Genomic DNA, 262,500 nt, shown 5'->3' with positions numbered 1-262,500 from the left:
TCTGTTTATTTGCAGAAAAGTATAAACAGCAGGTAATCGAGAGCAGTAGTAAATACCAGGTGCAAGCTGATGCAGGAAATAATAAGAATGTTCAGAAACCAGCAGGTAAACAGCTAATGCAGGGAAGCAGGATGTATGAACAGGTTCCAAGCAGGCATGAACCAGAGGAGCAAGGCAGGAGGAAGAATCCACAGGTTGCAACAAGGATATGACATCACAGGATGGGACAACAATAACCAGCCCTGTGTGCTGGGAGTAACAGGTATATAAAGGGAAAAAGAGACCACACCCAGGTGCATGGAATAATTGGAGAACAGAAAAGTTAACCCTTAAAGCACATCAGAGGTACTGCTGCAAACACATAAAAAGAACAAATACAAATAATAAAATCCAAAAAGTAGGAGCTGCCAGGCGGATCATGACATATAGTCTGGCACTGTGGAATATGTGGCAGCCTATAAATTAATGGATGATGATGAAGAATACACCAATCAGAAACAGCAGTTAATTCACAGTCAATCACAAGTGGTTTGCTAGTGCTGTCATAATCAGCAACTATTTTCACTTGCCCCTGAGGCAAAAAATACAGCATTCTCAGTTGTTTATGCTTCTTTTTTCAGGTCTACATCCATTCACAATTGTGAAAACACCACCTCACTGTACAATGTTAAAATGCAGCCAACCTGCTTCTCTAGGCGCAGGCTGAGTGCACATGCGTGCACCTACTTTCTTTATTTCATGCAAGATATGATAATGCAAGCTGGTGTGGTACTCACTCTGTATCAGTCCCTTTGTATTTAAAAACACAATTTAAAGTAATTTTTAAAATTAGTTTCACTTACTAAAATACACATTTGAACTAACCTTCGGAGGTTCAGTTTGTAAGTTGATTTGAATACCCACAGCTAGCTAAACACATTTAAACACCAAATCATACTGATATTTTTATGCTCATCTCTTCTGATCAGTCTAGCAGGGCGTAACCTATACATTCCGCAAACTTAGTCCACAAGTGAAAAGCAGTTTTCTAACCACGTGTGGGTCATCCGATGCAGTGGATCTAATATGCCAACAAGTAACAATGGATAACAATTATAAATAATAGCAAAATAAAAATAGTCCAGAAAATGAAATAGTAGGATTCCAGGTTTCTTTGTATTGTTTATGATGGAAAGTCTAGTGTATATAAAGTGGCAGAAACAATGTGGAGACAACAGATTGATTTTTAAATAAAAAATAGTTCTTGATGTTATCATTATTATGCACAGTTCACAGTGCACCTAGGACATAATGTGTGTAAAACATTATTGATCCAGTTTTATAAAAGAAAAAAAATCGAACAAGACAAATTACAGTGTAATGGACTGTCTGAACCTCTACTGGTGAAAGTCATTTAAGAATTATATGGAGGCAAGTATTGTGCTGTACTAAAACTGCATTATTATTTTTTCTCTCCTTTACAAAGCTTTCTTCTACTATAGTAAAATATAAAATCAGTTTTAACTATTATTGCTGTACTCCTCACATTTTAGGATAAAAATCAGCTCATACTGTACATGAGCTGTGTCCCTTTCAGTAATTCAGCATTGAAATTAAAAGTTACTTCTGCGATGACCCAAACTCAGGACACACTCCCATTATGATAAGCTATAATTAGGGTTGCATATTGCTTGAAGAATTTAGGATCATATATATATATATATATATATATATATATATATATATATATATATATATATATATACACATAGACAGATAGATAGATATAGATAGATAGATATATATATATATATAGATATGTAGATATACATATATACACATACACACACGGTATATTCTGCAAAAATTGAATGACATGAGCCGGGTCAAAAATCAGGGATCGAGCGATCAACAGGACTCGGTGGCATGAAATAACAGGCAGAGCAGTTTTATATATTTGGGAAGTTCAATTCCTTTCCTCTGTGACGTCAGCAATCACCTAATTGCAACTCAGTAAACATGTGTCAGCTGTACTCGCATGCTGTGCAGTGAGAGTTGAGTCCTACATCTAAATATAGGAATATTAACAGTACATTATTAACTCCCATTACTGATTACTGATCTTTCATGTGTCTCTCATCTGATTTATATCTACATGTGCATATGTACAATTCCCATGTCTGGTAGGTGAATATATAGGGCCTGATTCATTAGGACACACATTTTTAGTGCAACTTGTGGTACATACTCTATCCCCATATGTCCAACATGCGTATTATCAAATTCATCAAGGAACGGATAGATCAAGATACGTAGCAAAATTAATTTGGTCGTAAGTTATTAACATGTCATAAAAGTGACGCATAAATTCGAAACACTACCCAGAAGATCAGCACTACCCTCACCTGTCTAGAAAACAGTTTGGACACAAACCTCATAACAATTAATTCCACCCTCACAGACATGCGCAACTTTGCACATTTCACAGACCTCCTTGCCAACATCTCACTTCAAACCTTCCTACTATAATGTTCCAAGTTTCCACACCTTTCTCATTATCCCAATTGTTAACTCCTATCCATCGCCTTAAGTTTCCCACCCCAGACACTCTCCTCCATCATTCACTATTTTCTCCTGTTTGTAGTACCCACTTTTCCCCTGCTACCTCACTACCCTAGTCAAACCAAAACCAACAATCTGTTCCCAAAACATCTCAGCCCCCAGCAAACTCTGCCTACAAGCCTGCCACTACTCAACTCCCAGCTCACTCTGCATCCCCACCTACCACATTTCAGCCCCCAGCCCACTCTGCCAAATGGAATTTAAATTACTGAGCAGTCACACATCTCCATGTGGCCTTGCACCCCCTTGCCTCTCTTCTAATCTGCACCATGTCCCTATTCAAATGGAACGCCCTCAGCAAAATCCTCAGTACATGACTGAAGGTGGCTTGGGACATTACTGCCACGACTCTCACTGTCGCCTGAAATGAACCAGTGGCGCAAAAGTACTGCCAACAGTTTGGTCAATGGGGGTATTTTTGTCAGGATGTGATGCATTGGCTCTAGGTCACTCTGCACAATGTGCAGGGTGTCCATGATGTCATGAGGAGTCAGCCACCTCACCATCTAACATACCAAAGAGACTGACATGTGGCCTGAAGATACGTTCCTTGGGCTGTTGACAGTGGACCAGTTGCTGGTTTTGAAGGGTTGGATGCCTGTCGCCATCATCTTGAGCTGCCATCTCTTGTTGGTACCGTATTTCCTCCACATCACAGATTGGCCTTTTTGTGAGAAAGATGGATGAAGGTTGCAAAAAGATAAATTACCTCATGCTTTGCAACCTTTGTAGTTTGCGTGTACACTAAAGAGTGAAAACATACCTACACCGACTTCTGCCATTATGAGGCTCATTATAGATCTTTTTAAACAGAGCAGAACAGATACTTGGCAAAAAATGAAGGACGGGGCAAAAAACAGAATGTAAAGAAGTCATCTGGACAAAAAATAAAGAAAATATGCTGATCTGTTTGAATGGGGGGACAAAAAAAAGCCTTTAATGTTAGAAAGATAAAACATATACGTACAAGCATCTTACCAAAAATAAGATATTTTTTTAAAAAAAGCCAATGCATTGAAGCATATGAAAACTATTCAATGGGAACATCACCTTTTAAAATAGAGAAGTATTGTTAATGTGGAAAATAAATGATTAAATACAGTTCACAAAAAAAAAAAAAGATTGCGGTGTGTAAGACACAGAAAACATACCTCTCAAGACAAATGAAGTCCAGTACACTATATAAATGAAAAAATTCCAACAATTAAGTGTGTATCTGTCACGGTCACTAGGATTCTCGATCCAGAATTCTGCCAGTAGTTGTCACTACACTCATGGCGCGGAGTCTAACGCAGTGGCTGGTCTTCTCCAGGAACCCCCGCAAGAGGGTTTGGGTTTTAGCGGCATCACTGCGCATGTCGCAGTCCTTAAGAGAGTGTGGAAGAGCAACGGAATACAGCTGAGGTATAGGAAGATTGGGCAATCAGGACAATGGCACGTGATGTGGTGCTCTGGGGATGTGAATAAAAGGTGCAGATGGCAGGCAGGTGGTTGACACCACAGATGTAAAGATAGGACCTGGCCAATAGGAAAGATAGTTCTGTAGAGGCTACAATGAACAGCAGATGAATAGGATTGACCACAGAGGTGGCAATGAGTATCTGGACAATATGAGAGGTAGATAAGTTCAGTGAATGGCTGGAATTTACCACAGAGGTGGCGATGATTATCCGGCCAGTAGATGATAAGATAAGAGGTATAGTTATATTCAGCGGATGGCTGGGATTTACCACAGAGGTGGCCATGATTATCCGGCCAGTAGCTGAGATATAGCAGGTGCTGTGATGACCAGCGAGAGGCAGGTTTATCACGGACGTGGCAGTGAAGTGTCCAGCCAGCAGGTGAGATACAGCAGGTACTGTGAAGATCAGCGAGAGGTCTGGAGATGCTGAAACGCTGAGAGGAACAGGAAACACGGGAGAGTAGATACCGGCTACCACAGGGAAGTGAGGACCAAGAAAAGACAATTAGGAAGAGGTCATAAGTACCTTAAATAGGGAAAGGCTAACGGGTAGCCAATACAAAGTGAGGAAAGGTTATAAAGTTCCCTCTGGTCTGCACATGTGCAGAAGTATTCTCAAGATGGTGGACGGCCGCGGCGTTGCACGGGCGCCGGCAGAGAGGTGAGTGGCCTGGATCTAGGTCCAGAGATCCGGCGAGTGACAGTATCATTTAAGTCTTTTATAATAGTTTATAATGAGAGAAGTGTATGCAGATGTATGGTGAGCTCTGGCATCAGATGATGAGAGTGTCCAGCTGTGTTTATGCAGCTCTATCAACAGCAGAGTGGACTTAGACTAGACCCCGAACTGCTGCAAGCTTTACGTGTGGTGCTACGTGAGTTGCTGTGTACAGCAGAGTATGAATCTGACGTATCCGGAGGTAAATGCCCACTTTGTACTTCCTAGTTGTGTCCGCCATAGACCCTCACAAATGTTCCTCATGCTCACTTTTGCACAGACATTGCGTGCGTACATCTTCGTTACTCTCTGTTCCTCAGACGTATCTTTCTGATCTGAGCAGGCGCAGAATGATTTTGTGCACGATGAATCAGGTCCATGGAGTTATAGAATTCAAATAGCACATTGGCTGACATGATGGTTGTCAAAGTGCGAATCATTGCCTTGTATAGTGTGTATGTTATGTTCTACAATAATACAGCTTAGTAAGGTTACTGTACTGTTAACACATAGTAACATAGTTGATGAGGTTGAAAAAAGACACCAGTCCATCAAGTTCAACCTATTTTGGATCTCCTGCGATCCTGCACTTATATTTGAAATTAATCCAGAATAGGCAACCGCCCATCTGTTTCAATTTTGAAAATCCCCCCAGACTCAATATTGCAATACAATTTTTACCCTGTATCCACTACTATCCTTTATTTTAAATTAACGGTCGTATCCCTGGATACACCTTTCCGCTAAAAATTTGTCTAACCCTTTCTTAAACATATCTATTGAATCTGCCATCACAACCTTCCCTGGCAATGAATTCCATATCTTGACTGCCCTTACTGTAAAAAACCCCTTCCTTTGCTGGTTGTGAAATTTCCTCTCCTCTAACCTTAGGGGATGACCACGTGTCCTGTGTATGGTCCTTGGGGTAAAAAGTTCCCATGAAAGCTCTCTGTATTGACCCCTAATGTATTTGTACATAGTAATCATATCTCCCCTTAGACGCCTCTTTTCTAAAGTAAACATGCCTAAACTGGCTAACCTTTCCTCATAACTTAATGACTCCATACCCTTTATCAATTTTGTCGCCCTTCTCTGAACCCTTTCTAGTTCCAAATTATCTTTTTTATAGAGTGGTGCCCAGAACTGTACTGCATATTCAAGATGAGGTCTTGCCAATGATTTATACAGTGGCAAAATTACACTGTCTTCCCTTGCATCTATGCCCCTTTTTATGCATGCCAATACTTTGTTTGCCCTTGCAGCTGCTGCTTGACATTGAGCACTATTGCTAAGTCTACTGTCTACGAGCACTCCCAAATCCTTTTCCATTATAGATTCTCCCAAATTAATTCTATTTAATTTATAGATTGCGTTCTTGTTTTTGATCCCTGAATGCATAACCTTACATTTATTTGTGTTAAACCTCATATTCCATTTAGCCGCCCAATCCTCCAGTTTATTTAAGTCTCTCTGTAGAGAAGCTACATCTTGCTCTGATTTTATTACCTTACAGTTTAGTGTCATCTGCAAAAATAGAAACTTTACTCTCTAAACCATCACCAAGGTCATTAATAAATATATTAAAAAGGAGTGGTCCCAGCACGGAACCTTGAGGAACTCCACTTAAGACCTTTGACCAATTAGAAAATGTTCCATTTATCACAACTCTCTGTTCCCTATTCTCTAACCAGTTTTCGATCCAAGTACAAATTTTGATTTCTAGACCCAGTTCCCTTATTTTGTAAACCAACCTCTTGTGTGGCACTGTATCAAAGGCCTTTGCAAAATCTAAGTAGACCACATCTACTGTCCTGCCCTGGTCTAAGTTCCCACTAACTTCCTCGTAGAAACTAATTAGATTAGTTTGACATGACCTATCCCTCACAAATCCATGTTGATTCCCACTAATAATTTTATTGCGTACCAAGTAATCCTGAATACTGTCCCTTAAAATACCTTCCAGTAGTTTCCCCACTATTGATGTCAGGCTTACAGGTCTATAATTCTCTGGTTGTGATCTCGTCCCCTTTTTAAACAACGGCACCACATCTGCTATTCGCCAATCCCTTGGTACTGAGCCTGATGAGATTGAATCTCTGAAAATTAAGAATAGCGGTCTAGCTATTTCCGAGTTTAATTCCATAAGGACCCTTGGGTGTATGCCATCTGGACCTGGAGCTTTATTTATCTTAATATTCTTCAGTCGCATTTGGACTTCTTCCTCTGACAACCATGATAACATGATAAAACAAAAGTAATATAAATGTAGATGATGACCTAAGTAACCATGTGACAAGTTAAAATTGACAGTGAAAAGCCGTAGGGAATTCTGAAAGGAAGACAGAAAAGAAAAAAAAGCTAAAAATTGGAAATATGATGAATGGTGACAATTTTATAGCAGGGCTGTGAAACAAACAGATTAATCAGTGAATTATAGTCTATTTTTCTTTCTCACGTAGCCAAAGGGACAGTTTGTTCTCATAACATAATTTTTCAGGCTTATTTGCCTGTCTAGCATTTGTTTTCCTATTACAAATAATAGGATGTGCAGTAACATATTTCATTTCATAACACTTAAAAAAAAAACACAGTAGGGTTTAATGAATGAGGTCTGTGACCTGCTATTTGCACTGTATGTATAGAAACATTTGCATAAAACATCTCTTGGGCCCTATCTTCATAAATTGCACTAAGGTATGAAGTGTAGAGAGCCAGTCAGGCATTTATTTGTAAAATATATTTTCTTATGCTGTAAATGTATTTCCTGAGAAATAAGGAAAATTGTGAGATAGAAACAAGTAGCAAATTCCACCCAAGATTTGCATTAATCAGTGTTTCACCCATGAGTTCAAATTCAAAATGCAATATGCAACATTTACCAAGCTAGTGTAGCTGATGGATTTTTTTTATAACAGCAGAGGAAAATTGTAAAAATAAATGCCACATTTAAAAAGAGTAAAATAATGTAATACGCTATATAAATTACTCAAACAGTGGAAAAAATGAAAACCACAACTCTTTGCAAACACAGCGCTCATCTTTTACACTACCCGAGCAGCCAGCAGTAATTTTGAAGTCTGATGCTAAGATAATTAGAATATATCCAACCTGTTGTTACTTAAGCTCATACTTGCCAACTCATCCGGAATGTCTGGGAAACTCCTGAATTCCCGGGTAGGTCTCCCAGACTCCCTGGAGAGCTGGCAGATTTCAAGCCTCCATGATGCGATTCTCTGGGAATCGCACCATTCTGGCCCACCCGTGAGAAAATTACGCGTTTGCGTCATTACGTGACGGGAGGGGGGCAAAATGTCGTGATACACAGAGCCCCGCCCCTTCAGGCCCACCTCCACACCGAGAGTCCCGGAGGCCAGTCTTCAAAGTTTGGCAACTATGCTTTAGCTTATAGCTACAAAGCAACTTGGGAACAATAGGCAACTGATAAAAGTAAAATAAATGGCAATGGCTACACAAACTGACACAGAACACAGTTTGAAACTTTAATGTGCCATTTATTAGATATTTTTCTTCACGGGGAGGTAGCTCCTGAGGTTATTTTTTTGTACCCGTATACGTTTGGGTGGATTAAAAGCACAGTCAGTGCTGACTACATCAGTCGAAGAATGAAAAAGACCAGAAGACTTTTAATTGGTGTTGGTGTGGGTGTGCTTATTTATTTACTTTTTTTCCCAGTATAATGGAGAGAGGTTTTATGTACCCCTTTTCTAATTTGCAGGGACCATTGCTGGCATAGTTGTCATTCCAGATACTGGATACCTACAATCTAAACAAGAGATTGTTTAGAAATAGAAACTTGAATAAAACATATATAAATAGCTCAGTCAGACTTATTATTATAATAATTCATCAAAGCTATTATAGAACAGTGTCACTTATATGAAAACAACATTGTTAGCATAATTTATGACTCACAAAGTGGTCAAGGTGCAGGGCAAAGTCCTTGCTGATTATGTCAAACACTTTGATTTGCACCAAAGAACATTAGTTTTACAGCAAGACGATGGTGTTTGTAGAGGTGCTGAAGTTTGTTGGAACAAGGGTATTCTCTGCTAAATAAGGTGTGCCTAGTTTTTGCAGAGCATGGAAAAAATAAGATATCATTTCGCAGAGTGAGAATATTTCAATGGGATTAAGGTAGTCCAAGGTTTTAGATATAGTTCTTGCTTTACACAATGATGGACATCCATTTTCACTCCACAAAAATACTTGAATACTTTGCTTCAGCTCAGAGCTGGAGAGAGATTGGATCTCACTCTATAATTTATATGGTTACATATTTATCCTTCCAGTTGTACTTCAGTGGAGAAGAGCAGTTCTAAGCGTAATTCAAACAATGTAAAACAAAAAAAACAATACAAAATGTTTTATTTATTTGGTTCATCCAAAATATTGGCTATTTAAGTGACGGAATGGTTTGGGTCCAAAAAATTAGTAAAGACATAAGTATTATGAAGGAATAAGTCTGACATGAAATGAAATAAAGACAATCTCTTTTTCGGATTGTATGTACCCGTTATTTGGAAATTGAAAGCTATCATTGCTGTAATGGTTTGAGTAACAGCTGAGTGCTTTATATAATGAGCACATTTTAATATGATGTACTATTTAAATGTGTATAATAGTAGATTCACCTATTTTTCTGATGAAATCACTATGTAGATTGTAAACTTGCGAGCAGGGCCTTCTTACATCTCTGCAAGTATGTTTTGCGCAGTAGTGTTTTATTTCTGTGCTTGGTCCCAATTGTAAAGTTCTGCGGAATTTGCTGGTGCTATGTGAGTAAATGATGATGATGATGCTGATATGTGATGAAACGCGTAAGGAAGATTGAATATTTCTAGCCTGAAATCCCAGCGCTTTTATGGTGACATGGTGGAATGAATGCTATTTTACTAAGTCTGTACAAAACTGAGGATAAGTTAACCTATATGGATTTGATCTATTATCTGAGGCAAGTGGATATTGGATAGAAAGGAGCATCCTGCAATGCGTTTTCTAACCCAGAACGAATGAAGAAAGGCAGGTGATATTTTCTTCTATGAGCCCATGGATTTGTGCAAAACACAACATCGCTTAATGATGAGCTTTACCGCAGTTGTTTGGTATCAATCAATGAATATATTCCACTGATTCCTCTTATGCACTGAGGGCTTATCAGGATTTTATTTACCTTACTTTTAAAGGTCATTTTATGTATTGACATTTATATGTGTGAATTGGGCTTATTGTAATACATTCTTTAATTTACACCCATGGTTTTTAGTACACCTGTTTTTCAGATACAGCAACTAATTAGTGCTATTTTGTATTTGTAATTTAATTTCAAACTTTCAAACACATAGAAGTCTGACATGCCATAAGGGCAGCCTCAGTGTTTCCTTACTCTCATGATTAATTTAAACTATAACTGAGGCTAAACTCAACAGTATTTGGGGGGAAAACCTAAAAAAAAAGTATATTTGGCTGTAAAGTGGTAGGAGACTTTGCAAAGTGCCAAATCAAGGTGATTTGCAGTGCTCATGCAGTGCTCGTCATAAACATGATCCTGTATGCCACCTCCAGTTAGACTCACTAGATAATGATACCTATAAGGCACCATATACAAGAGGTTGATAGGAGGACACATTACACGTCCTGTAAACCAAACATGGGTGAACAGCTACTAGGCTTGAACAAAGTTATATACAAAAATATTAAATGGGAGAAATGGGACTTCCCTTAGCTGCCAATCAGAAATGACCAGTGTAAGAAATCACTTGCCATTGGCTCTCAGTCACATGATGTCTCCTGGATTGGCTAACTTTGCACCTGTTGACCTGATTGAAAATTTTTATGGGTTAAACTTAATTTTCCCATTTTGATTGTTTGTTTCTTTTACTCATATAGTATAATTAACAGTGGTCTAAATCACCCCTGTCCGTTAAACCTGAATCACTGGAGTGGCAGTGCAGGGGTCGCAATCTTGCTAATTATGGGAAGAGCCCTATTGCTTTCTACTGTGAGTCCAGTAGCCATGCGGAAGTAGTCAGTAGCCACTAGATTTCTATACTGAATGTCTCAGATATAAAGTCCCTATATATAGCTTTATCCAGTGTTTTAATAATGTTTATATGTATCTATTCTTTGTGAAACATCAAAATTTGTAGTATATTGTATAAGGTCTAAAAAGTCAGTGATAGGTAAAATTTGAGTTTCAGTCAATTTTGTGGAATTGGGGTTTACAGGCTCCAAAGTAATTTTTACTTTATTATATCATCAATATAATGTTTCTACAATTTAAAATGAGGCCTATACATTATTATTATTATTATTATTATTATTATTATTATTATTATTATTATTATTATTATTATTGTAAATATATGCTTTTCATAGTCACCCATAAAAAATATATATACCCCTTTACCTCCAAATAAACTGTACTATTGCTAAATTACATTTGGACATATTATTCTCATTATCTATTTGTAGGTATACAATGGGAAAACTATTCCATATCTAGCTGGGACATTACTTTCTTGATTCTTTCCATTCCATAAAACTGTTTTAGGGTTATCCGTTCTACCATCTTTGTAAGCGCACTTTGGCTCAATTCTTGCTTGTTATATCCTTTCACTAGATATGCAAATGCATGTTTTCAATAATCCTGGTGGGCACCCTTCCTCACAAATAATATTTTTCTCAATTGGCACTTTGCACCTACATAAGTCCTTAGGCACCTGTAATAGGTTTTAGTTTCCTCACCTGGGAGTAATCTTCATTATTGAAATTACATCTTACCTTCACTTTGACCAGGGTTATTTGCCACCTTAGTTGATTTTTTGCTTGTTATTGACTTCAATTTTCATCTGTTGAATTGGTGTTTTACCCATTTTGTTATTTTGCTGATTGCTAGTTGTAGCCATATGGTCTATATCTATGTGTACTAGATCTAGGGGCAACTCAGTACCAGTGAACATATTAAGTTTAATAGGAAAGAGGACTGTTAAAGGATAAGAACATAACTTGCCTGTGTCACTCACCAGACCATGAGTGCCTCTGCGCTGGTGCGTGGTTCTCTATCCTTCCTGCCGGCGCCTGTCCTGAGCCGCGGCCGTCCGCCATCTTGATGGACTGCGCATGCGCAGCATCCATGAACTCTTATGACCTTGCTTTTAACCTAATTGGTGGATCAATCACCCCTCCCTATTTAAGGCACCTGTGGCCATGGTATCGTTGCCTGATCTTGAGTCTCATTCCCTGTGAGTTTCATTCCCTGTGAGTCTCATTCCCTGTGAGTCTCTGAAGGTGTTTCCTGTGTCCTGTTTGTATCTTCAGTTTCCTGCTGGATTACATGCTCTGCTCATCGGTGGTTCCCATACCCGCTACAGTCTCTCAGCTCTCCTGCTGTGCCTGCATATCCTCGTTGGACAAGCTTCTCTACTCAGCAGCGGTATGCATACTTGTTATTGACTATCAGCTGTTATCCTTCATATCCTCTTTGGACAAGCTTCTCTACTCAGCAGCGGTATCCATACCCGCTATAGACTATTAGCCGTTACGCTGCATATCTGTTTGAACAAGCTTCTCTACTCAGCAGCGATATGCATACTTGTTATTGACTATCAGTTGTTATCCTGCATATCCGCTTTGGACAAGCCTCTCTACTCAGCAGCGATATACATACCCGCTATAGACTATTAGCTGTGATGCTGCATATCTGTTTGGAACTAGCTCCTCTGCTCTCCAATTGTATTTATACAGTTATAGACTCTTATCACTCCTCCACTTATCCGCACCTGGACAAGTCCTCACCTCATCACAGCAGTGATACAACTTGCTATACGCAGACCACTGACTCTCCCGCTACCTACCTACACCTGGACAAGTCTTCCCTTCACAGCAGTGGTACAACGTGCTATACGCAGGTCACTGACTCTCCCGCTACCTACCTGCACCTGGACAAGTCTTCCCTTCACAGCAGTGGTACAACTTGCTGTACGCAGACCACTGACTCTCCCGCTACCTACCTGCACCTGGACAAGTCTTCTCATCACAGCAGTGGTACAACTTGCTATCCGCAGACCACTGACTCTCCCGTTACCTTCCTTCACCTGTTCACATCCACTCTACTCTCCTACCAGTACAGCTGCAAGTCGCTGACTCTCCTACCAGTATAGCTGCAAGTCACTGACTCTCATTTATTCCATTGGCATTCTCTCTCCATCTGCTGTTATATACGTTCCTACTATTCACCCTACTGCCCAGAGGACCGCTGTGTAAACCCCGCCCCTCTGGTAAGCATTATCAACTGGTGAATCCTGGGCAGAACTCCTAGTGCCCATGACAGCCTGGCTACAATGGATGGTTGACCTCATCTTATAAACAGCTGCCTAAAAGGGGCATGAGGCTATTATCCCTGTGGTGCACTTTATTTGAATACTTAAAACACAATTGTTTTATTGGTATTCATTAAACATGATTTATTCATCAGATGTATTAGTTAATTTAAAAACAACAGCAAGATAAAATAAAGTTCATATAATGAGAAAGTCAGAAAATATGGGTTAAAACCATAAGTAAGTCTCTAGATAGCATATGTTGTCTGTCTGCCTAGATTATAGCTTTCAATAATTCTTTTTCTGGACCCTTTCAGTATTAATCTCTACTATCTCTTTTCTTGTCCTGTTATACAGTAGATTTAGGGTGCTATATCATTAATATGTCTATTTTAGGGCTTATTTTAATTTCTTTTTTTTATATCATAGTAACCACTTCTCTTAGCTAACCATAATCACATAGCATTTTAATTCAATTCCAAACCATGGTCTTATCTGTGTGGAGTTTTTGTGTTATCCCTGTATTTCTGTGGGTTTCCTCTGGTTGCTCTGGTTTCCTCCTACACTCCAAAAACATACTGGTAGATTAATTAGCTGCTAACAAAATTAACATATTCATTTTAGAGAGTTTAGTCTCTAAAACTCCAATGGGTCAGGGACTGATGTGAATGACAAATATTCTCTGTTCAGCGCTATATAAATAAATGGTGATGGTAATGATGATGACTCTACAGCCATCAACATCAGAAGTCCATATGTTGCCTTATATTCAAATTTTCAATCTCATTATAAATATTGTGTTACATTCCTCTTAGTTCCCTTTGATTACTATTGCAACTAGTAATTCTCTTGAGGTGTGTATATAATTAGCACACTTATTTTGTAGGTAGGTTCCTCATTCTCTGATTACAGTCTACCTTACTTGTAACACTATTAACGCTACACAAGTCAACTAAGGTATTTGTCCCTATTTGTACTAGTTACATTGTAACATACTGTAAATACACAAGGTTTGAAGTACAACTGGCTGACATACTGTTGTTATTGTTGACCACTTTAACTGTTGTACTCTCTGAACACGTGTCCCTATGTTGTGTTTTTGTATAAAAGTGAACAGTTGAGGAGTAAAAGAAACCTAAAACAAAGCGTTTCTACGACATATATACAGGGCCGGTGCTAGGGTCCATGGCGCCCTAGGCATTTTTACAAAATCGGCGCCCCCGCCCCCCCGCAAAAATTGTCTCACCACCGGCGTCTCTCTGCTCCGTCTCCTCCCCTCCACTCACTGACACTAGTGAGTGGAGGGGAGGAGACGGAGCAGAGAGGCGGCGGTGGTGAGCAGTAGCCTCTTCCCCCCTCCCCGTGCATCTGAATGCTGTGCGGCGGCCGTGACAGGTATGGTCAGCGGTCGCCGCACAGTTTTAAAGTCATTTACATTCTGTGGCGCCCTCCAGAGCCCGGCGCCCTAGGCAAGTGCCTAACCTTGCCTAATGGGAGCGCCGGGCCTGCATATATATATATATATATATACATAAACAGTGGCAGCCTGGTCAAATCTATGACGTAACACCACACTCTAAAATTCAATATGTCTCTGTTCGACTCAGTAATAGTTCCAACTCAAGTGTTTTTACCTGAGGGTCTTTTTCAAGGTGAACTCAAGCTATTACTGAGTGGAACAGAGACGGACATCTTCCTTAACATTTATACACCATCTTTTTCTGCACTTACGTCCAGCAGATACCTGGGCATTTAAAGATCTGTCTTCTGCAACCTTTGTCACATATATCTAGTAGGAGTACCCATACTATATATTATCTAACCACGATGCCATTGTGAGGAAATATCACCTTTATTGAAGTTACATATGAAGACTGAAAGAGATAAATCCCTCTGGCAGTCTTGAAAGACATTACATTATAAGCTCACCACAAAGAATTAATTTTGCAAGAGGAATATCGAAAAGGTTGCATGATACCTGTGGGAGACTTTTGGAAACTGAATTGACATGCCATAATACAAGAATTCATATTGTAAGTTTACTTGCATGAGGGGGAGGAGCATCTTCAAAACACCAACATTCATAAGATACTGTTAAAGGAGGAGAAATGTATTTATATTCACTTTGAAAGACATTTATTATTTTTTGCTATCTTTAGAAATATACATATTTAAGTGTTAAACAATATCACACTATGATCTAGTTTTTTTGCTGCTTTTTATGCATTAATGTTATGTTCATTGTGGAAATTAATTGAAGAATTTCCATACATCAGTCGAATTTAAGTATTTTTATTTGGTTTTATTCACTTTCACTATTTTTTTATATTGGAGATAGGCAGTGCTTGATTTCACTTTACTTACTTTCTTGCACATTTTTGTTCACAATTGGTGGAGATTTATTTTAGGTTTTAGTTGAGCTACAGTTTACAGTGAAGCGCTGTTGGAAATTCTGTTTCTTTTTTAATTCACTAAAATAAATGACAAACTTAGATGTATCTCCCCAATGGTTTGGAACACTGGTCTCATAGTGCATTAACCAACTGATATTTCATTCCCCTAACCTTTATAAAAACTATATTCTAATCTAAATTAACTAACCTATACCTGACCTAATTAAACACAAATGTCCTATGCTAACTACCATCTAATAGAACCAATGTTATAACAATGGAAGTAAACTAACTAGTTTATACTATTGCATACATGGTTATTAAAATAAACTACTCAGCTGTCTCAAGGTATTCCTTCACAATTTATTTTCAGATACACAACTGTTTTTGAGTTTGAAACTAGAGTTCAAAGTTCGAGTCCGACATTCACATGGAAAACATTTAAAATACTATACAATGTAACCATCAAACAAGCTCAAACACATTCAGACCACGTCAAATATGGTCAAATCCACTTACCTTGCTTGAATTTAGGTCAAATTATTTTAGCTTTTCTATAGGTGGAGAATTTTCGAACTTCAGAGCTGATTTGAATTATTGTTTCGAGAGCTACTTTGAAACAACTTTGAGCATTTCTGTTGAGCTTAGAAGATATTTCTTCTGAATCTAATTCCAAAATATCAGTTCCTTTTTTGTCTGCTGCTTTGTCAGAATCTGTGGTGACTTCACCTATTCCAATTATTTTCTAAAATAGAACCAATCTAGGATTACAGTAATTTTATCATGTTATACCGGCAACAAAGACATTGATGTTGAACCTTCTTTTTATTTATATATTCTTATCCAGAGATCTTCGGCCCAATGTTCTTTGTGAAGACTTGTACCATTTAATGTCGTTATAAAATATATTTGAATTATATACCATTATTATACTAAATTCTTTCGATGTATACACAATGAGAGACAAAGATATCAGGAGACAGGGAATAATTTCATAAAATAATAAAATAAAACCAATAAAATACGGTACTGCTGTAGGTGAAGAGCACAAGAAACTTGGCTTTTGGCATTTACAGAAAGGGTCCTGAGAAGGCTTACATCACAAAGAGGATATCTGCACAGTGCCCCTATTGTTAAAGCATATAACTTGCTCTAAAATGAGTTATGAAATGTAAGCTTAGATTATTGCTTGTGAAAACAACCTATTTTTATTAAAAAATTATTTTTTTAAAGTCTCCTTATGTAGAGAATCAGTTAATAAAATGTAAAGAAATTATAACATGCATAAACTTTATTAAGCCTTATTTATTAAGTACACATACTTGATATTCCTTTAAGCTGTTAGAAGTTGTAGAATACAGTTTGAACATATATTTGTAGGCAGTGTTCGAAATGGAATTTAGTAGTAGTAATATGGACATTTACAAGTGACGGTATAGAAAATGTAACGGGAATTAATAAATTAATGGAATTTAATAGTTTTACAATGAAAGCAGTAAGAGAAGTGGCGGTATGGCATACCACCGTATACCCCTCCACTTCAACACTGTTTGTAGTGTTTCACTGACTATGCACAATATAAAAATGCAAAAAAATGTGGTTAAGTAATTGTTTTTACAATTTTTGCTTATTTTTCCTATAGTTTCCAAATAAAAATATATTTATCTCATTATGTTATCAAAAGAACATCTCCCCGTGTTTGCATGTGGGTTCTCTGGATGCTCCAGTTTCCCCTCAACTCCAAATACATACTGATAGGTTAATTAGCTTCTGACAAATATGTATGTGTTTGTTTGTTGGTGTAGTAGGGAATATAGTTTGGAAGCTTTACTGGGCCCGGTCTGATGTGAGTGATAACATTTTCTCTGTAAATCGATGTGTAATATGTAAGCGCTATATAAATAATATTAATAATACATGAGAACATTTTTAAATTGACTTGGATATACAGTGTGAGCCATCTCTGATATTTAGGGGGCTTAAGACCATTTTTACATTCTATTAAAATAAATATTTTGTCACCGGTAAATCATTTCTTGCAGTTTGAGCAGAATACGTTTCCGAAAACAAAATTGCATTTTAATATTAACAGCATTTATGAAATGACCTTGAAAAGGTACATTATAAACGGTTTTCTATACTATTAAAATACAATTTTCAACAGCTTTTCTTTTGTTTGATCCATTAGGGAGGACCATTCAAAAATGAATTTGCTTAATTAAAGTCGATATGCTGGTAGCTACAGTTACTAGAACAACTCCTGATATATAAAATAGGTCTTCTGTCTGAAGTCACCTGCACCCTCATGCACAAAGTTTGGGTACGGTTTTCAATAATCAAATTATAAGCTTAATAGAGCAAATTTCAAACAAAACAAACTGCTAGAGCTTCTCTTATCTGTAGTGACCAGCTTGTCTTGTTCTAACTGTATTATCCCCCACATTTATACTAATGAGTTGGTATGAAAAACATCATGCATGACCAATTAATGAATATTTATGTTGTGAAATTGGATGTAGATAAAGCCTGAAAATCTATAAGGTCTATAAATTAGTAATGTATTGTCTCAGATGTCGAACAGACCATACTTGAAGACTTAAATGGATTGCATCACTACACTTCTGCTAATGTTAAGGCTCTTTAACAGCTGTAAAATATTCTCATATACTTGTGGGCTGCTACTATGCCAGGCGTTTCAATGTCATTAGACTTCATTGCTCTTTTGACAGTACAGAAAGCTACAATGGTGATAAGAATAGGGGGGTGGAGCAGCTTTCACTGCAGTGGTTCAGAATGGCATAGCAGATTTTGTTTGTTTTCTTACAATTAAGAGGAATATCCCAAGCTGTTCACAACTAAACAAATCAGAGATCTGTCACAAGCTAACACCAATTAACCCATAGCCATGGTGCTCCAGTCACTACTATAAACACTGCTCCATCTGCAAGTACAGAATACTTTATTTGAGCCAATAGTAAAACTTTTTATTTTATTAATTACTGCATTGATTTGTTTCATATTATGCAGAGCTTTACTGCTGACAAATTTTTCAAATGTTTGTTTTAATGCAAAATACAGATATTTATTATAATATAATATAATACAAAGATCACCCCATACAAACATCTTACAATTGATCATGAAGAAAGTGTCAAGTGATTGAGACAAACACAGAAGAACCTTGATCATTCAGTAATGTTTAATGTGCCACAAAGGCATGATCTGCGCCATTCATAATAATGCAATATATATCACAACATTCAGAGGTTTCCTGTGAAACCGAATGTCAATTCTTGCACAGTAATTCACAATACTGCACAATAAATGGCAACATCATATAATATAATGTCAAGGGCACTGTGTTCAGCTTTATTTTTTCATTTATTCATGTATGTTTGTATGTTTGTTTTAACAATTTGCTTTGGAATCCTGGATTATTATTGTGTTGTTAAGACCTGAACATTTTTTGAGCATACACTGAAAAATTCACATTTTGGTATGGTAACATATTCAATGCTCTAGTACCAGTGATAGACACATATATGCGTATCATTTTTCATTTACTGGTAAACAATGACAAATATTTTACCACTAATATCACAATGATTTCAGATTACATTAGCAAAAATGCAATCATAGGTACAAGCACAGTGATACAAAAAAAATGTGTAATTTTGCAAATAATTACCTATTAAACATGAGTGCAAACATTCTTTTATGACTTCTTTGTAAATAACATTGAGTTGTCAGTCCCCTGTGACCAGAGAAAAGGGACATTAAGTTATCCCAGTCCGTAAAAGTTATCCCCATGTTTTTTTGGTTTACAAATAAAATGTTCTCTTTTTATTCTGCCAGATTAAAGCATAAAACGAAACTGGCATTGTAGAGAGAGGAATATTATAAAGATCTGATGTATTTATCCATTTTAACGCACTTAATGCAGAGAATGAGCCTGGTGCGAGGTGAGGGAAGTATTATTTAAGGGGCATTATAAGCATCATATGTTACATCAATACAGGGCTGTAAAATAGTAGCAGAAATTTGCATTTTTGGGAACAAAGTATTATATATATATATATATATATATATATAAAAAAAAACAGGAAAAATTTAAATCACATGTATGGCCAACTACAGATGTATTTGTAAAGACAGGGACAAAGGGAATGGGGAATGGTCACACTAATTGTTAAAGAGTATTTATACCTTTCTCATACGATTGTTTTGGGTAGTTATATCTTTATAATCTAATTTGAAGGGGTGCATCAAAACCTCTGATAATATATAGGAAAAAAGAGAGAAAGAAAAATTAGCTGATAAGATGCACTAACCACTCCACCAATTGAATAATTCAGGTAAATTAGGGATTAGTCAGAAGCTTAGCTCTAAAACTTAACTTTTATTATGTATAGTATTTAAATAAAATTAATTTAAAACAGCGAACTATTCAACAGTAGGATGTGACCAGCAAAACCGATACGCGTTTCGCTGGTAATGTGCTTGTTCATGGCAAAGTTTTGGGAATATATTATAATAGTCATTATATATTAAACTATAGTATATTTACTGCCCCATATGATTAATGTAATTGAGACTCATCAGATGTGACCAGCTTTTATTTACAACTTCATTAATCTATTTTATTCTATTGAATATTTCGCTGTTTTAAATTCATTCAGTGGAGTGCTTAGTGCATCTTATAAACCAATTTTTCTTTCTCTCTGTTTTCCAACTACAGATGTAGCAAACTCACATTTAACATATTACATGCCATTGAAATGAACAGCATGTGATGAGTTAAATGTCAAAGTTTGCCACCCACATGTGTAAAACCCCTGCTTGAGAATCAAGTTGGAACAGGATATCAAATTAAGTAATATTTTTGTATAAAATGACAATAAAAAATGCTTTACAAGTTATATATTTAATGAGTTTCACAAGATTATTTATTTTAAATCTGCAATCTCATGAATAATATGTGTGATTTTTAAGCATAAATCACTTTGGTTATCTCTAAGAAGACACATGGTTTTGTTCTATTTTCCTTAAAGTTTTTCATCAAGCTGCTATTTATAATATAAAAATTACTACATGTGATGTGATAACCATGGTAACCACAGTCACACGACATATGCTTTTGTGAGCAGGGAGACTTTGAAACTCTCCTCCTCTTAGAATTCATAATTATTATTATTATTATTATTATTAATTTTTATTTATAGGGCGCCACTAGGTGTCCGTAGCGCCGTACAGGGACAATCGAGATTACAATATGAGGTGAGACAGCACAGTACAGTAAACAATAATCACAGCAACTCAGTGAGCTCAAAGCACCGCTAGAGGGGCGGAGGAGGGGAGAGGGGAAGGTCCACCAACGACGGAGTCCAAGAGGGAAGGCACGGATGACAGGGAGACCCCTAGAGGGGAGAGGAGGGAGCGAGAGGGGACGCGGGAAAGAGGGTCCTCAAGGAGGAGGGCTAAGTAGCTGGAGAGCAGAGTTAACAGTGGTGAAGACAGGAGGAGGGAATACCCTGCTCAAAGGAGCATATCATCTCTTCTTCTTCTGTCATCACATGCTCAGAAATCAGGTTACTCTTATCATGAATGTGCTTGAGAGTCAAAGCCAAATGCTTCAGGCTGAGAGACACTATCTTGCAGTGGTAGCTATATCACTCTCATGCACAGAGTGATTTTGCACAGGGAAGACTGAGATGACAACTTAGAAAGACAAATTTCATTTTAAAAGGGTGCAAAACTTTTTGTCTAAAAAAAGTCTATATGGAATTGCATGGGTAAGATAAAAACATACATGAAAATAAAAACATTGTGAACCTCATTTAGAGTCGGATGCAATTTACACTGAAATCATAAGTGTTCATTGCATCCCGTAATTTACACAGTATTTGTGCGACTTAAAATACTGTGCAAATTGCACAAACACACCCCTTTATCTGCCTTATGGGCCGGCATGCAAGAAGTTTTTTTATACACCAAGGTCTCTTGCACCAGCTGAAAGCACCTGCAGCACCTTCAAAAGATACATCTCCTAGAGACCTAAATTGGGACAATTGGAAGGTATAAAAATGTGTTTTCACATCCAACTCTAAGCAGCACTTGGATTATGTGACCTAATTTTGGTTAGTTAGTCTTCAAGGTGGAATTAACAGTTAAGATCTATGCATTTGATGATTCTTGCTTGCTTTATTTCTACATCTATTTATGTATATCTTTATATTTACACATCTAAGTAGACATCAATTTGGACTTTTTTGTGAAAGTTATAGCAAATATTCTTTGTATATGTATTTTGTTTATTAAATATTCTAGATGTGGACTCCTTTTTCTTAGTGGCATTAACAATAAATAGGAAAATTAAGCCATTACCGTAAAAAATGGTATTAAATGAAACTATACTTTAAATACAGTTACATCATTCTTATTTTAGGAAGTATTAATTCTATAAATCATGGAAAACAACTTTGCAACCAGAAAGGCATTTAATGAAACTGCATCAGGACACTGGCTGTCAATCATGTTCTGCTTTATGATGCCAAGCTGCCAATTTCCAAGCAACAGGAAAGTAATTAACTTTACTACTTGCTGAGAAGTTCTGCATCAACTGCTGTATTTCAACTGCACAAGTCCCTTCCAATTTGCTACTTGTACGGAGTTAGTGGTGCTCTGTCACAGGAGACCAACTGTACTGATAGCCTATTATTTCGGACAGAAAGAACAGGATGTATCCTGTCTACTTGAATGCTGCTAAAATAAACATATAACAGAATAGATCGGTCACAATCTTCATATATTACATAAGAATTTTTTAGAAAGAAGAAATCAGATATAGCACATGTAATTTATTAGTGTAACATTCAGGGGAGTGATTGAATCTTGCAAGGTGCCTTTTGGACAGTGTTTATACATTCATTTTCATAGGTTCCTTCTGCAGTGTCCTCCTTACATACAGAAACCACTACTGCTTATAGCTGCTACAGTGTTAAGCTTACATTGAATGGCAAATCATAAAAGTGTCTTGTAGATAAACGCTATCAATCAGGACATATTTGCACTACATTTGACTGTGTGCTACTTTCAATAGTTTCCACTTTAGGTAATAGCCAATTAACATAGCCAGCAACAATAACTCAAGACCTATTATAAAGTGCACCTTAAAAGTGACAAGTGGGAACAACATTCTTCATTTCAGCTTAATAGACAGTTTTCAAACAATTAGATAACAAAAAGACAGTTGCTGTCAGCGCTTATCCTTAACACTGCATATCTGAGTGTATCTAGCAAAATTAAAATAAATAGATGACATTGTTGATAATAAAAATAACTCATATTGTATATCTACAAAAAGGAGATGAAGTTGGGTTAATACGATCACATTTAACTGCTTGAGTTATGTAAGAAAAGCATTTGCTGATTTATAGCTGTAATGATCACACACAAATGATTCTTAAGGGACTCCTGGGGGTAAATGTTTCATGCTGCGATTTGTTCAGCTATGTTAAATCTCCGCAAATTGCTAGAGATCACTGGAGATTTTATGTGCAAAGACGCCATGTGTATTTTGCATTCCAAAATCCAATCTCTGGCGATTTGTGCCGATTTTAAAACACCTATTCCACCCGTGATTAAGTCAAACTCATCAGATGTTAAATACAAACTCACCTGAGTTTTAACTTGCCTGAGATTTAACAGAAAAAAAAGCATAATGTTAGAGCTCTCCGGCCAATGTTAACATAACAGGAGACACAATACAAGTTTTATTTATGATTTATTTATAATCATGATTTATTGTTCAGAGGGGCAAAAATAATTATTAATTTTCTTATGGGGGCAAAATTATTTTAAGAATAAATTAGTGGGCCACATTTCTTTAATGATTATATGTATGGGATTTTTATTTTATTTTATTATATTATAGTGGTTTACTATTTCACTAACAGCGGGGCAATAATTATGTTTTTCTGGCAACACTTAATATTTCCAGATGGGGACACCATTTAAAGTACATACTTGTGGCACTATAACTGGCAGCATGCACTAGTGCTCATGTGCATGCTGCCACTTGTAGGGCCAGAAACCATGATTAAGTTAAGCTTGTATTGGGTCTCTTGTTATGGTAACATTAACCAGCAGTGGAAAAGTGATAGTGTCGCTATCCAAAGCAGCGTGTTGATTCTGGCGATTTCCAAATCAATCTCAGGCGAGTTTGCAAAACTTCAGCTTCATACTTTTGCCAACTTGTATTGCTAGGTGGAAAAAACACCAGGACTGAGATTTGTAGCTATTTTGGAAATGGTGATTTTGAAAGAAACACTTTGCTGGTGATTTTATATCAATTTGCCCTTTAATACATCGCAGAGTTTAAACTCGCCCAAGAAAATCGCTGAAAATGCCAATACGCACCTTGATACATTTACCCCCCTGGTCTTCGTAGTTTGTCTGAGTGTGGATTTATGTGTAAACCTCTAACATATAGATCAAGTTAGTATCACTAGAGGGTGATTTGGCAACGTGACATCAGATATTAGTGTTTTTAGATGTACAGTCTTCAATAATCAATATCAATATTGCAAAGAGAAACGAGATGGCATTACTGAGAAAGACCTCCGCTTCTGGTTATAAACAGCCTTATTATAAGAAGTGAATGATACAAAAACATAACGACAGCTCAAAGTAAATACACCAATTATATCACTATAAGGTTGTGATCCTGCTTTTTCTCCGTTTTCATGCTTTGTTCCTGGTCCTTCACCCTCCCTGGTCTGGTTTCTTTTACTTTCTTGTTTCTTTTCTGTCTCTTACTCTTCTCTAAAGCCTAGGATCAGGGGTACATTGTATTTTCTCCTTATGTTCAGACAGGAAAAATACATGTTTGTACCATGTATGTTTATATAGATAAAGTGTTTGAATGTGACTGCTTTGAGAATGTGTCAAATTATACACAGTTAGTACTTGTTCAGAAGAGCACATTTAAAGCCTATGTTTTTTTATTCGTTTTTTTAATCACATTGAATGCAGATGGATTCTACATATAAAGAAATTCAGCATGCCAGGAGGGGTATAATATAGAGTACTCAGGTTGAGCCTACTATGGAGCCTGCAGCAGTGGTGAGTTATGTATAACTGCCCAGAGCAGTGACCTCTACTGCCTCGGCCAGTAATACAAAATCGATCACTGCTGTAGGAGAAGGTAGACTTCCTGTACTTTATACAAAGGCTACTGCTTCATCCACCCTGTGCAGAACACGATTAAATAAAACAGCTCCTTGTGACAGCACAGACCAATAGCACAGCTCGCAATGGCTTTCTATTAGTCACATTCCCTAACTGTGCGGTAAAAAAAAGCAAACTAGCATTAAATAAAATAAAAAAATAATAGAATAACTCCTAGTAATAGAAGTGGGCATCATTTTTTTTCTATTAACACCAGACCCTTTAGTTAGCTAAAACTGGCTAACAGAGAGTAAGAGTTTAGCTAGATAATACTTGCATATAAAATGTCATATATCTGGAGTTGTATTTCATCACTGTAAATTATTCAATTCTTTTAATTTTTTCAGTATTTTATATATGCTGGGTGGGTTATGCATAATAATTTATCAGAGTAAATGACTTCATTTGTAAAACTGATCATTGTTTGATAATAATCTGTGACTTGTTCAGTATGTACCTATCATGCGTTCCCTATTATACATTCAGTCTTCTTAAAAGTAAGTTAAGCAAATTGTGCTCCCTGTGAAGTTTTCTAGTCAACAATAATATTTCACCCTCTACTGCATCTCTCCTCTTCTCGTCTCATTTTAGAAATGAGCTCATTGTGCCTTGTGATGTATTAACTTTATGTCTGAATTAAGAACAGTTATTGTTTTTAGTTGTATTATTTATACTTCATAAAATGTATCCAGTGAGCTATTTGCCCGATACAATTTCTCAAAGCTAACATTTTCAATGCTGAGAAGGGATCAAATAATGCATCCATGTGGAATGAGGAGGAGCAAGAGGGACCTTAGCGCAGCCTGAAGCTTCTCAGGCTAACATGATTTTCTTGCAGTCTCCTTGGTAATTGAAATGATCTCTATAGATTGAAGGACACAGGTACTTGGCTAGTGATGACACTGCCAGTTTTAACTGAAACATTCAGAGCCTCATTTAGAGTTGGAAGCAATGTGCGTCTAAGACATGCAGTGGGAGTGTACTGCAGCTTGGTAGACTATTACGAGTGGCATGCAACCCCAATTGCGTCCCACTCGTAATACCCTACTGAGCTGCTAGTGGTTCCTGCAGCTAGCTAACTGCTTGAGCCACCTAATTCCTGCCGCACAGTTTTAGCCCTTTTTTGACGTGTGTTGTGTCTCCGCCTCACTGCGTCTAGGATTTACTTACATGGTCACACCTTCACAATTCCACGTTCCGCCCTTTCTCTCGTAGTGAGCCGCAATCTGTCGCAAGTGTAAACTGCGTCCAAGATGCAGGCGGATATGGTGCTTGCTGCACATGCATGACAGTGTTTTTTTTGGTCAATACGCCTTAAACGGACTTTGCGTCTGACTCTAAATGAGGCTAAATTCTTTACTATTTGAGCTTTTTAATGCATCACAGCTATATTTCTGTCACTGTCTGCAAAATGACTGTTGTATGATGTGAGATTTGATGTTTTGATTGAATGAGTAGGAAATACTTCAACACACTTTTAATTGATTGCAGACAGGTCCAGATAAGTTACTCTGTATAGGGAGATTACTTGCTAACAATACTCAAACTTGCAAACTTCAACTAAACCATAGCAACCAATCAGAAATTAGCTTTCAAATATGTAAGTTAGATAATTAAAGTAAATGTTTGATTGGTTGCTATGAAATATATCACAAATTTGAGCAATGTTAGTAAATAACCATCTGAGACTATACCTGGCACACGTATATCAATAATGTGCAACATCAGCAGTAGAATGTCTAATACATAAACGATCATAGATGATTTTTTAAATTTTCCTAAAAATAATATCAAACTAACAGTCTCAGACCCCCACAAACAAACAATGTGGCTGGAATTTTCTGAGTGAATACGGCAATTTTCATAGATGTTCAAACCAAAATAGCGTTTTACAATAGCTAGCATAAAGAATATTTGTGACATCACTTCCTGTGTGGGGAAACATTCAAACAAATAACTACACAAGGCAGCTAATACAGTTTACAGTGCAGATATTTTACCAATTTTACCCATTAACCTTCCTCCCTTTTGTCCTCTTTTGGACCAAGATAGCTTGGTAATATTTCCTTTTAAACTGTTGCTTTTAAGATTTGATCTCTATGATTAATGTAATCCTTTGGCTTCCTGTAATGTTTGTTTGGCTCTTAAATTTATTATACTGTTCAACTTCTATATTAGTACATGTTCAAGCGCTTTGTGATCTTTGTAGCTGTGATTTTATCACAGATATTGAACTGTATTTCTTTAAAACCAGAGTAATTGTGTTATAATGTGGATAAAGTGATGCAATTTCACAATGCATTAAGTATGTTCGCAGTTGGCACATAGAATAAAACATTTTCAAACCAGTTATACTGGCGAAAAGCGCAAGCCACAGGCATCATATTATTTGCACTGATATATATTACAATAGTGAATATGTTTGTTGTACATGATGCATTTTCTTTTGATTGCTTTTGTGGGTTGACATGAAATTTTCTGCAAAGCATTCTGGATCCTTCAGCTGAACACTGGACAATTAGAAGGACCAGATATAAGCGTGTGCTTTACTATTTTCCTTCATTGTGTCATAGTGTGACAACGATAAACCCTAAATGTGACATACACCATGCAAGACAGATTTTATATTTATAATCTTATTTTTTGGCTTGGGCTTCCTTCAAATCGTTCTTTATTTACACTTTTGTTGCCATAATGCTATGTTTGCATTGCTCTCCATGTTGCTTTGATAACAACATTACCCAGAAAGCTGGAGATGGCCACTATGAGAGATCCAAAGCACAAAGTTTATTGTGTAGTTCCTAATAGGTGAAGGGAAATCCCTGGTTCCCTGATTCCGAGTATAGTCTCAGCAAATGTTAGCTTTCGTCTATTGCAAAAATCAGATTAAAAATGACAATGTCTTTGGTGAGACTGCAGTGACATCCATAAAAATCCTGATTTGATTTTAGTGTCATTAATGGCTGAATCCAACATCCTTTCTTTTTCTTGAATACAGTTATGAAGGCAAAGTCTAGTAGTCTTAAGGCTCATCGTACCACTTTCCAGAACCAACTTGACAATAGTCTGATTTGGGCCTAGTACACAATCCAGTTCCCATTGTTGTTAAAAACTAAATGCTGGTCTCCAGAAGTAGAATTATTTTCAGGTGCTCATACACCAAGCCTAGACATGTATAGTGCATGTCAGACACAGGAGCATGTGAGAGTGGCGTGATGTTCCCCAACATGAAAGAAAGCAAGGTTTCATCCCAAGAACTCACAGGTTTTCATATTTTTGCAATTTCTGCGAAATTGTGAAACTGTCCAACATTTCTTTTAGCAGTGAAGTATTTTAATGAAGGCCTTTCTGAATTCGACATTAAATGTGGTGTAAATAATAGGATTGACTGCACTGTTGACATAACCAAGCCAAGTGAATGCATTGTACAAGGCTGGTGGTACGTTGCAGTTACAATGCATATTTAGGATGTGGGTAATGAAGAAAGGAAACCAACAAACAATGAAGACACCTGGGTAAAAGACAAGATAACAAGTTACATTTGTGAATATTGGTCATATAAATCACATTGCATTAATATAATTGTATAAAAAAATACACTTTTAATATTCTTGCATTGTATAAGACTTCCCGTTATGAAGCCCACTGAAGGATACTAAGTAGGCTTTCCAGTAACAGTGGACAATAGTGTGCCATGAGTTACTTACATATAATGTCATATTAACCCCTATTTCCGTGTATATCTACTATATAAATGCCTAGTAGCGTGTGTGAAAAAAAAACAAAACAAGCTGCAGCGCCACCTGCTGGGCAGAGTTATACACTGACCTATATATTTCTTGAAGGAGAAGTGACAGTTGGGAGTGGTTGGTGGTTGCCGGGGGTGACAGTGGGGAGTTTTTAACACCTTAAGTAGCTTGATTTGACTAGAATGCATGAGTATCATGCACGGGTTAACTGACCTACTAAATTCTTAGTGTGTGTGGGAAAAAAAACTCAAAAAGGGCTGATATTTGGTATACTGACATCATTGACGAGTCGAGGGGTCGAACTCATTTCCGTGAGGTAATTTTACCTCATGAACACACATGTGAACAGTGGCGGATCCAGGGGGGTGCGATCGGGGCAATCGCCCCCCCCTAGCAGGGGTTTGCTGCCGACGGCTGCACAGTATGTGCAGGTCCATTTGGCAGTGACAGTGTGCTGCCCGGCTGCTCTGATTGTGTTTTAAACACAATCAGAGCAGCCGGGCAGCACACTGTCCCTGCCTGTCACTGCCGAGCGGACCTGCACATAGTGTGCAGCCTCAGAAGTTGGAAAGGGGGCGGGGCCTAAATCGCCCGCCCTAACATCACCCCGGGGAACAAACAAACATTTTCTAGATCCATCCTTGCATGTGTAGCGGCGTGTGTTAGTGTGTGTGTCTGTGGAAAAAACTATTTTCTCAGAAAGGACTCATCCGAATGACCTGAAATTTGGTATACTGACATTATTTGACAAAAAAATTAGAATAGTGAAGTCAGTTAACTTCCATCATACCCCCTTCCCCCCGTGGGAGGGGTAGTAAAGGCTAAATTTACGAGTTGAGGGCTCAAAATCATTTTTGTGAGGTAATTTTACCTCATGAACACACATGTATAGTATATTTCTGTGCTACCCCCCTTCCTAACAACTTGGCAAAAACCTACTATTACTACTCATGCCTTCCTAACAAGTCGCCAAAAATTACTACTCACACTCTACTGACAAGTCAGCAAAAAACTAATACTAATACTACTAATACTAATACTAGAATGCATGAGTATCATGCACGGGTTAACTTGTTTGCAATATATGCCTTTTCATATTAGACCATCTATTATTTTAGATCAAGTGGTCCTTTAAATCATTTCACTTGAAAGACCCATACAATAGTTGCAAAACAAAAATTCCAAGGGCACAACATGATAAGATATGAGTCAATTATATGACTCATGCTCCTGCGCAATCTAATATTGTATTGTTTTTGCTTTGATATATTACCCAATATAGTCTACTTTTCATGTTAAACTTACTTATAAACATATTCAGCACTTACCAAGTACAATGGCTAACATCTGTGTAGCTTTCTTCTCTTTCTGTTGTGAAATCTTCCTTTTACTCATAGTTTTAAGGGATGTCTGTGTTTTCCCATTGGGCATTGACTGAATTTCAAAGGCCTTTGGAGGCTTTGCACTGTCATTTGGTAGCCCATTCTTTTCGGCCTTGCAGGGACTGTCTGCTGGAGAAGGGGCTGAAGTATTATTGACCTGGTTTGATGTTGCTGGCACAGCCAGATGTTGGTGATTTGGGGAAGCTGATTTGTGTTTTGACTTTTCTGGGGGAGATGTACTTGACATCATCTCCATTTCCATTTCTTCTGGGTGGTTGCCAGCCTCCTGCACAAGAATCAAATATATAACAACAACAAAAAGTAACAGAGGTCAATATTTACAGTTTTTTTTCCCCAGAAACTTGATAAATCTGCTATAGAAGACCACAGTGAAACAAAGATGCAGAATTTCAGAAGATAGCCAATCTTATCTTCAAGACATACCAAGCTGTAGATTTGTATGAGTTTTCTAACCACCATAAGTTGGAAGCGGTTATTAAACAGCTGCCGTATGCACTAAGTCTAAGGTGTAGTTTAAACCAATGGTTTTTAAATCAGAGATCTATATAAGAAGCAGTGAGGAGCCAAAATGCTGGTGGAAACACTGACAAAAGGCTCTTTGACCACTTTTTGTTATTAAAAAAAGGGTTAACGTCCTACTCATCGGAGCTACAACTGTCCCCGTTGACATCTTTGGGGACAGCAGAAGCATTAGTCAATTCATTAAGCTATGAAATCAAAGCTTTTTAAAGCAATATAATGCCATCTTAGGGTGGCGCTACTTGTCGGTCTCAATGCCATACAGTCAAACCTCTCTGGCATTACTGGATAACTCACTGATAAAGTGCTATGTGCATAAAACTTTCTCCATTTAATGACAGTGTTAGGCCACCAGTAAAGAGGCAAAGTAATTTGCTGAAATGGGGTCAACGCAGGTGCTCCCCGGCATAGAAAATTGCAGCAGTACTTCATTTTGTACTGCTGTAAATACAGGCACTGCACCATGTAATTTGTGCTATACATAACTGACCCTCATCCCTTTCAGTTCAATATATAGTGGTACAGGACAGTCCAGTCTTGCATGTGATAATCAATTGCTGTATATAATACTGTAGCCCATCTTTGATTTACTACAGACCACATATTGTTTTAATTATTCACAGGGATGTAATATGAGGCTAGTCTAAAAGACATTATTTTAGAATGCTTTCCATTGTTAATTCATTAAGCCAACATTCTCGGGTATAAAAGCTGATCAATCATAGTCAAAAGGTTTCCAATCAGTTATCTTATGTGTATCTTATCTGCAGTCATGCAGTCATGTCATCATTTTTTGTCCAAGCAGCCATTCTCTACACCTGAAAGAGCACCAATTTTAATACTCATAACCAAAACTCTTTTGACTTTCTTGCAATGCATTATCAGTATACAACTATAGACACTGACATTGAATAGCAAGTTAAATAAAAACAATCTTTCTACCATCCTGGATTCTGGATTGGGTAAACATGTTTTATGGTTATCTCCCAAGTGTTAAAAATTATATAAAATGTTGTTATATAAGCCTTGCTAAATAAACTGCTCTAACTACCAGCCGTAAACTTCAAACTCTAACGTTGAAATCCAAATCATAAATTTGGCTGTGGCATGTGAACCCAAATTAAAATGATCCAAAATGACGATTATATAATAAACAGCTTTGGGATGACCATGAAACTAGCCAAATATGATCAAATTAACCAGTTTCATTAATTTGAGAATGTAAATAAACTACTCCTTTGCTAACTGCTGCAGAACTGCCCATATAACCATCAATAAGGGTAAGAGCTTTTTTTATACTTTAATCTGAAAATGCTTTCTAAAACTAGATGGAAATGGTTAGTAAATTCTTATTGCCCATCAATAAGATAAATGGAATTTAAGGTGTTTGTAAGAATGATATTTAGATTGAGAATTCTAGATTATGCATTTATTTACTGTTAAAAAGATTGATTCATGTGATATTGAATTTTTTGTTACAGTTATTAATGAAATACAGAGTTGATGCTAGTTTACATTGCCTTTGTTTAGTCCATCAAATTAATTACAATTTGCAATATTTTACAATTATCAAATTCTAATATAACAAGAGTCAACTCGGCGCTAAGTGTGAATAATTGGTATGTCAAAGAAAATTGTGTACAATGTTACAGTATTTAATAAATCAAAATTACAAGAAATGTATTAAATTTGATATATTAAATACTATAACATTGTACACATTTTTCCTTGACATACCAATTATTCACATATAGCGCCGGGGATACTCTTGCTATATTAGATGATCTTCTAGAGGTAAAGATATCACCTCTTATTACTTTCCCCATTAGCAGCTCTACACTTTCAGAGTGGAGCGCTGGTATACTTATATTCTTTTATTTGAATTATCAATTTATATTCAGGTTCAAAAACTGACATGATCTATCTAACATTAAAAGGTTACTGAAATAATGTATTGAAGTTTATAAGGATATTACATATTACTGAGGGGTTTCTTGCCCATATATCATTAATAAATTCACAAACCCTTTATCCTTATATGGATCGGGTATATTACCCCTTGTAATAACAGAATTGTATTGCATGTTATTAATATTTGAAATACTTCTACAAATACTACTACATGTAATAATTCTAATAGACGGGGTACAATTTTGGAGTGAATAAGCAAAGAGGCAAGTAAAGTGAATAAGGAAGAAGTGGGGTTATTTTATTTCTCTTTTTTCTTTTTATGTTATATTCAAATTCAAGCAAGTTAATGCAAACTGGTATTTCGGAAACAAAAATCATAAAAATGTAAAAAGTCTGCATTACATCATAAACATTTTATAGCAATATTATAATGTTGCCAGCTTCCGTTTATAGAGACAGCTTACGGAAATTTGCATTATTAATGTGTAACAGATTCTGAAGGTGTGATATATTTTCCCATAGAGAGGCTCATTAGTCATACAGTCTATGGAATGATTGCACATTTTGCAGCAATGTTGAATGTGGGAAAAATTATCTTAGTTTATAAAATGTCCTGTTAAATATGTTACTAATGCTCATAGTATCTGAAAGCAATTAATTGTTATTAGTTGATGGAAAATTGGCAAATATATTTTAACCATAATTGCCTTAAACAAAGCATATTTTTTTAGCTCTACAGTTGCAAAGCTCTGATATTGTTAGTAGTGGAACTCTTAAGGTGGTAAAACTGAATTGGGGTTTTTTCAAACACTAAGGGCTAGATTTACTAAGCTGCGGGTTTGAAAAAGTGGGGATGTTGCCTATAGCAACCAATCAGATTCTAGCTTTCATTTATTTAGTACCTTCTACAAAATGATAGCTAGAATCTGATTAGTTGCTATAGGCAACATCCCCACTTTTTCAAACCCGCAGCTTAGTAAATCTAGCCCTAAATCATTAAAGATTGTATTTAAAGAGGTTACATTTTTTTAAACAATATTCCCAGCACATGTATAGGCCTTAAGGTACCGTGGAACCCCATGGTACCTAAAATGTGAATCTAATTAGCAACCAATCCCGATGCTGCAGGAAAATGACCATAGTACATCCATCAATATCGCTTTAATAGAGCTCAATGACAGAGCTTCCATACATTCTATTGCAGAGCTACAGATGGGATGAGTCATCCAGTGCTAACAGTTGGGGAGGTCTTTGATTTGCTGTACATGGAGATTATATTTAATTAAAAAGGAGTTGTCTGTTTATGGCAGTAAAATGGTATTACACTGATTTTAAGTATCAGTTATTAAACCCTAGGTGGTATATTTACTAAACTGCGGGTTTGAAAAAGTGGAGATGTTGCCTATAGCAACCAATCAGATTCTAGCTATCGCTTTGTAGAATGTACTAAATAAATGATAGCTACAATCTGATTGGTTTTTCAAACCTGACGGAAAACTCTCAGCTTGATACATTTACCCCCAGGTGGGTTAAAATTGGATAAATATGATTAGGTTATTTTTGTGTGGTTTAAGAGATCGTACACGTACACCTACAGCAAACAGCATTAAATGGATTAACATCCCTCTTTCCAGCACTATGAGATGCAGCCAAAGGACCTAGAAACAGCTACATTCACACATTACCCTATGTATTATATGCCTGCAGAATGTTTAGCCAGTCTTAAAATCAATTTAAAAATGTATTTCATCAGGTACAAACCAATAGCAGAAATGATCAAAATTATGAGTATACTACCAGAAAAATGCTTGCAAAAATGGTGAATTGTGTAAAACAGGATCACAAGAGCATACCAAATAGATCCATTGTAAGTACACAAAATGATAAAAAGGCCAACATTTCAAGTAAAAATGCTTAGATGTGTCATTTAGATAGATAAATATTTTTGCCACTACCGTAAAATGTTTTTTCTATTAAGTGGAATGCTCTAGACTTTTCATATAGTCATAGTTTGACCACAAAGATTAATAATATGTGTGTTGCTACACATACAAAGTTTGGACTATTGGTCCAGTGTAAACAATGTTATCTTTACCTTGCATTTCATGCATACAGTTTTGTTCACCAGCATGCTGATCACTTGTTCAAATTACAGTAGTAAAATGTCAAAGCTCTGTTTAAATCTTCAAACCTATTCCCAGAGGCAGAATTAGTCACTGTTCAATCAAAATATGTTTAACTGATTAAAAAATAAGAAAAACCAATAAATTAAATCAGGCAGTCTCGCTAAGAAAAGCGCACAAACTGGGCAATTATAAGGTGAATGAATTAAATTGAACGCATACGGGCATATTCAATTGTTGGCAGTTTCTGCCACGGAAAAACTATTACTGTTATTACGGTAATAGTAAGCCCGGCTTTAAAAAGTACCGTAACAACGGAATTTACGCGCGCTATTACCGTAATGATGGTAATAGTGCGCGGGGCGTGTTACTTTTGGCTGTAACGCCAACAATCGAATATGCCCCATAGACTTGAAATTAGTTACATTGGATGAACTAGAGAATCACTAGGTCAACTGGTTGTTTTTTAAATTGATCAGAAGGAGATTGAAAAAAGGCAACAACTCCCGCTATTTAGGAAGAAGAATTGTGGCCAATCTGTAGTTAGAGATAACTCTAAAGAACTTGGCCATTAACAGGTACAAGTTTTGCAAAAGTAAAATAATTAAATCTGACTGGTTATGCCATAATGCTCAAAGCTGATATGCCCCAACGTGTACCTTCTTTACAGCCTTATTATAATCTAGGTGAATAACACACTATAGGTAGATTTTGGTATGATTCAAGCGGGGGGAGTCCTCATTAGAATACTGAATTTTGGAAAAATACTGATCCCAAGGATATGAGTGGAAAAAACAGAACTGGGAAATAAAAATAGATATCTAAGATATTTAAAGCACTATTTAAGAATGAATATTAAGTTCTACGTTTAATGAATGTTGTGGATATATTTTCTACATTGCCAAAGTGCAAAACTGAACCTACCAGCTGGAATTATGCCTAACTTTAAATGAGCCCCCAAGTGCATAATGATGTCAAGAATGTAGAGTTCAGTATGTCATCTTGACCTCATTTGCAGCATCCTTTCAATGTGATTTCTTTACTGAATACGACTATCCATATAAAATACAAATAACATTCACAGGGGACAATAATAATATTAATATAAGTATGAAGTCATGTAAATAATATTAATATACGTAATGAGTTCGGACATCATATCAATATATTTAAGAAAACTTATGTATTATATGGAAAATGTAACATTCAATTTTAAATGGTATAAGGGCTCTAGGACAACTGCTAAGCAACAACTTATCATGGCTCAATTTTACACCAAACATTGCTTAAAAAACAATGGACCCTGCTACTTATCTTAAATGTAAGAGCCCTAATCCCAAGTCACTCTTGCTGCCTAACCCTAACAGACAGACAACCCAAATCTCACAGCTGGTATGTTAGACAATGTATAAGTGTCTTCCATTTTTTTTTAAAAATTGGACTTGTGAGCAAATGTCTCACAGGCCAATTTTCTAGGCACAAATATACAGTCATGGCCAAAAGTTTTGAGAATGAAACAAGTATTGGTTTTCACGAAGTTTGCTGCTTCAGCGTTATTAGACCCTTTTTGTCAGATGTTGCTATGGTATACTGAAGTAAAATTACAAGCATTTCATAATTGTCAAAGGCTTTTATTGACAATTACATTAAGTTTATGCAAAGAGTCAATATTTGCAGTGTTGACCCTTCTTTGTGAAGACCTCTGCAATTCGCCCTGACATGCTGTCAATCAACTTCTGGGCCACATACTGACTGATGGCCACTCATTCTTGCCTAATCAATGCTTAGAGTTTGTCAGAAATTGTGGGTTTTTGTTTGTCCACTTGCCTCTTGAGGATTGATCTTAAGTTCTCAATGGGATTAAGGTCTGGGGAGTTTCCTGGCCATTGATCCAAAATTTCAATGTTTTGATCCCTGAGCCACATAGTTATCACTTTTGCCTTATGGCAAGGTGCTCCATCATGCTGGAAAAGGCATTGTTCATCACCAATCTGTTCTTGGATGGTTGGGAAAAGTTGCTCTTGGAGGATGTTTTGGTACCATTCTTTATTCATGACTTAGGCAAAATTGTGAGTGAGCCCACTCCCTTGGCTGAGAAACAACCCCACACATGAATGGTCCCAGGATGCTTTACTGTTGGCATGACAGAGGACTGATAGTAGCACTCATCTTTCCTTCTCCGGACAAGCGTTTTTTCCAGATGCCCTAAGCAATCTGAAAGGGAATTCATCAGAGAAAATGACTTTACCCCAGTCTTCAGCAGTCCAATCCCTATACCTTTTGCAGAATAGGAGTTTATCCCTGATGTTTTTCCTTGAAAGAAGTGGCTTTTTTGCTGGCCTTCTTGACACCAGGCCATCCTCCAAAAGTCTTTGCCTCACTGTGAGTGCAGATCCACTCACACCTTTCTGCTGCCATTCCTGAGCAAGCTCTGTTCTGGTGGTTCCCCAATCCCGCAGCTGAATCAACATTAGCAGACGGTCCTGGTGCTTGCTGGATGTTCTTGGGCATCCTGAAGCTTTCTTCACAACTATTGAACCCCTCTCCTTGAAGTTTTTGATGACCCGATAAATGAATGATTTAGGTGCAATCTTACTAGCAGCAATATCCTTGCCTGTGAAGCCCTTTTTGTGCAAAGCAATGATGACTGCACCTGTTTCCTTGCAGATAACCATGGTTAACAGAGGAAGAACAATGATTTAAAGCACCACCCTCCCTTTAAAACTTCCAGTCTGTTATTCTAACTCAATCAGCATGACAGAGTGATCTCCAGCCTTGTCCTCATCAATGCTCTCATCTGTGTTAACGGGAGAATCACTGACCTGATGTCAGCTGGTCCTTTTGTGACAGGGCTGAAATGCAGTGGAAATATTACTTTTGGAATAAAGTTCATTGTCATGGCAAAGAGGGACTTTGAAATTAATTGCAATTTATCTGATCACTCTTCATGAGATTCTGGAGTATATGCAAATTGCCATAATAAAAACTGAGGCAGCAGACTTTGTGAAAAATAATATTTGTGTCATTCTCAAAACTTTTGGCCATGACTGTAGTTCATTTAAGCTGTATTGAATAAGTGACAAATAAATGTTAGAGTGATCACCAAGTAATGACAACATACACTGATTATACACATATTATTTCCAGACGTGTATGCATATATTAATATCACTTGTGTATTATATGGGTATCTGGAGGCAACTATGATTTCTGTAGCTTTTTACCATAATATAGTCATAGAACTAAGCATAAAACCTGTGCTGGGTTAACCCTTTAATGGCTGCCCCCACCTGTAGTTCCCAGTATATCTTGCAGTCTCTGCCTGAACTATAGATCCATCAATAGCAGTGAAGCTCAATACCTTGCAAAAACATCCAACAAAACACAAAAATATTTACTTATAAAGTGTTGCAGAGTCTGATATTTAATCTATTTACCATATAAGTGTTAACATATATTTATATAAATATATATCTCTCATATATGTCTTCAGATATATTATGTCAGGCTTACAATTGGTTGGCTCATAACTAAAGGGTGAAATTACTAACTAGTCTAATCACACATTTATATAATCACAGTTAAATAGTATGTGCGCGTGGGACTGCCTCATGTGTTTTAAAGAGGACTACTGTATAAAGCTACAGTCCAAGAAATATATCTATGTGATAATGAATATAAATGAATATACTATATACAAAGATATATTATCTTGGCATACTGACTATGTGGAATATAGTTGTTCAAACTTGTCCAGTCTTGTAGCCTGACATATATATATATATATTTATGCCGTTTTAATATACATATATATATATACAAGTTAACCCGTGCATGATACTCATGCATTCTAGTCAAATCAAGCTACTTAAGGTCTTAAAAAGGTTCTTGTCATGCATTAGGGCCTAGCCCAGGCCTCCTCAGGGGAAGAGCGTTACTTCCCGATGCAAGCGCCCTTTTTAATGTATGTTCATGAGGTAAAATTACCTCACAAAAATGAGTTTGACCCCTCAACTCGTAAATTTAGCCTTTACTACCCCTCCCACGGGGGGAAGGGGGATGATGGAAGTTAACTGACTTCACTATTCTAATTTTTTTTTCAAATAATGTCAGTATACCAAATTTCAGGTCAATTTGATGAACCCTTTCTGAGAAAATAGTTTTTTCCACACACACACACACACACTAACACACACCGCTAGGCTTTTACTTTTATAATATTAGATAATGCTAAGAATTTAGTAGGTCAGTGTATAACTCCGCCCATCAGGTGGCGCTGCAGCTTGTTTTGTTTATTTTCCACACACAGACTAACACACGCCACTAGGCTTATATATATTATATATATATATATATATATACATACACATTTATATATAGAGATTTATATGTAAATGATTCCAAAATGAGTTCAGGACATTAAAACTCAGCTCTATTTCACTAATACATTAATTCTAGGTCATCCAAAATACAAAATAAGAAAATACAATGGTGATAAGTATTACTTATGCTTCCTTATCTACCTACATAACAAAAACAAAACACTATTTTACAAACTTAGACAATAAATACACATACTATACACTTGCAAGAATATATGAGGTAAAAGAGCATCGCTGATGTCTTAGGATCCTGCTCCCTCTGTTCCCATCTAATCTGAACTACAGATAACTTCCTTTTGCCTGGCATTCATATTTATGCCCATACCTCACTGGAATTTCCCCATAGTGTAATACTATCATTCCTGAATGATTTTCCAGAGTGTCATAAAACAATTCTGCCCCATAGTGGCAAGGAAGGAGGCTGCCATAAAACTCATTGACTATGGGATGTCTTTTCATCACTAATTTTGGGTTGACTTTGATGTGTAAATCAGCAATTTGCTTGGGATCCCTAATGTAAATATCAGTGACCTTTTGTTGGTAGCTGTTTACAATGGACAAACCCATTCTATTCACTAGAGATGAGTGTTTCGGATTCAGAGTAATCCGACAGATCAGAGATTTGGAGTTCTGAGTAGATACAAAACAAGACTTGATTCTTTGTGCCAAAATCAGATCTGAAAATAAGGCAAAACGTCATTGCCAGGAAAATATGGAACCAAAACGCTTGTTGTACAGGAAGTGTGTCATTGCACTTCCTTGTAATGCTTTCCGGCTGAAATGAATTCCACTTGGGTGTGCATTTGATAGTGGATGTGTTACTGCACCTCCTTGGTACATGTCTTAAATACTCATGGGGAAAACACACCTGCTTGGCAGGTGTCCCACTGACTCACCTAGGATTTGCAGTGTTTGGTTGTTGTAGTGAACGCCTGTTTGTGTGCTTTCGGTTATGCGTTCCAGGGTGGAATACATATTGTTTGGAGTGCCTCATAGAGAATACAAGGGAGCCATTGCCTCATATATTTTGCAGTGATACGCAGACGATCGACTTTTGATGAATCATGAGCTGCAGCTGAGGACAATCTGAGATTGCATAAGAAGTCAGTTAACTACATGGTTATTTTAATATCTGTCTTTTCTATTGTTCTATGTGGTTGCCTTGACAAAAGTACAAATGTAGAACCGAAATGTTAACTTATAATGAGAGATAAGGAATTTATTTAAAAGAAAATTGAAGCAGAAATGGTGATTGCAACTCTTAGTAAACTGACATGTATTTTTTGCTGCTACTCTGTTACTAATATCAGTCAGCCAATTCCCTGCAGACTTGGCCAAAATTAGTGAACATGTGGACGGTTGTAAAGAGATTATTAGAAAATAGACTGGAAATGACTGGAAATAAATGTTAATACTATAAAAAGTAATATAGGAGCAGAAGCAGTTCAATACAAGCTTTGGTATAATGAATACCACCCCTAGATACTGGTATTGTGGAGTATGATAGCAGAAGTACTAGCAAATGCACCTGTCACCTCCACTTTCCAGATAACCACATTTGTGGTTGTTAACCAAGTGCCACTGTTCCCCTGGTCCATGATGTAAATGTTTCTATTTCACTACGTTAGTGACTTAGGGCTAGATTTACTAAGCTGTGGGTTTAAAAAAGTTGGGATGTTGCCTATAGCAACCAATCAGATTCTAGCTTTCATTTATTTAGTTTTTCAAAATGACAGCTAGAATCTACCATCATCATTTATTTATTTATATAGTGCCACTAATTCTGCAGCGCTGTACAGAGAATGCACTCACAGCAGTCCCTGCCCCATTAGATCTTACAGTCTAAATTACATATCACACAAACTAGGGTACTCTATTCAAAATCATTCCAAGCCAGCCAACAAAATACAGTCAATTTCAAAGCTTGATCCATTATCACATTATCATACCCTTATAAAGTCACAAGTATCCAGTTTCACACTAAGGGATAGCTTTACTAAGCTGCGGGTTTGAAAAAGTGGGGATGTTGCCTATAACAACCAATCAGATTCTAGCTTTCATTTGTTTAGTACCTTCTACAAAATGACAGCTAGAATCTGATTGGTTGCTATAGGCAACATCCCCACTTTTTCAAACCCGCAGCTTAGTAAATCTAGCCCTTAGTATTTGTATTATAGTATTTAACCTAGATAATACCGATCTTGCAGAAAAATTACTTGCAAATGTACACTGCAGAGAAAGAACAATCTTTTGCTGAATAATCTATGCCTACATATTTTACCAACCAGTTACGGAAACTGAGGATTTAATGATAAGCTTAATAGAAAGGGAAAATACATTTTGCTTCATGGGTTAAGCTGTATAAATAATGAAAAAAAGCAATGTCAGAGTCCACTGACCCTGGACGTTAATTGAGTCAGTCCAGGAATAATTAATTGCTATGTGTCCCTCAGACATCATTCATAGAGCATATGGTCTTTTTTTTTACCTTGAACTTGTCACTTCAGTAAATTTAAATCTGATAAATGTGAAATGCATTTGGTTAACATAAAATCACCCATGGCCAAGAAAAAAATATTTCAATAAATGGTAGTACCTATGTGGATAGAAAAATGACAAATTTTGAACAAGCTTGTACTGAAAAAATAAATCTTTTTTTTATTTTTATAAATGTATAGATGGACAATTCTTACAGAAATGACATTGTAAAAAGCGGTGTTCATTTGGGGCTAGATATAAACATAAATTGTTATAATTCATCAATAAATTGATGCTAATAGATGTGTAAACTTCTGTAAATAAAATCTGACATAATTGCTCATTGACATCACTACAATATTCATTAGGGAACTTGCGTATTGTAGGAAAATTATACCCAATACTGTAAACAAGTAATATAAACACTAGCAAGTATGTTTGTACCTGGATAAGGTAACAATATATGGCTAAGGAGTACTGCATACAATTATTTTGTTAATAAACCTTAATTAGTAAATCACATACTTACCGACTTTCTTCAGCTCTCTTCCGGGAGCCAGCCAGTGGAGGTGGGCGTAAGGGGGGCGGGGCGCCAAAAATCGCGTTTCACTGGGAATCGTGGCGTTTGGGAGCAAATTCTGCCCACTTCACTAGGAAGTGGGGCACTTCCTAGTGAAGTGGGCAGAATTCGGGAGATTGCCACACTCACCCGGGAGTCCGGGAGACTCTCGCAAAATGCGGGAGTCTCCCGGACATTCCGGGAGAGTTGGCAAGTATGGTAAACCATAGTCCAGATACTGCTCACTCCTTTTAGGTTTCACTAAACAGTTAATGATTTTCAAACCACCCAGCTGGGAAAATCTGAAAAGACTGCATGGTGCATTTTTGCATTTGTGGTACATCTAAGTAATTTTCAACTTTTACTTTAGTTCTTAAGGTGCAAATTGGTGCAATTTTGTACATTGGCAAACCCATGTTGTACTTTCAGGGAGGGGGATTTAAAATGTGTGGACAGAGTTGAGAGGGGAGCACTTCACAGCACAGTGCAAAATTAAAGTTGCCCAGTATTTGTGTGCTACATGAAAAAGCAGGGAGTATTTTCTAAAATTGCCTTCGCACCCCTTGCACCTCTACATGGTTTGTCCAGGTTTAAATTTGTTCCCTACAGTCATGTTAAAGGATACAAGTTAAAATAGATGAAATTCAGGACAAACATCTAAGATGGAAAATGCTTTACTAAAATAATGTTTCACATTTCAACTTCTCTGTGATATTTCAGTAGACTTGGGTTTTGCTGAAAGAATTTCAACCTGTTGGTAATTTGTCACTACTCATTCAATAGATATCAATTCATTGAATTGCTTTCAGTTCCACAGAGAGTTTTCTGTGTAGATCACAATTACTTTATTGACGATGCCTTCTGGCTGTCATTCACAGATGTTACAATGATTCCCACTATTGCACTGCCATTGTCCTATGTTCATTTTCTTCCACCTTTATTATCATTCTAAGAAGTAGGTCAACTACTCAACATACCTTCATAAATACATTATATGCATAGTCTTTTTCTCATATGTCTTCTTCCTTGCTTACACAAGTAACGGTATGCATAAAGTCTTCCTTCTATAATATCTGTATAAATGGTTTATTCTGGTGTAATAACTTCAATGATCATTATGAAGACTTGTGCACCTCCTATGGTAAATTATTATTGATAGCAGAGGTTGTCTACATGATCTGTCTAAAAGTACTTTCCTTCACTGTATATGGTCATGGAACTACTTTATGATTTCTGACATCTATCCTTATATTTTACAGTAAGATAGGGTAGGCTATACATTATTCCATTTATAATAGTTGGATCATAGGACGCAACCCATGCATTAACAGTGAGATCATACAGATATCACGTTGAGAGTAGCCTTGTTGAACCCAAGGCTTCAGTGATGTGTGGTAGCAATACTAATCACTGTAATGCCGAGTATCCATGAACGTTAGTTGTCCTTGCGCGTTTACATGGTCATAGATCACCACTATGATTTCTAATACCTATTATTTTATTTTGTCAATCTACAAGAATAATCTTAGCTATACACACATATATACACCTGTTTGTTTAGAGCAAATTATGAAAATTTGCACCGTGCATGCCCACAAAGATGGCACATGTTTATTCACGCATGCAGAGTTACTTACATCTGACACTTGTGTCTCATAATGACTGGAGAGGCAGGACGGGAGAAGATAGGGCTGGTCAAGCACAGTAAGGCAGACCAGCACCATGACGTATATATAAAAAACTGTTAGGAGCCGTATATTTTGCACCTGCTAGAGGGCAGGTTCAAATACATGCGGATGATGCTGATTATGGTCGCCAATACTAAATAGCTGTTTCTGATTGGCTGATTGTAAATTCAAGATACTCCCTGCATTGATCACACAAATATTATAGGATATTGTGGGCATTTTTTTAAAAGTATTTTGTTTCTACTTTCATTTGTATATGGGAAGGAGTATGATATATTTTTTATTATATTAAGACTAATTGCAAATGTGGTTTTCGCTATCAAAATAAATGTTAACAAAATATTCTTGTCCTTATAACCTGGTTATGCGCATGCGTATGTGGTTGTATATATGCCTAATGTAAACCTGAAGCATATGCATATGCACGGTGGCTAAGTGGTTAGCACTTCTGCCTTAAAGCACTGGGGTCATGAGTTCAATTCCCCGACCATGGCCTTATCTGTGAGGAGTTTGTATGTTCGTTGGGTTTCCTCCGGGTCCTCCGGTTTCCTTCCACACTCCAGAAACATACTGGTAGGTTAATTGGCTGCTAACAAATTGACCCTAGTCTCTGTGTGTGTGTGTGTGTGTGTGTGTGTGTGTGTGTGTGTGTGTGTGTATGTATGTAGGGAATTTAGAGTGTAAGCTCCAATGGGGCAGGATCTGATGTCAGTGAGTTCTCTGTACAGTGCTGCAGAATTAGTGGCGCTATATAAATGAATGGTAATAATAATAATAATATGCTACAGCTGTAGTACTGGATGCATTTCGAGATGCCTTAGACTCAGCATATTGATGTAAATATGTTATTTTTAGGGGTGGCTTTTTTTGAGCATAAATTACGCCAAACATACATCCAACTCAGCATCAGGCCCATAGTTGGGAGGCCACATCATGGTTCCACATTATTTGGTTTACTTTTGTTCTACTTGTATAACACAGTGTAACCTTTTATCTTCATTTCAGGTTTGAACAGCTTGTGACTTCTAGTTACAATATAGTCATTGACACTTTGAAAAGACTTCATGCTATACATAGTTCCATGTTATAATACTCACCGCTTTCTTTTTATTAGCTGGGAATTTCCCGTTGGATTTTACAAAGACAGCACACAGCTTCACATCTTCTGGATGAGTGCATTTGTCCTAAGAAACAAAACACAAGGGCTTGATGTGAAAGGAACAGCATCCTGCTATCTTGACAGCTTGGTTGTTTAAGAACATTATTAAGATTGTGATTATGAGCTAAATTATTATTATTACATTAAAGACAAAAGGGGTTGGCGTCTATTGAGGAACTTACATTTATTCATATAATTCTGTTGTGGGTGTACATCATATAATATATACAGTAGTTCAAACAATAGTGGTTCACTAAATCATGACTTTCTATATAAAAGTTGCACTGCTTACTCAATTCCTGATTTCCTTTTCCAGATAAGTTTTTAAAATTACTCTTGTCCTCCCTGCACTGTCCCTGGTTACTCCCTTCACACTAAGGCAGTGCTCCTGACAGTGACTGTGAGAAGAGACACTTAATGATCATGTCTGTGTGCTTATCATAAACATAGAGCAGCAGGAACTGTATTTAAATTTCTGGCTTTAAAACTTTCTGAACATCGGGTTTTTGGATAATAAATCTTATCCCTGCTGTCTTATCCCTGCTTGTTATGTTATTCACTTTCTTAAGTAATTCTGCACACCTTAAAACTTACATGGTAAAATATGCATATAGCAATATAGTAATATGGTATGCACATAAAACAAAACATATAAAACATATAAAAAAATATGGAATTACAAGCAGCTGTCGAAGTGGAAATTTAGACGTGGCGGTATGGAAATGTAATGGGAATGTAAGTGAATGGAATAATATAGTTTTACAATGAAGGCAGTAGGAGCAGTGGCGGTATAGCATACCACCGAATACACACCCACTTTGACCACTGATTACAAGTATTTATTTTCACTTTAAATATATCTAATTTCCCTGTAATTGTGATCATTCTGGGATGATGCAAATGTTAAATGAGTGAGTGATATTAGAATTCCAAAACTGAAAATTGCATGCAAAATTTGAATAATATTGCTGTTTTCTGACAAGTTATAAAGGCAGAATCGTATCTGCTCTGTAAAGCTTATAATGTAAGGAGGTGTAGCAAAAAAAAACAAAAAAACATTTTTTTTTTATTGCAGTATAGTGTCAGAAACAATCATATATGTGATGTTGAATACCTTTGTGTCAAAAAAGACAAATGTGTTATAGCAGTGATACCTTTATTGGCTAACCAAAATAAATGTTTATATTTGCTAGCTTTCAGAGCACAGAGGCCCATTCAATCAGGCAAGTTTACAAATGAATGACTGAGAAAAGATTTAAATGTTGTGCCCTTTTCTCAGTCATTCATTTGATTCTTTGCCCAAGCATCCAACACTGTATTTTAAACTGTGACCTCTATAGTAAATCTCACAGTACCTTTTGATTAGTCAGAGGTTTTACTAAATCAAAATCACCCTCTCACTGTACACACTGAATTCATAATTATTCATCATTCTAATTAATTAGAATGAATAAAGTCTGAAAATTGTAAATTTTATATTGGCTCCCAAAGCATTTCCTTCTGGATTCTGGAAAACAGCATCATGCCATATTTTATAGATATTGAGGAGTAGAAACATTTAGACAATAATAGACCTTAAATGGAAATGGGGATTAATCAGCTATTATATAGATATGTTACACACAAACCAGTTCATAGGTGCAGCACAGTGGCCTAGTGGTTAGCACTTCTGCCTCACAGCACTGGGGTCATGAGTTTGATTCCCGACCATGGCCTTATCTGTGTGGAGTTTGTATGTTCTCCCTGTGTTTGTGGGTTTCCTCGGGTTTCCTCCCACACTCCAAAAATATACTGGTAGGTTAATTGGCTACTATCAAAATTGACCCTAGTCTGTGTGTGTGTCTATATTAGGAAATTTAGAATGTAAGCTCCAATGGGGCAGGGACTGATGTGAATGAGTTCTCTGTGCAGAATTAGTGGCGCAATATAAATAAATGATGATGATAGGTGGGATTAATGTTAAATTGAATCTGAATAGCAACAAAAAATAATAATTTTTTGACAAGAATCTTCAAATAAAGCAACCACAGGCATATATCTTAAACTGACTAAGCTAAGTACCTCCTATAGATACACCAAATAGTCCTTGTCTTATAACTCCAAATATCACACTCCTGTATTCTGTTTTAGAACCTACACAGAACATTTCATATAAACTGTTCTATGACCTAAAAAGCACAATCAGAATGCACATTGTATGCAATAATTACAAAGTACAAAAGATGGAAGTAGCAGTGTTGTTTTTATAGTTACATATACAAGTCTAAAAGGAAAATATAGATTCTAATGTTCAGTTGGTGCACCTAGAGCTCAGAGAGAGAGAGGTGAAAGGATCATAATGCTAGATATTATGCCTAGCAGAAAAGAGGGGGATTTCTTTGGATTATTTGGTATTGGAAGGTTTTAGATCTGAGTGGATGTACCATGCAAGTGAGGGCATCTCCAGCATTTATGTGTATGAGAGAAGCTGGAGTGCAGCTTGGTGAAGTAAGAGATTATAAATATAAAGATTACCATTGGTCAGAATCATATTTGGCGGAACATAGTAAGAGCGGTAAGCATGGAACAATGGCAACGCACTTACCTGGGTTCCTTGCCAGCCTGTCTGTACTGAATTTTGTTTTTGGAGTGGGTAAAAGGCTGTCTAATGTTCTGAATTCTCAGAGCAGGGATCAGAATATGTGTGGGGCATGGGGCAGTGACACATGGACAGTGAAGCCTCAGAGGGGTATCATTAAGCATGCTCAAACTCCGGCAGCGGAGTGATGGACATTCCAGCACCGGCCCTGCTCAGAAGTCAAACAATGTGTCATAAAGATTGAAACAATGCTACCCAAAACACAAGGGTATACAACATTTCAGAACATGATTATGAAATAAACTAATAGGGCCTGAGTCATTAAGGCATGCATACTGAGTGCAGCCTGCATTTGTTTTAAACTGCACGTAACTTGACTCTGCATACTCCAAAGTCAAAAAAAAGAACCAATCTCAAGATATGTTTGGTGATGACTACGGGTGTAGATTTATTCTGCTCTACTAGACCAGACACTGCAAGACATGTGCAATACCTATATGGAATATAAAATCACAAAATAATGCATAGAAAAAATATATATTTCAAATAATGTTACATGTCAATATTATAGTCATTTATGATTATACATAGACATTTTTTTAAAACATTTTTTTTCTTTTTTTCTTTTGACAAATATTTTTTAGGGTGTGCATATTTACAGTTGCTCGTAATTGCAAACGCATGTTATGGCATGCATACGCAACTGACATAACTAGGCCTCAGGACTAAGACTAGACCTCTAGCTGCTGCAAGAGGTACGGTAGAAAACCAGCTTATGCTGTATGCACCTGAACCTGACTTGGGAGTTGCTAAACAGGAATGCCCTTACTGTACTTTGACTATATAAATCCGCCCGTTCCCCACCCTGTTCATTTCCCTAAATCATAGATTGTAGCAAGTGTCATTTTCCCTTGAAGCTGACCTGGACATGGCTGCATTCTGTTGCATATCATCTAGTTCTGAGCATGAGCAGAGTGATTTTGCGGATGATATGCATAAAACCAGCAGTGATTTTCCTTATTGACTCAGGCCCAAAGTCTCATAATACAGACAGATCTATCATCTCCTGCGGAATTTGGGTCTTTACTGGTGAAACATGTTGGATCAGCCTCTGAGGAAGACAGGATTTTTCAAATGAAACATGAGCTGGCACCACAAGTAGCAGGTTTTTTTTAATGTTGTGGGTGGGCCAGACATAAATGCAGGTGGTTGAGCCACTTATCCTTGTATATAAGCATACTTTAATTAGGGACAAATGATGTCTGAACTTTTAAACTTCTGGAATGTACAGATACATATAGGTTTTAATTATAGTTATGGTATTGCTGTGCAAGCACAGCCCAAAGTCATGACTTGGGATTTAAAGGTTGTTATATGATGTGTGCAATATTTCCCTATAACATCTAATTGAACTGGAACTGGAAAATCATTTACCTTGTGGGCCTCTGCATCCACTCCGCGAATGTTGCGTTTCGTGTTCACCCTCTTCCTTCGCTTTCTCAAAACTATATAAATCTGGACATACACCAGGAGTGTGACAATAAAAGGGACATAGAAGGACACAACAGAGGAGTAGATCACAAATGCAGGGTTTTCAATGAGGCACTCATTGGAAGCTGGAAAAAAAAGGATCAGGACAGAATAATGCTATACATTTTGTGATACACAGCTCAAGAGGCAAATATACAGCAAGTATTAAGGCATTGAACCTAGATAGTATATGACAACATTATCAGGCACAAAACTTCCATGGTAGCAGGGGAGTGCAGCTGCTTATGGACCTGCAGCTGAAGGCATCTTCTTTTTCAAAGTCCTTTGCAGCAAGGGGGGTGCCGGTGTCAAATTCTCACATCCACCAGCTTATTAAAGCTCCTTTTAGTGATCAGAACAAGGTTTATGGTATGGCAGCAAAAAGTATATCTTTGATTAATTAACAGTGTTAATTTCGGTGGAGCTTACACTGCATAGAGCTCAATTTTACTCTTAGGCCAAGCAGCCAACCACTGAGTAGTGCTGCAGGTGCATAATTTATATATATATATAGAAAAGATGAAAGAGGAGGCGCACAATAGTGTAGTCCAGTATTGTATTGGAGCCAAACATGAATCCAGAAAAGGAACCTATTCACCAGAGTAGAGTGAGCCAAAGCTTTCCACCATGTGAATACCCACAATAACTGATGTGGATAAAGATAACGTATAGAGTGAGGAGTCACATAGAGTCACGTATCACTCAAAATAGTCCCATTAAACAATGTGCAGAAAAAAGAGACACACAGGTCACACTAGTGCAGATGTATGCATACCAGAAGTCAAAACTTTAAGGCTTATCTGTAAGGATCTCCTGTAGACTGTAATGGTGAGGTCACTCTCCAGCCACAATGGATGAACCAATTGATTGCCTCAATAAATAGACAGAGGAACACAGGTGTAGTATCCAAAAAGTTTCACATTTATTAAAAAAGTAGTAACTTACACATCCAGAAGCAGATGACACGCCTATCTGATCAGCGATGGTAATATAACAGCAAATTCTCAACGCATTTCGTCTGTAAACAGACTTCATCAGGAGAAAAGACAGATATATACTGTCAAAAACTGCATCTCTATAAATAGTGTGTCGCGCCATTTTTCTAGTCTTATGAACTGTACCTCTTTGTCTGTGGTGTACCTTTTAGAATGCTCCTGTGGTTTAAGGTACGTGGGCAAAACTAAAAGATTGCTCAAGTTACATATTCAGGAGCACTTAAGAAACATTAAGAATAAAGTATTAAGCCATTCAGTGCCTAAACACTTTTTTGATGTACATCATTCAGATCCCAAGCATTTAAAATTTCTTGCTATAGAACATGTGGTGCAGGGTCCTAGAGGTGGTGATTTAGGCAAGAAGCTAGAACAGCGTGAGATGTATTGGATCTATACACTCAACACGCTGTCACCCTCTGGACTGAATGAAAGTTTTGAAGTGGCTCCTTTCTTATAACTAGCTTTTTAATATTGTTGACATATGGTGATTGTCCCTTAAGACTGTGCAGTATGACTCTTCTTTGTGTTACATTGTGTTATGATGTGCAATCAATATTATGGTTTTTATCCTGTGTATATGTGTCATCTATGCTGCCTTTTATGAGTCTAGCCTTTTTGAAGTTTTTAATGTTATTTACTTATCTACCTAGTAGTTTGCTCAGTGATATATTGTTTGTCACTTATTTGTACTAGCAATGGGATCAAATGCGTCTTGACGTGCTTTAGACATGCGCAGTTTGATCGGTAAGGTGCCGATCGTGGTATATGTGTTTAGATCTGTATGGATCTCTTGGTTTGTCATCTGTGCACATGCCTAGTGTGGTCATCAGTTGATGGGTTCTGAGCATGCGCGGATGCCCCTCTTCCGATCCGCAGTGCGCACGCGCAAAATGGCGCGATGCACTATTTATAGCGATGCCGTTTTTGACAGTTTATATCTGTCAAATCTTAATACATGTATTTAGATCTGTATGGATCTCTGGGTCTGTTATTTGTACACATGCCCAGTGTGGCCGCCGGTTGATGGTTTCTGAGCATGCACGGATGCCCCTCTTCCGGTTTGCAGTGCGCACGCGCAAAATGGCGCGACACACTATTTATAGAGATGCCGTTTTTGACAGTATATATCTGTCTTTTCTCTTGATGAAGTCTGTTTACAGACGAAACGCATTGAGAATTTGCTGTTATATTACCATTGCTGATCAGATAGGCGTGTCATCTGCTTCTGGATGTGTAAGTTACTACTTTTTTAATAAATGTGAAACTTTTTGGATACTACACCTGTGTTCCTCTGTCTATTTATTGAGGCAATCAATTGGTTCATCCATTGTGGCTGGAGAGTGACCTCACCATTACAGTCTACAGGAGATCCTTACAGATAAGCCTTAAAGTTTTGGCGTCTGGTACGCATACATCTGCACTAGTGTGACCTGTGTGTCTCTTTTTTCTGCACATTGTTTAATGGGACTATTTTGAGTGATACGTGACTCTATGTGACTCCTCACTCTATACGTTATCTTTATCCACATCAGTTATTGTGGGTATTCACATGGTGGAAAGCTTTGGCTCACTCTACTCTGGTGAATAGGTTCCTTTTCTGGATTCATGTTTGGCTCCAATATAATACTGGACTACACTATTGTGCGCCTCCTCTTTCATATTTTCTAGATTTTTTCTTGCTCCACTGCTTGGTCCAGAGGATTGGCAGCCGCCCGCACAGGGGAAGTGTGATATAAGAAGGAACCAGTTCAAGATATTGGACTATATAATATTTCTGTACTGGCATTGTGTCATAGCGCCATTTGTATCTTTTCTGTGTATATATATATATATATATATATATATATATATATATATATATATATGCACAATATAATCTTCACTTTATCTCTATCTGTATCTTTAATTCTGAAAAAAATTGATTAATTTATCATATTTTTGCACATTTGGCTGCCCTCATTTACAAGCAAGAAAACATAAGCCCTGCAGCTCACTGTAAGTGCACCTGTTATCCACCTCATGCATACATAGAGGCATGCCCACATTCTAGTTTTGGAACTGTGCTTACAATTGCAGGATGCAGGTACAGCTGAAAGTAAGCTAGACACAGAGAGTAAAAATGTCACTGTGTCTTTCACTTTTGCTACTTATTCTCAAAGATCTATTCTTTAATTTCTACTTGCACTTATGTCTTTTGAAAACATTACTTGGTTAAGCCTCATTTATGTCTTAAATACAGCCTTTATTACGTAATTTAGCACCATTCATTTGAATGTTTTAATACAATGTGTTTAATATTTGCTTTTCCATAAAAAAGCAGAAAAAAAAGAGGAATTGGCATCCCAGTAAAGGTATAAGCAGTGGTCCGATATCTGACAGCTTCCAAGACATATAAAAATCATATTGTAGGAAAAATGCCCCTTTCAACCCTTGAATCTCGTTTAACTATCTTTTCCCACAAAAAAAAATCTATAATTCTCCTTCTTTTGTGGATTTGGATGTGCAGGGTGTTCTGGAGAACATAGAGGGCTTGATTCTTATTGGAGCACAAGGTGAACCTACGTAAATTGCACTCACGTGTGCCTAAATTCAAGTTCCAACAGAACTCAAGAAAGGTTTCCATTTGAATATGGGTATAAGTATGCTCTGGCTATACATTACTTTCTGTACGGAGACAGACAGAATATTGGATATTTATCCAAGAAACAAAAAAGAAAGTACTTGGTTAAATGAAAAGACAAAAGGCTATTTTTACTGCAATAGATGTGCGGCCTGTAAAACTAGCAAGGTCAATGATACCAATCCGGTGACTTCATTCACTTCTAATGTCACTGGAGAAAACTAAGAAATCAAAGACAGATTAACCTGTGATACATCTGGAATTGTGTATCTGTTAGAGTGCCCCTGCGGCAAGCAATATGTGGGGAGGACAATCAGAAAACTATCAGTTAGAATTGCGGAACATCAAAGAAATATTAGGAATCAGCTTGAAACACATAGTGTTCCAGAACACTTTTCTAAGTACCATAATCATGATCCAACGCGATTAAAATTTATGCATATACATAAGGTTAAAAAATTATGGCGGGAGGAGATTATGTGAGATCAATATCCCAAGAAGAAGAAGCAAAGTTTATATATACTTTGAAAACCCTTACAAAGGGAGGTTTGAACATTGACTTTGATTTAAATACCTTCCTCTAATTTGTTATTGCTAACTCTTTACTTTGTCCGTTCCTGATTCCACACATATTATGTTTCTTTATTATTACAGTCTAAGAAAACCAATATACATATTCCTTGTTTATAGCAGGGTACCAACTGGATAAAACTCTGTTTGCACTTATCTACATGTTTTTTGCTTTCTACAAGATTCTGAACTAGACCAATGTTGAACCTGTGGGAAGGTATCTATTTTTGCCATTCAAAGTAACTATCCAATCACGATGTAGATATGCAAATTGAACCCTGTTAAAAGATGGGACAGTTCAATCCTAGCCCACCATTTGTTGCCAAATTATCCCTGAGTAAGCCCCAATGGGGCGAAACGCGTAGGGTTAGATATGCAACTTTTGATTTTGGATCCTTTACCCTTACGCCCCGATGATACAGTTACGGCATACTGCCGATACGGACGCATGCACCTGCGCACCATAGAACATTCACATTGGTGGACAATCTACTAACGCTTGGAAGGAGAAGACAGCGCGCGGACGAAAAGTGAGGAGACACTTGTGTACCGGAGCAACCCGGGGAATTGACCAAAGTACAGGGTAAGTCCCATACCCACAGACTTTTGCTGATTATCCTTCAAGTAATGGAACTTTTGTTATCACGGCTACAATAATTAGCATTAATTGCCATTATCGGTATAGTATCATCTCAGAGTTTTTATGCTTGTGTTTACAACCAAAAGTTCCCCAATATTATATTTGGATTTTAGATACCACTATGATTGGAACTATTAGACGTGGTTTTATCAACATTGGATATTAACTTTCACTTAGGGGCAATTCCTCCAAAGGTGTGGAGAATAGTGCCTGTACCAAACGAATTTATATGTCTATATCCGTTTCTACTGTGAACATTTTATGGGAATTTCCCTCTACGCATTTGTGCTAATTTATAACCTATGCCTGATGTGTATATATTTTCTTTTGTTATATGGATATATATCTTGGGAATATACTTTGGAGTGATGACTCTTGCTATCTTTTTGCTATGTCATTTATATCAATGTTTTTATATCTTACCTATTAAATTTTATACCCACTACATATTAAAGGTACCTCGGTCCCTTTATTGCGCGGGGAAAATTATTTTTTTAATAAATCAACTTCGCTCAGTAAAGAAAGTTCCTATTACATATATGGCTTTTTATCAAATATACAGATCATCCGGTAATAACATATTTCAAAGATACTTTTTGAATGTTCGCATGTTTGAATGTTGTCCTAAACTAGCTCTAAATGATCATTTTAGTTCCACTTATGCTATAGCTACGTATGTTTCAATCTGCTTTTAGACAATAAATGCTTTACATAGCTAGCCAATGTCTGTAATCATTATAAATATGTTAGGTTGCGCCGCATTATCGCCACTTCATCACATAAACTTCAGCCAGTTTGGAATATTTGGTGCCACTCAAACAACAATTACAGTAAACATCATTAGTTTTCCATTTAGATAAAAATAAGTTTATCCGGCTCTGAAACTTAGAACATGCGAGTCAAACTCATTGTCTCACATTGGGCCTGCGTCATTAAGGAACGTATTCGCTGGTTTTGTGCGTATCAAAAATCATGTTTAGAACGCACAAAAAAACGCAGCCATGTCCAAATCAGCTTTGAGCGCAAACGTCACTTACTGCAGTCTACAATTTAGGGGAGTGATGGCTGAGTATGTATGCGAAAACATGTGTTTGCAATTAGGAGCAGCTGTAAAAAAATCCATGTTATGTACAGTTGACATTAAGGACACCCTAATAAATGTTTTAAAAAATGAAAAACAAATATAAAACATTTTATTAAAAAAAAATCCATTTATAATCATAAATGACTCTATTATTGACAGGTAAGCATTAATTGTTTTATATTTTTACTTATCCTGCTGTGTCTGATATAGTAGAGTATAGTAAACCTACACCTGTAGTCAACACCACACAAATCTTTAGATCTGTTCCTCGTTGATTTTGGGAGCATGCAGAACTGAGTTAAGTGCAATTTAAAATAAATGCACCATGTGCTGAGTGGTCCTGAATCATTAAGGAGAGCAAGGCAAAAAAAATGTGTAAATTTGATCCTGGACAAAACCATGTTACAATGCAAGGGGTGCTGATTAGTTTATTATTTTGCACAGAAAGAAAATAGTTTGTTGTCATGTTGCACAATACTTGATAACTTTATTTTTACATTGAAATTTAAAGTTCATGTAGGACATGCCATTCCCCAACTATAAATCTTTACCCACATTTTAAATTTACCTCCCCTTCCAAAGCAACATGGTTTTGCCGAGGTGCAAAAGTTACTCCTTTTATTTTTCTTTACTTTTCTTAATGACTCAGGCCAAGTATGTGCGACTTAATGACTCACATTAACGTTGTACAAAATGTGCTACAAATTAGTGATGCCAATTCAGGACAATTTGGTCTTGATTTGCTGTACCACAATTAATATAACTGGTGCTGATTATTATTGTTTTTTACCCATTGGATAGTTGCTAAGAAATTTATTGATAAGTGTGAAAATTGATTTGTCCTTGCTCAGTGACTTCTAATAATTATCACTGTTTATTTTTTATTATTAATTTATAGTCAACAGTAAGTGTTCACTGTTTCAGCACCCGCTTCTGATATATAGTTTTGTTTGTTGTAATAATAGTAATCACTGCTCCACACCTGCCACACCACTTACGCATGCTCCCTATGTCCTCCAGAATCTAATTCAATTTACTCAAATCAAATTACATATATCTAGCAATTTGAAATACTTTCCCTCTTGCACTTTTAGATCAATCACTGACCTACATTTAATTTCATCTCTGGTAACAACCACTCACCCCTCATATACAAGACCTCTCCCATGCTGCTACCCACTTATGGAATTCCCTACTACAGCCAATGAGACTGTACTGACTTCAGAGAAGAAGACGAAAACATTTTGGAAAAAGAAGAAAAATTGTGGGAAGAAGAAAAAGAAAAAGAAAAAGAAGAAACAGATGAAGTAAAAGAAGAAGAAAATGAAGAAGAAAAAGAAAAAGAAGAAGATGAAGAAAAAGAAGTAAAAGAAGAAGAGTAATCTTGCAGATTAATACTTTGGCTGTTAAGAGAAGTTATTGACTAAACTGTAAGTAGTCTGCAGCTTCTGCACTCATTCTACTGGTACTTTCAGCACTCATATAAAAGAAAACGACTACCCTTTAGTAAGTAAATGAGATTTAAAATAGTCACGCTAAATCAAACCCCATAAATTCCATGGAACAAACTGACTTATGCACAGGTGGTGTTAAATGTTTGAAGACCAACCCCCCTCTTCTCTTTGTAGCAGCTGCACCTTAAAATAAAATTGCTAAAATGCACTCATGTAGTGTCTCTGTTTACACAAACTCAAAAAACAAGACATTTATTTACTGTAGACAAAGTGTTAATAATTTTAAAATAGTTTACAAAATTAGCAGCTGACAGTGTACAATTATCCAATTCTGAAGATCTAAGGTTCTGAATCTTAAGCTAGTTTAATGATGATGAGGGAGGCAGAACAAGTAGAGTCAAATTGTGTTTATGTACATTCGTATACAAATACAGATTTAAAAAGTAGGGTGATGATGACAATAATTGATAAGCAAGTTTGCTATTTCCAACACAATTTTTATCCCCCAAGGCTGATATCCTCCCTTATTCCATCACCAAACAGTGCTTCCAGATCCATTACTTTATACTGATGACGGTTGTCATTACACCAGGAACCACAACTGTTGATTCTTCTTGTATTGCCTGCCACCAATGATGATGACAATGTTGAGTCTTGCCTTAAAATTGGTCATTGTATTCTAGTGGTAATAATAAGTTAGATTCCATCAAGAAATAGTGATAGTAATTATGACGTCTTGATTGTAAGGGATAGAGAGTATGAGATCAGTAGAGAAACAACTGTAGCTGCAAGGAATGCTTTTAAACAATCATTTATAATATTTCAAAAACAATGGCTAACCTGAATGTTTAATGGCATGTGCTAAGTTGTGGGTTACTTTAGATGGCTGCTGTGAGCAGATTGACTTTAGAAGTATCAATGGAATTGTCTGACTTAATTTAAAATATTTGCACAATAATTTGTACTTATTTAAAATATATGCTTTGTTAATTCATCAATTGTGCTCTTTTGATAATTCATTAGTAAGACTGTTTTATGCACCAATAGATAATAAGGTTACATTTTCATTATATTTTTTATTTATATTATCTAAAGAAATCATTCACTCTTTGGAATTTTTCACATTTATTTATTATATAACAGAATAAAATTGGATTTATTTGGGAATTTTTACCACTGATTAACATAGAACCAAATAAATACTGCTGGTTTCTAGATTTGTTTATGAAGATTACCTGAAAATGTTCAAGACCACGGCTGTCTTAAATTAATCCTTAGCTAGCTAACATTTGCCAAATTGCAATCTTAATACCAATTGCATAATAGTATCATCAGACCTACTATAAATTCTTGACAGTCCCTCTGTGAAAACTGGACCAGATTGCAAACAATTTCTTTTTCTCCTTTTTATTCATTTTAACTAGAGATGCTCACTGACCCCCGTGTTTTGGTTTTGGTTTTGGATCTGGATTACCTTTGAGTTTTGGTTTTGGTTTTGGTTTTGCAAAACCGCCCTTGCGTGTTTTGGTTTTGGTTTTGTTTGTTTTTGTTTTGGTATTTTTGAAAAAAATATTTTTTTTTGGTCTAAAATAACCTAATTTAGTTCTCCACCAGTTGCTTAGATAAGTGAGGTAATTCTAAAGCTAATAAATTATGAAAAAAACAGTTTAATCCCTGGTAGGCCGTCCTTATTTCGAACACTTGTCTGCAAATTATACAGACAAACCTGGTTGTCTACCTCCTCCATCTTTGATTATTGGCAATGTAGCCATCGTCTTTGGGTGTATATTACACCCTGCACTTGTAGTTGAATATAAAAAAAGCAGTCTGCACAGACTGTGGAAATAGAAAGTAAAATTAAATGGACCACGGTAGTTTGGTGGCTATCTATGCCCCCGTCCTCCCGCACTCCACTTGTAGTTGAATATAAAAAAAGCATCCTGCATAGACTGTAGAACTAGAAATTCGAATATACAAAGAAATGGACAAAGGCAGTTTGGTATCTGTCTGCATCAGACCGCCCCCATCCACTTGTAGTAAAATAGGAAAAAAAGCAGCCTGCATAGACTGTAGAACTAGAAATTTGAATATACAAAGAAATGGACAAAGGCAGTTTGGTATCTGTCTGCATCAGATCCCCTCTCTTCTAGGAGTAAAATAGAAAACTATTCAGCCGTTATATAATCTAGAATATAAATAGAAATTGAGAAAGGCAATTTGGTATCTGTCTGCATCATAATCATCAACATCCTCATTAGCGCCCTCGTCACCTCCACAAATCTCGCCCTCATCCTCTTCTATTTCCAAAGTGGCATCCTCAATTTGTGTATCACCGGCTACACTCGGGCTGTTCAGGTACACATCAGCAGAACTGCTGAAAGGGCCCTTCTTTATGGGTACACTAGCAGAATGCTCACAATTAGACATACCACTGTTGGATGGACTCTCCACAGGGATTGGTGTCATTTCTGATTCAGAGCAAACATTATCTTCCAATGCCTTACTGTTATCTTGCTGCTCGGCTTTGACGCATAACAGTAGTTGTGCACCACTTGTAGTCTCTGTAACATTTTTGGATCTGCCACTAATAGAGAAAGGCGAGGGCCTCATTCTCTCTTTGCCACTGCGTGTGTAGAATGGCATGTTGGCAATTTTTTTTTTATCGGCACTTAACTTTTCCTCAGTTAGACTTTTTTTTCGCTTCAACACCGTAAATTTATTTCTGTTGTGTGTTTTTTTTGTATGATTTCAAAAGACGGTGTAGTTTGACATCGCCTTTCCCAGATGACGTACTGGGAACACTACCATCTGGTGACAGAACCTGGTTGCTCATTTTGCTCATATGTGGACTGCTGTCACTCACCGGATGGTTAGTGCCTCTGGTTTGGGACATGGGTCTCACTCTCTCTTGCTGGCGCCTGTTCTGCGCCGCGGCCATCCGCCATCTTGACCAAGGATTGCGCATGTGCAGAAACCACGGACTGTTAAAACCTTGCTCATAGTCTCATTGGTCAATCAATCACCTCTCACTACTTAAGGCACCTGTTACTCTATTACCGTTGCCTGTTCTTGGTTCTCATTCCCTTGTGACTCCGAGATGTTTCCGGTTTATACTCGTGCTCTCTGTTTGCTGTGGAACATACCTGCACCTGGACAAGCCTTCTCTCCATATTGTGGTACAACTTGCCAGCCGCAAACCACTCCACGCTACCTGGTAACATACCTGCACCTGGACAAGTCGTCTCTCCATATCGTGGTGCAACTTGCCAGCCGCAGACCACTCCACGCTACCTTGTTACATACCTGCACCTGGACAAGCCTTCTCTCCATATCATGGTACAACTTGCTAGTCGCAGACCACTCTACGCTACCTGGTAACATACCTGCACCTGGACAAGTCGTCTCTCCATATCAGTGGTACAACTTGCTAGCCGCAGACCACTCTACGCTACCTGGTAACATACCTGCACCTGGACAAGTCGTCTCTCCATATCAGTGGTACAACTTGCTAGTCGCAGACTACTCTACGCTACCTGGTAACATACCTGCACCTGGACAAGTCGTCTCTCCATATCAGTGGTACAACTTGCTAGTCGCAGACCACTCTACGCTACCTGGTAACATACCTGCACCTGGACAAGTCGTCTCTCCACATCAGTGGTGAGTCTTACCGGTCACAGACCGCTCCACGCTATCTAGTATCATACTAGCATCTGCACAAGTCTTTATATTTACCAGCGGGAACATATGTCACGAGCAGCTTACCCTACTATTTTGCACGCTACCTGTTATTAGGTCTAAAGCCTATAGTGCCTCTGAAGTATAGCTGCGAGTCGCTGACTCTCCTGCTGCATTATTGATTGGTCCTTCCATAGACTTTATCCACTGCTGTATGCTACCTGTGTGCTAATGCACTTTGGAACTTTCTCCTCCTTCTATTACTGCTCATCAGTCTACCGTGTTACCATTGTTTCCATTGTTCAGAGACTCTGCATTTATATCATTGACATTCCCTTTCCTATTCAGTTGTACAGTTCCGTATATTCACCACACTTCCCAGAGGGCCGCGACCTGCACAGTGGCAGCCGCTAAAACCATACTCCCTTGCGGGAGTTCCTGGAGAAGACCAGCCACTGTGTTAGACTCCGCGCCTCTGGTAAAGTGAAATTCCACCTGGTGAATTCTGGGTAAAACTCCTAGTGCCCGTGACAACTGCTTTGAATCCATTCTGAGCCCAAAGCACTTGTAGTGCTTAAAATAATTTGGTAGATACTGCAGACAGATAGTAATTTTGACAGCCAGAAATATTTATGCAAAATTATGGGGGACACCCCAAAAGCACTGGGGAGTGCTAAAAATTATTTGGCAGATACTGCTGACAGATAGAAATTTTGACAGCCAGAAATATTTATGCACAATTATGGGGGACACCCCAAAAGCACTATGAGTGCCAAATATTGCAAAAAAAAACAAAAAACCTCTATCCTCCTCTCTTCTCTAGCGATTTTTGTTAGCACAATTGGAATCAGAATATTGTATTCCCTGTCCCTGCTCTAATCAGACTGTGACTACACCCTGCTCTCTCCCGCTGTGAAATGGCGATGGATTGCTGTGGAGGCGTGTATTTCTAATCTTCAAGTATCGCGAGAACCGGGCCCTGAGATCCGACGACGTCACAATGACGTTCGGCCTTGATTTGGAATCTGAGCGGGCGGGAGAGTACCGAACCTACTCGGCTCGGTACTCGGATACCCAAAGTTCGGGTGGGTTCGGTTCTCGGGGAACCGAGCCCGCCAATCTCTACTTTTAACTCCTCTTCTCATTCTTTTTCTCTTCCTTTTGCTCTCATCTCTTCATCTCTATCATTTGTTCACACCCTCTCTCTCTTGTGTTCTAATTTTCTATCTCTCTCCATTATATGTTTTTCCCCTCTCTTGGTCACTCTCCTTTTCATTCCCTTTTTCTGTCTTCTCTTCGCTCTAAATTCACTGTCTATGACATTAGCAGTTAGTGTAACTGTAGTTCATAGTAAATTCCATGCCTTGCAAAACATGATGAGCCCAAGTCATTAAGGAGAGCAAAGAAAAAAAAAGGAGTAAGTTTGCTCCTGGACAAACAATATTACAATGGGAGGGGTGGAAATGTGTTTATTATTTTGCACATAAGTTAAACACTGGCTGTTGTTTCATGTAGCACACAAATACCTCATAGCTTTATTTCTACACTGAAATTTAAAGTTGATCTAGGACAGGGGTTGGCAAACTTGGACTTGTAGTTTAACAGCTGTTGGGGAACCATAGCATGCATGAGAATCACATGATTATATAGCAGTGCCACTTTTTTGTAGCACTTACAAATCACTTTTAGAGTAGTAGATATCCTGTTTGTAAATGTCCTGCAACATTTGTAAGCCATTGTTCAGCACCCTAGAAAACTGGGCGCTATAAAGTGATATGCTACAAACTGAAAGTACAATATCCCTCTATACAGAGCATCAATCACTGCGTGAGAACAAATAAAAAAATAAAAAAGGATGATAGAGATAAGCAGAAAGGGGGTATAAAAAAATGAAGTATTTGAAAAAAATGTATAAGCATTACATGGCTCAGCACGATAGGTACAAATTGCTGATAATCTATTCAGTGTGTAGCTGTGAAATTGCTATCAACTCTACAAAGTGTATATTTAATTTTATCTACATAGAGGGAGGGAAGGGTTTTGTACTTTATATCCTTCAGCAAAAGTCTGAATGTCACCCCAGCAGGAAGATAACTTAACCAAAGGAGAATCGCTTAAAGAAATCTATATATTTAAATGGGTAGAGTACTTTCTCCAACATGATCATTAACTTGCACTTGTTCTCATAAATTTTAATAAGGCATTTTTGATTTATGTCAATGCACAAAATACTCAAACTTCAACTGTCCTTTGTATCTCCTCTCATCCTTTCTGGATATTCCTCCTTAATGCCGATGGCAATTTACCCAAGGAGAAAGATAAAAAAAATGCTTCAAGAGTTCTTGTGATTGACAAAGAAATATGATTAGCACTATATTGCAATTTAAGTTATAGGAGTAAATATAATGTCATCAAAGTCAATTAGACAAAGTCAACTAGCAAATACTTATTTGAGATATTTAAGGGGATTTTGAGTCATTAAAAAGTTGATCATATGTTAAATAGTAAGCACCTATATATACAAGATAATAAAATGATTATTTTATAATTACAGCATGTTCATTATATAATACATTTGAAATTTGTTTTGGTATTTTATTGCTATTGCAAGTATTAATTGTAATAAGACACTGACACAGAGGAGACCTGACTATAAACATACAAGGCCTGATTATCCAATAGACTGTCTAGGCTGAAGCCTAGGGTGTGAAGCTTTAGGGGGGATTCAATATAGTGACAGGAGGAGGTATGAACTGAAATTCATTTTAAAATATAAAAGAATATTTGTTCTCCAAAGTAAAAAGAAAACATGAAATACAAATGTAGTAAGGCTTTAATCTTGACATATTCCAATGGTAAGGGCTGAAGACAAAAAGTTGTCCTTGAGTGGGCTCTTGAGTATAAGGGAGTAGGAGAGGCAAGGATAGCGACAGGTGCCGACATAACAGCCCCCCCCCCTCTTCACATCATCACCCTCAGTAATGCTTGTTCATTCTTCTGTTCTGCTATACAGTTCGGATTTTAATGAAAACAACTTAGGTGACAAAGATTGCCCATACTAGCTCACTCTGTCCAGAATGTCCAGGAGACTCCTGAATTTCAGGTAGGACTCCCAGACTCCCAGAGAGCAAGCAATTGTTCCACATGCTGCCCACTTCACAGTGAAGTAGGCTGGATGATGGCTTTAATGACCAGATTCAAGGGATCTCCCAGAGGGAAAAAATGAAAAGTTGGTAAGTATAAGATTGCCGTAACCCTTTTAAAAAAATAAAATGGAGTTGAGCTTTGAAAACACGGGAACATAAACAATGGTGTGAAGGAATCCGGATTTTAAATTAAGGATGAGTTTGTTTTTATGTACCACATATTAGCCTGGTGTGGCGTGGAAGGCAAGGGGTGTTATGAAGGTATTAGCCTGGAGTGGCCTGAACCATTAATTAGGCTTTATTATCATAAATGCTCCATCTGCTTTGGGGTCAGACATATATATTACTGTAGAGACAGAAAACATATCTTCTTTTTTTACAGTTTCAGTGACCATCCTGAAACTGCTGATACTAATGATCACCGTTAGTCGTCCACACTGCTGACAGTTCACAGGGAAAGCCAATGTTATAGCCATGGGTGGTTATCCCCGAGAGGTTAGTATTAGTCTACAAGCTTGGGGCAAGGTTTGGTCTACTGGGATGCACTAGGCAGAGCTAGGAACTGACTGCAGGGAATAGTTAGAGTTTGGAGCAGCTGCAGAAGTACAGTAAAGGAATCAGGTCATTTCCAACTAATTTCTTGCTCTAATGAGCCACAAACAATTGCCAGAAATTGCCAGAAAGCAAATTACCTAGAACTGTGGTTTTATGTATTTTTTTTAAAGCAAATATTGGGTGTTTGAATAATTTCAGGGGTACATTTAATATACAGAATGGTTTTCAAATACATTGTAATTTTTCCTTTGTCTTGTTATCTAAGTAGTAATATTAGATAACAGATGACGGCAGTAAATTCATACATATACAATTACTCTCTCAAAAGGACATGGACACTTTGAGATACTTCATAATTCACAAATGTTAGAAAAGTGAAACTATTCAATTGAACCACAAAAATAATATGATACATAACGTCAAAGAGCAACATGATGATATAGAAGCCAAATGTTATTAGCCAGATCACAGAACAGCAAGGTGATATCTCATATTCTTCTATTTTACAGTGAAGAGTTCCTTACCCTTATAGTACACATATTAAATATAAGCACGCACAATGAAACATCTACAGACAGACAAACACAGAGTAACACTAACAGACTGATGTTGACTACTGACACTGACTGACAATGACACAAACAGGCTCATATTACCAATAATACACACACATACTGAGCTGCAATCACCTTGTTTAACATCCGTAAGCTTTGCAACACTGTTCATGGCTAAACGGAAGCTTGGGGGAGATGAGCAATAAGTCAATCAATAAATGGGAAGTCAAGTAACTTCCTATGTATTGAATCCATTGTTTCCCTGTGCATGTCCGCTGTCACACTTGGTGTTGGAACAAGGGAGGAAGGTAGTAGGGGAGCGGAATCGTATTGCTACATAACAGAGTGTGCTGCTTATGTCAGATAAGGTAATCTTTTTGATGTTGAAGATAAGGAAATCTTTCACCATTAGTTATAAACCTTTCCTATGCATAGATGTATCATAATATAATATTATTTTAATGGTTTGACCATTTTATAGCATATTTTATGTAAACAAGAGGAAAAATGGAAAAATAATCCTCTATAATTCACAGTTCATATACTGTGTTTGCAAACAAACTACAGCTATTCCTGTTTTATTCATTACTCACCTATGTTACAACCTTAAGAGACTATACCATCCAGAATGCTCAAAATGGCGGTCCCCCCAACAATAATCACTACCCCTGCACCTGTTCCACCATGCAGGTATAAAAAAGCCAATTAAAACATAAACAAAAAAAACCCCATACAATACATTTGCATACCAATCTCACAAGAACCTCGTGCATTGATAAGAATAATTTCACTATGTCACAGTAAACAAGGATACACATTTTCTCTTAATCTTTCATTTCCAGAAGCATATTTTCCAATAATGAACAACTGAAAAGTACAATTTCTCTAGTTTATATTGAATGCCAGTCTCATTATCTATTCTTATTATCTGTGCTTTATACATGAATATTAGTTGGATTTATAATTTAAAAGAATAAACAAGAAACTATGGTAAACATGTCATAGTTGGGATTGTAGTCTGCCAGACTCTACCCAGATGGTCCCTTTTATGATGCGTCTCAGCAGCAAAATGACCCTAAAGATTATTTCGAAACATTAGCAAATATCTCAGTAACTATCTCCTAAGGAGTCTAATTATGTTGCATCCCCATGTGACAGGTACACAGAGTTACTCTACTCAACTTACTCATTGCATCCATTCAATCTCTCGGATCCGCTAGTCAAATATATGCTGAAATTGAAAAAAACGTATGTGCTTTTGTAGGTATGAGATATACGGAAACACACCTTTTGGACACCTAACCATACCCCCAACAGTAATTCTAATCATTAGAGTTTAAAAAATGTTGAACGTTTGTCGAAATAAAAAAAAGTAGTAAAATTGCACATTGGTTAAGCACGTGATTAAATACAGTGGGCCTGATTCATTAAGGAAAGGAAAGCAAAAAATGTGTACATTTGCACCTTGGCAAAACCATGTTGCATTGGAGGGGATGCAAATTTAAAATGTTATGGCAAATTTATAGTTGGGATAGGGCATGTCCTAGATCAACTTTCATTTTCAGTCTAAAAATAAAGCAGTGAAGTATTTGTGTGCTACATGAATAAAAGCAGACAGTATGTAGCTTATGCGCAAATTAATAAACTAATATGCACCCCTTGCATTGTAACATGGCTTTGTCCAGGAGAAAACGTACTGCTTTTTTTGCCTCTGCAGCTTAATTTGCACATGGTTTTGTTCATTAATTAACTGTTGTTTTCTTTTTTAAAAATATCACTTTAGTGTAACAATGGCTACACTAGTATATATTAGTCAAATGTGCATTATTGTAGGAAGAACAACCCCATCTGTGTTAGAAGATATATTTCATTACTATCATTTAAGACAAAAGTTCCAAATGATTATTACCTCATACAAGCAACTCACAGACTGATACAGAAGAGTATAAAAATACTTTGTTATCTCCAATCTGTCCTACCATAGCCTCGATCTTCTTTGTCCACAGGATGGATTAGTAGACCACAACTCTTTCTTCCAGTGGTAAACCAAGACATCCATTTTAGAGTGCAATGTGAACAATGAAATGACTTTCTAATTAAGCTTATCTGTCTTGTCCACCAAGAAAGTCTTTTTTTACCATTTTATTGCCAACACCATTTTGTTCCTTTACTTTATGAATTTTGATGGGCCATTTGGACTGCCAAATGTCATAATATAAGAAAGAATCAACGCTTAAATTACAATACATACCAGTATTATTGAGTCCAAACAGAAGGGGACAAGAGATCGCAAAGGACAGGACCCAGACTACTGTAATCATGACAGTCACTCTGCGCTTGGAACTGTAGCGTGTGTTGTATAACATCGGCATTGCCACTGCTGTATACCTGAAACAAGGAGACATTGTAGATATGCAGTCCATAAACAATTACTAAATTCCAGCATAAAAACTCAATAACAGACATTATAAAATACAAATTATAAAAATACAACACCATGTTCTACAAACATGAATTGCTTTTTTTTCCCCTACTAAAATATATATTTCATAATTGATGTTTTATAATAAAATTTCAACAATCTGGTGACAGCTCTAAATGAAATCATATGTTTGCTTTATATTGGGGTCTGGGTTTACTTGCTGAAATCAATAAATAGTTGTAAAAGTAAGGTTCACTTCTAGTTGTCCAAAAAAAAAACAACAATTTAAATCCATAACGCAAAAGCTTCTACCTATGTCTAATCATATATAAATTATTTACACTCTTGAACCTATATCAATGCAACAGTCATCCTCAGCTTTATAACTTTCCAATGAAACAGAATTGTAATCAGAATCTGTTCTTTCCAAGGACCCCAGTCCACAGCCATACAGATAATGATTGATAGATCAACCTTCCTGTGAATCCTTTACAACTTCGTAATGACACTCTGTTACCATATATATACTTTCTGCTACTGAATGCCTAGATCAAAGGATAAATCAAGGCTATGTGTAAAAATGCATATCTCAAGGCTACCCTTATTGCATTCAAATAGCATCGATTCACATTTGTCCAACTTTTTAACAGAGGTTAATCAACTGATGCTGTCACCCTAAGGGTAGTATCATAGACTATAGTGCTTGATTGTGATGCTTGATAGCAGATGTTTTAAGAGTACTACTACTTTATATATGAAATGCTTCCCACGCCTTTTGGATTGTTAGCTCACATTTACCTTCTATTTTATGCTATTATATATCATTTGTGTCATGATCCCCTATGTTTATCTTACACAGATGAATGAATATACATTATATTAAGGTATAGGCTGATAATTAGAATTTAATACAATATTCTGTATAGGCTGATAATTAATATGTAACGATGGTACAAAGGTAAACCCAAAAAAAAAAAAAAAAAAAAGTTTGTGACATGAAATATTAAAACTGTTTCTTGTAAAACTGCTGTAGAACGTTCTTCTGTTGACTTACGGTTGTCAATTAGACAATTTTGAACCTAATAACAATAGTTAGTCTATTTTATGTCACCACAAGGTCCTCCTGGCCGGTTAGAGGTAGGTAGGGTTTCTTGGGCACAAGGTCAATTAGGCTGGGTACCAGGCCCATTATAGGTATTGGGCACAAAGACTAATAGTTAGTTACTGGTCATAAAGCCCTATAAGTAGGGACGATGTAGTAGGTGGGCACTAGCTCCTTGGAGTAATAAGGCACTAAGCCCTTCAGTGAAGTAGGGCGAGTAGCGCTTAGCTGGGCACCAAGTCCATGTTGTTAAGAGGGCATTAGGCCCTGTGTGGTTTAGAAGATGCTAGATCCTGTTTGATTAGGAGGTCGCTAGGACCTGGTTAGCATAGGAAGGTGCTAGGCCATAATTAGTGTAGGCGAGTGCTAGGCCCTGTTTAGTTAGTAGGGTGTTAGACCCTTGATCTAGGGGGACATTGGGTCCCTTGTGAGTGTAGCGGTAGGCCGAGAGTGGCATACAAGGCCCCTCTACCCAGTCCGGAAAGGCACACAAAATCCTTAAAAGCCGGTGTTCAGGCGGCAGATGGAGGCCTGCGGAGCGGCTGAAAACCGACGGACACTGGTGGCCCAGTGCAGGTAGGCAGAAGTTGGATTGGTCAGTTTCCAGGGTAGTAAAAGTAGGTCTGTGAGGTGGTTTTGGAGGTGGTTGCTGGTCCGTAATGTGCTGCATGTTGTTTTCTATGTGACCTGTCTCCTTTAGTGTACTCCCCTGTAGGATCCAGGAGTCAGACCCTCAGTGAAGACGGTGCTAAGACAGAAAGAGCCTGGGTGGATCCGAAGCGGATGGTAGGTGGTCCATCGTAAACAAGGTAAAACATCTGTGTGCGTTTGCTTTATTCCCCTGCAGGCGTTACATTGCACTGAGAACAGAGGCTTCAACTGAATGTTTAGAAACCCTTATGTTCCATAATCTTGTTTAAAATTGAACTGACCATTTAGCTACTAAGTGGAAGCCATGGTTCTCGTGTGTATTGAATTGTATAGTATTCCTTAATGTCATCAGCAGCGATGGACATCTTCGCTCAAGCTATAAAGCGTGGTAAGAACTGCAGTTACACAATGACGTTGCGCTATGAGTTTTGATTTGCATGTACAGTGTACAATGAATTATTTATTTTAACACTATACTTTCAAATTAACACTCAAAAGAGCAGTGCCATTTATACCCAGGACAATGGCCACTATTACTATTAAAAATGTCACCAATTCAACATTGGTTTGGAATCCATATTAAAGTGACCGATTTGGTGGCAGAAAAAAATATTACAGGGCATTTAACTTTTTGTACTTTGGAATACACACAATGATGCAATGTGTTTCCTTAAAATGGAAGATTAATTAATTCACTGATCACTGGTCATTTGACGACAGGAACACCAGAGGAAAGTTGCAAAACAATGACTATAGTGCTTGATTGTGATGCTTGATAGCAGATGTTTTAAGAGCTCTACAGTGACTGATTCATGTTTTATGTAACCACTTTCTGCTGTCTATTCTTGTTTCGGCCAAGCCCCGTCACCAGTAGATGCAGAGAAATGGCAGTCGCCAATGACTTTTTTCAACACCAGCATCTATAATTGTTATTCCACTACTTTATATATGAAATGCTTCCCACGCCTTTTGGATTGTTAGCTCACATTTACCTTCTATTTTATGCTATTATATATCATTTGTGTCATGATCCCCTATGTTTATCTTACACAGATGAATGAATATACATTATATTAAGGTATAGGCTGATAATTAGAATTTAATACAATATTCTGTATAGGCTGATAATTAATATGTAACGATGGTACAAAGGTAAACCCAAAAAAAAAAAAAATTAAAAAGTTTGTGACATGAAATATTAAAACTGTTTCTTGTAAAACTGCTGTAGAACGTTCTTCTGTTGACTTACGGTTGTCAATTAGACAATTTTGAACCTAATAACAATAGTTAGTCTATTTTATGTCACCACAAGGTCCTCCTGGCCGGTTAGAGGTAGGTAGGGTTTCTTGGGCACAAGGTCAATTAGGCTGGGTACCAGGCCCATTATAGGTATTGGGCACAAAGACTAATAGTTAGTTACTGGTCATAAAGCCCTATAAGTAGGGACGATGTAGTAGGTGGGCACTAGCTCCTTGGAGTAATAAGGCACTAAGCCCTTCAGTGAAGTAGGGCGAGTAGCGCTTAGCTGGGCACCAAGTCCATGTTGTTAAGAGGGCATTAGGCCCTGTGTGGTTTAGAAGATGCTAGATCCTGTTTGATTAGGAGGTCGCTAGGACCTGGTTAGCATAGGAAGGTGCTAGGCCATAATTAGTGTAGGCGAGTGCTAGGCCCTGTTTAGTTAGTAGGGTGTTAGACCCTTGATCTAGGGGGACATTGGGTCCCTTGTGAGTGTAGCGGTAGGCCGAGAGTGGCATACAAGGCCCCTCTACCCAGTCCGGAAAGGCACACAAAATCCTTAAAAGCCGGTGTTCAGGCGGCAGATGGAGGCCTGCGGAGCGGCTGAAAACCGACGGACACTGGTGGCCCAGTGCAGGTAGGCAGAAGTTGGATTGGTCAGTTTCCAGGGTAGTAAAAGTAGGTCTGTGAGGTGGTTTTGGAGGTGGTTGCTGGTCCGTAATGTGCTGCATGTTGTTTTCTATGTGACCTGTCTCCTTTAGTGTACTCCCCTGTAGGATCCAGGAGTCAGACCCTCAGTGAAGACGGTGCTAAGACAGAAAGAGCCTGGGTGGATCCGAAGCGGATGGTAGGTGGTCCATCGTAAACAAGGTAAAACATCTGTGTGCGTTTGCTTTATTCCCCTGCAGGCATTACATTGCACTGAGAACAGAGGCTTCAACTGAATGTTTAGAAACCCTTATGTTCCATAATCTTGTTTAAAATTGAACTGACCATTTAGCTACTAAGTGGAAGCCATGGTTCTCGTGTGTATTGAATTGTATAGTATTCCTTAATGTCATCAGCAGCGATGGACATCTTCGCTCAAGCTATAAAGCGTGGTAAGAACTGCAGTTACACAATGACGTTGCGCTATGAGTTTTGATTTGCATGTACAGTGTACAATGAATTATTTATTTTAACACTATACTTTCAAATTAACACTCAAAAGAGCATTGCCATTTATACCCAGGACAATGGCCACTATTACTATTAAAAATGTCACCAATTCAACATTGGTTTGGAATCCATATTAAAGTGACCGATTTGGTGGCAGAAAAAAATATTACAGGGCATTTAACTTTTTGTACTTTGGAATACACACAATGATGCAATGTGTTTCCTTAAAATGGAAGATTAATTAATTCACTGATCACTGGTCATTTGACGACAGGAACACCAGAGGAAAGTTGCAAAACAATGACTATAGTGCTTGATTGTGATGCTTGATAGCAGATGTTTTAAGAGCTCTACAGTGACTGATTCATGTTTTATGTAACCACTTTCTGCTGTCTATTCTTGTTTCGGCCAAGCCCCGTCACCAGTAGATGCAGAGAAATGGCAGTCGCCAATGACTTTTTTCAACACCAGCATCTATAATTGTTATTCCACTACTTTATATATGAAATGCTTCCCACGCCTTTTGGATTGTTAGCTCACATTTACCTTCTATTTTATGCTATTATATATCATTTGTGTCATGATCCCCTATGTTTATCTTACACAGATGAATGAATATACATTATATTAAGGTATAGGCTGATAATTAGAATTTAATACAATATTCTGTATAGGCTGATAATTAATATGTAACGATGGTACAAAGGTAAACCCAAAAAAAAAAAAAATTAAAAAGTTTGTGACATGAAATATTAAAACTGTTTCTTGTAAAACTGCTGTAGAACGTTCTTCTGTTGACTTACGGTTGTCAATTAGACAATTTTGAACCTAATAACAATAGTTAGTCTATTTTATGTCACCACAAGGTCCTCCTGGCCGGTTAGAGGTAGGTAGGGTTTCTTGGGCACAAGGTCAATTAGGCTGGGTACCAGGCCCATTATAGGTATTGGGCACAAAGACTAATAGTTAGTTACTGGTCATAAAGCCCTATAAGTAGGGACGATGTAGTAGGTGGGCACTAGCTCCTTGGAGTAATAAGGCACTAAGCCCTTCAGTGAAGTAGGGCGAGTAGCGCTTAGCTGGGCACCAAGTCCATGTTGTTAAGAGGGCATTAGGCCCTGTGTGGTTTAGAAGATGCTAGATCCTGTTTGATTAGGAGGTCGCTAGGACCTGGTTAGCATAGGAAGGTGCTAGGCCATAATTAGTGTAGGCGAGTGCTAGGCCCTGTTTAGTTAGTAGGGTGTTAGACCCTTGATCTAGGGGGACATTGGGTCCCTTGTGAGTGTAGCGGTAGGCCGAGAGTGGCATACAAGGCCCCTCTACCCAGTCCGGAAAGGCACACAAAATCCTTAAAAGCCGGTGTTCAGGCGGCAGATGGAGGCCTGCGGAGCGGCTGAAAACCGACGGACACTGGTGGCCCAGTGCAGGTAGGCAGAAGTTGGATTGGTCAGTTTCCAGGGTAGTAAAAGTAGGTCTGTGAGGTGGTTTTGGAGGTGGTTGCTGGTCCGTAATGTGCTGCATGTTGTTTTCTATGTGACCTGTCTCCTTTAGTGTACTCCCCTGTAGGATCCAGGAGTCAGACCCTCAGTGAAGACGGTGCTAAGACAGAAAGAGCCTGGGTGGATCCGAAGCGGATGGTAGGTGGTCCATCGTAAACAAGGTAAAACATCTGTGTGCGTTTGCTTTATTCCCCTGCAGGCGTTACATTGCACTGAGAACAGAGGCTTCAACTGAATGTTTAGAAACCCTTATGTTCCATAATCTTGTTTAAAATTGAACTGACCATTTAGCTACTAAGTGGAAGCCATGGTTCTCGTGTGTATTGAATTGTATAGTATTCCTTAATGTCATCAGCAGCGATGGACATCTTCGCTCAAGCTATAAAGAGTGGTAAGAACTGCAGTTACACAATGACGTTGCGCTATGAGTTTTGATTTGCATGTACAGTGTACAATGAATTATTTATTTTAACACTATACTTTCAAATTAACACTCAAAAGAGCATTGCCATTTATACCCAGGACAATGGCCACTATTACTATTAAAAATGTCACCAATTCAACATTGGTTTGGAATCCATATTAAAGTGACCGATTTGGTGGCAGAAAAAAATATTACAGGGCATTTAACTTTTTGTACTTTGGAATACACACAATGATGCAATGTGTTTCCTTAAAATGGAAGATTAATTAATTCACTGATCACTGGTCATTTGACGACAGGAACACCAGAGGAAAGTTGCAAAACAATGACATACATGTTGTTGTGCATCATTCAATAAATCATGCACTTCACTAAGGGAGGGCAATATGCATTAAACACTTAGAAACACACAGGGGTTCTGGATATAATGTGTACACTTAGTTTTCCACTCGCAAATTCAAAGTTAACCACTTACTGAGGGTAGACATTTTTGAATAGGTGGAGGGTATAAATTTGATTTAAGAATATGGGGCCTGATTCATTAAGGATCTTAACTTGAGAAACTTCTTAAAATACTAACTGTTTTTTCATGTAGCACACAAATACTTGATAGCTTATTTGTACACTGAAATTTAAAGTTGATATTTGTGTGCTACATGAAAAAACAGTCAGTATTTAACTTATGTGCATAACAGAATACTAATTTGCACCCCTTGTATTGTAACATGTTTTTGTCCAGGAGACTGAAATAAGAAGTTTTGTAAGTTAATATCCTTAATGAATCAGGCCCATGATTCTATTCAACTTGAGGTTGATAGACTGCCCCCACCAAATCCTCATCACTCATGCCCCCTTACTACTAAAAGGAGTTATTAAAGGAAACATGTCAATAAGCCAAACACAAACTTGCACTTATCCAAAGCAACTACTCAACTTTATCTGTCTATCGCAAGTGGATAAAACATATTAATATTAAAAAGACAATGTTAATAAGGCAATTGCAAGACACTAAGCAGGTGTCTCATTAGCAGCAATTGTTTAGTGTAAAATTTGCACCTATATACAACTTTATGAAATAAAGTATATAAAAATGTTCCAAAAAGTCAAAGAAATTGAATTTTGCATTGATTCATTCTGTTTTATAATGTGGTTGCGCCAGGACTGTAAATTTCAGGTGGCACAAGAATTATATAGCGAAATCCACGCTGAACACATTAAGCCAGATCTCAAATGAGAAATATGCAACATTTTGCAGCCAAATGTGGAATGTGACCAATATTTCATGGAACAATTTTGAACATTCCGCCCCTCTCTACTTGTGCTAGTAGGTTGCTATTTTATTGACGAACATGGTCTCATTGCTGATGTAGATAATTATACTGACATTCCCTCAGTCCTTGTGCATGTATGGTGTAGAGAGGTTAATATGACTTGTCATTGTGAACATGCTTTGTGCTTACTGATCTCTTCAATATTACTGTGCTAAAGTCATGATAAAACAGATTATGTTTATCATATTTATGATAATTCATAAAACCCGAAAGCACAATTCTTTATGTGTGACATTTTGAAAGTATTAGAAGTTCCACTAGGGAAATTACATCCAAGCAGCTGTAAACAGAAAATCAAGGTTATCAAAAGCTCATACTCATGCTGCATACAACGGCACAGTCTCATCAATTTTTCCTTCTTAATAAGACTAAATATTTTGAAAATGTACAGATGCGCTGACACACATATATGAAGGGATAGTAATGTAAGGGATAGTAATGTCCTACACTAGTTACAGGATTATACTGGTTTAATTATGTCATTACTCTACTCAGCTAATAGACCAGTCCCTGCCGTTTGTGTATGTATAATGTAGACATTGTAATGAAAAATAAAAAAAAAAGGATTTCACTGTATTTCTTGCTGAGAAACCATAAGGTTCATGCCTGACAGATACATTGTTCAAAATATATTGTCATGTGTTAGTTTCTAAGGGATTTTTCTGCAGCAACTAAGGCTGAAAACTCTATTATGTGACTCTATTAAGTGATTGCTCATTTTATATAAAAGCGAATGGAAATGAAATGTGGGGGAAGGAAAAGGCTATTGTAACAACAGTTGGGGTAGTAATAGTAGATGACATAAACACATTGGGCCTGATTCATTAAGGAAAGTAAAACAAAAAAAATTGAGTAACTTTGCACCTTGGCAAAACCATGTTGCATTGGAAGGGGAGCTAAATTTAAAATGTGGGGACAGATATATTGGGGTTGGGGTAAGGCATAGCAAAGATCTACTTTAAATATTAGTATAAAAATAAAGCTATCAAGTATTTGTGTGCTACATGAAAAAAGCAGCCAGTATTTAACTTATTTAACTTATGTCCAAATAATAAACTAATACGAATCCCTTGCATTGTAACATGGTTTTGTCCCAGAGAAAAAACGTAATCATTTTTTTGTCTTATTTTCCTTAATGAATCAGGCCCATTGTAAACAATGAGCCTGATTAGTTGGAACACCATCTCCTGTGGTAGACTTTTAGCACAGTAAAGACAGTAAAAACTCACAAACAGTCCAATAATAAATGGTGCAACCCAACTTCAAGAACTCTTTAGTATTCTTTGTGCATCTAGCAGTTGGCTGCTTCTCTGGCAAGTTCTATCTCAAGTTCTGATTCCCCAGTTTTCAATATGCTACTTAACAGCAAGAACACCCTTTAAAATAAAAATCAGAATAGATCCTACATAGCTGTATGATTTAAACTGACTTTCCATTCCAAAGCTGGAAGTGGCCTAAGCCAAGTAACAGTAAGAGCAATATATGCTTCCACGCAGCTACTCGCTCTAAAATAATAACATGAGTGCTACCATCACTACATTCTAAAGTGGAGATGTTCACTGATCCCTGTGTTATGGTTTTGGCTTTGGTTTTGGATAAACCGCCCTTGTATGTTTTGGTTTTGGATCCATATTTTTTCTAAAAATCCCATTTTTTTTTCTACAATCACATAATTTGGCTCTTTTTTTGTTCCTACAATATTATTACCTCAAAAACATTAATTTCCAGTCATTTCCAGTCAATTTTTGTGAAGTGACAAGAGCACTGCTACCCCTCCTGTTTCTGTATGAGTAATGGCACTGAGCAATGGCACTGGAGAATGGAGAGTGACAAGAACCCTGCTGTTTCTGTGTGAGCAATGGCGCTGGATCTCCTGGAGAGGGGAGGTACTTATGGAATCCAAAATCTGCAAGATCTGAGAACGCAATAATGATGTTTTGCCTCGAATCAGAGCCGAGGACACGCAAAAGTACCGAGCTGGCTCGCGAGCCTACTCGGATCCTCTAAGTTCGAATGGACTATGTTTTCAGGAAACCGAGCCCGAGCATCTTTATTTTAAAATAAGGAATATGAGCCTGCTGAATTAATACTTTTGTGAACACAGACATGTCAGGTAACACCTTAAATATATATGAATATATATTTGCGGAGATCCTATTCCTATTTCAAGAAAGTGAGTAAAACTTAAAAAATCAAAAAGCTGAGATATTTTATAAATGCTCATAAAACTTCTTTATCACAAGGCATTTTGTCACGTCAGTCTACCAGACATTTCAAAAATAAAATTTGCATTGCCAACCTGGCAGCAGACATTATTTTGGACATTGTCCCATCCTGTTGGCAGACTGGACAGTGTTGAGCTTATAGAAAATGTTATATTAGCCCTGCCCAGTCTGCCATAAAAACTCATTGCAATTTCAGATGCCCCATTACCAAGCATATTTCACAGCCAAATTGTCAGCCACTTTTAACATATTGGCAGAAACATTATACAGACCTCATTGCACAGACCCCCCGACAATGTTATTATAGTTTGTGCTGCAAATAATACCTATAAACCTATCTGATATTGTCTAATATGCATAGAGATTTTTGATATGTCTGATTTACACAGCTTTATCTGGTATACAGTCTTCTATGCAGAGTCTTGTGTCAAGTCTAATATGCAGTGTATATGTAGTGCCAATTTTGGTATAGAGGCATGTCTAGTGTCAAATGCTAATATACAGTCATATTTGGTGCCAAATATGATATGTAAAGTCATATAAGACTTTTATGTATTGCCTTATCTGGTCAGTCATATACAGATCGTTAGAGCACATGTCAAACTGCTGGATAGCCTAGGCTGGATCTCACTACAATAGGGAGATCATAAACATGGGGTCTGCCAGCTATAGGGTAAAACAGCCCCAGGCATGTCAGTGCAGTAGTGGTATATCTACAGTGGTGTGCAAAAGACAGCATGCATCCCTTCCAAAGGCTACCAAGCATTGGGGCTTGTCACAACCTGTAGCTAGCAAAATTGAGACTTCTGGAGTAGTAATTTTTCTTCCTTTTTCCATATTTCGATGGGGTCATCATAAAGTGTGAACCTGTGAACCGCATTCCATAGTGAATATCCCCTCAAGGTAGCGCACTTACTGGAAACAGTCTTGGTTTTTCACATATCTCAAGCCTCAATGGCTCCCCAATAGTGTATGTAGGGACGTTTTGACATCATGAAGTGAATATTCCCATATGGATCATTGCCATGTAAGTTTAAAAACAAATATCTAATGCAATATGTTTAAAAAAAATATATACAGTAATCAAAATGTATTATTTTACAATAACAAATGGTGTTCTAGTGTAAAAAATGTATTGATATTTATTTTTACTTTTTACAGTAAGTGCGCTACCTTGAGAGGAAATTCACTATGGAATGCGGTTCACAGATCTATACTTAATGATGAGTGATTCACACTTGAGAATCCCATTGGGGAACACCTGGTCAAGAGAACAAATATAAGTATTATTTATTTATATATTTGCAATTGATATATGGGAGATTGATAGCGCTCTAATCTTTATATGTTCTTGATGTTTTTAGTTAATCATTTCTGTACACTACAATCAGTTAAGATGCGGGGAATACGTAACTCAATTTTTATAGTAACAACATGTAAATAAATTTTATGTTTGTCTAGTGCTTCATATAAAGTGTAAAGAGATAAAGAGGCTAAATAATGTTTATAGCTTACAAATTACAATTTGGTATCAATCTGTTTGTAATTACATGAGAACGTTTCCAGTATTATTTATGTGTTATTTATGCAGCATTCGCACTTTGCGAATGCTTATTATAATTAATTTAATTTTTTCATACAGCAAATATCCAGTTCACATGGATCATAAAAAACAGTTTATAAAGGTCTAAAGGCATAAACTGGAGAAGGACATCTGGCAATATCAAGGAACAATGACCAGAGAAATCCACCCTTGCCACGTTGAGTTCCTGGAAGGTCAAGAACCTATGACCTATGAATGAAGACCTTAAAACCGTAACTGTGTATTTTTGTGATGTCACAGCTTTTTACAACTGTACTGTGTATAAATTATTCACTTCTAGCTTTGGAATCCAGAGTGTTCTTATCGAAGCTTGTGTTAGTGCTAACAAGCGCATGCATATGCCTACCAAAGTTTGCCTTGTACTATATTTTGCTAATAAAACCTTTGTGCTTTGGAACCACAGCGATCGCATCAGACAATCTTTATTGGTGATGATACATATGAACGTATCAATGTTCATGGAGACCTTAAGGATTACTTGGAAAAAAGAAGTGGCTGTTGTGAAAGTACGTAACAGATCTGGCAAGGAAGACTTATACCTATGTCACTTTACAGATGTAGGAAGCTTTGTATGTATACAAGCTATAACCCCATATAGAGACATCTTTTATAAAGTTGTATACCAAAGATGGAAGTTGTTTGAAACACAGTAAAATTGGATATTAGTTTCAGGCAGCGATATCCCTGTGAAAGAGACTTGTGTGGATCAGCAGGAACTATTCTCATGGAGTAAGTTGACCACTTACATATTTTGATCTGTTTTTTTCTTACTATTTGATGTGGGATTGGTGGGTCCAGTGTGGAAGATTTGACCGTAAAACTTGATTGCTAAATTGAACATCTTATGGGACTATTCAATGTTCTAATAGATACCTTTTTTTAAAGATATCCAATCTGGGAATTCAACGTCCACATATGCAATTAAAGTATAATTTGTAAAGGATTTAGCACTGTCACAGGGACCAGTCTGACCTCTCTGCTCCTATATAAGATATTTATTGTCTCCTGATTTTTGGAGCTGAATGTTATATATATATATATATATATATATATATATATATATATATATCATAATTTATCTATGTTTTTTAATATTAAAATTTAAAATTGTTTTATATTTTAACCATCTCTTTTTTTCATTTATATGATTCTGCCACATATAGACATACGGGGTCTGATTCATTAAGGTTCTTAAATGAAGAGGTATCTTATTTCAGTCTCCTGGACAAAACCATGTTACAATACAAGGGGTGCAAACTAGTTTTCTGTTTTGCACATAAGTTAAATACTGACTGTTTTTTCAAGTAGCACACAAATATCAACTTTAAATTTCAGTGTACAAATTAGCCATCAAATATTTGTGTGCTATGTGAAAAAGCAGTCAGTATTTAACTTATGTGCAAAACAGAAAACTAGTTTGCACCCCTTGCATTGTAACATGGTTTTGTCCAGGAGACTGAAATAATATACCTCTTCATTTAAGATCCTTAATGAATCAGGCCCACAATCTTTAATTATCATCATTAACATTTATTTATATAACTCCAGCAAATTTCATAGCACTTACTTTACAATTGGCAACAAACACAGTAATAAAACAATATGGGGTAAAACAGATAGACAGAGAGGTAAGAAGACTCTGCTCGCAAGCTTACAATCTAAGGGACAATGGAAGTTTTATACATAGGGTTAAGTGGAATTGCATATTGGTCCAGCCAGGTTGCAAAGGTAAAAAGTGCTCAGTGGGCTATATGATCCAGTCACATAGCAATGTTGGTCAAAAGGTTGTTGTCTTGTGTTAACTGTGTAAAATATGGTAATACGGAATAGACTGACAGATTGGCTCAGCAGAGAAAGAACAATTTTCAAGGAAAATCACTCTAGCTGCTGCATTCATAATAGATTGCAAGGGTGATAGTCTGATTTGGGGAAGACCAGTAAGGAGGGAATTGCAATAGTCAATGCAGGAGATGATGAGTGCATGAATTAACATTTTTGTAGTGTTTTGTGTGAGATATATGCACATACTGGATATGTTTTTTTAGATGTATGTAACATGATTTAGATATAGAGTTGATATGGGGAACAAATAATAGTTCTGAATTATTCTGAATTTCATTATGCTAAATTACACTACGATATAAATACATTTTTCCCCACTTATTTATACCAGCATTGTCTTTGGCTTTTTTTTGTTTTGTTTTCAGTGTCTACATATTTTGTGGTTTAATTTACATTTATTAGAAGTATTAGTGCCCAATTCATTATTTTTTATTTAAATGTTAATACATATTAGTTTAATATTTAAGAGGGTGCACTACTTGCACAAAAATAATCATAAGTAATGTTATGGAAAATTGTAATTTTTTCATAACTCTTTATTTTGCATGGTCATCAGAAGATACAGGTCAAACAATAATGGAACAGAGTAATCAAAAAGGTGCAAGAAACAGTTAGTGATATAATTTAATTATATCCCTAACTGTGAGTAGCTGGCTATTTTCCAGCATTATGATCAACGACTTTATTGGTTGATTTCTACAGCATTTACCTAGCTCATTTTGTTTCTGCATCTATTATTATTTTTCAATTTTTCTTTGCCATTGGGACTTGTGCAATTTGTATTATATTTTATTGTCTAGTTATTTGATATTGTTTCTTTTATATATATTTGTTTATATGTGAAACATGACCATGCTGACCAAATTTCGAACTAATATCCATTGAGGATTTATATCAATATATAACCATTCAACTAATAAATGTGATTGTTATTTTTAGATAATATCATGGTACTTCCTCCTTTATGCAATAGAATGTGACTTTTTTTTATATATTTTATATTGTTTATAGCGCAGACACATTTTTTTCTATATTCTAAGGAGGAGAAAAGAGGGAATATTTGATAATGCTTGAGGAGGATTATAGTCCAGAAAAAGTTACCACTGTACATGGGGTTCCTGGGAAGGTAGGGCATCAGTTGTGGAGAGCTTCATCCCACGAATAGCCAAGGAGCCCAAACTTGATTAAAAACATGATCTCTAGTATGTAGATAGTAGGTTATCCCCTCCATGGCTGTGACATGCCAATCTGTATTTTAAATGTGGCAAGGGACGGACAAAAAGTATTTTTACAATTCAAGGCTAAGAGAGTCTTGGCAGCTGCCAGGATGTGCACTATTAGTTTTCTGGAAAATGTATGAATATGTTGGGGGATAACATAACAAGAATATCCATGGGTCCTTTTCCACCAGGGCCTCAAAGAGGCTGTTCAAGAGACTGTGAAATTTTTCCTAAAAGAGAGCAATATTTGGACAGGTGCACCAAATGTGTAGCATAATGCCCCTATGTCCACACCACCTCAAACAGTCAGGGGAGGAGGAAGGAAGCATTTTATTAAGCTTTGTTGGGGTATAGTACCATGAGTAGTAAATTTTGCATGTGGTCTCCTTTATTTTGGTGGAAATAGAGCTTTTGGCTATCCCCAGTCTCATGTCTTCCCAGGCTTCCCCATCTCGGGGGGGGGATCCGAGATCCCTCTCCCATTCAACTTTCAGAGAAGGTGTGTTGGGGGAGGGACCCTAGAAAATGGCAGTTTTAAAAAAAATTCAAAAGAACTGAAAGCCTGGGAAGGGATGCTTTGCCAGGGACAGCCATTGACCCCATCTGGAGAAGTCCACTGGAAGTCCGCTGCTAGGCCCAAGTATGGTACCTAGCAGCGGAATACCCAGAAGAAAACAGTAGATTATGCAAGAAGGGGGTCAATGGAAATATTGCCGTGGTGAGCTTCAGTTTGTGGGAATACAAAGCCCATAACTTGGTGGCACATTTGACAGAGGGCAGGAGTTTGGTGGTAGCAGGTCATTGTGGAAGGGATAGGCCCCACAAGGGTGTCAGGATGAGAAATTTGACATAAGTTGATTCCAAATCAAGTCAGGAGGTGGAGCTGGGAGGGGCATACGAGGCAACAATTTGAGAGAAGTGAGAAGCCAGGTAGTAAATTTTGATGTCAGGGAGTCCTCTGCCACCTCCAGAGATCGACCGCTTCTGAACATTCGTCAAGATCCTCGGGGCCCTATGATTACAGATACAGCGGGTGAGGGCTTTCTGGATGTTGTTGAGAAGGGATGTGGGGACAGCTACAGGTAAGGTCTGAAAATGGAAAATCAATTTGGGTAGGATGCTCATTTTAACGGCTATGATCATGCCCAGCCACAAAATTATAAATCTATTCCAGGTGGTCAACTCAGATTGCATTTTGGAGAGAAGGAGCTGGAAAGTTTTCCTTAAAGAGAAGGTCATAGCGCAATGTGAGGAAGGCCTCTAAATATTTGAGCTTCCTTGGCTGCCATTTGACATGGAAGTTGAACATGTGGGTCTTGGTTATCTGAGGGGGGACATGGAGCAGTATGGCATACAATTTTAAGTAGTTGATTTTGTTATCTGAGATAGCACTATAGGTCTGCAGGACATTATAAAGGTTGGGGAGGGAAATCAATGGATGAGATGATGAGAGCACAATGTCATCCACAAACAGCGACATTTTTTAGTTGATTTTATCCACCTGCACCCCCTGAATATCAGGGATGTCTCTGGTCCGTGATGCAAGCAGTTCAATCACAAGGAAATGATTAAGGGGGATAACGGGCAGCCCTGTCTCGTATCATTAGTAGTGGAGACTGTGTTAGAAGGCATTCCATTAATCAGGACCTTCATGGAAAATGCAGAGTAAAGTGCCAGTGTAATAAAGGATATTTATTTAAAACAATTACCATAAGACAACAGCTATCATCTTAATACAGTATAATTCATCGATACCCTAATGAAAAAAAAGAAAAAATGTATTTTCAGTTCAACCAACAGATTGCAAAAATGCTAAAATTGTGTCATAAAAGTTAAAGTAATGAAAGTTACAAAACACATATCTTACAAAGTATTAATCAAACTGTACTATGCATTTATTGTGAAATGTAATAATAATTGTTGGTTTTAATCTTCTGGGTGTTAGCCAATTTCCTACACCATTATCTTCCTCTATATAAATCCAGCACTGAATGCTACTGACAATGACAATACCCAGATATAAAGCACAAATTGTAGTAAGTTAAATGGGCAATTATTTTTGTATATTTGATTGTTGTGCTGTGTAAGGGAACTTAGCCACTCACAATGCTCTTGTGCATTTCTTTTATATCTAAAAGCAATTTTCACATTTTTGAATTGATACAACTGCATATGTCAGCAGTATCCTGTACAAGCAGGTTTAATTTGTGGTGTGATTTAATACCTGGGTTGCATTGTACATCCAGTATAAGCTTCAAATGTATTTATTTTAAAATTAATAAAAGCATACGGTGTGAGCTCTGATTTGAATGCAATTTACCCCGCATGCATGGCTGTGGTGTAAATTTGTATGTAATTGGCAAGATCAAAGATTTTTCAGGAACTTAGATGACTAAACTAATGAATATGACTTGTATTGTAAATACAAGTTTAATTGTATTTATATAAAAGAAAGAATAATAATTGTAGAGTGGTGCTTCTTTTAAATTACAGATATACTGCCAAAAGTTTAATATAGTTTAGGTATAAAGTTGAAGCTGTTTTCGACATGCTGCACAGGAAGCTTAATAATAGTAATGGAATAAAATAAATACTGGCCAGGGGCGCATGCGGGGGGGGTTTTCTGGGTCTCCAGAAACCCCTCCCCTCCGCTAACGAAGTGCCCCACATAGCGGCACTGTACTATATAGCAGCCGCGGCGCTGTCAAAGAAGCGTCCGCAGCGGTGCTGTATTGTTTACAGCACTGCCGCGGACGCTTCTTTTTTGTTTTTTTGGGTTGGGGGGAAACCCCCCCTAAAAATCCTGCGTGCGCCCCTGCTGGCTGTGGGCAGAACTTAAGAATGGGTCGTTACTCTTACAATATTTTTTTAAGGCTCGATCACTCACAATAACAACAATTCAATATTCATCTGGACCACTTTTAAGTTTAAACATTTATTAGAACACACATTGAAGGACTCTCGCTCCAAGTGTATTAATAATATACATGATAAGCTTGTACATAAAGGGTGTTGCAGTAACTGCAACATTACCAAATGTCCATTGGAATATATACTAAGCACTGGAGATGCTTAAACTAACCTTCTAGCATTGCTTGTACATGCTCAAAATTCAATTTAGCTGCTGCATGCAAAATAGATTGCAGGGGTGAGAGTCTGATTCTGGGAAGAACAGTAAGGAGGGAATTGCAATAGTCAATGCGGGAGATGATGAGTGCCTGAATTAAAGTTTTCACAGTGTCTTGTGTGAAATATGTGCGTATTCTAAAATGTTTTTTAGATGTATGCAAAATGATCTAGATATAGAGTCGATATGGGGAACAAATAATAGTTGTGATTTATTCTGAATTTCATTATGCTAAATTACACTACACTTTTTTCATTTTTGAAAAACCTATTTATACTAGCGTTCTATTTAGCTTTTTATTTAGTTTCTGCACGTTACATTACAAAATGTCCATTGAAATATATACTAATCACTACAGATGCTCAAACTATCCTTCTATCATTGCTCGTACACGCGCAAAATGACATGAATTTGCTTCAATGTGCTTAAGTTTATATATTTTAACTGTTTTTAGTGACGAACATGAACTGTAAAAACAAACTGTGAACTTTGATATTCAAACAGAGTGGAATTTGCAGTTTGAATTAAAAGAATGATAAATACCTTTGAATTTATTTTTTAAAAGTGTTTAAAAAGAAAAATATTAAAAAAGCCTAATTTTTAATGTGAATGGGGAACACGAATGGTGAGCTTGGAACACTAACAGTGGACCTCAAAGAACAGGAAACACAAATTGTAAATGCAGAACACGAACTGTGAACCTCAAATTTTGAACTGGGATTAATTGGAGATTGTACCACAAACATACTCATGATGAACATCCAACCAGTGAAATTCAATTGAATTTTTAGATGGTTCTACATTTCCAAGTATCTCAACCTGGGCATACTTTGTCTTGTCAATACTTGCACCACTTAGTTTACAAGGGGAAAGTCTGCCCTCCTTTATGGCCCTAGATCTGGGGCCACCAGCATAAATGCCCACTTCATAACCTACAACTGTCAATAGAGTTGTGACATTGCAAAACCGAAAAGATTATGTAGGAATTTTTTTGTAAGTTATCATGTGCACAAATTCAGTACCTCTTCAGACAAGCTTATAATATTAATCAACTACCTTAATAACCTTCAAAGGTTACCTTATTACCACCCTTTACACAGCTCACAAAAGACTACAACCATCTGACCCCCTGATAAACATTGCTGTATGCTTGAATTATATGGTCTACTAGGTGCTCTTAACTGTGCATTCTGGCTGGACCAATATGCAACGTGTGGAACATGACCTCATGTGTCAGACTCCCTTTGTACTGTAGACTGTAATGTTGCGAGCAAGGGCCCCCTTGCCTCTCTGTCTGTACTACCCAGTATTGTTTTATTACAGTGTTTGTTCCCAATTGTAAAACACTATGGATTTTGCTGGCGTTATATAATAAATATTGATGATGATGATGATGATGATTGTAAAATGTAAAAAAGGATTGTCAATATAATTGAGGTTTAAATATGGAATAGTTTCTAGACATAAATTTTTAATATGTTCTGTAAAATTAACTATATTTTAACTTAATATATAATTAATATGCTTTGTTTGATACAATGCTAGCCTTTAATGTCTACGACTTTTAGGGCCTGATTCATTAAGGCACCTATCTGCGATTTTGTGCACATCACATGCAAAATCACTCTGAGCATGCCCAGAATTGGACCATACGCAACAAAATGAAGCAAAGTTCAATTAATTTCTGCATGCAAATGAATTACTACAGCTTACGATTTCTGATAGGGAACGGGGCACAGAAGGGGCGGTCACCCGTAGTCAATGTACAATAAGGGTGTGCCAAACTCGAGCGCATGCAGCCACATCCGATTCAATCTTTGGGCATCTCAAAAGTACTTGTTTTTCTGCAATATCTCTTGCTTCAGCTACAGGGCTAGTCTGAGTCCTGAATTCTGGTGATGACAGCTGTATTTGCATGACATAACATGTATTTGCCATTAGGAGCAGCTGTAAAAATGTATTTTATGTTCAGTAGACATTTAAAACATCCTAATAAATGTATTTCATGTAAAAAATACATTTTTATTTTTAACTGTTTTTTTTTTCAAAATGACCTACATTATAAACAGGTGACATTAATTGAAGATGAATTAATTGATTTTTGTTTCCTGTGCATTCTTTCTTGTGAATTTATCATCATCATCATTTATTTATATAGCACCACTAATTCCGCATATTCCACATATGTATCTACAGTGTCTTGTGTAGTAGAGCTGAGCAAACCAGCACCTGAATTCATCAGCACACGGTGCTCTTGGGATGATGTGTAGTGTTAGGTTAGCACCAGACATAGTGCCTAGTGTTGAGGTCATAGGTTCATTGTTGTTCTCATCAGACCCTAGAATCTCCCCCCTCCTGATATGCTTCCTGGCAAAGTGTGGAGTAGATGTCATGTGAGGTTTCTTCAACAACTATTTTCGTTTTCTACTCCCCACCAGACAAAGTATTAATGCTACTGTTGTTGTGTGGACAGTTAGGCATCAGCATCTGATAGCATTCCTAACAATTACCTTTCTTGCTCTGATGCTCATATTTGGAGTACAGCCTGCTCTATAAAAAGTAGTGCTATATTCTGTCTACCCTCCCTTAGGATGGAAGCTCATTTGAGCAGGGCCCTCTTCCCTTTGTTCTCCATACCTGTTCTTCTGCTCCGTCTTTACTGCATTAGCCTGCCTGGAGTATCTGAAGTTTTGGTATTTTTTGTTTACTGTGTGTAATGTTTCACCTTGTTTAGTCTACTGTTTGTGCTGTGTACGGCGCTGCAGAACTCTTGTGACACCTAACAAATAAAGGATAATAATAATAATAATAATAATATATTCTCTCCATATTTGTGGATGTGGCAGTGCCCCAAACTTTCCAATATTCATATATGCTTCCCTTCATTGTTGCTTATTAATAACCTTTTCTCAGATTTGCTTTGAATGTTGAACTTCATAATGAAGCCTTGTTTGGAAATGCAGTAAACCATGTTTTAACCTCATACAGGCACATTTTTTTTTATTGTTTTATTGTATTTTTATTATGCTTTTGAAACATTTTAATTATGCACAGATGGACTGCAGTCAATTACATAAGTGACCTCTGAAGAGAGCTGAGTGTACCATGACGTATTTCAGTGCATCTACGCAAAATGTTAAGTATTCATTTAATCAGTTATTGTCTTGGGGGCTTCTAACATTGCAAAGGATTTTGTGGCACGATTTTGGAAATCCTGCTAATATCAGCATAGTAAAATATGAAACCAGATTTGTATCTTTTTCTGCATTATGCTTTCTGCATGAAATGATAGAAGCCAACCCAAGCTGCAATCAATTATTCATGAGTATCCATGACAGCGTGGCCCCCATGTATCAGCAGATAAAATCAATGTTTTCCTTAGAAACCTTTATAATATCAAACTGTAAGAAATGTTATACTAGACAGATGGAGTAGCAGTGACTGCATAGACTGGCACACTAGAGTTCGAAACCATTTTTACAAATAACTCAAATATTCTAGACCATAAAAAGCTCAACTAGTCAGCTGTCACAAAATAGCCTTGATTCTCCCATTCATCTTTAGTCATGGTGTATAGTTCACCCATTCTGTTAACTGCCACTTTACAACAATAGCTACTGATTCACACTGGGTCATCACATTACTAAAGTTACACTGAGTATCTGTTATTTTTTAGGTACATAATAGCAATTGTTCTCTTATTAATTCTCATTAAAGTTTGAATTAGTGAAGGCAATAAATCACAGTGTACTGCAGTGCAACACTTGAATGCTTATCTATTTTGACTTCATTGAATTATTTTAATTGTTGTAAATTATCTGGTGTTAGTTACATTTGAACTGTAACAAAAATATCTCACACCTTGCATGAAATCTTTTTCACTTTCATTTACTCAAGCGTGACACCAGCACCTATACCAGGCGCGGGCTTGGAGAGGGAAGCCTGGGGGGCACACAGGCGGCCGCATCGAATTAAAAGGGATGATGACGCGGCCGCATCCCCTGTCATGGGATTGCGGCCACCTGTGCGCTGACACGGCCGCATCTGATGTCATCAGATGCGGCCGCGGGGGAAAGTGGTGTATTTTGCATCCGGGGGGGGCGGCCCCTGACCTATACTCTAAATGTCCTGTAATGACTCAGACATATAATCTTCAAAGTGGTCAATAACAACCTTTTAGCATGTTGGTCATAGCACAAAGAGTATCGAAAGACAATGTAATTATTTTATTGATTGCACCCAATACAAAAAAAATGGACATATAGACTATTATTAACGTTCTTTCATAAAATTATATGCTTTGGTTTTTTTTTCCTGTAATCTAAGAGGTGACAAGTGTCAGTATGCTTGGACAGCTTACTACATCTGATTACTTGAAATGGTTGGTGAAATTGATGTGCATGTGTCCACACATAAATGTTTCACTTCAAAAGAATTTCTTCCCTATTAATTGAAAAGTCAAGGAATGCATCTAGATAAAGAAAATCAGATCAAGGGGCTTCATTCAAAGTGAAATGTACACCAATTTCCATTACACATGCTCGTAAAATGAACATACACAACTGCAGCTATTGTCCCTGTTGTGTTAGCTAGGTTATTCAAGTTTGAATGATGCTTCACTGCAATTGCTTTCGTAACATCTTTATATATATATATATATATATATATATATATATATATATATATATATATATATATATATATAATAACAAGACGTTTCTTTGTTGGTGAATATCTTCCAAGCTGCCAAATCTTACATAGTTATTAAGTAACGAAAAAGTAACCTTTTAGACCAAATAGCGACAACGTGTCAATGTGACAAAGCGGCAGAGTTACAAATATTGAAAACATAATTTTTTGGTTGTAAACAATTGTTTGACTGCTGGAAGGAAAACTCCCAAAAACATGACCTGACGACAATGCAACAAAACAACAAATCTTATTTTCTAAATTGCATTTTTGGTCTATTTACCAAATAATTTGCTAATATATAAAAACTGCTACATATTACATATTGTACTCATGCAGCGCTGGGTGACCCTGCTTGTATAAAATAAAAGGTGTTTGTACATGTTCGCAAGTTGGATGTAAGTGTCTGCTTATACTGACTTATTATCAACATATGAAACGGAGGACTGATTGTTTCTTATATAGAAATTAAGGATCTCAGGTGAGCTGGCCACTTGCTGATATCGCTTTTTAACTGCAGCTGCTTTCAGTCCCAGTTATAGACTATAACGATCTTCAGTTCCCCCTTGGGTTCTGCTTATTTATCTGTGACTACCAAGAGTTTTGATATTTTCTGCCATATCCAATTTGAGCTCCATAATAGTTGTTTTTATATATTTACATTTTGATTTTTTATAATTTATGCTTTCTGATGCCCCCATCTATTCTTTTTAGTTTGTGTTCAAATAGGGGGGGTGGCATGTCCTTCTTTTTTGGGGAGCGACAACAACATGATTAATACACTATTGGTATTATAATAGATATTATTCTTTCTCTTATGTAAAATCTTCTCTAGCGCCTTGGAGTGTTTTAATGTCTGAGGATTGTGTCTGTTGTATAGTGGACGCATCTTGTATTCATTCAGACCTGGATGCATCTTCAAATCAGAATATGTCGCACATATGTATGAAACTTTTTGAGTCGCAAGTTACACTTACACTTACATTCCACTATGAATTAGGACCATGGTGTATTACAGAGGATAGCCAGTTAGATTTGTTTTTCATCATTTTGCTCATTACTTTGAATTCACAAAAGGTGGCATTATGATAATAGTCAGGGCTAGATTAACAAGATGCTAACTCTTAAGTTATGTTTTTGTGCAACAGTGCCACTTGTGCCAATAGTTGATAATACCAAATCATTCTCACAGTTACTTATTAAAGCCCTTTGCTTTGCTTTATGAATGACCTTGAGTTCTCGTGCCAGTCTTTTTCCATTTTTGTTTATTTTACAATTTGTTGAAAGAAGAAGACATATGATACTATATAGAACAGTAAGACCATTTTGAAAAAAAAATGTGTAATTTTCTGATGTTGTCTCCATTTACTTTGCTAATCCTTTTAATGTTAACTCTCAAAAGTTTGACCCTCTCTATCTCCTCATCATATTTCTATTGTTTCCTTTGTTCTACTTGTGTATTCTTATGTAGCTGCTTTCTCTACGGTCTCTTGTATTGATTTTTACTGGTTCTAATTTTTCTCTTGCCCTTATCTGTATTTTTTCTGTTTATATTTGATTGATTGTGTGACACTGTATATTCTGTGGTACCATATAAATGAATTAAGATGATGATAATTGTTAAGTGGTAATAAAATTACTTATTACTGATAAATAAAATTGGTACATCCCTTGGTGGAAGGGTGCAAGTCTTTATTTTGGGCATGTGGATGGCAGTTAGTGATGCTTGCATTAGTGAAGGCAGTGAGAAAGGACATGGCAGTATGATCATTACACTAAGGACAGTATTGATTAGAAGATCTAATTAAAGCCATCTGAAATCAGATGCTCAACTCGATAAGTTCAATTGTCATTGCTGTTGCCCTCTTTGTTCCTCCTTTGGTGAACTATGCTGCCCCCAATCATGGGGAACAAGTGGCCTGACTCAGTTTTCAGATACATAATACTAAAGAAAAATACCATATGGTATACACAGCTTCTTTAATCTGGCAGATAACCACAAGAGTGCCCATCAGGAAGCTTCAGTTAGGGTAAATTGTGAAGGACAGTCATGGTTGCTAAGAAGCTGATTATTTTAAGATTTTTACAATGATTAGGTATGTTTCATGCCTCCAGCTTGCATTGTTCTCATTCCGTCGGTAACTTCACAGAAATACCCATTGCCAATGGCTGCCTTATTATTGCAGCTGATTATGCTGTTGCTTTACAGTAGCCACAGATACTTTCCACAACAGCAACTACAATTTTAGTTTAGTTTAATTTCATTTGGGCAGGGTCATCTTTACCTTCTGTTTCATGTAATTTTATGCAATTTATTTATTTCATGATCCCCTGAATTGACAATGCTGCATAATATGTCATCACTTTTTAGAAAAAGTATGATCATTATGTTTAGTGCTTAATATTTATAACCCATTCTAGCAGTGTTAAATTGAGACCAGTCAATACAGTCAAGATAGGCCCAACATCAAATTGACCGAAGGTCCATCCAACATTTATCATGCTTGGCTAAGGTCACAAATGTGCACAGTCATGGGACTTCGCGATAGTTCACAGCATCTTCTCCAGTGGCGATAAAGACCTTTTGACTCCATTGAAAGGGTAAGCTAATGTCATCTTGAGATGGTGTTAGTTTTTTAAGGCTGGCTTGTTAAATAAGGTTTCTGAATTCTCCTGCTTTAACCCCTTAATAAATTGAAAGAAAAGCTGCAATGGCCATTCTCTGATTTTTGTCTAAATCGCAACTTTATAATTAGACCCCTTAAACTTATCTATATTTGGAATCAGCAGCAAATAAAATAGGTATCTTGCTTTCCCTTTACAAGACAAACTAATATGATACATTGCATTACTATTAGTTTGTTAAGATGCATTTTGCTAATGGGAATAATCTAAATGGTATTAAACATAAATATAAAAATATTGCAAAGAACTCCACACAACTGTCAACATTTAACAAGTTTCTAGACTGTAGACTTTTTATGTGACAAAAGACGTTTATTTTGTTTGAAGGACATCAGATAGCCGCAGCACTTCTGAAAACGATACCCAGCATTTAATCAGGAAACATTTTAAATGATAAAATATGTGTTGCTTTCTTTCTCAAACTTTGAAGTGTTACTATATGACTGTATTAAGTGTTACTCTTTACATGACATGCACAGTAGATAAAGTCACCATTGTCAGGCCAGATATTCCAATTACGCCCAATGTCTCTTACCTGTCAATGCTGATGGCACACAGATTAAGGATACTTGCTGTACACATCATAACATCAAGGGTGACAAAGATATCACAGTGGATCCGACTAAATCTCCACTCGCCAACCACCTAAGAAGCAGAACAGAAAATCAATAGTTTAGATGTGTATCTGAAGAAAGAGAATTAACTTGGTGATGGGCTGAAAACTATAAAAACTGTAGGATGCTTATACAGTATATTCATACCAGCAGTAGATGTGTGTTAAGATAACAAAAAATATAGCTTGCTATAAATGGACATTTTTTTATTATGACTTGCTGTGTGCAGAGGAGTGACAGCAGTGAGGTTAAATGTTTTTCTGAAAATGTTGAACATGAACAAGATAGATTGAATTTGTTCAATGAAACCTGGAATACTTTAGGTTGTTAAATCCCAGACGTATTTCAAGGAGAAAAAACAACTTTGCCCCATAAAGAAAAATTGTGTAATTGTCATGATGATCACAAAATGTTATTGGTCAAGACCATTTTATAATAATTTGCTATTTGTTATGTAATTCTGACAATAATAGTAATATTTTTTTTGGGGGGGCAGAATTTCCGGTGCTCCTGCTCTGCTCATCTGAGTTAGTGAGGGGGTCGGCACATGAGCTTTCGGCTTTTAGTGTCAGAATTTTAGTTTAGTCTTTCAGCTCCCTTCACCTTTGGGCCCAACAGACATCACACCATCTACAATGACGGTAGTTCCACCACTGGGTAGAAGCATATATCTTGTCATTCATGTTCTATCTGCCTTTAGCTATGTTGCTCCATAGTAGGTCTAGCAGTCCTGTTTCTATCCCCCCTTTCGTTACTATCAGTAATGCTTTAGGAAGAGCAAACTTACCTGAAGTAAAATGATTCATGTAAGTCATTGCTTCCAAGAGAGAGTAAGAAATTAGGTGCAGGAGTGGACATAACTATATTTTAATCAATCTGAACCAGCTCGCCCAATTAACTTACACAATGTTTTTGAAGCTTTCAAAAGAAATATTCTAAAATTAAAAAAAATCCTTCTTGTCTCCATTACACAAATACTATACAATGATCAATCATTTTAATGCATTTTTGTCTTGTTTCTCTCAAGGAGCACCCACAGCACAGGGTGTACTTTTAATATGAAAGCAAATTTAAATGGCCAGTCTTAGTTTACAGTTAATTTAAATGGTCAGTCTTAGTTTACAGTTTATCCTTTGAGAATACCCTGTGTGACTCAATACATAGGTTGTACCATTAGGATGCTTTGGAAGCGAATCTATAAACAACAGATACATTTTAAGATTGAAAGTGACATACATACTATGTATTACTATTTTAGTGAAGTCCATGATGCCAATCCCGTTTATCTAATTTTTGGGGGGATTTAAAATATCCCCTTAAGGGGGGCAGGTTGGGGTTCACCGGTTAGCCCAGTTAAGGAAGCATGAAACCTGTTGGAATTATACCCTTAAACACTCCTTTACCTAATTATATCAATGATTTGTTTGATTTTAGTGTGTTTAGAGGTCAATACTGACTTATCATATTTTTTAAGTATGTATTTTTTACAATATATCACAATATTGCATATGTTAGATAGAATTTTCATCATGTATTCATGCAGGTTTTTATATTATATTTCCATATCACATTTTTAATATGCAAATTGTAACTCAACTTCTTTGGTGCACATATTAAAATTTATTTTGTACTACCTGACAAGTATACAGTGTTTTCCAGCTGTCTGTAGAAGAAGACTAAATCAGAAATGTATATAACAGGGAGGATCCTATTGAAAGAGTTAACCCTGTTTATGTTCTTTTTTACATGTTTTTAAGTGTTTTATAGTTTTATACTATAATAAATTTGCATTCTATGTCAGGTCTCTCTTTAAGACTGTGATTGGAGACTGGTGCTCTGCCAACAGGAGCAGCTGACCTCTATACACAGATCATGACAATGGCAAAAGCCTCTCTAAACCTCAGTGCCAAATAAATGACACTTGGCTTTTTAAAAATGCAACTGTAATGTAAATAATTTTTCATGCTGCCATAAATAAAATCTAATGTACTGTAGTATATCATTAAGAGCTCAAAGTCACAGTGAAATGATTTAGAAGTATAATGATGTACCAATTTAACCAGAGGACAGCGACCAGTCATTCATAAATGTCTGCTAAGATAAGCACTAGCCAGTACCAGCATAACAATAAAGAGTATAAATATTACAGTTGCATTTATGACTGTGGGAATAAAAGTGAAAAGATAGAAATTAAATATGAACAAAACATATCTGTAATACTTTCATAGCTGCCTATTATACTGGAATTAGTCTAAGTCCTCCAAGACTCCTGGGGTACAGTTAATTCTCCTTGTTGTCTAATCACCAGCCTGCAATATGTCATAGTGATTTAAAACATGTCAACAAGCTCTATCTACTTCAAAGCAGACTAAAGGCTTTAGAGTTAAGGGCAAATCCAGCGAGAGGGTGCTATCCTTTGCAGCTCAGCAACACCATGCAGCTACAGAGGGGGAAATTACAGCTAGAAGAGAAGCATGTTCTAGCTCAACTCAAAATCACAGTTTTAAAGAAATGCTATTCAGTATTTGTTTGCTACATGCAAAAGTAAGCATTATTTTCCCTGCATGCAAAAACAATGAATTGCACCCCTGCATTACAACAATGTAAATGTGCACATTTTAGCTGAATTTGCTGAAAGTGAGCAAGAGTATCATTATGCTGCTTGTGGCACCATACAGCTTGACATACCCACTTAATGATGTAAACATGTCATCAAACTTCGCCCACGTTTAATTTGTATTCTAACTCTGTGACAGGATGCACCTCCTATGTCACCCTGTCTGTTGTATTGCTGGGGACCGGTTGGGAATGTCTTGCCACCGTCCCCATTCTTTCTCCCAAATGTACCCACTAACTGCAGTAGGAGGGGCTTTTGCTGCTGCCACAACTAGGCTACTTAGCGGCACCTAGAATCGCGTCCTTCTGGGTAACTCTCGCTGCTAGTGTACCCCCTTGCTGGTACACCTGGGCTGCTACTCCTGACCTCTTGCTTTCAGATCAGGGTTGCTGTAGATGGTGCCCTCAGGCCTTTCACACTGGCCAGAGCTGCAGACTAGCATGCAGAGTGTTGGTACTGGAATGCTGGGTCCCAACCTCAGAACAGCCGGATAACAGATTAGATTTGGTTTAATCTGTGGTTACAGAAATTATTGAATTATTTAAAAGAGTGGAGTCAATAAATTTGCACAAAAAAAGGTTTTGTTACATTATAATAATGAGAAAATGAAACAGTTGCTGTGGCATACTGCAATTTTTATAACACTTATTTTATGTCAGCACTATACACACCATGTTTGCTTTTAACCTTTATTTCGCTACTTTCCATCAAACAAGGTTGTAATTAGTTTTAATGTATATTAATAAAATTTGGTAATTTTATTTTCAATACATCCTGGAGTGCCTTGTTATACACTTCTTCTCTCTGGTTTTCTTGTCAGAGGAATTACAACAGGTATATAGGCGTCTAGGCAGGTTCCTGAGCTAATAAACATCACAGTTACACACTAGTTTGAGGTACTAGTGATTTCCAGAAAGTACAAATGGCATATGACAATACATGGTCAATCACTGTGCTTTTTATACAGATTTAAACAGATACTCTAGCAGGAGGTAATCCAGCCTACTGCCCCTCTGTCCAATCCAGGTGCTTGATGTAGCCTGCCCATAAATCAACCTGGAGGGGTTTAACACCTTTTTACATTGCTGCTGGCGGTCCCACAGTATCTGAGATTTTATATTGAATGTTCACCATCAGGATATAACATAATCTCTAATCTTACAATTTAATTTGCAAAATTCACATTAATCTATGATCACTTGCATCCTGAGTCTTACACACATAGGAAGTCTACCAGTGAGTCAATTTATCCCCCCCCCCCACCCCCGTGCTTTCAGACTCAACAGATGGGTTGGTAACTCAGCGATAAAAAGGTCTAATTAACTTGAAATTATTTGCCTCCAGACAGTTGAATATACACATCCCCTTCACTCAGATGCTTACTTGAGACTTTCTATAGAAAAGTTAAAAAACCCAAACAAGACATAGGGGCATATTCAATTGTCGTGGCGTTAAAACTACTACTGTTATTACAGTAGTAATTAGCTGGATTTCAGCTCGCGGCTCAGGGAGCTGAGAGCTGAAATCCAGCGAGAAAAATACCGTAATAATGGTTATTCCGCACACTATTACCGTAATAACGGTAATAGTGCGTGGACCACAAGATTTTCTGCGTTTCCGCCGACAATTGAATATGCCCCATACTGTCTAAAAAATCAATACATTTCAATACAAGCACATACCAATATATTAAAAAAATAAGTATATTTGCAATGATGTAAATTGGTGCATGCACCACTACTTGAAATAAATTTCAACAATATATTATTTATACGTTATCTAGCCACAAGTAAGTTATGTATAAGTGATCCAGCCACAATCTCCCAGAAGGCAGGTATGAAAAGAAGGTATGTATGAATAATATAATTAATGCCTTTTACAATTGTGTGTGGCTTAAAATAATGATTGAAGTTAAAAATGTATTAAGAACAATGTTGCAGTACATATCACAGTATCACATAATCACAAAAGTAAGATTTTCAAGCGTGCAGTTTAATAATTTGCATTTGCATATGTAGTACAAAAATGAATTTCCTTTTCTTTTAAGATGATTGAATTTAATGCTCTGAACATCAGGATAATCCAGATTGGTCAGTTTTAATTTATTATTGCCTACTGCTGTCTGTGATTTCTAAGGAAGAAGGCAGTCTAATGTAATCTTTATATCTTCATACGGATTTCTGGCAATCTGTCTAATCTCATCTTTTCATCGCCATAACAATGTTGATCGAATTGCACATTTACCTGGCCTTCATAGCAAAAGGTCTGCTACTACACTAATGGTTTATTTGACTGGGGAAATTTATGACAACTGATACAAAGGAAAAGGTTCACAGAAACTACGACGTTTAAGTTTCTAAACTGCACTAGAAAATACAGACTTTGATTGGCAGGGCTGTTCAGCCCCAGACATTCTATACCATGATTTGGCCAAATTTTGGCTCAAAATCGTGAATCCTAACAAATTTCCACTCAGACACAAGAAGAAAAACTAACAAAAATAACCCTTATTGTTCCAATCTCAGAGCAAGTGATTTTTCCACTAACTCAGTGCTTTTTGAAGTAAAAAATAATAACAATTATAAGGCCTATACTTTTATTTTTTTAACTCCATGTTTATTAAAAAATCAAACAAACAATACAATTATAAAGATCCAGAATTTGAATTTTGGAGTATTTCATAGAGCAAACAAGGAAATTAGAAAGTGTATTATCTATAAATATAGTAACATAGATACATATAAATTATGGAATAAGATTAGTAACTTGCTTTAAATTAAGGGGAGGGATGGTTGGTCAAAAAAAAGGAGCAAGAAAAAAACAAAGGGAAGGGTAAGAGAAATGTTTGCCAACACGGTGGGATATGAAGGAGAAATAATAACCTTTGCATCTCCCAAATAACCAAAAATGAGAATTACTTAAGGTTGGATTGTCATACTATATCAATCCAAAGGGCCCATATTAAAGTAAAAACTAATTATCTATCTTGCAATTGATATGTGATATTTTTCATCCAAGTGAAAACCATACAAAGTTTTTAACAAAGGCGGTGTAGGGTGGCTCCTGCCCCTTAAACACTTTTGCAACTGTGCAGCTAGCTGCAGCTATGATATGTGAGATCAATGTTGCTGACCTTTTGTCAACATCTTCAACATCTTCAGAAGGATAGCAAAAGGTCTATACTTTTAAAAGGACCTGTTATACTTTTAATGGGACCTGTTTGGTGGAGAGGCACATGAGCAGACAGACTCTCCACCTGTTGCAAGACAGTCCCAATGTACTGTTCACAGTGTAAAAAGAATAAATAATTTGAAAAACAGATAGGCTTCCCCCTAAAAAATCTTCAATCAGCTTCAGCTCTAGACAGCTTGAGATGATTTCATTCATAACCCCCCCAGAGGCTAGTAGTCCTGCTCTGAAATGATTTTTATGGGGATATTTTTACTTGTTGTTTTATTTATATTCAGTCTACAACAGATCAAGAATGGAGAAAAGAAGAGTTTATTTTCCATTTGGACTAAAATGGTGGTGATTTGGGGAATCTTTAATTCAGTAAAAACTTCTTTTACGCTTCTGGTATCATGGGAATGATTGCATTTTTGTTAATTACCCCAGTTCCAAAAGGCTAGAGCATGTCAAAAGGAGCCCTAGTTCTTTTCAATGTGGGCTGGTGTCCTATAAGAGGGGACAAAGTATATATTCTTTCCCAATAAAAGCACAAGCTTATCCTGTATTGATCAGTTTGGGTTCGGCTTTCACTATAGCAAAGGGGCCTCTCACCCAGAGTGTCTATCCCTGAGGCTGACAAAGGATTTGGTAACACATCAACTTTTTCTGAACACTTTCTTGTTCCAAAATGTCTTTTTTATAGAGTGGTGCCAAGAACTGTATTCAATATGAGGTCTTACCAACGATTAATGTAGTGGGCAAAATTACACTGTCTTCCCTTACATCTATGCCCCTCTTATGCATGTCATTACTTTTTTGGCCCTTGTAGCTGCAGCTTGACATTGAGCACTATTGCTAAGTCTACTGGGGTGAGGGCAACATATCACTCATTTTGTCATTATTTGATTATTTACTCAATTTTACTTGGTGCTATTTATAGGAAGGAAAATATCAGAACAAACTCCATAAGGACAAACGGTAGAGCAACATTGTGCAATAACATATTAGGGCTGATCACTGCAACAATATTAGCACTTATAACTACTGTTTGTAAGCAGGGATAGACCCTCCTGATTCACCAGTTGGTGTTATTTATTTGACACATTTGTGGCACATCAGAGTGGATGAGAAAGTGGATGGAGCAAATCTTTCAATTTTGGTTGAATTGATTTGCCGATTTCTACCAATTGATTAATATGGATTATGTCACCTTTTTAATGTGCACCAGTTTTTATGAATGTCAGTTCACAAGTTGTGCACTCATAAATCCCAGGACACACTGGGGTCACACAGATGGTTCCATAAAACTACAGTAGGTGAAATGTCTGAAGATAGTCTAATGTAAATGTAGTAGTAGTATAAAAGTCCTAATATTTTCTTAGAGAATATTCTGTCAAGAAAAATTACGGTGATTCTCCACAGAATTAATTTACCAGTCAAAGCGTAGTTTGCTGCAAGTGGCTGCATTTGTGAGTCCCACAGCACAGTTTTATAAGGTCCCCAATATACATAAAGCAAGACAATTGCTCACCTTCTCTGACTTACTAAAGACACCCTCTACCGATCAGTCTGTTGCAGCTGTTACAGTAATCAATCGGAAGAGGCTACAATAGGAAGCAGCAATCACAGGCTTATTTTTGGCTGCTATGGCAGCATCCATGGCTTGATCAGTAGAGGGAGCTTCAGTAATCCAGAGGAGGTGACTGTGCCTAAGCATCATACAGCCCTTGAAATCAATTATTTTATTTTAAGTTCTTGTTTAACCCTTATTTATTTTTTTATATACAATAAATATTGTACGGATGAGTAGTGAATATTGCCTCCTCCCTTCCATCTGAAATGGAATTACGTTATATTATCTTAACCATAAGAAATGTCAGGTATCTGCTTGAGACCGACAGTGGTTAGAGGCATTTGTGAACTCCATGATCCCTCCTAAGCAGTCTACACACAGGCAAGAGTTAACAGGTGCCTGGAATCTACCATTTAGACCGGGCTTACCTATTGAAATATAAATATTATTTAGGTTTCGAACTGTAATGAAAAATGTATAATTAATAACACATGTAATCCCAGCAGCCGTTAGGGAAAATTCCTTCAACCAATCTTTCTTATAAAAAGTAGATAAAATATTAAATACAGAACGTGGGAAATAAAATATATTATATTCAATCATCTCAATAGGCAGAGTTTAGCTGTAATAAGAATTGGCCACATAGAAATAATTTATTTACCTAACATGCATATATACACACCTAAAAAACATGAACCACATAACTGGCAATCAAGCTGATAATATTTGGCTTTTTTTCAATGCAAACGTATGACAGTGCAGAAATTGTTCTCAGTCCAGATAAATTGCAATAATCACTACCACTAACTTCTCAGTTCATATACATACAGTCATGGCCAAAAGTATTTGAGAATGACACAAATATTGTTTTTCACAAAGTCTGCTGCCTCAGTTTTTATGATGGCAATTTGTATATACTCCAGAATGCCAAGAAGAGTGATCAAATGAATTGCAATAAGTTTCAAAGTTCCTATTTGCCATGACAATGAACTTTATCACAAAAACAACATTTCCACTGCATTTCAGCTCTGCCACAAAATGACCAGCTGACATCAGGTCGGTGAGAGTGTTGACGAAGACAAGGTTGGAGATCATTCTGTCATGCAGTTCGAGTTAGAATAATAGACTGGAAGCTCCTAGTAAGATTGCAACTAAATCAACCATTTATTGGATGATCAAGAACTTGAAGGAGAGAGGTTCAATAGTTGTGAAGAAGGCTTCAGGGCAACCAAGAACTTCCAGCAAGCGCCAGGACCGTCTCCTAAACTGTCCGTCCCCTAAAGTTGATTCAGCTGGGGCACTGCGAGTACATAGCTTGCTCAGAAATGGCAGCAGGCAGGTGTGAGTGCATCTGCATGCACAGTGAGGCGAAGGCTTTTGGAGGATGGCCTGGTGTCAAGAAGGCCAGCAAAGAAGGCACTTCTCTCCAGGAAAAAATATCAGGGACAGACTGATATTCTTCAAAAAATGTACAGGGATTGGGCTGCTGATGATTGGGGTAAAGTAATTTTCTCTGATGAATCCCCTTTCAGATTGTTTAGGGCATCTGGAAAAACGCTTGTCCGGAGAAGGAAAGGTGAACACTACCATCAGTCCTGTGTCATGCCAATAGTAAAGCATCCTGAGACCATTCATGTGTGGGGTTGCTTCTTAGCCAAGGGAGAGGGTCCACTCACAATTTTACCTAAGAACTCAGCAATGAATAAAGAATGGTCTTAAAACATCCTCCTAGAGCAACTTCTCCCAATCATCCATGAACAGTTTTGTGATGAACAATGCCTTTTCCAGCATGATGGAGCAACATGCATAAGGCAAAAGTGATAACTAAGTCGGGGATCAAAACATCGAAATTTTGGGTCCATGGCCAGGAAACTTTCTAGACCTTAATCCCATTGAGAACTTGTGGTCAATCCTCAAGAGGCGGGTGTTCAAACAAAAACCCAAAAAATTCTGTCAAACTCCAAGCATTGATTATGCAAGAATGGGGGCGGCCATCAGTTAGTATGTGGCCCAAAAGTTGATTGACAGCATGCCAGGGCGAATTGCAGAGGTCATCAAAAAGAAGGGTCAACACCGCAAATATTGATTCTTTGCATAAACTTAATGTAATTGTCAATAAAGGCCTTTGACACTTATGAAATGCTTGTAATTTTACTTCAGTATAACATAGCAACATCTGACTAAAATGTGTAAAAACACTGAAGCAGCAAACGTTGTGAAAACCAATACTTGTGCCATTCTCAAAACTTTTGGTTATGATTGTGCAATTGTAACTATCCCAGCTGAAGAGGATAATTACTTGTACTGGGGAAACACTGCTTGTCCTCTCCTCCTCCTGGTAATTTAACCTTTGGAATTGTATCCTGGAACTCTGCTTTCGGACTTATCAAACATCACAGCTACATATCACACTGACTTGAATCATAAATAGTTTATTGTCAAGATGCTGATCAGTCTGTTTTGTTTGTAACAGATCCAGGATCGGTGGAATGTTTCTCAGTACCCTAGGCACACAATCAACCTATCCCATCCCCACTCAATACCCACACCTCACTTATGTGAAATTAAAATAATGCATTTCCTTCTCCTGGCTGGCAGGTAATTCTCCTGGTGCCCTGATGTCTGGATGCTGTCCTGGTGCAACCATAGCGGGAGGGGGGAAATTCCAAATGGTAGATTTCAAAACAAAGCAAAACAAATTATGACAATATGACAATAAGCTGGCAATAGCCTCACCCCTCTCCCCACACATTACACCAAAACCACCCCCACCCCTCTCCACACATTACACCAAAAGCACCCCCACCCCTCTCGCCACACATTACAGAAATACCTCCCTTACCACCACTACCCACACATTACAATAATGCCACCACCACCACCCCTTTCCTCACACATTATATGCAGTCGCTGGCTGGCAAACTGTGGGCCAAGCACACAGCAGTGGTCCATCATAAGTAATCCCCAAATCCTCAAAAATAACCCGTAATGATAATTAATTCCCCTCAATCAATCTTGTTATTAACCTCTTTAAAATTCTTAAATCTCTCATCATCATCATAACAACCACTTTATCAACATTAATCTCCCCATCATTAATTAACCAACATTACAAATTAACTCCCTTATATAACCATTAACTCCCACATCAGCCCCCTCATTGTCATTAAATCCTTTAGCCTCATCACAACAACCCCTTCAACATTAACCCCTTTATATTCCTTAACTCCCTTAACACCATAATTAATTTATACCAACATCATTAAATAATCCAATTTATATTCATTAATTTCCTTAATTATTAACTCCCACGGCCTCATAAAAGCACCCTTTTAACTCCTTCATTATTATTTAACCCCCTGAACATAAACTTCCCACCACCAAGTATATTAAATCTGCCCTCCATCCCCACTTACCTGTAGCTGCAACGTACTCCCTGCAGTAGTCAGAGGGGAGCTGATCACATGTCATTTCCCCTCTGTGTGATTTCTCTCCCACAGCGCACCCTGCAGGCTGGAGTTGATACCGCTGCCTGTCAGTGTGGCCAGGCAGCTGGGGACAGGAAGGGGCGTTGTGCTCAGTGCCAGTTGCTCTCCGTGTGGTCCTTCACCAGAGAGCGCTGTAGAAATTTCAGGGAGACAGGGGTGCTTCCAAAAGACTGACACCCTAGGCAGCTGCCTAAAGCTGTCTAATGGTAGCGCCAGGTCTGAACAGATCATATATTAACTGATGCCTTTTATTTACCTCAGTGAACATTTTCACTAATAGAATTTAAATATTAAAAGAAACAGTTGCAATCCAATGTCTAGCACTGAACAAGCACTTACATGACTTCTTTATTTGAAACAGTGTAATTTGAAGGCATTAATATAGCAGTATTTATGTATAATATTTGCTTTACATTGCTATAAAACAGTTTCACAAGATGTTGACCTTATTCCGCATGTGGATTTAAAATCGTACATGTTTTCCAGAGGGAATTTTGCCTTAGGTGTTTCTAGTCCTGTCCCAACTATACCAGAAATCAGAATGAATTGACCATTATCTTCCCAGCTCTGAATATAAATTCGAAAAAGCGTAAATTTACAAATGTAGTGCTGAGTGCAAATCTGAAGACTGGAGAAGTGAAAGTGTAACTTGAGGATAATATTTCCGGATATTTGTACCTATGTGAAAAGGTCAAAATTCCCAGCAAGTTCACTCATCTGTAATATGCTATATATACAGTAGTTTGTAGGCAATACTGTACTCTCCACCATTAAAAACCCTGCACTTTCAAATGGTTCAAGATAGACCACTTTTGCAACAAACAAGGCAGATATTACAGATATCACAGTACAATATATACAGTCTTATTAGTCATTTCACAAGTGTAAGAAATAAATAGAAGTGCCAACTGTGGCTTTCAAGTTATCCATAAATATTAAAATATAAAGCAGAGGAACCCTGATACACTTTGGGTGCCCCATAGTGCGTTCTTCTAACATTCAAAATTGCCACAAACTAAACTTAACCTCAGTTATAAGTTAAAACAATATAATCAAATATAACGATACTTATCTGTAATAACATATCAGCAGGCATTTTAAACAAGTGTTACAAGCTATAACTAACAAACATTACAATAAAGCAGAAAGGAGCTGGGGCCTGTCTGCTTTGAAGATGCTAATAGGAATTTCTGAATGTACTGACTTAGATATACGATGTTACTCTCCATACTTCTATCAAGCAGGCCACCTCTCAAACATCAACTTAATTTTATGTCATTTTAAATTGGACAATATATATATGGACATAAGATGCATTTGCTCAAATATATTTCTCTTGCACAACCAATGCTTTTCCTGACATTTCAAGTTAGAAATGGTCCACTGGGAAAACAACCATGTCTGCATTGCTCATACATGTACACTAATGAGGCCCAGCCTAGCATGTCAAGTCTTCTTGTAAAGACATCAACATATTTCTTTTCTGAAACGAAAATCCCTAATCACTTATTTTATGAGCGGAGATTCTAAAAATGAAAATGCTGTTCTTAACAATGACAAAAGCAACCACAGATTTACAGGAGCACATTTACTCCCAATATATGTTTTTAAGTAGTGAATGAAACATTTTGTAGAGTTTAATGACAACTCCAGAATCAAGGTCTGGGACATTTCAGGATCTTACCTATGCCTGTTTAATAATATCAGTATGTGGAATACAGCTGACCTATATGATGTACCCTAAGCCAAGTTACTCATGTAAATGTGTTATTTTTGTGTATTAAAATTATGTGTTGCTATGGTTCAGTGGTTGAAGTGGATATTTATAAGTGGCAGTATGGAAATTTATAAGTGACAGCATGGAACATGTAATGGAAATGTAAGTGAATGGCATTTGACACTTTTACAATTAAAGCAGTAGGAGAAGTGGCAGTATGGCATACCATCGTATACTCCCCATCCTTGACCACTCTTGAGTACTGAGTTGGGACTGCATGGATTGGCATACCGGAGAGCGATCATGTCTGAAAGACTCTCTGTTCTTGAAGGTGTGTCAGCTGATGCTGCCTTTCTTTGGAATTAGCAGTTAGGCAGCTGGAAGCTGTCTGTTGCTCGGTGCCAGTGCTTCTAAAGTGGATTATTGTGGCTCCAGCGAGACAAAAAAATATTTTTATACCCTTAGAGAGCCTCAGACTTAGTTTAATGTCATAGAGTCCCAGTTAGAGATCAGCAAGCGTTCCTCTAATTATATTAACAGATTGTACTTAGAATACAAGTTGCTCTGATATCCCCAGAGACACCTTGTCAGATTACTAAAATAATACACTAATCTAATTAATGTGCAGGACTGTAATTAGCCAATAAGCCATGGTGATGTGAAGTCTGTTATATTAAACTGACAAGCTATTCAGGAACAAATACCTGTTAATAATCCACAGTGGGGTTGCAATAAAAACAACTGGCCTGTGGATTCATTAATTCTGTAGCAAAACAATGCTAACTTGTGTGTCTGACAAGGAAAACTTAAAGTACTTTTTCTCTCTGTAAGTGGGAACCTGAGGTTTATATACTTCACATTATTTAAAACTACAAGAAATAATTTATTCAAATTAAAGATTATTCAAATTAAAGATAATTCAAATTCCACTGTGAGCAGTTGTTCAGTGTAAAGTCATTTTAAAAGTCTCTCGCGACAGCATGCATTAAGTTCATTAATAGGATAACATTTTGTAAATGTAATTGCTACAAAAATGTTCTTAAATTAAAGGTCAACAATAAAAATGAATTTTACACATTAAATATGTGTTTTTTTTAACCTGAGAACATATTTTTGCACTATTTTATGTCCCAGGAACAATTCATTTGTGAATCCATTAACTAAAATTAAAACTAATAGCCCAATGTCACTGAAATATCACAAATATATTGGTGAACCAAACATCAAGAGATTTGCTCATCTCCACACAAATCTATTACGGGTAAGGTACCAGGAGAAAGTGCACGCTAGTTGCTATACCTTTTCTCTTGGTAAGTAGAGTTTACATATTCACAACTACTTGCCATGGTAAATAATTTTCTGATATACCCTGAAATACAGAATGCAAGCAGTGAGACAATGAATGGTTGTAAACATTAGTACTTCTTATATTTGGCATAAGGATCAAATTGTATTACCTCAGCCAAGCGTCACACCTTTTCCCAGGTGTGCCTATGGAAGAGGTGTTTATAGAAGAATAGTAGCTCTCACCACTATCTCTCCAATGTAGTGCTTCCACTTTAGTCAGAATCACGTGGCATCTTCGTTGGGCAATGCCCAGGAATCCTGCGACATCAGAGGGAGACTAAGGGAACCCTCTGAACGCCTACTATCTGTGACCTCAGACACACAAATTAAAGTATGGCCCTTCCGTCTGGTCTTTAGTAGCCACATCGGCCTGTTATTTCTAAAGCATGGGGACCACAAAAGTGTTTTAGCATTTATATAAAAATATTTTTTTTTTTCAGAAGAAGTTTGCTTTGCAATATCTACCTAAAAGGGAAGTGAATAGTGTATCAAACTGAAAGTTCATGACATAAACACAACAGCAATATGCAAATAAACAAGAGTGCTCTCTCCTTTTCTCACCTTCCAGGCCTTATTAAATTAAGAGGCCCCCTTATCCCTCGGTTTAACAGCTAAATATTAGTTGTTCCTAGAAACCATATACCATGCTCTAATTACATAGGCAGTGTTCAATAAACATACGCTGCTGATACACTTATACTTGCTCAAATTATGCATTACAGAAATTATGCAATAAACCATTAATGCAGTTATAAATGTCCAAATCTTTGATATCCTGCAGTGTCAAAAGTGCAAATCCTTGCTTACTTGATCCAACATTTTAGGAACATATCTGTAATTCAGATGAATAAAGAAATAACACAGCTCACTAGAATCGCTGGGCTTGACAGAGCATAAAAAGCAGCAGTAATTACACACAACTAGCTATAATGATGAAACTTCATTGATTTCTTTCTTCCAGAATATGTCACACTTTAAACTTGCAGTTTACTCACTGAAATGCTTCTCCTTTGCAGTTAACAAGTTATTTGCTCTTGATATCTCAGAACCAGAATCCCTCACTACCTTACCCTGCACTATTATCCTTGAAACTAAAACACAGTCCTGCAAAAGGGTTTTAAATCAATATGTCCAGGACTCCCCACCAATTCCCTTTCTAACTAAACTGTAGCCACAATTAAATTATAAATGATTACCAATCATAATAGAGTCATATTGGGGCAACTTTGTCATGCTGATTCTGAATATGACATTGGTTTTGGCTCTAATTTTTTTTTTTATCTTCAATAGTTTTTATTGGATTTTTTCAAAAAGATGTACATGGGGTACAGAAATAAAGAAGGAAATGACAAATACACATAAGGGGGGCAGTCAGGGGAAACTATTGGGGAATCCCCCACATAGAGGGGAGCGGAAAGTCACTCAATTGAGGCAACATCTTATATCAGTAGTATGTTAACAAAATATAGCAGGTATAAAGCATTCGTATTGATCCTCTCTTTTTTTTTTTTTAAAGATAGATAAAAATAAACACATAATAGTTCGCAAGTATCCAGATCAACACATAGGTAAAGCGAGTTCAATGGACTGAGGGTCCTCTATAAGGGCTGCTGGGGAAGGAGAAGGCGAGTATTCGGGGGCATCAAGAGATTTCCTAGGGCCATCTGTAACATACTCATGTCACTTAAACAATTTCATGATGGAGTCTGAAGCGGATGAAGTATAGGGCATATCCATTGTCTCCATCTTGAAACTATATTGTATTTTTGACACAACTCTGGTGATACTGGGTGGGGAGGGAGACTTCCAGCTCTGAGCTATTGCTGCTCTAGCAGCTATTAGTATATGTCCTAATAAGTAGCGGTCAAATTGGCTCTAATTTTTGAGATAATTGGTACCTCATTAAAAAAATAAAAAAGCTACAAATTTAATGGTCAGGCAGAGTCTACTTATAAATCATATTGACTATGTCTCAAATCATACAAACATAAACAAATGAAATACATAACCGCATTTTATTCAGTATAATAACAGAGCTCTACTAAAATACGAGTGCTGAAAAAGTCAAGATGAAAAGCACCGGCGCTTGTTGACAATCTGGACTGGCAAAGATTAATCAACATGTTCTGTTTTCCTTGATTCTACCACAAGTTTTGGGATTGAAGTTGTAAAGTTGACAAACACAGGACTATTACAGTTATAACACAATCGCTTTATGAAACAGTGAATAGTAACCTTCATAAATGGGTTTGCAAAACTTAATCAGGAACAGGACATCCTGACTTTCTGTGAATGAGTAAAAAAATCCTGAAAACATGAACTGTTGGTAGCTTTTGGGGACTGATTTTAAGCACTAATTAATTTTTGTTAGTTATTGGCATCCACCTTTATACTACATCATACATTGTGTCAAATATCTTAATACTGTCATGTAATGAGGATGTTGTGAATGTTGCTAAATGCTTTTAATGAGAACAACTATATATATTATATAAGGTTTAGCTCTCTTTAAATGTGTACTAGTCTTCACAGCAGAGCCGTAACTAGGCAGGTGCGGACGGTGCCGTCGCCCAGGGCGCAAGCCCAAGGGGGCGCAGCTGCCCGACACCTGCCTCTGTGTCCAGGCTCAATCAGTCCACACAACGCCGTACGAGAGCCCCACCAGCAACAATTCATTTCCGGAATCTGAATCAGTGGAACGCATGTGCGTTCCAAATGCCGAACTTCCTGCTTTCGGTGGAACGCACATGCGGTCCACTGATTCAGGTGGCCAATCAGGAGTCCTTGGCATCAACTCTTGGCATGGGACACGCCCATCAGTGACGTCACATAGGAAATAGAACTATGCGTTCCACTGTGGAACGCATGCAGCGTCCTGCTTGGCTGTAGCAGGTTTCACTTCCATCTCCCTGCTGCCGTTAATACCAGCGTCTGAAGTTTTTCCATTACAGACGGGATAACCTGCATCTGTATCTACGCCCGGAACCGCCAACAGAGGCAGTGAGTTTCGAGTCAGTCATTTTTTCACCTTTGTTTCTTTCTGGTACCAGGTAACTCTACTATTGGAAATTGAGCTTAATGGATAATAATGGACTGTGTGCCAACAGAAACTAAACAGTCGGTTTTAAGCTGCTAGTATTGGTTCTACACCTGCATCTGAGTAACTGGATTGAAACAGACTGTGTGTAAATATACATCTATTAGTTGCCAATCCCTTTGTCTATTATATTATTAATACCGTATCCATCAGTTGGTTGCCAATGGTTGTTTATGTTACAATCTTTGTATCACCTAGATTGTGAATTTTAATATACAATCATTGTTGTTTTAGATAAAATCACCAATAAATGTATGGTTATTCGTCAAATGAAATTGTGACTCAATTTCAATATTTCATTTAATTGCTTGTGTTGCGGGATGATTTTTCCAATGCTGCCTGCTCCATTTCTTGCATTCAGTGAATGAACTGGGGTAATGCATGGTCCTCTATTGAACCCACAGACCACAAGCGCAAATACTAGTTAACCACTGTGTTTGACATGTGGTGCCACTGGTATTTAACCCAGTGTCAGTGGGTAAGGGCCTTTATATGTGGGCTTTTCAAATATTTCTAATAATGAAGCATCTACAATGACTCTAACGTGCTGCATTATTAAATTAACATGCCAACCCCACCCCCACATTAGATTGGCCACACCCACTCTGCAAATGTCACTCCCACATAGATGGGGGGCGCCGATGCCCTGTCTCGCCCAGGGCACTAAAATGTCTAGTTACGGCACTGCTTCACAGCACAGCCACGATTAAACACTGCTGTAGTGCTATACTCTGTACTGCAGATCTGCTAGTCACTGTTTGCCATTTGTAACCATTGATACTTGCATCTGTAGACATTATTGTGTTAGCATATAGATTCTTGCCATGGAATTCCATTAGGAAATACAATAGATTTGTATTCTCTTAAAAAAGCAGAGCCCATCTAAAGAGCAGTATTTTCTTCTAGTGCCTTTATGTGGAGTCAGTACCATATCATCTTTTAGATCCGCTATAGCTGAAAATAAGAACATAAATATTAAACCCACCCATCTCTTCTCTTATGTCACTGGTTGAAAAAACTGACAGCATTCAGCGGAATGTAAATACTTTATATTTGTAAAGATGGCCTGGCATTCATGTTATTGAGACACCTGTTTGCACTGCACTCTAAGTCGCTACAACTAACATCTTTAAAGTGACTTTGTTGAAAAGCTTGCATGTGCGAGGACCCTCTGGTCATCTACATCCAAGCCCAGGAGCTAGCCAGGGCTAGAAAAGGAGGTGCACTGCTTATGCACTTCAGCACCCCACTCAGTGACAGGAAGTTAGACATGTACTAGTACAGATACTGGACACATAGTGGAGGAACAGACTAAGCACAAATTTAAAGGTAAATACTCTGGGCACACAATTACAGGTACAGACAATCAGCACACAATTTTATTTACAAACACAGGGCATACATATACAGCGACAGACATTCTGGGCACACATATATAAGACAGACTCCCTGGCCACAAATTTATAGGAACAGGTACACTGGGCACACATTTTTGGTGAGATTGAGGGGCGTAATGAGGGGGTTACTGAATATGAATGGAATTAATGACATTGGACTATTTTTTAATTAGGATGAGGGAGTTAATGATTATATAGGATGTTGAAGGTGTTGTCATGATGAGGCCATGTTCTCTGTTTTTTATGGCGGGCAAAAGAATTCTCTCTGTAATGTATGGCAGTCACTGGGATGCTCTTTATATTGTATGATGGTCACTAGGATGCTCTTTGTATTGTATATGTATCACTAATAATGGACAAATTATCATGCAGTACATTTTGTATGTCACATCCATGGAACTATTTTTGTTTAATTAAACAAAATAATCACAGTTGTGTTTAATTTATGTATTTTTTTAAATCTTCGAAAACCACCCTGCACTAAAGAAGAATTACACAGGGCATTGGGAGATATAGAGGGCACTGGGGCAATGAAACCTCTTCTTGGGGGTAGGGGTACACACACCACCATGGTTAGGACACCCTAAGGTTTTGTAACCAGCTAGGCGAGGCAATGTGTTTTTTTAAATTTATACTGCTAGGAAGACTTTTGAACCAGTGGGAGACCCAACTACTATTAAATTAATGCTTACCCTGGGAACTCCCTGCTGCTGTATTAAATTGATCCACTCACATAACAAATGTGGGTACTTCACCCATTGTTGTGTTGACCCTACCTACTTGTGCTTGCTCTGCCTACCAGTGCAATGCTTTGCCTACTTGTGTGTTATCTCCACTAACTGTGAGAGGACCCACCTGCTATTGATGTGACTCTGCCTACAATTGTGTATTGCATTGGTCTTGCCTAAAACTGAAGTGGCTAAGACTAATAATGTATTAACTCTTAGGGCCAAAATGAAAGTTGGCTCCACCTCCTGTTGATTTGGTCCTGCCTACACGAGGCCACTTTCAGAATCTTTTCCAGGGCCACTTTAAGTTCCCAATATGCCCCTGACTACATCCACCCCAAAAATTGCTATGCATAAACATGTAAAGTGGTCACCCTTCCTAATCAAGACCAATTTTCAGTTTCAGCACTGAAATGACAGATTAGGACAGCTTGGGATGCAAGAATTCTCTTTTATGACTGTCTTTCTCTAATTTTTATTTTGACCTGCTCTCTTTCCCTCCCTCTCTCTCTCTCTATCACTCTATTTTATCTTACTCTCTTACCTGCTCTCTTTCCCTCCCTCTCTCTCTCTGTCTCTCTCTCTCACTCTATTTTATCTTTCTCTCTTACCTGCTCTCTTTCCCTCCCTCTCTCTCTCTCTATCACTCTATTTTATCTTTCTCTCTTGTATTGGTTTTGATTTGTTTTATATACCTTTATTTTAACTATCTGCCTCTTTTCTGTCTCTTTATTACATTGTTCTTTTTTTTGTTCACCAACCCTTGTTTCATTTTCTCTCTATTTCTATTTTTTCTTTTTTTTTCATATTCTTTTTCTCTCTTTTTGATTATATTCTCTCTTGTAATGTGTCTCAAATCATCTATCTAACTCCCTTCTATATTGGTTTCTCCCTTCTATCTTTCTGTTACTCTTTGATTTTGTTTTGCTCCCTTCTTTGATTATATATTTTTTTTCCCGCTTTGCTTCTGTCACTTTCTCTTTATTGTTTTCTTTTTCAAAATTCAGCTGGACATAGGATACAGACCCAGAAAACAATTCCCAACAAAAAAAATCAGTGTAATGAACTGGTCTGTGCAGCAATTGAATTAATTTGAAACAATTTGAATCATAATTTGAATTGTTAGCAAAATTAGTTAACCCGCCGCTTATGCATAATAGGCATAATGTTTTTTAATTATTTGTACCTGTATAATTAATATTCACCAATAGTAAATCTTTTGTAAAAAAAATACATTCAACTAAAAATCATTCATACCAATGACACCCAATATAAGGTTGCAGCTTTTTTACTCATGTGAAAATGTAATAAAACACCAACAAGAAAAGTGCAAAATACAATATATTTGTATTTCTAAGCCTTGTTATTATTCTATACATTTACAAATATTTATATTCAATTATGAAAAATAAATGACTAGCGCTGACCTGGATAGTTATAGCTATATTTCTATGTATTGATCAAAAGTAACGTCAGGAAAAGGTGATCTATTTTGTGATTGTGGATGCTCTATCTGTATTTAGGGTTCTCTCTGCCTCTTTTCTACAGTCCTTTGGTTTGTGTACTTCTGGGAAACTATTTCACTTTAATTCAGGGTTGCATTACATTAAACTGACTTTTAAGGTCACTAAAAAGCACATGGATGGTATGCTAAAATTATAGCATTCAACAACTTGTCTTTCTGGATGCAAATCAGACAAGTGACAACCCTCACTATGAAAGTTGACTGTAATGCTAATAATTACAAAGGCTTGCCCTCTAAAATGATCCCTTTCTCTTCTTTGCCCACGGATTTCCCGTTTATTTTCATGCAGCAGTTGAATTAATTTATCTACCATTTTTATAAAAACATTATTTCAGCTCAGGTAAATGTAATAGGAAAATCATTTTCATTCATCAGCAGAACATTTTGTACATGGTGGAGGGGGCCTTGTTGGATGATCTGTCAATTTTCTGATGATGGAATAATATTATATTTCCTGGAAAGACCCAGAGTACAGGCAACAATACATAATACAACATTATTGAAATAATTATTCCTGCTGCCTATAAACTTTATGTTGAAAATTAGACAAAGCTTCAAGGATATGTCCTAAAACAATTCTGATGTAGAATTGTTTGAACATTCTGTCTAGCTTAAAACAAATGGAGTCCGGATTACACAATAGAGTCCATGATTGTATTTCTATTCTACAGCTTTAATGAAATTAAGTTTTGCAAAAATGTAAAATGTTTATGACTTTCATTCTTTGTGGAATGTAAGCTTTGCAAGGCCGTACTGTTCTGTCTCGGTGCTTATTTTGAAAAACAATGATGAGAATCTGTGTATTCAAACCTCCAACGTATGGCCTCATATTTTAACACATTGGGGTTTAGGTGGCACATTCTTTGAGTTCCAACATAAATGATAACTAAATCAGTTTTTAATACAAGAAACTTGTAAAATACTTCTAATTTCCAAAATATTGGCATATCCTTATATGAAGAATTTTCGTTTCAAGCTTTGTTTGCTAAAATCTTTCCTTATTGAGGGTGAACAGTACATATCAATGTAATGTCATGGTATCCACATACCATGGGACTCATGTAGGAGTGCATGTACATTTTTTTTTCATAAGTCACACATTTTCGTACTGCACTCGCACATTTTGGCACATCTTATCAATTATAACTCCTTACATCTGGAGAAGAGAGTGTAGGCCGTGTACTGTAAGGGTATATTAGCGTAATTGTGACTGAAGTAGACCTGACCAATAGCGACTTATCTCTTGCAGGTGCTAGAGGTCAAGCCATCATCATACACAATGATGATGATGACTACCAACAGAACTATGTAACCACTTCTGGTTGACTGCTTGTGTTTTGACCCTTCCAGCTGATAGTACTCAAATCATTAGCAGCATTTCTATATTATATGGAGTTGTTTCCATGTAAATGCATTACTTAATTGACATTTTCTACTGGAGGAAAGAAGATTATTTTTGGAAGTCTAAAGGGGTAATCGACATGTATTTATTTAATTTGCATTTGTTTGTATTTGTGCTTGTATATGATGAAATTTTGAGGGACATGCAAATTTAATTTTTATTAATAACACTGTCAAGCTACATCTCTATGCTATCACTGCTCTTTCTCTACACATTCTCTACGCTATTGTGGGACATTAATAAACACACTTGTTACTCCTAATGCATGCCTGATGCAAATACTTGTGTTGTACAATTGGACACATCTTTAGGTGACTTAACATGTTCATGTAAATGTGCTTTTAGTTGAATGCATCTTTTCTCACGTATGCTCAGGTGCAAACGTGTTCATCTCTGCGTGAGCCTCTAAATGTGCAACACAGATTCAGCTATACTGTTAAGAGAAAAGTAACATAGAACAGATCAGTTCTTTTATGATTAAAGGAGTAAAAGAGAAGGGGACTGTGAGATGAGATGGGAGGTAGAGGGAATAGGGTTTACAAGGCACTATTTGAAGCCACTATTGACATAGTTTCACAAATGACAAGTGAGCAGTTATACAAAGGGTCAGGGCTGTAACTAGGGCTGTGCGACAGGGGTGCAATTTAGGAATATTTTAGGTTCATTTGGTAAAAATCGAGTGTTAGGGGTACAGCATTTGCCTTTCTCGCCCCAGGCGCTAGAATTCTAAGTTATGGCTCTGCAAAGGGTACACAGTATAACAAAATGAGAGGTATTTAGTAGAGGAATGAGTAATAGTAACATTTGCAAGGGGATCCCTAAACCACAGAAGTGGTCTGTGTGCAGGGCCTAATTTCATCAAGTCCCTGAGGACTTTAGAGAAAAAGAACTAATAAAATATAATTTGCACTCAACAAAAATATGTAGTTCATCGAACAGACGATAGTACTTCCCTTTTCACTCCCCCTTAGTATCAAAAATCAGAGGGCTACTGTCAATCAGTTAGACACAGAAGGCCTCATGTAGAATTTGATGCAATTTCCGTGTAAAATGCTGATGTATACTGTGTCCAAAAAAAAGACTTTACAAAGGTATGTTGAGTACACACACATCACAGCTGGTTGTCATCATTATCAGCTCATAACTTACACCAGTGGTCGAGCATCCACAAGTTTCCTTTCTCCTGACAGATGCATGTGCGTCTAAGTGTTAACGTACATAAGTTGCATTTGCTCCAACACATCCATAATGTATTTTGCCTACACTTACACCCCCCCACCTTACACCACTCTTCAATCGTAAGGGCCGCAAGGAGGCGGAAGTGCTGGATGCATCTCAGTCTTCACACAGCCTCAACCGTAACTAGTGCTTTATAAAAAAGCATATTATATATAATAAGTTTGTGGCATAATTGGAGATGGAGGGTGGTATAAAGAATATTCACTGCTATGAAAATGTAAATTGAGTATAGTTGCCCTAATAAGGCATTAGCAACAGACTTCACAATTCTTATTTTTCTTAAGTCTTATTTTCAAGTAGCAGTGAATCTAAGCATGAAAAAATATAATAGCATCAATTATTCCAATTATTTCATTTTATGTCATTTGCAATTAAAATTCTTGCAATAGTTTGACGTTGGTTTTAATTAATCTACCCCTGTTCTTATTTTACTAGAAATAATGAATGTACTACTCTTATCTAGCAACCTGTATTAAACTTAATTACAAAAGCCGTCAGATGTGTGCCTATGAAAAGCACAGAATATAATCTATGTATTTTTAGTTTTCAGCAGTTATCTAGCATGAAGGCAATACAGCATGACTGCAGTTTACTGGTAAAATGATAATTTAACTCTATGCTAAACATCACTGAAAAAAAACCTGTTTCATGTTTATGTTGATAAATGTATATGTACGTAATTTAACAGAAGTTTTTTTTTTTATATCTATCTACTTTAAAAGGACATATTTCTAAAAGTGAAGTGTGCTGGAGAGTTAACAACATTTTCATCTATTTATTATGGTGGTAGTGGTGTCATCGGAACTAACAATGCCGACCGAATTTAGAACTACAAAATAACCCCGAAAACAATAAAAGCGGCAAGATGACAATATAGACGTACCATATAGCAGGCACTTATTATGTCCGCCAACTTTAATGATATACACATGGAAAATGCGACTGTCATCAATATCTACATAAAGAAATCACGTCATTTCTAATAGACACAGTGCAAATTGCGCTTTTAAAGCGGCAATGGGCAGACCCACCGCCTGTATAATGTAATCCAGGCAGTGGGTCCGCCCATTGCCGCTTTAAAAGCACAATTTGCACTGTGTCTATTAGAAATGACGTGATTTATTTATGTAGATATTGATAACAGTCGCATTTTGCATGTTTCTATAATTAAAGCTGCCGGACATAATAAGTGACTGCTATATGGTAAATCCATATTGCCCTCTTCCCGGTATTGTTTTCGGGGTTATTTTGTAGCTCTAAACACTGTCGGCATTGCCAGTGCCGTTAATTCACACCACACCCATTTATTAAGCTTTGTTGGAGTCCTTTTGTTTATATATGATGTCAGATCAATATGTTGCTTGTATTTCCACTACAAGCAGAAATGAAAATTAGTAACAAAGGTACATGTCATCTATTTAGTAAACTGTGGAGTATTTTAAAAGCCAAATTATAATAGAACATAATGGTGAAAATGTTAGTTGACTCCGACCAGTCCATGATTTCCTTTGAGTAAAGTGCAAACAGTGAAGTTAATGCATATAGAAGTGATGTGAAAGGACCATCGAGAAAATGTATTGTTTGCACAATATTATTTACAATTGTTTTAGCCATGTTTTTTTTAGTCATTGCAATGTTTTTCTTGCTTTGTCTAATGATTCTTAGTTTTCATACTTTGTCGGAACTGTCCGCTAACTTCTAGTCATTTAGGCTTTTCCGACGTTCATTGCTTGCTTTACACAATCCACTGACATGGCATCATCTAAGAAGTTGAATAGTCTGTTTATGCAGAACCATTTTAAATAATTCCCTAATTGTTCCACATGGTAATGTTTATATGAATTTTATTTTTCCTTGTTGCATCATTCATCGGTGTAGGACATTAAGCTTGTTGTTAATTTGCTTCTGCAGGAATATTCTTGTAATGAGGCAGACTGATGAAGCTAACAAGTACTTTCTTTAATCGTTTAAAAGTAGTGCAAATGTATAGATGGTCATTTATGGAATACATATAAAAATTATTCCGCTTGTTATTCAGCTTTTTTTATATTTTTGACATTTTGTTTTTCTTACATCAGGAAATAGAAATTGATTTATTTGGGAATTTGTATCGCAGATACATATAAAATGGGCAGGTTGATCAATTCTTCTAAAAAGAAAAGTGGAGATGTTGCCCATAGCAACCAATCAGATTCAAGTTGAAGCTTGGTTGTTTGTGTCAACCAATCATTTTGATATCTGCATCTTGGCTCCCCCAAATAGGTGTCCTGGCAATGTCATTTATCCAGGGACACCACTGGAAGCTGCACAAAAATGCCAGTCATCAGTGCCTGCTTTATTATTGGTAGCTTATAATGCTTCTACTTTACGGTATCCACACACACTTTACCTGCCAAAACCTATTGTTATTTTACTACTTTATATATCTAGTGTTTACTGTACCTCATAGAATGTAAGTTCATTTTGGCATGACAATCTTTTCCTTTGGTTTCATGTCATTGTATGTACTTGTATCATGATCACCTCCCCCCATGATCCCTTTATGAATAGAGGATAATAATGATAATAATAATAATAATAATAATAATAATAATAATAATAGTAATAGCATGGCCTACCAGCCATCAAAGCAAAATTAATTTGAACTTAGCTCCTGAAATAATATCAAGAAAATCAAACTTATTGTCAGGCTGACAATATAAAGTAAAAGTGGGATGGAAAAGTAATCATATAAAACTTAAAAGGTGGATAACAGATATCTTTGAAAAAGTAACATAGCCATTTGAGATTATTATATTGTCTTTTGTTAATTTTAACACATGTTTTATTGGTAAAGTGTTTGAACATTTATTTATATTATATAGGCATTTGTACAATTTGTCAGCTTAGATCAGTGTCATGAATGTTTTTATTAATTTATTTTTTTTATAAATTATTAACATTGTCTGTATCAGCACTCGCTGATTTGTATTTATATTATAGGTGTTTGAACTATTTGTTGTTTTAATCCAGGGTCTGCAGGTGAAGTATGACCTATCGGCACCTGGGCCCAGAGAGTAGACTAGTGCTGGAGTGCCCCATTCACAGCTGGGGCTACCTGTCCTCATGACCTCGCCAGTCTGGCTGGTCTATGGGAAGATCCGAGTCTCTCACAACAGCCTTTAAGTGCAGCAGTTTGTCTCCCCACAAAAGCTGGGGAGACAGGCAAAAACCGTTCCAGCTCTAACTTCTCCTTGAGCATCCCAACCTAGTGTGGATCAGGTAATGTGAGGATTCACAACACTAGCTCTAGATAACAGCTTTCAGAAAACAATTATTCTCATGATTCACAACACTAGCTACAGATGACAGTTGTCAAAAAAAAATTTGGATTTCTCTGCTTGTGCTGTCAAGACTTGTTTGGTTTGACTGTACATCACAATTCTATATTTTCTAATCCTTTGACTTTGGCTTCATCCATCACTATTTGGCCTTCAATAATCCTTTTACCTCAACTTGTGCCTTATAACCAGTCCTTTCAGTATTAAGTAGACACCAGATGTGGTGTGACTGATAGCGACCCCAGCCAGGTGGTTCTTTCCTGGGAACAGCCAGCACTGTGATACACACTCCACATGACCTCCTTGTTTCCAGTGAGAAACCAGAAACTCCAGGGCCATATCATAATTGGAGAACCGGCCACATGTTGAAACTACTCTACTAAATTTGCTTTCAGTCACTGAATTAATATTATAGAGCCAGACTCCCATTGTAGATGACAAGGAGGCTTCAACTGATAATCAACCTCAATCAGGTCTCTGGTGGGTCGCTTTTAATAACCTGACCTATTACCCCTACATGCCATTCATTCCTGCAAATCATCTTCAGATCCAGTGACCTATTGCAGCATCCCATCTCAAGTGATAGAGTAGGCTGTTGGAACATTCTAATCAACTTTATTATTTCTATTATCTACACTCCTCAGTGTGCATCTCTCTCCAAAATAATTCCCTAGGGAGAGAAGGGATAACGAGACAGTGAGACATGAGAACCACTCTCCCGCATTTGACCAGCCCTGATGACCTTTGCTCTAGTGCTCAAGTAAGTTTCAAACATAAAATCTAAGGCACCATCACACCTGTTTATTCACTGCTCTGCATACCTGTGGTTTCTGAGTCCATCAGAACTGCCCATTATTTTTGTTTTAAAAAAAGATCTTTTTCAGTATTATCTGGACCAACAGGTGTTTCGGCCACATAAATAAACACAATTTCAAGACAAATAGATGTTGTCACCTTCTTATGATATGAAGTTTCATCCCAAGTCAAGACCTGTAACCAAGTCACTTATCTAGAATACAATATACAGCAGAATCTCACCACAGGCTAAACTTTACTGCACTTTTGTGGTTTCTCAATGATCTTTCAGATCCTATGGTGTGATTAAAATCAGTAATAAAGAAATTCTAATGCCTTATTCAATGCCTTATCTCCCCAGCTGGGGGAGATGCAACATCTCACAAACAAATATGTGTGTGTATCTGGAGGCCAAGAGGCATGCAGAGGATCATGTCTGGCTATTTCGATTGACCTCTGACTGCTTCTCAGCTGTCAGGCACAGCATCGAAGTATGTAGTCACACAGTTACTGGATATGACAGTGTCATATCAAATAGCACACTGATTAGAGATGGTCTTGGTCATTCGCTGGTCAGAGCAATGGGAGGTCTCCAAACACTGATTGTTAAATAGCTGAAATTATCCACTAATCAGAATGCAGAATGTCATGTTAGTGCTGTCATATCAATTAGACCCTTTCATTGCCGGAGGGACCTCATAAATTAGGGATCACATATCAAACAGGGAAAAAGAGTTAATTAATTTAGCTCACATATACTGCATTGGGTGAAGTACAAGATATTAGTGCCACAAGCTTGTGAAAACACCCTATTGTGTCAACAATAAAGCTTGATTCAATATCGCTACTGCACTTCCCTTCTACAACTTTTTAAAAATCTATATATAGCAATAGGTATGCTTTATAAAAGTGTCTGTTAGCACACATCCACTGCTACCACTCTTTGTAAACCAATACTCAGTGGGTACAAGTCTAGAAAAAAAAAAGAAAAGAAAAAAGAACAGGTGCAGGATAGTGCAGTATATTTCATTAAACCACCCAAAAATAAGATTAAACATGTATAGAAATCTATCTTTATAAAATAATTTATTACAGCCTTTCATCAGAATGAGATTGTCTACTTTTTCCAGGTCACTTAAAGGTTCCTTAATGGCATCAATGATATACCATTGTATAGTTCAAGTCTCTCTGGTGTTCTCATTAAGCCCAATGCACAGGCAATCTCAAAGCTCCTCCTTAAATATATTGTTACTGCCTGCGAATGCGCCAGGGGCATTGTACATCTCTGCTCCATTTGACCATTTTATATAATCCGTGGCCAGTACTTCATTAAATATTTTTGACATTTAGTCATGGCAGTTTATCCAAAACTTTTGGGCTACACTGTATGCAAATTAAGGATATTGTAACTGCCACATACCTCCAAAACGCTAGATAATACCTTTGATGGTTTGGAGGGCAGCAATGTGCAACGGTTACAAATCTGTAGTAACAATTACCAATTGGCAGAACCAAAAAAGTGGAGATAAAATAATGGTACCCAGCAAGGGTTGCCAACCATACAGGATTGACCAGTATTATGCCTGTACAAGAACTGATCCTCATATCCAGAATCAAGGATGGGTTACTTCCTGTATGTAAAATGTCCAGGAATTTGAGAGAATGCCTCTGATCGAGCTCCCCTGTAATCTCTATCCAACATACAATTATTTGTTTCTCTGACTCAGCATCTCATTCACACAAGCAAGCAGTATTTAATTCCATGCCAAGTGTAGTTGGTCATCTGCAAGTTTTATTTATTAAAATATTTTGTTATTTCCTCTAAATCAGTGACAAAGAAAAAATGTTATATCAATTGGGATAATAATGAACAAGAACAACCACGTACCAGCTCAGGAAATACACTGCCAAAGATAATTGATTGTTTACAAGGACGAATAGAAGCAAGATAAAAAAAATAGAGGCTGACTTGCTAAAGAAGATCAATTCAATGATCAATGTAATTGGTGTTATACTGTATTTCAATAAAATATGAAGCTATGCAGCTGCGAAAACACATATGAATGGCGAAAAGCATCAAGAGAAGGCAAATTCTGCTGATCAAACTCAATTAATCAACCTTTTTTTGTTCAAAAAAATTCTTCAGATTTCTTCAGAATAGAGTGAGGAAAGTGGAGCTCTCATCAATATTTGATAGTGTGAAACATTGTTTAGGCTACAACAGTTTTGAATGTTATTCTAAGCTCACTTAAAAGATTTTTGAAGAAAACAACAAAGCTAAGAAATTTTACTGCAGGCTTACTATAGCAACAACAATAACACTAAATGTACTAGGTTCAAATGCGCATCAGCACACTGCAATTGGTATGATACAGGTACAAGATTATTTTAGTTTCTTCTGATGCATCCAATATAACAAAATATAAAACCTTATCCATGTGCAGTCCAATTGTGAAGATATGTGGTTCCCAAATCACTCAGACACGGTATTAGAGGAAAAATAGAAGGATGATTTATTCTGCAGAACAGGATTAAATACAGCACGGCTCCTTAACGATAGCAGGTCCAACAAGTCAGGTAATAAGTTCAAGTAAATCCAGTGGGATAGGTACAGCATAGGCCCCTTAACAATAGCAGGTCCAACAAGTCAAGAAATCAGTTCAAATAAATCCAGTGAGATATGATCCACAGCAACTCTCTGGCAGAGCATCACCTCTTGGCCAAAAGTTAATCACACAAGTCCAGCTTCCCGGGTAGCCTCTTTTATCACCTCCTAATTCCCCTTTGGGATCTGCCTGCTCAGTGAAGTTGCAAAAGGTCTTGATTGGTGGGCTGCTTACACTATCCAGCCCCCCCCCTACCTTCCCAGGTGTCTTCAATCAGGTGACCCTTACTGGGTCTGGCTCCTGGCTGGCTGTAGAGCTCACTAGTGGACAATGGGCAGCAAACAGAAATAACAATGATATCTTAATTCACTTAACATCTGAGTGTTCCCTGTGGAGGTGGAATTTAACCCCTGAAGTACTTTTCCAAGGATATTTTATAGATGCCTCACTGATACATCCTGATAACAACATGGCTGAAAAGTGCAGTCCAGGTATGGAGTAGATTAAGGGGCTGTAACATCATACACCATGCCTGTTATTTTACAACAATACTTTAGCATAGAGATGGAAAATGTGGGAACATATTAGATTTTTATCGAGAACCTAATTATACAAAGTCTAATATTTTTAATTTCATTAAAAAATTATTGAAAGCAACAAGTTTTCCTTGGAAAATGTAAGTGCATATAGTGTCCATAATCAGCAATTAACTAATGAAAATATAACTTTGTATTAGTGAAGTTGCAGACAGAAGCAAAACATGATCACGGCTCATTGAAGAACTAAATTAATGTTGTGAATTTGTTGACATCGAACACAAAGATATATTGTGTCACATGACAATAAGATTTCTTCCTTTTCTACCAGCTGTTCAGCGTCTTGCACATAATTGGCCAACTTTGAAAGCTTATATTAAAGCCAAAGGAAAATATAATTGTTCTGACACCATTTAGAAGTTTTTCAGGTATAACAAAGGAAATGATGAATCTGAAGAAGAATGTATAGATAATGAGGTGGATAAATGATGAGGCGGCCATTGTTTATACACCTGAATCTTACCATTTTTTTCGCTACAATGTCTGGCCACAGTTTGATAATGTGGTTTGTGAATTGGACAATTTATGTCTATCCTTAGACAGGGCAGCACGGTGGCTAAGTGGTTAGCACTTCTGCCTCAGAGCACTGGGGTCATGAGTTCAATTCCCGACCATGGCCTTATCTTTGTGGAGTTTGTATGTTCTCCCCGTGTTTGTGTGGGTATTGTCCAGGTGCTCCAGTTTCCTCCCACACTCCAAAAACATACTAGTAGGTTAATTGCTATCAAAATTGACCCTATTCTCTCTGTCTGTGTCTGTCTGTGTATGTTAGGGAATTTAGACTGTAAGCTCTTTTGGGGCAGGGACTGATGTGAATGAGTTCTCTGTGCAGTGCTGCGGAATCAGTGGCGAATCAGTGGCGCTATATAAATAAATGATGATGATGATGATGTTGATGGTATTATATCTAACATATTAGAAAATTTATTTGAAAACAATTATAAAATCAGAATTGGATTAAAATGTCAATTCTCTGGTAATAATGTTTGATAGATTTTAAGGAAACTTCCTGAAGAAGGGAAGAAAAAAATATACTTGAAATCAATTGTTTCCTTAAAAGATACACTATATATTTCAAAGATAACTATGAACATAACAAATAACATACTTTAAAAAATATATTTTTGTTTGTAACGCATTATAACCAAGAATTGGGCATGATATGGTAACAATTAAGCCATATTCAAGAGACTCTACAAATAAAGGTAGTTGTTGATGCCTTACATAATGAATATTCACAACTTCATTTAGTATTCTCTGCCTTAAACAAAGCACAGAGTGATGACAAAAAATATGGACTGAATGAAATTTCAACCGAGTTCAAGCAATTTGTTTATTTCATTATGTGTATCCAAGCGAGCAATGATTACCTAGATGGAACAGAATGGAAATTAACTTAGTTAAAGCAGAATTGAAATTTAGGTTAAATATAACTAAATCTGATTTCAAACATTTCTTTAATACACACATAATTAAAAGAGAATTGATAAAAGCAGAAAAAAGTGAAAAAAATATATTAATGGAAAAATTATTGATATCTTTACTGCTTCTAAATCTTTTTATATTTATAGCTTGATGGTAGTTCTACAATGTAAAAAACTGAATACATTTTCTATGATTATTTTAATATATAATGAGCCTTATGTTTTTATATAGACAAATTACTTTAGGAATAAAGTGTTATTATAAACCATATACATTTTATTTTAGTATTAATTTTATTTACATCTTTTATTTATTTTCATTTTTGTTTTCAATTTATTTTTTTACAAAAAGTCTGTCACACTGCGTTACAGTATATTGGTAGTCCCCACATATTATAAATTACTACATTTACTATATTAGATTATCATAAATCTATGCTAAAGAAGTATAGTTCCCTCTCACCCAAAATGGTGTATTAGGACATGCGTATATCAATATTCATTTCGTTCAACATGTGCAGCCAGTATTTTCAAAATAGTTGGCAATCCTACATGCAATTGACCAGGCTTTTAAACTTACAAACACTTTTGATTTGAGAAAAATCTGAATAAGTTGTTTTCATGTTTTTGCCAACCTGACATGATGGTAGACACATATGCATCACTTACTAGCTATTCCTGGTTGTTTCATCAATTTGGCTTGCAATTTCCATCAATGACTATGTTTTAAATTAATACTTCCCATCAGGAAGGGTTTTTAGCTTTCAAATAAATACATTTTCCTAATCTTTGCTGCTCAAATACATACTTAAAAATTTGCATACCAATTGCATAAGTTGCTTTTATGTATATTAAGCAGAAAATTACTTATTTTTGCCTGGTTAACATTCTACTTGGAAGGAATCTTTTACTTTAAAACATGTCCTTTGTCTTTATAAGTGTAATTTTCAAATAAAATCATTAATAAGCAAACCGTTTTGTCTATTACAATTTCTGCTAAAGAAATTGACATATACATATGCCAGATTTGTCTTTGGAATGCTTAATAATAAATGTTTTGGGAACGTAGCAAGCCATGATGACAGAAAGTTGAGTTTCTGGTCAACATAGCTACATGCACACTATGCAAGGAGACCAACCTGGAAACATGCATAAAGAAACTGCTTGAATTTTTAAACTTTATGGCAGGTACTTCTGAGACTGTGTGATCTTTACACAGCCTACATTTTGAAGAATCATCTGAGATAAAAATGTTCAGCATAAATAGGAATATTGAATTGCTCGTTAAAATTCCTTTTCTAGCATGTGGACTTCTAGACCCATTTTTGCCTTTTATCTATTGTGAAAAATGTGTCTTTTTAGTGATTTTTACATATATCCCCATAGCTGAAATAAAGGTGCTTTATCACGGTGTAAAGGCATTTAATTCCATATCAAAGAAATGTATTGTTTTAGAAAAAGATTCTTAATACAAGCTTCACTGATATTAGTTTTGACTTTACTCTTAGATTAAAGTCCTTTTCAATGATTTTGCCAGTAAATAATCCTTGCCTTATTATTCCTTAATTGTGTATAATAGAATCTGGTGAACAGGTTTCTAGAGTATCCTCAATACTAAATACAAAACAGGAATTTATTGACTCTACACCAATATTTATTATGGATTACTTATTACACACATTTTATTTACCACCTCTCACTATAACATCTGGGGACTTTTATGAACTAATAAAAAATGTGCCCCTATAGGGCATTTTATTTTATGTAACTGTGGGTATTTGTCTACTAGTGCATACAAAGGTTCATGCCCACACTCTGCACTTGGAAACAGCATCAAGAGATTGCTCTGAAATGACATACCAACAATTTAGGATCAACCATTTCCTTAATTGTAGCTTTTCCTTTACTGCTGCTTGGTCGACTGAATTATGTGTTAAATAAATCACATTAGGATTGTTTTTATTGCATGTTTTACTATCATATGTTTGAGTGTTTTTAGTATCCCTCACCACCACCATTATACCAGGATTGCACCATAAATAATCCTTCACCTGAGTCTTATTCAAAAATCTTGTTGTGCAAAATAAAATATTGTTTAATATGAGGTCCATGGTTACCACAGGCTAGTATTCAGCAAGTACCACCTCTATTGCTCATATTGTCCCATCAGGTGATGAAAAATGTTGCAACATCACTGTTGACACTTGTTCCAACATGCATACTCTTCCCCGTATAAACAATTAATTTTTATTGGGTTCTTTTACCATAAAGTATATTTTACTTGCCTGTGTTTCCCTTATGCTAGTGTCACGATCCAAAACTGAAATATGTCTGTCTAACTTGGTACTACTCTACCTAGAAGTGTGGAGTCTAACGGGACAGGTTGTCTTCACCAGGAACCCCAGCAAGGAGGTGTGGGCTTTGCAGCCACTGCCCCCGTAGGTCGCTGCCCTCAAGGAGAGAGTTAGACGAGACCCATATGGAGAACACAAGAGTAGAAATAACTCTGCAGCCTGAAAACCACAGAAGGTGAACTTGACTTGAGAAGGAGATAGTTGTGAGTGAATGGTACTGAACAGCAACTGAGAAATCACTGGAACAGCAAACTGAACATGAGGGAGTGATGTCTGTGGATGAGTAGCACTGAATAGCAACTGAGGAATCACTGGAAGAGCGGACTGAACACTATGAAGTGATATATGAGGATGAGTTACAGTGAGCAGCAACCAGGAAATCACTGGAACAGCAAGCTGAACATGAGGAGGTGATGGTTGTGGAAGAGAGGCACAGAACAGCAACCAGGAAATCACTGAAGCAACAAGCTGAAGCAGCAGGAGCAAAGGGAGCCATGTCTGTGCACTGTCATGGTTTGACACACAAAGAACAGGCACCTGACTGCAGGTTCAGGTGCTTTAAATACCCTGCTAATGAGAAAGGTACCAGTAGTAATAAAGTGTAGGTCTTAAAAAAAGTTCTAGTCTGCACATGCTCAGACCCAAATCCAAGATGGCCACCGCCATCTGACAGATGCTGCACTCAGCCCCGAGAGGGACCCTTGCATGGAGCAGGTAAGTGTGCCGGGACCCGAATGCGGGACCGGTGTGTGATAGCTTGATTGGGTCTTACCATCATCTTGAAGCTCATGAGGTTGTATACTGATTAAACTTCCTCACTTTATAATAAATCTTGAGGGACTAGGTTAATCTCCAGTCTCCGAACCCACATCACTTCGCTCCTAAGTCTGCATGTGTTCTGCTTGCAGTTCAAGGCACTAAGGGCCACAGCACACATCACTACCCATACCCAGGCGCCCATTCTGATCCCTGCTCTGTTCATAGCGGGGATGCTAAGGTGGAAGGCGCCTGAGCCAAAATAAAAATATTATTGTGAAACAGACAAGCTGGCGGGGTGTTCCCCCCTATGCCCAGCACCCTCCTGCCATGCTTATTGGGCTTAACATGCTTATCATGTTACACTGGCCCTGTGAATAATAATGAAAATTAATCTTTAGTCACTGAAATCTATAATTAGTGGACACACAGTTTATACCTTTTTATATTGAACTAAAACTGATGCTACCATAACATACAACCTGGAAGACGTGATAAAGGCAGCTAGCTCTGTGTTTTGAAATTCGTAACAACCAATGCATTTACAGTATTTTATGTTAAGCGTCTATTGACATTATTAATGACAAAAAAGCATTATTCTGTTAACTGAACTTCAGATATAGTTTTTGTAGAAGTGCTCCAGGATCTATTAATTAGATCTGAAGGATACACATACATTTCTGATTTATTATATGAGATCACACAGTACAGAAGTTCATCAGACCAGAGGATTAGCACACACAAAACACACTGTGAGAGAGATCAGTCAATACATTTCATAGCTCTTTGTATCTAAGGCACTCTAAATAAATTAATCCTCCTATGTTTTTGTGAGAAGTGAAATGATGGCCTTTATACATTTTTTAAAGAGATTAAGAAGTTTAATTTCTTACCTTTTAATTCAGATTGTGTGATAGAAAAACAATGCACAAATCCACTTACGGAAAATAACTAGTTGCCAAGCACTAAAGTCTTCCAGTCAGGAGGAGGAAATTGTTACCATGCTGATATGCCTTAGTTCAAAATGAACTGTGTCCACTCGTAATATAAAAGTTTAAGCAGTAAAAAAAGACATCCATAGCTAATAAAAAAAATCTAACTAAAAGTTATCAAAAGTCACAGTGAAAATACATTACAATTATGTTGTGTGTCAGGATCTGCTGGCAGTCTTCTGCATTGCATGCTGCTTGCATTGGCAGCTCCTGCCTCCAGGACCTTGGAGTTGCATATTTTATTATCTGCAGTACCTCTATTCGCCAGAGGTTTTGCTATTGTGCCTTAATTTTCTTCGCTAGGGGTTAACATGTTGCACCAATTATCTCCTGCACATGCGTGTTCCCTATTTATAACTGCCTCACCCCCTCTCCAGTGCTGTTAATTGTTGTTGTTTTTTTTGCCTACCCCTATGTTTGGTTCTCCTGGTTCTCCTGGTTTTCCGGTGCTCTCGGACATCACTACTCCTGATCTCTCTTCATCTAACCATTCTACCTACATCTGCAGCATTCCTTGGAACCAGTATCCAGTCTTATCAGAAATCCCGGTACAGTTTCAGCATTATTTGGTTCATACTATTTATCTGTATTTTTGATCAATAAACACTTTTATGTTTTATCACATTCCAGGCTCCGTAGTTGTGATTTTCATTGAAGTGTGACATTGTGTAATTAATATAATATTGCTTTTTTTGTATGTAGAATTATACAAATTCTAGCTATTATAAAGATATGATCACATATAGTTCACTGATCTTATTAAAACATGCATTTTCAACAAGTGTAACGCTAATGTGATTTCTCAAATCATTATAATTTCATTATATATTTTTGAAAGAGGACCTGTTACTTTTGGGATATGTTTTTTATATAGTGTTTGGTGCAGTGCAAATAACAAACAAAGTTTGTCTATGTTCCTTCTACTCAGGAAAATCAGAGTGCCATATATGCAAAAACAGTGACTCAAAGTGAGATCGGGGTGTATATTCTTCCCTCTTGCCTCATCTCGCTCCCCCTGTGCCCATTCTGTTTTCCCTCCCTTAGGATGTAAGCTCACATGAGCAGGGCCCTCTTCCCTCCTGTCTCCCTACCTGTTCTTCTGCTCCTCGTTTACTGCATTAGCCAGCCTGGAGTCTCTGACGTATTGGTATTTTGTTTATTGTTTTGTACTGCTTTACCCTGTTTAGTCTACTGTTTGTACAGTGTACGGAGCTGCGGAAACCTTGTGGCGCCTAACAAATAAAGGATAATAATAATAATAATAATAATATGCTCATTCACTGCTTTTTTCATTAGGCTTGACAGTAGGATAGCAGGGGCAAACACAGGATTTGTAGAGGGGGGTTTCCACACCACGCCACCAGTGGGCGTGGCAAGTATGCATGGGGGCGTGGCTATAATTTTAGACAGTCCTTGGCTGCTCTCCAACTCTTCCTATCCCCATAATATACATGCACTTCTGTTAGGTACCCCTTTTCCCTTCTCAAGCAGAGCTGTGTGAAGCGGGAGCAGGGTCCAGCCACCTCAATTGGAGGTGTGTAGAATGGCATGTTGGCAATTTTATTTTTTTCTGCAGAAAACTTTGCCTGGATTACAGGTCTTTTTTTCTTTACTAAGGTAAAAAGTGTTTTTTTACATTTTTGTTTCCCTGACTTAAAAACACTATGCACTTTAACTTTAGCAGATGACGTAGAGGGATTACTATTATCATGACTGGTGCCAGCAGCTGCTTGGTGCTCCTGGTATTCTGTGTACTGCTGTGAATCCATTTTGATAACACAGTACAATGTGACTGTAGATTAAGAATAACACTGCCAGCCCTAATATTTCTATTTCAGCAATGACAATTAGCAATGAGCAATGGAGCTCTCCTGTCTGTGTTTTAGCTATATAACACAGTACAATGTGACTGCAGATTTAGACCAAGACTGCCAGCCCTATTATTTCTATTTCAACAATGACAGTTAGCAATGGAGCTCTCCTCTTTGTGTGTAACCTATATAACACAGTACAATGTGACTGCAGATTTAGACCAAATCTGCCAACCCTATTATTTCTATTTCAGCAATGACAATTAGCAATGGAGTTTTCCTGTTTGTGTGTGAGCTTATAACACAGTACAATGTGACTGCAGACTTAGAAGCCCCCGGGCTGCCAGTCCTATTATTTCTATTTCAGCAATGACAATTAACAATGGTGAAATAGAGCTCTGCTGAATGTCACTGGAGACTTTGAAGAACACTGCTACCCCTCCTTTCTTTTCTAGTTATGACGCTGCCCAACTGCACTAGAGACTGCCAAGAACCGCGCTACTCCTTCTGTGTCCCTCTGTGAAATTGCGCTGGTTCGCTATGGAGGGCGGTACTTCTAGAATCCAAAACTCACGAGATCCAACGATGTAACGATGACATTTGGCCTCATTTTCAATTCCAAGGGAGCGCAAAAGTACTGTGCTGGCTCAGCTTGGATCGGCGAAGTTCGGGTGTGCTCGGTTCTTGGGAACCGAGCCTGAGCATCTCTAATATATATTGAACCCTCTGAGCACAGAAGGAATCCACGGCTGAATACTAGCAGGGTTCTGTATAACGACAGTTGGTAGATCGCCACAACAGGACACAGTGAGCTGACAATTGGCAACAGAGTTCTGTACCAGCACGGAATAGACTTAGCCACGCCAGAGCGCAGCACTGATGAATACACAGCAGGTAGTGGGTGCCGCAAGACACAGTAATGGAGATGACAGCAGGATTCTATGCACGGCAGAATATGTTCATTAGCCACGGCAGAGCGTGGCAATGGTTTTGTACTTGGCAGCGGTCTGTATGCAGCATGGATGGTGATTAGCTGTGACAAGACATGACATTGATAGAGACTAGCAAAGTTCTGTACACAGTAGAGACGGTGAGTAACGATGTTCAGGATACCACAGGAGTCCAGTAATTAGTAGAGATTAGCACTACAATATATATGCAAGGTAAATAGCAGCGTCAGCGGAACAGCCCATAAGGTATCAAATTAGTTCTTGTACAGTAGTATAGGTGAGATGGCAGTTCAGTATATCACAATGATGAGAATCCGCACACTTGGCACAATAAAGTCTTGTAAAATGATGCATAGAGATACTTGCAAATAGGAGAGTCCCAAACATAATGCTACAAGCACTTGGTTGATGAAGCAAGTTCACCTCCAGAGAATCCAACAGGAGATTTCATGAATACACAAGGATCATAGAATACACAGGAGTCCATGGAGTCAGGCTAGCAAACAAGTTGCACTGACACTAAACAGGTGTCAGCACCAGGTTTAAATAGAGCAGGCTTAAATGACCCGCCCTGTGGATGAGTCATGTGATCCACACAGGAATGCAGAGGTAGAGAGAAAGGTAACAAACACGGGTAGGATTGTTACAAATGTAAGAACAAAATATAACTATATTATTTAGAATATAATTCCTAATATATGGATGCTCTGGGCTCAAAGAAACCCATAACCCAAGTACTGTGAGGCATTAATACTAACCATGGTACCACCATGCAAATATTAAAACTACAATCCAAAGAAAAAAGGATGTGTGATTTTTTTTTTTAAAACATAAATCCCTTTGGTTTTACTGCAAGAAAATACAAGGTAACAAGTTATGTGAGATTGCAGCTTTAATTACATAAAATCCATTGGTGATTCTAATTATCTGGAGCATTAGACAAAAATAGAATGACAGAAAACAATCAACTGAGAAGGTGCCAAAGGCACTTGTCATAACTGGGGTGTGACTGTATCGACAGCACTTAAACTAGATAATTTTACTGTTTTTATGCAGAAGGTAAGCTAAACCAGTGACTTCCTACACCCCCTCCTTTTGACTCATATGATGTGAAAAAATATTTATGAAGGACAGGATGGCCTAGTATATGAGGATCACTATACTGCACTTTACACAGTAGTCTAGTGGTAGCAACTGAAGTGACCCAGGTGGTATCAATGGTGTTGGACGGACACTCAATAAGCCACTCCAGGGGCAGTGCCAGAGATTCTTCTCCCTGGTGACCTAGGCTCTGAGAAATGCTGAATCTCCTCCAGTCTCAACTCTGAGTCTAAAAATGCTCTCCGAAGTTCCTCGGAATGTCTCTGGAAGAATGTCAATGAACCTGGAAGGAATATTTTCTCCTAACAGTCCTGAGAGGCCAATTGCCAGAGAGAAGCTCAATCAGCTGTGACAGCTTGTCTGCACGTGGACAAGGGAATGGGGATAAACCCTGCCACTGTAGTTGATGTAAGATATCCAGGATGACACTTGTGGACAGAGAAAAAGTCAGTAATTAAGACAAATTAAAGACAAAGCAGGGTCACAATTATATAGAGTTCAATAGCATTGTGAAAGCACCTGCAGAGACATTACTGGACCCTTTGGCAAAAGACGTAAGATGTGACATTATCCTTATTTATTATTCCTCTCCCCATCTTCCAACTATAGTCCAACTCCCAGAATCATAGCAATTGCTGAAGCTGATGAGAGAAAATAAATTAACTGCTTTTGTCTACAGAGGTAAGCAACTAAGCCAGGCCTGGATATCATAAATGTCCACTCTACCAGTTCACCATCCTCCATCCACCTAGTATTGAATAATGAAAGTAATTTTACCTAAAAACCCATCAAAACAATGTATTAAGCTGATCAGGATGCTAACTATGCAAATGAAGCCCTTTCATTTTGTGGGATTTGACATATTCTTTCATCATTGTTTATCACCTATTTATTTATATAGCGCTACTAATACCCCAGCGCTGCACAGAGATCTCATTCACATCAGTCCCTGCCCCATTGGAGCTTACAATCTAAATCTCCTAACATACACACACACAGATTCTGTGACTTAATGTCACATACAGACTCTCAATAGAGAACAAAAACATAGGTCCTAGAGCTTTGGTAGAACTTTTGTACTAAGTTCAACATTTTCCACAACCAAATCAAAGCTTGAAATATGAATAGTTTCTCATCTCTGCCCCAAACTAGATGTATCTGAGCAAGTCTTAAGGTAACTACGAAGCTCAGTTACTGTACGTTGCCCCTTAGTTGCAACATGAAAATTGCTAACAGAATATTATAGTAACAAATTACTTTATTTAAAGCAATACAGTACTTAATTCTCTTCTTGCTGAATTAAGCTCAGGGGATGGTGAGACAGTTGCATATTATACTTTGATGACAAGGATTTTTTAAATTTTTTTTGCTCTGTTTCTGTAGGTTTTGTAGTATTTAATATAGAATATATGCACATTTAACTTTGAAATCACAGTGAGTATTATTTTTAAAAGTAAACATCATCACCTATTTACTCTTTTATTAATATTTGCCTCCTCTCTGTTGATGTCACATGACAGAACTCAGCTCTGCTCCATCATCTTGCATCTAACAACCAAACATTACATATAACACCACTTTGCTCCAAATCAATAGCACAGTGGGTCTATTTATGTTAGTATATAAAGCCAAAAATTTGTATTTCATCCCTTTCCTTCATTTTAGAGATTTTTTTAAAAGTTTACTGAGGGGACAAATGTTGTCCCACAGGGTCTCCTGTTATTGGAGGCATCCTCAAAAATTTCCACAAAATAATTATTTCCACGAAATCATTACTTTTGATATGTTAATCTGTGCTTGCTGTATTCCTTTTAGTCAGTTTTAGCCTGTGGTGTTGTATCTTTTGTTATTTTTTTATTATCTTAGGCTGTGGCTTTGTTTATCCAGTCTCTATCTCCTTCACAGTCATGTCTGTCTAGTGAAAACAGTTCTATTGCTTACCCTGTTTCTACCCTGTTCAGGTATATTTGGTAACTTTCCCTTGTCTCTATGTTCTCCTCCTGTCACCTCAGCTTGTCTTACTATAGTTTTGAAGTTTCTTGTGCTATCCAAGGCAGCTACTATTGGCCCAATAAAATGCTGTAAATGTTACCTGGATTATCCAGTAGTGGTTTGGGTCTTAAGTTCTTTACCCACCTTTGTCTTGCTTGCAAAATGTATTGTGCACGTGGACACAATGTGGTTATGTGTGAATATGATTCTTGTATTGACCCTTATCATTTATATTGGGGTGGCACGGTAGCGTAGTTGTTAGCACTTCTGCCTCACAGCACTGGGGTCATGAGATCAATTCCCGACCATGGCCTTATCTGTGAGGAGTTTGTATGTTCTCTCCCTGTGTTTGCGTGGGTTTCTTCCGGGTCCTCCGGTTTCCTCCCACACTCCAAAAACATACTAGTAGGTTAATTGGCTACTATAAAAAAAAAAATTGACCCTTGTCTCTCTGTCTGTGTGTGTGTGTGTGTGTGTGTGTGTGTGTGTGTGTGTGTGTGTGTGTGTGTGTATGTTAGGGAATTTAAACTGTAAGCTCCAATGGGGCAGGGACTGATGTGAATGAGTTATCTGTACAGCGCTGCGGAATCAGTGGTGCTATATAAATAAATGGTGATGATGATGATTGTCCTTCTTTCTAAAATTAGTGGCAGAATATTAGGATTACTGTATATGGTCGAAGGCTAGACATTCATTTGGTCAACATTCAGAAAGTCAACAACATTAGGTTAACAATTCAAATATAGACAGTATTATTAGGTCAACAATTAAAATGTATACAGTATTACAGGGCTACGGCTAGGATTAATGTGAAGATACATGGTTCCCAAATCACTCAGACACGGTATTAGAGGAAAAATAGAAGGATGATTTATTCTGCAGATCAGGATTAAATACAGCACGGCCCCATAACGATAGCAGGTTCAACAAGTTAGGAAATCAGTTCCAAATAAATCCAGTGAGATATGTTCCACGGTGCATCTTTGGCAGAGCATCACCTCTTGGCCAAAAGTTAGTCACAAATTTCCAGCTCCCAGGGTAGACTCTTTTATCACTTCCTAATCCCACCTTGGGAACTGCCTGCCCAGGGGAGTTGTAAAAGGTGTCGATTGGTGGGCTGCTTACACTATCCAGTCCCCTCCCCTACCTCCCCAGGTGTCTTCTCTCAGGTGACCCCTGCTGGGTCAGGCTCCTGGCTGACTGTAGAGCTCACTAGTGGACAATAGGGAGCAAACAGAAATAACAATGGTAGCTTAATTCACTCAACTCCTGAGTGTTCCCTGTGGAGGTGGAATTTAACCCCTGAAATACTTTTCCAAGGAGATATTATAGTTACATCACTGATGCTTCCTGATAGCAACATGGCTAAAAAGTGCAGTTCAGGTATGGATTAGATTATGTCAGGCGCCGTCCTGCTGTCTCCTCGGAATGGCCGCCTGTGTCGCTGCCCAGCGCATCTGGTTGCCAGGCAACCAGACGCAGAAGTTCCGGACGCGGCCTTCTGCGCATGTACATCCCGTTGCCTAGACGCTACTCTATAGTCTCGGCGGCAGCTGAGATCAGCGCTGACGCCCACCAGTCCTACTGGCTCCTCAAACTATAAAAGGCACTTCCTGAGCACTCACCTGTGCTACAGTATCAGGTTTTGCCTCCAGCATTTTCCTGTGTTTCCAGTTCCTGCATTGTTCTTGACCTTCCTCGTTTGCCTGTGACCCTTCTGACCTGGACTGTTTGACCACCCCTTTTGGATCTCCATTTTGTACTGCGCTACCTGAACATAACCAACCCGGCTTGTCTCACCATCCCTCCGGATATCCTTGTGTACTTCCCACTACCAGAAGCTTACCGACCCGGCCTGTCTGACAATCCTTTCTTGTATCTCGCTGTTGACTCGTGGAAGGACCCTGACCTGCGTGTTCCTCCAGCGGAGTCCATACCTCCTTCGGGGGTCTTTGGTGAATACCAGGGGCAGGTTAGATTCCGCACCTTCTTCCGAGTTATGCCAACAATAGCAGGTACGCAAATATAGTTGTGACAGATTAGGGGGTTGTAACACCATGCACCATGCCCGTTGCTTTACAGTTAAGCCAAAAGTTACAGTTAGGGTAAGGGATAGAGTTAGGATTAGGAACATTATTGTCAACCTAATAATACTGTCTACATTCAAATTGTACACCAAATTATACTGTCTTCATTTGAATTGTCAACCTAATAATGCTGTTGATGTTATTAGTGTCGACTTTCCAACCCTATCTATATAATGGTGTCAACCAAATAATTGTTGATCATGTAACTGTAGCATATGTATGACACGCAGGATTACTATGAGTAGTGCTAGCATACTTGATGGGCCGCGCATGCGCAAATGAACTGAGCAGTGATGTCCGAGAACTACATCTCCTAACACGTTTGGGGATGAGTGATGGCGCCCAGAGTAGTGTAGAACAGAAAACAAATGCTGGAAAGAACAGGAGAGATGGAGCTTGAGAACACAGAGAGGAGCAAGTGTCATCCAGGTGGAGAGACCAGAAACCGAGATAGACAGAGAGAGAAGGCTTGTCAGAGTCGGAAAGCAGAGTTTAGTGACTGAAGCATCAGGGAGTGATTGAAGGAGATTGGAGGAGGAAGTTAGGAGAAAGAAGAAGAGACCATTTTGTAAGAAGTGGATGCAGCTGCCAGACTCCATACCTGAGAGGAGCCATGCTGCCAGTGGAAGTTGGAGACCAGTGGGATAAGTAGTAACCGATTACTATATTACATACTTAAATGGACTGAGTCTTGTATTATTGTTAGTTAGACAGGGAACTGGTGTGGGAGACCTGAAGACTTATTTGTAAAAAACATTTTGCAGAACTATGCTTTAGTATAAAGAGTTCAGTGCAGGGAGAAATAGATTGGAACTTTGGGACTGAGACACTAAGAAGAAAGAGTTTATAAAAACATAAATGTTAATCCCTTTGAGTGGAAAATGTTACAAGTGTGAATTGTGACAAAGTTTGAAGTAAAGGAAAAAGTAAGATGCTTCATCATAGCAAAAAGAATAGAACAGCCTGCATTTACTACATGTGAATTTGCCTCCATATTGGATTGACCTCATGTGAAAGATAAGGAGTGTTGCTCTTAAAATCTTCAAAATAGATCTATTATCCTGTCAAGAAATGATAACAAGAAGCATTACTACTGGAAATCCTTTGTGCTTTTTCATGTTAAATGACTCAGAGGGACTATATAATTGGCCCATTCATCCATATTGCATATATACATATCAAGTCCAGGAACAAGTATTAAGGATCAACAATTTTTTTTCGCTCCCTGATACCAAAGACATGAACATTTATATCTACTTTTCAAATCGTATTGCATGTTTTTTATGTATTCTGGTTGAGGCAAGGTTGAGTGTGATAATAGCACATTACCATAGAAGGTTGTTATGTGATGAGAGTTTTGTGTATGCTCTCAGGAAACCTATAAATAAGTGGTCCAGAGGTACCTCTTAATGTGATAGAGAATAGAAGGTGGGAAATGTACAAATTGTGTTTAAATATTCGTGTACATTTTGCTGCTATCTTAGACTATTACTCTAATATTTCTTGTCCAATGTTTCAATTATTTCCATTGTTATATACCTACCTCTATATTAACATTTTTCTATGGTGAAATATATTTCTGAGAACAAAACGAAATTAAAACTTTAGTGGCCCACGCCTCAGCAAATATACGTGTCAGTGTGGATTCTAAAGACCAGTCTGGAGTATTGAAATACAATTTGAGTGTTTGGGGTCATAAGTTGGTGGACAGAGGGCTCCCTTAGACTCCCTCTGGTATTTGCAGATTCACTCAACATTACGCAGCGAAGAAATTACTGAATCTTGGTGGAGGCACTGCGCAGACGCTATTATGGCGAAGATTGCTATTTATTGAAAAAAAGAAAACACCTTTCTCCCCACTCTGGGCAATGGGGTGTTACATGTGTCTAACATGTTTTTTTGTCAATATTTCTTTCTGAATCAGATGCAGGAGTATTAGACAAAGTCCCTTTCCTTTAGATTTATCTACTTGTTCTTCTACCTGCACAACATGAGTCTGGGCCTAAAACAACCGCTAAACTATTGCAGTTAAAGATGCCATTTGTTCTTGTAGTTATAACATCACTAGTGTTGAGAGAACAGAAAAACACACTGTGAATACTATCACAGTTTGATGCATTTTGTGTCTTGAAGTAACACATAAAAATTATGTCAGGTGTATGTCAGACATGTACTTACACTCAATGATAGCATAGAGATGTGGCTGACGGTGTACGTTATAATTGTGAATGTCGCATTACCCTATGCATACACAAATTAATGTAATGAAGTGTCATAAACGCAAAGAGAATAATGTAGAGGTAGTGCTATTAATAAGTTGCATTTGTTATTTAAGATGTAATTATATACAAATGCCCACACATTCCTCATTTGCGACTTTAGAAATCCAATAGGCATCTACTTTAGGCATCGGCATCCAATAGGCATTTTTAATAGGCATAGTCCAACTGGCCAATAAGAAATGCAAATAGACGGCTGCAACTTAACATGGAATAACAGTGAGAATAATAAGTTAAGCACTATCAGCTGCAGGGGTCTATAAACACATAATAAAAGGCCAGTGCTGCTGGCATCATGATCATTAGGTCCCATCTACAAGGGCATGTGACATATAAGTGTACACACATTTACGGCAGTAAACTAATGCTTGCTCACATATGGTATAAATGAACTTTATTGTATCAATGAGGTTTTGTGACATATTACATGAATGAACCTCATTAATACAATCAAGTTCATTCATAGCCCATGGGGCCGTCTATACACAACAGACCAGACAGTTGACAGTCTTGATTGTGGTGGGGCAGTCCTGATTTTGGGGGACTGTGCCATTCAGTTTGGACTTTATCCCTACTGTAGGGACAGTTGGGAGCTATGCCCCCTCTCCACTATTCAAGTTTTTTTTTAATTTAATTTTTATTTACACAGATTTACAATGGCACTGAACTGAATTAATAGGATTTGAGGTAGAATAGTTGCAGCTTTTTAAGCCTCATTCTCCAGTGGACCTGCTGATATGCTATTTCCTCTCTATTTTTTAATCAATGTGTGGTACTTAGTAGCGGTGGTAGTCAATTTAACGATACTGACTACCCAGACAGCAACTACAACGACATGGCAATTTCGAAGACTACTACCCCGACATGAAAAAAAAACAACTTAAGATGACACAGATGAGTTGATGTGACGACCTGATGTGTTGCTGACTAAGGAAAATGACGGCACGTCAAAACGCAACTCCTTTTAAAACGACGAGGGTTAGGGTTTGGGTTAGGGTTGACCTTACCTTTACAAGCCGGGTCCGTTCATCGGCGCTTTAAGAGGATTTGTGCTTTGACGTGACATCACTTCATCTGTGTCATGGTAAGTCGGTTTTTTTTCATGTCGGGGTAGTACTCTTCGGAATTGCCATGTCGCTGTAGTTGCTTCAAATGGTACTACACTCCTTTATAGGGATCAACAGTTGTTACATCAGAGGAGTATACCCGCACTGAAATTATTGCTCAGAATACCAAAAGTGCTGTCGGACAATGAACAGCATAACTACAATAACTAAACTTGAACAGTTGTTATACCTGTCAGTAATTTTTAAGTACTGAAGTTTTATCAAATTACCAGAAACATGTTTTTTAACTGTGGAATTTTAGGAAGTAATTCTTTAACTGCAAATACCTTTGTGTGGTAAAAAAAATATCACTATTTAAGAAAAAGTGGTTCCCTAAATAACCAGAGATAGTGACGATGCAAGGTTTGAGGCACTGGGGCCACTTTATCACGCAAGTTTACAAATAATTCATTCAGTCAAGTTTATAAATGAACCATTCAATCCTAAACTTCTGAGGAAAGGGGCCTTAGTAGCTTACATTCCTACCCAAGCACTTTTTTGCTTAGCATTAAATTAAAATGCAAACAAATTCAACCTATCATTATTCTAATAGCATTGGTAGGAAGGGGAAAGAAAAACTTTAGTATGGGAGTTGTCAATTTAGTCTCAAAATTCAAAATATGAATCCGATGGATTCCCTAGAACAGACACCCCATTAATGTCCCCTACTATTCAGAGCTACCAATACCCTTTATTTCAAGAAAGGCGTCATTACATTTTTAAAATATATGAATTTTCCATCATTACATAAAGTGTTAAGGAATTCCAAAGCTCAACCCCCTTTACAGTAAAGAACCAGTTCCTATGCTGATGTATTTTACTTCTTTTTTTTCTCTTTTCTTTATTTTAATTTAAGCCTTTTATTCCCTTCTGTTGTTATTGTCCACCTTAGAACCTTCTTTAGTTCTCCTATGTTCTTTTCACGGTGTTGTGCATAAAACTGCGCCTCATATTCAAGATGTGGCTTAATTAATGACTTATACAAATGTAATGCTATGTATGCATTGTGTTCATGTGTGCTCTTTTTAATGAATCCTGCAATTATATTTGCATTTGCAGGCAACGCCTGGCATAGTGTCATTAGAAAATATGGACACCTAACATTCAAGGCTAGTTTTGTGGTCATTAATAAGAAAACATTAGAAAAGACAGAGCCCAATACTAATGTCTGTGGTATACCACTAACATAGAGCAGTCTGAATATATTCCATTTATAACTACCCTTTGACTTCATAATTGAGCCAGTTCCCTAGCCATGAACATACTATTTCCCCCCTAGACTTAGAATTCTAAGGGGCATATTCAATTCCGATCCCGATTCGCGGGATCGCGCCGGAACGGCCGCGAAACTAATCCGCGGTACCACAATAACGTGGATTTTCGTTCGCAGCCCATAGGGCTGCGTCCGAAAATCCGCGTTATTGCGATACCGTATTACAGGCAGTTGTGCGCATTTTCCACGGTAACGCGCGTTACCGCGAATCGGATCGGAATTGAATATGCCCCTAACTGTATGTACCTTGTGTAGAACACTTATATCATATCAATTGCACAAGGCAAGATCCAGTTTGAAATTTACCTCCTCATAAAAAGCTAAATTTGCTTGGCATTATATTTCCTATTGTTAGTAATCTGTTTCAGATTCAATATTTGCTAACCTTTTCTTTTCATTTTTGCATATTTTACTACATTTCTTGTATTTCCATAATGAATGTTCAGACACTTCTAGTTTGTTTTTCAAATAATAGCAACACATTTTAAACTGATACCCTACTTATTAAAAGAACATTGTACTTATGTTCAATTCTGATATTGAATAGATGTGAGCTGTGTTGCTCTTATAAATCATTGCTTATATTACATTAAATCATTGCTTTTTTTAACTCTTAAACTTTCAGATTACCATATGAGACAACACTTTGCATAAAAATAGAACATGCCGAAGTCAAAACATAAATAAATAAATACACAGTATATATATTACCAATTATTGCTTAATATATGTATTATATTAATGAATAAGTAAAAAACAAAACTTTTCAGGTACAAAATGTTGTACACTTGATGCCGTCACTAATATGATGATGTAGCATTATATACTGCATAATATAGTGTAATGATCTGATTGATTGGTAATATAGAAAACATACCTCCAGGTAAACCACCCAAGGCATCACCAATGTTGCCACTAAAAGATCTGCTACAGCCAAGCTGACAATTAGGTAATTGGTGGTGGTTTGTAGAGCCTTTTCCCTAGAAACTGCCATGCACACCAAAACATTGCCGAAGACGATGACGAATATAAGAAGTGTAAGAAGCATGGCATAATAATTGTAGTGAGTCTTCTGTTCAATGACCGTACCATTGGTGCCATTATTAAATTCATCATTATACATGGACAGATTCTTTAGATCCATGAAGGTGAGAAGATCCCTCTCCAAGTTAGCCCTGCAAAAATAAGATAATATGGTTAGGACAAACTATTACAGATACAGTAGATTATGTTTTTTAAAAAAACTGAAACAACTAGTCTTTATAACGTTTTATGTATAGATTGAAAAACTCACTCTAAAATACACCTATACATGTATAGTAGCCCATAATATTTGTGAATTATGCAGAAAAGACAATAAGTAAGTGTTTGCCGTATAATTATAGCAAATATTATTTTTTTTTACAATGACTTTGTTTTGCATGTCTATGAACTTACTAAGGCTCAGTACTAGAGATGATTGCAAACCTACATGTTTTGGTTTTATTGTGTTTTTGTTTTGGTTCTGGTTTTGCCCACAAATGCTCAAGTGTTTTGATTTTGGTTTTGTATCTAGATTTAATTAACAATTGTGAAAAATAAGTAAAATCATGTGATTTTAAATTGTTTTTGTTCTTGGACCACTTCTGTCTGGCAAGCTGAGCTCCGTAGCTGCCTCACTAAAACAGCCGAAGATGGCCTAAATGGAGTTGCTGTGCATGCACAACAGCTCCATTCAGTCATCTTTGGCTGCATAAGTGAAGCAGCTAAAGTGGAACGGAAGATGAGCATCTAAGGTAAGTATGAGGCAGGGGCGCACGCAGGATTGTCAGGGAGGGAGGGGTTTCCCACCCCTGACCATAAAAAAAAAACAAAAAAAAAAACACGCAGCAGCTCCGTTTCGGCAGCGAGCACTGTACTATACAGCTGCCGCGGCGCTGTCAAAGAAGCATCCGCAGCGGTGCTGTATACAATACAGAACTGCCACGGACGCTTCTTTGACAGCGCCGCGGCTGCTGTATAGTACAGTGCCGCTATGGTTGGCACTTAGTTAGCAGAGGGGGGGGGGGTTTCTGGAGACTCAGAACCCCCCCTGCGTGCGCCACTGTGAGGGATAACCAACTATGAAAGATAACATTAGCTGGGGGAACAACTATGAGGCATAATATGAATCAGGGGCACAAGTATGAGGGATGATATGAAGTGGAGACAAAACTATGAGGAAAATATGACTGGGGGACCAACTATGTGGCACAAAATTGGGCAGCACAGGTTTTAGGCATAATATGATCTGGGGTACTGTTGTAAGGCATAACATGAATACTTAATTGCTAGTCTCATGACTATTGATATTATAATGATATTAGCGTGATGAATTAAGAAATAATTAAATGTAATATAAATATATATACACAGTGGTCAAAGTGAAGATTTAGAGTTGGCGGTATGGAATTTGACAGTCAATCAAAACAGTAAAAGAAGTGGCATATGCCATACTACTATATAGCATATATATATATATATATATATATATATATAAAATAGAGATGTGCGCTGACTCTCATGTTTCAGTGATTCAAAACTGGTGCTGGTTCTAAACTGACTTCGTGTTTCGGTTTTGCTACCAGTTTTGTCATACAATCGCAAAAGGTTTTGGTTTCGGGTTTAATTAAAAATGGTGAAAAATAGGTAAAATAATTCATTTTGAGCTGTCTTTGCTCCTATATTACTATTTCTAGCATGAACATTCATTTCCTGTCATTTCCAGTCTATTTGCTATTGATCCCTTCATAACGGTCCCAATTTTCACCAATTTTTGCCAAAGTCTGCAGTGAGCTGTCTTAATGAAGGATTTTGTAACTTTGCCATCATTGCATTTGCTCTCTCTGATTCAATTAAGAAAAACAAAAAACTGCATAGTGCTGATATCTTCCTTTCATTGAACCCAAACTTTCTTTGCATGTTCAGACTTACTATTGCTGTAAATAACCACACAGACACAAATGTAAATTTGGCAAAAGGTCACAGTTTTTATTTAAACAAAAAAGGTGGTGGAGAGAGTAAAGCGAGTCAGCTAACAACTAATAGCAAAACAAAACAGTGGAAGGTCAGATTGCTATTACACCTCTGGTCCCAGGATATAATCCTTTCTTATGGCTTCCTACTAACTGTCAGAAGCTTTTAGAACCAGCAGGAAAGATCTTCACCTACAGCAGCCGCCTTTCCCGTAGAGATGAACACACTCACAGGTACTCAAATGCTCCCAGGACTTAACTCAACATAGTAAAAGCTTATGAGAAGGAACCAATAGCATGGAGATAGGAGAAATAGAGCCAATAGCACACTTCAACATCCACTCAGGGGAAAGCAATAATTTAATTACAGTCACACGCCTCTGTCACTTGCCGGAATGCAGGGGCAGTGTGAGACATCCCGGTTGCCCTGATGTTAGGGTGAGTACACTCCATCTTGGGGACCCCCTTTGATGCAAGGTTATGGCAGTCCCTGTTACCCCGGTGTTGAACGAAGCTTACCCCGGGACAATGATTGTTCCTCCCTTCCTCCCTCCTCATGAATATTTATAAGTCCCCTGGTTTGATTTAGATCGGCAGCATTACTGCACAGATCACATAACGAAAACAAAGCAGGAAAGCCCTGCTTTTGGCTACCGAAGAATGCACTGTCTAAGTATTGTGTGGCTAATCTTTGAATTCTTGTTGTATGGGTGCAGGCCACCTTCATTTTTTAGCATCCTTATTTGTTTATATAGCGGCAAGATAATGAAAGCCATGCTCTTAGCAATCGATGAATACTCTGGCAATATATTGTGTGCTTAATCTTTGAAATTTTGTAGTATGCGTGCAGGTCACCTTCATATCTCAGCATCCTCATTTATTTTATAGGGACAGGAACTTAGGTTACTCTTTACAATTGACTATCTACTTGTCTAAATATCTGCTGATGCCTCTGTCCATCTAATGACATTGGATTGTTACTGCTTCTTCACTCTCCATAATTGCCTGCTGTACAAAGTTTTCAAATTTAGTGTGTGTGTAGCATTTCAATATTTTTATCCCTTTTACCTTAAATTTTTTGTTGTTGTTTCATTTATCCAATGGGTTTGCTTCACTTGGTGGCATGGCAGATAACATTTTTTTTGTAGCTGCTGCAATGTTCTACATACGGGCCCTGAATGTAGAAAATGCCCAGAAAAAACCCTCACATGCACACATACTTTTATTAAATACAGATTCCACTGAATGACCCTTCCAAAATAGATAAGTATTGAAAAATGGAAAAGATTAGAATATATAGTGTTTTTTGAGGGGGTCCAGCTACATGCTGACCCTCACAAACAGCCTTTTTTAAACATAGATTTCACTGATTGACCCTTCCAAAATAGACAAGTATTGAAAAATAGAAAAGATTAGAATATATAGCGTTTTCTTGAGGTGTGCAGCTGCATGCTAACCCTCACAAACTGTCTTTTTTAAACACAGATTTCACTATGTGACCCTTCCAAAATAGATAAGTATTGAAAAATAGGAAAGAATATAATATAATATAATATAGCCTTCTTTGCGGTGTTCAACCTCTGCTGAATCTCACACGCAAACACCCATTTTTTTCAAAATGATTTCAGTTGTCACTGTCCCACACATGATTACTTTCACTAGAAAAACTTTCAATTTTTAAGAAACAAATATACTACTTAGTTCAGAATGATATCTCTCTAACTCAGTCTGTATATACTGTCTAGTAACATTATATATATGCAATACATTCCATTAACAACAACCAGTAGCCACTAGTCTGTGTAAAGTGTATATAAGATTAATATTTAAAAGCAATTGATCAGCAAACTATTGTAGCTGACTATTCTCTACAGAAATGCTTTACAATAATGACATGATTCTATTTCCTATGTCACTGGTTCACCCTTAATGCTATTTTATGAGCAGGGAACAGCAGCTAACATCCTCCCTACATGCTGTCTGTTTTAAAATGGCACTTGAGAGAATGAAGGAGGACTATATATGCAAAAGATGGCGATCCAAAACTCGAGAGAGTTTTGCAAAATAATGAACATGGAATGACGTTTTGCCTCATTTTGAGATCTGAGTTTAGTGGGAAAAACTGAGTCATTACTTGACTTCACTCACAGGCCCAATGTCAGACTTCAAGTAATCCGAACCGCTAATCTCTAATATATATATATATTAGAAAAAATGGAAAAAATATATTAAATTCATTAACAACTCTTAATACTAAAATCATTATTAAAAATACATTTTAATTTTTTTTCTTTTTTTTTTACATGGAATACATATATCAGGATGTTCTTAATGCCTACTGTACAGAAAATGCATATTTGCAGTTTGTCTTACTTGCAAACACATGTTCTGGCATATGCATCCATCATCACTAATAATCAGCACTTACACCTGCCCTGTAGCTGGTGCAAGTGATATAGCAAAAAATCACATACCTAAGAAATGTCCAGAGCTTGAATCAGGTGAATGTGCATGAACTCGACCATCTGCACGCCGTTACTGTACAATACCTAGTTGCAAATACCTCTTCCCTCCCCTGTTACGCCCGTCAAACCGTAATCTGTCGGAAGTGTCATTTGTGTTTAGAATTGAATTGCATGCACTTGCTTTTACTGGCGTAAAGTAATTTCATGAAAGATACGGCACGCAACAGGACTTATGTCCAAGAATGAATCAGGCCCATAGTGTTCTATAATCAAACTGAAATACAAAGCAAACTGTATAAGAGAATATCGCATACAATCCACTTGTTCGAGACATTAAAAGAGTGCATCTATAATGATACAAGCACCATGATGGAGGGGTAGTGGAGTGGGGAAGAAGAGACAGGGAAAAGGAGAAGAAGACTGGATATTTAGGTTCCTTCAATTTGACTGGAAAATAGTCTCATTATTACTTGAAAATACATTCTATTTTCACAGTATTTCTAGGTAACGTAATTTTAATAAATTGACAATAGATGGACACTATCAAGTGTTTAACTTTAATCATAAGCTCATACAATGATATAATATCTATCTTTGATTGCAAGATTTTTTTTCTTTCATTTTATTATATGTTGGCTCAAAATTTCAACTTATAAATCTGACAAATAAAAGCAATTAATACCCATTCAGTGCTAGGACTATAGAACAATTTGCTGTACCTGTAGGAAAACACAGACACGTTATGCTGCAAATTAACCATGTCTGCAAAGGCAAAAGGGTTATTATTGCTGAATAAGTCACTCATTCCCTCGCTTGAATGTGAAAGGCAATATCCAATTACTGGAATGACATTTGGCGTAATGTTCTAGCTGCTTCTGTAAACAATGTCCCCTAAGAAAAATTGACAATAATCACTTTGTCACTTGCAGAACAAATGCATTGAGCCTCACTTATCCAGATTATGGTGTCTTTCAATTACACTGTCTTTTTATTTTGCTTGCAATGTTCATAGCTGATCAATATTTTTACTAAGACTCATAGTAACATATTTTCTCCAAGATACACATCCTTATATTGCATGGAAATAGGCAGATACGCTTTCAAATAAATGAGTACAAAATTAATACAAACATTACAAGAGCACTTCAGAGATATTTCGCAGCACTAGCTCGCATTAGCAAACTCATTTAAAAAAAGATAGCCATAAAGACGCTGAATAATATTGTTTTCTGCATGTCAGTTACTGGTTAAACTAAAAGGCTACTATAGTCTGCATAACAAAGAAATTGTCACATAATCTCCAGGTACATGGTCCTGATGGATTACTCTCCACTGCAATACTTGCACAAGCTATTTTATTAGCTATGAAAATGTTAACCCTCTGATTTCACTGATATTATGTAGTAATTTAGGCAATTGAGTGGCAGTTAGAGATGGATGTACTCAGGGGTAGGCTGGGCTGGGGGGCAGTCCCATAGTGTGCTGCCTTTGGCTGGGTCATTGGGCAACCAGCTTTATTTCCCATTAAAATAGGCTGCTGAGTCGAGTCTTCCCCCCAAGCTAATCTTTGCCAGGCCTCTCCTGGGTGTACTTTTGATCACCTCTGTGTCTACCACCCACATAATATACATCTCACAATTATTTTTGAAGGCAGCGGGAAATTACAAGGTAGTGGAGAGGAGAGTCATCACATCAAGAACAATGTTGTTTCGAAGCCAGCTTGTCTGTGAACATCTGGGCAAGTGTTCTGTCTCTATGTGCAGCAATAAGCAGGAAGCCAAAAAAAACACTGGTTAGATAGCTATTCTGAGCTAGTGGATAACCACAAGGTGAAGGAGGAAGGATATCTCAACAAGTCCAAGATGGTCAGTGCACAATCACTATTTAACACCAAATTCCAGAAGGATATGGATTAGGGAGGATTAGGGATGCCATTAACCTAGCATAAAAATCATGAGCCCTTGCAACATGAAAGTGAAATCCTTCTCCAGAACCAAAACAGATTGGAGGTTTGTTAAATATAAATGATGAAGGACAGTCTGTTTACAATCAGCTGTTAATATGTCTACAATGACTAGTTAATTCTTTATGATTCCTCCTTGCACTTCCCTCATCCGAATCGTACCACATTATCTGTAGCTGCAGAAAAATGCCAGTCATCAATATGATAATAATGGTGGTTGATAATGCTTGTAACTTAAAATAGCAACAAGCATTTTCCACATCACCAGCTATGATAAAAACAAATTTAGCAGATACCTTATGTTTCAATTGTTCCCCATACACTTAGATTGTAAACTCATTTGGGTAGAGCAACTTTGTGTTTCTTGTCATTGAATTTAACATCATCCCCTCAATGTACAATGCTGTTTAATATGTAGGTGCTTTGTAAATAAATGAGGTTTATCATATTTAATAGAATCATTTGCACATTGCTTGAACTTATTCACCGTACCGTCAGTGATAGATTATAATATGGGCCCTAATGTAACAGAAGGGGGCTGAAACATCATGGGGTTAAAGGGTTGAGTGTCTAAGCTCTGGTCCCCTCTCCTATATCGGACATTTTAGGAGCTCTTACTCTACTTCTGTGCCTAGTTGAGTAGGGGTTAGAGGCACTACAGTACACTACACAGCTCCATATGTGCATCATGTGGGTGTCTGTCAAGGGTGCTGTTGACATCATCAGTGGACATCACCAGCACTCTGCATGAAGTTACTACCCACATTGAGAAGCAGTGGTGTGAGTTACTTTGAGCATGTTTAGTGCCCTCTTCCATTAGACGCCATATATTTATTTAATAAGCTCATAAAGGGGGAGACATCGCCATGATGGACAGAGTTAATTATATTAAAGAAGCTTGTCTAATTTAAAGTTTTCTTATAAACAGTTGACAAAAGATACTACCCATGAATTTTTAACAGTTCTGATACATATTTTAAACAAAGCCATAAGATAGATTTTTTTACTAAAGATTAGATGAATTCCATACAAATTCCAAGAATACCAATTTTTTATTTCCTGCCGAAGATACATAAATTGTTAGATAATCCTCCCTGGATGCTAATAGAATAGACACCCTTACATCACATATTCAGAATATATTGATATTTATCTGCAGTAATAAGTGCCTGAACATCCATCATATTTAAAAGGCACCATTGATGTACTAAAAGCCTTAGAGGTACTACAATGGAATGATAAGTACACATGGGCTACAATTGATGTACAATCAATACATCAATAATACACAAACAATGTTTTATAGAATGTAAACAGTTTTGATATGTTGATCAAAATATGGAAAAAAAATATGAGGAATTTATCTGTGAACGGATGAGAGTCATTCTTGGCCATGATTATTTTAAATTCCTATATGATTTCTACTTGCAGACATGTGGAACTGTGATGGGGACTATTTTCTCCCCGATAGGACTTGGCTCCTAATTTGTATCTGACCTGAAGTACCTCTATGCTACCAGAGGTGCTGTTGTTTGTCATTGGACATTACCATCTTGCCTGCAGGAGTTACCCTCCTTCCCTGATCATTACCAGCACCTGTTCCACTGCCTTATATACCCACCCCAAGCATTGCTCCCTGTAGTTCAACAAACGTTTGCTGCTTCTGACCCTGGCTTCCCTGTCTCTCCTTTTGCCTAATTCTCCCATGGATCATTCAGTGCCTCCAGACTAATATCTGAAGTCCGCTGTCTAAGTTGGATTACCAGAGTCTCCAGTTTCTCAGCTTTATCTGGCAATCCAGACATCCTTGTACATGCACTACATCTACTATACCTGAACAACAGTATCTCCTGCACCAGTGGCTAGCCTAGTAATCTAGTTTCTTTGTTCCAGAACTCCCTCAGTAGCCAGATTCCAGCATTACCAAGACTTTAGTTCCTGTTTGATCCAGTGTGCCTTTGTATTGTGACCTGATTCTGCCAAATACTTTCTGGTTGCTCACTACCTGCTACTGTGAGCTGACAAGTGTCAGACTATTCTGTATCTACTGCTGCCTGTTTGACTCTGAGCTCTGCAATACAGCTTACCAACATTACCAATTATGCCTATGATCTTGTGATACCTGTATTAACATTGACTTCATTATGAAATCACCTGTTTGACCTGTATAAATTTAAAATAAAGACACTTCGTTTGCAGTAGCTACCAATACTTTTTATTATATTCCTACTGGGACCCATAACAGTCCCCAGTTTTGAAAATTTGAGATACTGGGAAAACCAATATATTTGTAAGAAGAATTATTATACCAGTGATATTGTATTTTATAAATGGTATAGCAGTACAGTAGCATTTTAGTCTGGAAGGTTACAGAAGAAGGTTTTATAGATTTTATGAATTGTTTTAATTATATTAATTTTTATTAATAATAATTTGTACAGTCACTTCATTAGTATATATGTTCTTTACAGATTTCAGCATGCTGGGAGATAAAGTATTTTTGAAAAAAATTCAAAAAATTATACCTGTTTAACAAAGTAATTAAGGTTTTAAGAGTGTGGAAGGAAGGGATACAGAAAAAAAGGGGGGGGGAATACATAATGGGGAGCAGACATAACATTGTATATCACACCATACAATATATGTACCAAAACATGTCAACAATATCGTTCCAAAATGGGAGAAGAGACATAGTGCTAAGGCTTAGCTCGGGGGTGAAGGTGGCTCTGGGGGGGTTGGGGTAAGAATTATTGTGTGTTGTTAGGGGGTGAATTAATCTAGATCCTTCGCCATCAGTCGTAAATTTGTGCCAGGCCACCCACTTAACAATTGAAGAAGACAGTGACATAGAGTAAGGAGCATCTAAAGTCTCCATTTGAAAACTAAAGTGGATCTTCGTAATAACTGGCTGCTTCCATAGTTACGCAATTGCCGCCCTGGTGGCTACTAAAATATGGCCCCAGATATATCTGTAATGGTTGGGCAATTGATCAGGGTATAGATGGAGAAGAGCAGCAAGAGGTGTTGGTGTTAAGGATGTAGAGGTAACTTTCCACGCAAGGTTGAATACCTCATGTCATGAAGGCTGAATAATAGGGCACAACCAAAACACATGTATGAGATTCCCTACACCTCCACAATTGCGCCGCCACAGTTTAGATTGATTAGACCAAATCTTCTGGAGACAGGCTGGGGTGAGGTAAGTACGATATAACAATTTATACAACATTTCCACATGATTGGAACATTTAGATACAGTAGACAAATTGCTATATATAATTTCCCACTGAGCCGGGGAAAGGGAGATATTGAGATCCATTTGCCACTTAGTTTGCTAGCCTTAGTAAGTTTGGAGTAGAGATGAAGGGGGGTGAAGTGGACCATTCTGACGGTGGAGAACCCCAATGCAATGCCTTAGCCGCAAGTATTTGTAAAAATCTTTAGCTGGGAGGGCAAACTTATCCTGTAGCTGTGCAAAAGAGCAGAGACCCCCAGGGCTAAACAGGTACACTAAAGATGAGAGACCCGCCTGGATTCAGCGAGTGATGTCAAAATCAGAAAGAAATGTAGACACCGTAAGGAGGGAAATTTTACTAGTCGGGAGGGTAAATTCTGTAGAGGAGCCCACGGTTCTGTCCAAAAATCTTAGAGCGTCTACTATAGATGTTAAGTGGTCAGGCGGGTGAGGCCTCAGATGCTTAGGGAGCCAAATCAAATCTGCAATTGGGCACATATTGTATAGAGTCCTTTCCAAATTCACCCAGGGCTTATGGGGAGTCGGAAGAGACCAGTCTCTAATTTTAAATAAGATGCAAGCCTCTTGATATCTGGTCAGATCAGGTAACGCTAAGCCCGTCTGATTTTTGGACAAAGTCATGCGGGCACAAGACAACCTAGATGGACAGCCTTTCCAAATATACCGGAGCATCAATGTATGGAATGTGGACATGTACTTTTTTGGGAGAATGTAAGGAATAGTTCGGAATAGATACATAAGTTTGGGTAGAAGCATAATGTAAAAGGCCACTATTCGACCCAGCCACGACACCTCAAATGTCATCCATGAGGTAGTCAACTTATGGAGATGAGTTAATTTGGATGATAGTTGACTTCAAATACATCTGAGAACTTCACAGGGACGTGGACGTGGAGTATAAAATCTCTTTCTCCTTCCATGTATACTTAAATCTAGACTTCAAGCGAACTAAACAATCTGGCAGTATATGAAATGGCAATGCTTCAGTCTTTGTTTTATTAAGTTTGTAGTAAGGAGCCTGAATATATCTATTCAGTATGTTGTGTAGCAGATCTAGTGAATACTCTGGCTCCGAGATAAATAGTAAAATATCATCTGCAAACAGGCACATGCTGTTGGAGGCGCTTCCAAGGGTAACCCCTTTGCAGGACTCCAATATACGTAAATGTTCCACTAGAGGCTCAATTGACAAATACATAAATAAGGGGCGATAAAGGGCACCCCTGTCTTGTCCCATTGGTAATGGGAAATGTGTCAGATAGAAACCCTTTGCTCAAAACCTTAGCAGACGGACCGCGATAAAGCGCCATAAACGCCTGCAGGATAACCCCCTGGAAACCAAATTTGATTAGGACCTTTTTCATAAAGTCCCCATGCAATCTGTCAAATGCCTTCTCTGCGTCAAGAGAAAGCATTAGCAGCTCAGTGCAATTTCTTGAAGCGTATTCAACAAGATTTAGTACTCTTTTAGTGTTGTCTGACACCTGGCTCCCCAACACGAACCCTACTTGATCAGGGTGTATGAGGGATGGAAGAATGGGGGCAATCCTATTGGCAATCAGTTTTGCATAGATCTTAAAGTCTGTGTTCAGAAGCGCAAACGGCCTATAATTACGACACTCTGTTGAGTCCTTCCCTGGTTTCGGAATAGTTACAATCTGAGCCTCCGACATCTCCTTGGGAAACCCACCACAGCCTATGCTTTCATTAAATAAGGTGACTAATATGGGAACAAGATGTTTCTGAAACACGGTGTAAAAGTCGTTAGTATAACCATAACATAAACAAATGGCAAACAGAGATGGCGCTTCTAATGTTACCAGTGTGTGGAAGATGATCCACACGAAAATGCAAACATGAAATGCATAACAAAAAAATCCCCAAAAAGAAAGGACTTAATTATCAATACGAAGGTTCTATCAATAAATGAAGAAAAGTAAAAAGTTCCAAATAATAAAGTTAGTTCATTTCCTGAGTTCAATCAAATCCTGATTTCTAAATCACAGAAGTTCTCCAGAATTAAACATGTAAAAAAAGGAGAAACATAATATCATAGCGTAACCAATGCTATGAAAAAGGACATCCTTATAGATACTCCCCCTACCATAAGTACCTGTAATGAATAGATGCGTTTCACAACGTGATTCTCTCGTAACTCCTTAGGGTATGCAGTTACACTTAATTAGTGGGAAGACGGGTTGGTATATCAACGTGATGTTTTGTACTTGTGGAGTCTTCTAAACAGCAATGCCTGGCATATGATAATCAGGCTCGCGATCGTTCCCAACAAACAAGATGAGACATGCATGGGAGACAAATATTGCTCATAGTATAAAAGCTTACAAATAATTATTATGAATAAAAATGCATATATAAAATGATGCAGGAAATATCCATATGAATAAAAACAGTATTGGTGTGGCAAAAACGGAAGTCCAGTGTGGGCAGTAGAAATGGACTCTTAGCCTGCCTCTGTGGTATTCAGGCGTGTAATAAAAACAATGTCTTTCAAGATGATTAATGAGATCGCCCGCTTCTTTTCCATATATCCATCCGAATAGAGAAGGTAGAGAACAGTTCACTCAATAACTGTGTGCCGTAGCCACCCCCCTTACCGACGTGTTTCAATATAACAATCAGCACGGTGGCTAAGTGGTTGCACTTCTGCCTGACAACACTGGGGTCATGAGTTCAATTCCCGACCATGGCCTTATCTGTGTGGAGTTTGTATGTTCTCCCTGTGTTTGCGTGGGTTTTTTCCTGGTGTTCTGGTTTCCTCCCACACTCCAAAAACATACTAGTAGGTTATTTGACTGCTATCAAAATTACCCCTAGTCTCTCTCTCTCTCCGTCTGTCTGTGTGTGTATGTTAGGGAATTTAGACTGTAAGCTCCAATGGGGCAGGGACTGATGTAAATGAGTTCTCTGTACAGCGCTGCGAAATTAGTGCATCTATATAAATAGATGCTGATGATGACAAACAAAAACTTCTTAATAAACAGCTCTGCGACCGATCATAATTGGGCTAACTCGCCTCTCTTAAAATCATGAATGACTCACCAATTTATTCATGCTGCATGTAATACTATAATTATACACATATACTTTGCAGCCGCCTAACCAGGCACCTCATGGATAATTCCCTCCTTGACCCTCTCCAATCTGGCTACCGCCCCCTCCATTCTACCGAAACTGCCCTGGCCAAGGTTACTAATGATCTCCTATCAGCCAAATCCAAGGGTCACTTCTCGGTTCTCATCCTCCTTGACCTGTCTGCAGCCTTTGACACCGTGGACCACCCCCTCCTGCTGCAAACTCTTTTCTCTCTCGGCCTCTCTGGTTCTGTCCATGCCTGGTTCGCCTCATACCTCGCTAATCGCTCCTTCTCTGTATCCACGTCTGGTTCTTCCTCCTCCCCCTACCCTCTCCCCGTAGGAGTCCCGCAGGGCTCTGTTCTTGGCCCTCTACTCTTTTCGCTCTACACTTCCTCCCTTGGTGCTCTCATCTCCACCTTCGGTCTTCAGTATCACCTTTATGCTGACGACATTCAACTCTATATCTCCTCTCCTGATCTTTCCTCCACCCTCCTCGCTCAGGTATTCCGACTGCCTCTCCGCCATCTCCTCCTGGATGTCCAAGCGCTTTCTCAAAATCAATATCTCTAAAACTAAACTCATTGTCTTTCCTCCGCCCAGACTCCCATCCCACCATGACCTCTCTATTGTCATCAATAACACCACCATCTCCTCTGTCACCCAACTTCGCTGCCTGGGTGTCACCCTCGACTCCTCTCTCTCTTTTGCCCCCCACATTCATTCCCTTGCCCGAGCCTGTTGCTTCCAACTATGCAACATCGCCCGCATCCGTCCTTTTCTCTCTCAGGATGCCGCCAAAACTATCATCCATGCACTCATCATCTCCCGCCTCGATTATTGTAACCTCCTCCTCACTGGCCTCCCCCACTCCCGTCTCTCCCCCCTCCGCTCTATACTCAATGCGGCCGCAAGACTCATCTTCCTCTCACGCCGTTCCTCCTCTGCCTCTCCTCTCTGCCTTGCCTTACACTGGCTCCCCTTCCCCTACAGAATCCTTTTCAAACTCCTCACCACCACTTACAAGGCTCTCTCCATCTCTACTACTCCTTATATCTCTAACCTCCTCTCCATTCACACTCCTGCCCGCTCCCTGTGCTCAACCAACGACCGCCGCCTCTCCTCCACTCTTATCACCTCTTCCCACTCCAGAATCCAAGACTTTTCCCGTGCAGCCCCCCTTCACTGGAACGACCTCCCTCGTTCCATCCGTCTCTCTCCTACTCTGTGCTCCTTCATACGTGCACTCAAAACTTACCTCTTCCTCAAAGCCTACCAACCATCTACTTAACCCCCATCTCCTCCCTTTAGCTCATCCTCCCTTCTCTCCTCTTGCCTCAACAGGCTCCTCTTGTCAGAGCCATCTTAACAACATTATGGGCCCGAATAGAAATAGGTACTTTTCAGACACAAGCACAGATCTTAAAAGGCCAATTTTTGGAGAAAGGTTACAAAGAAGCAAATTTAGATAAAGCTATCAGTAAAGTCCAGAATATGAAAAGGTAGAATCTACTCATCCACAAAAATAATAAACAACATACAAAAAATTTGGAGAAGAGTTTAGGTATCCCTTTTATCATGCAATACAATACGCATTACAGAGATATAGAAAAAATAATGAACTGTCATTCGGCTATCCTGATAAGAGATCCGGAACTACAAGAGGTAATTTATGTTAAACCACACTTTATCTATAGGAAAGTAGCCACCTTAAAGGATATGCTGGTCAAAAGTGTTAGCACCAACCCCAATAAAATAATAGTATTTAATAATACTAAAGGGTTTTTTAGGTGTGGTTCTTGCATAGCATGTAGGAATACAACAATAATGGCTGCCAAAATGACAGAAATTAAGTCTAACTCTTCAGGTATAATCTACATGGTGGAGACTTTATGACCTGTAACTAAAAAAATTGTATATATTTGGTTGAGAGTTATTGCGGAAAACAGTATGTTGGCAGGACAACGGGTAAACTTAGGGAATGTTGCAGTGAACATATTAGAAATATAAAGAGGGGTAATGAGCAACACTCTCTGTTAGCGCATTGTAATGATGTACACAATTGCGGTGTTAGATCTATAAAAAAATTCTGCGGTTTAATGAAAGTAATAGGCGATTGGAGAAAAATCAATTCTAAAAGTGATTTGGCAAAAGCAGAAATTAAAATTATATATTCTATGGGAACATTAGTCCATAAATGTCTAAACACTGACTTTGAAATTAAATGGTTTCTGGAATAGAGTCTGGGGGTATGTGGGAAGCTCCTTTCCATTAGTTAGTTAGTATATTTGCCAGAACTTTTTCAGCACTTTTATTATAATGAAAGAAACAATAACAATAGAGCTGGGACACTATGGAGTTCCATTTGGAGTCATCAATTCAAGAAAGGTACCAGAAGATCAGATGGATTACATGTTTTGAAAGTGCCATATAGCTAGAGACAGATATATATGGGATACACACCTCAGGGACTACTGTTAGGTGTTTATACTATATATGAACGGGTAAATATTTTCACATCCATCTGGTGTTTAGATTGTGTGTTCAGATTGAGGTTTTTGCCACTCTAGGATATCAATATAAAAATATTTGTGTAATATTTTCCATTGGAGTATGTTTTCTATCACAAATTATTCTGATTGAAGGTTTATATTTGGTCATTTTTATAATATTTATTATTTGTAATTATCAAATGAAACATATCGTTCATATTGTTTGTTGTAGTGCCTATAAGAATACCGATCTGGAATGGCTACAGGTTGTATATTTAATATTGTGCACTGGTTAAAGTATATGTGTATAATTATAGTATTACATGCAGCATGAATGAATTGATGAGTCATCCATGATTTTAAGTGAGGCGAGTTAGACCGATTATGATTGGTCGCAGGGCTGTTTATTAAGAAGTTTTTTTTTGCCAGTATTCCTAAGCCTTGATAAAGATTGTTATATCGAAACACATAGGTAAGGGGGGGGGGGGTGGCTACGACAGACAGTTATTGAGTGCACTGTTCTCTACCTTCTCTATTTGGATAGATATGTGGAAAGGAAGCAGGCTCTCTCATTACAAGACTGGGCGGAGGGGAGCCATGGTCAGACCAGGTAATTGGGAGTATCAAGATGGTTTTAGAGTTTTGGAGGGCCCATTTGTCTGTGAGTATGAGGTCAATTCTGGAGTAGGTATTGTGACGTGAGAATGGTAAGTAGAGTCTTTCCCTCCTGGGGACAGTGCACGCCATATGTCGTACAAGTCATATTCAGCCAACAGCTTGCGGAATTAAAGGGAGGGGCCACCAGAATCTGAGGGTATGTTGACTCCAGGGGGGTAAGTCTTATCCAGTGTAGGATCTAAGACTAAATTAAAATCTTCTAATAGTATCAGACTGCCAAGCCAAACTTTCTGTTACTCTTTAAACAGGGCTTTCAGAAATGGTATTTGCCTAGAATTAGGGGCATAGAGGGAGACCAAGGTGACTGGCTTGTTATCTAAATGACCAGTTAAGATCAAATATCGTCAATGTTTATCCTCGAATTTCTGATGCAATGTGAATGTGACTCTGGGACTGAATAAGGACCAGATAAAAAAAAATGATAATGGTAAAGGGGAAAAAGAAGAAAAAAAATGGGAAAGTCAAACTGAAATATCCCAGAAATCGGGTTAGCGTATTTGACGCATGAGGATAAGGCTGGCAAAATGAGTAGCATGTGGGGGCGTGGAGCCTATATCGAAGGCATCCCCCACCCATGTCTTAAAAGGGAAACAAAGCTCTACAGGCAACCTAGAAACAATGGTACAAGGGAAAAACAACACAAAACAGAAACCCCCCTTCAAGGAAAGTGTCTAACGTTCGCAATAAAGGTGATTGTAGGTTTACTAAGACCCTAAGGGCAGGGGGAAAAGTACTAACACCTGTGCTGAAAAAAGGGCAAACAAAGGGCAAATAAATGCAACAATGCTGAACAACATGAAAGGTACTTAAAAGTTACCACTCAACACAGAATATTGCTATTTAAAGGTGGGAACAGCCGGGCCACCGAACCAGAGAGGGGAAAACCCAGAAAGTATTACAAAACAACAAGTTATTACAAGACACGTACCCCAATCCGCACAGCCCACCACCCAAAACCCACCAAGCCAAACACTAAGCATTGAAACAGTGAAAACATATATATATAACCGTTTGCATCTATAATGCTTATAAAAAACATATCAACATTGTATTGGATAATACCCATATGCAAAGAAACAGTCTGGCAAATCCATCTGCGAATCTTGCGAGGTAAGCAAAGGGTCCTTTGTTCGTAGAACCCCAGTCGGTAGCGATGCCTGGTGGGCGTTATCTAAGAGCTCCAAGAGGGGATCTCACATAGGTGAACAGTCCAACCCACTCCTGAAAAAAAAAACAACAAAGCAATATTTAGACCAGCTTGATCTATTACTAGGTCAGGTATGAGACACTGTCGACCAATCAGATCGGATCCACGGTTGAGATTGAGTGAGGTTAGAAGAATAGTTGATGTCCCATCCTTTTAGCAATTGGACACCTTCTTTTGGGTGCAAATGATATGCATTGAGTTATTCTTCTAAACCATGAGCTTTACTGGGAACCCCCATCGATAAAAATACCATTATCTTGAAGAGCTGTGGTGACCGCTTGGAAAGCGTCTCTTAAGGATAGTTGCTGCAGAGAAATCCTGAAACAGTTGCAGATCTGTCAGTATGTCTACATGTTCTGTAGCTCTTGCTGATCTCAACAGTTGTTCTTTGATGTGGAAGAAATGCACCTGGAGAAGTGCGTCTCTGGGCGATGAGCCAGTGAACGCTCTTGGTTTGGGAAGACGGTGGATCCTATCAATCAGGAGATCTTGATCTGAAGCTGCAGGGAGAGTGTCAAAACATAAGAATGTAGATCTGCGTTGGTTACAGACTCCGGGATGCCTCTGATTTTTATATTACTGCATCGAGAGCGGTCTTCAATATCTGCCATTTTATCTTTAAAATAATTAAACTCTTGGCTCATAGCTTCGTGGGCATCTATCAAGGCATTGTGTGAAGACACGACCTCTCTCCATTTTCTGATCAAGATGATTAGTACACTCTCCAATTTCTTCAATGTCTCCTTTAAGTTCCCAGATGGAAGCTTGCGTAGTTGAGGTAAGTTGAGTGTTAAAAGTAGCAAGCATTTGTTGCATCATGCCAACCATAATAAGAGCGTTCGGATCATACAGGATCGCCGAGGGAGTGAAGGGTGATGCCAGACCAGCTAGCGGGTTGGTTCCAGCACCTCCAGAAAGCGGGGACGCCGTTGGAAGGGAGGTCTTTATGTCCTTGCAGAGATTTAAAGTTGTTGACAGTAGGAATAGACTTATCAGGTTTTGATTTTTTCAGAGCCATGCTGAAGGATCTCAATGTAGAGTATGGTCAGGTCAATAGGAATACAGGTGCAGCACAAATTTATGTCTGGTTGACAAGGTAGAATAGAGAGTGCCGTCAATTAGACATGGATGGGGTAGCAGTAAGAAAATCAGTTATTAGGCATGTTAAGGTTAAAATACCATGGACCGATCAACTTGAAGAAGGTCATATCTACATAAGATTGTGGTATATAGATAGATAGTTGGATAAAAAATATAAATCTGTATTTGTGAGGTCCAGATTGCTGTCAGATGTTTGCCTTATGTGTGAAGAGAGATCTCAAGATTAAGGCATAAATCAGCCTACTCCTCTTACTGTGGAGATATGCAGATAGGCTTACTGTAGAGATATGTGGATACTGCACGCACTCATGGTATGGCAGGAGAGGACACACAGCCGGGTCTCGCCGGAAGTAGAGCAGGCTATTTGTGTCATGAACTCCTGGTTTTACCGTTGCTTCGGGGGGACTCACCAGATTCTTCAGGGTCAACAAATGTGCAAGAAGGGGGGGTCAGTCTAGCTGGGGAGTTTTCAGTGCACTGACTAACCGCTACACAATCCAGTCCAGCCGCAATCTTCCCCAACCGCGGGCGGCTATACAACATTATGCAGAGCTTCGGCAAAGAGAGTTTTACATGGAAAGAGACTGATTACATGCAAGTAAGGCCTGATATGTGTGAGATTAATGTGTTCTCACCATGTAGCAGTAAACCCACCGGGTAGGTAATGGCACCAAGATGTTGAGTGGGTTCTAGGTCCTGTAAGGCACTCCTCCATTTATGCCAATGGGTCCTTCTGACAGATGCGTCTTGCTGTGCTGGTGGTCTAGGTGTCAGGGCGCAACAGAGGGAGGGTACCTTATTGAGGGAGGCAGGCGAGGAGCCCTGCTCTGTGCCGGTTGTTTGCTGACAGTTCTGGTGGTCTGGCTGATGAGTCCTGGCGGCTGTCTAGTATTATCCTTCCCCGTCGTGTCTGATGCTGGCTGGGGTGGAGCCAATGCCAGAAAAACAGCCAACAGGGATAGCTGTGATGGGTCTCAGCAACCCGCGGGTCTGGACTGGAGACCAGGTTGGTGTGCGGTGGGCTCAATTCTGAGATCACTCGGGCTCCATTTTTGTAGCAAGCTCTGGCGGTGAACTCAGTCCCCACAGACAGTACCTGGGTCGATTTATGAACATCTCCTTCTCTTAATTCTGAAGAAGAAAATGGAAATGTAGAAGAAGATCTTTCTAAAACCAGGAATGTTGACAGAACCTCCTTATTAAAATATAAACCAAAGATGCTAAAACAGAACTAATCCGCTATATTACTAGGTACAATGATTGTGAGAAACACATTATTTGAAATTCTCTAATGAGGCACTGGGATATATTTTAAATGAATCCTAAAAAACAGGTATCATTTTTTAGAAAGCTAACAATCTCAAAAATATTTAAGCTCCCAGCATGCAGGGATCTGTAAGAGTTAACAAAAATAACCTATGTAATAATGAAGTAACCGGTTTTCAGAAATATGGCTTTTGTAATGTCTGTTAATTTGTACATACACTCAATAATTGTCTTTTATAATTCTGTCCACACTAAATAATTTAAAATTAAGACATGTATGATTGTACTGCCACATATGTCATTTATCTACTGGAGTAGTCTTAAATATGTAGTGAAGATAAAAATTAGAATTCAAGAGCATATATATAATAAATTAAAAATTATATTGATAATCATTCCATTCCCAAGCACTTTTAAAAAAAAAAAATATCATAATTCTGACCATAGTTTTTAACTTCAAAGGCTGGTGATCATCTAAAAATGGTGGTTGTTCCTGTGTGCACATTTTCAAAACACTCGTTCAAGTGGCAGCAGAAATAATCAAAAGTAACTTTCTGCTATCCCTCGTAATACGGGAATACACCATATCTATTTCCAGTACAGCCCATTTGGATGACAAAAGTACATAATCCAAAAGATGCACGGATGAATACTAATGAACCTGCAGTCAAAACCATCTAATATTCCCACATACAATGAAAAAACTAAGCCTTTACAGTATAACATTTCGGACACCTATGAAAAACTTATAGAACATTTCCTGTATGTTCTAGTGCAGGGGTAGGCAACCTGCGGCTCTCCAGGTGCTGTGAAACTACAAATTCCAGCATGCCTTGCCACCTATCTGCTGGTTATCTACTGGCAAAGCATGCTGGGACTTGTAATTTCACAACACCTGGAGAGCCGCAGGTTGCCTACCCCTGTTCTAGTGGGTAAAGTCTTCATAGAAAATAAAATTGCCTTAAAATTCGTATCCAACGTCTGAACAGGTTTTCATAAAATCAAACATCATTTGTAAAAGCTTATAATGGACACTAGTTGCCCTCTGACCTAGCAAGGGATCTAATTCATTAGTCCAGTCTAGAGCTGAAAAATGTTTAATAACAAAATAAGCATAATGTTGAGCCTGACATACTGCAAAGACATGGGTATAAGGCAACTGAAATTTAGTAATAATCTGGACTATAAAAAGTGGTTTTCTAGCTTGCTGATCCACCAACGATCCAATATTGACAATTCCCCTCCATTTTTCAGCTAAACGCTATGTCACCATCTGGCCTACATAAGGGTTATGAAATAACTCCTTTCCCTAAATAAACAGTGCAGTCTGGTGCTAATGATTTCCTCATTTGTATTTACCACATCTAGAGAAGTGCTAAAGTGTTCTGCTTGTGTAGAAGAGCCTTGATTTATTTTAACAGAGAGAAGACGTGATGGTCCTTCACAGTGGCACAGAACCATGTATCTTATCTACATACACTTCTTAACTTTACTAAAAGTCTCTTGGTAACATGTATTCTGCTCCCAAATTCCTGGATATAAGACTTCATCCTGCATTTTGGAAATCAGGAGTTGAATATAAACCAGTGCTGGCATAAGCTGCACTTAGTGAAAGTGAACTCCAGCAGCAAACTGGAATTCACTTAACTTTAATAATCTGTAATAGACTTACGCAGTTTGTTGGACAAAAGTAATCATTGCACCATATAAAAAAATAGTATCTGCACTATATGGTGGCCATCAGGATGGGCTATGGAATATACATTGGTCACCAAAAATGGACCCTGCTTTGTATATCTGTCAGCAGACTGAGCTCTGCATTTTAAACTTGTCACCAAAATAGACCATGTATTGTATACTGGCCATTAGAATTCATTCTTTATTCTATGGCCTCTGCTTTGCAAGATAATCACGAGAATGGGCTTTATTTTGCAAAACCTCTAAACACTAATTGGGCTCTGGATTGCATATTGGTAATTAGAATTAAACATTGTTCACTGTACAGTGGCCACCAGGATGAGTCTTCATTATGAATTGGTCTTCATATGTGGCTCTTGTTTACATACTAGTCAACATGTGTAGATCTACATTCTATACTGGTCATTAGATGTAGCTCTGCATTACTTACTGGTCAGCAGATGAGGTTCTGCTTTATACTTATCAAATGGAGCTGTGCTGTAAGATTTTGGAATTGCAATGCATTTTCTAACAACACATCAAACTATGCTTATTTCTGGGACACTATATGCACTACATCTCCTTTATTTATCATAATCACCATTTATTTATATAGCGCCACTGATTTCACAGCACTGTACAGAGAACTCATCCACATCAGTCCCTGCCCCATTGGAGCTTACAGTCTACATTCCCTAACATACACACACACAGACAGAGAGAGACTAGGGTCAATTTTGATAGCAGCCAATTAACCTACCAGTATGTTTTTGGAGTGTGGGTGGAAACCCACGCAAACACGGGGAAAACATACAAACTCCACACAGATAAGGCCATGGTTGGGAATTGAATTCATGACCCCAGCGCTGTGAGGCAGAAGTGCTAACCACTTAGCCACCGTGCTGCGCGTCTGTACTCACTGCAAAAGATTATAGACCGTACTTTTCAGTGCCCAGAAAAACTCTGCACAAGGAGACTTAACATTTGTCTAAAGACACAAACATTTTTAAATGGATAGCCCCTATGTAAAAAAAAATTATAATTAATTTAATCAGCTCTATTTTTAATTATATTACAATTTAATAGTACTTAATTTTGCACAACATATGTAGTATTTTTAAGACATTTTATAATACTGTACTAGTCTTTAGACCTTGCTTAAAATCCAAATGTATAATTGTCCAATGCAGGTCTTTTCATTTGTAAAGGAATGTATTCTGTCAGTAACACTATTGGATTTTTGTGAAGGTCTTGCCCTCAGTATTCAGTAAGGAAACAGATTGTTCTACAAAAACCTTGAAGCACACTCTGTATTGTGGAAAAAAAAAACAGAATTACAGCAGGGGACTGCTATACAAAAATATCATATGATGCTTAAAATTGAAATAAATTGGATTAGACCTCAATGAAGCAGTCAGAAAAATAACATGTACTGTTACCAGCATTGCTGATAAAATTATGTTTAAAATCTAAAAATAAGATTGCAATTACATTTCATTAAAACAATTAACATTAAATTACAAAACATGCATTCTAAATAGTACTTGCCCATATTATTCAGTACTCAGATATTTAGTTGTTAAATTTTCCCACATTAACACTTCTCAGTTCAAGGCATGAAAAGTTCTTATTTTTCATTCCAGATAAAAATTAGAGATGCTCAGGCTCGGTTCCCCGAGAACCGAACACACCCGAACTTAGCAGATCCGAGTATCGAGCCGAGCCGAGCCGGCTCGGTACTTTCACGCGCACTCGGAATTAAAAACGAGACAAAACGTCATTGTTACGCCGTCGGATCTCGGCTCTCGCAAGCTTTGGATTCTATAAGTACCGCCCTCCACGGCGATCCAGCACCGTTTCACAGAGGGACACAGAAGGGGTAGCACAGTTCTTGGCAGTCTCTAGGGCAGCTTGGCAGCGTCATAGGTAGAAAAGAAAGAGGAGGGGTAGCAGTGTTCTTTAAAGTCTCCAGTGACATTCAGGAGAGCTTCATTGCTCCATTGCTCCATTGCTAATTGTCATTGCTGAAATAGAAATAATAGGTCTGGCAGGCTTGGTCTACTAAATCTGCAGTCTTTGTTTGAAAGTGTATGAAAATAATATTGTGACCTGTGAGTTGGTCAAAATTGACTGCAAATGACTTGAAATTAGTGTTATTGAGGTTAAATAATAATGTAGGGGGGAAAAAAAGCAAAAATATGTCATTTTAGCAAAACAAAATAGGTATTTTAGAAAAAAATCGGGATCCAAAACCACAACATGCAAGGGCGGTTTTGCCAAAACCCAAACCAAAACCAAAACACAAAGTTAATCCAGATCCAAAACCAAAACCAGAACACAGGGGTCAGTGAACATCTCTAATAAAAATACGGTGTCAGTTTCCCACTGTACTTTACTTATACTGATGTATTGATAACATTACTTATTAAACTTATGTGAATACTTTTTTTGAAATTTTCATTTTCATGTAAGTGAAAAAAACATACAGACATTTAAGCACTTATTTAAAATGACTCTGTATATATTAAAGTTTATATAGTAATTTGTAATACAGTAACACGGATGGTCATGTGATAGGAGGTAAGAGGTAGGTGTGATTTGCCGTAAGCAAACTGAATCTGACAGCAGATTTATTTCCCTGGTCCAGTTAACCCTACAGATGAGATCTGGGCTAACAAGTACAGCATTTTTTAAAATAAATGTGCTGCCAAAAGGTATCTAGTCTCCGTGAAAAGATTAGTGAACTAATATATGGTAATGGGCATTGAGACATCTAGAGAATTGTATGATTCTCCAGATTTCAAAATTCTGTTAGTGCAAAGAACCATATAGTTAATGGGCAAAATCACCACACACAGAAAAATTTGCCAATTTTAGAACAGCCTCTGCAGCATTCCTTGGAACAGCAGTCTCTTTGCCTGTTTAACTCAGGTATTGTACGACCTGAACATTATTTTATAATCCATTTCATTGGTAAGTGCACAGACAGAGGTCCTGCTCTATAAGTCTGCAATGTTTGATGGTTGTAGGTTATGGTCCCATTCAGCCATATAAGGTTCACTAAAAGCTGTGGTTGTCTGTCAGTTATTTTTCAAGTAAAATAATGAACTTATATTTACAAATGTTATGCCCCGATTGGTTCACTGTGACCAGATTAGATACATTCCTTCATGTCAAGCCTTGGGCAACATCCTGTAGGTCATTAACCTCATCTGCTTTACCCAAAAGCTGAAAACTAAATTAATGTTCTCCATCTATCTTAACCTTCTTGCCAGCACAGAAGCCTGGCTTTCTTTCACTAATACTGCTTTCCACACTGCTCTTCCCTATGGGGGCTCTAAGGGTAGTCAAATGGGAAAAAACAGCACCATTGATTTTTTACCTCTTGAATAAAGACTGAGCTATGTAATAGAAAGTAATCCATTCTCCACTATCCCAACTCTTGCCCTGAGTCTCAATGGTCAAATGTGGACTCTAGCATGTTATGATCTGAATACATAATGTCATAGATAATTGAAAAGTAGATAAAATATACTTTAATGGAAGTGTTGAAGACTAAATAAATCCTGGCGTAAGAGTCATGGAGACCCTGAAATACATACAAAATAGAAATTTCCTCATAAGAATTTCTTTCAATTTTTGCAACTAAGGCACCCTTACAGTACAATTAAAGAATTTTTGACTTAAGGACCTTTAACCACTTTGGAAATTACTTAGTCTTTCAAAGGGCCTCATTACCATGCTACATGCAGAACTTAAATGCAGGGGATCACTTTGAAAGGACTCTAATGAGCGGGAGTGGGAGGTGGATCTGGGAGATATGTCTGATAAAAAGGACTGGGAGGCATTTAGAGATAAGTCAGCCTCCAGTTATATTTGTGCAAGAATAAAAGACACAGTTTATAAGCTAGTGTATCATTGGCATTATACAGCAATGACACACCATAAAATTAATCCTGATGTGCTTAGTAGATGCTGGACCGAATGTCCCAAAGAAAGTTCATATCAGTTGGCTTTTTTCCAAGCATTCAGCAGTTTTGCAAGACAATAATTGTCAGGATTTCCCAGGTATGACCACGGAGAGAGGGTAAGTGATTGAAGTGGTTTTATTAAGAAACACAGATAACAGTCCACCACGGATTGTGGCACAGATATACAGAGATGAAAACTCAGAGCAACAGTTCAATGGGAACAACAATGTTGAAGACTTAACTGATCCGTTAGATGGTAATTCAGCGCAGCAGGTGTAGAGAGAGCAACAATAGCAGATCTTGGAAGAGTGGTGCACTGCAACCACAGGTAAGTCACACAAAGTGAGTCCAGTCCTGATAAGAGACCTGAACTCACAGCACTTGGTAATGGAGACAGGAGCTGAGCACTTGGTAATGCAGACAGGAGCTGAGCACTTGGTAATGCGGACAGGAGCTGAGCACTTGGTAATGCGGACAGGAGCTGAGCACTTGGTAATGCAGACAGGAGCTGAGCACTTGGTAATGCGGACAGGAGCTGAGCACTTGGTAATGCGGACAGGAGCTGAGCACTTGGTAATGCGGACAGGAGCTGAGCACTTGGAATGCTCACAGGAACAGAGCACTTGAAAATGCTTACAGGAACAGAGCACTTGGAAATTCTCACAGGAACAGAGCAGTTGGAAATGCTCACAGGAACAGAGCAGTTGGAAATGCTCACAGGAACAGAGCAGTTGGAAATGCTCACAGGAACAGAGCACTTGGAAATGCTCATAGGAACAGAGCACTTGGAAATGCTCCCAGGAATAACCTGATGATCTGGCCAAGACCGTTTGAAGCAGGCAGGTTTGTATAGGCCACATGCAGGTGAAACAACTCCCAGTGATAATGAGTCAGGGAAAATAGTCCAAGTAGCACAGTGGCCCCTTTGATGGGCAGTGGTACTACAAGTAGGATCTATATACACAACTAATCCAATAAAGTCGCTGCAGAATGCAAGTCGTGACAATAATTACCTGATAAACACAATTTAACATGTTGATGCCCCCCTTCCTCCCAGGTTCTTTCTCCTCCCTTTATGAGTCCCATCTGCCATGTGTCATCAGAATATACTAATCTGACATGTTCTGTCAGCCATCACTTGCCAACCAATAGCAGATTAGAAATAGCCTCCTGCCCTAAAACTAGGAGCAGACCACAGAAAATTTCTCCTGATGCAATATCTTTTTAGCGATTTTATCAACAACTGAAAGTCCATGCGCACACACTTACGCGATTTTACGCAATTTACTTCTGTGATCTGTGCTCTTTATCTGTCATAACCATCTGTTAAATAGATTGTGATTCTGCTCTGTCTACACTGCTGGTTGTGGGTGCATACACATCGTTCCATAGTTTAGAAGATTTTTAGTCAAGCTACAAAATCAATTAAAATGATATTAAGAGCTTTGATACAATACAATATGAGTGTAGGAGTGCACACACTAATGCGATATCGGATCTAACAGTCGCTTATCGTGTGATTCGACATGATGATCGGGTGAAAAACTTGTAGTGTGAACCTAGTATTAGATTACAAATGGTTATTATCAGAGCCTGACAGATTTATCGAATGAAGTTTATTACCAATAAAATAAACAGATAACAGCGCTGCAGTTGACCAACTTCAATATTGAGATACCAACACAGTGAGATCTGAATAAAATTGTTTTATTAATATAAGCACATAAAATATAAAGAATAAAATAGTGAAGTACAGTTGTAACTTTCACATAATCCAATATATACCACACAAGATCTGACCAAACTTATAAAGACCATATAACTATGGGCAACAGTCAATAGGTTTTCCATGTTTAGAGATAGAAATTTAAATCCAGCACTAACTCCTTAAATGTTCTATAAATGGATATTAATCAAGGATATAAAATGATTTTGAAGCATCTGAACAAATACCTCTGCAACCAGATACAAGACAGGAAAATGCTAGTACCCCAGCGTAAAAAATTCTGCTGTAATTATGTTCAGCAGCTATGCGCTTTACAATTGCGAATAAACTCACTAATAAAACAATACTGGTTACTACAGACAGACAAAGAGGTAAGAAGGCCATGCGCGCAAGCTGACAATCTCTTTGGTACTTTATTTGCAGCAAGATCATTTAAGTAGTTTAACAAGAAGAATAAGTATAGTTTTAAACAACAGCTGTGAAGCCAGCGTTTGCAAGTATGACAGCCGGCATCCTTTTGCACAGCAGATCACTAAAGTCATGACAGCTAAGTGAGCATTGGATGTGTGTCCAATTTCCACCGTCAATGCATCAGGTTTTAGCAGATTAGTTGAGATCATATGTCTACGCTACCAACTTCTATCTCAAGTCCATTTTTCCCAGACAGCAATTCCTCAGCTGTATCAGGAAGTTAAACATCATTAAGTTCTTAGAAAATGCCATTGTACCGACTGGATATGACCATTGTATCCACTGAATATGAATATGTGGACAAAAGGTACTGGTCAAACAAAAGACTACATGACCGTGATAGCCCACTGGGTAGGTGTCTAGGCAGACTCAGGAGGGCTTTCCTGTTACCTGGAATCCCTCCCCCACATCAGCCTTTGCACCTGCCTGCTCCCGAATCAATGATAATATACTTTGTTGGCTTAATAGACATAGTAGTAGGTAGACTAATCTCTTAGGCCACAAGAAAATGGCCACCCCTCATAAACAGGGACAGCTGTTGTTACTCATTTAAGAGAAGTATGGCCATTAGCCTTAACGAAGGTAAAATCACGTGTGTGAGTGATGGGGTGTTTAACCAATAATGGTATATTTTAGTTTGGTATCCAATAATACTCGGGAGGGGGGTGGTTTAGGTTTATATAGGTTTCAGTTCTCAGCAGATCTGTTTCTCTGCTTCCGGATTCCTCCCGCCCACCCGGCATTTCTTAGGGGTAGATTTTTTAAATACTTTCAGGGTGTAGGTAGGAGAGCAGTGCAGACGTTAAGTTTGCATATGGTGCTTGGGTTATCTCGTCATTAGGTCACTACTCCCCCTTTTGGTTCGTGGTGTCATCACATGTGTTGGGTCCAGTGAGTGGGACTGTGGGCCGGTATGTTAAGTTATACTGGCGGTTATAAGGGGGGTGTAATCTTGCCGTTGGACAGATATCTCGCACCGGCCAATAGATAAGGTATGATCCTGGGCTGGTGGTACTATGGTCTGACCTTTCCACCGTTATTGATTTTGTGTTTGCTGACTGCCCTGCTCTCGTCCGCCTTTTCAGTCCCTTTAGGTTTTGTTAGTAAGTCATTTAATAAATCCTATTTCCTTCCAACGTTATTTTGGTGTCCGTGTCTTTATTGGATATGCTTATGGTATGCTGGTTTAAACACAAAGAACTTCCACACTGTGCATTTTACATAAATTAGTGACCTCTGTCACTTGTCACATTACTGCTATCAAACCTGCACAGTTAACTTTCAACAGGGCTGGTGCTAGGATCCCCTGTAGTAACCTGGAAACGAGTTGTGATTCAATGTAGAAAGCTGCTGTGCGGGGGACAGAACAAAGGATGTACTTTTTATTAATCACTTCATTCCTCTGTGAGGGATTGTGTAGAGAAATATAAGAATGATGGCAGCTATGCTTACTGTACATGACCCTGAGCTGTCTGCTTGCCTGCATTAGTAGGACTGGATATTGAGGCTGGACAGGTTCTTTACTTGGTATTTGTCCATATAATCCAGTACACACAGATTTATCATTAGTATAGTGTATCTATCAAAAATAATTATATTGACTAATGTCATAACATACGGAACAGTGAGAACTTTAAACATAACACTGCTTTGCCCCAATGTAGTTTTCCTCTCTTACAGCCATAGGTTTATTCAAGTACTGGTTTCTTGTGTCAACCAGTCCCAAAAGATATCAGAATTTAATGCTGGCTGGACACCTGGGGATAAATGTATGAAAGTCCGATTTCTGCAACTCGCCAGAAATCGGCGACTTTGCAGCTAAAATTTAAAGCGGCGATGGCTTGTAAAGGCAAGTTTGCCTTTACAAGCCATCGCCGATTTCCGGCGAGTTGCAGAAATCGGACTTTCATACATTAACCCCCTGGTTTCCTTTAAGGTTTTCATGGGTCACTAATAATTCATATGCTGATTTTCAGTATAGTTTAAAGAAAAGTGTTTTACTCCTTGCTGATTGCCTGGAAAGGATTTTCTCTGCTGTTTGGAGCATGTTTGAACCAATAGTATTTAGCTTCTACAACCTTGATTGAGCTTGGAACTCGGAACTTCATAGTGAGGACTCTACCATCAGGTGAGCCCCACTTTATTTTATGGGACTGTGTGCGCGATCATGCTTTGTCAATATAATATGATAGTCAATTGGATCTCTATATGGATGTAACCGGACTCCCATCATAGTTTGGTAATTTCATATATATTTTCTACCTGTTGGTACTAGACATTTTGCTGTATCACTATATGTACACCAATGAGTAGAGCTATACCAGCACCCTGGCTTGATATATATCTCATTTTAATGGGGTGGATAAATCACAGGTGGGTAGGATTTGGAAAATGAAATACGTGGCAGAAAATGGATTACATGGAAGAGGAAGAGTACTCAGTCCCACTATACTGCACAGGCAGGACTTTGTCCCGACAGCAGGGACAGTTGGCAGGTACTGTATGTCCCTCATTATCCTGCTCTGCAATGCATGATAAGCTGTCCAAACATATCATTACAAGGAAGCATGGAGCGAGATGAAAGAGGATTACCGTTTGCTAAGTGCCAGTCGCGCCACTTCAATGGGTTGACCACATCCCCTCAAAATTCAAACATTTGAAAACCCCCATCTAGAAATCCTGTGTTTGCCCCTGGGTGTGTTACCTTCAGTAGCAGCAGTGCATGCAGCATCATTATCTTCCACAGTGCCAGGTCATTCACAGTACCCTGTTTTTTTTGTCCACTAAATAGTTCTGATACCTTAGACTGATAATGCCCCTCACCCATTTGCTTTCAGATTAAAACACTTGGGATTTTAAAATTAAAAATATATATTTTTGGTGGAAGTGTTGTGCTGCTCATAGTCATACGACAACCCTTTTTTGTCCACTAAATAGTTCAGATGTCATATATGTCAATATATACTATTACAAAAACCAATAGCCACTGCTTGTCTACTCTTCACTCTCTGACACCCAATTGATCAGCACACAATTCTAGCAAACTGATCTCTAAATAATCTGCAGTAAAATTACAGCTTTTGCAATATACTCTACCTCTTTCCCCCTGTCTAACCTTCTACAAGCAATTTTCTGAGCAGAGAATTGGGGCAAACGTAATACCCACATGCAATCAATTCTAAAATGGCAGCTGAGAACAGAAGGCAGGGCTATACATATAAATTATTGATCAAAAACTCAGGAGATTCACCATTTTACTGGAAAAGACGTTCTTCCTCAATTTTAGATCTGAATTTGGCGTAAGGAACAGAGTCATGACTCTCTTTGATTCGGAACCCCAAAATTCAGATCTGTCAGATTTCTCTGAATCTGAACCACTCATCTCTATACAAAGCCCTCACCTTTCCTCTCCTTCCTACACATGCTATACCCTTCCTAATGTACTACCCAGTCATGTGCCACATTCAGCTATTATATCCAATGTATTATAATTCTCCTCCAACATTCACAATGTTAGTCCACCTAAATCATTTTGAAGACTTCTGGGATTAGTAATGATGCTTCTTATGTTAAACTTTATTTCGAAATGTCAACTTATTGCCTGTTCTATCTCTAAACCTTGTTACTCCCCCCAATTGCTCTGTTTACTGGCTATACTGTCTTGCCCACTATTTGAATCTTCACCGCCTTTGTATTGGTATAAAATCTTCACCAGTCATCTAAACATCTTTCCCATAGCAAATATATGCCTTTATCATTGAGATGCAGTACATCCCTACTGTAGATGTTATAAAAGATAGAAAGATCAGCTCATTGTTCGAAGATTCCATAATCCTACTTATTACATTAACTTTTTGGCAACTTATTTACCTACTTAAGCTTGCAGCATGTGGCACCGGTATAATTTCAGAAAATACTATCCTGTAAATTCTTGTCTCAAGTTTATACCTTTAAAACTAGCAGTGGTTCTTTACAATAAACTCTGTTTTTAGTACCAATGTGTTCTCTACAACTCCTCCCAACAATCTATCAACTTGATACCCAATATGTTATATCTGAGTTCTGGTTTTCATCACATTCCTATTCCCATCCTTGCTGCGCAGTCATCCTTATGTTTGTTAGCCCAATTCTACTCCTGAACGGAAAATTTCAGTATCGGCCAACTTGGTGTATTTATCGGGATGTGTCAGATTGGGACTAACCTTGTTGACACTCTTCCATCTAATTTTTCTTTTACTGTTACCCTACCCCAGGATCCTGCTCCCACAAAAAGTCACCAACATTTTCACTGACCTCAACCACTCTGTGTTGCCAGTTGCTTACTTAGATCCAGGTGAGCAACTCACATCTTGAACAGTAATAATCAGATTAAAACAATTGTTCAGAAGTGCATACATAACACAAAATGTACAGCAGGTGGTATTATCAATGATGGAACACACTCACATTCAAACAATATTACAAAGATTCCAAAATTTTATGTAAAATAGTATGCCTTTTAAATTCATTAATATGCTCACTATAAAACTAGTATAGCAAAGAAAACGTATAAATCAGTATTAATGATGTATAGTATTAAGAGTAAGAATTTTAAAGTATTACATTGCAAGAAAAAAAAAAATGTATTAACACAGCTGCATTATATTTGGAACATTTGTAAAGGCAAAACTCCAATACATTAAAATAAAAACAGACATTAAAGATTTATCCTTTTTTCTATCCTTGATATAAACTCACATGATCTTAACTCACACACTCAAAACACTGCACACTTGCATGCAATGCAATCATCCGAACTTCCATACTTCGACACAACGGTTACATTGCTAATACAAATACTGAACACAAACTTAAGGGTAAATTTACTAAAATGCGGGTTTGAAAAAGTGGAGATGTTGCCTATAGCAGTCAATTAGATACTGGCTGTCATTTTGTAGAATGTACTAAACAAATGATAACTAAAATCTGATTGGTTGCTATAGGCAATATCTCCACTTTTTCAAACCCGCAGTTTAGTAAATATACCACTTAGCCTTTTGTTGCAAAGGGCATATACAGGTGTGACTGCTTGTGTGTAGAAAAACATTTTGTGGACACTGAATCAAAACTAGCAATATCAAACTCAAATTAATAGATAACAAGTACTATGAGGTATCATTTATATCAAATTATCAATGTGTTTGAAAGGATGAAACTTTAAAATAGCCAAATACTCACCCTGTCCCTTTTTTTCCAGTGTCTGTAGGTATAGCTGAAATAAAGCCCTCCATATGACTACAGATGCATAATAAGGGATGTTATGGTTTTCAGGAAGTTAAACAGCATTTCATAGAACATACAAGAAGTGAACTCAAGGATCAGAAAGCAAAAATGGACTATGAGTATGAAGTTACGATTGTTCCTGGTTAGTGTAGCTATGGAAATAGGTTGAGTTAAATTACAGGGTAGCAAATTGGAAGGACAAATATTATCCAGCAGTATGAGTGAGGTTTAGCTTATTGCCAGAGATTAATGATGTGTGTGAGTACAGTACTTCAAAAAAGGAGTTTTTTTTATACCAGAGCAAAGGTGAGGGTTTATTTCTATCATGTGTATGCAGTGACTGTTAAATGGTAGACAGCAGGTGACTAAGGGCTTGTAAAAGAAAGAGGAGAGAAAGGAAATTGAAAAATAAAGCAAATATGATGGGAAGAGGACACAATTGTGGTCATTGAACTGCTGAACAATGTTATTTTACAGTAAAAGATCTGATTACATTTTAAAACTATTATTATTATTAGTAGTAGCAGTAGTAGTAGTATTTAAATTCAAAAAGTGTAAACAGTTTTTCTGGGTTAAATGAGGAATTGTGGGGGACATGGCCTGGTTAGGTATGGAGTAAGAAGCTAGTCTCTTACTCTCTCCTGCTTAGATCCATCAACTATCCTGTATTGTACCTGCATACAGCTGACACTTTTGGTCCAACACTTCTACCCTCCTGCACAGAACCCTGTGGTGCTCAGTATGGTGTCTGTTGATACCCATTCTGCTTCCCTCCATGTGAGCATGGGACCTGAGAGCCGCTTGCCTGTTGAAGACCGGTACTGTGAATATTGGTGCCTTACATAGGACTGGACTTGACCCGCAAATGCCTACCTGTGTTGTCGGCTCCCCGCTCAGTCCACGGATCTCCTGCACAGATAGAGGCAAGTTCTCTGAAAAATCTGCTGGCTCCTCATGGTGCAAAACGAAGCGGATAAACCATTGCACTTGTAACCGACTGCACCTTCCCACACTGCTCTAGGTATGTACTGCATTACACCTCACACATACAGTGGAGCCAGCAACTGCTGACCTGAATACTCATGCTCTACCTGTGCTCAACATAAAGTGTCTCAACAAAAACCTTATGATCCTCTTGTCTCTCTGCTCACTCCGGATTGCCTGTGCTCTCATCTATCTGTTGATTATTATTATTATTATTATTATTATTATTATTATTATCTATTACTGATTTACCTCCCCAAGGAACTGAACAGTTATTTGGGTCGTTGTTAACCGGCTTTATGGTACAGCTCATTTTATTCCTCTGAAAGGTCTTCCCTCGGCTCCTACTTTAGCCAAACTTTATACAGGAGATTTTTCACCTACATGGATGTCCTCAAGATATTGTGTCCGACCAAGGTTCTCAATTCATGTCTAAATTCTGGAGATTATTTTGTAAGATCATTGGTATTCAACTCAATTTTTCCTCTGCCTATCATCCTCAATCCAACAGGTTGACAGAGAGGAGTAACCAGTAACTTGAGAAGTTTCTTTGTATGTATGTATCTGCTAACCAAAATAATTGGGTCGAATTGCTCCACTAGATGGAGTTCACCCACAATAATCTCTTTCTGTAAGCAATTTCCAATTCCTCCTTTTTTGTTCTTCATGAATGCCATATTTATGGATGCCATCCTGGACTTCCTACCTTACCGCAGATACCTACCTCTGAATTACTGGCTGTGAATTTCCTCCTCAGGGATTTCTCCTCAATTTGTGCTTAGGTAAGGGAGGACCTCAACAAAACATCTGACCACTATAAGAAATTCTCAGATAATAAAATATGTTCCGCTCCCAAATGGAAGCCTGGAGATCAAGTCTGGTTATCAACCTAAAACCTTTGATTACGAGTAGCCAGCATGCAATTAGCACCTTGTTTTATTGGTCTCTACAAGATTACTGAGATCATTAATCCAGTGGCTGTCAGATTATAATTACCATCCTCTTTATGAATACCAAATGCTTTTCATATTTCTCTCTTAAAACCAGTAATTACCAATCAGTTCACCACTACAGCTAAACCGCAATCTCTAGTATGGGTTCAGGATCAGCAGGAGTACAAGGTGAGCCAAATTTTGGATTCTCATATTTCCACAGGTTCCCTACAGTTTTTATTGGACTGGAGGGGTTACGATCCTGAGGAACGTTCCTGGATCAAAGCCACAGATGTTCATGCTCCTTGCTCCTCAAGCAATTACATAAAAAAATCCTGATAAACCTTTTAGGGTGTCCAGTGTCCTCCCTTAGTGGAGGGGGTACTGTCACAAACTTACCTGCTCTGCACTCCTTTTTTGCTGAGTTTCCTCTCCCTCTATGTAGCACTTCCTGGTTTGGGCGGTCACATGAATTTGTGAGGTAGCATAGTCTTTCTGCAGAGTATATAAACCTCACTCTGAGACTGTAGCAGTGTTAGAGCAACAAGTGTCTCAGCTTGACTGACTCCATGTCCTTGTTCAGTTCCTGTGCTCTTACACCCAAAAGTTGCTATCCTGTTCATTGACTGCTTGTGTACCAGACCCAGGCTCCATCCTGACACTCCATATGTTTCCTGATTCTTCTACCACATTGCCTCCTGTGTAATAGACTCCGGCTCCGTTCTGACTATCCATCTGCCTCCTGACTCTGTACCTCATTGTTTGCCTGTGTACCAGACCCCAGCTTGTTCTGACACTCCACCTGACACCAGAACCTATTATCAACCATTTGTATACTTATTCAGAGTCAGTTTCTCTTCTTGCTGCCACTTGCATCTTCCCTCTCCTACTGTGTTCAGTATTGTGCGTTACACCTAGTGGCAGGTCAGTGGACTGTGACCTGTGGGTTCTCAGCAGCTAAGTCTGCGGCAGGTCTTGTTGAAGACTTGGGAATCTGTTAGACTCCACACCCTTGGTCGGCCAGCGCCAATCTAGGTTAGCACAAGGAATCCTACCTCTGAAATCATTACACATGTATCCTAAATTATCTGGACTTATCTTTTTGTTAGCCTCTGATGTAAAAATATTGGCGAAAATCCTTGCAACTCCTGAGTAATTACACTGATGTAATTACTTAGGAGGTTGACACACACCAAAGGGGGTTTATGCCTGGCTAATCCACCAATATTAATCTTAAATGTTTATTTTTTAACCTTCTGTCAGAATTCACTAGGATGAGTGGGATCCTTCTGTTCTAACTGAGATTGGCGGTACTTCATCCAGAGGTGCGGAATCTAACAAAGCAGAAGGATTTCACCAGAGGTTCCTGCAAGGGAATTTGGGCTTTGCAGCTTTCACCCTGCAGGTCGCGGCCCTCTAGGGAAGTTCCCAGTGAGCAGTGGTAGAGAACCGGGTATAGAGAAGAAGGTAGACTCAGTTAGCCACTAATGGGTAGGAGTGATGAGCGATGCTCAGAGATAGTCCACAGAGAGATAGGAGAGGTGGTCTGCAGGAGTTACCACCAAGTAAGTGGAGCCAATAAGCGATAGTCTGCGGTAGCCCACTTAGAGAGAAGACAGCGGAGATCTCCAGTAGCTACCACTAACGAGTGGAGCAGGTAATAGGTGTTTTGCAGCAGCACACTTGGAGAGATGATAGCGATGATCTGCAGTAGTTACCACTAACGAGTGGAGCAGGTAATAGGTGTTTTGCAGCAGCACACTTAGAGAGATGATAGCGATGATCTGCAGTAGTTACCACTAATGACTGGAGCAGGTAATAGGTGATTTGCAGCAGCACACTTGGAGAGATGATAGCAATGATCTGTGGTAGTTACCACTAACGAGTGGAGCAGGTAATAGGTGTTTTGCAGTAGCACACTTGGAGAGATGATAGCGATGATCTGCAGTAGTTACCACTAACGAGTCTAGCAGGTAATAGGTGTTTGCAGCAGAGTGCATGAGCTGAGCCGTTTGCCGACCTGACAGCCGTGAAGAAAGCGTGTAGTGAGGGATGAATAGGTGCTCAGGTTACCGGGTGGCAGTCGCGGGCAAGTGGCGTGTGACACCTTCCAGATGGCCCAGGTCGCATAGGAGAGTGTAATGGTGGTATCCTTGCATACCGCCAACTCTTTCGACTCCTTTGAATGGTGCTATGTGTAGAAGGTTCGTTTCAGATAGGGAGATGGTTTCATAAACTGGATTAAGCTACTCTACTCAGCACCAGCTGCCAGCTATATATCAACAGCTATACTGTGGCCTCATTTGGTCTTGGTAGAGACAATAGACAGGTGAGCCCACTCTCACCGACTTTATTTGAATTGGCTACCAAGCCATTCGCTTTACTCATCCACACTCACTTTCATATTGAGGGTCTCCCAGTAGGTGACATGGATAAAACTTTCTTGTTCGCGGATGAGACGCTATTGTTTCTGACAGATGCTGTGGGCTCGCCAATCTTTGTGCAGCTGTAGATGCTTTTGCCATTTCTCAGGCCTTTGGATCAATTGGAGTAAATCTCATATTTTTCCCTTGGGTCTCTCCAACCCCAAATGCCTCTCCTCACCTGCTGCAGTGGACTACCAAATTCAAATACCTTGGTATATGGATTACTTGTGATCCTTATGAGTATGTATCTCTTAATAGTGACTGAATTTCTTCAGGCTAAATTTGTGAAAGAAACTTCCTCTTACTGCGAATGGGAGAATTACTCTAACAAAGATGGTTATCCAACCCAAATATTTATATCCATAACAGCATTCTTGTCACGGGAACTAGGAGTTCTGCCCAGGATTCACCAGTTGACTATGCTTACCAGAGGGGCGGAGTTTGCACAGCGGTCCTCTGGCAGCAGGGTGAATAGAGGAACGTATATAACAGCAGATGGAGAGAGGATGCCAATGGAATTGATGATAGTCAGTGACTTGCAGCTATACTGGTAGATGAGTCAGCGACTTGCAGCTATGCTGGTAGATGAGTCAGCGACTTGCAGCTATAGTGGAAGGCGGGTTTCAACCACGGAGAGCCGGCTGGACGTGAGCAGGTGAAGGAAAGTAATGGGAGAGTCAGTGGTCTGCGGATAGCAAGTTGTACCACTGCTGTGATGGGAAGACTTATCCAGGTGCAGGTAGGTAGCGGGAGAGTCAGTGGTCTGCGTTCAGCAAGTTGTACCACTGCTGTGAAGGGAAGACTTGTCCAGGTGCAGGTAGGTAGCGGGAAGTCAGTGGTCTGCGTATAGCAAGTTGTACCACTGCTGTGATGAGAAGACTTGTCCAGGTGCAGGTAGGTAGAGGAGGCGTCAGTGGTCTGCTCACAGCAAGTTGTACCACTGCAAGGAGGTGAGGACTTGTCCAGGTGAGGATAAGTGGAGGAATGAATAGAGTCAATAATTGTATGAATACAATGAGAGCACAGAGGAACTTGCTCCAAACATATATGCAGCGTTATAGCTAATAGTCTATGGTGGTATGTATACTGCTGCTGAGTAGAGAGGCTTGTACAAAGCGGATCTGCAGCGTATCAGCTAATAGTCTATAGCGGGTATGGATACCGCTGCTGAGTAGAGAAGCTTTTCCACGAGGATATGCAGGCACAGCAGGAGCGCTGAACGGCTGAAGCGGGTATGGGAACCGCAGGTGAGCAGAGCAGGTAATCCAACAGACAGCTGAGGACACGAGCAGGATACAAGAGTCAGTAGCGGGTATGAGAACCGCTGATGAGCAGAGCAGGTAATCCAGCAGACAACTGAGGACACGAGCAGGATCCAGAAGTCAGTAGTGGGTATGAAAACCACCGATGAGTAGAGCAGATAATCAGCAAGAAGCTGAAGACACGAGCAGAATACAGGAGTCAGTAGCGGGTATGGGAACCACCGATAAGTAGAGCAGGTAATCAACAGGAAACTGAAGACACGAGCAGGACACAGGAAACACCTTCAGAGACTCACAGGGAATGAGACTCAAGATCAGGCAACGATGTAATGAGCACAGGGGCCTTAAATAGGGAGAGGTGCCTGATCCACCAATTAGATTAAAAGCGATGGTCATAAGAGTTCTTGGGTGCTGCGCATGCGCAGTCCATCAAGATGGCGGACGGCCGCGGCTCAGGACAGGAGCCGGCAGGAAGGCTAGAGAACCACGCACCAGCGCAGAGGCACTCACGGTCCGGTGAGTGACAGTACCCCCCCCTTTTAAAGGTGGGCACAGAACACTTGGAGCCGGGTTTGCCCGGATACTTGGAATAAAATCTTTTTAGAAGAGCTAGAGCGTTGAGATCATCTGCGCGGATCCAAGAATGCTCCTCTGGACCAGAGCCCTTCCAATGCACAAGAAAGCGAAGAACTCCTCGCAAAATTTTAGCGTCTAAAATATGAGTAATTTCAAACTCTTCCTCTTGATGAACTTGTACTGGCCGAGGTGCTAAAGGAGGAACAGAGAAACGGTTGATGATAAGAGGCTTGAGTAATGACACATGGAAGGCGTTGGAGATACGAAGGTTCTTAGGTAATAGTAGTTTGAAGCACACCGGATTTATCACCTGAGTGATCTTGTATGGACCAATGAAACGGGGAGCGAACTTCATGGACGGAACCTTCAGGCGAATATTTTTGGTAGAAAGCCATACGCGGTCTCCAATTTTAAGTGGTGGAATAGCTCGCCTCTTTTTATCAGCAAAACACTTGTATCTAATCTCAAAGGGAAAATCGGGGAAAGTGGGGGAAAAGGAAAAACCGCTCCGCACTAGATAACAGCCAACCTCACTCTTACATTAACTTTATTATGTGAGGGGGTGCTAAGGTCATATGTATAACATATAGGTTTGAAAAGAAGACAGAATCTTGACCTATGTAGCACTCCAGGTGTAAAGTAAATAATCAATTAATACTAATATTTTATTGGTATGCATTAAAAAGGGTATATATAAGTATACAACCTATATTTAAAAAAGCTAAATATTTAAAAATAATAGTGTTGAAAAGAGTAGAATTAAAATTTGTTATAACCCTGTGGTGGAGCCAATTATTAGAATACTAATAGTAAGGAAAGATCTGCCAAGTATAGGTCCCTTTCACATGTATGTACAGGATAGGTAAGATGTAGAATAGCCAAGGAATATAAACCAGGTTATAAAATCCTATAGTATGGTAACAGTATTGCTTTCACCAAAGCACTATTCCTGTTATATCTATGTGGACTCAAGGTGGCAGCAAAACGTGAGGTTCTTCCCTACAATATTACTCCACTGGAGAGTATCTCTTTGCTATAAAATGTATCTAAATCGTAATCATATTCAGTGCCTAAGTTGCTAGGTGTTCCCAGACAGACAAGTCATGATGTGAAGTGGCCTTATTTGTTTGGAAGCCGTGTTATAGCTCCTGTTCTCAATCAAATATATGTATTCCCTTATAACATATGGTGATAGTTTCAAGGAGACCACTCATTCATACAGTCCTAATTAAATAGCTTAGGGCTGCGCAAGGTATGGTCAGAGTTTATTACAGTATCGATTGTTAAGAGACCACTCACACACATATTCAGTTTGTTTTATCTTATTTAGCTGTCTGCATTGATGTCTCCATATAGTTTGCTTTATTTTTGCTTTATTAGAATGTAATCAGAGATGGATCTCTGTAGGTAGCGGGAAGTCAGTGGTCTACGTATAGCAAGTTGTACCACTGCTGTGATGAGAAGGCTTGTTCAGGTGCAGGTAGGTAGCGGGGAAGTCAGTGGTCTGCGTGTAGCAAGTTGTACCACTGCTGTGATGAGAAGACTTGTCCAGGTGCAGGTAGGTAGAGGAGGCGTCAGTGGTCTGCGGACAGCAAGTTGTACCACTGCGAGGAGGTGAGGACTTGTCCAGGTGAGGATAAGTGAAGGAATGAATAGAGTCAATAATTGTATGAATACAATGAGAGCACAGAGGAACTTGCTCCAAACAGATATGCAGCGTATCAGCTAATAGTCTATAGCGGGTATGGATACGCTGCTCAGTAGAGAAGCTTGTCCACGAGGATATGCAGGCACAGCAGGAGCGCTGAACGGCTGAAGCGGGTATGGGAAACGCAGGTGAGCAGAGCAGGTAATCCAACAGACGGCTAAGGACACGAGCAGGATACAAGAGTCAGTAGCGGGTATGAGAACCGCTGATGAGCGGAGCAGGTAATCCAGCAGACAGCTGAGGACACGAGCAGGATCCAGAAGTCAGTAGTGGGTATGGAAACCACCGATGAGTAGAGCAGATAATCAGCAGGAAGCTGAAGACACGAGCAGGACACAGAAGTCAGTAGCTCAGTAGCGGTTATGGGAACCACCAATGAGTAGAGCAGGTAATCAGCAGGAAACTGAAGACACGAGCAGGACACAGGAAACACCTTCAGAGACTCACAGGGAATGAGACGCAAGATCAGGCAATAATGTAATGAGCACAGGTGCATTAAATAGGGAGAGGTGCCTGATCCACCAATTAGATTAAAAGCAAAGGTCATAAGAGTTCTTGGGTGCTGCGCATGCGCAGTCCATCAAGATGGCGGACGGCCGCGGCTCAGGACAGGCGCCGGCAGGAAGGCTAGAGAACCACGCACCAGCGCAGAAGCACTCACGGTCCGGTGAGTGACAATTCTCTAATCTACATATCTAACAAGATACTGTATTTGCCACTGTGGACACTTTCCTTGGTTCTTTTGTTAGGCAGAGAAAAGGGCTCGGGACAAATTTGATAAGCTTTGTAAACTGATGGGGCCTTGTATTGCCCAACCCTAAAATATATGACTTTGCTAGCAAACTATCTCATCTGGTTAAATGGGTGAATGTGGCTCTTAGTGATACTTCACTGTGTCACTTTTTGGGCAGGCAGACAGGCTCATTTTTCTATCCTCTGTTGATTCTCTTGTCTGTTTCCTGGTATCCACAAGTGGCTCCCATCATACGACATGTGGTGGTGATCCTTATAACCCTCTGTGGTTCAATAACAATTTTCCTGAGTTGGGTAAGCTTGAATGTTCTTCAATTTGGAGCACTCTGGGGATTACTTTAATTGGACACTTGTATTGTGACAATTCATTTAAGTGCTTTGAGCAATTATAATCAAACTTTAGGATTACAAACATGAGGAAAGCCACTGCTTGCTTATATTATCAGATTTATTTTTATATATTTCAAACTAAAATTTCAAATATGTTGCTCTATGTAATAAAAGAGTGAAAATGCACCACTATTTTCTCTATATTTGTAGTACATAGATCACATAGTATCTTAAAGAATACTCATCAGTACATAGTTCAGAATCCCCACTGTTTTGAAAATCTGGAAAATCCCATGAGTTGCACTGAAATAGATGAAGAGAGTGAGAAAGACAAAGAAAGAGAGAGAGAGAGAGAGAGAGAGAGAAGGAAAGAGAGTATGTCAATTTGTGGGTTTTCAGACAGACTGATTTTTATCTAAATAAAAGAGTGCAGAAATGTGGTTATTGTCACATAATGGGCTGGTCCATGGGTGATTTCCAATGAAATGATGGCAATACAGAGCTCTCCTTATTTGATGCTTAAAGGTATTATAAAAAAAAAAATGCTGTTAACTTACTTTGTGCTTTTTGTGTTTCTGATTGTATATTGTTATTATGTGTATGCTAATATAACTTACCTAACAAATGTTAAATATGAAATTGCAACATTGACATCCATCATTGTATGAAGTTCATTCCTAAAATATATAAATGAACATGGGGCCTAGACACAAGTATATAATAAGAGCAACTTATTAATATTCTAGCAAATCAGAGCAAAGTTGCTGTCAGCGGTGGATTGGGCTGGAGGGAGGGGAGGCTTGTGCCCCCCCGGGGCAAATGCCAAAAATCAGTTTTGGGCCGCCTGGGGGTCTAGTGGAAATGTGGTACAGGCAGCCTATGCAGTCCAAGAATAGGCGGCTGCATAGCATACTACTAAATGCGGATGCGTCATCCATTCATAGAATATTGTACTACAGCTTGTAGAACGGGTGGTGTACTATCTAACGGTGCTGATAACACCGACGAGTTCATAGACAATCGATGGCCAAACGTGACTTCAGCGGAATTAAAAAATCCAGACTTACCTTTTTAATGACAAGAGAACTATCCAACTGTTTTCTGAAAAATCCCAATCAAAAGTAATAACGGCACTGCGCTTTTACATCATTGAAAATGGCGACCACCGTATGAGAAGTTTTTAAAGTGGCAATTCCGGTTATTTGTTGCTCTTACTGCTGTGATTTTATAGTGATATAGTGTGATTATATATATATATATATATATATATATATATATATATATGTGACAGGATGGTCCGCGTATGCCACCCTGTCTGTTGTTGCTGGGAACCGGCTGGGCTTACTTTGCCACCTTTCCCTTTCTTTATCCCAAATGCGCCCTCTATCCGCAGTAGGAGGGGCTTACAAATACTGTCACCACTGCCACCTTACCGGCATCCAGAACCGGGTTCCTTCTGGGTAACTGTCACTGCTAGGGTACCCCTTTGCTGGTACACCTGGGCTGGTACCCCTGACCTCTTACTATTGGTCAGGTTGCTGTGGCTGGATCCCCCTGGTCTATCACACTGGCCAGAGCTGCTGGGTAGCGGGCAGAGCAGTGGTGCTGGAAAGCTGTGTCCAAACCTCAGAACAGCCGAGAACAGATTAAAGTTGGATCTAATCTGAAAGTCATAGGAACTTCAGTATAAAAGAGGTTGTCAAGCGGGTCTTTGAAGCAAGTGAGGTTTATTTAGCTCCAGTAGTCCTAAGAAGGACAGTTCACATGCCTGTCTGTGGTACTAGTGATCTTTCCAGAAGTATAGATGGTACAAGAATGATACATTCAGTACAAACCAGAGCTGTTTTATACAGTTGTGGGCACAGCCACACAGGTAAACCAGCCCCCTGAAGTCTGAGTTATTTTTAGTAACAGGACGCAATATGTTTACCCAAACTTGGATTTAAGTGTAACTTATACTTAAAAAAATGTACACTTTTCTTTGATATCCTGAATCCCATTGATCTGAGATTTCCTATCACTTTAACTAGGATACAGGCAATGGCTCCCTGCTGTGCATTCAAGTGTTGATAACTCACGTTGAATAGATTTATTTAGCATTTACTGCTAGCAAAGTTATAAAACCCCCAAACAAGATATTTCCTCTACCAAAATACACAAAAGACTTCCTCAACAAATGCTTATTGCATCAGAGAGGAATATCTCAGAAATGAATGCCATTTCTCTACAAAGTGCCACATGATATAGTAAAATCAGTACATTGCAATGATATAAATAAGCACCCTGCACTATTTCCTTTACATAAATTTATACCATAAGTTATTTATAAATGATCCAGTCACAATATATATATATATATATATATATATATATATATATATATATATATAAACCATTATAATCAGCTACATATGTAAAAAAAAAAGGTGCTGCAGGGAGAAAATATAAATAAAAATATAATGCAATATAAAGTGAGGTTTGTGGTATTATTTATTTTCATTATTTAAAATGTATCATTTATAAATAATAAAGTATCGCTGGGTTAAGACTAAAATAGCCTCTTCTTTATATTGATAAATATATATTGTACCGAAAACCCTCCTTTAAGGCTGTTTCTTTCTTATGGGCCTATGCTGTGTGCTTGCCCCCTAGGGTTAAAGTCTTCCAGCCAACCCCTGGGCGCTCCAATTGTTTATTTACAGGCAGGATCCCCAGGCTGTCATCTATATTGCAAAACCTAGTCAAGCAAGTACTGTGTTATACTGTGGGATTGTTTTAGCTAACCATTGGATTAATGGAAGAAAGATGACAAGCAGAATGAAAGCATAAGCAAAGAAGAATGCAAGAAGAAGAACACAAGAAGAATTTATCAAAGGAAAAAAGATGGGCACAAGGAAACTTGTGCGTCTTTATATAGAATAAAAGACTTTTTATACAATGTTTGTGTCTTTGTAATTTTATTATGTGGCTCTACAAGCTGCAGAAGGCTGTAAGGTCTGTATGCTCTGGATGCCATGGGTATGCTGGCACTTGTATTTCTTCAAGTGCCCACATGCACAAACAGTTAATAGAATAGAAGAACAATAGAATAGTGTTTCCCTTGTGGTGTAGTATGTGGCTGTCTTTAACACTACTACAGTTGTCAGAATACAAAGTGCACTCAAAAGTATAGTCTCTGGGTTTTTTAGCGGTATCCAGACTGCTGAACATCAAACAGTTAATAGCAGCCAGGACTTCATGGCATTTGCAGTGCCACATACTAAAATTATTTGTAACATGTTTACACACAACAATAACTTGGTACACGCACAAAATGCAATTTTAGGTTGGGCAAATGAACTTACGTTAACTGTATATGAAGTCCACTGTACTTTTTTTGCAAGAAATATGTCCACAATTTTTAAAAGTTGCAAATAATTTTTTTTTCCTGCACCACAAAATGTAAATCCTGGAAACAGATTGTACATAACCTGGAGAAGGCTAGAAATTCTGTCTGAACATTTTAATCTGTATCTTGATAACAAAGAGCTACAGCGCCCTGTGTTCAGGAAAACCACAGGCTAGAATTATTGATGCAAAACCATCTTCTCCTCAGAACCATGCATTACTGAGAAGTGCATATGCTGATGTTACAAAGGAGTTCTTTTTCCTGGTCTAAACTTACAGTACATTATCTAGCTCACTATATCAGCCTGACACCTGAGTCATCATTATACTTTACACAGCAAGATATATTAAAAAATACAAATTACAGCTGCTAGCTTGATTTCCCGTCGGGGCAGGCAGGAAGCTGAATCAAATATCTAGAAGGTTTTCTTCAGCATAAAGGTTAACTCCTCAACAGCAATGATGAAATGCCAAATATCTCCTTATGCTATAACTTGTCTTATCTAGAGGTAAGCCATTTGCTTGTTTTTTACGAGCTGAACACTGTAGACAGGGGCGCACGGAGGATTTTTCAGGGGGGGTTTACCCCACCCCCGAAAAAAAGAAAATCCTAGAGACCTGCCGAGCATGCACCCGCGCATGCGCAGCAGCTCCGTTTCGGCTGCACTGTAGTATACAGCAGCCACGGCGCTGTCAAAGAAGCGTCCGTGGCAGTGCTGTATACAATACAGCACCGCCGCGGACGCTTCTTAGACAGCACCGCGGCTGCTGTATACCACAGTGCCGATATGCAAGGCACTTTTTAGCGGAGGGGGGGGTTTCTGGAGACCCAGAAACCCTCCCTGCGTGTGCCACTGTTAGAGGTATTTTGACCTTCAGAATATTATATTTAATAGGTTTGTACAAGCCTTATTGCAACTTTTACTACAATTATTACCAACTTTTTCCATGTTGTGACCCGTCTTGACATTTATTTTTCCATGTTCATTTATTACATTTCTGTGAAATGATTAACTTAGCTTTTCATCTATCATATCACTGCTAGATTCATATAGGTATGTCCTGCAACACTGAATCTAATTGTTTTACTAATTTCATAACCTTTTTTTTATCTTCCGTCTAATTTTTTACTATGTTGGTATATCAATAAACAAAGTGGTTTATTTTCAATTTTCTGAGATACAAGACCCAGTTGCATTATGGAAAGGGTTTATATACAGTACAAGAGCACAGCAGACTTCTGTTGAATCCAATGGTAATAAATAACTCTGTAGAAATACATAGCAAAAGAAGACAAAAAGTTAGAAAGAAAAAGTTATGCATACAATAAAAGTTGCAGGAGGTTATGTACAAGGTAGTAAATGAAGAATGGAAACCCAGTTAATACCGTTTGACATGATTTCTTATTTTGCTGTCTGCATTAATGTATGTTATATTCACAATCATCTGAAGAAGTGCCATGGAACAAAATGTATGATTGCTTGTGACTTAACAATGCTTCCATATTGTTTTCTACAATGTGTCTTCTCTCATTACTTGGATTTGATTACTTCCTTTGTATTGGAGGGCTATTGAGCGTAATTACGCCAATGGTTCATAGGTAAGATACTGGACCATGGTTTCTCTTTATATCATGTGACTAAGTGATGTCATTTTACTAACTACAGTTTGTGTGAAAGAAGAACAGATCTAAATATGAATATTGGGTTATATACAAAAATATCGTATGGAAAGAGACATTTAATAGTGGTAAATGTTTTGCAGAATGCTTCTTAAGAATAAGTCATCATACCTAAGAAATGCTTTAATCAAAAAGTGTTAATTGGTGAAAATGGAGAGTCACATATTTGTTTTCTTCAAAGGCGTAAATACCATTGCTGCAGGGAGCTCAGCCAGTGGTGGAACTACTATTCATGCGGCAGGTGCCGTGTACCGAGGCCCAAAGAAATAACGGGGCCCACTGCATGGTAGATGCAGAGGGTTGTGGACCCCAGTCCCTTCTTCCCCGCCTCCCTGCATCGGGGCCCACAGCTCGCTTGTTCTGCCTCTGGGTCAGCTGCTATGGAGCTGACAGCTAAGTTGGAGCCTCCTTCCCTTTAAAAATCCCATGTGCATATGGTTTTCACATTATTAAGCGGTACATGGGAGCCCTTACAAAACTTTGCTACAGAGCTCACAAATGTCGGATTACACCCCTGGTTTTATTCATACCATCGGTTTTAAAATCTACTTATTAATTAATATAGTCTCCAACAATAACCATATAAAATATAAAAGTGATGTTAGCATGGCAGTCTGGGCACTCTCATCCATCTTCCTTCCCTATTCACTACAAGAAAACATGGTCGCAGCCATAACTCATGTTAGGGTTTTCTTACATAGGCACATTGGAGGTGCACTGGCCTGGATCGCGTTTTTTAACAAGAAAAAAATTGAGCATTCCTTATTTTCCCTCATAGTTTCCCTCTGGATTAAGTGTGGTTTCAGGCTTGTGAATGCAACAAACATGTGTTAATGTATTTTGCTGAAAGGATTTTTATGCAAATACTTAGTGCTGAAAATATTTTTGTTAACTATAAAATATATCAATTGGAGGATAGCATTTACACTGAAAAAAGGAAACCCATTATTGAGAATCTCTTTTAAGTCAATTATTTTATATGTTTGTATGTTAATTTGACATATCTGCAGGTCATTTACATAATGCAGGACAAAAATTCATTATGCAAATTTGGGAATATCATTGAGACTTTATTATCTTTGAAGCTGGTTTTGCATGCCAAAATGCTGACTATAAAAATAATTATGACAAATTTGTGACTTACCATAATTTCCAGCTCAACAATGGGCGATTCATTGTGGTCTATAAACAGGACTAAGCAGTTGATTAGCTCAGCACACGTTTATCAGAAACAAAATGGTGGTTTTGCAAGCCTGACACTTAAATGAACACAGTGAAGATGTCAGGATGTTCTTGGAGGTGTGCCATTCTTTTGTGAAGAATCACATAAAAGTCTTGAACACAGACAGGCTGAACTTTTAGAGCTGTTAAGAGGTGAAATGTTTTTCCCATTAGTAGCCAGTACATAATGGACTGTGTATCCATTACATAGCTAAGTATATATCATTGCACTTAGCCACCACATTACACAGAGTGAACCTAGAAGTTCTGTTAAAAATGAAATTTATTTGCTTGGTTTGATTTCAACAGATCTACTCAATCTGACATTTGGGAGGGTATTGAATTGTTCGTCCGGACCTCAGAAAAACTCACGCTCTAAAACTATTACCGTTAATACGGTAATCACTCGCTGAATTTCATCTCCCAGCTCCCTGAGCTGCGAGCTGAAATTCAGCGAGTAAATTACCGTATGAATGGTATTTACGCGCAATATTACCGTATTAATGGTAATAGTTTTAGAGCGCGAGTTTTTCTGAGGTCTGGACGAACAATTGAATACCCCCCTTGGAGCCAACAGCCTGTAGTTCAATTAAAGAATCTTCAGAAAATAGAGCTTTTCCTTGATCTCTAGAGATAGTTTACCAAACCAAATTTCAAAGGGAAGTTGGCTAGTGTCGTGAACATAGAGAATTTAGTTATTTATATGGGTTAACCCATCACATAATTGTGGGGAATAAGGCCTACAGCATAACTGTAGTGTAAATATGTTATATAAAATGAATCCATTGCTAAGTTGAGCTACTAAAGTGTAAAATGTGAAGACAGAAAGTCTATTGTATGTGTTTTTTATGGCTCTGCACATTCCAATGTGAGCGGATAGGAGTGTCAACTGTGGCAGCTTCAAAAAGCGCCTGTTGTGAGATATATATCCTGGCCTGGGATGGAGTTTTGACACCTGAATAGACTTTTAAGAACTGCTCAGCATGGTGTCTGGCTCAAAGAACCCATGTGCTGACTTGGCTATATGTGATATAGACAAAAATAATTCAGTTTTAAAATATGCCACTTAAAATCAATAAATGTAGTGATCAACCACATGTTCCTCAATAGCATGATGAAGAGCAGCTCATATGTCAAATTAAGAATTCTGCCCCACAGAGAGTGTAAGCTCTTCGAATACACTGTATTTAGGCATGTTTGGTATCAATAGATGGGTAAATTCATAGGGGATTTATTAATAATAAAATTGGGTCTGTGTGACGCTACACAGAAAAGTTAGGTCACATAGTAGAATTGGGTAGTGAATCTTACAACATGCAAATGGTGATTGAAAAAAGTATCACAGACCACAACCCCCAGGAGGTGGGAAGGTGTAAATGTGTCTTTAAAAAACTGAGACCAGTTGCAACAAATTGTCAGTCTTTTGGGAAAATCAATCCACATTGATAAGCTGTCCATCTTCCTAGCCAATTTCCCATGGCACAAATTATCCAATTTATGTAAGTGATATTCTGAATATAACCCCTTTTATTTTAAACTGTTTTGCTTGTGTATGTTATATCAGTTGTTTATTAATTGCTTTTCTTTATATCTGGATACCCAGTACTTTTGATTATTAAATCAATAATTTAATATGTGGCGTACTTGATACTCTAACAAATCCATTACCCTTTTAAGAAGAATATAGCTCAACCAAGTTAACCCTTTGAATGCCAGTGTGTGATTTGTTGATACATTTGATTAACAAGCTTAGTGTGTGCTTGCATTTACATTTGTGTAACAGTCTGGAGGTGTGAAGAGTTAACCCTTTGTTTGCTGGTGTGAGCCTTGTTAGCCAGTGGGTAGCTAGAAGCCTTGTGTGCCAGTGTGGGGCAGTATATTGGGATCCTATTGCCCGTACTTAATAGGTGGTGGCAAAACTGAAGTGTGAGGGGGAGTGAGAACTTTTTGGGGGCGATTCAGTAGGTCTATAACCTGTGTAATAGGTAGAGAGAGACTGCGGGTTGGAATCGTGTGTAACCTCATACAGCAAATACCCAAAGTCACGGCAACTGAGAGCATGTTCATGACAGCTAGCTAGTATGATTTTTATGTAAATACAGCAGTACTACTGTTCGCACTATCAGGCATCCACCTCCTTGAAAATTGCACTCCCTCCTGAGAAATCAAACAAAAATGATAACTTACAGCGCTGAAAGGGTCACACAAACAGGAATGCCAGCATCAAACAGAACACTGTAACATTAAATAAACAGACATAGAGCAGTAAATTCCTGGTAAATACATGGGGGTCTTAAAATGTCTTCTAGAAATCCCTCCTCCAGGTGTATTCACGGTTGCAAAATAAAGGATAACCACGTGAGGGGGTCCCCCATAGATGTATGCTTACAAACTGGTTTCTTGAGACACAGCGCATCAATCAAATATCTGATGGAAACACAACGTCTGCCTTCACTGCAATCTCCAGCGATCAAACATGCGAGATGAAAGAGAGATGAAATCATAGCATAATATCATTTATTTGGTCAAATAAAATCTCATTAAAAATCCACAGAGTTGGTCTGCTTCTAAAAGCGTACCTCAAGATGAAATGAATACAGCATGCATATCTTAACAGGGTAGATTACCCAAAGTCCAATCGACTCTTAACAGCTGCTGTTGTCCTCAAGACCTCAAGTGGTACCAGCAGTCCTCTCCCTGTTAATCCATCCCTCCTGAGAAATGAAACCCTCACCCCTGCTGCTTCAAACCTTAACAGACAGAAGTTGCGAATGACATTCATTGCCAAGCGCCAAACTCTCAGCTCATTACAGATATGAAGGAACAGGATCTGGCAGATTCACACGCTAGAAGCTGTTGGCAACTGTTCTCTTAAATGTTCTATGTGGGGGTGCCAATAAAAGCACTGTATTAGTGACATTATGTCACTCATTCAGTGTTTTATGTGCCCTCTAACTATTGGCACCCTAGGCAACTGCCTAGGTTTGCCTAATGGTAGTCCTATGGACTGTAAAGCTATTTTACGTTGCATTTTGTTTAATCATTCAGTACTGCATAACCTAAGAGGGAGAACGGATCAATTGAGTTAATATGATATAGTTGAGATAAAAAACTCTCTGCTAGAAATAGGATGAAATGTTACTATCACTACTTATGAAATAGATTAAGATGTGGATTGGGAGTAGAAATATACATTGAGATCTCTTGTTAGCGCAGATGGACATGTGTCCATTACAAAACAGCCCCTCTATATTTTCATTACTTCAACTATTTACAGTTATAGAATTAAATGCAAAGGGAAACTGTGCCCAATTTATAAGCAAGTTATTGTTCATGTTGATTATTACCTACTATGCACGATCATTAAAGTTCCTGAATGGAGTTCACGTTAGTGATCATTACATTGTTTTAAGTTGAGTTTATTAGGTTTCTTGAGAGAGCTCATAATGAGGATAGAAGGTGTTTACAGTAATTGCACTGTAGCACAGATTTGAATTGAAAGTTCTCAGAGGGAAACAAATTCAAGGACTGCTTAATAATCAATTCACAGTAATGGAGCATAGTGGCCTTAAAGGTTTGTTTAATTTACATTAACCTAAACAACTCATTAGAAGCCTCAAGGCCCATTCTGAAACAACTCTGTCAGCACCAGTTAGTGGATAGTTTGCACCAAAATGTATTAATGTAATCAGACACTGCATTGAATTTCCTATGATCAATTTTTATTATTATTATTATTATTATTATTATTATTCTTTATTTATATGGCGCCACTAAGTTTCTGCTGCACTGTGCAAAATACAAAAAAGAGTACAAACAGTAGACCAAACAGGGTACAATAGTACAGAGCAAAACGAGTAAAACCAAGACTCCAATAGCTCCAAGTATAACAAGTAAAGTGATGTTGGAGAAGAAGAAATGGTATTTAGACAGAAGGGAAGAGGACACTGTCATAAGAGCTTATATACTAAAGAGAGGGGAAACAGACAGCAGGCACGTGAGGAGTCAGTGTAAGGGATCAAGCACAAGAGGAGACAGGGAAGTGGGAGTCAAGGAAAACGTGGATGGAGAAGGTTAGGTGAATGGCAGGTAGGCTATGGGGGAACAGACGGGTTTTGAGATGGCATTTGAAGGTGTTCAGATTAGGGGGACAGATGGATGGAGCAAGGGCAGTCGCTGCAATGGATGTGGCAGCCGAGGAGAAATCTTGAATTTTGGTATGGGATGAGGTGATCAGTGCAGAGAAGGGGCGATGTTAATTGACCAAATCCAGTGAACGGGCAGGAGTGTGAATGGATAAGAGGATAGAGATATAAGGGGCAATGGAATGGGAGAGGACCTTGCAGGTGAATGTGTGGATTTTAAAGAGAAATCTCTAGGGGAAAGGGAGCCAGTGTAGGGCAAGGCAGAGAGGGGATGCAGAGGAAGATCGATGTGAAAGAAAGATGAGTCACGCAGTCGCATTTGAATAGAGCAAAGGGGGCGAGCTCCATTATACATTACACAATATTTGAATGCTTTGTAAGTATAATTTAGCAAGAAGTCCACTTGAACCATAAACATTTAATAGGGGATCCATGTATAAAAATGAATAATAGGACAAAATGGAGATGAAGTGGGCACATTTTGATGCACTGGTACATCAAAATGTGCCCATATCTAGATTTATACATATAGTAGACATGCAACCTCCTTATACCTTAAGTGGCAGAATGGGCAGGAGCATCATATGAGTAGAGTAAGGGCTTGTTCACAAAAGCACAACTTAATTAGATGCAGACATATCTGACAGATGCAGTATATCTGGGGATATATCCCCAGATATACCTCTTTGGAGGCTATCGCTTGCGGGTACTGGAGGGCTGATTCAAAGATATGTGATGAAGATGATGATGACAATCGCCAGCACTACCTTAGCACTTCTAATTGGCTTTTTGCTTATTTACCTCTCCAGCTTATAGTACTAAATTCATTAGCATTGCGACTATAGTATATAAGTCAGAGCCATCTTTTCACATTACTTATTTGCTATTTTCATTCGGACTATTGCAGTAAACAAGATTACCATTGCTTTTTAGAATGATAAATAATATTAATATTTAATTACATTTTAGCAGAAAATGAAACTTTCACATCTATTACAACAGTCAATACACTATTCTCTGTCGTGTATATGACAATTCATTACATTATTATATTGTGTACAAATAGGGTAATGTGACTTGAAGCCGCTTGTCTACACTATTGTTTGCTGTAAGTATACACACTCGTATGCCTGACCCAAATACTATTGTTTTTGAGCAGGACACATCATGAGGTACATCCAAAATTACATATCTACTATATAAATGCCTAGTGGCGTGTGTGAAAAAAAAACCCCAAGCTGCAGCGCCACCTGCTGGGCAGAGTTATACAATGACCTATATATTTCTTGAAGGAGAAGTGACAGTTTTGGACTGGTTGGTGGTTGCCGGGGGTGACAGTGGGGAGTTTTTAACACCTTAAGTAGCTTGATGAAGGATGTGGCGATGATGATGAAGGATGAGGTGATGGAGAAAAAAAGGGCGCTTGCGTCGGGAAGTAACGCTCTTCCCCTGAGGAGGCCTGGGCTAGGCCCAAATGCATGACGAGAACCTTTTTAACACCTTGGGGTAAATGTATCAATATGCGGGTTCTTCAACACCCGCGTGTTCAGCCTCTTCCGCGATTAAATTTCAAGCGGCGCTGCATTGTAAAGGGAAGTTAACCCTTTACAATGCAGCGCCGCTTGAAATTTAATCGCGGAAGAGGCTGAACACGCGGGTGTTGAAGAACCCGCATATTGATACATTTACCCCCTTAAGTAGCTTGATTTGACTAGACTGCATGAGTATCATGCACGGGTTAACTTGTATATACATATATATATATACATATATATATACATAATTTTTTTACCTTACCTTTAATTATCAATTTCTCACTCATGTGGCATCTCTAGAATGAAAACTTCTAAACCTGCATTAAAGCTTAGTTCAAGTACTGAACTTTGAGAACCCTTCCCTGGAGATTCTACCTTAGAAAACACACAATGTTCCTGTACATTAAAGTATAACAGTAAATTATAGTAAAGCTCAAGAGTCTGCAAAGTACTAGAATTCCTTTGAGATGTTTCCTGATATCAGTGCTTTTTCTCTGACGGTGCATCCTACATGCCAAAAGCATATACCCAGGGCCTTCAGGGATAACTCTGTTCATTTCATCCACAATGCTGACATTGTATCCTTTACCAGAATGCATTTAGCAGCAGCTGTTAGATGCAGCAGCAGTCACAAAGATTTAGATCAACGGCAAGGCTTTTTTATACCACATTGCTCGTTATCAGTGAGTTACTGTCTTCCTACGGTCAGCACTGTCTTCCTACAGTAATGTACATATTGATGCAAAGGACTTTCCTTTTCTTTTGTGGTCCAGTGACAGCCTTCAGGCAAATAAGGATTTTCCTACATTAATACATGTTAAAAAAATATGCTTGAATCAGAGGAATAGTGCTAGGTCAAGTTACATTCTCTACTGATTGTTCTATAAGTGGGTTAAAATTCATTTTGCAAAAGACAAAATATTCTGATTCTATCTATACACAAGGCAATTTCAAATAAAGGAAGTAGGTGTACTCTGCTTTGGCCATTAACCAGCTATGGATGTGTATTTTGGATGTGAGAGTTTATATATAATGATATTATATGAAGTTCTGATGTAACAACAGTTTGTCCATTTGCTGAAGAACTTGCAATTGACGGTTATCTGGACTGAAAGGTTTAAAATATGCAAACCCTTCCTCATGGTAATATGTTTATTTGGTATATTCCAAGAAAGTCATTGGAATTAAACTACAGGTCCGTGGGGTTTGAATAGATTCCCAGGGCTTTGGTGATGTGACTTAAAGGAAGTCCCTTGGGACCAGCCACTTTGGAGCATGTGGGATGTGCACCATGTGACATAATACAGTCCAATGTGTACATGAACAAAACAGAAGCCGACAGAAAAGTCTGCCTCTGAAATTTACATAGCCAAATAGGAGAAGGTAAGTATGGGGGAGGGAATTTAATGGTAAAGGTGTGTGCTAATCATTTAATAGTGAGTGGGAAATATTAATTTTTTGGTGGGGACAATTTATTTGAAAGTGGGGACTATTTCATTTTATAGTAGGGTCATGGTAGTGACTATTAATTGAAGGTGGGTTGAAGGTACTATTTAATCACTGCTGGGGTGATTTGTTGGCTTTTAAATGAACATGGGGCTGAGCTTGGGGAGAATTAGGTCTAATTATTAAAAATTAATACTTTTTATTTAATGGTGGGACAGTTTGGAGAGAAATAGGTTTAATTATTAAATTTGGATATTTATTACTTAGCATTGAGCTCATTATTTGTGGGGGGATGTGTATTTGTTAAATGTGAATGCTATTAATTTAATGGTGGGCTGATGTCATATAGGGAGTCCTAATTCTGAAACATAGGTGTGAATGAGGAGGGAAGCCCTAAATGGTTCACTCACGGATTTTCAACATTTTTTGTACATATCCCTTTTTCCAGAAAGTGTCCCAACAGTCAAGGCTCCATTATATCTGCTATGGAGCTTAAGATATGGGCAGCAACAGGTAGTGGAGGCCTCAAGAACAGACAGGAGCAAGCAGCACAGTCTGCCAACTATCCTCATTCTAGTGGGGCAGTCCCAATTTTGTGTGACTGAGCAGAACAAAACCAACATCAGTTTTTGTGTTTGTCCCACTTCACATGATTCTGCTCATGCACTACAGTTAGATGCAGGCATCTTGACCTTAATAAGCAGTACAGTGTGAAGCAGACATGTTTCCTAACTATCCTTGAGGTTTGGACCTGAGTGAGTCCTGAGTGAGTGGGACAGTGTCACAAAATTGGGACTGCCGTACCAGAATCTTGACAGTTGGCTGCAGTTGCCCACTAATTTGAAGGCGATGAACAGAGTTGGAGAGCAGCCTAGCACTATCTCAAGTGATAACCATACCCCGTGCATGCATGCTGCCAGCATTCTGTAGAAAACCCCCTTTAGAAATCCTGCATTTACCCCTGCCCTCTTCATCGCCTACAGGGGAATCAGAAAGAAATTACTTGCACAACCATCTTTTTGTACCTGGGTAACATAGCACATATCCCTACTATACCTTTCTAACTTCAACCTATAAATAGAAATATTATTTAGTTGTACTGTTTCATAAATCAGACGACATAATTCTTTATTACCCTTCACTCCATACTGACACTTTTTCTTGTTCTGAAGATTTAGGGCCCGATGTTGAGTTAAATTTATGACAGTTTGTGCAGCGTAAATTATGAAAATTTGCACAGTGCATGCCCAGAAAGAGTATGCACACATATTTGTGTATGCAGAGTTGCGCATATCTGATACTTAAGCAGGTGCAAATACATGGCTAGCCGCTAGTGATTGGCTGAATGTGAATTCAACTCTGAATCATTGATTGTGCAAATATTAGAGGATTTTGTAGCCATACTATTGAAAAATTATATTGTACTACTTTAATTTGTAATTCTGGTTTATTATATCAAGCCTAATAACAACCTTTCCTTGTGCTTATGATCTGGTTGTGTGTATTTGTATATTTGTGTATGTATGCCTGATGTAAACCTGGTGTGTATGCTACAGGTGCCAAGTTGGATGCATCTTGAGATTCCCGCGACTCAAGATATGGCTTAATGTAGAGATGCTCAGGCTCGGTTCCCCGAGAACCGAACACACCCGAATTTAGCAGATCCGAGTACCGAGCCAAGCCGGCTTGGTACTTTTGTTCGCCTTCAGTATTGAAAACGATGCAAAACATCATTGTTACGTCGTCGGATCTCGGATCTTGCGAGTTTTGGATTCTATAAGTACCACCTTCGACAGCGATCCAGCACCATTTCACAGAGGGACACAGAAGGGGTAGCCCAGTTCTTGGCAGTCTGTAGAGCAGTTGGGCAGCTTTATAGGTAGAACAGAAAGAGGAGAGGGTAGCAGTGTTCTTCAAAGTCTACAGTAAAATTCAGGAGAGCTCCATTGCTCCATTGCTAATTGTCATTCCTGAAATAGAAATAATTAATAGATCTGACAGGCTTTGTCTTCTAAATTTGAAGTTCCATAATGTACAGTGTTATATAGGTAACACAAAAAAAAGAAGAGCTCCATTGCTCCATTGCTAATTGTCATTGCTGAAATACAAATACTAGGGCTGGCAGGCTTGGTCTTCTGAATTTGCAGTCAAATTATACGGTGTTATATAGGTTACACACAAAGAGGAGAGCTCCATTGCTAATTGTCATTACTGAAATACAAATAATAGGTCTGGCAGGCTTGGTTTTCTAAATCTGCAGTCTTTGTTTCAAAGTGTATGAATATAATATTGTGACCTGTGAGATGGTCAAAATTGACTGCAAATGACTTGAAATTAGTGTTATTGAGGTTAATAATAATGTAGGGGGAAAAACAGCAAAAATATGTGATTTTAGCAAAACCAATTGGGATTTTAGAAAAAAATTGAGATCCAAAACCAAAACACGCAAGGGCGGTTTTGCCAAAGCCAATCCCAATCTGTGCTCTTTCAAACAGGCACTTAAAACTCAAATGTTCCTTAGGGCCTACCAACCATCCACTTAACCTCTCATCTCTTCTGCTCATCCTCCCCTGACCCCTCTTCTCTCTCCCCTTTGCTTCACTGCTCCCTTTTGTGCCTGACTTTGTCTACCCTCCCTTAGGATGTAAGCTTGTATGAGCAGGGCCCTCTTCCCTCCTGTCTCCATACCTGTTCTTCCGCTCCGTCACTACTGTATTTGCCTGCCCGGAGTTTCTGAAGTATTGGTACTTTGTGTTTATTGTTCTGTACTGTTTTACCCTGTATAGTCTACTGTTTGTACCGTGTACGGCGCTGCGGAAACCTTGTGGCGTCCTACAAATAAACAATAATAATAATAATAATACCAAAACACAAGGTTAATCCAGATCCAAAACCAAAACCAGAACATGGGGGTCAATAAACATCTCTAGTTTAAATACTCTATTTTTATGGGTGGCTTTTTAGTGTAAATTGAGTCCAAGGTTAATTTACACTGAAAAAAGGCCTCTCATTGCTTCAGCAAAGTGTATTTGAAGATCTCTGTGCTATTATATTAAAGCATGCTGTGTTATTTGGCACTCATAACATTTTCTTAGCAGCATAAGTAGCTGTGTTTTATGACCTGCCTCTGCATAAGGTTCAATGAAAGCTCAGCTGCTGAGTTGATCAGTGTATAGTGTTATTGCAATAGCTACCATAGTAGATAAAATGTTTTATATTCATGTAAGTTGCATAGAATTATTATGTCCTTCATAATATAAGCAAGACATGAAGAAAACTACTTGGTGTGATTCATAGTTTGTAGAACTTTGGTCATTTAATGATCTTGTATAAATGTAAAATAAAATAAAATAAAGCAAACTCTGTAGAGGTTCTAAGCCCTTTCAAAATCAGAAGCATTTCACTAATCATATAGACCCATACAATACTATGAGCATCTGTGATGACAATGATGATCATTGAGTCCAAACTAGGTTGATACAGTGGGGAATTGGCAGGGTGTTTTTGTGCTATATAGGTGGAAGAGTCTCTGTGGATATAGGAGTAAGAAATCTTATGTGATATTTGTGTGGAGGAGTCTCTCTGAAAATTAGCAGGAGATTCTTTGAATTATGGGAGGTGTATAGACAAAGTCTCTGTCCAATAGGGCAGATATTTTAGTGCAATAGAGGACCACTGTCCTATGCAGCTTCCATTGTCTGTTATATATACTACAGGTTCAGGCTGAGGCTGCAGTAAACACTGGGTGAGGAGGTGCAGGTGGGTTAGGGGGGCACAAGCATGGATTGTGTAATGGGGCTTAGTGGTTCTTAGCCATGTCACTGTAATGAAGTGTGTTTTTGACAGTAAAATTACATTTTTCTCCATTGTCCAATTGTCAAAGGCATTGTTATTATTATTAATTATTATTATTATTATTATTTTCATGCCATTCACATACTTTAGCACAGAAATGTGGGCTACAGTAGGTACAGTTACAGATAGGATGTGAGGACTCACTGGTGTCTAAGAGTGTGGGTTATTTGGTTACATATTCAAGTAGAGTCTTTATAACTTTGGGGTATCAGTAGCCATGGCCTGCTCTGGATGTAGTTATACCAATGCTTTTGAAATGAATCCCAAATTATAACTATTCAGGTTGGATCTATGTCTGTTTTATTAGAACAATATTATCATCATCATTGTTTATTTATATGGCCATAGTGCTTGACATATTTAATATATAAGAAAACATTAATCATAATAAAATATATGGGACACAGTTAAGCAAAATAATAAATGCAAACTGTTGTTACATCGGAACTTCATATAATATCCTTATATATAAACTCTCACATACAGAAAGTATTTAGCATCAGACACGACAAGGGAGAAATAATTCAACAGAATAATAAATGCAATGATGCAATGTACAGAACAAATTGCATAACATACAGAAAACATTCAACATCATACATACCAAGGGACATATGAGATAGATGGATAGAGAACTGACATGAGATATAAGGTAGAGCCCATGTAAGCTTACACTATAGAGGGGGGTAGAGACAGTAGGATGAAGCTGGACAGTTTAAATTTAGATTGGGATCTGAACCACATATTGGGGCAATTTGGAGGAATGTGGAAAGAATTCAGCGAAGAAGAGATATATAGTGATGAGCACTAAAGCACTAAGCTTAAGGTTCATGATGGCATGGCAGTAGGGAAAACTTACCAGATTACATGGTGAGTGGAACAAGTTGTTGGCTGCAGGCAGTGTGGCACCAAGAAGATGACTAGACTGCAGGTGGAGAAGGTTGGCCATGTTATGGAGATGTATGAAGTTGCTGGTGTTGAATGAAGGTTGATTGAAGAGATCAAATGATGTTAAGTTCTGATAATGAAGGTGATGAATTGATACCCTTTGAAGTGCAGCGCAGTGGCAGTGGCTGCTGTAGTACTCAGCAGATGTGAGGGTGATGTGCAAGGTCCTAGCACTTGCGAGGAATAGAGGTCTAGGATGGCCAATATGAGGTTTGGAGGTCTGGGATTTGAATGGGGGCCTTACAGATGAAAGTAGCAACTGGAGCATGGGCTTAGTCAGTTCCAGGCTGAAGCATGAGGGAATCAAGAGCAACTGAAGGGGGTCTGTTCCGTAAGTGGATTAGGGCTCTTGATGCAGGGAGGGAAGGAGGAGAGTGTGCCCAAGACCTAGTAAGTCAAAGAGCTAGTGGTCTGTGACTCGGGTCTGGTGGGGTGCAAGGTGACAATGGGCATATGTCTCCACAATGCGCCTGGAGGCTGGGCTGAACAGAGAGCTGTCACTACTCCACCTGTGTAGCAGAGCAATTGTGGCTAGCACAATGGATGTTGGTTAAGAAAATAGCTCTTCCGCCATGGGAAGGCCACGCCCAATGAATGCAGGACAAAAAAACCTGTTGCTCACCACAAGTGTCAAGTGTGACAGCAACTGACAAGCGGCTGGTGGGGTGATTCTGAGGGATACCCTGGAGACAGCAAGAGCAGATGCAGACAGAATAAACTGCAAGCCAAAGGCCACATGCAAGCCTGGATTGGAGCTTAACTCCTTGTTGTCTCATAAGTGCATTCAGTTTCAGACGCAGCTGGAGTCAGTGATGGAACCAGGTTCAGGGCGAAAGAAATGTTGCAGAGGAAGGCGGTTATATGGTAAACCAATAGCTGGTTGGCAGTAGATTGAGACCCCTTATGACTGTAAAGTTTAAACGAGAGAGGAAAGGAACTGGTAAACGTAGGCCGAGTACAGTAAGAGTGTGTTCAAGTAATTGAGTTTGAGGTATATGTGGACACACACGTACATGCACCTGTCAGGAACCATATCTGTTCACGGTGCTGGTGGGCTGATGCAACGAGATGTAATGATGATGATGATGATCTGCAGTAGTAAATAGCTGCCTCTGATTGGATGTTTGCGGATTCATATTGCTGATAAATATATGTAATTGGTTGCTATATATATAAAATTGCATATGTTTATTTGTATTACTTAATTGATATTTCTATATGAACCGTAGAAGGAGATATTACAGTTTTTTGTATTTAATTTAATTGGTTTGCATTTAACTATATTTTGTAAGGAAAATGCAACTTTTTTATTTACTAATAATACTGTCAAACCTCATCTCTACGCTACATTTATTGTTCTTGACATAAACCAGGAACATATGCCAGTGTTGTGGAGCTGGATGTGTCGTTAGATGCGTCTGACTAAGCATATACCTTTTTCAGTTTTGAGTATTTTACATTAAATTTTGCACACTGGGACTGCTATAATGTGTCATTAAAGAATGTAAATATTAGACCATCTATGACAGCATTATAACAAAAAGCTCCTTGGATGTCATGATATGTAAATTGCTATGAAAACATTATATGAAATAAAAAAACAAATTTGTGATTAGTGGATCAAATAATCTAAATGTGTAGGTGATTAAACTATAAAAAAAATATGATTTCGAAGTAAACAAAAATACAAAACAATGAATAAAAATTTGCTGTGACAATAATAAGTCCCAATGTGTAATCAATAAGTTTCTTACAGTTCGGATGTGCAGAAAAAGATTTGTTCACATGTGAAATAATCTTTCTGTTTGATATTGCACTCCTCTATTTAGACTTCTTGGTGTTATCCGGCTCTGTATCAAATTCATGTAACGTGAAAAAAACAAACAATAAAAATAGATCATAGTGCTACCTAACCAATTATAAACAAAATGCGTAATAACAAATGATGAGTAGTTGAAGACCTGATTTCACGTGCATCAAGGAAGCTGCAGATAAAAATATCCAGCAAAAAAAACAATTTTAAACAAAGTGCAAATAGCAGTGCACAATAGAAAAATATATTATTGCAAAAAATTAAGTTAATCAGGGAAATCAGTTACGGTTTTCAGATGTGTATGATTTCCCAATTACTTTTTTATGTGTATACTTCATGTGAAAAATCTCTACGTTGTTCTCCATGTGAAATACAGTATATTTATATCTTTCAAAACAGTCCAAGATCCAAACAAATACATATTTCTAAAAAAGAATATATATTTTGTTATCAGACAAACATAAAGGCTTACACCAAATATAAAATCTTTAATGTCAAATACAGGTAAGTATGACATTAGTGTAGAAACAGAAATCACTGTCATATGGGCTAAGTAATGCACCTTTCTGTGAATGTGATCCTCTCCAACGCGTTTCGATTGTCGCTCTTTCTCAAAGCTTCCAAAGAAAGATTTTCCACATGAAGTATACACATAAAAAATTATAACTATAGAAATATAGAGATATATGTATAGAGATATATATATATATTTATCTATACATCTTTATCTATCTATACATCTTTATCTATCTATATATATATATATATATATATATATATACCCCTCCTGATGAAATCTGCTTAGATGAGACGCGTCGAGGTGGCTGTGGATCCAGGGTCTTATTGATGATGTCAACTATTACAGGAGTCAATTGATTGCTGGTTCAATGCTTGATCATACTGTATATCTGGTACGTGTACATTCTGTTTTTAATAAAAATCTTTTATTTGGATAATGCACTATGGAAGCGCCCCCATTTGTTTGATATTCCATATATATATACATATATATATATATATATATATATATATATATATATACTCAATTTGGACATCTAAAATTAGTCTCAGGCAGGTGTGTTTCACATGGACAGAACATTGCCAGTGTGGGGTGATTTTTGTTTTTAGAAATATATCCCTATTTTGTATGGCTTTTAAATTAGATGAAACTTAATGAAAGCAGCAAAGCAAAGAACAACAATGGAATCACTTGAGATTAATATGAATATGAAAGTATTTTCTTCTAGACTCGAACTCTTGTGTCACTACGTGGAGTTCAAAACTCTCACATCTAACTCGCTCTAGTCCCACTCTCTGTGCATCTTTTGGAACACTGTCCACCTGGGTGACCATAGTTATCTCACAAGGGAACATTACAAAATATAATACATTACAAAACATAATACATTAGATAAAAAACACAAACATTAAAATCATGTTCAGATAACTTCATTGAGATCTACGTCATATTTGTATAAAGGTTGCCAAATTTCTCAATGCTCTGTACAATTAGAGCTAATTATGTAGGGATTCAAGTTTTTAAGACTATATCTATATTTTGTCAAGCTCGTTTTAATATTCCTGCCCATGTGGCCAAGATATATCAAACCACAAGGACACTTAAGAAGATACATTTTTACAATTACATTCGTGGAATTCACTACACACCTATGTTTGATTCTAAGTAAGAATAGAAGCTCTTTACTAATTGAATTACAACATGAACAAGATAACCAAGGAAATATACTATTCTTATTAGTTGATAAAAAAAAAGTATGTTTAATTGTTTGGAAAATTGTGAAATCTTTCTTATCAATAATTACTTACATATGTTGTTCGTTTAAAGGATATTCTAGGTATATTAATAAACAATTTTCTTAATTTAGATGATTAATTAAACTGTTATAATATTGATGTAAAATATGTATTATTCTTTACCTTTGTATTATATATTGAAATGCAAAGCAGGGGCGACGCGGCTTCTGTATACTACAGTGCCAATATGTAGGGCACTTTTTTAGCGGAGAGGGGGTGGGGTTTCTGGAGACCCAGAAACCCCCCCTGCGTGCGCCACTGCAAAGGATTCTATCAGACACTTGTTTTCTTTTGTTACCTTCTAGTAAATCTGATTTACAGAAGCATTTATCCTAAACGACTGTTGCACCTCCTTATTCGTTTTTTTCGCAATGCAGTAGTGGCTTTTGCTAGTTCCCTCAAATCTAGCTTCCTGTTTCCTTGCACATAAAAATTAAACATTTTAGAATTATGCCAATACATGTTTTCTACTTTAGATGTGACCATGTTAATAAATATGTCAAATGCCAAATAATGTCTTATTATGCTGAATTAAACACGCTGCTGAGAGTGATTAACCATGTCTATGTGTGCAGCTTGTCATGTAAAAAGATATAGTATTACTTAAGGATTCGTGGAGGTTGCACATGCCAGAGAGGAAAATATATGGATTCATTGCAAATACAGGTTTTCACTGTGATATGGATTATATGTACTGAAAACCTATTACATGGTGATGTAAAATGATTAAACAGGTTATCATGTTTTAAATAAAAAAAAAGTTAATAAAAAGAAAGTAATGAAACTCATGTGGTTAAATGATACATAGCTTAGATTGACAAATTTGTGATAGATGCCCCAAGCACAAAAACATCAATAGCATATCAGTAGCTTGCAGAAGTTAGCAGAATCAATGATTACATTCCAGAACCCAGAGGTTGTTTAAGGACAGTTAGCGAATTGAAGTGTATAATCTGCTGGCACAATTTAATTTCTCACTTCTATGTCCACTCTCCTAATACTGACTATTTTGATTACAGTCTAGACCCATCATTACCATTCAAATGACAAGTAAAAATGATCATCATAATTTATAGCTAACCTAACACCGAAATAATAACCTTTAAATCACTGGAATACTATGTTTCATGAAATTCCAAATGAGCTGAAAGCCTGCACTGCCAGCATTGGCCAATGAAAAATGTCAAATTACATTTATCTAGTTGCCAGGACTACTGCTATGGAACCTTTTAGTTAATATCATAAGAAAACTATAACACCTGTTTTCCTAAGCCCTCTCTAAATATCACCAGTGCCATGTAGTTTACTTTCCCTTAATTCTAAAAATATTGCTTTGAGATCAAATTTCTGTTTGTATTAGAACATATTTTTATATATGATTTTGCAAATGTTATGGGTAAATATATATTTAGCCTTAGGGGAACAGTGCCTATATTTAAATTTGTGTCCCTACTTATGCCCTTTACAATACTGAACACTCGTGTATTTACTCCTGTTGTGTATTCTGGATTCATTTCATATATTTTTACCCTGCAGGTCTTAAAGGAGATAATCTCAGGAGGCCATTTACTCAATGGTCTGGCCAGCAAGCATTAACATGCACACATCCTCATCACTCTGGAGCAGTCTCTGCTAATTAAGTTTGCCTTCATGTGCTGAGAGACTGAAAAATCTTTAGAAGGTGCACTGTGCAAAGGTATAAACATCCCATTAAAGATTAAACTCCTACTACTATAGTCTTTCTTCTAAATCACTGTTCACTTTATCTAGATTTATGGCTTAAATAAATCATGACAGTGACTGATTTTATTACATGTGGTACTTTGTGTGTGTAAAGCTTGTTCGTACTGCACTTAGAAATGCAGTGCACTACTTAAAAAAATGAGGAACGTGGTACCTTCACCTTCACAAATATTCAACCAGCTCCAGTGCTAGAAAGCCAAGCTGGCTTCTATGGTAACAGTTAGTGGAAATGTGGTCCCTATTTGGTCCCCTTGTTTTCCAGACCCTCTGTGATGTAGGGGCCACGATACATGATTGAGAACCCTGGACTGGTAGCTTTAACATCCCAGTGTAATGGACAGGAATCCTTATGCCAGCTACTAATTATCCCAAAAGATTAAAAAAAAAACACACATAACATTTTAAATATGCACATATTGCCCTTAACCATTCTGCATTGCAATATGCCTTCTATTGAGTTGGTTGACTCAGTATGGCATATTCAAGCATGCCCTCTGATGCTCAGGGAATCACTTGACTTTATCATGCATCCAAAAGAATTGTGCTCTATTTGTATTAGGTGTGGAAGTGGAAGACTGAAGCTGACACAAGGATCCACAGTCTCCTCAGTTAGATCTGGTGCTAGCAGCTGCAGGGTATGACCAGAAACATTAGCTGATGATTTGAGCAATTTTACTGGTTATTCCAGTAAGCGGAGTCCATCTACAACTATTTTTGGTGAGCCTTTTGCTGGTAACCCCTATAAATTCAGTAGCAAACACTATGTAGGCTTCTCCTATTAAGGTTAGCCAGACCTTGAGCTAATGTGTGATACACCAGCCCCAAGCTGAGAAGCACAATGACTATTCCTGACCCTCTCCTCCAGTAGACAACAAATGATTATTGTCTACTTATATGTGTAATTATGAAGCTGTTCAAGGTATCTTTTAAGCCAGTGTTATTTTGCTTGATTTAAACTTGTCGATTATTGAAGCTAATTTACATATTAAATTTTGAATTACCTGGTGGATATTTGTATTTTGCTCCTAAGCACTTAGTAATTGACCAATTGCTACTTTTGAGGCTTATGTCATCATAAGATACATATACTAGTCAGCATTGATGCTAATGTTCATAAAAGCTACACCACACAAATCTAACATGTACATGTTCACTGAACATGTACTGTAAACGTCTTTTGGTATAGTTGCTTTAAAAACAGTAAAACTGGCATACTGCCATTATAATATTTGAGTTAAAAGTAACATTTGCTCACTAACCATGTTTCCACCTGGGTCTGAGCAGCAGTAAATGAACAGCTACAATTTCTGTAATATAGAAATATAGCAAGTCGGTGTTGGCTATAGTGAACATGTTAAATTAATTATACCTATACCTAGTGACACCTACTGACTGCCCCTTAATAATTATAGCAAAGCCTATTTATATATGCAAATATAGCTATCTTCAGTATGACAAGAAATATCTTGGATACAAATAGTAAACCATAGCTATACAGGTGAACTTATGTCAATCAAATGTAATCATGTTATTTACCCTCAATGAGGCTCACGGTCAGTTGGACACATATGCCTCAAAAAAATAAATGACACGCATAAAAATAGAGTATTTATGTCCAATTGCCGAGTCGGAGGTATCTACATACTTAAGCAAAGTAACAAATCTGCATACGGAAAAAGGCATAACCTGCCTGGTGTAACGGACAGTCGCTGCTGTTTTCTCCTTGTGTGATTGCAGGACATATTGCATAAGGTTCTAAAGACACCAGATAGCTGCAATCCAGTGGAACAACAAAAGGAGTGTCATCCAAAGTAAGTAAATAATCTCACTTACTGCCATCGGCTACAATATTGAGTTCACAAGAGAATCACCATTGAAGTGTTTAATGTCGTGGATCAAGTGATTTATTTATATATCGGAATAAGATCTGACAAGACCCCAATGTCTTTCTCTGTGGAGTAAGAATGTATTTAATTTTGGAAGCATTCGTTCATTTTCAGATTGCGTAACATTCACCCGTTTATTAATATATTATTGACGATATCTGCATGCAAATGACTCAGCCGACTGTGAAATAACATTTAAGCTGTTGACATTTATTCACAAGAACTAGGACAAAAGTTCCTAATAAATTACAACATAGTTATAGATATGGTCAAAACTATTTACACACTTAGGGGTATATTTACTTAACTGCGGGTTTGAGAAAGTGAAGATGTTGCCTCTAGCAACCAATCACATTCAAGTTATCATTTATTTAGTACATTCTACAAAATGACAGCTAGAGTCTGATTGGTTGCTATAGGCAAAATCTCCACTTTTTCAAACCCGCAGTTTGGTAAATATATCTTTTAGTATACGTTGTTTAATTATTTCGTTACCATGTTTTAAATGTTATGCTGTTAGTATTAGCTGCTGCTACTAAATTAGTGCCTATTTTATGGTTGTTATGTATAAGATCTAATTTGTGATGTTAAATATTATTGTCCTACATTTGATTTCAAGTAATACATTTCTTTATAGAAATATATTGGAAGGTGGACTGCATATGTTCTTTTTGGGCATTATTTTTATTCTTGTCATATTAATTGAGAAGGGTATAGGCAGGCGGTGGAATGGGTATATACAAATTTACATACGCCCCAACTCAGCATGAGCCACAATGTCCTTTAGCTGTGTTTACTAAATGACCTTAAGCTTATAAAATAAACATACACACACCTGAGTATACCTGTTTTTAATCAGACAAACATACCTGTGTGTGCAACTATTTCTATACTAGATTAATGTGCATTAAACTTTTCTGGTTTAAAATGCCCAAGGCTTGGAAGAGTCATTGAGAATTCTCTCTCCTCCTCTCAAAATCGGTGAAGGCTAAATGGTTTACATGAACCTTTATTTCTGACTTCCTATGTGGCAGTCTTGGATTCCCAGCTAGTGCACATGCACACTGCGTTTTAAAACTGTCATTTCATGTTGAGAGACTCTCAGCTCTTGATGTTCATGAATTTTTAATCAATAAAACAGGCAGGAAATTTAAGCAGAATCCAAATCTTTATGTTTCCACTTTCATTTCTTATATCAGATAAAAAGTGTTGTATGACTGAAAGGAAGATAACAGCTTTACCAGTTAATTTCTCCTTGACTGCACCTGCATATCAGTACACAGCGTGGGATATATTGTATACTAAGCACAACGGTGTGCCAAGATAATAAAATACCAGCATACCAGTTGTCTACAAATAATAACTAACTTGAGGTATATAAAATCAGTTTTAATGTTATATTAGAAAAAATAGAATTATATATAATATTTATAGAAACTTGTTCACATTCTACATAAAAATATTCACTTTTGCTGTTTGGGGATTCTGGGACTGACTCACGAAGGAACATAAGTTCCATTGCGTGCCATATTTTGCATGAATTTGCTTTTGAGCATGTTTAGAAACGGACTACGCCAAATTATGTCCGTATGAATCTATTGTCACCAATAACAATTGTCCGATGCGATCAGTGTGGTTCCAAAGCACAAATGAGATTTGATATCAATAAGCAGCAAAATACAATAAGAATGTTACAAAGTATAACCAATACATACGCAGCGCACCCTGGATCCAGGAACAGTCATCAAAGCAAAGCTGATGTCTGTTGGCAAAGAGACTGTTCCTGTAACAGAGGCCAGTTTATATACAGTTTGATTTAGAAAAAACAATGATGATGTCACTGTTATACACATATTACACTAGGAAGTTTCTTCATTGGTCCAGTACTGGTAATAGGTCAGTTCAATTGATCCTCTTTCCGAAGGTGGGGGCAATTCACTCCAACTGTTACATACTTGTCTTCCCACTGAAAAAAACATTTTAAACTGACCCATAAACAAAGTGCTTTTGAGTATTGATCTCATAGTAGCTATTGCTATGTTCGATCACTTCTCTTTTGATGCCGGACTTCTGCTGGTAAAATATGGATTAATACGAGACCAAACGCCATACATTTCTGAGGACCAGAACCATAAATACCTTTACTGTAGTTTTATCTATGTATAAATAATCAATAATTAATTTATTAATACATGAATGTGGATTGGAAATTTAATAAATGTTCCATATTTACAAATGTATTTGTGAATGTAAATGTATTTTGATGTTTACATGTACAATTGCGTTATTTACGCCGTATGACGTAGCATACTAATTGCAATCGCATGGTAAACGGTAAACCAATATTAATCAATTTAGCTGACTTCATCCAATTTTTCTACTTCAACAGCCAGTGAACGCAAGTGCCTGCAATTCATCTTCAAACACAAATGACATTTACTGCCTACAATTTGAGGGGCGCAAATGGAGAGGCAAGGGGAGTAGGCACATAGGCAATATACAGTAAAGGCATGCCAAGGTCAAGTGCACGCACATTCATCCGATTTAAGCTCTGGGCATCTCTCAGGTACGTGATATTTAGACGTATTACTTGCACCAACTACAGTGCAGGTCTAAGTGCCGATTGATAGTGATGACAGTCACATATGCATGCCAGAACATGCGTTTGCAATTATGAGCAACTTTTAAAATGTATTGATATACAGTAGGCATTAATAACATCATGATAAATGTATTTTCATTAGAAAAAGACAAAAGAAAATGTTTTGCTTAAAATTTATTTTTTATTAATGACAATATTATTAACAGATGTTAATGTATTTCATTTTTTTTTTCCTGTGTGTCCTGATTGGACTTTATATTGCACATATGCAATGTGCATATCCTGAAGTGTGTTGTGTCTGCCTGCATACAGCAAGTGCCATATAGACAGAGCATACTTTTACCCATATTCAAATGTAAACGTTTCTTTTAGAACCACTTGTACTTTAATACGGGAGTACGTGTGTGAAATTTCTGTACACTTAACATAATATATGCAAATTGCGTTCACCTCTGTTTACAACAATAAGCATGTGGAACTTCTAACTACATGCATTGAAGTGCTGCCATATTTTTGTTCTTGAGAATTTTATAAATTATGGACACAGTGATTATGGTACAAGTACCTTTTTAAATGTTTTTTTATTTATCATGGCCACTAAACTTTTTAACTACATTTTTGTAATCATTAACCACACATGGTCAGTTAACCATTTACCCTCATTTGGTAGGTTTGGGATATGACTGGCTATTGCTTGGACTTTGGATACAAATTTATTTTGGACATTAGTGACAGCCATTTTTAGATTGAAAGCTGCTGACAAGAGAAGAAAACTTCATTGGTGAGTATAGGGTATTTATTATTTTTAATAAAAGTATGTGGTGTAAATGAGGGTGTTTACTGTATTTATTGTGGGTTTATTATTTTTAATAAATGTTAGTGGTTTTAACGAGGGTGTAGTGGATTTGTAAACATTTTCTTTTGTGCAACTACAGGTCCCAGCCAGCCCTGGGTGTCAGGGCATGTTGGCACTTGTGGTTCTCCAAGTGCCAACATGCCCTGGCTGCCATGGGTATGCTGGTGCTTGTAGTTATACAAGTAGCAGCATGCCCACACTATTTAAGGCAACCTGGCTGGCTGGCACTTGTAGTTCCACGAAACAAAATGGCGCCTGTTTGTTTATTTAACTCTTTTTTCGCCGTTATTATCCTACACCCACTGCCCAGGGGTGTAGGAAGAGCCCTAGTGCTATCAGCACTGGGATGGGTGTCCCTAGGGGGAGGCCCGCTCATTTTTTTTAGCAGACCCCACTCCCTAGGGAATACAGCCCAGCGCTGAACAGCCTGGGGAGGGTATGACAGGCAGTGTAACAGTGATGTGTATACAACTCACTGCTACAACACAGGAGAGTTTGCTAACACGTGAGTGTTTTTAAATCGCAGCAAATCTCCAGAGATGACCAGCGATTTTGAAGATCAGGATCAAAATCGCAGCTTGATACATTTCAGAAAATTTCGACTAAAATCGCGGGTTATCACCCGCAATTTGCCGCAATTTTAACACGCTAAAAAAAATCGGACCTTGATGCATTTATCCCCAGTTCAGTGATTCTCTTGTTAACACAGGTTAAAGTGTTGACGAGGACAAGACTGGAGATCACTCTGTCATGCTGATTGAGTTAGAATAACAGACTGGAAGCTTTAAAAGGAGGGTGGTGCTTGAAATCATTGTTCTTCCTCTGTTAACCATGGTTATCTAAAAGGAAACACATGCAGTCATCATTGTTTTGCACAAAAAGGGCTGTACATGCAAGGATATTGCTGCTAGTAAGATTGCACCTAAATCAACTATTTATCTGATCATCAAGAACATCAAGGAGAGAGGTTCAATTGTTTTGAAGAAGGCTTCAAGGTGCCCAAGAACGTCCAGCAAGTACCAGGACCATCTCCTAAAATTGATTCAGCTGCGGGATCGGGGCACCACCAGTGCAGAGCTTGCTCAGGAATGGCAGCAGGCGGGTGTGAGTGCATCTGCACCCACAGTGAGGCAAAGACTTTTGGAGGATGGACTAGTATCAAGAAGGCCAGCAAGGAAGCCATTTCTCTCCAGAAAGAAACATCAAGAACAGACTGATATTCTGCAAAAGGTACAGGGACTGGATTGCTGAGGACTGGGGTAAAGTCCTTTTCTCTGATGAATCCCTTTTCAGATTGTTTGGGGCATTAGGAAAACTGCTTGTCCGGAGGAGGAAAGGTAAGTGCTACCATCAGTCCTATGTTATACCAACAGTAAAGCATCCTGAGACCATTCATGTGTGGGGTTGCTTCTCAGCCAAGGAAGTGGGATAACTCACAATGTTGCCTAAGAACACAGCCATGAATAAAGGAATGGTACCAAAACATGCTCCAAGAGCAACTTTTTCCAACCATCCAAGAACAGTTTGGAAGCGAACAATGTCTTTACCTGCATGATGGAGCTCCTTGCCATAAGGCAAAAGTGTTAACTAAGTGGCTCGTGGATCAAAACATCAAACTTTTTGGTCCATGGCCAGAAAACTCCCCCAGACCTTTATCCCATTATTGTGATCAATTCTCAAGAGGTGGATGGTTCAAATAAAAAAAAAGCAAATTATGACAAACTCCAAGCATTGATTAGGCAAGAATGGGAGACCATTAGTCAGTATGTGGCCCAGAAGTGGATTGACAGCATGTCAGGGTGAATTGCAGAGGTCTTCAAAAATAAATGTCAGCACTGCAAATAATGACTCATTGCATAAACTTTATGTAATTGGCAGTAAAAGCTTTTGACACTTATGAAATGTTTGTAAATTTTACTTCAGTATACCATAGCAACATCTGACAAAAAGGTCTAAAAACACTGAAGCAGCAAACTTTGTGAAAAACAATACCTGTGTCATTCTCAAACCTTTTGGCATGACTGTATACTGACTATACAAATAAGCAATAATAATAATAATACTGTGGGGAAAAAATTTAGATCATTGTAATGGGAAGTGGTGCACCTTAATTAAAACACATTCCAAAAACATACTAGTAGGTTTATTGGCTGTGATTACGTAGACCTCTCGGTCTGTGTATGTTAGAGAATTTAGACTGTAAGCTCCAATGGAGCAGGAACTGATGTGAGTTCTCTGTGCGGTGCTGCGGAATTAGTGGCGCTATATAAATAGATGATAATGATGATAGTGATTCCTAATGAAATAAAAAAGGAAGAATGCATAATCAAGGGCCCCACCTTTGGATGCCCCATTCAAACTACTTGAAAAAAGTGTTTTTCATAGCATCTGTGCTCCAGAACTGATGAATACTACAGTACAAATAATAGTTCCCCTCACGCTGTGTATGGACACTGCTATTTAGTTTGTTATGCCAGCCAAGTGTGATATTATTTTTTCTAAAAGTACATATTTTGCTAATAATGTAACTTTAGGTAAATAAAAAAAAAATTAATTTGTTGTCAATGGCAAAGTAAATAAAAAAAAAACATTATCAATTTAAAAAGTGGGCCATAGATTGCAAGGTTGACTTCCAGACTTAAAAGGCTAAGAACGTATGGTCTATGAAATAATTTTATCAGAGTATACTGCAATAAATCAGATACAATAGGAAATCAATATTCTTAACCTATTGGTAGAGAATGTGAAAACGGGACTGTAATGGGTTAACACCAAGTCACCAGCCATTCTTGAGTTGAGGTCAAACAGCAGCTTTATTGTGAGGATCCACAGCATAACCCAGCAACAGCTGTGAACAGCAAACCAGATCTACTGGCCTCCTTCAGATGACAGGTGTGAGACTTCCTTCATACTCAGACACACTTCTCAAAATCTTCCTCCTGACTTCCAGAAGATTAACCCTTTCCTCAGATGTGGCAATTTCTCACCCCGCCATAGGGACAAAGGGGTAGACTTACTAAACAATGCTTTTTAGTGTGGTTTGCAACCGAATGCTGTTTTCAGCTACAACAGACTACCTGTGTTTTGACTGTGTGGTGTAAGGGGCTGCTCCACTTTGGCTGCTATGAAGCAGCCTGGCTCACCAGGGCTTAACTCATTGTGTGTTGGGTGCTTCTCGGGAGTGGTCCGTGTGGTCAATCGGTATTGGGGTTTTTTCCTCTAGGTTTTCAAGATTGCAATGTTATTGCAGCAGAAGAAGATGGAAAGAATATTTTAGGTAACTATTACTTATGGAGGCACATTTTTATTATGGGGACAAACATTTTCATTTTAAAGGCACTATTATTTTATTATTTAAAAACAGTGGGCCTTACTATATATTTTTATTCTAATGGAGGCACAACAATATATTATTTTATATTTATTATATGTTGCTGAGAAGCCTGGCCTTTTAGAAAATGGAGTGGTGGGTTATTTTTCTTTTTAGCTTTAATAATTGAATTAATCCCCCCCACACACATTCTGACAGGCACAACAGTTCAAGCAGCATGCTGTTTGAGCAATTTTACCTTTGAGAATTACTTGTATTTTTTATTTTTTAAATAAGGAGCAGTTTGCCATGCAGTTTGTAAAACTGCCACTTAGCAAATGGGACAGTTTGTATACCAGCCAGTCCTAAAATTCGGGATAGCGATTTTAGACCTGGTGGGTTTCATTGATATGCCTTGATGTGAGGTTAGGCCTTTAGTAAATAGCATGGTTTACAAACCGCACATCAAAGTGCCCAAAAAAATTCAGTGTCTCAAGCAAGAAGGAAACAATTATCAAGCCATCAATGGATTACATCAAGCAAACAAGCATATATCTGTCAACTGTCCATTACAAACAATAATTACCTGTACCCACTTGTACAACAAGAAAATAAAAAATATGAGCAAAGGACAACCATCTGCACACACTGAAGTGTATATTCATGTGGTATAACTTATTTCCACTGTGGTCTGTTCAAATACTGACTCCACTTTACACTCTGGGGGATATATTTACTAAACCGTTGGTTTGAAAAAGTGTAGATGTTGCCTACACCAACCAATCAGATTCTAGTTATCCTATTTAGTATGTACATTCTACAAAATGACAGCTATTATTATTATTATTATTAATATTTATTTATAAGGCGCCACAAGGCATCCGCAGCGCCGTACAGAGACAAACAAAATTACAATACAATGGGAGACAGCACAGTACAGTAAACACAGCAACTCAGTAAGCTCAATGCACAGCTAGAGAGGGCGGGGAAGGGGGAGGGAGGATCCGCAAACGACGGGGCCCAAGAAGGAGGGCGCGGAAGACAGGGAGACCCCCAGGGGGGAGGAGGGAGCGAGAGTGGACGTGGGGTGGAGGACCCTCGAGGAGGAGGGCTAAGTAGCTGGAGAGCAGAGTTAGAAGTGGTGGAAACAGGAGGAGAGATGGCCCTGCTCAGAGGAGCGTACAATCTAAGGGGAGGGGTGGACAGACAGAGAGACGCAGTGGAGAGAGGGAGAGTAGGGGGACAGAGGCAGAAGATAAGGTAGGAAGTTAAGTGGGAGACAGAAAGGCTTTAAGAAAAAGGTGGGTTTTTAGGGCCCGTTTGAAACTGGACAGATTAGGGGAAGTTCTGATGGAGGGAGGGAGCTTGTTCCAGTGGAGGGGGGCAGCGCGGGCGAAGTCTTGGATACGCGCGTGGGAGGAGGTTATAAGGGGGGAAGAGAGGCGACGGTCAGAGGCAGAACGGAGAGGGTGGGATGGAGCATGAATAGATAGGAGGGTGGAGATGTAGGGCGCAGTGGAGTTGGCGAGGGCCTTGTAGGTGATTGTGAGGAGCTTAAAGAGGATTCTGAAGGGGAATGGGAGCCAGTGAAGGGCTAGGTAGAGGGGGGAGACAAAAGAGGAGCGGCGAGAGAGGAAAATAAGCCTAGCTGCAGCGTTAAGGACGGATCGAAGGGGATCGAGATGAGAGTGGGGGAGGCCAGTGAGGAGGAGGTTGCAGTAGTCCAGGCGGGAGATGATCAGAGAGTGGATAAGGCATTTGGTGGCATCTTGGGAGAGGAAGGGCCGGATGCGAGCGATGTTGCGGAGCTTGAAGCGGCAAGATTTAGCAAGAGAGAGGATGTGGGGGCCAAAGGAGAGAGAGGAGTTGAGGATGACACCAAGGCAGCGAAGTTGGGGGACAGGGGAGATAGAGGTGTTGTCGACAGTGATGGAGAGGTCAGAAGGGGAGGGGGTATGAGAGGGAGGAAAAACTATGAGCTCAGTTTTGGCAAGGTTAAGTTTGAGGAATCGAGAGGACAATGAATAGCTAGAATGTGATTGGTTGCTATAGGCAACATCTTCACTTTTTTAAACCTGCAGTTTAGAAAATATAGCCCCAGATGACTGTTTTCTCATTATGCCTTGCTACGAGGAGGCAAACACAGCAAAGTACATTTTGAACTACAGTTTAACATCTCTGAACATGATTTGGAAAATAGTCCAATAGTATTCAAGAGTTGTATGTTCTCCCCGTGTTTGCGTTGGTTTCCTCCGGGTGCTCCGGTTTCCCCCCCACACTCCAAAAAAAATACTGGTCGGTTAATTGGCTAACAGATTGACCCTAGTCTGTGTGTCTGTCTCTGTCTGTGTGTGTCTGTCTGTCTCTGTCTCTGTCTCTGTCTGTCTGTGTGTGTTAGGGAATTTAGACTGCAAGCCCCAACGGGGCAGAGACTGATGTGAGTGAGTTCTCTGTACAGCGCTGCATAATTAATGGCGCTATATAAATAAATGGTAATAATAATAATAATATTTTATGAACAGTGCGTTACCCTAGTTATTAGTTATAAGCAAACATTAAAAAGCATACCTAGCAATGTACGAATATGATTATTTTACTCATAATTAATGATAATGCTAATAATGTATACTCTATTCCACATTTAAACCATGTACAGTTAATATGCCATCCAATTATTGACTTGAATCGCAGCCCAGTCTTTTCTCCATTTCTGTATTTATTGACTGACAACAGTGTAATAAAGAGTGTCAGATGTGGGAAGAATAATACAATTGTATGTGGGCTGATTTCTCATTTGCTATTGTGCTATTTTCTACTGTATTATCTCCACTTCAGTTTACAATTTTTACCGTTATTAATTTATTTATGTAACTTTGGTTAAAACTACTGTTTATATAGCATGAATAAGTTTTATAATTCATTGTTTCATCTCTGTGGCTTTTATCTCTGAGAGGTATGTTTGGGTTAAGTAAAACATGTAGTAAATTATGTTTAAAATCTAATGTTGAGGGTTACGAGGACCAACCGATTTGACAATAAGGGTCATTTATGAACAAGACATACATTTTTGCAGTTGAGAGCCTGGCTCCTAGCTCTATGGAATTGCCGGTAAATACGCACTCTGAAATATGGAAAATGTATATGTTGCATAGGAAGGTTGGCGGTGCAAATATGCACAATGTACATACGTACAAAGATGTAAACAAAAGTATGTAAGAAAAGGAAACTAAAGTTACATAAAAAATTCATGAGGGTCAAGGTATACTGGATGGTAAATATTTAATGATGGTTCAGACCGCACATGGTAGTGGGGCAATGCTAAACCTGCATGTTAAATGTGTAGATGCACCTTGACTGCTTAATGTGGCATGAACGAATGTAAGCACTAATCTGTAAAAGTATTGTGCAACCTGGATAAATAATTCAACTAAATAGGCTTCCAAGCAGCAGTTACTAGTCTAATATTTGCACATTTGAAGACACACACAGGTGTCTTATTTCATTCCAAATATATTTGCACAGGGATTATGGTGGCTAAGTTGTTAGCACTTCTACCTCACAGCATTGGGGTCATGAGTTCCCAAATCTGTGTGGAGTTTGTACATTCTCCCTGTGTTTGCATGGGTTTCCTCCAGGTACGCTGGCTTCCTCCCACGTGCCAAACATATTGGTAGGTTAATTTTCTGCTATCAAAATTGACCCTAGTCTGTGTGTGTGTGTGTGTGTTTGTGTGTGTGTGTGTGTGTGTGCATGTATGTATGTTAGGGAATTTAAACTGTAAACTCCAATGGGACAGGAACTGATGTGAGTGATTTCTCTGTACAGCGCTGCGGAAATAGTGGCGCTATATAAATAATTGATAATAATGATTACGTTTTTAAAGGACTTCACTTAATTAAAAGTGGATATGGTACCTTGAAACAAAGTTTATTTAGGTAACCTAAAGAAAAGTCTAATAAATATAAATAAATGAATAATTAAATAAATAAATAAGCACCAATAGGGGAACATCTCTACAAGAAAGCACGTGAGATGCAAATCTCCCTGCTAGCCAGTGCTCTGTCTTTCTCCAGTGCTTCCCCTTGATGTATGTCTGTACTGTCAGTACAATGAACCAGTGAGTAGTGTTGAGAGCACTGATGTGGATCGAGGGCTGACAGTGAAGAGGTTAGTTAGTAATTAGTATAGTGGACACGCTTTTTACTTAACACTCTCTTACAGTTGGCGCAGAATTGGTTTAGCTGAACATCACGTTCAAGGCCCACGGCTTGTAGATTGCCTTGGTTCTCCCTTAGCACTTCCCCACTATCATTATATAGAATGTAGCGAGATGCTTTTTGCAATATGATTGCATCCTTTGCTTAAACAAAACATGCTTCATCTGTAAATAGCCTTTGCCCCAATGGCGGTACTTTCTGTGACGTCTAACGAACTACATTGTGTCTACATAGGCCTTTTGTGTTTGTGAAGAAGCTTGAAGTGTAAAATTTGACTCAAATGTCTATTTGAAATTCAGATATTACATAGTGTTTTATTACCTCCTCTTCTCATCAATGAATATTTGCATTATAAGGGGACATTGAAATTCATTACTTACAAGCCATAATAGCAGCTAATTGAAAAGAACCATGACAGGCCTGTGAAGTTTAGTTGATTATTCTATGTATTTTTGCTTGCTAGCTGTCAAGTTGTCACAATTTAATTAAATGTTAGGAGTGAATGACTCAAAGCTGAGCTTGTGAGAGGGGGAGGGAGGCTTATGCCAAACAAAGAAAAACATTTTTTTCACTCGTTTCTTCCACTGTTTCATAATGCAGACAGACACTGAAAAATGCACCCAGCTGTTTATAGATTTCCACAGGTTGCTGTAAGAAAAATATGAAGTCTAGTCTGCTCTTAGATTCTGAATTTGGTACATATGCAGTTATCTTTTAAGAGTAATAATAGTAAATAATAAATATACATAGAAAATAAAGTCTAAAGTATAGCAAAGTTTATTAAAGTATAGGTTTTGTATAGAAAAATGTTACCAAAATATTACATTATTGTTCTTAACAATCAAAAAAACTCGGTCTCTGGCGCTAATATGTATCATATATATCTTATATTGTCTAAAATACCTCGGTATCAAATGCAGCAACTCAGAAAGGGGGCAGTGTCAAACCTCCATACAAATATAACAAAAAAAAATAGATAGAAAGTTGCGCAGGATCACCAAATACAGTATTTAATATAATTATAGCAGATATTTAGGTATATTATATCAAAACAGTAACAAAACATATACATATAAAGAGTTGGTATACAAAAAGAATAAAACAATAACAAAAAGTATAATAATACCAGAGAAATGGCACAATATATAACATATGTAAAAAATGGCCAAAAAGGTAGAACTTCATACAAGGGCTAAAATATATTGTTCTTAAGTGAAAAGGGGCTTATTCAATAACATACATATCTAGGGCTGGATTTATTTTTTGGGCAGAAGTGTACCTGTACCTAAGACACAGCCAGCACATATCAGCATATGACTATTTCCTTTTATTCAATTACTCCTGCAACATTATTTTGTTGCCATTCTGTGTAGAAAGTACTTATGTACCTGATTAAGGAGTTTGTGGGAGGCAGTGAAGGTAGTTTGCAGACATGAATTATTTCTGGGTATGTGCTTCCATATGCGCACAGATTACCTTTGGTCCATTAGGTACTATAAAAGCATCAAACAACGTCCTGATAATAAGTGCATATTAGAGGAAGGACAGAGGTTCCAGACAGCTGGCTTCTTCACATAAACGCCTTATTTTGTCAGTGCTGCATCTATCATTCTGGAGTAAAGCTGTGTGAGTGTTACATAAGCAGCGCAGAATGGAAAAGGTGATCACTGTGTTGTTATAGCCTAATAGTGCTCCTTTTTAACCTACTCAATCAGAGTTCGGTGCAGGGCAGGAAACAGAGCTCTGTCAGTCGGTAATAATAGAGGTTGATGGTATCAACTGAGAAAGAGTTTTATTAAGCAGACGCTAAGTGCAGTATTTTTCATACTTTCACCAGATATAGTACACAACTACATACCGGTCACTAGATATAATACACAATAACATACCGGTCACCAGATATAGCCAATCATATCATTGTTCTCACCAGATATGTCTGAGCATTGTATGTCGTCACCAGATATGGACCGGCATTGTGTTCTTGTCACCAGATATGTCTGAGCATTGTACTGTTGTCAATTAACTATGAAAAATGGGAAACAAAAGCTCCTCAATCAGTAAAATAAACACTATTTTTGGGGAAATAGAACCATAAAACATTTGGGGCATTAATCCAATCAAATTCATAGTCCACATATTTAAAGTGAAACTAAATATATGTGAACGAATAAAAAATATACTATACATATGAACACAAATATCAGAATAAAGCATTTGAACAATATTATTTTAATTATTAAAACATCATAAAAATATGGTTGGCTTAAACAAATATTAACAAATACTGGTAAGAGCATTATTGACAGTCCCAGGTTACAAACAGTCAATGTAGTCAAATGATTACACGATAAATAATGTAAACAGCAGGTATTGATGGAATTAAATTTTTGGTCCTTTTAAGTGATTAGTGCTCGGTCGCTTCAAATTATTGAAAGCTAGCAGCACAGAACACTTTACTTACCATTTGTCATCATTAATACCTATTGGGGAATTTCTCAGTTGTCGTGAAAATTGTACACTGGATAAAGACTTTGAGACCATTTAGCCTAACGTTTTAAACATAGGAGCTATAGTCATCATGTAATTTGACATGGTTTGCATAGGGCTTGGATCAGGATAAGTCAACACTACTTCAGGGCAATTTAAGATGTCTCAATACTAAGCATTGAGATGCACTTAATTTAGATGCTTTTTACTGTTCTTTACTTTTACTTATTGTATTATTGTCAGCAGATATGTCAGAGCATTGTATTGTTGTGTATATGTACATTGCATGTCACCAGTTACAACTTTACTGAGTATGATATTTGGGCATTTTTCTTTAAATTATGTGCAGGCCATAATTTGTCTGGCCATTGCTTTGCATAAAGTGCTACGGAATCTGCTGGCGTTATATAAATAAATGTTGATGATGTTGCTGATAAAGCATGGGAGCTCAATTGGGTATAATGTGTGTAACTAATATTGGGCATAATTTGTGTGGCAACTGCTGGACATAATGTATTTGGTCATAGGCAAGGGCACTGATGGGCCAAACAATTTAAAACTATTTTTGTACTGGCCGGGTTGGTGGTGCAGGACTCCTTTGCTGAGGCCGGTCATAGGTGGCCGCATCGCATATTACTCAATGTGGCCACTTCATTCCTAACAGAAAATTGTACTGTAGTACAATATTCTATTTATGAATGAAGTGCCCGCATTGAATAATATGCGATGCAGCGACCTATGCTCAGACTGCATAGGCTGCCTGCATCGCTCTATGAATAATGCTACAGGACTCCTACCTAGACTATGGGAGCCCTTGTTTCACCAAATTACTGTGGGCCAGGGTGTTGACGCCCTGTTCTCTGGCTCCTCCTCCCCTCAGTACCACTCCTCCCCATTGGATTGGGCAGCCCCAAAAATAATTATATACACAGGAGAATAAATCTCACTAGAAAGCTCCTATGAATATGTATATATTATACTGGTGGCTAGCCCACCAATACAGGGGGAGTTTCCTGTACAGTAGGAGGTTCCCATTTAGGCAGGGCATGTCAAACACCCACAACCTGCAGCCATTACTGAAAGCCTGAGAAAGCAGGAGAAGAGCAAGTAAAGCAGAGCAAGAACAAAGAAAAACTGATAAAGAAATTACAATCACTTTTAGGTAAGTGTATGTTCAATATTTAAATATAAGCTTTTAGTTTTTATTGTTAATAAAATAGCATTTTTTTGTGTGGAAGCATAAATCATCATACAAATAGCGTAAGGAAAGTAGCAATTTAAAACATACCATATAACCATAGATAAGCTTACCCAGATTTTTTCGTAATTATGGGGAGACAATTGTGGGACTGGAGGGGAGACCAAGAAAGGAAGGGTGAGCTAGGTAGTCTATCATCATTTATAAGTTTATATGGATTGAATTTTAAAGTTCATGAAAGTTATTTAAATAAGTAATGTATTCTTTTCTCTTGGTACTTATTAATTCTACAGACACACATTAGCGCGGCTTCTTTAACTTGAACCATTTAATACTCTTTTAACTTGAGCAAATCTTGAGCGTGGTGTCATATGATAGCGACAGTAGGCGGCAGCGGACCTACCATGTAAATATGTTGAAGGCATACCATGAGCGTATGGAATCGGTAGCAGCGGTTTGGTGCTTTCCGACTGAGGAACCAGGTAGTGACCCACTACCTTACCTCCTCACAGATGCCAGAGGTGAAGGTGGTTTAGAGGAAGTGAGTTGGTATAAGCAGTTGAGTGCTCACATGAGGGAACAGTTTGAGGCAGTGCTGTGGCCCTTTGCGACTCAGTTCAGTAGGAATCCCGGTTGGACTTACTTGGTGATGCACCATGTGGACACTGGTGAGCATAGGCCAGTTAGGCAACCCGCTTATCGGGTCTCACAGAGGCCAAGGAAAGTATATACAAGAAGGTACAGGAAATGCTTGAGCTAGGGGGGATTCAGCAATCGCATAGTCCATGGGCGTTCTCCATTGTACTGCTTGCCAAAAAGGACAAGACAACGCGGTTTTGCATAGATTACCGCCAGTTGAACAAGGTGACTGTATCTGATGCCTTTCCCCTGCCCCAAATTGACTCTCTGTTAGACGATTTAGCCAGAGCAAAGTATATATCCACCTATGACTTAAGCAAGGGGTATTGGCAGATATCGCTGACCCCTGAGGCTCAAGAACGGTCTGCATTTATCACTCCATTTGGCCTGTTCGAGTTTAAATCCATGTCATTTGAGATGAAGAATGCTCATGCCACCTTCCAGCCTGTGGTTGATTACCTGCTTGAAGACTGTAGTTTGACAGCTTGGCTCCAGGTAATAGAGTTGAGAAATGTGCAAGATCACATCAGTTAGGAGGCCATCAATAACGGCAACATCTCGCAACTCTCAGCGATCTCCCCAGTCCAGATACACCCTTGCTACAGGCACTTCCTTCTCCAGCCCATCTGCCACTGTAACTTTAGCAGTGCGATCCAGCAATAATGTAGCAGGATCAATAAGATGGGGGCTCACCACAGTTATCGATGTCTCTGAGTATCTCAGTCCTTCTCCTTGCAGGGGTCCCACTTGGAACGGATGCAGGTTCCTCCAAATGTTTTTGGGGGGTCTTTTGGACAAACAAGTGACTCTTACCTTCAGAAAAGCCACACTCTGTTGGGCTGGCAGGGGTGGAAACAGTCTCTAATGGCTCACCTTCGCCAGTTAAGCAAACAGCCGAGCCCCAGGACTCTGATTAGGGCACAAGTCTGGGGAGCTGGGGCTGTGGGACAGTCCATTCGCAGGTGACCGGTTTTCCCAAAGTTGTAGCACTTCCTCTCCAGCCTTGGCTCCGATGGTCTCTGATAACCCCCAGGGAGAGGGCAGGCGGTGGCTGGCGAGTGGTAGTCGAAGGGTTAGGTACTTGCTTTTGGGGGTGCGTAGAAGAGGGATGTCCCCCTGATTTTACAATCCTTTGGAGTTGGCTGTTAACCTGGTGTTTCTGCCAGTGTAGCCTCACTGCCATATACTGATCCGCCAACTGGGCCCCTTTTTCCATGATTATTGGGCTATGGTCCAATACCTACTCCTTCACCTCCGGTGCGCACCGGCGGTGAAACTCCTCTCTGTAAATTAAGTCCACTAATTTTTGCCAGGACTTGGCGTCAGATCCATTAATCCATCTTATTACCAACTGACGCAATTGGTTGGCAAAATCCTCATGGCTGATATAGGTGCTTTTAGCCAAGTTCCGAAACTTCTGCTGGTAGGTTTCTGGGCTAATAACATAGCGCTTAAAGAGTGCCCGTTTTACCATGTCGTATTCTGCACAGTCCTAAGCTTCCACTGCACGACCTTGAAGCGTGGGAACCAGATACTTTACCCACTCCTGTTTGGGCAAGTCATGGAGGCTACAAGACATTTCGAACACCTGCAAATGTCCATCAATATCTCCAACAGTGTCATCAAGTTTGGTAAGGTGGAGAGAGCCCAATCTGGGCACAGCAGATGACTGTTCATGGGCCACTGCTGGAGGCAGTGCCCACCGATTGCCACACAAATTGATAATAAGCAACCGCTCTGCCTCTATTGTTTTGTCTCCCATGGATCGGGGTTGCTGTGAATGGATCCCCCCTGGCCTATCACACTGGCCTAAACTGCTGGGTATCGGGCAGAGCGGTAGTACCGGAAAGCTGGGTCCAAACCTCAGAACAGTCGGGAACGGATTAGAGTTGAGTCTAATCTGTAGGTCACAGGAATGTCAGCATGGAAAATTTTTCAAGCTGGTGTTTCAAGCAAAAGATGGTTTATTGGCTCAAGTAGTCCTAACAAGGACAGATCACACACCAGTCTTTAGTACTAGTGATCTTTTCAGAAGTATAGATGGTACAAAAATGACATATTACATGCTCAAACAGCTCACTTTTATACAGTTCTGACATAACTCCTGGTAGGGCATAAGCCAGCACCCTGATCCGAAATGGTTCTGCAAAGTCTGAGCTATTTTTAGTATCAGGATACGATATGTTTTCACAAACATGGATTTACATGCAATGCTAACAATATTTAAACTACTCTGTTATGGGCTAAAACTTGATGCTTGCATTATCTGAGATGCAGCCACGCCAGACAGAAAGGCAGTGGCCTCCTGCAGGGTATACAGACAAAACAGTTATTTGTCACTTCACATAAAAAGACATACTTAACATTTTCTGCTATCAGCAAAACAGACTTCCTCTAGCAAAGTTACAAACCAAAATAATGCCACTTCCATACAAAAATACAAAATACATCCCAATGTTACACGATAAGTGCATTTGCAATTATATACATTGGTGTCTGCACCACTAATTGAAATACATTTCTACAATAAATTATTTCTACATGCTCCAGCCACAAATAAATTATTTATAAGTGATCCAGACACAGATATATAGATAAATAGATAGATAGATAGATAGATAGATAGATAGATAGATAGATAGATAGATAGATAGATAGATAGATAGAACCCATTATAATCGGGCAGGTATGTAAAAAAAAAATTAGTGCTGTAGGGAGAAGGAACATATAAAAAAAATGCAATATAAAGTGAGGTTTGATTTTTGTTGTATTATTTATATTAATTATTTAAGATTTATCATTGATAATAAAGTATCGCTGGGTTACGCAACACTAAAATAGCCTCTTTTTTTATTTTGAAAAATATATTTTGTACCTGAAAACCACCCTTTATGGATGGGCCACTAACTATGGGCCTGTGATGTGTGCTTGCCCCCCTGGGCAAAGTCTGCAAGCCAGCCCCCGGTCACAGGTTGCATCATATTGCAAAGGGAAAAATTTTAGGGTGCAAGACACACTTGAATTTGGCTATTATTTTATACCTTATACTCAGAACACACAACATCAGAATTCTGAGTAGACCGTTAGATCCCCATTCACTAACAAATGCAAAACAAACATAGAGTGCTTTTTTTAAAAAAAAACGCACGTACATTGGACATACGCACATCCGTATTCAACAAAGAGCCAATCTGAAGATACTTCGGTGGATAAATACAGGTCTAGGTACATTCTGCTCTAGTAGACAATACACTGCAGGATACGGCCTATACATATGTAGAATATCAAGTTACAAAAGAGTGTACAGAAAAAGAAAAACTATTCAATTAATGCCACCTGTTAATATTAATGACATTATTGACAAAACTTTCAAAAAAGGTATATTTATTTTCATTTTATTTCCCCTTAAAATACATTGGGATGTTATTAATGTCTACTTTACATACAATGCATTTTTACAGTTGCTAATGATTGCAAACTGATCTTCTAGCAAGCATACACAGGCATCATCACTACTAATCGGCACTTACACCAGACCTGTAGCTGGTGTGAAATGACAGAAAAACACATACCTTAGAGATGCACAAAGCTTGAATTGGATGCAGCTGTCTGCATTTGAGCTTGGCACGTCCTTACTGTATACTGACTGTGTGCATATGTCTATTCCCCGTACCCATTCCACCCCTGAAATCATAGTCTGAAGTAGGGGTCCTTCGTGCTCGAAGATGAAATGGACGTGGCTGCGTACTTGTCAGGATCTGCCTTCACCTTTCTGCATTTGCATGCTGCTTTGTATTGGCAGCTCCTGCCTCCAGGACTATTGAACTTGTTATATCGAATGTATCATCTGGCAAGTACCTCTAATTCACCAGAGGTGCTGCTATTGTGCCTTTCTCCTTCTTACTACCAGGGGTTTACCTGTTTCACACTAATTATCAACTGCACCTGGTGATCCCCTATTTATACCTGCCTCTCTCTATTACCTGTGCTGGTCATTGTTGTTTAGTTGCTGTTCCTTTTCCTGTTTGGAGTCATACGGCACCTTATTTTTCTCCACTAAATACTAGTTCAAAATGATGTCTATACTTTTCTATGTAAATTCCTTCTTTCACCCTGGCTAACGCTGACGACAACAGATGGAAGGGCTATATATAAAAGATATCCATCCGAAAATCACAAGATCCAACATTTTCTCAGAAATGAGAGTCATGACTTGTTTAAACTCGAAACCCCAGTGTTGGATCTTGTCAGATTTCTCATAATCCAAGCCGCTCATCTCTAAGCTAAATATAGAAGGTTTTAAACATTCAGTGTTACATAACACTCGGTCATCACTAACATTAGGAAGAAAGGCATGAACCATAAATACAGCCCATCCAATCAAAATCTGTAAGGTTTCTACTGCAGTTATGAATGTAAATATCTAACAAGTGGATTACGGATGCAAATTTTAGATCAATACAAACAAAAGTTTAATGCATAGGTATATGGAATTCCCCAGGCTATCTTATTTTAAGTAATATACTAAAAACACAAATATTGAGGCAAAATGAATTGGAAGACATCAATTAAAAATTGCACATCTCATGGTTGGTGATCCTTCAACTGGTATAGAAATTAAATAATAGAAAAAAATTGCTACATAAATGTAAAAAAATACAAAGATAATTGGTAAGTGCTTTCTTTGTTCAAGCTCACATGAAAAAGGAATAAATGCAATCTCCAATAGGTAACACAACAAAGTCCTAAATAAGGCTATTGAAATCCTAAAGTTTCATGAAGTAATCTCCAATATAGGTAGAAAATCTTTCTTTAACTATGCAATAAACTTTTACTAAAATTTGAGCATGAACATAGAAAAAGAAAAAGAAAGAAAAATATAATGCAATAAAATTCTATAAATGGATGACTTTAGACCAAGTGTAGGAATTGCCGATTGTGTTTCACAGCGAAACCACTGCTCCCTGTTGTTAATGCACTCCCATTAAGATTACTTGCATTCGGCATGTAGCACTGCTTGTGAAGATTACATCTCTTGGATACAGCTTGCAACATGTATCTCCGTTACTATTATCCCACAGATTTCCTACTCAACAAATGGATTCCCCTCACACATAGCAAGGAAAAAAAAAGCAATTTGGCGTAACTCATTTTTTATTTATAAAACATTAAAAAGAAACTTGCACTCACAAGTGACCATATAAGTTGCATTGAAAGAACATGTTAAAGTATCCTTAACTTTACAAAAGAGCCTCCTACCAGATATCAAATAGAATGATTACACTTCTGAAGTCGACAGGATGGAGTCCATTATGATTTGCACTGTGGGAGAAGAAGCTTCATCAGAATCACAGATAGGAAAGAATTTTAAAATCCCTGACTAGCCACCAATATGTTGCAATGCAGAAGAATCTTTCTCAAGGCGTATGAGGGAAGGGCCGAGTTCGGGAGTGTTTATACAATCACAACCAATCAAAAAGGAAAGGAGATTCTCTGTCACTTTTGGGGGGGGGGGGGCTTTTCATGTTCTTAATGTAATATGTTCACTCTTTCTCCCATCTCTTGGTAAATCATCCCAAGTCAGGGACGGGTCTAGTTTTGGGTTTTTTTCGGAGGAGGGTCGATTTAGATTCCTCCCCCTTTTTTATACGTTTAACAGTATGGGCTGTTAGGTGTCGGGGCAATCGCCTCCCCCTTGGCAGGGATGTTCTGTCTGCAGCCGCACACTATGCACAGTCCGTGTCTGCAGAGACAAGAAGGCAAGTTATGCTGCCCGGTCACTCAGAGTGGCCAGGAAGCATATCTTGCCCGCTTGTCTCTGCAGACACCGACCGCGCATAGTGCACAGCTGCAGACAAAACATCCCTGCTAGGGGGGGGTGCGATTGCCCAGATCACCCCTTCCCCACTGGACCCGCCAGTGTTTCAGGTTCCATCTCAGATCCTGTTGTCTTTAGAAGTGTGATTGATTTCGGTTAGGAAGCTCTAATGTAAAGCTAAGGATACTTTAAAATGTTCATTTAATGCAACTTATATTGTCACTTTATGTGAGTTCATAGGAAACATTTCTTTGTAACCTTTTATAAATAAAAAACATATTACATTAGATTGTTTTCATTTTTCTTGCTATATGTGAGGTGAATAAATTTGTTGATGAGGAGTATGGGATAATGGTAACGGAGATTTGTGGTATAAGCTGTATCCAGGAGATGTAATCATTGCAAGCTTTGCTACACATGGGAGTACAAGTTTATTGCATTGTTAAAGAAAGATTTTCTACCTGTATTGGAAAGGAATTTGTGATATTTTAGGATTTCAATAGACTTATTTTGGACTTTGTTGTGTTATCTATTGGAAATTGCAATTATTCCTTTTTCACATGTGTTTGAACGGAGAAAGCGCTTACCATATATCTTTGTATTATTTTCACGTTTCAGTTTATATGTGTAGTGGCATGTTTAGATAATTTAGCTGCATTCTTTTGTGGCGCTTAATGAGGTATTTTCATTTACTGTTTACATATTTTTACATGTTGCAAAGATTCAAAGCTGGCATCATAAAAGGTGACAAAGTAGTTCCCTGTTTTGTATTCTATAAACACAAAGGGCCTGATTCATTAAGGAAAGTAAAACAAACAAATGAGTAAGTTATCTCCTGGACAAAACCATGTTACAATGCAAGGGGTGCAAATTAGTTTATTAATTTGCAGATAAGTTAAATACTGGCCATTTTGTCATGTAGCACACAAATACTTGATAGTAGAGATGCTTGGGCTTGGTGTTCTGAAAACCGAGCCCAACCGAACTTAGGGGATCCGAGTACTCTCGCGTGCCGGCTCAGTACTTTTGCGCATCCTTGGATCTGAATCGAGGCAAAACGTCATTGTTGCGTTGTCGAATCTCGCGTGTTTTGGATTCCATAAGTACCTCCCTCCCCAGGAGATCTAGTGCCATTGCTCATACAGAAACTGGAGGGGTAGCAGTGTTCTTGTCACTTACAAAAATTAAATGTTATTAAGGCTAATAATAATGTAGGAACAAAAAAAGAACCAAATTATGTGATTTTAGCAAAAAAAAAAAATAGGTATTTTAGAGATAAAACAGGAATCCAAAACCAAAACACACGAGGGCGGTTTTGCCAAAACCAAAACCAAAACACGAAGTTAATCCAGATCCAAAACCAAAACATGGAGGTCAGTAAACATCTCTACTTGATAGCTTTATTTTTACATTGAAATTTAAAGTTGATCTAGGACATACCCTTCCCCAACTATAAATCTGTTCCCACATTTTAATTTTTTGTTTAACTCAAATTTTTTTATTATATGCAAGCATAAGTGACACATACAGAAAGAGATAAGAAACTTGACTGAAGCATTCAAAATAGAAGTATCCACCAGTGTCACTTTTCATAATAGAAATATGTATTACAGTAAAACAAGGTAGTAATAAGCAAGGGAGGGGAGGGTAAGGTAATGGACATTGAAGGGGTATAGGGCAGGGGAAGGGGGAAGGAGAGGAAGTGGTCGTCGAGTGATATGAGCTAAAAGGAGCATGTTCTCCTATAGGAGGGGACGCTGCCAGGTCTGTATAATAGCATTTAGGGAATCAATAGTCCCAATGTTATATTAGATTGTGTAAGGGGGAAATTATTTGGAGGGAGAAAAAGTGCGGTAACCTAGGAATAGAGCCAGGGGGCCCAAATCTGATGGAATTTGTCTTCTTTGTCTCGTAGTAGTGAAGTGACTTTCTCCATGTTGGCTATGAACCAGATGTAAGATCTTAGAGAATTGACGCGGTGGGGCTCCGCACGCTTCCATAATTTAGCTATCAGGCATCTGGCGGCTGCCAGAACATGTGAGGCTAGTTTCGCAGAGTGAGTACCAAGGTCCTGTATAGGATAGCAGAGTGGGAAGGACCACGGATTCTTCCTAATGGGACATTGGAGAAGGGAGGAAAGGAGTCCCGCAACCCAGTCCCAAAAGGAGGAAATGACCCGAAGGGCACGACCACCAGATATGCACAAGAGTGACTCGGTGACCACAATTTCTCCAGCAATCAGGAGAAGCAGACTGATACATTTTGCGAGCCTATCGGGTGTAAGATACTAGCTATAGTAAACTTTGTAGGCATTTTCCTTAATTAGTGTGGATATGGAACTAAAGGCTACATTCAGTCTGATGGTCTCCCAGCAGTCCTCCTCCGCGGGTGGGCCCAGGTCCCTCTCCCATTCCCTCTGATGTGTATTACCAGAGGGCAACATTTTCTCCAGTAGGAGGTTATACAGGGAGGAAATCATACCTCGTCGCAAGGGGGAAGAAAGGCAAAGAGATTCAAATGGGGAAGGGAGGTGGGATGAGCTATCCGACAAGAGAGACAGGAGGAAATGCCGAACCTGTAGATATTGGTAAAAAGGTGGATGAAAGTTGGGAACTCTGGAGCAGAGAACATCATAGGACATGGGCCTTCCTCGCTCAAGGAGGCTTCCTGCAAATAGGATACCCACTGTGGTCCATATCAGAGAAAAAGATCGGGACATACCTGGAAGGAAAGCAGGGTTATGCCACAGGGGTGTAATGTGAAGAGGGCTAGGAAAGACAGAGAGATGGCTCTTGCAGGTCTCCCTGGTCTGAGCAGCAAATTCCAAGGTTGGGAAACGTTTGATTAGAATCCTCCTAGTATCAGGAGGAATTCCCCAAAAGCCAGATAGGTCAGTCAAGAAGAGATAGGCAGCGTTCAAGTCTGCCCATGCGTGAGATGCGGGAGGTGCAAATGAGGAAACTATTGCGCCAAGCTGGGCCGCCCAGTAATAAGCCTTGAGGTCGGGAAAGCCCCTGCCTCCACAGCTCATAGGTTTTTTAAGTAGTGCCAGTCGGAGCCTGTGGGACCTGCCCCGCCAAACAAATTTAGATAGGTGTCGATGCATAGAATTTAATTTGGCTAAAGGTATTTTCACGGGCAATGTCTGAAAAAGGTAAAGGAGTTGAGGGAAGATAGTCATTTTTACCGCAATGATCCTGCCCAGCCACTAAATGATTAGGGTTCTCCAGGAGAAAATGTCTGATTTAAGTTTAAGAAAAAGAGCTTGATAATTCTCCTGATATAGGGACTCGTATGAGGTGGTGATGTAGACCCCCAGATACTTTAATTTTTTCTTCTGCCATCTAAAGTGCAAATGGGAGGTGAGATCACAGCAAACCTGGGAAGGCAGATTAAGAAATAGGGCTTCAGATTTTGTTATGTTAATTTTATACCCGGATAGATTGCCATGTCCCGTGAGGAGGCAGAACAGGTTAGGCAGGGATGTTCTTGGTTGCTGGAGCGTTAGGAGTATATCATCAGCAAAAAGAAAGAGCTTACTCTCCAGAGACCCTGTCCCCACCCCCCTTATATCTGGGGAGGCTCGGATAGTAGCTGACAAAGGTTCGATGACCAGGGCGAAAATTAAAGGGGAAAGTGGGCATTCCTGATGGGTACCATTACTAATTGGGATGGGATCAGAAGGAGAGGCATTAACCATAACCTTAGCGGAGGGATAGGAATATAAGGCCTGTACCCCCGACAGGAAGTCCCCAGACAGACCATAGTGCTTGAGGGTATGGGTCATGAACTGCCAGGAAATCCTGTCGAAGGCCTTTCGGCATCTAAGAATAACATAATGGAGGGAGTTTACCTGGTGTTGAGTATGTGAATAAGGTCAATGGTTGTCTTTGTGTTATCCCTGGCTTGCCTACCAGGGACAAAACCCACCTGATCATAGTGAACTAACCCGGGGAGTACAGTGTTTAAGTGATTGGCAAGAATCTTAGCATATAGTTTCAGATCATTGTTAAGCAGGGATATTGGATGGTAGCTGGCACAATTATGGGCATCTTTTCCCTCTTTGTGGATCAGGGTTATCTGAGCCTCCAGAGATTCTTTGGGCCAAGGGCTGCCCTTCAGGATAGAATTAAAAAGTGTGAGGAGTCGAGGGGCCAGGAGAGCTGCAAACTTTTTATAGTAAGCTGCCGAAATCCCGTCAGAGCCAGGAGCCTTACCAGCTTTCTGAGCCTTATGAACCTGCTCTACCTAGTCCAGGGAAACGGGTTCACTCAGACGGTCTGCGGCCTGGGGAGTCAGCTTCGGAAGACGACCGTCCTCCAGGAATTTCTTTATACTTTAAATTGAGAACTTTATGCTTTAAATAGTAGTTCTGAAATTCCAAACAAATTAATTTTGGATCATAGACTAGGACCCCCGAGGAATTGCTGACGGCCATTAGATTGCGAGCCAAAATTTTAGTCCGCAACCGAGTGGCCAAGAGCTTATCCCCCTTATCATAAAAGGGCTGGTTCAGCCATTTCAGCCACATTTTAAATTGAACTCCCCCTCCTTGCAAAATGTTTTTGCCAAGGTGCAAAGTTACTAATTTTTTTGCTTTACTTTACTTAATGAATTAGGCACAAAATAATTAAATGTTCTACTTTTGAAATAGAGTATTTCAACTTGAAAGACAAGTAGCATGGATTTAAAGGTAAGATGTGAAAAATACTCATATATTATTAAATTAGACCTCAAGTTAACAAAGTATTGTGTAGGATCCTATTGTCCTCATACGGACACATTTCACTTGCTTCTACCTACTTTAGCAGCTTATTTCCTGGTGAAGCATCTTCTATGTGTTGGTTATACATTTTGATATTCATTAAAGGTGTTCAGGTGTGTTAATGTGGATATTAAGCCACAACGCTTTTTGTAACTTAAAAAGGTTTCTGTTTATTAATAGGGATGAGCGCACTCGGATTTATGAAATCCGAGCCCACCCGAACGTTGCGGATCCGAGTCGGATCCGAGACAGATCCGGGTATTGGCGCCAAATTCAAATGTGAAACTGAGGCTCTGACTCATAATCCCGTTGTCGGATCTCGCGATACTCGGATCCTATAAATTCCCCGCTAGTCGCCGCCATCTTCACTCGGGCATTGATCAGGGTAGAGGGAGGGTGTGTTAGGTGGTCCTCTGTCCTGGTAGATCTCGTGCTGTGCTGTTTAGTTCTGTGCTGTGCTGTTTAGTTCTGTGCTGTGCTGTGCTGTGCTGTGTTCTGCAGTATCAGTCCAGTGGTGCTGTGTGCTGTGCTCTGTCCTTCTGAGGTCAGTGGTGCTGCTGGGTCCTGTGCTGTGTCCTGTTCAGTCCAGTGGTGCTGTGTCCTGTGCTCTGTGCTTCTAAGGGTATAGTTATTTCCCCAATATTCCCCTGTGTTTAAAAAAATAAAAAAAAGTTTTTTTAAAAAATACCAAAAACTACTTAAATTTATTTTAATTACCACAAAATTTGCACAACCAATCCTGCAGTATAAGCCCATTGGTACTGCAATATTACCAAGTTCACACATTCAGCAGTAAAAGTCCAGTGGTACTGCAATATTACAAAGTTTACACATTCTGCAGTATCAGTCCAGTGGTGCTGTGTCCTGTGCTCTGTCCTGCTGAGTTCCGTAGTGCTGCTGGGTCCTGTGCCGTGTCCTGTTCAGTCCAGTGGTGCTGTGTCCTGTGCTCTGTGCTTCTAAGGGCATAGTTATTTCCCCATTATTCCCAAGTTTTTAAAAAATAAAAAAAAAGTAAAAAAAAATAAAAAATTTAAAAAAAATAAAAAATATATAATAATTATAACCAAATTTGCAAAACCAATCCAGCAGTATAAGTCCATTGGTACTGCAATATTACAAAGTTCACACATTCTGCAGTATCAGTCCAGTGGTGCTGTGTCCTGTGCTCTGTCCTGCTGAGTTCCGTAGTGCTGCTGGGTCCTGTGCCGTGTCCTGTTCAGTCCAGTGGTGCTGTGTCCTGTGCTCTGTGCTTCTAAGGGCATAGTTATTTCCCCACTATTCCCAAGTTTTTTAAAAATAAAAAAAAAGTAAAAAAAAAAAAAAAATTAAAAAAAAAAATATATATAATAATTATAACCAAATTTGCAAAACCAATCCAGCAGTATAAGTCCATTGGTACTGCAATATTACCAAGTTCACACATTCTGCAGTAACTTGTGCTACATATAATGGAGACCAAAAATTTGGAGGATAAAGTAGGGAAAGATCAAGACCCACTTCCTCCTAATGCTGAAGCTGCTGCCACTAGTCATGACATAGACGATGAAATGCCATCAACGTCGTCTTCCAAGCCCGATGCCCAATCTCGTAGTACCGGGCATGTAAAATCCAAAAAGCCCAAGTTAAGAAAAAGTAGCAAAAAGAGAAACTTAAAATCATCTGAGGAGAAACGTAAAGTTGCCAATATGCCATTTACGACACGGAGTGGCAAGGAACGGCTTAGGCCCTGGCCCGTGTTCATGACTAGTGGTTCAGCTTCACCCACGGATCTTAGCCCTCCTCCTCCTCCCCCCCTACAAAAAATTGAAGAGAGTTATGCTGTCAGCAACAAAACAGCAAACAACTCTGCCTTCTAAAGAGAAATTATCACAAATCCACAAGGCGAGTCCAAGGATGTTGGTGGTTGTCAAGCCTGACCTTCCCATCACTGTACGGGAAGAGGTGGCTCGGGAGGAGGCTATTGATGATGTAGCTGGCGCTGTGGAGGAACTTGATGATGAGGATGGTGATGTGGTTATTGTAAATGAGGCACCAGGGGGGGAAACAGCTGATGTCCATGGGATGAAAAAGCCCATCGTCATGCCTGGTCAGAAGACCAAAAAATGCACCTCTTCGGTCTGGAGTTATTTTTATCCAAATCCAGACAACCCATGTATGGCCATATGTAGCTTATGTAAAGCTCAAATAAGCAGGGGTAAGGATCTTGCCCACCTAGGAACATCCTCCCTTATACGTCACCTGAATAACCTTCATAGTTCAGTGGTTAGTTCAGGAACTGGGGCTAGGACCCTCATCGGTACAGGGACACCTAAATCCCGTGGTCCAGTTGGATACACACCAGCAACACCCTCCTCGTCAACTTCCTCCACAATCTCCATCAGATTCAGTCCTGCAGCCCTAGTCAGCAGCCAGACTGAGTCCTCCTCAATACGGGATTCATCCGAGGAATCCTGCAGCGGTACGCCTACTACTGCCACTGCGGCTGTTGCTGCTGTTAGTCGGTCATCTTCCCAGAGGGGAAGTCGTAAGACCGCTAAGTCTTTCACAAAACAATTGACCGTCCAACAGTCGTTTGCCATGACCACAAAATACGATAGTAGTCACCCTATTGCAAAGCGTATAACTGCGGCTGTAACTGCAATGTTGGTGTTAGACGTGCGCCCGGTGTCCGCCATCAGTAAAGTGGGATTTAGAGGGTTGATGGAGGTATTGTGTCCCCGGTACCAAATCCCCTCGAGATTCCACTTCACTAGGCAGGCGATACCAAAAATGTACAGAGAAGTACGATCAAGTGTCCTCAGTGCTCTTAAAAATGCGGTTGTACCCACTGTCCACTTAACCACGGACATGTGGACAAGTGGTTCTGGGCAAACGAAGGACTATATGACTGTGACAGCCCACTGGGTAGATGCATCCCCTTCCGCAGCAACAGCAACAGCTGCATCAGTAGCAGCATCTACAAAATGGCTGCTCATGCAAAGGCAGGCAACATTGTGTATTACAGGCTTTAATAAGAGGCACAACGCTGACAACATATTAGAGAAAATGAGGGAAATTATCTCCCAGTGGCTTACCCCACTTAGACTCTCATGGGGATTTGTGGTGTCAGACAATGCCAGTAACATTGTGCGGGCATTAAATATGGGCAATTTCCAGCACGTCCCATGTTTTGCCCACACCATTAATTTGGTGGTGCAGCATTACCTCAAGAGTGACAGGGGTGTGCAGGAGATGCTTGCGGTGGCGCGCAAAATTGCTGGACACTTTCGGCATTCAGCCAGTGCCTACCGCAGACTAGAGGCACATCAAAAAAGCATGAACCTGCCCTGCCATCACCTCAAACAAGAGGTTGTGACGCGCTGGAACTCCACCCTCTATATGCTGCAGAGGATGAAGGAGCAGCAAAAGGCCATTCAGGCCTACACAGCCACCTACGACACAGGCAAAGGAGTGGGGATGCGCCTCAGTCAAGCGCAGTGGAGACTGATTTCCGTGTTGTGCAAGGTTCTGCAGCCATTTGAACTTGCCACACGAGAAGTCAGTTCCGACACTGCCAGCTTGAGTCAGGTCATTCCCCTGATCAGGCTGTTGCAGAAGCAGCTGGAGAAAGTGAGGGAGGAGCTGGTAAGCCATTGCGATTACACCAAGCATGTAGCTCTTGTGGATGTAGCCCTTCGTACGCTTTGCCAGGATCCGAGGGTGGTCACTCTTTTAAAGTCAGAGGAATACATTCTGGCCACCGTGCTCGATCCTCGGTTTAAAGCGTATGTTGTGTCTCTGTTTCCGGCGGACACAAGTCTACAGCGGTGCAAAGACCTGCTGGTCAGGAGATTGTCCTCTGAAGAGGACCGTGACATGCCAACAGCTCCACCCTCATTTTCTTCCACATCTATGGCTGCGAGGAAAAAGCTCAGTTTTCCCAAAAGAGGCACTGGCGGGGATGCTGATAACATCTGGTCCGGACTGAAGGACCTGCCAACCATTGCAGACATGTCTACTCTCGCTGCATTGGATGCTGTCACAATAGAAAAAATTGTGGATGATTACTTTGCTGACACCATCCAAGTAGACATGTCAGACAGTCCATATTGTTACTGGCAGGAAAAAAAGGCAGTTTGGAAGCCCCTGTACAAACTGGCTCTATTTTACCTGAGTTGTCCCCCCTCCAGTGTGTACTCGGAAAGAGTTTTTAGTGCACTGGTCAGTGAGCGGCGAAGGAGGTTGCTTCCTCACAACGTTGAAAAAATGATGTTTATAAAAATGAATAATCAATTCCTCAATGAAGTACAGCACTGCCCTCCAGATACTACAGAGGGACCTGTGGTTGTGGAGTCCAGCGGGGACGAATTGATAATGTGTGATGAGGAGGAAGTACACACTGTAGGGGGAGAGGAATCAGAGGTTGAGGATGAGGACGACATCTTGCCTCAGTAGAGCCTGTTTAGTCTGTACAGGGAGAGATGAATAGCTTTTTTGGTGTGGGGGCCCAAACAAACCAATCATTTCAGCCAAAGTTGTTTGGTAGGCCCTGTCGCTGAAATGATTGGTTTGTTAAAGTGTGCATGTCCTATTTCAACAACATAAGGGTGGGTGTGAGGGCCCAAGGACAATTCCATCTTGGAACTTTTTTTTTGGCATTATATGACCAATCAACAGTCGTTTGCCATGTTCAAAAAGTAAAACCAAATTTAAAAAAATTCAAGAAATTAAACCAAAAGTAAAATGCCGTGTCATAATTTAAAACAAGAGGTATTGACGTGCTCTAAAACTACTGTATTGTTGTTTATATATTTTATAAACACTACACTTGAAAGCTTGAGTCTTTCAATAAAAAAGTAACTGTCCATTGCACGAATATTTGCAACAGGGACAATTTTAGGGTTAAGAAAGCCAACTAATAACACTTCGACGCTGTCTGTCTTTATAAACACTACACTTGGAAGTTGGAGGAGGTATTGTGGCCCCGGCACCAAATTTACTACCGGGGCCACTCCACTGTGCAGTCCATATTTAGGTGTATCAGATATTAAACAACGGTGACAGTTGATGCCCAATTTTTTAATTATATTGTGGCCTCGGTACCAAATTGTGTACCGGGGCCACCACACTACGCAGTCCAGATACTTGTTTGGTGGAATTCAGACCAGTTGAGGGTTTTATTATTATATTGTGGGGACCACTCTATCTATACCACACTACAACTCTATACCACTCTATTTCATACTTTAATTCTATTTAATACTTTAATTCTATTTCATACTTTAATTCTATTTAATACTTTAATTCTATTTCATACTTTAATTCTATTTCATACTTTAATTCTATTTAATACTTTAATTCTATTACTAATTACCATAAAGAGGAACTGCCGCTTCTATTTAATACTTTAATTCTATTAGTAGTTACCATAAAGAGGAACAAAATAAACCAATTTTACCAAAAGTATAATATGACTTAGACTTACAAACACTACACTTGAAAGATGGTGCCTTTAAATAAAAAAGTCAGTCTTCATTGCACGACTATGTGCAACAGGGACAGTTTTTTGGTTTACAAAGTCAACCAATAACACTTGGACCCTGTCTGTCTTTAACATACTTGATGGGATCTCAATGACGAATTGTCTGTACCATGTTTGGAGGAGGTATTGTGGCCCCGGTATCAAATTGGGTACCGGGGCCACCCCGCTACGCAGTCCAGATACTTGTTTGGTGGAATTCTGACACGTGGAGGGTGTATTTATTTTATTGTGGCCCCGGTATCAAATTGGGTACCGGGGCCACCCCACTACGCAGTCCAGATACTTGTTTGGTGGAATTCTGACACGTGGAGGGTTTTTTAATTATATTGTGGCCTCGGTACCAAATTGTGTACCGGGGCCACCACACTACGCAGTCAAGATAGATAGATGCGTATCATAGATAAAGTACATTCAGTGGTGTGGGGCAAATTGAAAAATATTCAAAATGCACTGACATTATCAAAAACAAGAGGTTGTCACACGCTAAAACTCCAACATGTATATGATGGAGAGGATGGAGGAGCAGCCGTATGTGTAGTGTAATGCAGACCTGTTGAAGGTTTTTTATATATTTTATTGTGGTGCCCAGTGCCCACTCCTCTAGGCAGTCCAGGTACATTTATTGGTGCGATTCATAAAAGTTCAGGGTTTTTAATATATTGTGGTGACCCACTCCTCTACGCAGTCCAGGTACATTTATTGGTGCGAATCAAACAAGTTGATGGTTTTCTTATTATATATATTGTGGTGACCCACTCCTCTACGCAGTCCAGGTACATTTATTGGTGCGATTCATAAAAGTTCAGGGTTTTTAATATATATTGTGGTGACCCACTCCTCTAGGCAGTCCAGGTACATTTATTGGTGCGATTCATAAAAGTTCAGGGTTTTTAATATATTGTGGTGACCCACTCCTCTACGCAGTCCAGGTACATTTATTGGTGCGAATCAAACAAGTTGATGGTTTTCTTATTATATATATTGTGGTGACCCACTCCTCTACGCAGTCCAGGTACATTTATTGGTGCGATTCATAAAAGTTCAGGGTTTTTAATATATTGTGGTGACCCACTCCTCTACGCAGTCCAGGTACATTTATTGGTGCGAATCAAACTAGTTGATGGTTTTCTTATTATATATATTGTGGTGACCCACTCCTCTACGCAGTCCAGGTACATTTATTGGTGCGAATCAAACAAGTTGATGGTTTTCTTATTATATATATTGTGGTGACCCACTCCTCTACGCAGTCCAGGTACATTTATTGGTGCGATTCATAAAAGTTCAGGGTTTTTAATATATTGTGGTGACCCACTCCTCTACGCAGTCCAGGTACATTTATTGGTGCGAATCAAACAAGTTGATGGTTTTTTTATTATATATATTGTGGTGACCCACTCCTCTACGCAGTCCAGGTACATTTATTGGTGCGATTCATAAAAGTTCAGGGTTTTTAATATATTGTGGTGACCCACTCCTCTACGCAGTCCAGGTACATTTATTGGTGCGAATCAAACTAGTTGATGGTTTTCTTATTATATATATTGTGGTGACCCACTCCTCTACGCAGTCCAGGTACATTTATTGGTGCGAATCAAACAAGTTGATGGTTTTCTTATATATATTGTGGTGACCCACTCCTCTACGCAGTCCAGGTACATTTATTGGTGCGATTCATAAAAGTTCAGGGTTTTTAATATATTGTGGTGACCCACTCCTCTACGCAGTCCAGGTACATTTATTGGTGCGAATCAAACAAGTTGATGGTTTTCTTATTATATATATTGTGGTGACCCACTCCTCTAGGCAGTCCAGGTACATTTATTGGTGCGATTCATAAAAGTTCAGGGTTTTTAATATATTGTGGTGACCCACTCCTCTACGCAGTCCAGGTACATTTATTGGTGCGAATCAAACAAGTTGATGGTTTTCTTATTATATATATTGTGGTGACCCACTCCTCTAGGCAGTCCAGGTACATTTATTGGTGCGATTCATAAAAGTTCAGGGTTTTTAATATATTGTGGTGACCCACTCCTCTACGCAGTCCAGGTACATTTATTGGTGCGAATCAAACAAGTTGATGGTTTTCTTATTATATATATTGTGGTGACCCACTCCTCTACGCAGTCCAGGTACATTTATTGGTGCGATTCATAAAAGTTCAGGGTTTTTAATATATTGTGGTGACCCACTCCTCTACGCAGTCCAGGTACATTTATTGGTGCGAATCAAACAAGTTGATGGTTTTTTTATTATATATATTGTGGTGACCCACTCCTCTACGCAGTCCAGGTACATTTATTGGTGCGATTCATAAAAGTTCAGGGTTTTTAATATATTGTGGTGACCCACTCCTCTACGCAGTCCAGGTACATTTATTGGTGCGAATCAAACTAGTTGATGGTTTTCTTATTATATATATTGTGGTGACCCACTCCTCTACGCAGTCCAGGTACATTTATTGGTGCGAATCAAACAAGTTGATGGTTTTCTTATATATATTGTGGTGACCCACTCCTCTACGCAGTCCAGGTACATTTATTGGTGCGATTCATAAAAGTTCAGGGTTTTTAATATATTGTGGTGACCCACTCCTCTACGCAGTCCAGGTACATTTATTGGTGCGAATCAAACAAGTTGATGGTTTTCTTATTATATATATTGTGGTGACCCACTCCTCTAGGCAGTCCAGGTACATTTATTGGTGCGATTCATAAAAGTTCAGGGTTTTTAATATATTGTGGTGACCCACTCCTCTACGCAGTCCAGGTACATTTATTGGTGCGAATCAAACAAGTTGATGGTTTTCTTATTATATATATTGTGGTGACCCACTCCTCTAGGCAGTCCAGGTACATTTATTGGTGCGATTCATAAAAGTTCAGGGTTTTTAATATATTGTGGTGACCCACTCCTCTACGCAGTCCAGGTACATTTATTGGTGCGAATCAAACAAGTTGATGGTTTTCTTATTATATATATTGTGGTGACCCACTCCTCTACGCAGTCCAGGTACATTTATTGGTGCGATTCATAAAAGTTCAGGGTTTTTAATATATTGTGGTGACCCACTCCTCTACGCAGTCCAGGTACATTTATTGGTGCGAATCAAACAAGTTGATGGTTTTCTTATTATATATATTGTGGTGACCCACTCCTCTACGCAGTCCAGGTACATTTATTGGTGCGATTCATAAAAGTTCAGGGTTTTTAATATATTGTGGTGACCCACTCCTCTACGCAGTCCAGGTACATTTATTGGTGCGAATCAAACAAGTTGATGGTTTTCTTATTCTATATATTGTGGTGACCCACTCCTCTACGCAGTCCAGGTACATTTATTGGTGCGATTCATAAAAGTTCAGGGTTTTTAATATATTGTGGTGACCCACTCCTCTACGCAGTCCAGGTACATTTATTGGTGCGATTCATAAAAGTTCAGGGTTTTTAATATATATTGTGGTGACCCACTCCTCTACGCAGTCCAGGTACATTTATTGGTGCGAATCATAAAAGTTCAGGGTTTTTAATATATATTGTGGTGACCCACTCCTCTACGCAGTCCAGAAAGATACCTTGTTGCAACGTTTTGGACTAATAACTATATTGTGAGGTGTTCAGAATACACTGTAAATTAGTGGAAATGCTTGTTATTGAATGTTATTGAGGTTAATAATAGCCTAGGAGTGAAAATAAGCCCAAAAACTTGATTTTTAAACTTTTTATGTTTTTTTCAAAAAAAATCCGAATCCAAAACCTTAAATCCGAACCGAGACCTTTCGTCAAGTGTTTTGCGAGACAAATCCGAACCCCAAAAATAACGAAAATCCGGATCCAAAACACAAAACACGAGACCTCAAAAGTCGCCGGTGCACATCCCTATTTATTAAAGATGATAACAACAGATGAATAAATGCAGCTACTCACAGTTGATAACTTTTAGTACAGCAGTATTCAGCAGTAGTAATAGGTTGAATACAGCTGAACTTATACACTTGTATATACAGTATACAGATGTGGATGGAAATGCACTTGGTGGTTCTCTGTCTATATGTCCATGCAGGTTATTGTGGGCAACAGACTCCTCCCTTATATATAAGTAGTGGGGAGCCTCCAGTCACCTTCTATGTGCTTTTGGGGGTTTCCTATATACTAACACTATGTTTCCATATGAGAACAAAAGCCATGCAACTAGGTCAAACAATAAGGAGTAAACTATATTTAGGTCAGCTTCCATGTCTTATGTCAGTTGTAAGCGACAAATAGGAAAACCGCAGATGTGGTTGAAATTAAATTGCAGCTCCGGAACTCACCATATTCAAGAATATTAGTGGGCAAATTTCATTTAGCTTTTGGTTACATGCAAATGGAGTACAGTTTGTTTCAGAAAAAGTTGCACAGTGGCAAACTAATTCCCAGTCAAGCCATATGACCCACCAGTATTAGAAATCCATTCACAATCTGCATGCTTGTCAGTTGGTTAGTAACAGTAACTACAATTAGTCAGATTTATATTCCACAATGATAATTGGTGGTTAAAGATACACATCTGTATTGCTACCAGGAGTGCAATAGACACATAATATTCATCCTTGTGAGAACTCAGTATTTATAAAATCTACTTCTTCTTTATCTTATAAATAACTTTAGATAACAGTTCCGTATCTGACCACATGAAGACATAACTGTGACCTTTCTGCATTACCCAGTTTTGACCAAATTTACAGTATGGTCTAAAGCAGTGGTTCCCAAACGTTTTCAGTTCGCTGCACCCTAAGAGTCTCTATAATTTTTTCAAGGCACCCCTCCAAAATAATTACAGAGCAGTCCCGTTTTTTAAGTGTTTGAGTCAAAATAACATAATAAGTATTTAGGTCAGCACAGAAATCCAAGGGAAAAGAGAATTTTTTCAATTCTATCTCTGTCAAAGAATAATTTACATCCACACACACTGTCTGCCCCTCTTCATTCACACACACTGTCTGTCCCCTCTTTCATCCACACACAATGTCTGCCCCCTCCTTCATCCACACACACTGTCTGCCCCCTCCTTCATCCACACACACTGTCTGCCCCCTCCTTCATCCACACACACACTGTCTGCCCCCTCCTTCATCCACACACACACACTGTCTGCCCCATCCTTCGTCCACACACACACTGTCTGCCCCCTCCTTCATCCACACAAACTGTCTGCCCCCTCCTTCATCCACACACACTGTCTGCCCCCTCCTTTGCTGTTTCCATTTACCTTCCCCTCACACTTTGGGAACCGCTGGCCTATAGCATTGTGAAAATAAATCCCATTCATACTGACTGATATACACTGAATTTAGTTGTGTAATCTATGAGAGATTAAAGAGAAAACTGTTATTATATTTGTGGCTGCAGCAGACTAGCTTTGTATCATGGGCCTGATTGTTTATTATTTATTTTAGATCTCTTTTAAGACAGCATATTTAAAACATAAAAAAATGTCAAACCCAGCACCCAGGCATCAATTTACAAGCCACAACACTGTGATGTATTGCTCTACTAGCAAGTGACCTTCTATATTGTGTAATTATCTAGAGGGTCTAATGCCACACATCTCCCAACCTTAATCATACCTAGGCTCATGTAATGCAAGTCCCAACCTCAATCATATCTAGGGGTCTCATGTCACATAATTCCCTACCTAAATAACCCCTGACTAGCTCCAGTAATAAAGGCCAAAATATGAAATCTCACTGCTGGACATATATACACACATATACAACAGTGGTTAAACGTACCTTACTTCCCTTAGGCACAAGCAACAAACCTCAGTGTATTTAGACATTTATGACTACATACAGGAAAATACAGCAGACCTAAAATTAGTTTTATAATCATATTGTTTGATTCAGTACATGTTCATGCTTACACCATGAGAAGGGTCCTTTCGGAGAGGTCATGAAATCTATTTTATTTCTACTGTAACAATAAGGATAAAGAAATCCTCTTATCTTATCGTAGCTTAATGCTAATTACACCCAAAGGCACATTTCAAAAACATAACTCCTCTATAATGTACATCTGGTAGTTGAAATCAGATCATTTCATTCTTTATTAAGTAATTCAAGTAGAGATAACAAATGGAGTAAAAATATTACGTGGTATGATACCTTCCAAGGGAATAATGTGGGTAAATAGCTGGCAACCAAAAGCAGAACTACCATAATAGCAGGCGGTGCAGCTGATAAAGTGACCACAGCTGGGGAAAACCACCTCCCCTGTTAAAGACCAATGTGTATTTGTATTTTTATCATCCTTGGGCAGTGCATAGAAGCCCTACCAAATTTTATTATGGGGCATAAAAACGTCTGGTTATGCCCATGGTGACAAAATTATACACATTGGGCCTGATTCATTAAGTAAAGTAAATTAACAAAAATGAGTAACTTTCCACCTTGGCAAAACCATGTTGCATTGGATGGGGAGGCAAATTTAAAATGTGATGGCAGATTTAGAGTTGGGGTAAGGCATGTCATAGATCAACTTTAATTTCAGTGTAAAAATAAAGCTATCAAGTATTTGTGTGCTACATAAAAAAACAGCCAGTTTTTATCTTATGTGCAAAATAATAAACTAATTTGCATTCTGTGCATTCTTACATGGTTTTGTCCAGGATAAATGTACTCTTTTTTTGCCTTATTTTCCTTAATGAATCAGGCCCACTGTGGTTATTTATATTACTTGTTCTTATCTTAATCTTATGCATCATATGTTCTTCTACTGTATGATTTCAGAGTTTATTTATCACACAGTTTATTTAATCACACAGTGCTCCCATGTTATCCTCTCGTCTGAGAGGTTTCTACTCTCCAGTAATGCTTCACATTTGCTAATCTATTCTTTTTGTGCAGTATGTATTCTATGAGTGATGTATATACAGAATATGGCTGGTTAGTTATAATATTGTTCCCTCTACTCTGAGCAATCAGGAAATGAGAATGTTAAAAACTGCATGCAGTCTTTGACCATGGAGTCATCATTAGATTGACTGTTTAACTCTTTAATTACTTTTTTGCTCAGATTATTAGTAACACTGAGTTAAAAGGACCCAGAGCTACTATGGTAGACTACAAAATCATCATTAAATGCTATGGTAATTTGGTCATTTACCATTGTTATCATGTAGTTTATAGAACAAAGAAAAATTTTGAAGGCATCACTTTATTAAAATGTACAAATAATATATAAGATATATACAATATAGAACTCTATTTGGTTATTGGTGGAGACTGAAAGTCAAATCCCAAGTGCTTTTAGCATTTCAATCTATATAACCCAATTAATGATATATAAAAGGGTAAACAGATATAAGCATAAACTTTCATGGTTAAGGCTCCTATAGTTACCACTGTTGCTGGGCATCTAATACAAAACACTCCTGTGATGTGGCATCCATACAGCACAGCGGATATCCAAAAATGGATATCCGATTTGAAGTACTCTTAGACTGTAGCTCCCATTAAACACAACTGTATGTGAATCCAATATCATATTGCGGGAGAAAACAAACAAATTTCGAGTGAACAAATCCAAGAAGTGTAACCACAGTCAGCGTTCGGCCGATACCACAGTCCACAGTCAGTGATAAAAAACATTTGCCATCTTCAACGATCCAGTGGCAAATATCTAGGAAAAGCCAAAAGTAATGTAGATAAAAAATCCCAGGGTTAATAAAGCACCAGTGTCCACCAATCAGGCTGGCGCGTTTCTTGGTGAATATAGAGCCATTTCATCAGAGGCAGAAGTACTAGTTCAATTGAATGCACTGCTTTAAAGAGCCAAAGTGGGGTTACCTGATCCCATTCCCCCAATATGCAGGCAGCTGGTCACATGATTTCAGGCTGCCAATCCAACAAGGTCTCCATTCATCAAAATAAATCTTAGCGACCCACATGATGTACTTGTGGTCGCTGTCATGGTTACCAATAGAAACAGAAAAACTTAAAATATACAACAAATATAAGACTAAAAGAGGAAAAGGAGAAAAAAGAGAAAAATAAGTAAAATACCATCCCTAAAAAAATGACACATGAATCTGGGATAATAAGCAACAGAAAAGGAAAAACAAAATAAATGGACATAGTATCATACTCTATAGACAATCTAGTATAAAATAAAAATAGTGCCATACTTCCCCATATGATCGCTACAAACCCATTGTTACATATAAAATCGGCAACCAATATAACTTTGATATAATATAGAAAGGCTCACCATCCCCAGTAAATAAATAAAAAATAATAAATCATTACTGGAATGAATAATGACCATATTGGTTAATTAGTCTAACCTAAATAACATCATAATCAATCATAATAAAAATGTAAAAATGTAAAAAGATAAAATGGGGTAATAAACTCCGAAAAAACAAAAAATAAAGTAGATTGCTACAGTGAATGTAAAAAATAACATCCACACTCCATAGTAAAAAATGGTATATATCACAATTCCCAAACATATTCAATACCCTGAGATGTATGACAGCAAAAAATAACTCAAAAGACTACTATGGAGCCAAAGAAACATCAAATGCTCAATTCTATAGAATCATTCAGACCATTCGGTGCCAATATCTAGAGCCTAAAAATCCAATAAGCTAACTTAATCGATTAAACCTGTCACCTCCCCTCTTTGCAGGGCCAACATGTTTGATGGCCCTCAGCTTAAGGCCCATTAATGTGCCCTCTTGGCAAGCATTAACATGTACAGATAGACTATGAGTTCTAATGTTATTCAGTATATTCCGACGATGTTGCATGAATCTAGTTTCTACGGACCTGGTTGTGCGTTCCACATACTGGATACCCCACTTACAATTAAACAAATAAATGACAAAGGTTGATTGGCAATCAAGAGTCCTTTCAATTGAAAACCTCTCTCCTGTTATAAATGAAGTGAAATCTGAACACTTATGATCTACAAAACCACAAGTTGTACATTTTAATTTCCCACATCTGAAGAAACCGTTAGATCTCCCTAGCCACCTATCAGTACTAGAGCTAACATTGGGTAAAGCAGACATGTTTATTGTCTGAATCAAGCTCGGTGACAGCCTTTCCTTTAAATTTCTTGATCTTCTGAAAACAGTCTGTTATGGCTTGATGCTTTTCTGCACTAAGTCCCTACAGGTGCAGTTCTGAGTTTTACCCACTAGTGGCCGCTATGTGGATTCTGTGTCCTCACTCAGCTGTTAAATGTTATGCTGATTATCAGACCATAAAGACTGACCCGTGGCAATTATTCCCTGCTGGTTCATTGTTTGTGTTTCAACTCTGGAACCCTGTTTATGTTACAACTCTGGATTTTGCTATTTATAATTACCTGGACTTTGGACTCTGATTTCACTCTGACTACACTCTGCATCTCTGGAGCCTGGCAAGTTTAAAAGACTTTTGTTTTGCATATTATTTCTGGATGTTTTGTTTCATCCCTTGCCTGGCCCTTCAGCCACTGAGATCCACCCCTGCCTGTATTCACAATAAATATTTAAGTTTACCAGCATCATTGTTTCTGTACATTAATATTGTGGAATATACCTGAGAGCCTTGACACAGTCCTAATGTCAGGATTCACTAGGATGAGTGGGATCCATCTGTTCTGCTTGGGATTGATGGTACTTCACCCAATCTAACAAAGTGGAAGGTTTACACCAGAGGTTCCCGCAAGGGAATCTGGGCTTGGCAGCTTCGACCCTGCAGGTCGCGGCCCTCTAGGGGAGTTCCCAGTGAGCGGTGATAGAGAACCTAGTACAAAGAAGAATGTCGGCACTAGATAGACACACATGAGTTGGATTACTGAGTGATGCTCAGTGATAGTCCACAGAGAGATAGTAGGTGATTTGCAGCAGCACACTTGGAGAGATGATAAAGATGATCTGCAGAAGTGACCACTAACGAGTGGAGCAGGTAATAGGTGAGTTGCAGCAATGATTTGCAATAGTTACCACTAACGAGTGGAGCAGGTAATAGGTGAGTTGCAGCAAAACGCTTGGAGAGATGGTAGCGATAATCTGCAGTAGTTACCACTAATGAGTGGAGCAGGTAATAGGTGAGTTGCAGCAATTCACTTGGAGAGATGGTAGCGATGATCTGCAGTAGTTACCACTAACGAGTGGAGCAGGTAATAGGTGAGTTGCAGCAATTCACTTGGAGAGATGGTAGCGATGATCTGCAGTAGTTACCACTAACGAGTGGAGCAGGCAATAGGTGAGTTTCAGCAATACACTTGGAGAGATGGTAGCGATCATCTGCAGTAGTTACCACTAACGAGTGGAGCAGTTAACAGGTGAGTTGCAGCAATACATTTGGAGAGATGGTAGCGATCATCTGCAGTAGTTACCACTAATGAGTGGAGCAGGTAATAGGTGAGTTGCAGCAATTCACTTGGAGAGATGGTAGCGATGATCTGCAGTAGTTACCACTAACGAGTGGAGCAGGTAATAGGTGAGTTGCAGCAATTCACTTGGAGAGATGGTAGCGATGATCTGCAGTAGTTACCACTAACGAGTGGAGCAGGCAATAGGTGAGTTTCAGCAATACACTTGGAGAGATGGTAGCGATCATCTGCAGTAGTTACTACTAACGAGTGGAGCAGTTAACAGGTGAGTTGCAGCAATACATTTGGAGAGATGGTAGCGATCATCTGCAGTAGTTACCACTAACGAGTGGAGCAGGTAATAGCAGAGTTGCAGCAATTCACTTGGAGAGATGGTAGCCATGATCTGCAGTAGTTACGACTAATGAGTGGAGTAGGCAATAGGCGAGTTGCAGCAAAACACTTGGAGAGATGGTAGCGATGATCTGCAGTAGTTACCACTAATGAGTGGAGCAGGTAATAGGCGAGTTGCAGCAATACACTTGAAGATATGGTAGCGATGATCTGCAGTAGTTACCACTAACAAGTGGAGCAGGTAATAGGTGATTGCAGCAGCACAGTGCATGAGCTGCTTCCAGGCCAGGAGTCTGACGAGAAGAACCAGCACTGAGAGGTGCTGGGAGGAGCCTTATAATTGAGAGGTAACCAATGGATGAGCGGGAGAGGTGAACACAGGTGAGATGATTATCTGTGCATGTGCAGAGCTGATTGCTGGCCTAACAGCGGCGTTTGACACCTAATCCTTAAAGGACCAATATATTCATTGAGTTCCAAGAAGACATTATATTACTTCATAATCCGCTTTATTTCGCCAGCATGGCTATTGCATTGCATTATAAATGCCAACACATTATCATCATCCCCTTGTCTAGGGGGACGACTAAAGAGTCGAAGTCTAGCTATCTCTTGTGCTTCCTGATAGGCCCTATCCAGAATAATTTGAGGATAGCCCTGCTCCTGAAATGACCTGTACAATTTATCAGAATGTTTTTTGAAATCTACAACATCACAACAATTCCTTCTAATACAAAGGAATTGACCCTTTGGGATATTATCCTTCCAAGGTAATGACAGCTTTTATAATGCAGAAAGTTCACAGTTCAAGTTTTCTTCTTTCTCCCCTTCCTCTTTTAGTCTTATATTTGTTGTATATTTTAAGCTTTTCTGTTTTTATTAGAGATGCTCAGGCTCGGTTTTTCCGAGAACCGAGCCCACCCGAACTGAGCAGAGCCACCTCGGCTCATTACTTTCGCGCGCCCTCGGAATTGAAAACGAGGCAAAACGTCTTTATGTTGTCGGATGTCGCAAGTTTTGGATTCTATAAGTAACGCCCTCCACGGCGATCCAGCGCCATTTCACAGAGAGACACAGAAGGGCATGGTTCTTGGCAGTCTCTAGTGCAGTTGGGCAGCGTCATAGCTATAAAAAAAAAGAGGAGGGGTAGCAGTGTTCCCTAAAGTCTCCAGTGACATTCTACTGTGTTATAGCTCACACAGAAACAGGAGAGCTCCATTTCTCCATTGCCAATTGTCATTGCTGAAATAATAAGGCTGGCAGCTTTGTTCTAAATCTGCAGTCACATTGTACTGTGTTATCTAGCTAACACACCAACAGGACAGCTCCATTGCTAATTGTCATTGTTGAAATAGAAATTATAGGGCTGGCAGTCTTGTTCTAAATCTGCAGTCACATTGTATTGTGTTATATAGCTAAAACACAAACAGGACAGCTCCATTGCGAATTGTCATTGCTGAAATAGAAATTATAGGGCTGGCAGTCTTGTTCTAAATCTGCAGTTACATTGTTATCAAAATGGATTCGTAGCCATACACAGAAAACCAGGAGCACCAAGCAGCTGCTGGCAACAGTCATGATGATAGTAATCCCTCTACGTCATCTGTCAGGGAAACAAAAATGTAAAAAAACACCTTTTACCTTGGTAAAGAAAAGAAAACCTTGAATTCAGTCAAAATTATCTGCAAAAAAATAAAATTGCCAACATGCAGTGGCAAGCAAAGAATGAGGCCTCGCCTTTCTCTATGAGTGTTAGTTCTGCAACTGGCACTGAGGCATTTTCTTGTAAGGTCAGTCATGACCAAACAAGAATGTGTCATTCTGACTCCAAAGGTGGTGTCCAAATACTTTTACTTGTAAAAGTCGAGCTGGAAGAAAACAGTAGGGCATTAGAGGAAAACATATGTTCAGATTCAGAAATTACACAAATCCCTGAGGAGAGTCTATCCACACGTGCTATGTGTAAGCCTGCCCTTTCTGATAGTGTACCCATAAAGAAGGCCCCTTTCAGCATTTCTGCAGATGTATGCATGAGCTGCCCAAGTGTAGCCAGTGATACACAAATTGAGGATGCCACTTTGGAATTGCAACAGGATAAGGGGGGAAATTTGTAGGTTAAGGTCCCTACCTTTACTGACTGTGGCTTTACAAACGCTACAAATGGCTAAACAACTGTTGTCAGGATTTTAGTAGAAATAATTTCACACATAAGAGGTGGATTTTTTTGTCTCATGCCCAGGCATGACAATGGCCTTCTTCTTATCACGTGCAAGAACTGCTTCCACTGGTGAAAGACACACATCAACATCCTCATTTGGTCTGATAAATGCACCCATCCCGATGAGAGCAGCGCTCATCCCCATGTATTAGCAATAGAATTACCACAGTTATCCAAGGAACAGGTGGAGCGATCGAATGAACCTTAACTGATTTCATGAGCCATTCTCAATTTCACTGTACCAGCCGTGTGCTCAGAATGACGGCGATCTCCTCGTCTTCATCTTCCAAAGCTTAGTCTGTACAGGCCGGTGACACACCCATTTGTTTTCTCAGGTCTCTTAGCTGTTCTATAAACTGGACATATTTATCATCCTGCCTCAGGGCCTCCTCTGTATTATTCTTCTGAAGCGCAGTGTATCTCTCGTGTACAAGCGCTCTTAAATCCGGGATCTCATCCGGTGTGTCACGTTTTAACTTAAGTACGGCCTCCTCAGCTATATATTGGTTTAAATCTTTGTTTAATGCAGCGTATTCCAACATGACAGATTCCATGCTGCCCACATGTTCCGTGTCACAGTCTGTCTGAAGCAGATCTAATGCCACTCCAGTTGTAATATCCATTCATGTGTCTATATAAGTTGTATGAAAATGTTTCCTAGATGTGCTATGAATTGCCGTGTGTTTGTGTCGTTGCACTGTCGTTTAGCATCCAGCCAGGTCGCTGCAGTCTTTGTCCGAAAGTGTATGAATATAATATTGTGACCTGTGAGGTGGTCAAAACTGACTGCAAATGACTTGAAATTAGTGTTATTGAGGTTAATAATAATGTAGGAACAAAAAAGAGCAAAATTATGTGATTTCAGCATATTTTAGCAATTTTAAAAAAAAAATACAGATCCAAACCCAAAACCAAAACACGCGATGGCAGTTTTGCCAAAATCAAAACCAAGACCAAAACACAAAGTTAATCCAGATCCAAAACCAAAACTAGAACACGGGGGTCAGTGAACATCTCTAGTTTTTATTAGTAACCATGACAGTGACCACAAGTACATCACGTGGATCGCCAAGATTTATTTTGATGAATGGTGACCTTGTTGGATTGGCGGCCTGAAATCATGTGACCGCTACCTGCAGATTGGGGGAATGGGATCACGTGACCCTGCTTTGGCTCTTTAAAGCAGTCATACAATTGAATTAGTTCTTCTGCCTCTGATGGAACAGCTCTATATTTGCCGAGAAACGTGTCAGCCTGATTGGTGGACACTGGTGCTTTATTAACCCCTGGGTTATTTATCTACATTACTTTTTGCTAATCCTAAATGTTTACTACTGGATCGTTGGAGAGATGGCGAATGCTTTTTATCACTGACTGTGGACTGTGGTGTCGGCCGAACGCTGACTGTGGTTACACTTATTGGATTTTTTCCCTCGACATTTCTTTGTTTTCTCCGGCAATACAATATCGATTCACATACAGTTGTGTTAAATGGGAGCTGCAGTCTTAGAGTACTTCAAATCGGATATCCGTTTCTGCCTCGGCATGAGATTGTATGCACAGGCAGCAGTGCTCTATGGATGCCACATCACAGGAGTGTTTTGTTTCAGAAGCCAAGCAACAGTGGTAACTATATGAGCCTTAACCGTGGATGTTTATGCTTATATCTGTTTACCCTTCTTTTCATCATTAATTGGGTTATATAGATTGAAATGCTAAAAGCACTTGGGATTTGACTTTTAGTCTCCACCAATAACCAAATAGAGGTCTATATCGTATATAGTTTATATGTTATTTGTACATTTTATTAAAGTGATACCATTAAGTTTTAGCTTAGCGCTCTCTTGTGTGGTTTTTCGATTTATTTTCTAGTACGGACTCCAGAACCCGTTCGAGAGAGCTGCAGCTTGACTAGGCACTGTTTTTTATTTAATTTCTCAAGGTCATTTAGCGCCCTACTTGTTGTGTGGTTAACTTGCTGTGTATAAAGTTGTATACTTCCAAAATAGCATTGCGGCAGTCTGGATATTATTATATGCAAAAGCTTACAGTTAATGAGAACTCAGGGTTGTTCCTGAGGTGAGGTAAGACAAAAGCCTCATCCTAGATGGTTTCATCCTCATGGCCAGAAAAATTATGGCTTCCCCCCATCTCTGGTGTAGCTCTGGTCACCAGACTCTCACTGCAGTATGTTAAGGTTTCCAGTATGAAGACTACAGAATGTAGTTGTGAATGAAACAGAGTGTCTTTATTTTACACACAGGTCACACAGGTATGAACTAATAAAGAAACAGCTAGCACATGACCTTAGAAATAACAGGAGAAAATGGAGAACTGTGGGTGCAGGGTACCAGTATAACCAGGTTTAACTGAAAAGCTGAAGTCACTGGATACCGGACACAATAGGATAGCTGCGGGTACAGGATACCAGAAATTCCAGGTTTAGCTGATAAGCCAAATTTACTGGAAAGCAGGCGCAATAGGATAGATGCAGGTACAGGATGTCGGATTGACCAAATTCCTGTGGTAGTAGGAGACACTGAATGATCCAGGGAAGAATCAGACTGGAAGAAGGTTAGGCAAGCCAGGGTCGGAAGCTGAAAGGTCCACACAGGAGTAGGGTCAAACTAAGCCAAAGTCAGGGTCACTGGAGAAGGTACAGTACAAAGAGACAAACAGGAGTCATATACAGGAGACATATCGGGACCAGAGCACAGGAGTTTCTCAGAGAGGCCAGCAGCAGAGACAATGAACTGGTACCAGTCTGTTTAAAAAGGCCAGACACAGATAGTCAGTATCCAGATCAAATGATGAGGGCAAAATCACTTGCAGGCAGGATCTTGAACAGTCAAGGCAGCATCCAAATAGGAGGTGATGTACTGCAGACAGAGGCAGATCAAAACACTGCTAAAATATTTGATTTTCACACTGCCAAATAAAATAGTGGCCCCTGCAAGAAGTGGAACAGACAATCTAGCCATACCCACTAACTGCTGTTCTGATTGAGTAGTACACAATGCCTCAGACAGAGGTTAACTCTTTAGATGCTGGGCATAAATGAACAAAGTTCCCACATGGTCAGCATCTTAAACAATCAAGAAACTGACAACGAATTAGTATTTACAGTAGTGGCAACTCTAACCTCATGAACCAAAAGGAGCCTTAATCAAACCCTTAGGTTGACATGATTTGCAGTCTGCCAATTAGCTGCCAAGGCTCATGTGTACCTATTGCACTGCTGAGTTCTGCTGTCCAGCCTAGAACATGTGACTTTAAAAGTTATAGATCTGGCTTCTGGTGTTTTCTAAGTACTTATGCATAAATGTTATGGGTCATATCTAATTTAATAATTAATAACATTGTATTGGAAAAACATTATATATATATATATTTTACTGTGATTTTAATGGAATGTTAAAGAAATCTTACACTGAAAATGTTTATACTTTGCAACAATGTCCTGGTATCAGTATACTGCGCTCCAAGCAAATTTTCATCTAATGGCTCTGTTTAATTAACATTTATAGACACAATCAGAACAATAAACCCCAAGATTATCATAATTGATGTTAAATGGAAATATTTATAAAAAAAATTGTATAACTACAGCAAAACTAAACACACTTTTTCCAATTTATATTATTATTACTATTATTATTATTATTATTATTCTGTCACAATATTTATCATATTCAACTTGGTGTTAGCATTGTTCTTTAGCCCGGTAGCTACTGATGTAAAAAACGTATAAAATAATTACATAACACATAAAATATGTACAGAACATTCTGTTTCTTCAATATGTTCTTAATATTTATTATTGACCCGAAACACTCCGTCCTACGTATCTCCGCCAAATCCATACACACGCAGAACATTAATTGAGAATGTTTTTGAGACTCTTAGGCATTATTAAAAGCAGCAAATACAAGGAGAGGATAACAAAAAGGTCAAATTTTGACCATATGTAATAAAAAATGAGAGAACAAATTGTCTATTAAATTTGAATATGTGATTTCCCTGCTAGAGCCACTAATATGATATGGAATGAGTCAGACTAAAACAAGCTCTATAACAATTATAGAGCAATCGCAATAAATGTCTCTCTCTCTTCAACAAGTTTATATGACTATGGAATGAAGATTCATTAAGGACATTGTTTGCAATGACCTTACTATAAACTTGTGAGTAATCAGAAAAACGCACAGTTGTTTGCCCGTGTTTTTTTCTTTTTTTAAGCAACAAAATTTGTTTTTCTTTCTTAAAGGTATTTCATTACATACTGAAATGAATTTGAAAACATAGGACCAACATTAGCTTTTCAACTCACCTAATTAATAAGCAGCTACATTTGAAATATAATTGGCGATTCCAGAAGTAATGTGAAATATAATGTTGGCCTACAGTTAGATAAATGCAAAAGAATAAACAACCTGTAATGTGAGTTCCAAGTACAATACTTCAACTACAGTTTAAATGAATTTGTCAATTACACACCAGGTAGACATTTTATGGTTGAATTAGTATTCATGAGAATCCATCCTATTGACTTTGTACCTCATTAATGTCACTGGTTCTGAATAAAGTAATAAGCTGCATTCTCAAGAACATTTGTTCAGCTGCAAACAGCTGATTTTACACTGTAAGACATGCTAATATAAATCATCATATATATATATATATATATATATATATATATACATACACATACACATACAAGTTAACCCGTGCATGATACTCATACATTCTAGTCAAATCAAGCTATTTAAGGTGTTAAAAAAGTTCTTGTCATGCATTTGGGCCTAGCCCAGGCCTCCTCAGGGGAAGAGCGTTACTTCCCGACGCAAAGGCCCTTTTTTAACGTGGTTTTGTCCACATGTCACCACCTCATCATTTTTCTCCATCACCTCATCCTTCATCTTCATCGCCACATCCTTCATCAAGCTACTTAAGGCGTTAAAAACTCCCCACTGTCACCCCCGGCAACCACCAACCACTCCCAACTGTCACTTCTCCTTCAAGAAATATATAGGTCAGTGTATAACTCTGCCCAGCAGGTGGCGCTGCAGCTTGGTTTTTTTTTTTCACACGCGCCACTAGGCATTTATATAGTAGATTCTAATCTTGACACAGATATATTTACATTTTTATGATTACAAAAAAAGTAGACTTGGAAAATTTTGGGGGAGATTTCCCTTGATTAATAAAGAGTAATGCTTTCAACAATGGATATCTGACCAGTTCTAAAATATTGACCCCACCTTTTTATTCTGTATATATGATTCAAATGTGCATGCAGTAAATCAGTTTAAAAGTATTGTGCCCTATCCAAAAAAAAACAAATTCTCCCCCTGACCTTACTACAGGTCTGTGATCAGTACAACAAATACTTATCACTTCTGAATTCTCCAGGTCGGGGTTGCATTAAACCTTATGAAGCAAAATATCTGGAACAAATCAGAAAAAAATCTGCGAATGCTGCTTAAATTTGTTGCTCAGAGAATCCTTATGTTTTAATTACATTGGTTTACACTTATAAACGCTCATTCTTGCATAAAATACACAAAATTACTGTGTTTGATCACTGTCCCCCAGAAGATGTGTAAAAATCCACATTTCATCATCATCAACAGCAGCTATTTATATAGCACCACTAATTCCGTAGCGCTGAACAGAGAACTCACTCACATCAGTTCCTGCCCCGTCGGAGTCTACAGTCTAAATTCCCTAACACACAACACTAGGGTCAATTTAATAGCAACTAATTAACCTACAGCCAATTAACCTACTAGTATGTTTTTGGAGTGTGGGAGGAAAGCAGAGCACCCAGAGGAAACCCACACAAATATGGAGAGAACATACAAACTCCACACAGATAAGGCCATGGTCGGGAATCGAACTCATGACCCCAGTGCTGTGAGGCAGAAGTGATAACCCCTAAGCACCATTTTGCTCTCTGGATACCTTGTTAACTGGGAACACCTAACAGTTTACAATCTACGGAATTTATTAGAATATATCATTTTTTTTCCAACACAAAATCTTGCTTTTGCCTTTGGACAAAGAATCAGGTGACTTGCTGTGGCAAGCCAGCAAGGACCTCTTTGGTGCTCCCGGCTCCTTTCATCAAACAAAGCAAACATTAGGTCCCTCGCAGTCACTACAATCTTGACATGCTGTCATGTGTTTATAAGTTAAAAAATGAAAGACTAGTTGCATGTGATATGTCGAAATAACCATAGAATTCATCTGTGTTGCAGGCCATATATCTACACCTGTACGTAAAAAATGAAAGACTAGTTGCACGTGATATGTCGAAATAACCATAGAATTCATCTGTGTTGCAGGACAGGTATATTTCCGCCAAATCGCAAATGACATTTTGGGTATGATTAAGTGGGGGAAATTAGTTTTTGACAAGGGAAAAGTTTGCAGATTAATTCTGATAACAATAATAACTGACTTAACGTTATGCTAGTCATGTTTAGTATTCCTACATAGGAATACTTAGATCAAGTTAGCGCCTTAGAAAATTACACACAAAAAGTAAATGCTATTGGTGCTATTTGTACTTCAATAATTTAATAAGACCAAAACCTCAAAAAAGAATTTTGAATTAGTTGAATTTGTTTTACACTGTATATTCTACAAGACTATTCCGTGTTTGATAAAATATTGAAAGTATTTCAAGTGTTATCTCTGGAGAGCTACAACTCAAGTTGTGCGAGCAATTACTTTACAAAAAGGTCACATTTGCATGAAATATATAATTTAGGACCCAGTTGTAAGAACTACGTTATTTCCACTCTAACATGTGTTTTTCCAAGATAATGTGAAACAGCAATTACATGAACATAGAAATAAAATAAGAAACATAGCATATTGCATTTTTAACACCTTTCATTTATAAAGACTGTTAGCAAATTCATGCATAATCAGTAGCTTTAGGAGAATTGTATGCAGAGATGATGAGGGGATTATGCTTGCACAACCTGCGGTTTATTTCAAATTTGTGATCGTTTTAATAACACAAAGGATGTCAATTTACAATAAGCAAAAGGGCAGAGTAGTACAAGATTGTGTGTGCATTTGTAACAGTAGGGGGTAAATGTATGAACGTGCGGGTTCTTCAACACCCGCGTGTTCATCGTGTTCGGCGATTTAATTTCAAGCGGCGCTGCATTGTAAAGGGAAACTTCCCTTTACAATGCAGCGCCGCTTGAAATTTAATCGCCGAACACGCTGAACACGTGGGTGTTGAAGAACTCGCACATTCATACATTTACCCCCAGGTGTCTATGTGGCTAATTTGGAGTTTGGCGTATATCTACACCTGTACGCAAATATTGCATTTGACTGTCCTTGTGGTCGATGAGGTTGGACAGAGGAGTGAAGTGGTGTGCAAAGCAGACCGATTACAGTAAGAGTATGTTTGCATAATTGAGAACGAGAGGTGCTTGGGTTCGGTTTTCTGAAAACCGAGCCACCCGAACTTAGCGGATCCGTGTAGGCTTGCAAGCCGGCTTGGTACTTTCGCACGTCCTTGGATCTGAATTGAGGCAAAACATCATCATTGCATCGTCTGATCTTGTGGGTTTTGGATTCCATAAGTACCTCCCTCCCCAGGAGATCCATTGCCCAGTGACATTTTTCACACAGAAACAGGAGTGGTAGCAGTGTTCTTGTCACTCTCCAGTCTCAAGTGCCATTGCTCAGTGCCATTGCTCACACAGAAATAGGGGCAGCAGTGTTCTTGTCACTCTCCATTTTCCAGTGACAATGCTTAGTGCCATTTTTGAAAGTCCGGTGGTTGGATGAAAGCATTTCATAATAATAAATAATATCTAGGTCTGTTTCATTGACCATTGCGATCAGTACGCTAGTGTGCGCAAGGGTTTTGCAACATAATCGTACTAGCGTACACCACAAATATATCCACACACTTACATTCGCACCCACACATGTATATAGCTCACACAAAAATATGTTAAAAGTTCCAGCATATATATATATATATTTGTTTCTAAAAGACGTAACAATTTGTTTATACTGATAAACTTATAAAAGGTGTTTTATGGTTCAGAGTTACCAGAAAAGTGTAGAGTTTGGTCTCATATGAAAGCTTATCACATCAGCTTAAATTCGTTTTCGGCCGCATAGTGATCGCATCCTGCGATCACAAGTTATGAGTAAATATGAGATTAATACTCAGAAGTTCTTTGTCTAGTGGTCAGTTTGAACTACTTCTTCGGAGGGAAAAACTGCAGCAATATGCCCCCACCTTTGCATTCCAAGGTGAAGATGAACTGACCTATGGCCTTTGGACAGCAGGAACTCCTTCAACCCTGAACCAATGAAGACCCTTCTTTAGTTTTGTCATGAATAATTGTGATGTCATACTTTTTTCCTAAATCACTGGGCATATAAACAAAGGAGCCCCAACAAACAGGCTCTCTCTCTCTCTTTGCAAATACAGACAGTTCCTTGGCCTTGGAGATCGCTTGCGTATGTATCAGCTGTATTTCTTTTATTAGTTTCTATGCATTCTGTTAGCTAGCTTATACTTTCCTGTTTGCTAATCTAAGAATACTGTTTGCTATTTTATTTACTTCGCTTTTGCAAAAAAAAAATTATATCTGTGCTTCGGAACCACACTAATCGTATCTGACTATAATCATTGGTAGCGATTAAATGGACCTTACACATTGCTAACACAGAAACATGGGTAGCAGTGTTCTTGTCACTCTCCAGTCTCCAGTGCCATTGCTCAGTGACATTGTTCATACAGAAACAGGAGGGGAAGCAGTGTTCTTATCACTTGACAAAACTTGACTGGAAATTAATGTTATTGAGGTTAACAATAATGTAGGAACAAAAAAAGAGCCAAATTATGTGATTTTAGGGCGGTTTTGCCAAACCCAAAACACGAAGTTAATCGAGATCCAAAACTTAAACCAAAACAAGGGGGTCAGTAAACATCTCTATTGAGAACTGAGACAGACCCACACAGAGAAGCACATACACCAGTCAGTAGTCTGAAAGCTGGTGCAAATACACGCTAGCATTAGCTATCCGCCTCTGATTGACTGATTGCAACTCTTAAGCTGATAGGTGCTTTCTTCACTGATTGAGCATAAAGTATATAATTTTGTAGGTGTACTTTAATTTATTTTTTTTTGCTACTGAATCCATACATAAGAAGGAATATTATATCTGCTTTATTATAGAGTGTTTTTTATATTTAAATCAAACCAAATAGTGATTGCATTTTTTTTCTATCAAAACAAATGTTAACAAATTTTTCTTGACCTGGTTGGGTGTAAATGTATCTAAGTATAAGTACACCTGATGTAAACCTGAAGCATATGCTACGGGGTCAGAGGTGGATGCATCTTGAGAAGCCTTCATCACA

At 38.4% G+C, this 262,500-nt stretch overlaps 1 protein-coding gene across 1 annotated transcript; it reads right to left on the bottom strand.

The window, feature by feature from the left end:
- Positions 1-24,540: 24,540 nt before the first annotated feature.
- On the bottom strand, positions 24,541-221,737 carry DRD2 (dopamine receptor D2). Its single transcript, XM_075191305.1, has 8 exons — positions 221,663-221,737; positions 141,562-141,859; positions 91,866-91,975; positions 66,368-66,504; positions 48,725-48,906; positions 44,651-44,737; positions 29,819-30,158; positions 24,541-28,252 (listed from the first exon to the last, which is right to left on the bottom strand). The coding sequence occupies exons 1-8, from the start codon at positions 221,677-221,679 to the stop codon at positions 28,059-28,061; spliced, it is 1,365 nt and encodes a 454-aa protein (XP_075047406.1). The 5' UTR covers positions 221,680-221,737; the 3' UTR covers positions 24,541-28,058.
- Positions 221,738-262,500: the final 40,763 nt, after the last annotated feature.

This window comes from Mixophyes fleayi, chromosome 11, assembly GCF_038048845.1.
Source record: "Mixophyes fleayi isolate aMixFle1 chromosome 11, aMixFle1.hap1, whole genome shotgun sequence".
Classification (NCBI taxonomy): domain Eukaryota; kingdom Metazoa; phylum Chordata; class Amphibia; order Anura; family Limnodynastidae; genus Mixophyes; species Mixophyes fleayi.
This window is presented reverse-complemented; position numbering and strand designations above follow the sequence as displayed.

Coding starts and splice junctions, on each gene's coding strand:
- DRD2 (XM_075191305.1), bottom strand. Junction 48,907..66,367: donor GTTTGGACTCAATAATACTG/GTATGTATTGTA, acceptor TTTTTTTTCCAG/CTTCCAATGAGTGCCTCATT. Junction 30,159..44,650: donor CAGCTAATAAAAAGAAAGCG/GTGAGTATTATA, acceptor ATTCTTGTGCAG/GAGGCTGGCAACCACCCAGA.